Raw genomic sequence first — 280,091 nt, forward strand, 5'->3', positions numbered from 1 at the left:
AGACTGCATTAGTTTTACTCGCAGTCTTACTAGTTTTACTAGCTTTAAGTGAAGTCAGAGCTTCAAATGAAGTCAGAGCTGTGGCTTCACTATACTTTTTTTTTTTAATTCCTTTTTATGGGCCTTTCACAATGAGTAATAAAGTAAACAACGGCTGGTATAATTATGTGTAGCTTCTGAGCTGAGTGCACACAACTATCCGCACAAATAAGCATAAACTCAGTGCCGGTTAGCTAAACTTGGTAGAAAGCTGCCCTCTCCTGGCTAAATTTAAAATCGTTCAGATTACTTTCAATTGTACGAGGAAAAGAAACCAGTAAAATGCAAATATTTGCTTCCCAGTTTATATTTCACCTACTACATTCAACCTGCATGCAAATAAGTCGGAAGGCAGTCATTATTTAGGCAGTTTAACGACGGTTAAACGGCAGTCAAAACATCACGTTGCCTACCTTCCATCTCGGACTTCATTTCCCGCGATCCCCCGCGCCGCAGCGGCGCTAGTGACGCATGTTTTAGTCGACTGTCAAGCCGAACAGCTGACCCAAACTGACCTGATGGACGTAACTAGGCGATAAAACTGATGTATTTTTTTATATCCAGTGGTTGTGGTCGTATTTAGCGGCACCGAGCGCCTTCGGCTGAAATGTTTCTTTTACTTTATGCGGCTGAAACGTCGTTTTACACGCTATTTAGTCGGTTATCCCGCTCATATTGCTGCTGAAGAACAGTCTTAGCTAGTTCAAAATGAGTCTTCCAGCTTTACACAATACCGGCGTCCTTTACAGAAGGATTCTATCCCAGTTCCCTCAGGACATCAGCTTAGCTTTTGCCTATGGATCTGGCGTTTTCAAACAGCATGGGACCAGCCAAGGTCAAATGGAGGTAGGAGACACCTGTCCTGCCAATTCCCCAACTTAAACTTTGTTAACAACAAGTCAGTGTAGTTATAAATTGATTTCAGTCCAGATTCCCTGCAGCCCTTTTTTTTAGAAGATGGTTGGTCACAGTTCATTGGAGATGTGTCTCTGGTGAATTAAATCCAAAAGTTGTTAGTTATTAGTGGCTTATAGCAGTTCTATAAAGTAAGAGCAAATGATTAGTTAACCAGTAATTAAGTACAGTTTATAAGCCCTTAATAATACTGAGCTTTGTCAGGAGCAAGACTCAGTACATTAAGGAGTGGGCAATGTGTTTGAAATTAATGTTGCTACATTAATATAAAAATTGGAAATGAATAATATATGAATCAGACGTTTCTGGTACACTGTGCATCACAATATTGCATCCATAAATGTGGCATAAAGTAACAAAGTTGTTTTGCTGTGCTCCATTGTATTGCATTACATCAGATAAAATTAGTCACATGTGAAACAGTAACTCTTTTTTTGTTATATCTCAGTTTCATTCATTTGGACAACATAACTTTATCAACAGGCAACCATATCACCACAATATGATCCCACTAAAAGCTGATAAAATAATAATATGTTGGAAACTGTGTCCAAAGTCATAGATTAAGAAAACATGATGTTCCCTGTTGTGTTCACTTTTAATATTTACAGAAAAACATGCTGGACTTTGTGTTTGCGGTGGATGACCCTGTGACGTGGCACACCATGAATCTCCTGCAAAACCGCAAACACTATTCCATCCTCAAGCTGCTGGGACCCACAATGATCAGCTCCATACAAAATGATCACGGGGCTGCGGTATACTACAACACACTGGTGCCTGTGGATGGGAAGGTAAATGGCATGTCTTAGCATCGTTTTTTTTTTCTTGTCTTCTTATAGGATGATGTATCTTAGTATGCCAAGCCCACATTAACTATTTTTGATGTGAAATTTTCCTGGTGAAACTATCCAGTTATCACTTTCTTCTAAAATATCCTCAGCTCATTTGTAACCTGCCAAAGTTTCCCACACTGTGTCTGCTTCTCACAAGAATTTACTTTTTTGAGTGGTATGACTTAAATATGTGCTTAACCAGCGATAAGCAATGGGATCAGAACCAACTGTGTTCATCTCATGGGACTAGATATGAGACCAGCGTTTAGTTTACATACAAAAAGGAATGCAAATTAATAAGAACATTGATATTTCAATCCAAATATCTGCATCTTATAATATCTAATTTTTATGGTTTATTGTCTGAACATCATACATCTATATCTATGACCTTTTTCTTTTTTTCTCAGATAATCAAATACGGTGTGATTAGTACAGAGTCTCTAATAGATGACCTGATGCACTGGAAGACCATGTATGTGGCTGGACGTCTTCACAAACCAGTCAGTATCATGATTAGACTGTGACTGAATCACTCAGAAAAATGAAAAGCTGTCTAAAACTGTTTATTTTATTGTGCATTTAACTATTTGTTGACAAGGTTATATGAATATAAATATGCAAATATAGTTTCCAAAAAGGGTTCAGTGCAGTTGCTTTTTGTCCATTTGACTTTGCTTATGTGTGTGTTTCCGTGTAGGTGAAAATGCTGGTGCAGAGTGAGAATGGAAAGCTCCGTGCTGCTTTGGTGGCTAACCTGAAGAGTGCTGTGACGGCTTCCTTCCTCATGCTGCCAGAGAGCTGCACTGAAGAAGACCTTTTCCTGCAGATAGCTGGCCTTTCTTATGCCGGTAACTAACCCATACAACTACATAAACCAAAAAAAAAAAAAAAAAAAAAAGAAAGACATGCACATTTATAACACACTCACTTCTTACAGCTGGCAGCAGAGATTATATCAAAGCCTGAGATTTCCTTTTCTAATTTGTGTGGCTTCAAAACTTTGTATACTTTGTAGATATGCATGTACAGTAGGCTTTCACATACTTGTTTTGTTTTTTTTTTCTTGTTATTTGTAGTCCCATCTCTGAGCATGGCTCTGAGTTGGTTGGCTGGCAAATAAAATTCTCTAAGTGGTTAGACTGATGGTTCTAGTACCTCGAGACACAGAGCTAACCTGTTGGATTTGTACAGATGTAATGAAGTGAAATAGAAGCAGGTAAATTAAGCCCTACAAATGTTTACATATTAGGAGTGTGTTAACAAGGGGAACGTTTCCATGTACCCTCCATACACACCAGAATTAGGAGCTGACGCCCTGCAATTTTTTCAACACTACCAGGAAATTTACACAAGAAACTGAACACCATAAGGAGTTAACTATCTCAGACATTGTTACAACTATGGCACTACAGCAAAGATGAAAACTGTAAAGCAGATATTACACAGAATATATTAAACTTATGGGAAATCATTTTGTCTTTGCCTCTGAAGGGGATTTTAGGATGGTGATTGGAGAGGACAAATCCAAAGTGGCCAATATCGTCAAAGACAACATTCAGCACTTCAGGATTCTCTATAGCAACATCCTGCGGGACTGCCCTCAAGTGGTCTACAAACCTCACCAAGGAAAACTTGAAGTAAGACACATAAAATTAACACAACCTACTCTTATCATCTCACTCAATCTTAAAGCAGCACAGCTCAACTTGAACATTATTTGCTGTATCTGCAGTTTTTACTGTTTTTACCTTGTTGCCTATGTTACACAACCCTTAGACCAAAATATTGTGTAATGTAAAAAATCCACAGGTATTAAAGTGTAAATCTATGTGTGTTCTGCTGCACTCTTACATGCTTTACATACAGTACAAGTTTATGTTTATACACTGATTAACGTGAATACACATTCCTCTGTATTTTTTTTGGTGTACAGTTTCATCTTGTCTTTATTTTTCTTTAACCGTTGCCACCACACCCTATTATATACCAGGGAAATATTCATCACCCCAGGCATCACACCATCCTGGAGTAGTTAGGAGGAGCAGCAGCTAAGAGCTAGGCACTGTGTATCTGTCATTTGTGTCATATGTAAGCGGCTAATACCTTTTGGATTGAAGAGTGCTTTGGGGAATTGTGCGCTGTGAGCCCTGCATGTGAGAAATACACTTGTGTGGCAGTTTCGTACGTCAGCATAATTTCACCCACTTCATGCGTTCCTACTGACCCCCCAAGGCAAACCCCTCTTCCAGGGTACATGCAGTATAATACATTATCATAGTTTTTATTTGTAGTGCCACTATGGGTGGGTGGATTTAAAGCTGCCCTGTGGAGTTTTCTTGCAAACAAACAAGTTATGTTAATATTCACTGTTACTCATCAGAATGCCTTGTGTGCATCCTTGAGGTCTAACAAACCTTCTGAATGCATTTCCTTCCTCATAAAACATTTGCATCGCCCACGTACACCTGCATAGGCGTCGTTGTACGAGTACACAAGACAAACAAAATGAAACAAGGACCCTCTCATACATAAATTGCTCAGCAGTGAAACTACAGGTCATAGACTCAACAGGGTACCGTAAGACCTGTTTATTGCAATCACCCCACAAAGCAGTTTTAAGTCAAATAGTTCACAAAAAAAAAACACAAGTAGTTTGTTCAGCAGAGAGCACTGACAAGTTTACTTTTCAACTGTAAAGTGTCCCTGTCTGGACCTATCTTGGAAAATGCTTTAAAAAGATGACAGTTTTTAACCAATACTTATCAAAAATGTTGGTGCTTATTGTCAAAATGAATATCAGTCAGTATATTGTTATCACACCTTATAATACAATATTAACATTTGAGATATCAAATATCATACTCCTACAAATACTATAATCCATTTTTTGTGGCATGAACCCAAAATGCGTGAGCTTGTGTCTGATGACAGGACATCAAAGACAGACCACAGTCATAGTTTGTGCAGCGCTTGATATTCAGTATATGTATCTCTGTTTATTTATTTTTGCAGGTTGACAAAAGCCCAGAGGGTCAGTTCGTCCAGCTAATGGCATTGCCGCGTACCCTCCAGCAAAGGATCACAAAGCTGGTGGACCCACCGGGGAAGAACCGAGACGTGGAGGAGATCCTGCTTCAGGTGGCTCAGGACCCAGACTGTGGAGCTGTCGTACAGCAAGGTACGGAAGAAAGAAAGGGTGGAGAGACAAAAGTAATCACTCCCAAATGTTTCATTAAAATTCACTCTGAACAGTATCGCATGGTAATTATTGGATGAAGCAGGAGCATCATCCCAAAATACTAACACAGTATATTGTCAAAACATGCCCAAAAGTAATGTACTGATTGTTAAGTAAATGTAAATCAACCATAAATGTCATCCCATGCCACCCAATGGCCTATCAGTTCCAAGATTCATTGATGCTTCTGTTTTCTTTGAAAAATAATTTTTTAACAAATTAAAGGATGGACAGATTTGATTAGTCACCTTTGTAAGACAGTAAGCAGGAAAAAAAGGTTCTTGTTCAGATGGAGATAAATAGAGTAAATGGAAAACAATAAATTCTAAATGTATTCTGCAGGGGGAAATTGCCTTGTTAGTAGATTATACAGGCTCTGGCAAAAAAGCAACAGTCATAAAATCATATTGCAGAGTGATGAGATATTAACTGTGTTTTTAATTGCAAGTTTCAGCAAGGTTCTGTTTCTCCTCAGGTGTCTCATCTATTGTGAAATCCTCCAGTATAACACAGAGTATCAAAGGCATTGCTACGGCTGGTAAGAACTCCTTTCTTGTTCATTTTATATTTTGGCAAAATCCTAGATTATATGTTGTCAGGTAATGTTAATATTCTAAAGGTTGATTTGTTGCTTCAGATCCTTTAATATAAATAGAATCAAGGGGAACACCTAGCCTGGCTCTGTGCAAATGTACAAAACCCAAGGTGTAAAAATAACAATTTCTGTTTGTCAAAGTGAAGTGGCAAACTATTCCTTTAATATGTCCTTTAAGCTTGCCTCTCACCTTTGTTTACAGAAGTGTTTATTAATGACTATTAATGAAATGGAAATGTTGGTTTGGACAAGCCAGACATCTGTGAAACCTTTAATGATGTATTAACAACTATTCTTATGTAGAAATAATGCTCTAAAGTGGATATTAATGTTCATTGCATGTCCTGGTTCCCCTCAGGCTTGTGGAAGACAGTGTCATACAGCTCCAAGAAACTAATGAAGATGTGGAAGGGCTGGAGGAGGAAGCCGTCTGTGTCCCAGATGTCCTGAACCTGTCTGTTCACCAGGAACCAGGCTGTCAGTCTGACAGTCTATGTCCGTCCTTTGATTTTTACCCTGACAAACTGTGGCTGGAACAATCATCCAATAACCTCTGGTTGTGTCACTCTCTAGTCTGTATGAATGGGATCACTGAGCAGGTATAAGGCTGTCTGAATAGTTTAGAATCACCTGTGCAACTACCCTTTATCATGCAATTCACAAAAGTTGTAGAATAAAGGGTGACATTTCATGAGTCAGACTGAATTATGGCTGACATTTCAGAGTAATGCAGATTGGACCTTTCTGGATGATGACATACACACAGACAGTGACTAGTGAGGAACAGCTGAATGGACCACACTGCAACAATTACCACAAGTATAATGAAGAAATGACGGTGACGTGACAGAATCTTCTCATCTGGGTCATGCATGTGTCACAGCTGTGCATTTTCTATGTGAATGGTGCTACTTAGATGACAGGGGATGGGCAGCTGAAATGCTGCGTTAGTGCAGAACCTCATATTTTTATGGCCAGTTTTCACCACTGTATTAAAAAAAGGAGGCCATTGATGAATTTCTTTCAGCTGTGAAATTCTGTTGCATATTACACATACACACAGAAACACACATGCTTTTTATCTTTGTCTCTTCTTGCCAAAGTCCTTCATCTCTGAACGCTTCATTTTTTTAAGAGTGTTTTTGATGCCAGTATCTCAGCCAGTATTCATAAACTAAAAAATAGGATCACACTTTTTTGAGAAGATGTGTAGGAGGAGTCTGATTTAACCTTTACCACGATAAAAATGTTCCTGAAGAAACCATTACACCTTTATGCCCTCAGTCTGTGCATCGGTTGGTTCTTCACAAACACTTACTGTAGTCTAACGGAGTTGGAGGATTAAGATGCCAGGGTCACTAAAAGGGAGCAAAACTGTCATTAATAAAATCAGTTACACTTTGCTTTTCCTGCTATAAGATGTAAAAATGTCAACTGTGGTAAAGTTTTTTTTTTTTTTTTAATCTGATATTATATATTTTATATAAATAAATACAACATAGCCAAAGGGTACAAGCACAAAACAATCGCAAACCAAAAGAAGCTTAATAAATTTTCAATTTACAAAATCAACAATAAAGATTGCTCCATTTTCATGTTATTTATATTTCTGGAAATTGAATCAAAAAAAAAAAAAAAAAAAAAAATATATATATATATATATATATATATATATATCAAAGAGAATATCTTTAAAAGAAAAACATAAATAATAAAAAAAAATATATAGAGGTTTACTGGTCCTCTGCTCCCTTATAGTACAGTCAGTGCTACAGTCACAAGTGGTAGTGCCAGTCAATTCCTCTTACTTGTTTTGTTTATCTGCCTTTGTGTTCACCACTGCATAATTAGTCATATACAGTCAGTTACGGACACATGAATCATTTCAGGCTCACATCACTTCTGAGCACACATGCTTTTCTTAGGTATTTTTCAGGTCATCATTTTTACAGTTCCACAGATTCACAGTCCAACTCTGCTGTTAGTGCTGTAATTAAGTACATTTTCCAGGTACTTGAGCTTTACTTGATTATTTCTGCTTTCTACTTTTGATACTTGCAGTACGTTTTGCTCGTGATACTTTTGAAGTAGGACTTTGAATGGAGGACTTTTACTTGTAGTGAAGTATTTTTACCCACTGTTTCTTTTACATAAGGTCTAAGTACTCCTTTCAGCACTTAAGAGGCTGAGGGTTAACTGTTTTGCCCGAAGGCATTCATACAGTAGTGTTGTCGCTTAGGGAGGGACTTCATCTACTTCATCACGCTAAATGTTTCATCACCTCAGAGTCCCCTGAGTCGTAAACACAGGGACAGTGACAGCAGCCTCACCTTCGGAGGATGTGATGCAATGCTCTATTATCATAATATATGCTGATATCACTGCTCCAGTCCTCCGCCAATCAGCGCGCTTCACTTTCACCACCTGCTAGGAACTGAATTCCATCATTCCAGGCATTCCTGCCCCCCTCCTCCTCTCCTCCTCCTCCCCTCCCCTCCCTCCTCCTCTCCTCCTTCCTCCTCTTCCTCGTTTACAACCAAGTTTGTCCCGACAGCTCCGCTACTATTGTCTTCCCTCGTACGGGGACCGTGTAGCCGCGGCTTTTTGTTTTATATCTCTGTGGAATATATATATATATATATATATATTTATTTTTTTAACTGTTTTGATTTCTCTCTTGCGCGGACGCTATCAGACTGGAAGATACCAAAGTGGCGCTTGAAGGAGGTATGTGCTGCTTAAACATGAAGTTGTGTCTCACTGACATTGTTTCGGGTTTGTAGGATGAGGGTTGCGCTCTTTATCTGAGTCGTGCGGGTCAAATTCAGACAGTTTTCTTTAGAAATGTACAGCTTGTAAATGGAGACGGCGTAAGATTGGGCTGGAATAATATCCGCCTTGATGTACGAAGCTGATAGTGGAAATTTCATTCACGATATGAAGAGGCACTGGCGGGTTCCCAAACTTTCTCACGTCAAGAGCCCCCTCCTCCACCTCCCCACCTTTTTTTTGTACCCACATGCTTTCCTCCAAAGATTTTGGGACATTGAGCTATCTCTCTGTTGTACTTTCAGTAAGTAGGAAATGAGAGGTGAGAGTGAAGCCTTATCACAAAAATCAAGTACATCTCCCCTCTTGTGCCAACTACAGGTTAATGTCAGGCTGTTGTGCCGCAGACCTTCCTGGATAGCTCTTAAGGGACAACTGATAAGGAAGCACTGAGTCAGGCTGATATAAATACTATACGCGGCTTGTGGGAATAAAAAATGGACGCACTTGCTACTAATATAATCGCTTTCACTTTGCCCGAGTCGGTGCCATCAGAAGTTTATCGCATTTCTTTACACGCACCAGTAAGACGGTGTGTGTTAGAGATATAGGGAGAATAAATCTGACATGATTTTCATAGCTCAAGTTGGAGGCTGCAGGAATAGTATTTAATGATAATCTTGCTCAAAACACAATTTTCCCGGAGAAATGAGGGAAAGGTATCTTAAGAATGCAGAGAGAGGGAAGAGAAGCGCGCTGGAGCGTTTTTTCCCTTTAAATCCACAAATACCTTTCATAGCTCAACGAGACTGAGGGCTCAACATTGCAGGACAAAAAAAAATCCCAAAAATGTTAAAACAAATTGTAGGACAACGTCCAAACATCACAGGAAGGTCAAAATAATTAGAGCGAGGGACTAGTTGAGTTGCAGTGATACCACAGTGATGGATGGAGTAGTTATGCCATTTTAAAGGAGTAATACAACAATTAAAATGACCAATAACGTTCTCATTTCAAACCTTTACTTAAGTAAAAGTACGGAAGTATTATCAGCCAAGTGTAATCACATTTTATTTAGCATAGTCGTGTTAAGTATTTTTTTTTATTGACACTGAGACAAATTTCCATGAAAGAACTTGCACTTTTTTTTTTAGCTTGAAGACAAGCTACAAGCTTGAAGACACATTTTTCATTTTGCATTTGTAGCTCATCTGTTATCCTCTGAATAATAGTCTCAAGGTTGTGTTAGCTTAGCATTTAGAAATAACTGGAACTGCACCAACTGATCACTCGCTGCTTTACCTGTACTTAGTGCCAGTTTTTTGTTTTTTTTTTTAAACCAGGGAATGTCCTTAGGAGACTATTAGGAAATAAAGTGGAATTTAATTGCACAAAATAGGAATATTCAAGGAAGGTACAAGTATCTGGAGATGGAAGACAAACATTTTGTGAGTCAACATTTTCAGCATGCTGCCCTCCCTTCTGTCCTGCAGGCGTCCAAGCATGGAGACACCATTGGATGTTCTGTCAAGAGCAGCATCATTTGTTCATGCGAATGAAGAAGAGAGTAAGTTTTCTCACAACGCTACGGTTCCTCTTGTGTTTGGTTGTCCTGTACTGTGAAAATTTCGATTGTGGACAAATGATTGGTATCATTAGAGCTGCGTTACATATTGATGAAGTGCCACATTATGTTCAGCTTTAAGCCCCAGCCCTGTTTTCTGACATAAGACAATAGGCATCTTTGTGCTGTGCAAGCTTGCAGTTGCAGATACACAGGCAAATAAGAACAGCCGCACTCAACTGCCATCAGTACTGCTTTTGAACCAGCTGCTTGCTTGTGTTAACCTGCTTTCTCTGGAATCAGGGTGGGGAGTCTCTCTCACTATCTCTCTCTCATTGTTGTTTTACTGTCTCTTTGTCTGTCACACAACTCTCGCTATCTCTAACTTTCTGTCTTTTTCACTGTCTCGTTGATCTCTGTCCATCTTCCTCTCTCTTTTTCAGTCCCCTCCCAGTGTTTCTGCTTCTTGCAGTCTTGTTTCTCCTGCTCTGTCTGCTACTGTCTTTTCCTTCCTCCTCCCCTAATCATGTCTAAGGAGTTCTGGCGTTGCTGAAAAAAAAATTCCTTCCAAGATTAAGGAGAAATGGCCAATCCTTCTCAGCAGGCCTCTCTGCAACCAGCAGGCCCCAGAGCTGAGTGAAACTTACAAGGACACTTAACATTCAGTGGATACCGCTGATAATTGATCTGCACTGTTTAGCAGTTATGTTTTTAGTATTCTCTGCATCAGCTTTGCAAATCATGTGTCAGGTGTTTTATAATGTGTCTCTGCATTTGCAGCACTTGCAGTTGTTAAACCCATTTCACACTGAGAAAACATACCCTCTAGAAGATATTGTCAGGTTCCTAAACGTTGTATAATATGTGAGTAACAGGAACAGTAACAGGTGTACTGTTAGATAATCACTTGTGTTCACTGTTGCACTGAGAAATAGGGGAATATGTAGTTTCAGCTGTAACGTCTCCCGTGTCACCAGCTTGTTCCCATAATACTTTCACTTAAATGAGCTGAATATCAGCTTCCTTGCACTTCTGAGTAAAATGGCATGGGAGCTCTCCACTCCTCCTCCTCTGCTCCCTCGCTCCCCCGCAGTGTTTTTGTTTTTTCCTCTGCGCTGATGTCACTTTTTGTTGTGGGTCGTGCATGGTCTCTTTGTCCAGAGACAATGCACTCGACCTGCTTCCACAATAGCGCAGAAGAAAATGGTTGAACCAGTGAGCCAGCTAGCCTGTTGAGCTCGTCAACCAACCAGTTAGTCTGCCAAGCTAACTACTAGTTCGTCAGCCAACCAGGCCTACAGGCAGTTGAGTCAGTAACCTCTGCCGGCTTGTTTGCATTTATGACAAGCCTTTGTAATGCCTGTGCAGCACTTGACACCAGAGCACTTGTCACAGTACAAGGAGAGGCTCTGGCCTCACAACAGCCGCTTAAACTCAGAGGGAGCAAGTGGGGCTTGTCAGGGCCAGTGTGGCAGTTCACAACATTTCGAATTTCGAAATGAAAAGCATTGTTCAATTTTTAAAACCACACCCATGCAGATAACTCATATCTGTGGGAAATGAATTTTTCAGATAATTGCACAAATGCTGTATTGAGGGAAATGAAATTATAGTACACGAATAATGCATTGGTCCAAGGTCGTGCTGCTTGGCTCAAAAATGGAAAATATACTACATTAATATCTTGAAATAGAATTGTTGGCCTTGGCCTAGATCAATTAAGGCTGTTTGAACAAAAATACTACTTGACGGAGCACCTTTTTTTTTTCAAACCTTTGGGTTTTTGTTCTATTTACAAATGTGCTGCAGTGGAAATACTTGGAGTCTACACATATAAAACTTGTGAGAGGTTGATCGCAGCAACAACTATACACAGAGCAGAGGGTATCAGTCCACAGTTCTAGGCATCTGAAATATCACAACCATAGACCTACATCCCTACTCTGCCTTCTCAAGTTCAAATCAAATTAATTTTATTTAGGTAGCCTAAAATCACAAATTTGCCCCTGAGGGATTAACAGTCTTCACAGCATCTGACCCACTATGCTTTGATCCTGGATTCAGATCAGAAAATTCCAGAAAAAAAAAAGCATTTAGTGTAGGAAATAAAAGAAAAAAAGACAACATCAAAGGGGGGATAGCCAGAAATGCAGTAATTGTATAACATAATTATATGTATGTATAACGCAATTGTAGACATAAGTAGCAGTAGTTAAATTAGAATATCAAGAAACAGAATGACAGTAAGGCAAATAAAGTACACACAAATATTAAAACAATATTTTTTGGCCAGTTGGGAAGGGGAACTGTAGAGTCAGTGATAATTCTCTGTGGGTTCATCACTATGAGTGACTTCTTTCACATTACAAATAGTCATTTGACCCATTGTTGTTATAAAAATATGCAATGTAGCTACTTTAAACAGTTTCAGGCAAAGCGTAAAAGTGGTTGGGGTGAAGAACAGGAATCACAAATCACAGACGATGCTTAACAAGTCAAGGTTCTTGCATTTAGGTCCAATAACATAAAATTATCCCAGAAGAGGAAAACACTCCCTCTCACACACAGATACATGCACACACTTCAGCAGGGCTGATTCTTGCTGTCAGTGAACTCCCACCTTCCGGTTGGAGGACAAGCTGTCTGCGAGCAACGCTAATCACAGGTCTTACGTCAAACAGTCCTGACCTTGAATATAGAGTAATTACACACTTACTAAAAAAGTAGTGAAGTAATCTGTGCCATATATTTAATGGTGAATGTGGGGAAATTCTTAATACTTGCCATCACCCTTCCATAGCAATTTTGGTGGCTACTTGGAAGATCTTGCAGCGCGCTCCACCCTTCCTGGAAGCAAACCTGTATTTGAAATCACCCTTAAACAATTTGGATTGCACTACAGACTCAGCTGCAAGTACAGATCCATTTAAAAAAAAATTTTTTGTATCTCAGTATTTTCTAAAATATAAAATTTTTTGAATACATTTTTTTGAGTAATTTCTTTGGTATTAGAGTGAATTCAGTGACATTACCAGTCAGCAGGCCCTGAATTATACTTGTTGGATCTGGGATGTTAAATCAAAGCCAGTCATTCTAAAGAGGGCCAGTGGTTTAGGGCCCCGCTGAAGAGATATGGTCCTTTTGTTTTTGACAGGAACCACAACAAAAGAAGAACCAGTGCCAAGAGAAGGTGGTTGACTGAGATCTGTACAGTGCCCTCTGCTCTAGTTCTGTACACTGAAATACTGCTTGTTTGTTTGGAGAAAACACACACAATCACAGACACGCACACACAGAATCCCCCGTTGATTGTTATAGTTTCCATGGTTTGTTCAAACACCGGCAGTCTTTTCCTAGCTCTTAGAGAGGGGGTTTTGGTCTAAGGGAAGCAGTCTGTTAAAAAAGACCCTTCTACACTGTTGTCTGTAATTATTTCACTGAACAAGGCTGAAACAGATGCATCAGAAACACTCTGATGCAAATACACCACAAACTGTAGCCTTTAAAATTACCATAGAGCTGATTCTCTATCCGTCTCAACAAAAGCTGAACACTCTGAGTTTAAATGGTCCTATTCATTGCAAGGCTGTATAGGATTATGTGCCATCTCCTGAATAAATACCTGGTCTTGGATGAATGTAAGTAAATCTGATTATTGTTTACCAGTAAATATCTGACCCTCATTGTCTAAAATGCCCTAACATTGGAGTTAAATGTGGTCAGCAAACAAACAGAACCATATCTTCCTTGAACTTTAGATGGGTATTTGACTTAAAATTTAACCATATGGCTCAAAATGAGTTGGATGTAGGGCTTTAGCCTGGATGTGGTACTTAAGTCTACTTTAGACTGAATTTTCTCAACAACTACTTGATGGATTGCCATGAAATTTTATGCAGACATTAAGTAAAGTGCCACAGAGCTACTTGCATGGCTGTATTACAGAGCAAATTCGCTGTTATACAGGACTGAATTGAAACCTTTCACTGTTCTTGTTCTTGTTGTAGTTCTAGTCGTGGGTGCCCACACATAACGTCGTAAGAACCTGTGTTTGGTTAATCAGCCTAATCACCCTTAAAGGGTGGTGTGATAGTCCTCTCAGTAAGTGAGCAGTCGAGACTAGTCAGAGCTTGTTGGTGCTTGATGGTGTATACACAGATAGACGCTGAAAGTGAAATCGGAGATCTTGCATCATGGCACTTTGTCTAAACCTTGCTGGAGGCAAACAGTATTCTAGGTGGGAGGTAATTTGACTAAGAATTAATGCCTGTAGGTGGGATGGGTTGGGTTTTTGGGTGTATGTTGAGCTTCTTCAACAGGGAGTGGGTTTGCCCTCCAGCCTGTCCAAGTTTCTGACAGATTTCTGTCAGTGCAGCCCATGTAACATGACACAGGTGTTAAACAACTAGACCTGATGTTGTTGGCATACAGATGGTCAGCAGCATAACTCTATCTTTGTAACTCATCTTCCCTGCAGGGCTTCTTAAGATGTTTGAAAGTTAAGAGACCTTAAACTTGATCTTCATTATCTGGATCTTGCATTTCTTTGTAACCTAGCAAAAAACAAAAGAAGGTGTGTGTTGATGCAATGTTTGCAGCTGATGATAAAACCAGTGTGAGCTCTCCTTTGGCATGGTCAAAACTTCCCAAGCTGTGGCACTTTTAAGTATCAGTATCAGTATAACTAAATACTTAAAGCCAAGTGACCCACTCTGACATAACGCACACTAGTGTGTGAGAACTGACACTGAAGGTCTTGTCGGTGTTGAATCTTCAAACACATTAAGATGTACTTTACTGTACTTTTTTAACTTTCAGTCCTAGTCTTTGGCAAAAAAGGTACAATCCTGCATAATGGTGTCCTTGATACCCTGGATTAATCTTTTCTTTCTCTTTCTTAAGAAACTGTATAATCATTTTGCACACGACAGTTGACTGTTGTTGGCTTGTGTTTTCCTGGAATATCACTGATGAACTTTTTATTGTCTCATTAGACAAGGCGCACCTGCCACCAATGAGCAAACTAAAGCCTGCCTTGTGATTAAATGATTAGATGTGCAACAATCTGTTTACAAAGTGTCTGAGTGATTGGCTGACTTTAATTTATAACTAAAGGTTTTTGATAGAAGTCTGCAGCAAACAGTCATAAAAAAACATTGTGGAGTGCACTGGTATCTAATGTGACTGAGTTTGCATTGTATAGCTTTCTAGTTTTGCTGTCAGTGTGTGTTGCCTTTTCATTGATAAATGGGGTACTATGGTGTCATTAACTGTCAACACTCTCTGAATTATCACCTCCTATCAGTGCATGTGGGTCAAGGAGTCTGCAGTAGATAAATCTTGGCTATGAGCAAACGTTTTATCAGTGCTATAAAGATCTCATGGATGACTAGGTCAAAGTGATGTATAGACAATGCAGAGTAACGTCCGTCCCACTTTAACACTGACTTTATTGTTACACTTGTGCTCTTGTCCTTTCAGACCCATTTTATCTCTTTTTTTCCCTTATCCAGTAGATATCTGTGGCATGTGAATTATTCCTATAGGAATCTTGCTGGCCCTTTACTGAGGCCTTAAAACAGCAGTCGGTGAGCTGTTGGTCTGCTTGTTGCTCCTTAATGATTTTGATGGGTCTAATGACCAAGTATAACAGGGGCTGTGTATGTACTTGTGTCTGTGTAATAAAAAATGTGTGGATCCGACAGCGATGAAACACAAAGCGGGTGCTCCTGATGCAGGAGTAGGCCTAACACTGCCCACAAGAATGGGAATGGATTTCTATGAATAATCAAGGCACAATGCTTTGTTGAAGTACAGAACTTAAAATTGCTTTATTATCATGGCCTAATGATTAAATACATAAACACATATTGACTTTGTACTTAAACAAAGCAGTAAGCCTTGATTTCTTATGAGGCTTATGAGGTGGCTCCACTCTCTTTCTCGGACGATATTCTGTAATTTTTTTTATGAATATGATTGGTTGCTCAATTCCAATCAACTTTAAGTTTCAAGTTTCCAAGAACATATTTGATAACTTCTGCAGTCAAATCACCTGCTATACTTTCCCTAAACCTGAGCTGTTAATCTTTGTTTGGTCTGCTCTCTTTTTGGATTCTTGATTGTTATTCTGCACTCCAGTGCAGTGCTTTTACAGTTTGGCAAATAAGAAAACATTTTGCCCTTGTCTAGTTCTGGTATGAAACTGTAGCCTACATAAATTAGCAAAATTTACCAAGTTAATACTTATTTGTTTATTAATTAAAAAGAATGAGGAGTAGACTGAAGAAAGGCATGAGTCACTCGCTGGGTGGGTAAGAGCAGCTCTGGTCACTGGTCAGATTTTTGACCACTTCCCCTCACTACCAGTCTGTTTTTTTCTTTTTTTTTTTTCTTACCCTCCTCCCACTTCATCTTTCTGCACCCACAAACACATCACACACAAGGCACTTACGTCACCATCACTGCTGTGTCTTGTCGTGGTTAAGGGGGCAGCCAGTAAGACTACAGAAGCAAGGGGCTGCCACGGTCATAAGGTCAAAGGTCAAGTGTCAAAGGGTCACTATGCCAAGTCACGGGGTTAAATACGATCAACCCTTGATTTTCTTTGCACACAGGATTTCTGTTTTGCAGCTTGACTCAACAATGTATATTGTTTTTTCTTGTTTTTCTTCTACATGAGCATTTGTATACCAGTAATCATTGTGCATTGTTCACTGTTTTTCTTTCTAAACAAGACAACATGTTTTCTTTCCTTGTGGAAAGACAGTTGTTTCATTTCTAAAATATTTGTGTGTGGCTAAGTTAGAAAAGATGTGGTTGAAGTGATTTACTTTCACCAGTTGTTTGTTATTCAGTTTATGTTTAGACATAAAAATTAAGTGATTTTTTTTCTCCCTAATTTGATATGGCAAATTAAATTCAAATGTGGGCATCATCACTGCAAAAGCCTCTGCTGGCCTGGGGAGGGCAGCTTCATGCTTCTCGGATGCACTTGTTGTCACCAGATGCTTCTTTTCACCTGCTAGTGACAGGACTCCCTGGTATTGCATAAAGATGAAAATCTGGTCTTTCAGAATAAGGTTGTAATGAAAACATTTTTTCAGCTTTTACCTTGCATAGGTGGAGATTCCCAACCTCACTTGTACATCAAAGTTTCCTAAACAAGGGTCTGAGTCAAATAGTCAATAGTGCTTGCTTGAATTTGGGGCCTTGGCCAAAGCAACCTTTCTTCATAATTGGCATCCACACTGAAAATGTTGAAGTATCCAACACAACTTAGTAAATGCCACGCTTGCTGGTCTCATACCAGCTCTGCTGTCTCAGTGAGGGAACTTTCTCAGAGCTGTGCTGACCACACATACTTTACATTCCTCTCTTTTTGATAGCACTCGCCATAGTTACTCAGAATGAAATGAAAAAGGATTGTGCTGCCTCTCACTAAGAAAAAGGTAGCCTTTTATAATGCAAAAAAGTATTACGGCTGAGACATACAGACTTTGCCTTTCAGTGAAGTCAGTTGATTTGTTGATGACTGAAGAAGGGAGGTGACAGCTTGTGAATGTACTCCTCTCAGAAAAATATGTATTGTATTTGTAGCTTCGGCATTTAGTGATAAGGTTGTGCTGACGACATTTGAGCGGACCAAGGCTGTAATCCAGGCACAGATGCACAACATGAGTGGTACTGGCACAGGGCCTGTTGTCCCATGTAGGAGCAGTCTTGGCCAACAAATGACAATCCCCTAGGGTCAGTTTGCTACCAGTTAATTGTTAGCACGACAAGAATGTTGTCATAGGTCCCACTGCTCAATGGAAGCAGCTATCATTTTCCATTACCAGAAATAAAATCTGTGTGATATGATATATTTGAAAGGCTTGATCTGAACAGACATTGACCAACCTAAATGTCAAAGTTGGAAAACATATTTGGATACATGTCTTTTCTGAGTTTTAGTTTGAAAGAGTGAGTTCTCTGCTGTGCACAACATAATGTGTGCACCTTTCCTGTCATAGGAGACATCTAAGTCTTAACCGCCTGCTCAGAAAAGATTTGCATCTCGCAATCAGATTTGAGTTTTGTTCCAGTCGGTTGCATACTGTGGAGATCCAGCCTTGCATCACCAGCATGTGAGAGTGCAGCCACTGTCTGCCATATGTTTATTTGTTGTAAACAAAATTCGGCAGGAAAGCAGGAGGCGAGGAGTGGAGGAGAGTACTTATGGTTGGAGACAGAGGGTGGAAAATGATTTGGAGGAAAGAAGAAACTCAGGATGGATATTTAACAAAGGCAGCCAAGGCCTGTTACTCATTATAAGAAAAGAGCTTTGTTAAATCAATAGGGCAAAAAGTGCAGACAGCATGTGAGAAGAAAACTCAAACAGGAGAGGAAAAGCAACAAATAGACAGCAGGTCAGTTTGAGACAGGAGTGAGACAGTTTGCTCAATTAGCAAAAGAGAAGCAGGACAGATGGGCTGCAAGGAAGAATAGGTCACACATGACTTAGGTGTCTTGGCTGCAAGAGAACACTTTACACAGGCCACAGCTGGCTGATCTTGTTTCTGTCACTGCAGATTATATAACATTACTGAGAAAACATAATGATTGTTGATAGTAGTACACCTGTGATCTGGCTCCTATTAAGCGCCTCAATCTCTCCCAGTCATAAACTTCAGAACATTTCAGACTGCTGTAAAATGTAAAAACAGTGGGCCGATATCGATGGAAATGACACGGATACTTTCACTTGGCTTGTTGGAACTTGAATGTCACTTAGAAGAATTGCATTATGGTCAGGTGTCTGTCAGAGGTTACAGCTATCAGTAATCTGTGATGTCATACCAACCTATAGCAGGGAGCTACGCCTTTAACAATTATGGTCACTAATGCAGACCAAGCTCTGGCAATGCATGCAAACATTTAAATCAGGGGTGTCCTGCTGATTTTAGTTAAGGCAGGTACTTTACCGTACAGTCACAGCATCTAAGATTTGATTCCACCTAGGAATCGTTGTGAGGACCCTTCTCTCTCCAAATATTTCCGTCTATATCTGCACCATAACCTGCCAAATAATTGCTAAATTTCAACAAAGAAACAGAAAACTCACAATATAGAATAATATACAATATAAAGCATTTTTACAGTCTACAAAGCAACAGTATTCCTACTGTTTGATAGAAATAACGAAAGAAAAAGAATTGCATTGTGTTTTGTACATTTAAGTGGGAAAATCTGCAGAGTTATCTCCATGTTATCAAGCGTTTAGCTTTTGTCTGCTACTATGCCATCTGCATATTCTTCATTAATAAAGAAATATTTCTCTGGAGAAGTATTACAAACACAAAGTACAAATTCAATATATATTAAAGTGTTAGAATTCGACCACTCTTCTAAGCACAAAACGAATGTATGAATGAATGTGAAACTGAACATAGCCACAGCAGGTGAGATGTGACAGGACACAAAGGTGGGAGATGACAGAATAGCTTTGCTTCCACACAATCACCTGTTGTTATCATTGTTTTGGTGTAGCAACCTGATATTTCCTCCTCCCTGAGTGAGTGTTGAGGACATTGTCATCCAAACACTCCCAGAAACCCTCTGTGATGGTATCTTGTTGCAGGTCTGTAATTTTTGCCCCTGAATGCTCAGAAAAGATGATGTAAATGTCTTCACGGAAAGCTGAACTTAGAGGAGCAGGGATATTTAAAGGCTTTATCTGAATGATTTGGATTAATCCATATAAGATTTGTAAATTTGTAGATGGTTTAAAATTGTGGAACACCAACTTATAGTATCATAACTTGAAATACAGGTCTGTCAGGTGTTTGTAGACATTATACGTGTAATCAAACCTTTTATTGTCCCAAGGCTTGTGGAAAAGTCACAGTTAAGTAACCGCCCTGATACCAGGAGCTGAGACAACAAATTTCAGAGGGGATAAACGTTTTCAATCCATGATGTCACCATGTAAATAAAGCCATTAATGGTGTGATGGTATTTCTACAGAGGGCGCCATAAAGTAATCGAGGACTTGACCTTTGATCTCTGCCAGTGTGAGAGTTGTCCTGTCAGCCTGGCATAGTAAGATCATGTTTATACTAAAGTTTAAGGCCAAAGTCTTTCTTACTTTATCCACTTTCAACAAGGCATAAAGATACTTTCATATGTAAATAAACAGAAAGACTGAAATCAAGTTAGGATTTAGGGAAGGTGAAAAGCAAGTTAGCTTTTTTCTTTTTTTGTTCTTTAAACTCTACCACCATCCTATGGTCTTTTATTCTGCCAGTGTTTGTGTCACAACAACACAAGCGTGTTAATAAAGCATTAGGATGAATCACCACCTGGGCTGTGCGGTGTTGTTATCCAGACACACCCACTCCCTGGAGAAGCCCAGACCTGTTCCGAAAGAGACACACAACACCGCAGGAGATTAAGTAGGTCTGGTAGCGCCTTGTCCTGATAGATTAGACAAATAAATAGACAGGCAGGAAGTAAGGGGGGTGATGAGAGCAAAGCAAGAATGAAAGATGGGTGTGTGGGTGGGTTTACTCTCAGTTAGAAACAAAGGTAAATGATTATTTAGCACAATTTAAACCTGATTTCTGGAGTCTAACTTTAAGCAAAATTTATTTTGTAAGGATGGAGATTTTATAAACCAGCTCATGTCTGTATTGATTAAATTATTCACTGGTATAAATAAGATTTAGTGGACAGGCAAGGATGCTGCTTCTCCACAGAAGTTTGCATTTCATCAACACTCGTGTATTTTTAACTAGGGCAATACCAGTTTTTTCCTACAGCTGACATCACTATCGGTCATCAGCCCTCACAGGGAGCTCTTTACTTTGACACGTCTGAGTCATGCTGAGGAAAACAAGCTGGAGAGGCAGTGGGGAGAAAAGGTTGTTACCACAGGAGGCTAAGTTATGTGTAAGAACTTGTCCCTATGGAAGAAAGAGGTGGAATTTTACCAATTTGTTGTGTAACCATTAATCTCCTTAGTATACTTGTTCAGTCTTACAGCCTGCCAGGCCAGAACAAAGACACTGTGTTAGGGAGCTTGTTTGCCTTTACAAGTGAATTCTGTCAAAGTCAGGTTTTTGTGATAATTGCAAGACAAATGTGTATGTTAATGTGTATGTTGTATCCCAAAGCTAAGCCTTGATTAATTGTTAAATAGGACATGGAGCACGTAGAACAAATAAAAATAATGATAATCAGAATTTAATGGAGTTTCTGGAGTAAAAAAAGGTTGCAATCATTCTTGGTCCATTCCTGAGTTTTCTAATTTACTACATGAAAGGAACAAAGTCTGGACAAAAATGAAACAGACTGAGTTGTGAGAACAAAAGCATTTGATGTTGCATTTTAGTTATTTGTCACAGTCTTTATAGTCAAAGAAGGTTTTGGAGTCATTATGTCTTTATCTTGCTGTAGAGGCCTCAATGAGCTGCCTCCAGGCATTGTCAAGGACTCAGTTAAAGTGTGAGACGGATCTGCTATGTTGCATTGTTCAAACCAAATCAAAGTTGTAAATTAAAACCATTTTTTTTTGTTACTGATGTACATGTCACTTAAATACGATTTTCTGAAAGATACTGTAATTTTTTTTGTTTTACCTCTTAAATTTTTCAACTTTATCCTATTTACTAATGAAATTTGTAAGGAGTTGGCTCATCCTATGTCTCTCTTTTTAACAGGCCACCTCTTTAATCAACAATTTAATTTTTACTTCCCAAAACAACTTTTTGTATCTTGTTCCACATTAGTACATAAAACGGAATAAGCTGATCAATAGTCAACGAAGCTCTTTTTCAGGCCTCTTACTTTTTAGACGCACATTTATGGAGTTTAAGCCTGTGTTGTAACATGAACCAACAGCTGTAGTAGCAGCAGTTGCACTGAATGGACTCTCTGTGTGAACTCAGCCTTGTTCAATGTGAAACTGGAAACAATGGCCGTCCAATGAGACAAGAGCCATGTTCCTTAGTTCTGATCCATCGTGAGTGGAGGAGATTGGGAGGGAGGGGGGAGAAGCCTTTGTGTGCATGTGTGTGTGTACAAGAAAGGAAGGGGGGGGGGGGGGTCCTAGAATGACATGTTTGTTGAGCAGGGTAGAGTGGGTGTATGACTTTTTTTTTATATGGATCTATATGTACTGTGTTTGTTTTGTAGTTGTGGCTTGTGTGTGTGCATGAGAGAGGGGGTGAGAGACAGGGGGGTAGTAAAGTCTTCTCTATAATTAGTTTGCCAGTCCAGTTTTGAGCTTTGCTAGAAGTTATGCAAGGCCTTTTTAGTGAAGCAGCCGTGACAACTTTGGGGTTGAATAAGGGCCCAGCCAGTCTACTGATAAACGCAGTCTACAGTGGATTTAACCTGTGTGGAGCCCAGGATAGGAAAGTAAATCCACCTGCTTGAAAGCTTTATCTCTTCCTTTAGGCTTCTTACTAAAGCAAGACTGAGGTACAAGGCTGGAAAGATGCTACTAATAAAGCTTTGTTTTAACAATTACTCTATTGTTTTTTTCTTTTTCTTTGGCTTTGAAAATATATTTCATGTTAAAAACATTCATACATGTGAGTCATTCGTATCTGTTTTCAGGTATTAAGTATCTTGCCTGAGCCTTTCATTATGTTGCTCATTTCCGGGTCTGTGTGTTTTGTGGGTTATGTGTTACATGAAAACATGCACATGGCAAATGTGTGTTTGTGAGTAAACTTACACCTTAAAGCGCAGCCACACCCTGCTCATTATATTGTCAGATACCCTGAGCAAGTTGCTCTACAAAGCATGTAATGTGATGACAGTCATATTCACACACTATTCATCTATGATGACTATACTTATTTCCTCCTTGCATTTATTGTGGACAAATCCTGTGCCTAGCTCTTCTCAGGCACCAGGGGGCAGAAGAGAACCACTCTGAAAGTGAGGAGACCTTACTGGGCCTTGGATAACTTTTCATATCCCTTAAAATCAACACAGTTAAGCTTGTTTTTCCTCCCATTTGCACAACAACTACAAGCAGATTACAAGATTTTTTTTTCATATTGCATTTAGAATGTATAGACTACCTTTCTTGAGGGAATACAGATAAGTCTAAAGTCTGTTTATATATTAGTTATTATAATAATATTATAATATTAGTTATCACTTAATCTGATGATTGTTTTTTTTTTTTTTGATTGATCATTTAGTCATTGAAAAGAAAAGGTTAATAAGTAGAAACAAGAAGCATAAAGAGATATTTACCTTCCTGGCTCTTTTTTTTTGTCTCTGTTCTTCCTATGACTTTAAAGTTTGTCCTGCTCCTTTTCTCTGTCTTAGTCTCATCTCCCTGCTTATGTGTCTATACATCATCACTGCATTATCCTCATACTGACATATAAAACTTTATAGCCTCTATGCTATAAAATTTAACATATTTTTACGGCACCATTTAACCTCCTCAGTTATCACTTCCATATTTCTAGAGGGACTTTAGTTGCGTCTGTTGTACCTCAACAATCTTGGGCATGTTTAATATCCTTAGGCAAAAGTGCAGCATCTGGATTTGTGACACTTTTTAACTGTATTGTATCCTTGTTTTAAAAAAAAAAATAAAATACGGGATTACTGCAGTTCTTTACCCCTCCACACTCCCACCCTCTCTCTCGCTCTCTCTCTCTCTGGATGTGTTTGGAGAGGCTGATCTTGCGCGTAAAACATCCCTGATATTTGAGGCGCTCAAGGGATTTAACGAGCATGCCCAGTGCGCCCCTCTCAGCAGCAGAGGAAACCACTGCTGCAGCATAGGAGTCATACCAAGCATAGCCTGCGTGTCAGTGCAGTCGACTTACAGCTGGCTGTGAGGAGAACTGACGCTACTCTTTTTTTTTTCGCTCTTTATCACTGCGACACACATACCCATATTTTTTTAAAAAAGTGTCCTAAACTCATTAGAATAATTGGGGGAATCCGGCTTCAATACTCTCCACGTTTTTTTTTTATTTTATTTTATTAAGGGGGTTTCTAGAAAACTAAAGTTGGAGGCTGGCCCTTTAGCTTTTTGACCGTCGCTTGAGCGGAGAAGAAAAAAAAAAAAAAAAGCTGGTCTTTTTTTCCCCGTAAAAACTCGATAAATGCTACTAACGAAAATGGACCTGTTGAACTACCAGTACCTGGACAAAATGAACAACAACATTGGCATTCTCTGCTACGAAGGTAAAGGGGAATGTTTGGGCTGTTTGTGGGCGTTATTACGGTTGTATAAAAAAAAAACAAAAAAAAAAACTTGGAAGTAGACGCTACCGTGGGCTGAGAGTTAACGTTAGCGACGGTGTTGATCAAAAGTTTTCACTCGTTACTTTGCTTAGCGTTTGCTTTCCACAAGGAAAGTTGTCCAGATCAATAAGTACGTGTTATTTAATTACTTAATACCATGTTAGTTCTCCTCGATTTAATCTGGTTGCAACTTTTCAGCAGTTTGAACTTAATGCCAAACGTACGTTTTTGTTTTTTGTTTTTTTCCATGGAGCGTTGTTAACGTTATAACCGTTAGCAACGTTAGCTTCAACTTTAATTACAGTGCATTTGTTCGTCATCTAGGAGACTGGAAGTGTGTTTATTAGCTTTTCTTATCATTCTCTGTGTTATTGACTGCTTCCCAAGAGGAAGACTGGGCTAATGATTGCGATCAAAGGCTGAAATAACAGCCCCTGTCTGTAAATTTCATGGCTCTCCTCCTATGGCTGACTCACTCTGCATTACTAGTTGCTCAGTTATGCTGTTTTTCTGTTTTCTATCATTCATATCAACCCCTTGCAGTCTTAACTATGTGATATTTGTGGTTAAATGTCTGCCTTTAGTTGAGTCATAATCTGACAAATTCTCCAGGATTGACACAGTGGGCTGTTTTGTGATTGTAAATCCAGAAGAACAGACAAGAAGTTGCATCCATCTGTCTCTGTGTCGTTTTGATTAGAGCTGGGATTTCTCTTCTCTCTGTGGGCTCGAGTTATTTCTGGTATTAGCGTTGTAGGACTTCATGTTATGTCATGAACACACAGCTTCCATATCTTTGCAAAGTGTCTGACTTTAGAGTAGTGTAACGCTCCTCCTGTCCTCTGCTCTTAGTTCTCACATGTCAGGCGTTGTAATATTATCCAGTCTTTCTGGGGGCTAAATGCAAGTTCCTTCCTCTGTCCTGTCCGTGGCTCGCACTGCAGCGTGCAGCTCAGTCAGCACTGACTAAACGTTTCTTTAACTTCACAAGTAAGTGTGAATCAGTTGTCCAGCTGAAGTCCAGCTGAGATTTTTTACATTTCTACATGAACTGCAGCAAATTCTCTTTTTAAGTGAGGAACTCTTCACAGGACATGTTAGAGAAATGTTTGGATTATAAATAGTAATGAGTTATAGAAGGTGTAATGTCCATCTGAGGTAGATTTATACAAAAAAAAAAGCTTTAGCAAGACAAAGAGAAAGCATTTTCATTACTGGCTGATCAACAGGCTCTTCTCTCTTCTTTTGCTCTTTGTGGTCCATTACCCCCCCACACCCCACAGCTACTGTACCACAGTTAGCAGCTCCTCTCTACTGTCAACATATAATGAACTTGTAATAGCACTCCTGTTGCGACTGAAAACCATTTTGCAGATTTGCAAAGAGGGTCAGAGGGGCAGTTTTTGCAGATAGCCAAGAGCCATTTACTAGGTGCAGGCAGAGGCAGAAGAGATATGTCTGAAACAGAATAAATGCAGAGATGACTTTTGCTGAAACTACTAGCAGCAGAAGCAGACTATGCTTTTTTTCGGTGGTTGATTATGTTTTTAAAGCTTCTATCAACAGGGTTTTTTGTTTGTTTCTAATACTTTCTGGGAACAGTTGTGTTGCTGTAATTCCTGTTTGGCAAACTGCAGGTAAGATGATTCCTTTTGGTATGTCGCCTTCACAGTGTTGCTCAGAGGTTTGGGCACAGGTGCCATTCTTGGGAGATTTTAGTGCCAGTTTTCTTAGAGCTCACACTTTTGCACCGTGATGGTGTTGCAGATAAGACTGCCACTGGCCTGGGATCGAAGCCAGTCAGAAAGGAGGGGTTTCCGTGTCTCTGCAAAGCTTCACCTTTCTCAGGTTTCATCCTGTCTATCTTGGTGAAGGAAATTACAGGAGGGGGTGGGGGGGACTGCTTTTTAGTGGTATTTTTATACTTGTATATACTCTGGGTGTCTTTTTGACATGATGAATTTAGACACAATACTTTAGTTCTATCTCTGGAAGCTCATCTCTGAAGGATTAGCCCATCTATTTGTTTTTCTGGGTTTCTCTGTTTGTTGTTTTTTTTGCTGACTGAGCTAAAATCTGACTCCATGTGCCTCATGATAAGAAAACAAAGATTAAAATAACAGGGAAAAGGGCCAATCAGTAAAAAGAGTCAAAGAAAAGCCCTTCATGTTCTAACATGTTGAGCCAAGAAGGGGCTGGAGTAGCTTTGTGATATTGTGGGTGTGCTGACTTATTACTTATTACACACACACACACACACACACGGTCACCTATACTGATACACTGTCCTGAGAGCTTTATTTCTACTCTGATGCACTCACTCCTCTGTCATCATCAGCATTTATTAGTAACTGCAGATGTGACACAACACGCATATGTACACATGCACCCTTATCAGGACAGGGTTAGGCGTGCTCATAAGTGGTATGTTTTAAGAACACTTACACTTTATAAATACATACAACACAACATAATCAAACATACACACTACACAACCTGATGATACCTTTGAGTAACCATATTAAATTGTTTGGATAGTTTGTACTTTCCTGACCTCTCCAGTAATCTAAGTTTAATGTTTTGCTTGAGGATCACGTAGAGCAAGCATCTTGTCAATGTTATGAAAAAAAAAAAAGATAAATGACACAATTTTATTGGTGCCTGTTCTTTTAGGATTAATGGATAGATATGGTTTAGTATTGGTACACTGATATTCCTCCAGTTCCCTATGTGGCTTTTCTTGCAGATAGATGTAAAACAAAATGATAAATAGAGTTAGACTTTTGTGTTTATGTGCTATAATAAGTTACAAGCTTGATAGTAATTTTAGGTGTCTTAGTCATATTATAATAAGTCCAACTCTGACCTTAAATGTGACTGAGAGTTTGGCTGATGTAAGAGATGGTAAGTGACATTCATCTACTGTATCTATCCATTTTTTTTTTATCTCTTATATCTTCTTTCTTATCTGCGTGGCCCCAGTTACCTTCTCTGTCCGTATGCCTTAACTCATCTCAACTCAGGGTATAGAAAAAAATCACAGGTAGGATTGCGTTCTTGTGTTGCACTCCTTGGTTGATGGATGAATGCGTCACAAGGTGATGAAGGGATGAAATAGATTTGCATATTCAAAGTGGGTTTCGAATGGTAAAGAGTTCTGGGATTTCATGCTTAATGATAAATAACACTCAACCTTATTCATGCATGACATGCACCAGCAGTAGTGAAGTCATGTATTGTATTGTATTGTTGTTGGCCTTGAAGCTGTGATTATGATGCCAGGTAGTATGGCAGCAAGGAAGGACTGCAGTCAAACCATGGTGACATGCTGAAGTGTAAAAAAGGGAATCTCCACCTCCTCCAGCAGCTTTGGGGATCAGTGTAACATACAAAGGATCAAATTATTACGTTGGCATTGTTATAATGACTGATGAAGAGAGTTTATTGATTTGCTCAACAAGAAAATTGCCCACACAGGAAACATTATTAACAAATGCTAACTTTAGGCTCCAATTTCCTGCAATACCACTGCAGCTGATTGCTTCCATTTAATTTCAGTTCATTTTGTTTCCCAACATTATTAAACTGTGATTATATTTTGGGAAATTATTGTTTTTGGTATTTCATTTGCTCTCACACTCTTTTAGAGGATATGTAGTATTTGACACTCTGTCCCTCTCTTTGTCTGTCAATATGTTCATTTGTCTCTCTTTCTCCTGCTCTCCCTTTTTCTCTCTGTAAAGCTACTATCAGTTGTATGGCTGACAGTGAGGGGTGCAGGGGAATGCTGACCATCCCTTTTGGCTGCTGAGCAGGACAAAATAAACAAGATTGAAAACCTCCTCAAATCCATGCACTTTTGTCAACCTCTCTCCTCCTTTGTCTATTTGTCCTGCTCTCCTTTCCTCTTTCTGTCAGAGATCAAACCAATCTAACATCCGGAGATATCAAATCACATCACACAGACAAAAACTTCTGTGGAAATGCCTTTTTGCATGTCCTTTTGAGTATTAAAAGCTTAAAACCTCTATGGACTTAAAAAATAAAAGCAACCCAGAGGGCCAAGTTCAGGTTACTGTGAACCACAGCCAAAAATAATCATTTTGCTGCTTTGCAGAGAGAGAGGAGGACAAGCTATGGCTCATCTTTTTTTAAGTATCTGAAGGGGGGGTGAATCAGAGAAAAAGAGAGGGAAATGGAGAGATAGATAGGTTCACCCCCATTTGTAATCCAATCTCATCCTGACTTCAAGCTGTTTGAAGTTCTGTCAAGACAAATAGGCTTTGATCATGTGGACCTAATGAACTGAGAGGGCAGAGAGAGGAGTTTTATTTCTGTGACACAACCCTACTTCTACTGATTATCTGCTGGTTTAACAAGAATAGAAAGGAAAAAATCTCATAATACTGCAGGGTTCTTTATGTACTGAATAAATAGAATAGATACTCCATGCCTATATACTGTTGTAGTTATAAAGTCATTATATCTTATACATATAATATAAACTGCAGTAAATTTGGGTATGTATCAGAACCTGTCTCCTTGTCAGTAATTGTGTGAGTACTTACCTTCATGCATTGTTCCCATTTCCCTCTTGATTTGAGGGTAAATTGCACAAAATTGCACAAATTGTTTTGTTCCTTTTTAGCGTTGTCATTCTGTCCTTCTGCCTATTTCTGCACCTTATTTTGCCTGCTGCTGTGCAAATACAGTTTTTTGTTTTGCAATTTTAGAAACACCAATATACACTTTTTATTTCTAAAAAGTCTCATCAGGATCATCTCTCTAAACAGCTGTCAACACATGAACTGAACATTATAACCTTCATAAATGTGGGATTTATTGCTGGGCTGGGTTAGTTTCAGATAGGTGTATCTAACATCTAAGGTCAACAGTGTTTTAACGGCTTATGGTCAAATGTCTTATTTGTTTGCGAGGGAAACACTCACAGATTCACCCCTTGTTGGGAGCTTCACTCCTGTAGCTCTGATAAGCTATTATGTGTCCTGGATTCTGATTGGACAGTGTGGTGTCACAGTCTCCTTTCTTTTATTGCCACCCCTCTGTCCTGCCAAAAACAATGATGTCACCCTTGTTGCCATGGTACATAGTGGGGCGAGCAGGAACATGCCAGAGAGAGGGAGAGAGGGGCGGAGCTGCTGCTGTGTTTTGGAGGCCATGCTAAAACTAAACATACATGGGGAACGCTGGTTGAATAGAGCGCACATTTTATTACATTACAAAGCCTTTTCAGTGTGCGTTTGTGTGTACGCTCTACTGCTTTCTGAGTGACTTAATGATATAATTGTTTTCAAATTGGTTTAAACTGGTTTGTACCCAGATTTTATGCTCTCATGCATCCAAAGCTTGTCGTGTTTGCTCCTCCAAAACAACAGTCAGCTGTAGTCTACAGGTAACTTCCTCTTTTGAGAGAGAACTCAGACAATGTGTGCTGTAAACAAACAGTACAATATTATTATAGTGTCTTAATTTCTGTATGACTTTTTAAATATTCAAAATAAACACAATTTATTTAAACGCCCATGATGAACAAAAATTCAATAAATGTGCAGTAGATTAATTGCTACTTTATGCATGATTGCAGTTTATTCATGTCTAAATTGTAAGTAATGTACTTTGGAAGCATAGCAGAATAAAATCACACATTTAAACCAATACTGTTGCAATGATTAAATCTTAACATTTTTTTTGAGCAACCAATTGGTGTTGCATTGCATGGGATTGGTGTCTAGTGTCATTAACTTGTTTTTTTAGCACGGGAGTAGTTATAGAGAAAGTTGTGAATTGTAATGGGAGTTTTTGTCTAGGCTTTATGTTTTGTTTGGGAAAAGTCAGACAGATACATGAGGCCGAAGCAGTGGAAAGTCCCCGTGCTGAGACAGAGCCAGTGGTAGTTTTCCTGATTCTCTTTTGCTCTTACTCCCACTCACTGACGACTCTGTAGGCCTTCTGTACCAGGGACTAGAGGGAAGCAGAGAGAGTCAGACACAGGGAGAGAAATAGTTCACACCACACACACACGTATGAAGGACCCATCCACAACTATTTCTTCCAAAACATTCATAACCAGATACTCCTCTGCTTATGCCAGAGGTTTGTGCCTCTCTCAGCAAACTGTATGTCAACAAAATCCAAAGTTTGAGCAGAAACACCGCCTTTACAGTAAAACGCTGTCATGAAGTAGTTTTTGTGGTCAGCATGTTTAAAGTGGCAATAAAACAGCTGCCTTCTACGTGAAAATGCCATAATTTTGACTAATTACCGTAATTTACATTTATGGCTGTGCACCCTGTTTAAAGTGTGAGCACGTACGTTTACAGCAGTTTCACAACTGTCAGTTCAGTTTCAGGCTTATTTGAACTATTGTTAACTGCTGTTTTACAGTCTTAATGAATATTCTAATCTTATAGAAACACAGTCTTTTTTTTTATAATGTAGTGGTGATGTAGAGTTTCAACATTACTAAAAACTATCTCTCCTTTGTCTTTTCCCCTTTCTGTGCTACTACTTCAGGTGAAGCAACTTTGAGGGGGGACCCCAGACTCCAGTCCTTGTCCCTATCCTCCTCCTCATCCTCCTCCTCTTCGTCGTCATCCTCCTCATCTTCCTCTTCCATCTCCAGCCACAGGACAGGTCCTCCTCCCATCAGCCCCACCAAGAGGAAGCTGAACGGGGACCAGGGGGACAGCGACATGGACGACAACGAACATGTGGCAAAGATGAGCCGACTGTTTGCTGCACAGCTGTAAGTACATACGCAGAGACACACTCATTTGAGTGAACAGACACTTGCACACATTCTACTAAAATCCATTATCGTGACCTTGAAATAGAGTTATTTTGTAGGTACTCATTTCCTGAGGTGCTAGTGAAAAATATGGATCTCCAATTTTCTATCATTGCACCTTTCTCTTTTCTGTCCGCCTCTCTCTCTTTTCTGTGAAGAAGCCACCTTTCTTCCTAGAAGCTACAACTACACACACAAAAAAACTATGCCACTGTTTCTGTTGGCCGTGTGTTTGCGGGCTCCTTGCTTGGTGAAGCTGTGCACAGGCAGGCTTTCTCAGAAGTCCCAGTTTGGGCTCCAGGGTGCTACGCCAGGTTTAGCTGGCTCCACAGTGTTCTCCTTATAGCTGCAGATCTCTGGAAGCTTGGAAACAGGGACTGCACAACAGAAAGATTACTCACATCTCCAGCGTTCCCACATTCCCACTTCCAGAGATTCCAGAGATTCTGGAGCGCTGATTGGTGGTGAAGGACTGCTGGGGCCGGGGGCAGTGGTGTCAGAACTTGGTCTTTCTCTCTTTCTGTCTCTGTCTCTCTCTCTCTCTGTCTGTCTGTTTCTCCCTCGCTGTCTCTCTCTCTCCCTCTCTCTCTTGGTTTGACTGAGTCAGTCATGGGACTCCAGCCATTGCTATTTATTGCAGAGGCAGTCAAGGAGGTGTTAAGTAGAGCTGTGCAGTTTTTCATGCATGCTAGCTCTTAGCAGTATGGCCTATTGCTGAAGACACAGATAATATCCGGAATTAATGGTTGGTATTGTTTTTAATGTCACTTTACCTCATCACAGTCACCTGTTTGTCACCCTCGTGGCTGTGAGGTGACACAACAAAACACAGTAGATGGTGTAGTGGATACACTAGAAGCCCTGGATTAGTAGTAGAGCACAGTTACTGGCAGTGAATTCATGTAGCTAAGCATGTGCAAACACACAGATGCATGTACATATAGCACACACTCAACATTTGCACTGCTGGAGGAATACTTTGCCAATGAGCTTTATGTTCAGGATGTTCTAAAACACTACAGCGTAGCTAAATATATTACCTAATATCTACCTTACTATCTTTATAGCTCCAAAGCTCTATCAGTAGTGTTGTATTTAGTGATTATTGGTGAAGCAACGATCATGTACTGAGCAGCATATAAATTATATGTAAATCACCAGATCCTGAGGGGATCTATTTTTTTCTGCAATAATTTAAGGGCTTTTACTTGGTTTTCACACAACCAGTATTTATGCAAAAATGGTATATTTTCACTCGCCTGTGTGACACTGCAGAGGGTGTATTGTGTTACAAGCAGGAATATATGACTGTTAAATCTAGTTGTTCCACTGGCACAAGGGGAAGGGTCTTTGTTCCTTCATCTTGTGACCCTCTGGGCTCACATAACAAAGGATTAGCTTGCGAGTTGAGACATTTGTGCAGAGTCATCTTGTTTTCTGTTGGGGATGTCAGTGGTGGGAGAATTAACATTATACTCTGCAGTCAAACCAGGCAGTAAATCCATCTTCCCACTCGGTGTATTATTCTGTTGTCTCAGTTGTTTTTCACTCTCGGAGATACTTTTTATGCACCATGCGGTTAACTTCTGCATACATTGATAAGCAAATGCTCCTACTCGTGTATCACAAGTGGGATTTTATTTTGTAAGTTGATGTGCCAAAGCACAATGGGACTTATTGTCCTATCAGCTTTCACTTTGTGTTGCAGTTATTGGGTTCTGTAAAAATAAAACCAATGTAGCTTAAAAAAAAAAGATGTGTGATGATTAAGGCTTTTTAAACTACTCATTGTAGCATAGTTATTTCCTAGAAGTGACCTGTGATAAAGCATAATCCCTTTATTTAATCTTCATTCTAATTATGACCTTGAAGCCATTTGACTTTCAGTGATGTGGGTTAATCTCCACCTCTAAGAGAAGTCAATTGCTACTTGACTTACTGAAGGCTTAATTCAGGGCTTTCTAGTTCACAAAGCTTCATCAGGATAGTTTTTTCATCCTGGAAACCGATTTGCCTCAGGGCCATCCTTAAAGTGTCTTATTTTTAGTAATTTAATTTGAGGTTTCTCTGAGGGCATTCTTTCCCTGGCAAAGGTAACTGCAGAGTGACTTGTTGAAACCTGCAGTCAGACTCAGCCTCTGAAAAGTTTTCCTCCTCATCTGAACTGTTGTGCCTGTCCAAAGAACAGTGATTACACTTAAGTGGAGAATGATCGGTTGTCGTTACAGAAAAAGTTAAGCTAAAAATAGCGGGTTAAAGAAAACACCGTAGCTCACTACACAGTCCACTCGTCTTTATTTAACATACATGAGCTTTCTGCTTCATTTAACTCATCTGTCAGTTGTTGGAACAGTGATTAGGTGTAATTTGAAAATGATGTTCTTGGGGAAAAAAGCTGGACAGTAAACCAGAAAAAGAACCCCTGCAACCTCCCACTGCACACACACACACTCACATTCAGATGTCCAGAGATGGTTATCTGACACCATTCTAGCTGTCGGATTTTGCTGGCTGCTTCCCTCTGTGTAGCTTGTTTTTTGTCTGCACTGATTGCTGTGCTCGGTGTTGAATGTTCCCACATTTTCAGAAGCTTTTGTGTTCAGTCTTGTCTTTTTCAGAAACAAACGACTTTTCTCTGTTTTGCTTGAATGGCTGTATTCCTGTGCGCTGACTCTATCATTTGCTAAATAATGTGTGTTTGTGTCAAGCTGCTTGTCGTTGGCCGTCTTTTGTCTGTAAGTTCAGTCATATTTTCGGTGAATGTTGACACACACAGACACCTGACACCTTAGTCATGGGGCAGGGCCATAAAGGTGTAAGCTCAGGTTTCCTTTGTTGTCCAACAAGTTGAAGAGGGAGGTACAGAAAACAAAAACTCTGAGCCAACTCAGGCTTTTTTTTATATGGGACAGTATTAACAGGCAAAATAAATGAACGGATTTTGCTTTTGTCAACAGCCTGTATATTTACAAATGTGGTTGTGTGTGTATTTTTTATCAGAAGTCGTAGTCTTTTAAGGTTTTCTTTTTTTTGCTGTGAAGTCAATATAAATTCTGTCAGTAATGCACTACAGAAAAGTTTATGACATGGTAAATTCTGCACATAAAAGTCTAATTGGAAATATTGGCAGTCCTAGTGGCAGGCTGATATATGGATGTGATGTGTGTGTCTGCACTGAGTATACATGTGTTTGTGCAGGTATGCACATGTGTCGTTGTGCGTGTACATGCATGTGTGTTTGCCCATCTGTGATCGTGTGTGTGTGTGTGTGTGGGGGGGGGGGGGGGGGGGGTGGTGATGAGTGGGCTCCTTGTCAGGCAGCAGGGGCTACTTTCTCATTTTCTCTGAGGAGTAGGAGGAGTCTCAAACAAAGAAGCCTTATCCTGTCCACTGGAGCCTGCGGGCTGGAAGCTTGCTGCTGCCTGCTTGCCTGCCCACCACTCTGCAGCTGTAGACCTGTGAAAATAAAAGTCTTTTTGCTCAGCTGTTTCAGTCCTCCTTAAAAGTAAGAGCCAGTATCAGAGCTTGGGCTTTTAATTGAGAAGTAAAACTACGGGAAAGAGTATTTGCAGCAGCCAGGTCACACATGACTCAGTGGGCTCTAGGGTTGTTGATTTCCTCAGATGTAAAGCTGGGAGTAAATCAGAATTAAGAATTTATAGTGTTTAATTGTGTGTTTTTCTGGTAGTAATTGCTTGGTTCATGGTCTTCTTGTTCTTGGTCATGTTCTTTAGCCTAATATTCAGATTGAGTTGTCTTTTTTTCCCCACTTGATTATTTGAATCACTGAAAAAACTGGGCACATTTAAACGATTCAGAGGTTTAAAATGAACCTACATGCTTTTAGTAGTACGTAATCTTTCTCTCATGTTCATGCTATGTTACTTTGAAAGATTATGAGGTAGATATAGGACCTAAAAGCAAAGTAAGTCCAAGTTAGTCAGCAAAGTACAGCAGTAAGTACTGTAGCATACAGAAACTGCAGCTGGTTTTTACTGGGAACTTCATCAGTAAGTTGTTCTCATGGAAGTTTCTCTAGAGGCCAAATGGGGAGAAAATAAGAGAGAGAGTGTGTGTGTGTGTGTGTGTGTGTGTGTGTGTGTGTGTGTGTGTGTGTGTGTGTGTGAGAGAGAGAGAGAGAGAGAGAGAGAGAGAGAGAGAGAGAGAGAGAGAGAGAGAGCGTGGCCAAAGCTGGTGAAGTCATTGTTACCCTCTTGTTTTACATGGGACTACTTGTGTTGTGTGTGAGCATGTGAGAGAAGGAGGGAGAGCATGTGGGTGTTTTTTTTTCATTGTGTGTCTGTGAGTGTGTGTTCATATGTTTTTTTTTTGTTTGTTTTTTTTTGCCTTCTTGTTGTGGTTGTTCCCATATCCGATCTGTCCCAGCTTTGATAACAAAGGATTTTCTTCAGTTCTCTTTCTCTGCAGTCAGTTAACTGGCAAATGTCTGCTTGATTTCTATCAGTATTTCTACATGAGCGAAAATCTGAAAGGTTTAAAATGGCTGAATCCTCTTCTGCTTGGAAATTGTGCTGAAAAACTGTCTAACTTTCTTTAGAAAGGCATAAAACAAGATTTAACATAGCATTTTAACTAATTTCATTTAGTATTTTGTATTGTATGTAGTATGTCAAGGAAGATTACTTGTTTTATAACAAAAATAATAACAGGTAAATTGTACCTGTTAAGGTATATTTCTTCTGGGTTTTTACTGCTCTATTCTAAGGATGCAAATATTATTGCTAACTTCCGTTCAGTCCCACATCTGCAGCCTGGACTAAGCAGAGTAAACTGTGTGTTGAGATGTTTGTATGCTTTATATACATAGCCTGGGTATGCCCTATCGCTCAGTTTCTGTGTGTGTGTATATATATCCATTTTGTGGGTTTCTGTAGACCTTGCAGAGCTTGGGCCTGGTTGTAACCTGTGGTTGAGCCTTCATCCTCCTTCTCTGTTTTTTTTTTTCTTTTTTGTCGTCTTCTCTCTACACCCTGATTCTTCCCAGATGTTTCCTGTGTGTATCTCTCTCTCTTCTTGCTCTTTCTTTCTTTATTTCTTAAAGGAGTAGGATATGAACCTCTGCCCAACCAAAGATTTGTAGTGAGGTTTTCTCTGAAGGCTCTGGAGCACAATTGTGAGAAAAAACCTGGAACTTTTATAGCTCCTGTATCTTTGCCCCAAAGTAAAATTTAGCTAACTCACCAAACTGGCCATGTCCTATAGAGCTAAACCTGGCACACTTTTGAAAACTTAACAATATTTTTAAACTCCTTGGTTCATATGTTTATATTTCTTTAATTTAGTTTTCCATTGTGGCTATTAGGCAAGTTAGTACATACAAAGCTGCTTGTTAAGCCAGTAAGAACAAATTATAAGCTTTTACATTGTACAAGAATACATTTTTTTTTTTTAGGTCATTCAAACACATGATCACAGTCATGATCTTTAACTTGAGGTTAACTTGAAGACAGGGTGTCATGTGAATGGTTACTTAAAAGGCTGTACTTAATGACAGATCTGAGTTGTGTAATATTGTTCAAGATATATGACTATATCATTTATGTATTGAGGGTTGAACTCTATGGGTTTTAAATTAAGGGATCTTTCAGTGAGCGCCCACCACAGTGACTACCACTAATGCCAGGCTGCACATAACCCAGACTCTAGTAAAATAGAATCAAATAGATATCGACTCCCCACTTCATTGTGTCAAGCTATCCATTCTGATGTCAGTCACACGGTGCCCATTTTCAACAAGGGGGAAAAAAACCATGTTAACGATAAAGTATCGGCCCTCTCACTCTTTGTACTTTGAATCACGCTCAAAATAGAAGTGCTCCAGGATGTACCAAAATATAAATTACTCTCAAGCATGTTTTTCTTTAGTGTTTCAAAAGGATTTTAAGGTAAAATTGTTAGAATTTTGTGTCAACTTATGTTGACATATGGTACAATCATCTATTTATATTATTTGAGAGTAGAAACAACAAAAACTTTCGAATATCAAAAAGATAGTTTAGTCTTTTTGTTAAATATCACAATACTACTGGTATTTTTGGAATGGTATTTTTCTTTAGAAAACCAATGTTAGCCTTGTTAAAAGGAGCAAGATGCATTCACTCCCTTCTATGGATTGCTTTTGCTGTCAGAAGAGTTCAGTCTGACTGAACGGTTCATTGTAATTGATTTGACTTGCAGAATATTGGGACTTACCAATATTCAGCCAGTTTGAGAGCAAGGATGGGACTGACTTCTCCTTAACAAAAGTTTCATTTTGTAATTTGGCCAACTTATGGAAGAAACATTATTTAGCCACAACCGGTAAAATCTGCCGGGACAGCCACTTCTCTCTCCCACCTTGGTTCAGGGCTTTACACTGCTATGTGGTGTTTATTCCATATTGAACCTTAATCCAAAAGTGATTAGTAACCCATGGGGACATTTATTGTGAAATGAGTTTGAGCTGAATCCCCAACCCCTTCCCTGTTTTTTTTTTCCACAATCTTTACTCCTCTTGCCTCTTTTTTTATTCAGTTTGCCTCTCAATTCCCCTTTAATGTGCCAAGTCTCAGCGTTCTTTACTTCAAAGGCTGTCTCCCACTTTTAGCTCTCATCCTCTCCTCTAGCCCTAGAGCTGGCAACCCTCTCTCTTCAGTTCTGGCCCTTGCTACCACCCCCATGCCCATCTCTCATGTGTAGCCCTCGCCATCCGCCCTTTCCATCCTCTCCCTTTTTCCCCAGCTGCGACCTTAACGATAATTGGGAGGTGAGTAAGAGAGACAAAGACACAGAATGGGTTTTGAATGCCTGATCCCTGGCATGAATTGTGGTCCAGGGTTTGGTGGGCAATCAGGCGAGGGGAAGGCGGGGGCAGTGGTGGATTCGACAGCTACGCCATTCATTGGTCGGGTTTGTTGATCCCGTTCACTGGCTCCTGCGACGGCCCCTCTTGTGTGAGGATGTGGGCATGCCTGCTCTTTGGCAATGATTAAAGTTTGGAACAACTTCCACAATCTAACTCCAGACACAGCTGCTGGGAGGGGATGAGAGAGAGAGAGGGACCTTTTATTATCTGTTTGCCTTTTAGCTAATCGAGGTTTGTTTATAATTGAAGATAACAGAGTTCCACAGGAGGGCTTTGGTTTGTAGCATTTGATTAAAAGTTGACATTTCCTTCAGCAATAAACAATATATTCACTTGAACACACTTTTGTGATTATTATGACAGGATTTTTATGTGATTTACTTCACAAAACTTTTTTTTTTGACTGATAAAGAAGGAAACTGAAAATTGATGGCACTATGGGAAAACATAAAACCTTGTTGCTGAGCTGTAGGCCAGGGTTTATGTAAGAGCTGCCAAGTCTCCAAACCCCCAGGAAGTTTGCTGTCGATTGTGAGAGAAAAAGAAGAAAGAAAGACAAAGAGAGAAGAAAAGAGAAGGGGGTCTCTGCTAATGTAAGCTCTCGGCACAAACGAAGGAAACTACCGACCTCGCTCTTTCTTATCGTAGAGGTCCGGACCATTCACATGCAGCTCCCCCCTGCCCACCTCTTCTCGGCTTTTCCTCTCCCCCCACTCTGTATTATGTGGAGACTATTTATTTGTGGAGGACGGTACTGTGGACTCCAGATGCTTGACCCAGCAGTCAGGTTGCCTGGTCACATGGATCTACAGCTGTTTGCCTGGACTTGTTGTTTTGCATCCAAACAAACCTTAAAGAGCTGCTACAGCCTTTTCCCTTCAGTCTGCTGTGTTCTTATTCAGACTTTTTTCACATTGGTGGGAAATGCCCACACACGGTGTCTGGTGAAGAATAAAGATGGAATTTCACATTGTATTCTGTCCAACATTGTTCTTTTTTTGTCCTTTTTCCCAACTAAGGCTTCATTATCTATGTATAGTGTGTATAACAAGTGTCGAGAGGAGGAAGTCAGTGTAAATGTGTTTTTTTGTGAATGGATGTTCATGTGGGTGCATGAAGTCGGAGAGAAAAGAAGAGATAGTGAGAGACTAGTACAGTAAATCTTGCTCCCTGTAACTGGGCCTCAAATTGTAGGAGGGGAGTGGAGCTGCAGGAAGGGTGTAATACACAATCTAACACATGCACATACACACACAGACACATACAGACCACATTTGACGCACTGAGCAAAATAATTGCTACCTGTTAAACTGCAAGCAAGTGTGCACAGTATCAGGCACAACCACTTCACTACATATTAAAGTGATTATCATCAGAGCTGAGGAGGAAAAAAGGAAAAAAAGAGGCCAAAATCTGTGTTGTGTTAAACTGTCGTTCCTTTAATCCCTTATCCTTATATCTGCTTTTTCAGTGATTAAAATATGAGCTCACAGTTTGGAGAGAGCAGGATTTCTTTGTGGTGGGAAGTAAATCTCTTTCATGTGGAAAGTTTGTGGCCAGCTTACCTCTTTGCACCTTTAGTGTTCAGCTCATGGTTGTGATTGTGGACAGTGTGCTGCAGAATAGAAGTCAAGGGAAAGAAAACGTTAAAAGAAAACCATAAAAATGTCAACAGCGACTTAGGCAGATTTAATCAAATGTCAACTCCTCAGTCTGCATGTATGCTGCATTAACACGGCAGGATTTTCCAGGTTTTCATCTGACAGCAGTGAGCGCAGCTGGCTACAGGCTCACTGGAGAGATAAAGTTGATTTGCGTACTGAGGATACCACTTTAGAGCTTTGAACTTCGTGTCCCTTTGCCCCTCTGTAGAGGGATAAGTTTGGAGTCCATCCATGTTGGATAATATTAGTGTTCCTTCATCCTGGCGAAGAGAGTGAATGTGTGAGAGCATGTGCTTGTAGAAAATAGTCTTATCAAACCCTCCAGCAATCTGAGAAGTGAGAGTGTATGCATGAGGTCAGTATTAATAGCCTGGCCCTGCAGTGTTTGACACAGAACCCCATTTACAATTGTCCTTTTGTTTATCTTCTCTCTTTTCACCCCCCCCCCCCCCCCTCTGAACCCTTTTTACCTCACTGTTGTTATTTGTCTCTCTACTGTTCATCCTTTTCTCTGTCCATTTTGTACATTTCCACTCCATTTGCCACCAGTCTTCCCTCATCTTGTTTTCTTTTGAGCTCATCCCTCACACCAAGGTTTGGGTATTTGATAGCCAGTTTAGTTGACCCAGTATTATGTTGGTAAAATACAATGGTTTTTTAACTCCATGCCTGTCTAATTTCTTATAAAATTATAAAATTGTTGGAAGCTTATTAAGCATTCAGAGCCAATACAATGCTATCACACCCCAGCCACTAATAGAATAGACATTAAATGAATGTGCCTTGCATAAGTTAATGTGGCTCTTTGTCTCTACCTCTCTTTCCCAGGAAACCTAATGGAGACTATCGCAGCTCTCCCGTCTCTAAGGACCGTAGCCGGAGCCCCATCGAACGTGTGGTGATGGCCAGCGGTCTGGGAGTCCACAGCAACCACCTGTACAGCCACGCCCACCACCACCATCACCTAGCCAGCTTAGCCGGTATGGACCAGCCACTGGCACTCACCAAAAACAGCATGGTGGAGTCTGCACGTAGCAGCACAGCAGCTATGACCACAGTGCCGCACACAGTCAGCGCCGTGGAACGCCAGCAGGTAACATGCACGTCCTGTTTCTTTGGTCTTAACACTGACTGCATCTTTCACAAATTGTAGGGTGAAACCTCAACTCTGGTAGGTTCCCCTCATGATGTGACTAATGTGCTTTCATCAGCCTAGCAACTTGGTTGGTCAAGGGTAGAAATTTCCTGTTTGGCCTGTTAGCCAAAAATCTTTTAAAACCTTGGTGGTAAGTGAATCATTCTCTCTCCCTCAAACTTCCAACCTCCTGGATTGTAGTCTTTACTGTTATATTTCCCATTTAATTTTCTTGCACTTTCTCGTAACAAGACTTGTCCTACTGTTGAGCAGCATTAAGAGTTGATTTTGGGTTTATTTTTTGATGTACCCCTAATGTTGAATTTTTGTCTTTGTGTTTCAGAATCGTCCCTCAGTGATCACGTGCGCCCCAGCCAACAACCGCAACTGCAACCTGTCTCACTGTCCAGTCTCCCACAATGGCTGCTCAAGCCTCGCTAACAACTACAGGAGAATCAACAGTGAGTACACTCATGCAAATGCATTTGGGTTTAAGGAGCAGTGACGGGTGAACATCATTGATTAATTAATGCAGATTTTACTATCAGGTGACCACTTATTGGGTGCATTTGTCTCTGAATATGGATATAATTTTGGAAACAAACTAATTTCCCATCCAGTGCATCTATCCAGTTTGTGGGAAACATTTCCGTGAGAGCAAATCACCCTCCAGAGAAAACACAGCAGCTCATTCTCTCCACATTCAGACTCACTTATATAACAAGTGATGCTAAAAAAAAATCATCCTAATTTTCTTTCAGCGAGTCTCAGCGTTTCTGTTTATAGCACATCAATTGTTGTGATGGAGCTACAGCATGCTTTATTTACTGCCTTGTCTGTTATCTCTGTACTTAAAGTCACTTGAGGCCTCAGCCAAACACATGTCTGTTTTATTCATCCTGTCTGTGAGTGTCAGTCATGTTTTCTGTGGGTTGATAACTTTACTGTGGCTGCTTTTATGATCCCACTGAAATCCCTATGATCTCATTGAGGTTAACAGTGAAACTTAAAATGGTGATTTAATATAAAAAAAACTGCAATGAAAAAGTGAAGTAGATGCTGGAGTTTTCCATTGACCTAAAATGCACGTTACCAATGTTTAAACTGATGTTAGGCAATAAATAACCCACTGACCATTATACAAGTGAGCTTTAGAGAGGTTTCCTATTTCATTATGGGAACTAAAAACTCTCTTGCCTTCTCTCATCCTTCCACTTTTAGCCAACACTGCCTGCGACCCAGTGATTGAAGAGCATTTCCGCCGCAGCCTCGGGAAGAACTACAAGGAGCCCGAACCCACCGCCACCAACTCGGTGTCCATTACAGGCTCGGTGGACGACCACTTCGCCAAGGCGCTGGGCGAGACCTGGTTGCAGATCAAAAATAAGGGGAGTCCCTCGTCGTCCGGCAGCAGCCCAAACTCCTCCCCCGACAGTCACATGGTCAATCACAACCACTCCCCTTCTGTGGTCTCCTGAAGGGGGAGGGATTTTAGAGGGATTTGCCCCCGTTTTCTCAGCCCTCCCAATCATCCCGGCTCCAACATCCATGCCCCCGTCACTCCTGGTCTGCCACCAGCATCCCAGAGGGAATGCCTGCCTGCTGGTCTACTAAAAACATCCACAACCCTCAAGCCTGCTCTCTCTCTCTATGCACTCATAGAGGATCAGTCAAGCAATAACAAAATGGTTGTTTTTTTTTCCCTTCTGTCCTCGGGTATGCTAATGCCAGACAATAATCAGTAATGAGTGATGAGGGCTCGACTTGGGGACTGACTGGAGCATCAAGCTGCTCCTTCCATTCGTTCATCATCCCTGCATATCAAGCTTGGAGCTGAGCAAGTGTCTGTAGTTATATGTACATAAAGAGAGAGAGGAAAGGCGGTGTTTTAATTATTAATTTTTCTTTTCTTCTTTGTTTTTTTTGTTTTTTTGTTTCTTTAACAGTAGTTTTGTGTACTGCTTCTGCATTATGAGATGCCTGACATTGGATAGAAAAGATAAGAAAGAAACACTTTGGAGAAAATAATCACAAACCACCTGACTGTGCTACCAAAGAAACCTTAGACTCTGACGTTTATCAATGCCCACATCAGAAACAAAACAACAAAAGCCATCTTGTAATCTTCTCCCTCTGTTAGATTTTTTTTCCATTCTCTCACCTTCCTTCTCTCTCCCTCTCTGTCCTGTAGTGTATGTGTTCAGGTGATTTTGTTACTGTATGTGTATACTTAAGTGATCGACTGGGTCTGATTTGCACTATTGCCATAGAGGGTAAAGGCTGGCATGTCAATGTTGCAATCCGGCACTGCACACACTGGGACTGATCAAGCTGATTTTGACCCAAACTGATCAAATTCAACTTTTGTTGGGATCCATATATGATTTCCCATTAACTCCACTTAAAATTTACCTGGTCATAATTTCATCCTGACCGTGACAGAACAGTACAAGCTTCGTCATTATGCATTATTTATTAAATGCAATTCTGAAAAATGGAAAATATATAGAAGTGAGACTGGGCAATACAAAATGGTAGAGATATGAAAATCATTTGCGTGGTAGGAGAAAGTGGGTGAAAAAAAGGTTGCATATATTGTCACTTCCTGCAACTGCTGTCAGGTCTGACCGTCTGAAGCCAAGTCATATCCTAAGTGTTCATCACTTGGTTCTGTAACGTGTTTAGTTTACGTTAACTAAACTTATCCCTCCCTGCTAGCACTTGACAGAGTATCAGTCACACTTCACGCTGCAGTGAGCTCTCCATATTAAAGGTAGTGATATAAACATTCAGGTAAACTGTGGGAGGAACTGGCCACTCTTTGATTTAAGTAAACATCTGTCACCATGGATACCGATAGAAGCATTAATCACCCAGCTGCTGAATTATGCCACTTCCCTGAATAGCCAATCCAAAACAAGGGTACAAGTCAGGTGAAGTAAGGACAAGCTCATGTTTAACTTTTTATAGTAACCTCACAATATATCTGTGATTCTGTCTACAGCCGCTTTGAAAAGTGCAAGTGTACTGGAAAGAACTAGTTTCTTCACCCACCTTTCTTCACCACTCTATTGGGATTTTGAGGGTAAATTATATAACTTAATAAAGCTTCAGCATTCAAAATATATTGGGATAGTGAATACGTAAAATACAGAGCCGATATGTATGATCAACTACACATACATCCAGTCTGTGAATTACTCAGTGTTGATTGGTATCGGCAAGGAAAACGTACACAACTACTTCACCTGCTTCAATTGTGCCAAACTGTTGCAAGGTGAGTTTAAAAGCACAGTCAGGTCATCAAATCGGTTAAGTGTGGTGCTGATGTACACCACAGCCATTGTGAGAGCAGATTAGGGCTGAAGAAAAACAAAGTTGTACAACCTGCAGTGTGTTGAAGATTGGTCTTTGCTGAACAGTGTGCTTTGATGTGTTTCACAGGCTTAACTGCTGACAGTGATGAGGGGATAGATGACACTGCATGTCACTTTGTGGATGAAAGGAAAAAAAAAAAGTGTGGTTTCTCGACCGGGGGAGAGAAGATTATTCAGATCTCTTCAAACACGCCTTTGTTTTTGTAACTCTTTGAACACGGGTGTTGTAATTATATTTGGCTTACACCCTGCTATCCCTCCCTTCCTCCCTCCCTCCCTCACCTACACACTGTGGTTTGGTAGATTTCTACAAGGTTTGAAGGGTAAACTAATGCTTTTACAGATGCATGTTTTTTTTGTTTTGTTTTGTTTTTAATAGCTGGTATCTATTAGTGTTTTTAAGCATTTCAATCCTAACTACTATTAGCCTTTTCATTCGGACGTTAGTTGTTACTTCTTTTGTTGTTAGTAACGGACATAGACACTATACACTCACTGCTGGGTCAGTTGTACTCCATATTATTATTGTTATTGTTGTTATTACAATTTTGTATTTTTGTTTTCCATTAATATCAGTATGGTAACAAACATCTATAGCGGGACAGCCTCCGGACAGGCTCTGTTAAATGATGAGAGCTGCGTTTCCCAAAACCATCTCGGCACCATAGTCGATTAGCTCATTCCTGCAGCAGAGCTGTGATCGTTATCGTGTTGAGTTGGCTTTGGGATGCGCAGCCCGTTAAGGTTTTCTTAAGATGTTGATCCATCGGTGGTACAGGATGCTACAGCCTTCAGCGTGACTGAGCTGAGACACCAAATTGGCACAAATTAGTCCGCAGGGCCTTGTTTTCCACAAAAGCAGCTCAGACTGAGATGAAATAACTGTATTCGTGTGAGTCTATTTGGGGTGCTGTCTTAAAATCATCACCTCCGCACCAGCCTTTACCCACTTTCTTGCTGCAGTCCAAAAAGCACATGGTAGAGGACAAGCTAGCAGGCTCGGAAATTTTTTGGGGAAACAAGGGTATTGTTTACGGTAAGGGCTAGTGATGACGACTCTCAGACATCTTTTTGACCCTTGCAAAAGTCTCTTAAAAGTATCACACTATGAATTATTTTGTACTACTAAAGAGCAAAAAAAAAAACAGCTTCACAAAAATAGCATAGGAAAACATTGGAGAGATGCTAGCAAACAAAACAACACTTGGTTAGTGGTTACCTAAATTTATGGTGTACTGTCAAAGCTCTCTCAACCCTTAGCAGTTGACTTTTTGTGTCCTGACTTGGTGTCCAGACTTTTTTTTTGTACTTCAGTGCTTTCTTTTCTGAACAACATTGTATTGTTTCTGCAGTTAAGCTAGACTGCTGCAGTCTGAAGAGATGAATTTTACTCTTTAAAGAGCCTGCGCCAAGGTTGCATACATTCCTCCTATAGGGAACTTTGTACAGGCCTCATACACACTCAGTAGCTCCACATCAACAGACCGAGCTAATAACCAGCCAGGGCCACCTGTCCCAGAGCTCCCTGCCTTACTGGAATAACTAGGTGTCCACATTTGCCCTTTTTGGCCACAAGTCCTTACCATATGACAAAGGAACAACCAATGGCATAAAAATTTTGAGGACATTCAGAGCGTAGAACTTGGAGAACTGGGCTTGGGAGAAGTTCAGTGTCGTTCTGTAATAAAAGAACAGAATCATTTCACGTCTCTGAGCAGAGATTCATAGGTTACAAGGTTCACGTTGGTTTGGTTTTTATCTAATGAATACATCCTTTACAGAGTTCTCCACACGGAACACCCGTGTTCTAGAATGTCCACACATTCCATCCTCAACTATCAGAGCAGATGTGACGGAACCAGAACTGATGGTAAATTTTAGTTCTAGAATCCCCAAATTTCGAATCATAACTCAACTGCTAGTGAATCAGTTTCTATCACAGATAAGTCCTCTACAATCTCAGCGTGTTCTCTGTGACAGGTTCAGAGTGGTTTGGATTGGGATTTTTGGTAGGAGTAGGGGTGGGGGGATGCAGAGCTTCAGGAGCTGAGCTTCTGTAAGCACAGTCCGTGAGCTGCAAGACGTTCATCTGCCACTCAAAGTCTTTTCACAGTGACACCTTCTCTTCCTCCTCCTCCTCCTCTCAGATTCAGTTGACCCTAATTAAGATTGGATGCAGTTGGCAACTTGCTAGAAAACACGAGGGAAAAGGGCTTGGTGTCCAGAAGATTTTGTTTTTCTATTATTATTCTTTCTCATTATTATTTCACTACCACCCTGTAGGTAGGAGGCTCTCTTTCTGCTTCGGCACACAGTCCCTACACACTGTAGGAAAATCACTTAATAAAAAAAAAAACTTTTTTATAATAGGTAACTATAAGACCATCATTACGCTGTGCGTAACGAATGTACAGAGAAAAAAAATCGTAGGTATTTTTTGAGGAACAATTAATTTGTTAATGATATGTAGCTATTTAATTGTTTTTTCCCTGTCCTTATATTGTAATCATTGCATTTTCTTTTTTTGTGAAAAAAGTTGATCTTTTTTGTTTATAGAGTTTGTCTTGTTAGAGTAAAGGTTCAAGTGCAGGAGCACAGTAAACGTATGAAACCACAATAAGCCACTGGTGTGTCGGTGACAATCGCTACTTCCATTGGTCCCCGATGTTCTGCGACCATTTAACATGTGTTTGACCATGTGACTTCTGAGACATCTGAACAAAAGTTTCACTTATGAGCAAAAAGAATTTGTCCCTTTAGCAGGCTCTCGATCAGTTCGCATGTTTTGCATCAATGGAACAGAATGATATTGCCACTAGCCCGGTGCATCTTGTCTGCCATTTCCATTTAACTAAAAAAAAAAAAAAAAAATTAACATCGGTCATGGGCTAGCAGGCAGGTAAAATTTCTACCACTGCATGAAAACAATATAAGTTGTGGGTTTTGAAAGTCCTTTGATGACTTTTTTTTTTGGCTTGCAGATGGGAACTGAGCTGCAAGTAAAACCATTAGTCTGTTTGAGAACAGTTGTCGAATTGGTTTAACTTGTCTAGCTCACTTAAAATAAAACACTAAAGCTTAGCTGATGAAGATCTGAGAGCGTATTTCATTCTTGTTTTTTTTCTCAGATTTATCTGCCTCTTTGTCAGCGAGGCTGAGATGAGCTAAGCAGGAAATGAGCTTTGGGGAGGATCGTCGTGGTTCCCATCTGTGGAGGCCATTTTGCATCTGTAAACAACATGAAAATTGTGCAAATAAATCAAAGAGGAGTTGGTCTTTACTCTGACTGTACCACATTTTCCAGGTCCTTTTTGAAGTGGAAGTAGCATGTATTTAGTGGTAGTAATACTCTGTAAAAACAAAACAAAAAAAAACAAAAAAAAAATTAAAAAAATATTTGTATCAAGAAAACAACAGTCAATTTGTGGCTCTGTGTCTCCTCCTACTAAAAAGGTTTTGGCAGGCCACCTTTTTTGTACGTAAAGTAGCCTTGATGAACAATAAAGTGCTTTTAAACCACTGTCTGAGTGTGTGGGCCTCTGCCTTGTAACTGCTTGTGGCTGTGTAATGGTTGTGACAGATGGTGCAAGTGGATGATTATTTCTGAGAATCAAATAGGTGCAAAGATTCACATGAACCGAATGATTGGAAGGATGTCAAGGATGTAGAACATAATAAATCAGGAGAATGTAAATACACATCTGAACCATGGTTAATCCCTGGTTTGCAGGCTCACAGTTGTAAATAGGAAAATAACTGAGACATTTTATTCCAGTTTGTGGTTAAATACTAAGAAAATTAGTGCATGTGAGGATAAATCTGCAGGCAGAAGTCTAAATTCTGGGGTTTCAGAATTCTGCATTTTCCTCACAATTCTGATTTCAATCTCTATTTCACATTGCACTAATCTTCTTCCATAAGTACCCAAGCTGCAGTTGAAATACATTTTATTATACTGAAAATAGTGTACATGTTAACAGATCAGACACAGGGCACAGTTAAAAAAAAAAAAAAAAAAAAAAAAAAAAAAAAAAAAAAACATAAATTACACAAAGAAGTGCATGCGTAAACACAAGCAAACCCTAAAGACTGTCTTTTCGTAGGCTCGTTCAGATTAAACTATGCAGCTGTGGGCTCCAAGTTTTTTACAGTAATAGTAAATTGTTTCTATGTCAGGAGCCACAGTTGAAGTTTCTGTACAGTAACATCTGTGCAACATCCTCAGAGTAAAACTTTGAAAGGAACAAAGCTGGTTTAAGTATTAAAACTGTACTGTATGTATTGCAGTCACTAGTAAACAGACAGGGAGATGGATGGATCTGCTGAGTTGTCAACTGTGTTTTTGTATTTTCATAATTCATCTGAAGCTCTTTCTCAAACTGAATGAGTGAGCAGATGTAGTATGTTGAAGTCTTGCCAAAAGCCTCTGCAGCAAATCCATTAAATGCGCTGATGGAGAGACTGAACCTGTGAGCATTTAGTGAAGCTTTTTTAGATTAAATTAAGTCTTTTAATACGACTGTGGAGTGTGTTTTGTTGTGTTTTAGCACAGGGAGCTGAGCTGACTCCGAACTGTGACTACATGTGACTGATAACATCATTAACCAATAGGAGCAGGTGCATACAGCAGCTTCATATACACGATGTGGAACATCGACTTGATCCCGTTTCTAATGTGGCACTGAAAAACATTCACTGCATCACTGCTTCTGATTCTATCGCTGTTTTATCATCTTTAACCGGATTACAACTCACCTCTGAAGGTCCAACTCTTTGGCTGATCTTGAATACAAATTAAGACTAACAGGAATTTTGGTTTTTGGAACGTACTTGGTTTTGATGACGTGAATTTTATGGTTGCGTCCAGTGTTGTTCACAAAGCCCTCAGTGAGCCATTCACTCCCCTTGTCCTTTGTGTGTAAACGTAAGATCCATTAAAAACAAACAGATGGAAACATGGTTTGCAGAGTCCAGTCCTTTGGGTTTGTTCATCCAGTCTTTCAGATGCTTTCGTCATCGCTCATGTCCCAAATCTGATGAGACACAAAGAGACACAACAGAAAAAGATATTGAAATAAACAACAGAAGTCATTATTATGTCTTCAAAACAGTGTCTTGAAGTGTCTCTCTGTCAAATTATCTCAAAAAGTCAAGAATGAACTTAAAGTCACACATAAGTCTGACACATGTGGTGTGCTCATGTCTATGCACATTATGTACACCACATGGAGTCATAAGATATGATCATCATGACAATAACAGCTCTGTTCAAAGAGGTTCGCACAATACGAACCTAAGTGCATAGTGACACAGTCCATACGGATCAATAAGGGCTGATTTAAGCCAAAGTGTTTGATCCGTAGAGGCTGCACAGATTTAATGCATGTCTACAAACAGCCATGAATGTTTGATTTCATTTCCAAAGACAGGAGGAGACGGATAAACAGGACAAACAGACAAGTTTCTGTCTAAACAAGTAACAACCAACAACCAACAGGGAGTCTGCAGTTCTCATTTCTTGGCTCCATGCACCAATTGTATAACAGCTTTGAAAGTAATTACTTACAATCACAGCTAAAAGCTTTCTTACCAGGAAGTGACAGCAGCATGTGACTCTCTATAACACACGCACACACACACACACACAGTGAGAGAGAGAAACCTCCATTGCACCATTGCAATACTGTGTCAGTAAACAACAGTGGCCTTCTCATGGCAGCAGATTCTTCACATTCTCGCTCTGTAAGACGTAATTCACATACTTCTAACACTGGAATGTTTTACACACACACACACACACACACACACACACACACACACACACACACACACACACACACACACACACACACACACACACACACACACACACACACACACACACACACACACACACACACACACACACACACACAGGGTTTTGACACATACATGCAGGGTTTCTTTAACTGAGCTGCTTCACCACTCACAGAGCTGAGATGCAGCTCTTCCAGTGCAGCAACTAAATTAAACTGCCTGCCACCCCATGATCTTACATTATACACTGTACAGACCCAATATACAAATCAGGTTCAAGTAAAGCTAAGAAACTGATTAAAAAAAAGAAGAGGTTTATGTCTTTTTGACCGGCCTATGAGGAGAAAATCTGAAGTCACTAGAAAAAAAACCATCACTAACAAGTAACCAAAGCTGGGCCCTGCTTATTTTCATTAGAAATTAACATGCCAGTTACTTTCACGATTAATCGTTCGGTTTATTAAAATCAGAAAATCGTAACAAATTCCCTCCACAGTTCTACAGCCCCCCAGGTGATGCCTTCGTATGTATTGTTTTGTCAGAGCAACAGTTCATAACCCAGAGAAAAGCAGCAAATTGTCATATTTGAGAAGCTGGAGCTAGAGGATGTTTGGCATTTTTGTTGGATAATTATTTTAATCAATTGATCAAGTACAAAAACAGTTGCTGAATAAAATTTTGCTGATCAGCTCTGAGGTTAAACTCATAAATAAACGTCCAATGTTTACTAAATGGTTTCCGAGCTGTTTTTGGCAACACTTACATTTTTGGTTCTGTAATTCCCCAAACAATCTTCCTAATAATTCCCATAAGTTTCCTGGTGAGTGTAAAGAGGGTCAGTTGAACATGCAAAAAAATATCTAATAATAAAATAAAAAGTTTGTTTAACGCTTTTTACATTCGTTTGTTACACTCTTTGTGCTTCGTGAAGAGAGGCAGGAGTATGAAGGAAAAGAGACTATAATTACACATATCATTATAACTGCAATGTTCTGAGGCCCCACAGTAAATGACTACAGCAGTGTGAAGGGAACAGAACATGGAGGAACAGTAATGGCTCTGCCACTTCTGCTCAAAGTACAGCACATTTCCTCAACAGCTCGCATCAAGAGCTCTCTGTTATTTATACTGTGGACCCAGATTTGGCAGGTTCATGTGAAGCAATCGATGTAATAAATCTATTTAATATAAACAGTACAAAGCTCCCTGCATGTCAGCCTCATTACAACATAATTAAAACATAATAATGACCTTTCTTTTATTTAAATTCTGGGAACTGTACAAGGGATAAAGCTCAGGGAGGATGCTTTTATCTTAGGTAACGTGCTACATCTCATGTACATCCCATCCCATATTTCTGTATGAAGATGAATGTAAATTTACGGGGAGCATGAATAACAGCACTATTAATCTAATATATAGTCTGGTTACTTAAACTGAACTTTCCCAGTTTACAAACTAAACCAACTGAAACTGTAATTATTTGGCCTTAGGAGTGATTGCAAGACAGCAATTACAAAGAAGACAGTGACTAAAGGCATAATGTTTGTGGAGAGCTCATTTCCAGAGAGGACGTTGGGAAATTGCCACAGCAGCTCTGAACACAAGTGTCCTCTGAGTCAGATTCTTCCATTTTATTTATGTTTTCTCTTCTGAGTCTGTTTCAATACAAATGTTTTTGGTGCTGTTTTTCTTTTGGCTTTACATTTATAGTCAAAGATTTGAATGCACCTGCATGTGAGTTCTCCTGTGGCCAAAAAGTCACTTGAGCCAGCACTTTGGCTTGAGAGGCAACCCTGCAAAAGCTGTCTAACCTGCTCTGCAGCAAGATAACCTGAACAACAGTTTACCAGAGGACAGACTAAAACTGAGTTCTGTTCTGGTGTTACATCCCTGTAGTCTTCAGGCAGCTTTTTTTTGTTTGTTTTCCCGAAACTGTGTGTAGTTGCAGAGTTGCAGGGCAGTGTGGAGAATCAGGGACAAATTCATATCAAAGCTGGACGTTCGGCATTTCTGCTCCACTGCTGCTGGGGAGCGAGCATCAAAAGGACAGCAAGCAAAGAGCTCTTTGAAATGAAGCGACACTGGAGCCCCTCTCTGGACGGCTGCCATGCCGCACTGATGGCGTGTGTGTGTGTGTGTGTGTTTTGAGAAATCCTTTGTGCAAAATGAAAAGGGTGGGGGGGTGTAGAAAGGAGGCAATCTGAAGGGGGGGAGAGAAGACCTTATGTAACATGAATAGCTCCAGCAAACTGAAGCCAACAACTTTACTACACTCTTTCAGGCACGGCTGAATACTTGGGATGTTTCTCAACCATTTGCCTCTGTTGCTGCAATGCATAAGCAGATTTCTGTAAAGCTGAGATCATAATAAATTAGTTCTCTGCTCACTCCAAGAAGCTCTAAGAAGCTTACTGAGATCACCACCTTCTTTTATTCTAAGGTAACAAATAATGTGGACCTGAATGTAGATGACTGAAAAACAAGTAAACAAACTGAATTGAATACTTAGTTTGCATAAAATATATCAACAACCATGTAAAATTGATATTGTATTGCTAAAATAATAGCAAATGACCAATTGCTATATGGCAACCATAACTAGGCACAGCAGTCCTAGCATGTTGAAGAGGCATTCATAGGGTTCTAATTAAACTGATAGTCCATACATGCAAACATATATAAAGCGTGTAGACAGTGTGTGTCTGTATTTTTTAAATCATCCAAAACCAAAAACACAAAAATGAGTGTTAAGAGTGGACATGTCTGCCAGCGAACGAGCTTACCACAAAGTACATACTGCTTGAAAGTACAAACAGTAAAGCATAAATCTAACCTTTGTCTCGTGGAGTCAAATCAAATTTTACATTTTTTCTTACTCCTAAAATTCTAGGAGTAACTCGCTCTACACTGCAAAGAAACAGAGCTGCTCTGAAGCAGGGTTTAGCTAACAGTTAATGTGAGGATGTGAGTTTGGGCTCAGGGAAATTCCTTTGGGAATTTTTTCACTATTTCAAAGACTAAACAATTAATCGGAAAAATAATCAACAAATTAAGCAACAATAAACTGTTAGTTGGTGTCCTAGCCTGGGTTAGATCTCTCTTATGTGGTTGACTTCCACACTACACAAACATACACACGCACCATGACAGCACCTCAAAAGGATTGGCAAAAACACAATCGACGACAGATCTTTAACTTTGAAGCAGCCTTATCGCTTCAGGACCTTCAGTCACTGCAGGTTAGAAAAAAAAAAACAGGCTTACTGGATGTTTCATAAAGTCCAACAGTAAGCTGCATGTAATCATTGTGTGAATGTGTTTGTGTTTGTAATCAGTTGGGCTCCCACTGATATGACAAGCATAATCCAGGCTAGTTGTTGAAACGATGCTGGGATCTGATCAGATAGAGGAGGTTTTTAGCTGGGAGCCGAGGCTGGTGGAGTCACAGCCAACTCTCTGCTGCTGCTGATTATTGTTCCCCCCCACAAATACAACACAAGCCTCAGCATGAGGGGCCTTTAGTACTATTTACCACTCTGCAGGCCTGGGTCAACGCACTACTTCTGGAAAAGGAACACCAGAACTACAACATCTTTGCTGTCTGGCATCGCAGTTTAGTAAGAAGTCTTGAGATCATTTCACAGACATTACCAGTTTCAGGCACGTGGCTCAGGGTTGTTGCTCTTTAGCTGATACAAAATACTGAGCCTACTTACAAGAACACATCCTAAGTGCGGGTGGCCCCAGTGGGAATCCAACCTTTAAAGCCATTCAGCTAGGCAGCGCTACACAACCACTGATGTGCTTTGCTATTAAACACACATCTGCTTTACATATTAGAACTGACACCAAAGCACAAAGCGCAAAGTCAAGCTTTCATCATGGAGACTGGCTCCATCTGATATGCAATTAGTGGACCACACAGAGTGACGTGGTTTATGGCTGCTGGATGTAACAGTGACTGTGTGCTGAGCAGAGAGGAAGAAAAGTAAGAGATCCTGTCTAAGTGAGTTTATGTTTCATACTTGTGATCTTGGATAGTTTGTGTGAGTTTTTACAAAGCTGAAGAAACTGCAGGGACTGCGACTGATATTTGTCATGACAAATAGAGTGAGACACGCTGTCATCCAGGCTGCTCACAGGAGAGATGATACGACTTAAGCTCGTTTACGACGTGGAAATGTAACTGTGGTGGCTCCATCTGTCTGTTAAAGTTATGGCTTTTCTGGCATCCGGGCATGTGTGTGCATCACAAAAAATGTTCTTTATGGTTTCATTCACACATGATAGGGCATTTACAGAGAGGGCCACGATGTTTGGATAAAATTTGGTTGAAAAGTACAATAACATGAAGACGAACAGGGTATTCCTGAACTTATTTTGTTGTTGAAGCCGTTTTCTCAAACAACTGTAACATGAAAAGAATCTCTTTAAAAACTTAAAACAGGTTTTTAAATTCATTTATAACAAGATATTTAAGATGTACATTTAATATCTTGATGTGTGGTTAGCTTTTAGCTAATGTGGCCGATACAGTAATGTGTCAGCATTCAGTTCAGACTTGTGTTGGAGGTGTTAAGGAACTCTTGACTGATGTAGTATGACTGCCATTGTGACTTTTAAGAAAAAATTACTTGGCCGCTTACTGCACATAACGAGGTGCCTGTCTGAAAGTGGCATTAGTCAGCACTTCAGTGAATTAAAGCTCATACTTTCACTGTGTTTGGAGAAAGTCCAGAAACTTTTGATTCTTAATATGACTAAGTGAAGATTTGGCAGAGACTTGTTCATATTCAGTGTTAATAAATTTGTTAAAAACTTCAGAAATAATGTGTGAACATCCTGACTGAGAATGGATTTTCATTTTAATCCTTAAAGAGTTATTAAATATGGAAATGCAATGGCGTTTAAAACTGTCTGCTCCTCGAAAATTGCATAATCATTGTCTTCGATTAAAGTCCAAAATGCGTTAATTCCTGCTTTCTGATTCAATAAAACAACCCCGATTAATCTATTAGTCTGTAGATATATCAGCACAGGGAAATTGGTCCAAACTTCACAAAGGGATGGTGCCATGGAAATCCTTGTTTCCTTGATCAAATGATCTAACATCTGTTAGCCAGGGGGATGTATTTGATGATTTATGTTAATGAGAGGTGGATGCTTCCTCCTTCATCCCTACCATAAGACGCCCCGAGGGCAAATTTTACATCGAGAAGGGGGAGGGAGACCCACACAAGCTATTTCCACAATCAAAGAGAGATGAAGTCGTTGGCAAGTCGATACTAGAAGTAAATATGCAGTTTGGTATTTGAAAATAAAGGCGAAACTCTTTACTTCACATCACCGGTCACAGATCGGTGGTAAAAGATTCCCTTCTCTGGCGATTTTTCCATCCACACCTTCCTTTTTTTTTCTCACTTCTCCTCTTCAGTCCTGTCCTCTCCATTGGCTAACCGCAATCCACTTATCCTGGAAACCCTAACAATACCTAGAAAACACACTGCCCTGGAAATTTCCTAAACAACGACAACAATAGCAGGTATGAGTGTGTGTGTGTTTGTGTTGCTAAAATAGTTCTGCAACCTTAAATGACATGTCCGCCTCATCTGCATGTGCACAACCACTCACACGACACACACACACTGACAATACACACGAATCTCATACTCCTGCATGCACACCTACTGATGAGCACACGCACACACCCAGACGCACGTATACACAACCAAATGAGCGGTGAATTCAGGCCAGCTGATGTAAATAAATAATGTAGTTTGGGTGTAGCCTTTCAGAGGATTCAGTTTCCGGTATGGAAGAGCATTCAGCTGTGTAACGGCAGCACTTTGAGGTACAAAGGTGTGACAAGGTCTACAATCACCTGAGGGGCGGCTGAGGGAACAACCTTTATCTGATTCAGCTGGAACCTGAGCCTTTTATCTGGGAGGGGGGGGGGGGGGGGGGGGGGACTTCTAGCTTTTCTTCTTTAAAATGGTAAAACTTTGGTCTTAATTTAAATATGTAATAGTGTGTGAAAATAATGTAGATAAAACAGCAGGAGCTTGAGTTCTATCTATTGGGTGTGAGCTCTGAGAATGACAGGAGTCGCTTCACTTGTAATTGGATTTATTGAGAATCTTGCTGCCTTTTTCATGTGGCAGACAATCACTTCAAAAAGTTTTTTTTTTTTTTGGAGTCATCTTCTACTGAAGCACTGCCCTTTTAATTCTAGAGATAGCAATATCTGCCTTAATAGCTTTATTACTTTAGTGGTGCTTTGACTTGTCATCTTGTGCTACCACAAGTTTAACAATATATATTTTTTAACTTGAAATGCAGCCTGCATTTGACCATGTCTGCATTAAATACCAGAATAAAATGTTCATGCACTGTTCTCTAGGCTCTTTAACTACACCTGGCACTAGCAGTGATATTTGGAACATACATTTATTCTATGGTGTTCTGTTCATTACTAAGAATAATTACGCCAGGCAGCAGAACTGAGGGGCCTGGGATCTCATCCATCCTGTGACACCCTGCCTAGCTGAAGCAGCATCTGTCACCAGGATGTAGGTGCTGCATGTTTATCTGGAATAACATGGGAAGCCTCTTAGAGTTACTGTACGTGGCTCTGCAACAGATCTCAGCGGTCCATTTCAATCCCAGTACGTGTGCAAACGCTGGAGGTGTTTGGCCTCCAAGTTCAGCAGATTTACCAATTTACATAATGCTTTGGCATCTTCCACATGCCCTGGTGCTGCCATCTCTACTGATCCCATAAAAATGTTACTATCCTGTGTGAGACGGATCTTACTTTATTATTAAATATGTAGATTTCTATATTCAGCACCCAAAACCATAGATTTCGCATTAGGCAAAACAAAGGTAAACATCCTCATGCTCACTGATTAAAAAGTGCACTATAATAAGAGTATATGTATATGTAGGGGTATGCACTGTGCATATGTTTGTGTGTAAAGAGCTGATGACAGTGTGACTGCATGCATTAAAGCAGAAACTGAACTTAAGCCAATATCTGCACTGGCTTAAGTTTTATGGAGAAAAAAACAGTCTGGGTACTACAATAAAAGCAAGGTCTTTTTAGTCTTTGTGGTTTGCACAATAGGCTGGCAACAAGTATTTAGTTGTCTACCATTTCTCATCTATTATGACTCTTGCAAAATTTACAGCAAGACACTGCTGGAAATGTAATAATTGGTTAAATAAATATTCAGACTTAATCTTGGTCTGGGAAAACAGTGTATCATGTTCCAGTAAAAAGATCAACTGGGATTAAGAGTGGTAAACCCTATTTTGTCTGAGCCACCTCTTCCAGTAACACACTTAAATGATTGTGCGCACACACACACACACACACACACACACACACACACACACACACACACACACACACACACACACACACACACACACACACACCAGTACATGCAGCAAATGTACACAGACATGCACGCATGATGAGTGCATCAGCGTCTATGTCAGCAGGGAAAATGACCTTGTGTGGCCCAACACAGCACCAACTGCTGCTGCAGCATGCTGCATTCCCAACTGCATTCCTGAATTCCCCTCAGACATTCCTGCACAGTGTGCCGGGAATCTGCAGTGTGGTGGTGATTTCACCGGCAGAGAGGTGGTTTAATGCAGGGTGAAAAGGTAAAGGGTCAAACCCCTTACAAAGTCAGGAAAATAAGAGAGGCTGTGACCTGAATCTCTGTGTTTCAGACCTACGTGTGCCTCATAGTGAAGGTGAGAGGCAAACAGACATCAAGAGAGAGACAATAAGAAAAGAACACTAAAACTCTAAACAGTAAAAAAAAAAAAAAAAAAAAAAATCCTGGGAGTGAATGCCCAGTGTTCAACTGTAATACACAGATGAGTGACACATTCAAGGTGTGGTGAGGTGTTAAACTACAGCTCGAACAGCTCTGAAGCATCTTTACACATATTCTGCAAACCCCTAAAATCTATTCTTCTGAAAGATATTCCCCACACATCAATTTCATAAAACCATTCAGTGACCCTTGGTCCCTGTGTGGAGGCATCTACATTTGTTGTTTTGCTGTAAAAGTAGACACCAATTTTACTGACAACTGGGTTTTTTTCAGGACCAAAACAAACACGTTAGTAGTTTATATCCTCTCGCTACATATCTCACAGTTACCAACATCTCCTGATCTGCAGTGGTAAGGTGGTAAGTCAGAGCTCTCATGTTCTTTGTACGCTGCCTTCACGCAAGTCTTCATTTTCTACTCATTACCTCTTCAGGCTATCCAAAGCCATCCAACAGTAAAAACATACTACTGAAGAACTCTAAAGCTCCTAATGCCTTCTGTTTAATAAAGTAACGTCTCCAGGCAAGATATACAATTCCTCACAATAAGCAGAGCTTTGGCTAATATTGCTTGGCAGTAAAAACACTCATTTGATTAAGTAGTTCCAGATGCCTCAATGGATATAAGATGTTAGAACTGTGTGATCCAGATTCAAAGCTGGAGGTGTGTCCGATTTGGATGCAGAGGGGATCCCCTAAAACTGGGAACAGGCCTCCATCTAGTCTAGACATCCCACACATAACAACTACTTCCTCCAACATACACAAGTGTTGTTAGTCTTGACAGTCAGAAAGAGGCACATACTGAACAGCTGTAATGTGTGTCCTGTTGGCCTGAAGAGCAGTGTCTCTATTGTCTCGGTTGTCAAACTACTAGACAAGTGATCCTGTTGAGCCCAGACCGACTTGATTCACTTTATTTCCCTTTTCCTGCCAAAAATCAGAGTAATCAGAGTTCAGCAGCTAAAGGACTCAATAACTCAAACCTCTACATAACATCGCAGCCTCTCCGGTGTAACACCACAGTAACAGTTCCTTATGTAGGGGAAAACTCAGCAAGCCAAAACCCCCCCCCCCCTTCCCGTGTTTTAAATGATCATTTTGTGCTCTTCCATTTCCTGCAGCAATCCTCTCTGGTGTCCTCATTGTTCCAGGGCTACAGCTCTCAGGGGGGAACACAGTGAACAGGCTCGATGTGTGTGTTTGTGTGCGTGTGTGTTTCTAAACTGCGTGTGTGCACGAGTACACAATTCTATTCACTGAGATTTGAGACAGGAAGAGGAAGAGGACATGGGTGGAGACAGGAAGAGGAGGGGCACCCACTAACCTAACCTGCCCTCTCAGCAGCACACGCTCAGTCCTCCGGGTCAGCTGAAAAACTGACCCATACACGCACATTTGACACTAGAGCCAATAACAATGACGTCACATAAAAAGTGTGTGGCATTACGTTATGGTACTATATTCTCTACTTGTGTAGAGAATATAACATACCTGTTTGGAGAGTGTGTGTGTTTCCGGGCTTAACAAAACAAAACTGTTCAGGTCAAAACTGTATTAAATGTGACAAAAATGTGCTTTGTTAAGGTTGATCTAAGACTCTGAAAAGGCAAATATAATTCTGATAAATATAACTCATATACAAATTCCATGGAAAAAACCCAGAAGCAACAATCCGTTTGTTAGCTCCTTGATACTTTCTGAATTCCCCACCTTGTCTCTGCTCTTAACCCCTGAGCCCGCACTACTCACTAAGACCTGTGAACTCTGATGTGTAAAAATAAGAGGAGCTCCCCTTTAACACGCAGTCCTGTACATAGCTGTGTGGTACATTGCACATAACGTGTGTGTAAAATAAAGCACCACCACCAGTTCACCTGTGACTCAGAGGGAAAGGGTGAGTGACACAGGAAAGGAAAGATAAAGCCTAACAGGGCCAAAAGGTTGAAGACAGGCATACAAGATTAACATCACAGGGAGAGAGAAGGATAACGTAGCTGGGAGTGAAAGTGATTTGACACCAGTTAAAAGAGGAAAAAGAGATGAGGGGCTCTGGTAGAGGAGCTCTGGTGGGAACAGCATTAGTGAGCAGGTCCCAGCTGAGGTCACGTCCCCTGGCTGTGTTTTTATAAACTCCTGAGTCTTGGGGTAATCAAACAAAGCACCGGCACTCACAGCACTCGCCCAGATAGCAAAACCTTGGAACCAAACTTCATAACAGAGAGAGGGCAGACTAGGAAGTGATGCAGCATCCTTTCTTTTCCCTCCTTTTCCCATTTCCAAGTAGAGGGTGGACGATTGCTCCTCTTCCTTGTTTGTCCTTTCTTCACTGAAAATTGGTCAGACAACATCAGCCGCCGCCACCACCACCCCTTTCTCCCTCCTTTCTCTCAGAGTCATAAAGGCCAGCTACAACAACAAATGGAGTCTCTCGGCTGGGTGTGGTGGCCTGTGGAGCAACAGCTGGGTCCTGTTCTTTCTCCTGAGACACCAACTGACTGCTCGTCCTCCTTTTCAGGACAACTCTCCCCCCATGTCCTTAACTTTTTTTCTTAAATATTTAGCCTTTCTGCTCAAACTTTCTCAGGATTCCTACCCTTTCAAGCGACAAGTCTTATCTGCTTTTCTCTGAACTCTTCATTTACTCTTCTTGATTTTCCTAGAACTAATCCCTCTCTTCTAAGATACTGCTTTTAGGCCTACTGCTTTTAAAAGTGTGGCTACTCTCTCTTGTTCCATCAGCCTTGCTCTGCTTTTCTGTTCTTTCTCTCACTTAATCTGTCAGTCCTCATCTCTCTTTCCCCTTCCCTCTTCCTCTGTCCCTCTGTGTCACCCCCTCCGGGCCCCCTTTTCCCTCTGACACATTTCCTGTATACTAGAGAAGGTTATCAACGCAGTTTCTGAGTCATACAAGAGTTTCATAATGCCACAAGATTCGTATCCATGTTGGAAAAAAAAGACTGTCCCAAAATTAACTACATACTGAAACATACTGTATAAATGTAGTTTTGAATCATTCTCCAACTTAAGTAGGTTTTATTATCTATTCTTATTTATGTCCATAATTAGGATGAAAGCTTATTTCTTCATATCACAATTTCTGTAAAACAAGAAATAAGAAACATTTTCTTTAGTTGCAGTTGCCTTTGGTGAGGTATAGCGTGTGTGTGTGCGTGTGCAACCAGTATAAACTCTACCTAATGAACCGTTTTGAGTGTGGAACTAACCAAATGGCAATAACAGATCAACTTCAGAGACTCTCTCTCTCTCTCTCTCTGTGTATGTGTGTGTGTGTGTGCGCGTGCGTATGTGTTGCCAGTTCAGACCTGCCCTTGGTTTAATTAGAACTGTGAGTCAAAGCCAACTGACGTGTGGTCAGAGGAGCAATCAAACACAAGTAGCGCAAGCAGGGCTCTATGGGCACATGCACAAGTGCACACATGCATTCAGGCGTCCGTGTGCACACGTACACACTCTCTCACACATGCACATACAACTCACACCCTCCAAGAGAATAAAAATTATGAAATCAAAACAATTTTCCCTCTTTCTTTCTCTGTTGTTTTAAAAGATCTTTAAGAGCAAATGACACTCAAACTAACCATTCTTTATGAAGCAACATGCCCGGACACACACACACACACACACACACACACACACACACACACACACACACACACACACACACACACAGAAGAAAAGAAGGCAAAGTGCCTAGTAAACCACAGTCAAGGCAATCTTTTGATCTGATGCTAAGACCACCAGACAGTCACAGTCTTTCATTACAAAGACTCCCTCACTCTGCGCATCAATCACTGGCAACAACAGCTTCTTCTTCTTCTTCTTCTTCTTCACAGGACGATCCAAACTTCATATTTTAACACTTCAGAGATGGTAACTGTGACAGATCATTTTTGGAAAATGCAATTCCTGTTCATCTGAAGATCAAACAAACCAAACCAAAAGTGAAAAATAATATTAGTTTTGTTACCTTTCTTGTTGTAGTTTCAATATTTCGTTCACACTATGATCACATATTCAGCATGGGATGGCCAGCAGGTTTCTATTTTTTAGTTTAATTGAAGTGCATCATTAAAGTGCTTTTGTTTTCAGAAGAAAATTAGGTCAGAGGAAATTATGCCAGTCACAGACGTTGTGTACATGAGCAAAAGTGCTTCTGTGTGTCAGAGAAATGGGGCGCACACACACTCGCGTGCACAAGTGCAGTATATAAACACAAACGCAAAGAAGGATATGTATTTACATACACATATGTGCATGTTTTATTTCTGTTTGTGTGTGTGTGAGAGAAATTATCTGAACCAGAGCCTCGATGCTATCATTACCCTCCATGTGCTGGGCTGAACAGCATCGGCGGAAAAGATAAGAACTGGCACTGTGACCAGATGTACAATGTGTGTGTGTGTGTGCGTGTGTGTGTCTGTGTGTGAGTGTGTTTCTTTTTCAAGCCAAAGCTTCAGGGCAGATTACCTGTGACCAGCCAAACAGGCCAGAATCAGGCTATACAAGATTCAGACACACACACACACACACACACACACACACACACACACACACACACACACACACACACACACACACACACACACACACACACACACACACACACACACAGAATCACACACAGAGAGGGCCAGCTCTTATCTCTGTCTTTGATGCAGCTGCAGAGTTTTTCTGTATCAAAGATTAGCCAAACCAGGAACAGAGGAACAAACAGTCCTCAGAAAGGACTCGGTCTGACAGGACTCAGACAGGACTTGTGAAAATACTTCGAGGGAGTGAGTATGTACATATAGTAGCTGGACATGCTTATACATTTGTAAATCATACTTAAGCTTGTGTACACAAAAAGCTACATGTAAACACTAACACAAACAGGAAAGCAGGATGAAATGGTTGTTTTTAATCATTTAACTTTTGGAAAGACAAAGAAAGTGGGACACCAGTATGCTACTTTATAACTAGGACTATATATTTAGGCTGCTGGGGACCGTGGCCATCATTTATTACATGCTCAGTGCTCAGCTGACAGTCTTAAATACATCAAGTGAGAGTTAGTTTGCAGTGTATCAAACAATAGAGTATTAACGGGACACAATGTGTGCTTCACACACTGATAACATTCACTTCCTGGGGTTTCAACGAAATGATTTATCACCTCCCCAACAGTACACAGAGGGATGCAGGTGGCACAACTGACCTCCACAAAACAGTCAAGTCAGGTAAACATCCTCCGTCTATCACCATCGGCATCTACAAACTACCTTTAAAACTTCCTTACTGAGCTGTAATTTATTTTGTTTCAGTGGAATTGAAGACCTGTAATTTCCAGGAACTACACTTTTTTGGTTTGTTTAAAATCTTCTCAAACTCACATCCTAAAAATAAAAATCCTGTCCCACAGTATGCGTAATGATGGTGTCTAATATCAGTTTTACTGGCAAGGAATATTAGGTTGTTATGCTGACCCCGAATGTTACACAATATGTGTGGTGTTCAATCATTGAGGCTGTCAAGCTGAAAACGGTTCAACTTTTCCTGTAGTGGGACATCATCCAGCAAGGCACTGCACTGGCCAATCAAATACGTGCAAGTGCACATGCCGGGCAGACTACTTTGTAACTTGAACACTGCATTTCTACCATTTACTCTGAGATCATCGCAACAGAGAATAATGATTGTGAGGATAATAACTTTCTAGAGCTGTAAAATCCCTCCTCAAAGTATTGTAAACTGTTGTACAGTGTTTTGGCATCGGATCTTTACTCTCATTTATTCTCAAACTGGGCTTTACTGGATCATAGTCTACAGTCAAACCTGTCCCTGCAACACTCAGTAGAGGACAATGCAATGTATCTTTTGTAAAATGAGGTAAGCACAACCTAATTTACAGATTCAAATGGGAAAAATGCCATTTTAGAAAAATAATTTAAAAAATCATAAATAAACATGGAGAGGATTTTTATCTTTTAAATCATGATGTCCAATGCATTTTCATATTGAGCTACATACTTTAGATGATAAGCCTCTGCAGCATAATGATCTCCATAATGTTTAGGTGTGTTTGTTGGGGGCGGTGGGAGCTTTCGGAAGTGAAAGTCCATTCTAAAAGCGCAATGCTGACACAGATACAGAAATAGTCGTTGAAAGCTACCGAAGAGGAAGAAGAGTAGGAGCTAAACAGGGACGACGAGACTACTACTCAGTCTGTAGCAACCCAGTCATCTGTCTGTCTGTCTGTCTGTCTATCCATGCGTACAGTCAGCTGCCAGGCCAGAAGAAGGCATCACTCTGGACTGACTGGCGCCGGGGAGGAGAATCCATGTATAGGAGCTGGGCCGCTGTAAGTTTTCCCATGTAGTGAGGGAAAAGTTGGCTTTATGGGTCCTATTTATGACTTATGAAAATAACTCCCCCATGATTGATGATTGGTAAATCTGTATGGGCCCCTTTGGACTCAAGACGTGGGACAGCTGTCCTGAGTGCCGTGCGTCCCCTTTGCCCCCCCACCCCAATTACAGAACACCTCTTCACCGGCTCCAGCCCTCTGTACAAGCGCATTAAAAATATACAGCCCACCAAAGTAGTGTCCTAGCAGGGTGGAGTAATATGCTCACCAAAGAAGTTTAGATCGTGTCACCTGCTGTTCTTCACACTATCTGTGTCTATATTGTGTATTTTGCTTATTGTGGTGACAAAATGAGGCAAAAGAACAAAATACATCACTGACTGACATTTAAATATTTATACTTTTAATTTTATTTAATGTGCTGTATGTATCCTGAGTATTTATATTTAACTGGCATTTTGCTGAAGATAGCAGTCTGTAATATGGGAAACACTGGGTGGCAATGCTAGCAATGAGACTCATATTACCTCAGCTACAGAAACAGAAAGGGGGGGGGGGGGGGGGGGGGGGGGGGGGGGGGCAATTAAAGGAAGGATGACATAGATGTCTCACCTGACCTAAGTCCTGAGTGAACAGCTACCCTGACACAGAATGTCTGCTATTTAACATGGTGACTGGATGGAGTGAAGTAGGCGTATTATGAACCATAAAAGAAGGAATATCTGCTCTCTGTTCTGTTCACCTGTAATGCCAAGATCTAGGAAAATTCAACTTTTAACATCTTTAAATAATATTTTAAATTGTGCCTGAATGAAATGACAAGGCTGAAGATTACCAGAAATCTTATCAAATATTTTTTTCTGTGTTCAACTTGTTTAACCCTATTTGTCCAACTGCTTTTATTTATAGTACTTTCATTTCTGTTTATATGTGTTTGCCATTGCTCACTCTGACGTCAGTCCACCTGGAAAGGATGTGTGCACATGTAGTTTGCGTGCGCACGGAAAACCAGACTCTGGACAGAAGCTGGACCGAAGTGACTTATACAGACAAATGATGAGGAAGTGCACTCTACAAAGTGGATAAAAGAGAAGGATTAAAAAACACACAGCAGATAAAGAAGGGTAAAAAAAAATATGAGAAAAACATGGGGAAATTAATATTTAATACAGATGGCATGGTACTCAGTGTTTTGACTGCAGAAGCACATACTATTAGCCTGCCCCTGAAGTGCCAAACTAAAGAGATTTTCTAAACATATTTCTCTATAACAATGAAATGTTGGGTAATTTTTAACCTGGGAAGACGCCAGGTGAGATTATTTAAAAGACTCCAGACTCCAGAAACCAATATTTTCTAGTTGAAGAATTATGCGCATGAATGTGTACTGCCAAATATACACACATACACAAGAGAGAATAACCTTCAAACACTCAGGCGAGGGTTAGGATGGTGAGCAAGTGAGGTTATAAGTCAAGCCCCTGACTGACACAAAGCTTCTGAATTTAGCCTGTAAAGAAGGGAGATTTAGACTAACTATGTATAGTGTTGAGTTTGCATGGGTGCATGAGCGACAGAAACTATGTAAGGAAAGGCTGGATAGGAGGTGTGATGTGTCCGTACATAGCTGACATGCATCCCTGCCAGTCGAGCACACATTTATAATTAGCGGTGCAATAGATGTCAAGCAGGCATAGCAACCATAGCACACATATGGGACATAAATACACACGTGCTTAACGGCAGTGATACATGATCACACTGGCATATATGTGCGTGTATGCACACTTTACTTTGGTCATTAATATAAGGAAAATACAAAACCAGATAGAACTAGTTTAACACAAAACACGGGACAAATTTAGACAGTGCTGAATTGGTACACTTCAAACTCATTAATTCCAAGCAACTGACCCGACTAACTTAATGAGTCCAAAATACAGGAAGAATAAAAATTCCAATAATCAATGAATAATTAATGGATATTTACTTAGGTTCTTTCAGGGAAATCCATGCAGTAATCAACAACCACTTAGAAACTAAGTGAAATAACTTTCTCAGAACGTTGCCTCTTCAAAATTGACCAAATTACATAGTTCGTTCCAAGAAACTACAACACGACAGCTGCTGGTTAATGTGTGCCAAACTGAATATAAAAACGCCTTCTCTTCTCACTGTGTCTTACTCACACACACACCATAAATCAATTAAAAGCTTCTAAGAAATTGTGTTGAGTTGTTAATTTCTTCTGTGGTTTGTGTTTCTGCTTGGAACGAGATGTTGTGGTCAGGATGTAGTTTTAAAATGGGGCATGATCTGAGAAGTAAACAGGACAAAGAATCCAGAATTTGGACCGAAATTAGTCCTCACCCTGTCCTTGAACATCGCTCGGCCCTTTTCATCAACCCCATTTACAGAAAAAGAAAAGAGGATGTGGAAGAGGAGCACATTTTAATCCCATGCGCCTTTGTTATATTTCATCTATAAATGATGAGAAAAGAGTGAACAGTGTCCATCATAATTATCCAGATAGAGAGGCGACATCTTCATGTTGCTTGATTTACAGTTCAAGACTCAACACTTTGTAGTCATGTCTCATTGAAAAGACACTGCTCTCAGTGAATACTCTGAGTGTAATTACGAAAAAAAAAGGTGGCACTTTGATATAAATAGACATAAAACACACGACAACATAGCAACATGAAAAATATTTTTTTCATGTGAAATAATATTATTTCATGGTGAAACCAATAGAAATGGAAATATATAACCATCAGGGATGAACAGTCAGTTACACTCAATTTAAAATTAAGCACAAATTTTGAAATGTCTCTGTCGTCTCTCTCTGTCTCACAGGCGGGTGTGCAGTACGCTAATGAAAAAGCAGACTTAATATGTTTTCCCCAAGTCCATCTGGTAATAATTGTAGCATGTAGCAACCGTAGCTGTGTTTGGATAAAGCTCTGACATACATGGGGCCCTCTGACGCTACAAGAGCAAATGTGTGTATCTGTGTGTGTGTGTGTGTGTGTGTGTCTTTGTGTGAGCATGTGACTGGTGAGGGGAGAGAGCGTGTGTTGCTGTGTGTGTACATGCTCCTGCTTGTATTTTTTCCAAGCTGCTGGGTGATGGGCCAATGTAACTAAATCAACTTTATCGTCAGCAGGCTGTTTTACGCAGAGCAGCACAGACTAGAGCCGGGCAGAGCGTGGATGGTTGGGTAACCTCTGCTCCTCTGGGGCATCAGCATGACTCAAGGTGATGATTAGTGGCATCTCATGGTGCACAGACTGTTATCAAAAAAAAACCTGACACACATCTGCAGATATATTGTACTGAACACTATGTACTAGAATCAGGCCAAAAGACAAAAGTGTCAAGACCTAAGATTTTTATCAAGACTCACGTTATCTTAGTTGGAAGTCAGGTATGGTTCAAACTAATGTGAGTGTAAGGTAAGGTAAAAACCAAAACAACTTAGCAACTAAACAGCAGAGAGATTGCTCTCAAACTAAATTATCTATTGTGTGTTCGATCCTCCCAAATGTAAATGTGTCTTGTTGTTGAACTGTTCTTGAGCAAGACACTGGCTCAGGATAAGGTCACCCTCGATTTCTGGAGTGTCATCTAAAAAAAAACAACAACAAATGGCTCCCTAGTTGGGGGCCTCAGACCCCAAGGAGTTCTACAAGTTTCAATTTCCAGGAAGGTTCCATAATATCAAGTAGAGATTGAGGCAATTTCACAATGATTTCACTTCAAAATACAATAGTGAGAGGATGATGTCATAAAAACACAGGTTACACCCTCTAGAGTGTTTTTGAATAACTAAATCCACAACACAAACACTCTCTAAGTTCTGGACTGAATCCTATGGGACGAAATCATATCAAGTGTGGGGTTGTTTTTCCATATGTGTCTCTTATACATGTGGTACTTTTGTCATAAAGTTGTTATGAAACCCTTCATCAAAACTGAGGAGCTGTCACTGTATTATTCAAATGAGACTAATAAAAATTCCTGTCACAAGATCGCACGAAAAAAGGAGCGTGTGACAAGCGACACATTCTTCTCTAAGTCCAACGCGGACGTCCCTATCTTGTGACTTACTGGCAGTGCCGGTTGGAGTAGGTGGGAAGGGAGTGGGGCGTGAACTCTGCAGAAAGACCTTTTGTCCTGAGAGGGTAACACATCCTCTGTTAGGGGGCATTCGCAGTCTGACAGACTAATGTGCGTGGGAGCACACAAATGCATGCTAGCATCAGTAACTGAAAATGATGAGAGGAATGACCAATAATCATGGGGTTCCTTCGATATCATGTGTGGAAGCAAGAACAGGAAGTAGGCCTGGAAAAATACTGTAAGGACACATCTTTCAATTTCAATTTGACTCATCTGGTGTATTAAATTATTTAATCCGAGTTTCCTAACTTTTCTTCCTAAAAGAACTAGAAGCAACGAATACGAAACCTGGTCTATGTAAAGGTAAAAATATACATTACAGATTATAACTTAAGATTTACCTCATTACAGTTATTGTATGATTCCATTATCCATCTTATACGTGACTACTAGACTGATCCACTAGAGCATAGCATTTGTACTGAAGCAAAATGGACCACATTCTGTGTGGGTTTTCATTATGGTAGATTGATATTGTGCTGCTATAATACTCAGATTTTGTGTGGAGAAAGTCCATGTCCTTTGTTCTCTGTCTTCTTACATAATAAGGATTAGCCTGATCCCTGTATGTGCCTGTATGAATGAATATATATATATAGTATTTTATATAACTTAATCTGCCGAGCCAAAGACAGTGGGTGGGAGTTAAAGGAGAGGTACAGCATCCTGTACAGACACTCATTTCCTTTCAGGCTCTCCCAGTGTGTCTGTGTGTGTGTGTGTGTGTGTGTTGATTGTCAAACCCAGCCCTCTACAGCGAGGTTACACTCAGGAAGGCCAATCAGCACAACAACACAATACCCTGTTGTAACATGCAAAAATGTTTCCGAGCTATGACACAGTTACCTGGTTTAAAATTTTCAAATGCTTGGCAAAATGGCTGTGAATTGAAACTAAGGTTTGGCTGAGTTCAGCTAATCTGTCTCATACCCCAGCCAAACACAATGACTTGGGTTTAAACTTGCTTCAGGGGTCAAAGTTATTCATTTGATCTGGCTTCTCACATCACAGCCACTCTCACATCTTAGACACTGGTTTTAGAAGAACTAACAAATGGTTGATTTTAAGTATGCTAAGGACTAATATTCTCCACAGGCGGTGGAGGTAACACTTGCATTTACTGCAGTACACAAGAAACCTGTCTGTGCCAAACTATAGAGAACAAGGGGGAAGTACAGGTACAAGTACAGGTCATAAATATTTAAAAAATGTTTTTTTTTCAAATTAGGTTTTCCTTGCCCTAAAAATAAATGGTCTCATGACACCAGAGATGCAGCATGTTGCATACTAAAACAAATGTTCGACAAAGCTTCAAATACATGTAACTAATTTGCCAGACGCCAGATTCATAGTACATTTTCCACCCTACCGTGCTCCGACCAGAGTCTGAAATCTCAACAGGGCTGATCTCACAAAGAAGCCATTCACAGTGCTTCGTGTACATGCACACACACACACACACACACACACACACACGCACACACACACACAGAGTCTAAACTTTTACCGAACTTGAACTCCCCCAAAACCCTGTGGTGACCGCATAAAAAGTAGTTCTCAGGTTACAAACTCGCCCAAAATAGGCCATAAGTACATAGTACTGCTATCTGGTGACGTAGATTATAGTTTAGAATGTTTACACACACTTGCACGAGCAAAAACACACACAGATACACACGGTCTGTAATGAATTCAGTACCATGCTTTAGGGGAAGAAGAGAACATTGTAAAAATAACATCTTATTATGAAAATAAAGTCATTTAAGTCCACTGTAATCCATTCCTGAATATTTTGTAATAAATCATCAATGCTACTGTGTTCCTATTCAGCCATTAGGCTGATGCAGCTTAAAAATCACAGACCTACAGTAAGTCTAACCTCCAAACAAAGGATACAGGAAAAAGGCAAATACTGTTAATGACAACAAGGCTCTGAATGCTCTTGTTACACAGTTTAGGTAAATCCAAACCTTCTCAAAGCAACAATTCATTAAAAAGCCACTGGAAGTGATCATCATCATCCAGTGATGACTCATAGCTGTATACAGTTCCAATATGTACACATAAAAAAGGTATCCGAGAAGGGCTCTTTAAACCCCTAATTTTTACATTGAGAATTATCATTATTTCAGGCCAGCACTTCTTTAAATATGGGTCGAGATCCGAAATGAGCCGCAAGCCTGTTTCTAGTGGGCTCCCGCATGAAATAAGTAATAATATGCTTTCACGAGAGAGGGAATAACTTCTGTCCCTTCCTGGAATTGGAAGATAAAAAAAAGGACTCGAAGGGACATCCTCCAAGAGCAGTAGTTTTCAGAATAGCTAATCTGTGTACAGGAAACAGGCGCTAAGACTTCTGGCGCTAGTGGGCTGAGCAATCAAAACAATCTCTCCATCTTCTGATTGAGGAGAAAGGGACCTACGCCAGACTCTTCAACACACTTCATCATTGGTCGGGGGCGGGGGGGGGTTGAATGCACCCAGCACCAAGGCCATCTACAAGAAGGGCCTGAGCCTGGGCAATGCCTCCCAACCCCTACACTACAAGTAGGCCAAGCTTAAGAGCACCTAGCACGGTGTGTAAAGGAGCAATACACGAGGTGATTCTTGCCAGGTGTTAGGAGAAAAGATGAGGAAAGAAAGAAAAAGCTGAAATTATTTTCTCCTTCGCTTGCTTCTGCTTTTTCTTCCTTGTTCTAACTCCCCTTTTATAACTTTCCCTGTTTTTCATCTCCTGTCCTCTTTTCCTTCTTTCTTCTATCCCATCACTGTGTCTCTTATCTACACTCCTTTTTTCCCCCTCATAATCCCTCTTGCTTCCATGCTTTTCTCTTCTCCCCTCCTCCATCTGTGTGTTATGAGTAGCATTTGGGGAGAAAGTACATGGGATTTTCCCACAGCTCGGCAGGACTAGACCCAACCCCCACCACCCACACACACTCATTTTCTGTCTCTCCCTCCACTCCCTCTGTCTCATGTCAGAGGGGAGTATTGAGGAAAACCACCCATATTCCACCACTAAGTATTCTGGATGTTTGCTAGAACTTTAAGACACTCGTTGTTCCATTGACATCAACTGCGAGGTGCTATGGCAACACAATAATCAGAAGAAGGTTACAGGACAAAAATATCTCTGCCTTTGAATAAAACCAGTGTATCTCCTGTTAAACATTTAATTGGAGAGCTCCTGCTGAAGAAATTCTTACAAAAGACCTTAGTTTCCAGAGGAGGCCAAAGCTATTTTCAATCAATATTAAGAATTTTGTATGGATGTATGTATTTCACAGGGTCAGAAAACTTATTCAGCTCCTGAAGGCCCATGGTAAAGTCTTTCCTGCCATTTCTGCCCCCTTATTCAGGCTCCCTTATTATATTTCCATCCACTGCTACAGTATTATGCAAATATTGGGAGTTGGTTCATCAAGATAAACAGTTGGTGGTGTAAATTCTCCAGTTGGGTGTCATGAAAACCAATGGAGAAGAAGAGACCAAATGCGTTGAGGCTATGGCTATATCATTAACACTCAACTAAACGGTGTTGTTTTGTGTGTATGTCTCTACCTGTAAGCGCAGGTATAAATGAGGGCGGGATTTACCTCTGCTGCCTGTGTCTCCTGGTGCAACAGTGTCAGCCCTGTCAGGTCTTCCAGGAAAGAGTGGGAAGAATTAAAAACCTTGGACAGGAAGCTGAAACCTTCCCTCTCATAGTGATCCAGGACCTGGACAAAAAAAACAACATGAACAAAGAACAATTACAGGTTATTTAACAGGAAATGTAATGTCTATTGCAGGGGTAACAATAAATCCATTTTGACTGAGGAAGTAGTGTGTATTACTGTCTTAGTTCAAGGTCCATATCAAGTATCACACTGTAGAGCCTAAATTTTACACTTTTTACTGAAACAACAGCAAACAACAGCAGCAGACCAGCATAACCATCATTTCTGTAACGATTTAAACCCCACAAAATAACCGCAACATCGACCAAAAATAAGTAGCTGTGTTTATGAAGGTCCTCTGTATGAAAATGGTATATGTTTGCTCTACAACAAGTGTTAGTAATAAATGAAGGATGCCTGAAATGTAAAAATATTTTCTCCAAACAAATTTTCCTTAAGTAAACTGTAACCTGTGGTGGCAAGAGAGATGACGCCCTATTCAACCCCTTTTAATTTGCTCAGGTGTAAGAGTTGAAATTGCAAAGGTCTGATTCAAGTCACAAGGATAAAAACGTTTCCTAACGTAGTTGCAGCTCTTCAGCTTTTACTGCACTTTTAAGTAAAATATTACATCTTGCCAAAGACATTTCTGAAAGTGTTTTTCTTCACCAGACATTATATGCTTGTTGCAAGTCCTTTCTGAATCTGATGAATCTGGGTATACTTTGAGTGGATTGGTGAGTCATGCTAATGCATCACAGCTTAAAAAGAGATGTCCTCTTAAATTAAAGACACTGTGAAGTGGCAGAAGGACAGCCTTCTCTCAAAAGCACATAATATTAATATATTAACAGGACCAAAAAAAAATAAATAAATAAAAAAAAGGCACCTTTGCTGCTCTGGTCCTGAGGCCCAACCTCTGCAACACCACAACTCAACACCTCTGCAATCATGCTGAAATGTTTACTTTGATCTCCTACCAGAACTGACTTCAAATACCCACACCTTCCTTCCAAAACACACAAACACACACACAGATCCTCTCCTCTCTTTGACTACCTTCCTAAGCTTGACCAAGCCTTTCATGGACGCCCACAGACCCTCCTCTGCAGGTGTAGGGTTACCTCTGCCTCAGACATCAACACAGTCTGCGCGCATCACTGCCAGTGCGTGTGTGTGTGTGTGTGTTCGCAGACTGACCTGGCGTCTAGTCTTGGAGCCAGACACACCACACACAATACACACTGTCGTGTCCCTTGTTCATCTTTTCAACCTCTCTTTTCTTTCCTTCCTTCACTTTTATTTCTTTGATTCTCCACTTCCATCTATGGGATCTGTTACATGAGACGCCAACGGCTAAAACCCACTTTGCTGAAATATAGCTGCTCAGAGCAAAGAAACTTGATTACTGTGATGATCTTGTGATAAGGTTAATAAAGTGACTCCAAGCAATGTGCACACACGCACAGGTCCACACACAAAACACAGTTACATCACTCATGTCCATTTCTATAATAGACATACAAGACCGTGAGGAAAACTGAAAGCAGAGTAGTTGGAGTTGTTGTAACAGCACTCTCGCTTCCTTGTACATTTGATACTGAATTTTCTAAAAATGGTTGGGATAGTTCATACCAGAGGAGTGAAGCCTCTAATACCTAGCTGATTTAAACTGTGCTGTGACGTTAGCATTGCTGTGGCAAACGCACTGTGGGAAATATGCAATGAAGACACGCACATATGTCAAGATACAGAAGAGAAGACGCCTGAAACCTGTACAGGATTCTGCAGTGTTTAGCAGGTGATGATGGGTTTCAGTAGTGATCACATGCTGTTGACAGACAACACCGATTAAGCAAAGCTACAAGCACACCGAATTATCAACATCTGGATTAAATGGTGTGCTACACATATGTACATGAACACATACATATGGGATACATGTGTACATACGCACTTGTCCTAAAGCTTCCTTCCTTATAAAGCCACATAAATGTCTCCCCTCTAGCTTTATTTGACAGTGGCGATGTCTTCTTTTTGAAGCTGTTTGTGGATCCATACTGTGGATATTAACTGAAAGCATCACTCACTGAAGACTGTGTATGTGTGTGCTTTTTTGTGTGTAGCGTCCTTAAACATATCAAACATACACGGGGTGGTCCCGGTGGCTAAAAGGGGCTTTAACTTCAGCTATGAACATACAAACAGTAGTAACAGATGTGGTGTTACTGGTTGTAGTAGTAAGAATGTAAGGCAGGATTTCAAAACACAACAGGTTATGGTTAACACTGGTGAATGGTTCTTCTGACTGATGCATTACTATGAATGAAATGTTTAAAGGTTCCTAGGTAGTGGTTTTGCAATGATGTGACACTTTACAACGAGCACTATGAGTAAAGAGTTCCTGGTGACTCAGTGGCTTTGGCTTCCTCCTATTAATTGTACGGTCATCACACCAGGTTAGACACTTGTCTTTAAAAACACACAAACTCCATACTGACTCATTAAGTAACCATTTAGGCCTTTTGGTATTTCAGAGAAACAGCACACAGTGGGGGCTCATAAAGCTTGTGTAGTTAACACGCTTTGGTTGCTACACACATATGTATCAACAGTACATGTAATAAGCAGTACCTAAGAGATCAAACAGAAAGAGTCTTATTCTAAAATCTGAGAAAGTAAATGCTGCTATGAATGTCAAGGGAATTACCGCTCACCATTACAGCTGTCTTAGAGCTGTAATGTACAACACAGTACACAAAAACCTGTATTTATAAATATTGCAATTTAAATGTATTAAGACTGGCTCTAAGATTTTTTTGGTCATCAATTATCAGTTGTTTTCTAAAACCCAAAGACAATTATATAACAGACAGAAAACCAGCAATCCTTCTCAAATGTGTTTATTGGTCTTACTGGCTTTTTCTTATATTTTAATGTAGGATGAAAAACAAGGATGTTGCTAGGTATGTCTAATAGTCTGCTGGGTATGAGCTGAACGCTCTGTGATGCAGTGATGCTGACCACAAAAAAGTTTCCCTTCTCTTCGCTTATTTTACCTTAATCACTTATTAAAATTGCTGCCAATTAATTACTTTATTATTATACTTTGTTATTAATTATCTACAAAATGTCAACAGGATACAATAGGTGCTGGATACAAAAATACAAAATAAAGTTATCTCCACTCTAGAATCAGATTTTAAACTTTAACATTATGCAGATGTTTGATAGAACAACACTGTAAGCTGTGTTAGTGACACCGTTAAGAGTCTCTTCTCTTCAAATGTTAATTTTTTTGCTATAAATAGAGCATATTTGGTAGTGTTAGTACAAGTAGTTGTAGTAAGAGGTGTCTGGCATGGTTTTAGACAAAGCCACGTCAGCTGTGATTTACTCTCTGGCGTGTAGCTTTATTGGCTTGCAGCCCCAGAAAGAGTTAGGAAATACGCACACGAACACAATCATAAACACACACACACACACACACACACACACAAAGTGAAAAGCCCCAACTCTACAGGAACTGCTCCAGCCCAGACAGGGGCTGAATTGTTTTGTTTCCATAGTGACCTGGCAGCACACAGCTGACTGCAGGAGGAGTACACACAGACAGACATGCACTCGCTCACACTCACACACACACACACACACACACACACACACACACACACACACACAGAAGACAAAGACAGGCACACACACATTACAGTGAACGGACTGATAGATGGACAGAGGGACACACAAAGGGAGGAGAGACGTGGGAGGGAGAACAGGAAGGGAGAGAAGGTAAGACAGAGCTGAGAGATGGAGGGAAGAGGGAGAAGTGAAATAGGAGAAGGCTGGTAGAAAAGAAAAGAGTGAAAGGCAGATAAGCAAATGAAAAACAGAGAGGGAAAAGATGTGTGGGTGGAAGTAACCGAATCGAAACATATTCACCAATTTCACTACATAACCTTTATCCCTGCCTCAGCAAAGGATCGTCTTTCCTAAATCATGTTGTTCATTGTTCCTGACTATACAGGCTTTACCCAATCCCTATCAAACCATATGAATCCTCTGTGTAGACCGAATAATCTCATCAGTCACACGGGCAGAAACATGACACCTTAAGATGGGGTGGAACTTCACTTTACTTTTTTTTTTTTTTCTTCTTTTTTTTTCAGGAGCAGTGTAGGTGGAGAAAACTTTAAACTTTCAGAGGACAAGCGAGCCAGTTCCCTCCCCCCTCTGCCTCTTGGTTTCTTGCTCTGTCTTCACATGAAAGTGATAGATCTGGGGCTTTATGACCTCTTTATAGACACAAAGACTGCATTGAGATCAGGGGAGAAAGAGAGAGAGTGAACCAGCCCTCCACTCATCACAACACCCTTTCTTCAGCCCTGCACTCCCACTCTTTATTTCTTTCCCCCACCCTTCTGCCTTTTCTCCCCCTTTTTTTTTTTTTTAACTTTTCCCTGTCTAAGTTGTGGTTTTCTCTCCCTTCCCCTCCCCACCCCACCCCAGTCTTGTACTGATGTACACCAACCAATCACACTGCTGGACACTGCTAACCGCAGGGCCACCTGGGGCACTGATTGGCCATTTGGCTGTGGACATCAATGACAATGCGGTAAAAAAGACATGAAGGCAATTTCTCCCACCCCACTTGGCTGATCTGGGATACGCAGAGCCTTCAACAACCCATCTTTAGACACACACACACACACACACACACACACACACACACACACACACACACACACACACACACACACACACACACACACACACACAACAGTGGTGGGGAGCTAATGCCACTCATACGACAGTCACTGACATCAATGAACAACTGCTGCCTGATTGTTACCATATGGTTTAACCAACTTTTCTGTGAATGTGTGTGTGTGTGTCTTCAGTATTCCTAAAGGAACAACATTTCAACACAGCTCCACTGACTGAACAATGTGGAAATGGGAGAGATGGGAATCCCCTCCATTTCTGCTAAGGCTGCAATTTGTGTTTCAAAACATTGTTGTTACATGGTAACAGAATCTAATCTGATAAGTAAATCAGAACCTGTCTATTTGCATCTACGTTTCAGTCTTGCAAAACAAATGTCTTGCTATTAAAACGGCTTGTAAAACACAGAGTTTGAGTCGTTCATGTAACAGTTTTTGTCACTTACAATCGGTGAGCAGGCAGTGCATTTGTCAAAGGCCAGGCTGGCAGGCAGGACATTGTCGAACCTCGAAAGGAAGCCTCGGATCTGTGGAGGAGAGATCAACACGTTAAAGCTGATGTGAAAAAAAGAGGAGCAGTATCAGTCTTCAACAATCAGCAGAATGACTATTTAAAAACACGGCACATTTAAATGAAGTGAAGACACAAGTTAGTGAAGGAGAAAAATATGCAGTGTTTTTGTGTGTTAAACAAGTGTCTTACAGACAGATAATCTCTCCCCTGTGAGGGAAAGTATTTTTGATACCTTTATTTCTCATATACAAAAGTAAATGCAACACGAGTAGAGTAGTGAACGTTAAATCTGGCATTTAAAAATTAGGAAGCAGTTTGACTTTCCGTGTTTTCCACATTTCAAACTCATGCTGAGAGCGCCCCCTGGTGGCAAAGAGACTGAAAACTTTCTCTGTGAAACATTTTGAGCACATCTCTCCATACTGAAAGCCTTCACTCCTATTTGTGGCTACAATAATTATGGCTAATTACCTTGATTACTGACTAAAGAGCTACTTCCACACACACACACACACATGCACACCAACAACTCTTTAGCGACACGTGTTGAAACGCCACTCATCACCAGTATATTCCCCATCGCTTCCCTCCTCCTCTCTTATACCCACATCCTCCTGTTTTTTAATAAAAGCTTCACCCATTATGTTTTCTGGTGACGCACATAGACCAGAGCATGAAATGACTTCCTGGCTGTAATTATGCGGTGGTGAAACTGACAAATATATCGAGCATTTGTGACCAATTACTGCATAATGCACGGCAAGTGAACAGGGATGAAAATTAAAAGCTTTCAGTTCCTGGCTGGGATATTTGGGTGCAAACTACATGACATTCCTTTCACCCCCCCCTCCCCTCCCCTCCCCTTTTAATTATTCTTCATGGGGCCAAAGTTGCATGAACCCAGGCTGTGTGGTGACCTAAAGCTATTGGGTTAAGATGTAACTCTCCAACTGCGTGACAATAATAATAATAATCAAGTATACTGTGGTACCGAGCTTCATCTCGCAAAACCCATTTCAATTTACTATAACTGCACAACAGCTGGAGGCGCATGTCATTATGCTCACTTTTTTCATTCATTTCTTCTCGTCTTTTTACATCTTCCCATCTGTGCGCTGATCATTTCAATTAAAATGGCACATTCAAGGACACACAAAGAGTGGCATGAAAGGGGGAATGAGGGCTTGAAAGATTAACTGCAGTGAGAGGCAGCACAGATAAAGCATGAATGTGAGAAGAAAACTGTCACAGCAAACATGTCCAGTGAATGAATTAACAAATGAAGGGGTGAGTGGACGAGTGAGTCAGATCAGTGGGTGAGCGTGGGCAAGTGAGATGGACTTGAACTGACTAGCAGCCGTACATAAAACTGCACAGCCTTTACTGAGAGCATACACTGAGTAATGGAGTCCAGGTAAGTGTGCATTGTTAATAAAAATAATTTGCTTCCACCTAACGAAAACTAATTATATACTGCTTGCTGTAATAATTCAGGCAATCATGGGCAAGTTCTCATTTTTACATTGTATATTAATGAAAGGAAATTCATGACAGCTGTTCAGACACTGCAGACTTCTGTCATTTAAGTCAAACTGATTTATGGAGTCCTGGGTTTAAAAGCAACACACAAGCTGTCTTTGTTTAACAAACTGATTTATATCACTGGAATGACACTGACAATGACTATTTATAGTTTTGAAGTCAGTATACTGAATATGTGCCTGTTTGGCAGCAGCTGGAAGTTGCTCGGTGCCGTGCAGGATCATATTCTTCATGCACGTTTACAGTTAATCTATAATTTTGTCATCTTGATTTTCCAATATTATAATTTTGCTATTTTGATTTGTTCTATAAACACAAACTCTCTTGCCTCCTCAAGCACAGAACATTTCCCTGGGTTGTAGAGATGTTCAGGGATGAAATGCTTGATATGTTTCAACGACAAAGATCAAATTTTTCTAAAGGGCCAAAACGTGAAGGTGGAAACCTAAACCTGATACTTAAACCTTATACTTTATCTTTATACATTTCAATCACGCACACATAAATCAAAGATGATGTAGTTCCTATAAATCACCACAGGTTGTCACTGTGGCACCACAGAAAAAATCCAGCCTGCAGCTTTAAACTACTTTGATGCAGTGTGTTGTGTTACCAGTGGATTGTTGGTGGATTCCAGCCATGATATATAGAACCACTTGACACACACAGACACACACTCACACATATTCACACTCTCATGCATATTATTTACTCTGCATTTCTCATTGGTCATCATTATTCCCATTCCCTTGCGCTCTCTCTCTCTCTACACAAACACACACACACTCACACACTTAAAGCACTCCATTTGCATGCCATTTTTCCTCTGGATTATCTGGTTGAAATACCATGAGCAGCAGAGGTGTCAAGCAAATGGCAGAAATTCAGATTCTCAAGGTGATGAATACTGATGATGATGCAAATGGAGGTGGTGAGATATTTAAGTATGTGACAGAAGTCAGTAAGCAAGAAGGCACAGTTTGGATAGCTGCGGTATTCCTGTATTTTGTCTGTGTTTCTTGTCCTTGGAAATCACTGGAAAATACGTCTAGGACCTTTAACTAAATATTAACACTTATGTTTTGACAGATTTTTCAATCAAATCAACCAACAGATCAGTGAATGAAATCTACTGACCATTAGGAATAAATCTGTTGCTAAGTTTATAAACCCTGTCCCTTTCTTCTTCACAGTACCTCTGGGAGTATCAGCTACAGCAACTAACACTGATTATCACTATGTACTATGTTTATATATTGAGCTCTGAATTTTTCTCTCTAAAGAGCTGAATAACCCACTGCTAATTCTGGACTGACCTAGACTGCGGTGCTCCTCGACCTATGAAACAGAATTAATTTTTGCACTTCAAATCTAGTTATTGTGAGCTACAGGACTTTCCTTGGCCCATCCCTGCTTTCGAGCATCTGAATTCATAAAAGGTAGAGTGGGATTCATTCCAGTAGATAATAAGCAAAGACTTGCATATCTGCAGTCAAAGTTTGCATATCATAAAACATCTTCCTCTCACAGTTAATAGGATTCTTCCACTAGGAAAAAAAACCTCTGTCTTCTCTTAATTATGATGGATAATTACGTACGTGCAGAGTCTCTTCATTAGGAATCTTGAGTTATGTTCGATGAGTTTTTTTTAAACACATCATATTGAAATCACAGCTTCAAATTAATAGTGTCTCTGTCATTTTAATGGTTCCTGACACTGTCAGAGAAGTGATGCTTCACCTCTATGGTTGTTTCTACATTTGCAGGTGCTGCACTGAGACACGGTTCTAACATTTTGCAACTCCATGCACTCAAAACAGAAGAACAAGATGTCAGAACAAATGTTCAACATAATACAGTTCATTTAAAGCATCACTACTATGTACAACTTCAAACATACCACAGGATTAAGTTGTCACACAAACACCGCAGTAGTAGAAGTCTCATTTTCAGTAAGGTAGCATTTATTGCTTGGCTGTATTGCGCAGCACTACACCATACAGGTGTATCTGTCTGTTTATGCCGTGTACATAATAACAGAGTAACAGAAACTGCCCTTTTCACTTGTGGAATGAAACTAAAACATAACCCAGTCTTTATGTGAGACACTCATCCATGCAATCACATCTCTTCTATGCTTTATTACTGCTGTTCCCTGCTCTACACGTAACTCCAGTCACGATGAAATGCAGCTCGTTGAAAAAGCTGAAGCAACATCAGCAACATTAACATTTCAGCATCCTTCAGCAAGAACTGATTAAACGCTTAATGGGCTTCTGCAACATGTACCTTGTTAAGCTATATGTCACTGAGGGTTTCACAACCTCAGGATGTAAATTCTTGGCTGTTCTAATGATAAACAAAATAAACAAGCAGCACTGTTTTCTTCAGCATCCCTCTGGATCATTTTCAGCATCCATCAGAGATGCTTGGTTAACTTAGAAAATTGGCAGATAAACTCACCTGTTTTCTTGTGGGCCATGAAATTATGAGCTACTGAAATTATGCTACTGCTTTCTGGATTCATTTATCAATGCAGCAGAAGATATTTTATTATTTAAATGCTAATTTTCTTCTTATTAGATAAAATGCACACTTTATTGCATTTGTTTGTAGCCACTGGTCTATATGGCCACTATTGTTATATTTCTGCTATGATAACTGCTTTGCAAAATGAGCAAATAAAATACACATATATAGTCAATGACTACTTAATTAGGTACACTTGAAAAATCTAATCAGGCAATCAAGTACAGCAGTTCAGCCATGAATTTTACCTGTATAAAGTAAATAATGTTCAGTTTTAATTGACACTGTCAGAGGGGTATACATTTAACTATACATTTACCATTAAAGTTTTAGTTTGCAGCGGTGTTGACCTTTGCTGCATTATATTGAGAGGTGTTTCTAATGCTTTGTCCACCCCATTTGCAACCACCTCTCTGACAGTCTCAACAAAAACTTAACATTATAATCCTTCCAAATGCAGATGTGTTGGATTGGATTGCAAGACACTGTATATGTGTATCTCACAAAGTGAACAGGGAGTTTAGGCTCTGCACACTGTCAAAGATGCTGCAGTACATTACATTCTCTCTCTCATTACATTCGAAGACTACAACTTCATCGGTAAACACCTAAGGCTTGTTCCAAAACTCCCCTATTTCAAAAACGGAACACTTTTTGCTAGTGGTCGATGCAACTGCAGTGAAATCAAAATGTGGACAGCTATGTTGTCTCAAATTGCAGTTAGGTGGTGTGTATGTCACACACACAAATGTAGAACAGAGTGTTCTTCCCTGAGAAAACCACTTTTATTTCTATAGCAACCCCATCAGTGAGAGACGTAAATACAAAGAGAAAGAAGCCATTTCAGAATTTTAGGCTTATAATCACACGCAGACATGTGGTAACAGCTAGCACAGGCTTATACTGCAGGGTGCTGGCAGGTGGTGGTGAATGGGCAAACAGCGAAGAGTGTTCTTAGTATAAAGCATGTGGATTGCAAGTGAGCGAGTTTAAGAGTTTGTGTCTGACCTGATGTGGCACTAGACCCAGAGAAGTGGGAGGTTCGTTCATTCGGTCGTCACTGCTGCTGGCCACTGCATAGCCACTGGATGGAGAAGGAGAGAAAATTATTGTGTTTTAAATTGCCTTTTTGAGCATGAATATAACCAGAACTTGTGTAACTTGGGCAACATTTTTCTAGTTGGACTAAAGAAAGAAAAAAAGGCAGTAAACTTCTATACACAACAAATATACTGTCAAAAAACCTATATTGAGAACCAAGAGGTCGAATTCCCTTTAATAATAAAAAGTTTTCAAAGAGATCTAAAAGCTCCTGCTTACCAGTAAATCTAGACAGGTTTAAAAGATTTGACGGTGGATAACAGTTACTAAAATATTATGTTTTACACTGAGCTGAGAGTGGTTTTGCAAAGTAAGAAATGTCTGTCAAACTGCTGCAAAATCTGTCCCTGTGTGATTTTCAAAGTAAAATTCCATATGAAAGCAAGTGTAAAGGCCTTAAAAAAGGGATAACCAGAGGACAGAAATAAACACAGCTATGAAGTGGAAAAACAAGGACACAAAGAGGGCAGATGCAAGAGAGGGAGATCTTGTAAAGGAAGGAGCAACACAATGATAGAGGTACTGTACATGAAAACTCTCCGCCTCGCCTTTGCTTTCTAAAATTTGTATCCAGGATATAAAGTGCAGCTCTGTAACAGCTTACAACATCTCAAAACACTGAGAGAAAATGGCTGCCTTATCAGTCTCAGCAAACAGCCACTTTAGAACGACACGCACACAAAAATTACATTTCCACAAAGACACACCCGTGCACATGAACACACACTTCATGGACATGAAAACATCCTCATCAGTGTTTGAAAAGAAAAAACACAGCAACACACTTTTAAGAGTCGAAAATATTGAGCTAGCACGGGTTGCCAAGTGAACGTCAGAGATGACTGAGCCTGTTCAAAGTGGGAATGCTGTATTTTCATTCCAACTCGTCATTCTGTATAAAAGGTGCAGAAAGGTGGTGGTGGGGGGGGGGGGGGGGGGGGGGTTGTTCCAGTAATAAGTCGGCAGTGGAGGTAGTGACAGAGCCACGTCTGCGTAAAAGTGAGAGCCAAACTCTAAAAATCACACATTGGGGTGGAATTATGCTGACTTTGTTTAGTTCAGGGTAAACAAGCAAGGACAGCATCACGACGGGTCTTCTTAACAGCAATATATTCAGACTCCCTGTTTCAAAGAGGCATTACAGCTTTTGAAGCATAAAAGTAAGAGAAAGACAAGAAAATAACGACAAAGCTCCTACAGTAAGAACAAGTTTTGGGCTCAAGCAAATCTGGGGAGCTGTGCTACAATCAGATTAACGACGGGTACTACCTGTGGTGCAGTAATACCTCAGTTGCAGTGCAGCTCCATCAAAAAGCAAAAGTAAAGCACGTAAAGCTTACTGAAAGTTTACTTTTAAGCCTGGAGTGAGGTACCAGCATACGTCTAAGGATGTCTGGATGTCAGACACTCACTAGTGATCAGGGCTGCTCACTAAGGCGGTTGAGTGTCTGCAGAGCTCTACAAGAATCTTTGTGACTTTAATATGGAGTCAGTGGGCGTTTATCAGCACCATCCTGAGAGGTGTACATCTCAAGCTGCAACAGGAGAACCTGAGGCAAGATGCACAAGTGACAAAGGGATGTGTTCAGCTGCTCAGGTAAGAAAGTAACTCCATGCAGCCATTGTATCAACCAGAATGAGGCTCACAGTAACTAATCAATACTGTCATGTTTCCCTGTTAACATAAAACTGAATATTTAATTGAACATAAGACAGCATATCTTTCATTTGTTTAAAGCAGTCTACAGTTCCCCTACTTACCTTTCCTTCTTTGTTAGCTGGTGAGCAAGCACACACAGTACTTACTACAACTCTATGTTCAAGACTCTGTGCTATGAATCTAAGGCCAGACCAGTGCTACTAGTGTTACTACTAGTACTATGATTAATAATAACTAACCTACATAACTTTCAGAAGTCTACTGACTTACCCTTCACTGTGCTGTAGAATGGACACCATCATCTCAACAGCCAGGGCTCCAGCGATCATGGCGAGGCCCGGTCTGCTGACTGTGCACTGCTGGTCCAGAGTCCGATCCCTGGTAGACTGTTTACGAAAACAACAAAACACAACAACAATAATGGCATAAATAGCTGACTATTCAAAAAAATAGCAGTGACCTCAGGCATCATGTCCTGACACCATTCTAGCATTCAACCCCTGAAATCTGAGAGGGTTTCTTCAGTTTAAGAAGAGAACATGAGAAGTTTTGGATGTTACTACCAATCACATGGGTTTTGGAGGGCAGAAAATAGTAGTTTTATTTTATATTTTATAGGTTTTCTAAAGTCATGGTATTTTCATTAAGCTGGGACCAGTGTCTTTACCAAGTTCATGGCAGTTCATCTAATAGTTGTCAGGGTATTACACTCCAGACACCAGAGCTGGATCAACAAAGAGAAAGATGGATGCATGAACCACACAACAAGCAAGGCTCAAAAACATTTAGATGTGAGCAGTACAGTACAATAAGAAATGAAAACCTTGCACAGAAAGCATGTTACAGCTTAAATTTACATCCACAGTTTGTTTAGTTCTGCAATAACAGCTGATCAATGGCACTGTGGTGACAGATGACGTGTTCGAAAATCTGTTGTACCATTATGCTTCAATCAACAAACAATGCTCAGAGGAAAACAATTCTTTGTTCATTGATTCGCGAGTCTCAAATTTATATTTAACATTTAGAATTTAGAGAGAAGCTGTACCTCTAATTCAAATGTTAATACTTCTATAATCTGTGAAAGCGGGCTGGAGCTATATGGCATTTATAGCAGAAGTCAGATCTGAATGGCACAGTTTCCAACTGGCTGTGGCCTTCAATAGCTGAAGAATAGCTTTCATAAATTACTCATATGAAAAGGTCACAAGGGACCAAAAAAAAAAAAAAAAAGAAACAAAGGGTGTCCAGGGTATAAAAAACACGGACGCAAGGAATGTAGGTGGTGAGAAAATGTGATTCTCACAAGTGTAAAGGTTAGGGCATCTGCCCTCTTCCTTTTTTATATCCCCATTAAACATAGGAGTTTAAGATACAAGATTTCCAGCTTATGACAATACTTTCTTATCTGTATGTTTCCATTGTTTTCATGTGCGTTTGTTTCAAAGGCATGAAGTGAGTGTATGCCTGATATCTGTGTGTTTTCCTCACATCGCCTGGTGCCACAACATCATTGCAAAAGTAGCAGCCCAGCTTGTGCCCTGGGATGTTGGAGAACAGAGAGGACCCTGGGATGGAAGGCGCGGAGCCGGCTGGTGTGGAGGATGAAGAAGAGGCAGAGGAACAGGAAGGAGAAGAGTCTGCCCCTGCAGAAACATTTTCACTGATGGGGGGTTTCTTCAGGCCGTGGCGCATCACGACAAAAGTATCAAAGCCTAAGGCGGCATTCACAACTAACTGGAGAGTAAGAGAAAAAAGTTATGGTGAATAATGGTAAGAAAAGCTATGTACAATGAGGGGGCGGTAAAAGATGTTAAATAGATTTGGCCTGAGAAGGGACATTTTCCATTTGTCCTAAACACACACACGCAGCATATTTCAACCAAACCAAATTAATTAAACGGCTTGTTCTGCACAAACAAAAAGGGTGCAACGTTTTGAATCATTTCAGAAAGAAATGACATAAAACATTAACAGGCTCTTTAAAATGCTGAAAGCATCTAGACTTTCAGAGAAGCAAAGGAAATAAATTGCTTAGTCAATCTGTCTGACACAGCCCCACGGCACAAATGGCCAAATAACCTCTCAACTGAGCGGGTCATGAAGACAACCTAATCAGCAGCCTAAAAAACACTTAACTGCATATAACGATATAAGAGCTACATCAGTGATACCACTGGAGGCATTACAAGTTCTTGGCACAATGTTCAATAAATCTAACATTGCCTGGAAGCTAATACAATTACAAGCGATAAACAGAAAATTTGGCCAAATTTATTGAGCAATTTCAATTTCCTGGAAGAGCTATCAATTTTAAGTTCCAGTTTAAATCATAATAATACAAGCACAATTACAAGAGTACTAGTACAAAGTCACAAATGTGTCCTGCCATCATGCTGCACTGTGTCAGTCTCCATTTTTTTTTTTTTTAATATCTGAGTCTTTAGCTTTTACATGTTTGCCTTTCTTAACCAGCATACTGCTAACTTTATCTCTCTGTTGTTTGGTGCTGGACAGGTGACACTGTACTATACAGTAAATATGAACCCAAAACTAAAACATCATAGTCATCTGTGCATTCACCTCAGACCCCAACCCCACTACTGAGAGACAGTACGACTGTTCTGTTCACTGCACACACTGTGTTCATGCTTACCTTCCGTTTGCTGGCAGCTATCACTGTAGGCAGCCAGCGGCTCTCCCTTGTATCCATTAATAAGAAAACCACATCATGTTCTGAAATGAGTTTCTCCAACTGCTCGACATCTCTCTGGGCCTGGGAAAGAGTGGCCTGAGAGAAATTCACTGGGTGACCAGGCATGGGGATGCTCATATTGTAACCCTCCGAATTCTGAAAGAGGACGGAAAATATGGAAGAGCAAGTAAGAAAAGCAGGGGAAAAAAGACTCTGCTTTCAAATTGCATTCACATATACAGTAACTAGCATTTGAGGATGAGTCAAAGTCCATTTCATTTTCACTTTTCTTTTCTATGGGCAATGATGTTTTCTTTTTGGTTTAAATTCAGCAGTACGTGTGCATGTGCAAACATGAAAGTGTCATTACTGAATTTTAACCTATAATGAAAATAAAATTTTAACTTGTCATTTCTGCGTATCCAGATTGTGAAGCCCGGGAATGTGGAGAATGTCGCTTTTATTTACAAATAAAAATACCTACACCTCATCGCCTGTAGGTGTCACAACTGTCAAGAAGCTTTTATTTTCCTTTTGCCTAGATGGTGCACATTGGCATTAAAGCAGCACTGTCTAAATCAAGTCAAGCAAAGTAAAAGATTTTCAAAACATTCTACATATACAAACCTTGACGCTGGTTTCTACAGCTACAGTACATAATGCAAATGTGTTTCATTTCATTTCATCAAAATCTTGTAAATGAAAAATTTCTTTTCAACATATTTCTTTAACTTCAAGGTCTGATCAGCTGCTGTATGAGAAGCCAGAAGCTGAAAACTTTGCAAAACTTGGGCCAGATATGTCTTTCCGGCGTGCTTGCTGCTGGATATCTGACATAATAGTCTACACAAATAAGTGAGAGCATAGTAGATGCAGGCACCAAACATTTCGTCTGTGTAATCACATCAATGCCACAGTTGACTTGAGGCCAGTGTGGATTTGGCTCTCCTGTATAAGTCGATAGAGTTTGAAAAGCAAACCTTAAATCCCCCTCTTTGAAAAATATGGCGTGGTAAAATGAAATGGGTAAAGTGGGGCTTCTGCAGATTCAATAACTTAATGTCCTCTTTTGTCCGTTGCCAAACTTCTATTACTGTGACTATCTCCAGGGATGCAGATTCGTCAGCGAGGCAAATGGAAATGTCAAGAGTAATTTCATAGTCCAGAGAAGGATGGAAAAGGGCAAAGATGAGGTGTGAGATCTTAACAAGAAGAAATGCCACTCTTACTGAATCAGTGGATCTTCACTCTCCACATTTCAAGAGTGGGAGTAGTTAACCAAGTCTTGAATTTACATTTCACTATGACCTAAGTGTTGCTAAGCATTCAGGGGGTGATTTCAAGCTGCAGAGATGGTAATCATGTTCCAATTTCCACAATAACCATCCTCATCCTGCAGCTGAGAAAGACAAAAGAAAATAATGATTCTGATTGTGGAAAAATCCTTCCCTGAAAAGATAAATAACATTTCATGACAATCCAACAATGCCACTGTTGATATCTTCAACCAGCTCTGGCCGGACTGTTGACAAAATTCAAAGAAAAAAAAAAAAAAAAAGCTGATGCCTACACTAAACTATCCTGTAAATGTCACTCGACAGTATTTGTCCACAGACAAAATATGAAATCGGCTTCTGACATTTTCAACATAGTGACCTTGTTTGACCCAGGTCCTCACAACTCAATTAATGCATTTCTGTGCTTTCAGCTCACAGTGTTCATATTTCTTCCTTTGTTGTCACACTGGCACCTGATGCCCTTGTGTTTGTAGAAAAACAAGCATGAGGGAGACAGAAGCAGACACACACCCACGCTGATAAAAATAGGAGAGCAGGTATGGCTGCAGCTAGTATGGGGGGTAGACAAGGTGTCTAGACATATCATGTCAGCACAGGGCCATCCATCAAGTCTTACACCTCTGTTCTTAACTTTGTATTTTATTCCCAGAAGAACATGAGTGAGAGCAGAGAGACACAGAGAGGGTCGGATATCAAGTTGATGGCGTGACAACATGACAATTATTTGTGTGTGTGTGTGTGTGTGTGTGTGTGTGTGTGTGTGGGTGAGCGCTTGTGTGCATTTTAAAGGGGACTGCACAGGTCTCCTTGTCTCTGACACTATAATCCAGGCCTCCTGGATCTCAGTTCAGGAACAACTTATTACCAAGTCGTGATTGCAAGCTTTGTGGGGTCAGTATCTTTAAAACAGGCCTTCAATCGTACCGAGTTCAAGGCAAATTACATCACAGCTTACCAGTCAGACAGTGAGTGATTCAGACTGTGAGATATAACGGATGAGGAGGCAGGCGAGCTGGGGAAAGGACAGTACAGTGATGCTTGCTCTTAGTCAGTTGAGTTAAAAGTCACAAGTTGACCCAGCCCAGAGGGTGTCAACAATTCATTCAAAACACAGGGAATTCATTTAAAAAGAGATATCTGAAATCCGTGAATAAATCATAGATTCATAGGAATTCAATGCGATGCTTCTAAAGATTCACAATACTCAATACAATACTTTTCAGGCCACTAAAATTCCTCAGATTAGACAATTTGATAGAGAAATGAGAGAGAGTTGACCCTCTCTGTTTAATGGGGTCACAGAAAAGTTGGAAACCACTGAGCCAGGAGACGTAATAACCGCTAACCACATACAAAAGGCTATAACATCATTTAGCAGGGGATCAGTAATGAATTTCAATTATGGTTAAGTGCATTTACACTGTTAGGTAGACTTTATGTAGTAGTTGTAACTAAAAAAGGAAAACTTGGAGGATAGGATATGCCTACCACAGCCTTACGGTACAAATGGGAAAAAACTCAGCAAGCAGGTTATTGAATTTGAACTTTATTTTCACTTTTGTGACCTCCCTAATCCTAGTATTACATGATACCGGGAGGACAAGCAGAAATGAAAGCAACTCATCTTATAATGAAATGCCTACAGCTCCTTTTAGAATTACACAAGCATGCATCAGCACACAGGTGTACACATGACTCACATCATAAATATGCATTCACTCTATGCGTTTACGAGTGGCTTAATGAGAAACAGGGCCCTGCTTTGAGTGTTTGGCTGCTTTTTCATTTAATAATAAAACAAAACATCTCCCCCAGGGAACCCCCTCATTAATTTACAAAGTAATGAAACCAGCAGCATTAATATGCAAGCAACACGACTCTTCATTTGCTGCATGGTTTGGCTATCACATTTCAGACACAACCAATCACAGAGGAATACGATTACAAGCCTAGCATAACCAAAAATCAGTCTAATCAGTTAGATTTTGCAGCCTGTATTTAGATGTATTTAAATTTAGAAACAAAAACTAGACAACAAAAAGAAAAATTCCTAGTTGAGCAAGCTAGGACTCCAATCTCACATTAAAGGTGAGACTTTATTTGACTTTAAGTACTCACCACACCAGGGAAGATTTTGGTGAGTCGGTCCACAGCTGCCATGGCTTTGGACTTCCCGCCTCCAAGACAGTCCTCAAACTCGTAGAGCGGCTGCCGAACTGGATTGGAATATGAGATCTTGGCATTGTCCACAAATGTGATGTGTCTCACTCCCCATCCCTGGAGAACAAAGGAAAAAGTACCATATTTTTAATCACATCATTCTGAACCACTTTATATTGACATGAACCTTGTCCTGTGCAGCATTTGTAAGCAGCTTCAGTGAGAACGAGTGGGAGGTTGTGAATTTCAAAATGAAACACTGCTTTTACGGCTGAATAGCTGCTTTTTATTAACATCGCTCTCTGTTAAAACAAAATCCCACCAAACTGTCAATTACATTATAAATCTGATCAAAGCAGTTTTGGTGAAATTAGAGCAAATTACAGTGAAGCTGAAAGTCTAGTTTAGATTTTATGAAAGACAAAGAAAAAAAATCACTGGTTTCATAACAGTCTGTGGTGTATGAAAAAATATTTGAAAACCTACAGGCGATGAACCTCTTTAGATCTAGTGAGTAAATTAAACACATTTATTTGATGCTGGGGAGTCAGACTTCTGCAGTGAACACACAGAACCAGAGAGGCTTCTTGTGTAAATTGGCATTATGTTATTCCTAGTTTTGTTGGGAAATCTGTAGATAAAATAATGGGATGCTGAATTATGATGTTATAAAACCAAACAAATATTCACACTGTGAGAAAACAAAATCTTTTGTCAAGTTAATAATATAGTTTTTGACAAGCTTACTGGAGAACATCACATTACAATAGCCCAGGAGAGGAGTCACATTTTTATGTTTCTGGTGTGTAAATGGAAATAAATGGCAATACAAGTGAGAATGTGATGTAAATGACCGATGCATGACAACATAAACTATTTACAGTATACAGCAAATTTCATGGTACATTTCTGTGCCTTGTTCAGTGAGTGAAAGTCAGGCAGGGCCTGGGGGTGGCCAGGGAGGAAATAATATTATAACAAATCATTAGCAGTTTGACTGCAGCTCAGTTTGGGTGGAGGCTAGCTGTCCCAGATGTCCTGAGACAGTGCTGTTTACGTCCCCAGAGCAAATAATAGTCATCAATAAAGTTGATCCTTTGAAGACTGCACGTTTTGCAAAGTCATGTACAGCACTGACTCGCAAAAGTCTGTCACACTCTGAAAACAGCCGACAGTAGTTCAGTGATAATGAGCTGAGCTTCTAGTTTTACAAGGCATTAAGGAGTTCAATAAAATTGGCTCATTACTTCTGATTGCTCTGGGAATGGCAGCGGTACCCACATGTACAATAATATAACCATGTAAGGTATAATAATCAGATCAGTTGACGTATTTTTTTTTTCTTAATGTCACAGACTGCACTTGTCACAAGCAATTGTGTCAACACATATACTTCTGATAAAGTGAGAAGCTAGACTGTTTCATAAGTTTTTACCCCTTGTCTTGCTTTCCATGCACTTTCTCTCCATTAGAGCTTTTCATTTAAACCTGTTCTCCAGATGCAATCTCACTGCAGGCAATAACCTGTATTTATTTACACCTTTAGATCTCCTCCAGAGCTCTATAACAAAACTATATTTGTAAATTCTCTTGCCTTCAGTAATACAGTTTTGATTTTATCAGAAGTTGAGCTCCCACTTAAATCAGGACGCCGCTGGTTCACTTTTAAAGAGTGTGGGGTAAAATTAAAGTGTCATTCAGTGTTAAGTGTCTATTTAAATTGTGTTGAGCTAGCTCACTGTTAGGAGACACTGGAAGTGTTATGCACAGAATATTTTCCCAGTGCTAATATCCTTGTTTCAAAAACTTCAATCTTCTGCAACAATATCTGGCAGTTTGAATAATTCATATATTCTCATGAATAATGAGATACAGCCCTGTCTAAGGAACACTGATGTCACTAGTCTGATAAGTTACTATTTAGGTCAAACCGAAGCATCGAGCTACACCATAGACAATCTGCGGGTCCTGTCAGACACAAATATCATCAAAACATTTTTTTACCATTAGAGTCCTGGCTACGTTGCAGCCCAGAGTCCCAGCTCCCAGTAGAAGACACTTTGTGTTGACCACCTTCTCCAGGTCCAGGGAAGGAACCAGCCTCCATCTCATTAGCTTCAGGTTCAGGTCCACTGATGACTCTGCAAGCCTGGAGACAGCCAATCAAGACAACTGAAGACCTACGTTGCCCTCGACATTCATTTCAGCAGATTCAGAGTTTGACTATCTGCAGCGAGACCTCCTAACAATTATCGGCCAGCAGAGTCCAGTCACACCCTTTCACACTAAGACATTTGTACTGTGTATTTTACCTTTTAGGGTCCATGCATTCACTGAGGTTGACCATCCTGGGTCCCATGGCCCCCTTAGGGTTCTTCTCCCAACCCACACTCTTAGGACATACTGTAAAAAAAAATAAAATCTTCTCAGATATATAAAGAATTGCTCACTTGAGTATTTGGAATACTCATTTAAACCCATGAATTAGTAATTCATGCTTTCAGAATGGATGAAAATCTATACCTTCAAATGATTTCAACTGCAATTTGATTTGAAGAATTACACTGATTAATATAATGGGAGGCTACAGGTATTTGTGGCTAATCCAGTCCTACTGGGAGGAATGTTAAGCAGAAGAATAACAGATATTTTAGTGTATTTTAAGTTTTCGCATTTTATTTCTTTTGTCCATATCCCATAAGCACACTCATACAGTTTTGATGATGCATTAGACATTGCTTCCTCACTTCTTGTTAACTCTTCACTTGTCAGCTTTGGCTGCTAGATGCATACATGCTGCTGTGTAATGCAACACACAATAAACAGTGAAAGTTGTTGTTAAATGGGCTGCATCAATTTATCAATGCAATTTAATTTAAAATTTGGACTGAGATATGGATGTTAATTCACAAAAACCAGGCAGATATGCATTTCCTTCTCCTTACCTAAAGTAAATGTCATCTTTCCACTTTGGTGGCTGTCTGACGTCTAATGCATCAGAAAATTTGGGCCACGGTGGATTGGTTGATCTCTTTCAAAACAATACCAAATTTGTCCATGCAAAACCAAACAGAATAGCCGAATCAATTTTTGTAGCATGAATACATTGTCTGTGAGTTAATTAAAACCCACAATGTGCTGAAGAGGTAGACTGAGGTAAACAAAGGCACCTCATCTGAACTCAACAAAACCTTCACAGATCACAGAGCTACCTGCTTTCCAATCCTGTTATTACCATTTAAATTACTTTCATCCCATTTTCAACAGATAAAGGAATAATGCAGAAGCCGTGTGAGATTAGTGTGGCTTTAAAAGTAAGCACAGATAGCCTCAGCGGAGACTGAGGATTCATATCAGTTACAACATACACAGAAATTCACACATTCAGATGAACAAGTGCATGTACGGACAAGAAATATGATATACCAGCACACACGCATGCTATATGCCGTAACACACACAAATACAACCACACGCATAAAGGAAACTTACCTGAGTTGTTCGACAGTTCAGGTAGTTTGACCTGGAAGATGACGCTGTGCTGAATGGAGCGGTTTCCCTGCAGAGTTCTGTCCCTAAAACACAGCACCTCCACTGTGTCCAGCTTAGAGCCCCTACACACACACACACAAATAATGATGTGACAGTCAGACAATGAAAATAAAACTATATTCATGTGTTCTATTCCTGAACAAAAAATCATATGACATTAGGAATATCTGACAAAATAGTAAGATATACAGTACCTTGCTCTTTCTCTCCCTCTGTAGTACAACATATAACAACTCACAGATTAATGAGCACTCACAACAATATAATCAACACACATCCACATACCATCACATTTCCCCTAATATGGTACTAAATAACTTGGACAGATCAGTCAAACTGATGGTAACAACTGAACAAGTGAGACATCATGGCTACACTGTAAGTCTATCTTCACCCATCTAAGCCAGTATCAACAGTTTATGTTTATCACTGATAGAAAGTGTAGTCTTACACAAGATTGACGAGGTTTGTGTTGGATAAAAACTGCCTCTGACTACAGAGTATGAAGGCTAAACTCCCTCAAGGTATTTGCTGCTGATAAGCCACTGGGATCACAGAACACTATTGCTAAACTGGCCTCGATGAGAGTTCCCTGTTTAAATAATTATGCAATAAAAATCTTTTTTTAAAATAACTACACAAGTGCCAGGAAAAACTAAGGTCTCTGGAGAAAAGTGTGACAAAGTATGACTGGTCGTGGAACTGAATTTATAGTTGTATGCTGTGTTTCCATCCTGGTTGATTCACCTGACAGTGAAACATGCAACACTAAACCCAATAGTGATAATTTTACACATTCTTGGACGATGATGGAGTTTGATGATGTGATGCAACAATGTTTTCATTCATTTTTAGACAGTTTCAAGATCAACTTGGAGCGATTACTGTAGTAATTGTGTGCTGCCCTCACCAAGCGTAATCTTGCGAGGCTAGACAGCCAGCTAACATCAAACGATGAGTGCGACTTTTCTCGTTTTAACACACACACCGTCATTATTATTATTATTATTATTTTTTTTTTTTTTTTTTTTTTTTTTTTGTAAAACTGAAATACAACAGAAAAAATAACGCAAATTAATGTCCGCACAAAACATACAAAACAGTACACATTTCGCAAAGTAAAATGGAGCTAGCAAGCTAAACTAAACCATATGCAAGTTAGCCGCTAAAATAAAATGCTACAACCATAACACGCTAAACGTACAACTTAAAACTACACACAATAACACTTACAGACTGTAGCGGTCACAGGCCGAAGCGTGCGCAAACATCCATAAACTTTTAAACCGCGACACTCCGTTCCTGCCTGAACTGCTCTCTCGTAGCGTAGCTGAGCGGAGCGTCCAAGATGCTAGCCACCATATTGTCAAGAGGAGTGCTCACTCTGATGTCATTTTCAAAACCCAAAAAAGGAACCCGAACACTCACTCCAACATAAATTACCTGAACTAAAGAAAAAATATATCTTTTACATTTTTACACTTGACACTTACGAACTTCAACATTATTTGTTAATCTAAAGACAGCACACTCCCCGCTTGATATAATATGTCTTTTGACAACATTAAACTGTTATCTTTTCACTCAGTCTCTGAAAGAAGAACTACAATCTCTGAGATTGGCCTTTGGAGAACCTTAGCTGTTCCGTCTTTCACATTCCGCACTTCCACCTTCTTTTCACATTCCACCTTCCACTTTCTTATCACTGCTTGGCAAAACATTGACGATCAGTCCCATTGGCCAGTCATTCCTCTGGGCCCGTCCATCCTTCAATAGGACAACATCTTCTTCTTTGTCATTTGGTCTGTCCTTTGTCCACTTCCTTCGGCTCTGAAGAGTGGCTAAATACTCTTCTTTCCATCTCTTCCAAAATGTGTCAGCAAGACACTGAACCTGCTTCCACTGCTTTCCATACAACTGAGCAGCTCCAAAGCATCCAGAAGTCTTCTGAGTAAGCAATGTTGCTGGGGTGAGTATTGCTGCATTATCAGGATCAGTGGATATCGGTACAAGGGGTCTGGCATTCATGATGATTCATGGCATTCATTATTACAGGAGCTACAAATCCCAAGGGGTCATACAAACTATTAACTATTGAAAACACACCTCTCCGAGTGAATAGTTTCTCTTCGCTGGACACCCTATAAGTGAAGCTGTCAGTTTCTAGGTTCCAGGAGAGCCCCAGGCTTCTCTGAAGAGGGAGAGGATCCACACCAAGGTCCAAGTCTTTCAATTCTTTGGCCCGGTCCTCTACCGGGAAGGCTTCCATTAATTCAATTCAATTTTATTTATATAGGGCCTTCCACAATCAAAATTGTCTCAAAGCGCTTTACAGAGACCCAGAGCCTGACCCCAGAGCAAGCACTTAAGGCGACAGTGGCAAGGAAAACTCCCTTTTAACAGGAAGAAACCTTGAGCAGAACCTGGCTCAGATGGGGGACCCTCCTGCCGATGGCCGGGCTGGGTGAAAGGAGGAAAAAGAGGAAGATAACCTGGTTACAGTTTGATGCTACTTTGTGCAACCGTAGGTTGGATTCTGCCAGCATCTCTCTGGTTCGTGCAAGAAGATCTATTGCCTCCTCAGGTGTAGCAACTGAGGTAAGACCATCGTCAACGTAGAACTGTCTTTCAACGGACTGTCTTGCGTCAGAACCATGTTCTTCTTCACCCTTCTGAGCTGCTCGTCTCATGCAGTAGATGGCTACAGCAGGTGAAGGACTGTTTCCAAATACATGTACTTTCATCCTGTATTCTGTCACACCCTTGTTGATGTGGTTGTCCTCATACCAGAGGTAGCGGAGAAAATCCCTGTGATCTTCTCCGACGACGGAGCAATAAAACATCTGTTCCACATCTGCTATGAGGGCTATAGGTTCTTTACAGAACCTCAGAAGAACTCCCAACAAAGTGTTGTTTAAGTCTGGTCCACTGAGGAGTACATCATTGAGAGATGTTCCATCATGTTCAGCACTTGACTCAAACACGACTCGTATCTGGTCTGGCTTCTGCGGGTGGTACACACCAAATGTTGGCAGGTACCAGTGTTCTTTACCTTAATCCAAAGGTGGGGCGAGCTCCGCTTGGTCATTGTCCAGCATCTTTTGCATGAACTTGATGTAGTGAGCTTTCATCTCTGGTCTTTTCTCCAACATCCTCCGTAGCGAGCAGAGACGTCTGAAAGCTTGTTCCCTGTTGCTTGGAAGCCTTCGGTGTGGAGAACGAAATGGCAAAGAAGCCACCCAGCTGTTTCCTTCATTTTGGTGGACCTCTGAATCCATGATGGCTAGGAAAGCTTTGTCATCGATGGATAATGCTGACTTATTGACATCCTCAAACTTATCAAACACTGAACTCCCTAGGCCATGTACATTGACAGTGAGACCTGCATTCTCCTTACATGCAGAGAAGGTTGGGCTGCGGTGTTGTCTTGTCACCGTAGTCTTCCTTCACGTGGACACTGTTTGGACATGGTTTGAGAAAGGATGTACGACCATTGTGCAGTGTGTTTGTTTTGTAGACGTTGATCTCTGATGGTTTGTGTGCTGTTCCCAAGCACACTTCTCCCACAATGACCCAGCCTAGGTCTAGCCGTTGAGCGTATGGTGTGTTGTGGGGCCCATTGATTTGCTCACGTACTTTGTGCACCTGAACAATGTCTCTTCCTAAGAGCAGGAGAATCTGAGCATCTTGGTCTACAGGTTGAATCTTGGTAGCAACTGGGAGCAGATGAGGGTGATGACGTGCAACCTCTGGAGAGGGTATTTCTGTCCTCTCATCCGGCACCATGTCACACTCTATTAAGGGCGGTAGAGGAAGCCGGAGTTTCCTATCCATGGATTCAATGATGAAACTGACAGCTCTTCTACCTGCTGCCTCTGATTTTCCAGAGCAGGTTTTCAGAATGTATGGGGTGGGGCTACCTTTAACTTTAAAAAGGGTGAAGAACTCTGTTTTGGCAAGAGACTTGTTACTTTGTTCATCTAGCACTGCATACATTTTAACTGCCCTCTCTTCTTCTCCTGCAGGATACACTTTAACTAGGCAGATTTTGGAACATGAGTGTGAACGGTCACCGTGTCCACATAACTCTGTACACTTTGAAGTGACTGATGATGAGTTTCCATTTTGCTCCCCGCTGTCATCTTTTACAAGTGCAGCACTCTGTGTGGTTGCAGGAAGTGGATCTGGATGTAGTGCTGTAATGTGTTTATCACTGTTGCACTCAACAGCCACCTTACAGTCTTGCCATGTGTTGAACTGACCCACAACAACTATAGCAGATGCGGTTTTCCCTGAGATAAGCTTTGCGTTCTTCTAAAGGTTTGGCCCTGAAAAGTTTACATTTTCTCAATGGATGTGGCTTCTTATGTACGGGACAATGACGATCTGGTTCTTCCAATTTCTTCTTTCTTTCTTCTTTGGCACACGACTGGTTTGCACTCCTGATGACTCTGCAGGGATGTCTGTTTTGTGCACCATCACAGAAGCTTTACGACTGAACTCTGCAGGCTTTTCTGACCTGGAAGGAACATGACTGTTGGTAGCAGACATGGTGAAGCTTGGATCATTTTTTATCCTTGCCTGTTTTTGGACGAACTTGGAGAAGACGAAGAAGGGAGGAAAAGCCACTCCATGATCCTCCTTATATTGGCTTCCAACGCTTGTGCAATTTCCCCATTGTGGGACTATTAAAGGTTTATCTTATCTTATCTCTTATCTTATCTTGCCCATTTCTCTTGCAGGTTAAAGGGAAGTTTTTCCACAATTTGTTTTACTCCACGAGCTGTATCCAAATATGCAAGCCCTGGAAGAGACCCGTCCTCCTTAGCACATTCCAACTCGAGAAGAATGTCACTTAGCTTAACATTATCTTTATTAGTCAGCCTTGGAAAATGTTCAATCTTTTTTAGCAGTGCGTCTTCAATGACCTCAGGTGTCCCGTAACACTCCTCAAGGCGCTGCCAGACCATGCTGACACCTGCTCTAGGATTGAGGATGTGCACAGCACGAATTCCCTTTGCCTGCTCTGAGGATTCAACTCCAAGCCACTTTGTCAAAAGATCCAGCTCTTCTCTGGCTGAGAGATTCAAGTCCTTAGTGGCACTCAGAAAAGAGGTTTTCCAGGCCCAGTAATTTTCAGGTTTGTCATCAAATTGCAGGAGGCCAGCACTCACCATTTCACTCCGCATGAGATATTTTGCAAAGTCTTCCTTTGTATCTTTAGGCTCTGGCAAAGATGTCTTTTCAGGAATGATTGTGTGTTTTGGAGAACTGTGGGGGTAAGTATTATTTGAACACCTGATTGCTGTTTGCTCCTCTTTTGTGTCTTTGTACACTGGCTGTGTGTTGTTTTGAATACCATGAAGCACTGGCGGTTTGACATCAGGTATTCTCAGTTCATCTATTTTTCCTGAATATGGCTCTTCTGTAAAGAGCAACTCTGACTGTTGTTGGATGTAGTCATGAGTGCGCTGAAATGTACTGATGGGCTCCTCAGCGACAGGAGGATCAGGCTTGAGCTCACCACTTTCAATTTCTGCTTCCATATAGGCCGTAGCTTCAGCTTCAGCCGAAGCAGCAGCTCTTTGACACTGCAGAAGATGGAGACTAGCGTCAAAGTCAACCTGTTGTTTCAGCAGTTCTGCTCTCTGCTTCATCATGTCCGCCTCTCGTTCAACATAAGCAAGCTGAGCCCTGGCAGCTTTTGCTTTAGCATATGCTTTAACAGCTGAAGAGTTTGCTCATGATGATTTCTGGGAGAGTCTAGTGGAGACTTTAGATGACTGTGACTTAGCATCCAATGTTGGAAGAGGTGTCTGCCTTGTGGTTGCGTTAGCTGTAGCAACTTCTTCCTCTCCACAAGCTTCATTTTGCTGCGTAGCAGGCATAGTCTTTAAGATAGCCCTTTCCTGAGCGTAGACTCATGTTGGTTAATGTTGTTTTATGATGCTTGAGCCCGCTGCGTTTCAGTCTTTTTACTGTGCTGCCCTCACCAAGCGTAATCTTGCGAGGCTAGACAGCCAGCTAACATCAGACGACGAGTGCGACTTTTCTCGTTTTAACACACACACCGTCATATTTTTTTTTTTTTTTTTTTTTTTTGGAAAACTTAAATACAACAGAAAAAATAACGCAAATTAATATCCGCACAAAACATAAAAATCAGTACACATTTCGCAAAGTAAAATGGAGCTAGCAAGCTAAACTAAACAATATGCAAGTTAGCCGCTAAAATAAAATGCTACAACCATAACACGCTAAACGTACAACTTAAAACTACTCACAATAACACTTACAGACTGAAGCGGTCACAGGCCGAAGCGTGCGCAAACATCCATAAACTTTTAAACCGCGACACTCCGTTCCTGCCTGAACTGCTCTCTCGTAGCGTAGCTGAGCGGAGCGTCCAAGATGCTAGTCACCATATTGTCAAGAGGAGTGCTCACTCTGATGCCATTTTCAAAACCCAAAAAAGGAACCCGAACACTCACTCCAACACAAATTACCTGAACTAAAGAAAAAAATATATCTTTTACATTTTTACACTTGACGCTTATGAACTTCAACATTATTTGTTAATCTAAAGACAGCACAAATTGCTTGTTCTTGTTATCATTATGTCTAGTGGTTATTTTTAGCCAAAATCATGTTACCGTTCTCTAGTAAATCAATCTGAAAATCCAGCTGCACTAACTTTGATTCTTCAGATGGCAGAAAAGCTATTCATTCAAAACCTAGCAACAGAGCATTCCGTGTTTATTTTCCTGAAGTGCAGAACAGCCTTCCTGCCGATTTGAGGTTTGCACCTATTTTTCAAGTATGAACTCACAGACAAATTTGTTTAGTTTAGGTGGTACTTCACTTTTTCCCCCTGTCCTTGGTGTGTGTGTCGTCTCAGTGTGCACTGCAGGAGGCCTGGTAAAATTATTATAAACTTATTATAAACACTACTTCAGGCACTAAGTTCTATTAGTGACTAACAGTAACAGTATCCTTTAATTTATTTCTATATATCGCATTAGTCTTTTGAAACTGTTTCAGATTTGCAATGTCAAGACTTCAGGTTTAAATGTAAGTTTTGAAATGTAAGTTTTTGTGGCATGTTAACTGCCTCACAAGAACAAAGATGCTGTATATGATACAGTGTAAATACACTGCAAAGCATAAACTCTTCATTGCTAAATTACCAGCTGGCATGGGATTAAAAATCCCAGTTACAACTTTAGGGTATGTCACTTGTTCTTAATCTTTGTGTAAATATTTGAACATGCTTAAACAAGGATTCTTAGATTAAATGCTCAGCATTAAATCTGATGACTTGCACCAACTCCCCTCTGGTGTGCTGAAATATTTCTTCTGTAAATATTCCAGTTACATTTATCTCTCCACAAAACAGATACGAGCTTCTACGTACCACCACCATTTCTGCAACAACATGAGTCAACACTCAGAAATTAATGAGCTGCAACATTATCATGTATTACTTCATTTATACTTCATGCCATGGTGTCAAGACACATCAGACCCAATTCATTTAATGCTGGAGTTTTACTTAAATCGTTCATTAACTTTTGAATGGGAGAACAAAGCCTGGTCCTGCTGCTTAAACCACAAATATGTGGTTTTAAAACAACAGATACAGAAAGTGATATAAAAGAACACTACTGAAAATATACAGTAAGAAATAGAGAATTCAGTAAACTTTGCCAAATTCAGGAGTTTTCAAGATGCAGTAAATGAACTGCGTGCATGGTGTCCACTGACTGCAGCTGAGGTGTGTCACGGATGGGTCCGGCATGGGTTAACAAACCAGCCACTGCAGTTAACTGAGCAACTGCATGGTCTATTTCACTAACATGACATTCAACCATTTGGAAGGAGTGCAACAATCAGGAGAGCAAAGTCCTGGGACGCCCTGATAGCCCTCGTACACATGTACACACATACACACATACATAAACATGCACAGTACAGACAAGTGCTGTTATGATCGGAATTTTGGGATAAATATCAGCAGTCATGTTCTGCAACTCAGCGATCTGTCAAGGAACAAGTGTATTTATTCAGGTTTATCGCTTCCTCTGTAAACTCTTACTAGCAGCAAGACAGTGTTTTTCTGTCTGAATGTGACATAAAACACTTTTTTTTTAACATTACAAAGCCTTTCAAGCAATGCCGTCATCTTTGTAAGTCGATATCAGTATCCAGAGTCAGGAAATCAGTTAAGAAGGGATTTCCTGTCTTTCACTTTGTGGCTTTGTGCCTGAATAAAGTATTCAGTGTGAGGTGAAAAACATTCCTAGTGAAATTCATGGCAACATTTGTTTTTAAATGCACACGGAGGACCTTTAAATCCTCTATGGAACTTAATCTTCTCTCAGTGTACACACACACACATGCACATGCACACACACACACACACACAAACAGAAGTAAGGTTTACCATCGGTTAGCTAAGAGGACCAGTAGATTTCTCAGAGGCCAGCCCGGATGTTGAGACAGAGTACACGGATCATAGACGCCCACAGTAACCTAGAAAAACCAAACAAGGTGTGTTTACATTACCAAAGTGTGTGTGTGAGTGTACACGTGTGTGTGTAATACAACAGACTCTAATCTAATGGATGAGATGAGCCACTAAAATTACTGTAGCTATTCAACTTGAGTTTAAGAAAGATGACAAAAATCTTCCACATAGTAAACAAAAATTAAATAGATATGATCAAATTCTTAGCAGGAAAACTGATGATTCTGCGTGAAATTTATAATAAAATACATTTAAAAAATTTTGTTTTGACTTGCCTACCTTCTTTGTATCAGTGAAGAATGTATCCCAGTCCTCAAATAGAGCCAGCTGAACAGTGTCATCTGTGTACTTCATTAGGAAGTAAGGAACTGCATTGGTCCCTCTTTTGATCCACAGGCCATCATAGGCCTCCTGCAGGGCTGCGATCTGAGACAGAAATAATGAGGTGTGTATAGAAAGCTCTATACTATACATTCGATCCCTCGACCAAGCGCAAAAAATGGATACGGTGGTGTTGAAGGAGACACGCCTCCCCTGCCTCTGCGACCATGGCTGTGGTGCTCCTGAGCAAGGCACCGATCCACCCCAGCTCCCTGGGCACCTCACTAGGCAGCCCACTGCCCCAGCATCTCTGGTGCATGTGCATGCTTGTGTGTGTGTTTTGTTCACTTGGTGTGGGTAAAATGCAGAGAGTAACTTCCCCAGGAGGGATCAATAAAGTAATTAAAATTAAACATTAAATTAAATTAAATTAACACTGTCCACCTCAGATACAGAGCTTTTAAAGGGCAGTTATAAAATATATAGACCTGTGGTACTCTGGAACATATGAGGTTTATAGAGGCTTAAAATCCACAATTCTGACATATTTTACTGTAAATATCACTTACAATAGACTAGAGAATATTATTACAAAGAAAACTCTTGCTGTAAATTCAAATTTACATAAAATAAGCTTATCTACCATGTATATTTTACAAGTTACATATAAATGACAAAAATAATTCCATCTGGGTAACAAAATGCTTAATAAATATAAGATTTCTTGTAGTTTTTCTTAGTAATCTAGAATTTTAAAAATACAGCTAAAGACATACAAATAAAGAGGGACCTCGGACATTAACAATATCTGTAACATAATTTGCTCTAACCAAGTAAAAATTCACCAATTCATTTATAAAGAGATGATCAACTTAAAATCCAGGTTAGCTTTCCACTGATACCACTATGACTGGGCAACATTAAAATCCTCTGCAGACTTTGCATCTGCTAAAGCTGAACAACAGTTCAATCATATTGCAATTCTGGCTTGATCTCAGCGTTGAACTGACTGAACTTGGGTAGGTTAGAATGTCGTCTTGCAGCTCATGAATCTCACGAACCGTCAAGATGTTACAGAACACTGATTATTTATGTCGGGGGAAGAGACAATAGAGAAGGAGAGAGGGGAAGGGGGGGGGGGGGGGGGGGGGGGGGGGGGATGGAGAAATTGCAATTTGCAATCGGTGTGGCCTGCAGTTGGTGTCACGCTGTTCATGAGTCATTCTCGCTCTCTCCACTTCACTTCATTATTCTGTTTTACAACCTCTACAGTTTTAGACTGAGTATCATGATTGAAGAATAATTTTAGATGTTGTATTTTTCAGCATTTTTCTTAGGGAAGGGGTCAGAAGTGTCAGGATGGTCTCAGAAAAGAGTAAATTAAAAAGGAAATGGGAATAACATTAAAATTCCAACATATGTCATTAGAAAACATTAGAAAACAACTAACAGCATTTACTCTGACTGTAACTGTAAAATTTATGTCAAGAATTTGTACTGAGTATCAGCACTTACAGTTTAAGTGTTCTGTCCAAAATATCAATTTCAGTTGTTGAATAATATTTTTTTAGTAAACCAACCTGCTTTGCTGAGAAAACTTGTTCTAGGACAGAAGGCTGCTGGACAATCTTTATCCCCTCCGGGAAGCAGAGCGCAGGGAAGCAGAACCAGTAATAGAAATGGTACTTCTTCAGATCCTGAGAAAAGACGGCCATAAAATGGGATCAAAAATGGCAAAAAGCATGAAAGAAAACAGAAAGATAGTCACGCATGAAGTCATTAATAAATGGAACTAAGACATTTATAATGTGCTGTTTATACACACTGCAAAGGTCAGCAGAATGAATCTACAGAGGATGGATGGGTCCTTCAATGCAGCCCCAGACTGTATGGCATCCCATATCTACAAGACAACAGGAAGTGATAAATTACATTCATCGAACCATCTAATTTTCCATTGTATAACTCTGTGACCATTTCTGATGTCTGTTTCACAGAATTCTCTATCAGTCTGTATACATGTGTGTTTGTGTCTGAGAAAATTCACACTTGATGTCTTTTACCTCCTTAGCCTCTTTCTCCAGCAGAGCCTTCTTATCAGTGGACTTAAAGGCATCAAGTGTGTTGGTGTTATACAGGGTCCCAATAGCTGGACAGCAACGGGCCGGGGTCGGGCCATCGCTAACAGCATAAAGAAAATGTTAGACGTTTCCATCAAACTGAATGAATGTCCTGTGTATGCTGAATTTGCTAAACATAAACACAGTTGCTTTGTTGCAGGCTAACAAATGGCCTGATGTGAGAACTGATGCAAAATTTAGTTCAAACCTAATCTGACCTGGCTGATAAACTTTCAAGGGAGTTTCCCCCCGATTCATTATTCTCTTAACAATGAACTCTTCACTCATCTTTGGATAATGTTCAAACACTTAAAAAGGAAACTACTGTAAATAATGGTATAGGGTCTCTATACATGTGTTTCTTTAGCCTGCTTTGACAATTGCCAGAGTACAATAAGTATTGTTATTTTTTAAAACACACAGGCCAGTCATTGCTGTGGAGATTCATTAGATTCATCAGACCCAATCTGTTTAGGTATACTTAAATGTATGATTTGCCTTGACTTATATATGAAAGATATAATGTTTTTTTTTTCCAAACAGATCATAATTGAAAATGAAGGCCTTTTTGCACCTGTGTTTACAAAATTAATGATGTACAAGAAGCCTGTCACAGCACGAGACCTAGATTTAGTTGTTGTCTTAAACTTGGAGCCTGCATTAAAAGTGTTCTCAATTATTTTGAGAGTTTTTTTTGTTGCTCGATCTTTTTATTTACATTTGTATTATCCATGGTGCTTTTAAACACTCAGCAGCAACAGAAGAACTTAGGATTAGGATAATATTTATGTAGGCAGTATATCTCATCAAACTTACACATCAAATGCACTGAACTCCAAAGTCAGGCGTGTGGGCAAACCAACTGGGTCACCTACACCACAGAAATGTGAAAAAAAAAAGTTTAACAGTGTTTCAGAGTTATTTAGAATATATTGATCTAGATTAACTTCCATTGCGAAACCTGTTTTCATGTGAGTGAAAAAAAACATCAAATGGAGAGTCTTCATTATAATGTTATTGCTCACCATTGTAGTAGTATCCTTTGATACATTTGGGGCTCTCATCCAACCTATAGTCGTTGAGTTTCTTCTGAGTAAGCTGGTGCCAGAAACCAGCCTCCAAAGCGCTGCTGAAGGGAGCAAACTGCAACTTGAGGTCTGCAGCAGAGGACGCTGCTCCACTGGTGTCAGATGCCATCACAACTTCACTAAGAGTCTGCACAGCTAAGTTCTAGAAGCTGTGGAATGAAACAGCTGTAGGTTACAAAACATGTGCAGGCTCTATAATCTGCCATGACATAGGCACACAACCTTAACACAAACACACAACTTGTCATTAACAATTTGTCATTAACTTTGATATATTGCAGAGTAAACTCCTAATCAGTTCATCTCAGAAGAGAGAAGGTGAATCAGCACATCCAGCCACTTGATAACATCTAACCCTACTAATGTAAACATTTTTTTTAATCAGTTTTGGCCAAAATAAATTAAAAATACAAAGTGAAGTCCAAAAAGACTTGTTTTAGTTGTGTGATTTCTTACTGGAAAAAAAAATTAGCAGCAAGACCCTTTAACCCTTAAACACTTTGGAGCTTCACGGGAAAGTTAATGTTTGTTTCAAATTCATATTTCCTGTGTCAGGACTTTCACACATGTGAAGTTACTGTGCAGTGAGTTAACACAGACACACAGGAAAGCAGCGGCTAAATATCCTCTAACGCTTTCACACACGACCAGCAATCTCCACATCACACTCACAATAAGACGAGAAACTGTTTACCAACCCGTATAACCCGGGTTAACGTTAAAGAAACCACACAGGCGTTTGTTTGGCAAATTTTAATAAGCTAAGTTTTGCTGTTGACTTACCAAAAATCCTCACTTCCTGGTGAAGTTGATCATGTGATAAGCGGGGGACTTGTCAATAAAGCGGTGCAGTGTGGGTAGGTAGCTCGCTAGGTTAGCTTTGGTTAGCCGCTGTGGAAATGTGACTCTGTGCTTTATGGTGCTAGCACCATCGAGTAAAATATGAAGAACCAAAATAAAAACAAGAACACGCAAACGATAAAGCATGAGAAAACTGACAGAAACCTGTAGGCGCCGTTTCTTTTCATGTCGGAGCGAACAGATGTGCACAACGATGTGAGGCAGCACCAAGTAACGTCTGTGTGCTTCACTATATCCGAACCACCGGTTTCAGCAGGTGAAATCACAAGCTAACATAACTGCACATAACTGTGCTGAAAGCCTAAATAAAAGTCTAGCGTTCCGGGAATGTAAGAAAGCAACTATGAGCTCATTATCACCGGCATAGGAAATCAGATATGGGATCCATCTAGACACCGGGCTGTTCTACAATGAGTTAGGGGCCGTCTCAAAACTACAACGCTGGAGTTAAAAACGTACAATGTTTAGCTACCATTAACAAACTTACTTAAAATATTAAACAGATTTTAACTTGAAAATGTTTTTAAATTTAAGAAAGGCCCATCTCAGTATCAGTGAGGAATGTATCCCAGTCCACCAAGTGGAGCCATCTAAACGTCAGTGTACTTCATTATTAAGTAAAAGACTGCACTGGTCCTGCTTTTGATCCACAGGCCATCATAGGCCTCCTGCAGGGCTGCGGTCCGAGACAGAAATAATGAAAGCTCTGAAGGGTACATTAACACTGTCCACCACAAATACAGAACTTTTAAAGGGCAGTCATAAAATATATATGTCTTATAATGCCTTGTGGTAGTGTGGAAAACATGACATTTGTGGAGATTGAAGATCTGCAGTTTTGCAAAGTTTTGATCATAAATACAACCGACTGATGAGATCAGACTTATATATATAGAAAGAAAAGGTTAATTTTGCTCTTGCCAAAAACAACAAGTCAGTATTTCATGAGCGTCATAAATGAAAATTTATACTTTTTCAACAGTTCCAAGATAAATGAACACAACTGCTGAAACAATTAAACTTGAACCAGTGTTTGTAAATATCCACCATGAACCCAAAATTGCCACTTTTGGTGATTTTTTATCCTAACTAGCTCTTGGCTGCAACTCGATCCTTTGAACTACAAATTACAGCAACAACTTTAAAGTGGTGTAAAACTCAAACAAGCACCAGGTGAAATGATGGATTATTGCAATGAAATTGCAGAATAAAACACTCAGAAATTCCAATTTGCTAGCTGGAGTAAAGCTGTACTTGCACAGTGAACTTGCTGAACCTATACTCAGCTGGGTCATGTTAAGTTCAGTGACCTTGTATGAGTCGTATTTGCTGGTTGAGTGAAACGAGGCAACACATCCGACATCAACCCTCATGTACACCGTTAACTCCTGGTCAAACCAGCGTGCTTGTACTGCCAGACGGAATTTAAGTTGCCATCATGAATCAACTATCCCACTGTTTCCTTTAGTAATTAATAATTGCTCTTTATTGATGATTGGTAAGAGGTTAAAGTAACGTGGGCAAATGTGAGTTTAAGATTGTAATAATATTGTCAGTTAGACTAAATTTAGAGTCGGAAAGAAGCTGGAATGATGGAAAATTAATCTGACCCATTTTTGTTGTCATTGTTTTTCCCAAATCCATATAAATAAAACAAAAAGACAAAATTTTCCCACTGAACCACAGTCCTGTTTTAATTTCTCTTTTTTCAAACCCAGTCAAAGAACACTTCCTCATTTTACATAATCGAATCAAGGTGCAGGCTTGAAAACATATTTGTAACTGTAAATTCACTAGAATAAAAAGAGGCTGTTTCTGAGTGGTTTACAGGTCCATGTTTTGCAGCAGCAGTTTTAGGAGAGCTCCACATCTTTAGACATTGTTATTAATGCAGCGTCAAGGCACTGGCAGGCATGGCAAATGTCTGCCATGCCATGTCAGGTAAATTTCTCTCATGCAGTCTGCTCCTATTTATACATATCACATGAAAAACATACACAACAAACGACTTCAAATGTCCTGTGACATCCACCTCAGAAATCCATGAAACAGACCACAACCACTTAGTGATGTAGAGAGACATTTTGAGGTGCCGTGGATCAATTTAAAAATAAGTTCAGAGCAAACAGTTTATATACACTGACTTAACTTTAACACCTCAAAATGCCCAAATGTTGCACACTGTATGATTGCGTGATGAATGAGCACCTTAGTTTTAGGCAAATACGGAATCCCATCTATGAATCGCCTACCAAAATTCAATTCAGTCCAGTTCAATTTAATTTATATAGCCCCAAATCATAGCACACATTATCTCAAGGCTCTGTACAGAGTGAGGTCAAGACCTTACAAAAATTATAGAGAGAAGCCCGACAGCTCCCACTGTGAGCAAACACTTGGTAACAGTGGAGAGGAAAAACCTTTTAACAGGAAGAATCCTCCAACAGAACTGAACTTGGGGAGGGACGCTGGCAGCCTTGACCAGTTAGGTTGGAAGGAAAAACAGCCACAAAATAATAAGAAAGAACTTTCATCCTTTTTATGCATAAAGAAAGAAAAATGAAGAGGTAGAAAGTGCAGATGTCCTCCCTGAATCACTCACTGAAAGAAATGCAGCGCTGACACTGAAGGTGATGATGTTATCGCTCATTGGACTGGAGCTTGGCAGACTTTCCTACAACAACAGTAATAAAAGTATGAAATACTGTGATGTTTATTTGGTCAAGAAGACATTTCAGCTTAAGAGCTTGAGCCCCTATAGCCACCATGCTCCGTGTGTCCATATGTAGTGAGAGTAATAGGTGTCATGTCAGCCTTTGATTTCTTTGCCATAAAATGAAAAAATAAGTCAAAAATATTTCATTTTATTCCATGGCCAAGTTTGTGTACTACTACACTGTTAGACTTGTCATTGAGGTATGGGTGACCTAAAAACCAAGGTAACAAATTTGACGTTTTCACCAAATCAGATTTTACAATGGTTGTTGCTGCTTAACTGGGCGTATAGCCCATATTTCAGGTTTTCCTTTCCACCTTTTTATTACTGTGTGTTGCTTTTGGCAAATAGGCCTATGTGATATATATTTGCACAACTAGTGCTTAGACTCCTTTCTGATTTACAGCGAAGTATCTGTTAGGTTTATCAGAGTCAACTCTCACTGTGCTGGTAATGTTTTTGCTGTTCCCACAGTAACAGCCAGCATAAGGCTGTTTCCTGTTGGTGTTTTTTCTTCAGCCACTATGAAAGAATTGTGTTTTCCATGTTGATAGGATCAAAAGTGTCTGAAGATAGAGGGAGTTACATGTTGTTCAGGTAATAAAGCTCTTGAAGCCAGAATTTCTGATTTGTGATTTTGGGCTGCTGACTTCACTCCAGGAGCCCAGAAGCGTAGATGAATTAGTTGTTTTTTGATCATTTGATTACTTGCAGATTTGTTTGAGACCTTGCACCACAACTAACTGACAAAAAGGCAAACTAAGACCTGGTAGTTAGGGGTTGGTTTCTGCATCTGAGCAAAACACAAGGAAGCTGCCATCTATAGTGTGCTGTGTTCACTGTATTAGATGGGAATTTGGCTGCATCAGGGGCCCAACATGAAGTTTTTGCCCTGGCGCCCATAAATGGGTTAATCCAACCATGTACAGTGTGTAGATTAAACTTCATTAGAGTTAATTAGACCACGTTAGTTTTAGCTAGGTGTACCTAATAAACCAACAACTAAGTCTAATGGAATATATTCAAATGCACAATATTTGCCTGTTTGGTATTGCCACATTTTGAATGCTGGGAGAAATGACTAATGTCCCTCAAATGACAGAGATACTCTGGTTGTCATAATGAGGAACATCATTAAAACGCCATTAAACACCATTAACTGATCATTAGAATGATACACCAAGACTTTTGCGCTCTATTGCCAATAATAAAACTTAGAGGGACTGAGGCCAGACAGCAGCTGGCATTTATTCGCAAAAGTGTCCAAACTGAACAACTTAAAAAAAAAATCAGAGCATCCAGTGGCCACTATGAAAGGTGATGGGAACACTGTCACAATGGGACAGAAAATGCAGTAAATATCCTGTTAAATCAAGAACAGCTAATACATCAGTGCTTTTCCTTTTCCATTTTGCTGACAGAGATATACTCAGTGCAATCACACACAAGCTTCTTCACATCATCACCTCTTCCAGCTCAGTTCCACCCCCCTCTGATTTGTTTGATTTGGCTAAAGTAGTGACTCACAACCCGTCTGTGTTCACTGTAGACAGGAAACGTTATTGGTTTCTTGATCTATATTTTGTTGGGAATAAAACATGACAGGCCTCTTTCGGACATTATACTATATACATATTAAAATATGAAACACAGTTATAGGATTCTGACATGAGAAAAATGTTATTTACAGAACATAAACTGTTTTTAAAAATCTGAGCACATGGTTTGAATAGATATTGTGAGGATTGTAAAATGTTAATGGCATCACCGTTTGAGGTTTGCAGCCACAGCTTTTTCTCATTTGAGACATACTGTAATTGTGCTGTGATGTTTTGTGTCTAGAGCCTGATGGATGCTCTTTGTGTATTTGTTCCAAATTTTTAATCAATACAAATGCATTTTAGGACTCTCAAATTTATGGTTGCTTTTCCACAGCATTGTGGAATGATATTTGATGCTCTTTGGCTAATGACATGAAAAGAGGTGCGACATCACATTATAAAATTGATGAATGTGTAAAGCTTAGCAATCAGTTCCTAAAGGGCAGTTTTGTTAGAGGAAAAACAAACCTTCTGCAGTTTGATAGAACGATTTAAGCAGTTGCCATGCAGGCACTGAGGTGTTTTGAAAATGGGATTCAGATGTGCAGCCGACATTTAACTGTTGCACAGAGATAAATACAGATATGTGGCAAATAAAAGGAAAAAACACCATAAAGTGTCTTAGTAAGGTGCTGGGCCACCACATGCCACCAGAACAGCTTCAGTGTGCCTTGGCATTGATTCAACAAGTGTCTGGACTGTTTGTGCTGATTTCCAGTGACCCTTCCTTCTAAAAGGACAAATGGACCCAAACACATGGACTTGCACACTTGTCAATATGGTGAAGGATGACTCATCTGACCACATCACATTTTTCCTCATCTCTGTAGACCAGTGCCTATGGTATTTGAACTGAACTCTGAAATGTCCATTCATCTTTGTAAAGATGAGTTTATGCACTGCAGCCCTACTATAATATCTCTGTTCCTGCTGGCACAGTCCTGCACTGACACTTTCAGTCACCCGAGGAGGAGATGCTCTTCTGTTTTTCCTTACATGTCACACTGCTGCATGAGCATCATTGTCATCATGTGCGCTGTCGACCACAATTTCCGATCCTATTTACTGACGTCTTTCCCATAGATCTAAATGCAGATATCACTTTAGTCATGGTTCCTAAACACCAGCCAGTTGAGCAGTCTGAGTAACTGAGGCTTCTGTTATCCGTGCCCCAGCAATGAACCCTCTTTTAAAGTCAATCTTTGCTCTTGCCATCTGGATACAAAGTCAGAGTCAACTGATTAGCATTTTTATACATGCCACAGAGCCTGATTGGATGTTAATTATTTAATTGTAACATGGTTGCATTTGTTATGTTTCTCCACTAATTTATTCAGGTTTTTCCTTTCATTTATCACCTGCCTGTATATGTAGATATGAATTAATAAGTTATTTGTTCTGTGTTAGTTCATATTTTTATTCACATTATATGTTTTCTAAGACACTCACAATGGCGGTAAAGAGACAACGAAGCACAAATGTGTAAAACCGAACCAGAAGATTTCCAGAGGTTGATGTTGTTCAAATAGTGGTTTTAATGTGTTAAAAACACGATTAAATCATTTAAAGCTAAACCCTATGAAGAAGGGTGAAATAAAAGGACAACTGAACTGATCCCAAACCAGCTCATCAGACACAGAGACTTGTGTTTTTCCTGGACTGACTGATGTGTCATATCCTGTTTTAATTATGAGAAAACAATGTGACAAAATACTCACAAACATATGGAAGTGCTTGTAAAATGTTAAACATTTTCTATCAGCATCCTGTTGTATCACATTAAATCTCTGTTTCTCTACACTGATAGTGCAAGAAAATAAATAAATAAAAAGGTTTTCTTTAAAAACACATTCTGGACATAGTTTTCCTTCATTCTGGACCAGAGCCAAGGCCATAAATTTGTGCTCCTGTTTCCTGGGTTCAGAGATCAGGTTCCTTTGAGTTTAAAGGCCTCTAGTCCTGGACACACTTTATTATCATTGTAGCATAACAGATACAAAATAAATAACATTGGATTCAGACATGATCCTCAAGTGTTGCCACGAGTCTGAGAAGTGCAGTAAGTTACAAAAATAAGATCGAGAACTGACACTCAGAATACACCTATGGTTTTATCTGCACTTTCAAAGCCTATGAGAGTTTTCTGAGACATTCAGTTCATTCAGCTGTTTGACTGTTGTCCCTTCCTTATCAGTGAACATCAGCAGCATGAAGAGACCAATGATTTTGTTCTGCTTATTTATTTTCTTTTCACAATCCATCACAAACGAATGTTCAAAATATTTTTGAAGACCCGTTTAAAGTTCCCATTGCAGAGCGGGTATATGAAAGGGTTGAGAGTGGAGTTCATGTAACCTAGCCAAATGGTGAACATGTGAAGGTCATGGTGCACACACTCTCTGCAGAATGCCATGACCATGAAAGCTATGAAGTAGGGTATCCAACACAACAAAAAAGCAGCGATTATAAAGCCCAACTGCTTGGCCGCTTTGTGCTCCTTATGGATCCTCAGGCTTTGGATACGCTGACGTGATTGGTCAATAAACTTTTGCCACGTCTGTCTCAGAGTCACCGCGTTAGCTGGGTCCAGTTTGGCATCTTCAACCCCTTCATCAGTCCAGGGTAGAGCGTGACTGGGGTCATAGTTGTTATAGAGCGCGGACGTGTATCTCTGCACGTCTGAAACCTGACTGACATCACAGACACCGCTAACTGAGTTTGGCACCGTGACGTGACATTCATTTAAAGATGCTTGATGTTTGTTCTCATTATTCCCCTCTGAGCAAATTACGTCCTGTGGGACAGAGGGTCGACTCAGGGGAATCTCAGCATCTGGCTGCTTCTCTGCAGGGGACAAAGAGCACCTTTTGGCTTTCCGTGCCATTCTGAATCGTTTTGTTGTCATGGCAATCAATGACGTCTGCTGGCACTTTACGCCAATTTTTCTGTGAGATCTAGAAGGAGCACCTTTAGTCTTATCAGAATCTTCAAGGGAATATGCCTGATCTAGAGTGTTCTGGTCCAGCAAGCGTTGCGTTTTAGACAGTTTGACTGGAGCCTCACACTCTTGCTTGGGTGATTTTGAGTCATTTTTCTCAGGCATTTTATCATTTTGTCCATTCTCATTTTCCCCAAACGAATCGGTTGGATGGATGATTCTCTCTCTGTCCCTCAGATGTTGTCTCACAGCCAAGTAGATGTGTGTGTAAAACCACAGCATCAAAATTGAGGGTACGTAGAAGTTGAAGACGGCAGTAATAACCTTAAACCATGTGACAAAGCGAAAATCTGTGTCGCACTTGTTCTCCTCCTCAGGTTTAAGGTCCACATGTGTAAAAGACCGCCATCCTAAAATTGGAATAATCCACATCATCGAGAGCAGCCAGGCTCCAGAGATCATCACACTGGCTTTTCCCCTCGTTCGATACTTTAGATACTTCAGCGGCTGTCTCACTGAGCGGTACCGATCCAAACACAGGATAAACAAGCTGAAAATAGAGGCTGTGCTTGCCACGTAGTCCATAATAAGCCAAAATTGGCACACGGCCCGGCCCAGTTTCCATTCATCCTCCAATAAATACACCAAGTTCAGAGGCATAACTGTGGTCCCTACAATCAGATCTGCCACTGAGAGGCTGACAATGTAGAGGTTCCCGACGGTGTGGAGGCTCTTCTCTCTCTTAACGGCGTAGAGAACGAGCAGGTTCATAATAATGGTGAGGAGAGAAAGGAGTCCCAGAAAGACTCCCAGCAGGGCGTTGTGGAAGCGGTCATGGAGGGTCAGGGTGTGATTGCTCCTCGGTGAGTCACGATCAAGGAGACCACTCCAGCTGTTATTGCTGTTATTGGCATAGCTGCTGGTGTTGAGGTCTATGGGAGGTGACAGACCAGATTCCATCATGGTAGGTGAGATGGCCACCTCCAGATTCAGTCACATTGTGGAAAACTGTTGACCAATGTGTCTTTAAGTGTGGGCCAAAACATGCATGAACGGGCAGGTTTTAATCAGGTGAGGAAGGTGGATTTAATCTGTTTGAATCCAACTCTTAAAGCATTATGACCAGTGGAAAAAAGATAATCCTTTAAATACTGGAAAAGGCTTAATCAGTGTTGTGATGATCTGTAGTCCATTTGTCAGATAAATCCAAACTGTTAATACCTGAAAAACATAAAGTGCATTACAGATTAGGCTACTGTTACAATGTCTCACCTGATGAGAGATAAACTAAAAAAGACAAGATGCAAGCGTTTATATCTTTTTTACTTTTTTTCATCTGGATTTACAAACATACAGCCACAACACTAAACCCAGATACTGGTTTAATGTTCGTAGCTGTTCGGTGTACAGTATTAGAAGGCTAAAATCTCTCTTGCTCTTTCTCTCTCACTGTCCAGCTGGCTTTCTTTAACACTCGCATGAGGGGAGTGTGGCGAATCCCATCGACTACACAGCAGTAGACAAACTGTGTGCGACTGGAAGAAAGGAGGCTGCATTCGGTTCAAGAGTCTATTCAAAATAGTCTCCGTAACATCTACTGTAGGTGAACTAACGTCATCATTCTATCCATCTATCCATCTATCTATCTGTCTGTCTGTCTGTCTGTCCGCCTGTGTATGCTATCTATGTCTGCTTACTCACTGGTGACACACACTCAGGAGGAGGAAAGAAAAAAACCCCACCAAGCTCACAAGTGTTTAGAGCTTTAGTAGGAAAAAAAAACAAATCACTCACAGCAGTAATGGGGGCTGAAAGGTTTTCAGCAGAGCATCTTCAGAAAGTGACTCACTCTAACTGTTATCCTGGTTTTGAGATTGAAATGGGGCAATGCTAGAAGACTAAAGACACATTTATTATCATGAACCCCTGTGTTTACATGCCCTTGCCTCCACCAATTCAATAAGTAAATGAAAAAATAAGCCAGGGAGACTGAGAGTATTGGAAGCAGTTAACGAACTATGGCACTGCCCTGTGGATGCTGTATGATGGATGTTAAGTCTCCATCCAGATGATTTATCAAAAGCCCTCCAGCTTTAGGGTACAAAACATTTAAATGTTGGACACACTGGCAGCAGCATATTCCAACAGTACAAGCTTCCTTAAGTGGAAAAGTTATTTTTATTTTTAATAGCATTTTTTTAAAACCAATTCCTATGTAGAATCACGAGAAATGTGAAGGACTAAAAGAAACATCCATGTTCATGCTGTGTGGTTCCCGTATGCTGTCTCTCATGTTTGGAGCCTCACATAAAAAAGAGCTTTAAGAGAAGAAACTCAATTAATGGACACGTGCATGTTTTTCAGATTCCATGAATCATTTTGGATTGTAAATATTTTTCTCGCTCTGTTTATAGCCTCTGTGTTTATACAATAACTGCCTCCGCATCGCAAATATTTAGGAACATTTTTACTCACCGAATTCGCATAGAATAACAAAATACAGGCGGATGGATGAACAGAAAGATAATAATAATAATAATAGTATTAAAAAAACACACTTACACAAATGTGCTGCGTGTTTTCTGCATTTGAGCAGCGCTCCACTTATCGCACCAGAAATGGACAGGATATTTATCCAACACTAATTGTTCAATATGATTATCTGTAATGACCAGTGCCTGTCTGATTTCATTAGAAAAGAGAGGGAACACAGATTAATCGTGCTATCTCTTTGCCCTGTTGAGACCTGATGGAGCCAATCTATCAAAATGAATAATGGCTTTCATGCGAAATTCTACAAGTCGGTGCGCAGAGAACCACCTGTTGAGCTGCTGCAGGATCACACATGCAAAAACTTTATGAGGCTTTTTATACGGTATGAGCACGATCGACAAACTGCATATTTTTGAAAACAGTCGGACAATGAAATAGCTCAAGTCAGCTGTCATTAAAAAAAAAAAAGTTTATCGGCTCAACAGTGTGAGTTATTGTAGCCTGTTTTGGCGTCTGTCCAGTAAAAGTAGACATTTTCAGACTTACCGCTCAACGCGAATTCCCAAGAAAATCCGTTTTTATTTTCTTTAATTCCAGCTTGTATTCCAAGTGAAAATCAGTAAACGAGTGAAGGACAGAGGTTTGAATGGCAAAGGAAAACTCTACCTCCCCCTTCCCCCCCCTCCTCCGGTCTCTGCCCAGCTCTCTCTCTCTCTCTCTCTCTCTCTCTCTCTCTCTCCCTCCCTCTATCTCTCTCCCCCCTGTCTGGACTGAACACAGACTTTGGAGTTCATATGATATCAAGCTGAATAAGTGCAGCCATAAAAATTACCTTGTTACAGGAATGAGATTTCACCTGATGGAGTGGCGCATTCTGATTCGCAGTGCCATGATTCAGTGTGCGTGATTCACTGAACGGTTACACGCACACAGTGAGAAAGGGGGTCTAGTGATTGTGATGAAAAAAGAAAAAAAGAAATTCAGAGGTCGATGAACTTTAAGGTCTATGACATCGCAGTTTTGTGATGAGGTGCGGTTACTGGTGAGTGACTGATAGGCTACAGGAGACTGTGGACATCAGTAGCAAGGGACCACGGTAACATCACGAATTCCTCCAATCACAACACACAAGCCAAAATGATGAACCTGAGCATACAACGTGCCGAGCATCCTCATTGTTTAAAAGTGGACAGCAAGACACACGACAGTCATGGTCTCCAGCAGCACTGACTGGGTGCAGCTGCACAACATTAAAGCATAAAGTGAATTTGCGGATCTGACCTGGTTTTATGAGTCTCCAGATAAATGTCTCACCAACTGTCTCAGGCAGCACGTCCACCAACGCCAATGTGCGTCTAACCGCAGCCAGTGTGTGGGTTTCTGTAGGACGTAAGGATGACTGGTGTGACTTGGGTGTGCGCCACCAGTCTGTTCTGGACTTAAGTAATACCTCAGATTAATAAAGGTGGCTTATATTTTGTGAGATGTGAATCAGATGCACTTCTTTTGGAAGAATCGAAGGAATTAACTCACAATAAAAAAAAATTAAATAAAATAAAAAAAATGCTCATTTAATGTATCAAAGTTGCAGAGTTAAACAACTACAGTGAAAGTGAAAGTTTGAATAGAGGGAGGGTTCTCAGGATCTTATCACAAGGCTTTATGACACTTGCTGTAAATCTTTATTACAGCTGATCCAGGAATTCTGTTGTATTTTTGTTTATGTCCTGTTTTTTTGAGCTGCAAATGCTTGTTTATGCAGTGTCGATCACTAACAGCCTGAACCCAAAGAATCCAAAACTTCACACTTCAGTCAGGCTGCTCCTCAAACAATACAAACATATTCAACTGCCAAAAGCTAACATGTCCCCAGATAGCTGTTACTTTCACCGTCAACATATTACTGAGCAGATGACAAACAGTTGCCTTATGACCAAAAGCTCATTAGAGGATGTTTTGTCTGAACTGATAAGACATTTGCCAACTGTAAATTTGATTTTCCTGTTGGAACAATGCCCACGGTTGAAGGCATGGGGTTGCACACTGACAAAAAATGGAGGATCTTAATGATCCTACTGATGTGCTGATTCTGAGAATCATTCTGGACTTCATTTTGGATTCTTCTGGGCTTAGACCCATTGTGAAATGGCTGCTTGGCCAAAGGGAAGTCTGATGTGTGTATGACTGTAGTGGAAAGTTCAAGGGGTCAGAAAACTCAAGTGGTTTTCTTTTCATCGCAAGTTTTATGCACACAGGAAACACTGTAATGTATGTTCATTACAAGGTGTTAGTAGACACTCATTTAGAAACTGGAAGGCGACCCTGACAGTGTCATGAAAAGTAATATCCAAAAAAGATGTTTATTCCAGCTGGATGTGTGAACTGTGTAACAATTTCTTGGTCTGTATGTAAGTAGAGGGTCAAGAAATACAAACTGTGAAAAGCAAAAAAAAAAAAAAAGAAATACTGGCCTAATGGTGGTGCTGCGAGAGAGGTCACAGAGTTACCAGAGTCAATGGATTTTACCCACTTGGAGTGTAACTGTTCACTCTTTATGGTGATACAGCTCTAGTTTCTGAAAGCTGTCGGTCACAAAAAGCCTGCACTCTTTGGGAGAGCTTGAGGTAACTCCAGGTAACTTTAATCGTTTTAAACAAAAAATTACCTTGTAATACACCAGTTTGGACTGTTGCTGTGGTGTAAAATCTAATTAGCGTAATCAGAGAAGAGTCATGACCTTGAAGTCTAGTGTTTTAACTTTTTGTATAACTTATGGGTGTCAGGCATTTTTTCCCAGTTTTTTATTTTATTTTATTTTTTCCAATGTGTTTGAACCACTAAGTAGTATTTGCAAAGCAATTAGTGCAGACCATTAAGGAATCTGAGAGCAGCTGTGCTTTAGCATAATTCTGTTTTAGCCTGTTAATTTGAGATCAGACGTAATTATTCCATCATCTTGAGATAACAAATGAACGTTTTTGCTGAGCTTTGTCTGATAATGGCCAATGTGTAAAAAATGCCATCAGAATATTCGCTTGAGCTGGTCCAGGGCAGAGTCTTCCCATTACAGTGACAACACAAATTGCAATATTATAATTATATTTTGCTTTATTCTGTCTGTTTACACAGTCAAAGTGTTTCCACAATCGACTTTAATCAATTGCTGTGAAGTAAGCCTAATATGCAGCAACAGCAACAACTGAACTGATTAGTTTTATGTGTGTCTTTTGTAATGCACTGGAATTACATTACGTGTTAACTGCTTGTGCTGATTGTCTTATAAGGCAAACAATATTTAGTAGTAATTGCTTGCATTGTAAATGTCCTTATTTGCCTTCTGCTGAGCTCTCAAGGCAGTCCAGCTGCTTCTTGTCTTCGTCTATGTTCTCCTGTTCTAAGTTTTTGTGTTGTGTGTTTTATAATGGCTAATGTAACATTTGGGCGAGGGACAACAGTTGCCTTCTGGCTAGTGCTGGCATATTTACATGATGATGACCAATGTGCATTATCTCTGAAAAAAAGAATGAAAATAAATAAAATAAACTTACTTCGGCAGTGTCTTGATTCTCAGACTTTAGATCATTTTCACTCCCACACAGGTGTTTTCAGTTATTTTGGGCTGATGAGACCTTTCCTCAGGAACTGTGTGGGCATGTACAAACTATGCTTCATTGGCACCTCTATCCTCACTCTCCTCTTGTGTCTTTTTTTGTGTTGGGTTGAGACAATTTACCTCTGCAGGAGTCTGGAGTTTGGTGACCTTAGCAAGCCCAGAACATCACTCTCCTCAACTTCTAACCAAGAAGAGGTCAAAATCTGTCAGAGTAACACATTTTCTACACATGGGCTGTGAAGGCGAAAGCAACATGTCACCAGCACAACAGTGGCAGCTGGGAGTCTGCCGTCAGATGGCCACAGAGCTGAACTGTTAAAAGTGGCTCTTGGTCACTGTTACGTGCATGAAGCTTGTGTGACGTGTGAAGAGTTACATAGCTGGTGTAGACAGCTGCATTGTTGAATGACAGAAAGTTGAAAGGTGTCTGGTGTTGACAGGGTGTAGCTGAAAACACCTTTGTGTGTGCACGGGACCTTTAATTCAGAGGGTATAGTTTGTGTTACTTCTGCCCCTGTACATGATGATGATGCACCACCAAAATTATTTTAGGATTATAGGGGAAAATGGTTGAGTGTTGTTGCCATCCCTGCTCTCGCCTGCAGGAAAATCTGCGGGTGAAGAGGTGATGAAAAGAAAGAGAGGAAGGAAGGAAGGGCGGGAGGGGAGAGGGAGAAAAGAAGGATGAGATGAAAAGGGGACCAAGGGTTTGAAGAGAGGGAACTGGAGTTTGTGTATGTTTGTATGTGTGTGTGTGTTTGTGTGACTTGTGAAGAGGATAAACTGCAGAGGAAATGGTAACCTAAATTGAAAGATTTGTCAAGAAAGGAGCAGAAGGAGGTGTCCCTATATTGAACTCCTGGACCCCTTTGGGAAAATCCCCGCTTTCAACAAATACCATCAAGAATGGAGCTGCTCTGTGGCCAAAAAGTGGGCAGCTTGAATGTATTCATGAAAACAGGATGCCAGCCATTATTTACAAACAGCCTGAATGCTTAGTTTGCCCCCTCTGGATGGAGAATAAAAAAAATTGTCAGCTTCTATGAGGAGAAGGACAAGGATTAGAGGACAACAGCAGGGTAGCTGTGGGATAAATGAGTGACTGCAGATTTTATGGGTTGAACAATATTTATTTTCCAAAGTCCATTCAAAATCTGCGTTAAAGGCAGCCACCATCATGCTAACAGTACATAAACGAAGATTTAAACTGACAGACTGTGATATGAATGTGCAGTATTGACAAGGGTTGTCTATTTCTGCTCCACAGCTGTGTGTCAGTAATCAGATTTCTTTTGTGTGTGTGTGTGTGTGTGTGTGTGTGTGTGTGTGTGTGTGTGTGTGTGTGTGTGTGTGTGTACCTGTTTGGCATGTCAGTGTGTGTGCAATGAACGCATAGTGGATGTGATAATGTGTGTATTCTAATTTGTGTGTGTGAATGAGTGCGTCAGAGGCCTTCCTAATGTTATTAAGGTCAATCTGTACTATGGGAGGCCATAATGGCCCATAATTACTGATTGAACAGGGAAAGAAACAGGCCAGTTACAGTGCATTGTTGTGTGAGGTAATTATATCTTTCAAACTGAGCCAGCTGCTTCTAATGGGAATCAATCACTGGTCACGAATATCAGTTTTATTATTTAAGCTACTCATTTCCAGAAATTATTAACTGAATATTTATGCACCATCTTCATCCACAGTTACTGGTTTTGACCTAAAATAGCTTTTGTTCATATCAATAGATCAATATTTACAGCTAAAATATTGGGTATTTTCTGTTAGACATGAACCAATATTGCATTTCTCTTTTCTGGTCGCTTGCCATACAACGCTTGAAAAGCCATGTGCGTTTGGTAAGTCAACGGTGACATCTGCTGGTCAGGTTTGTAAATGCTGAAATATTCTATAAAAGGATTGAGAGAATGTAGCAATCATTTTGTATGTGGCAACATGTGGGGCATTTACAGGCTAATAAAATGGACCAAAGCTCCTTTTAGTAGTTGGAATCCTCACAACCTTCTGTAAAGCCTTTGTAAACTGAAGGCCAGTACGATAATCTCCACTATCAATCGCACTCAACAGTAGATCAGTGTCTGTGAAAATAATAAGAAGAGAAAATCTCCGGCTAATCTCCCTTCACATGTGGGATTTACTCTGCTGTTAGCACTCAGAGTTGACTTTGCGACCTTTCATCCAGCCTCTGTAAACAAACCAAAATGTGAACCTTCAAAACAGTAGTGAAGGAGACTCCAGGATGCCAATCATTATATTCTGACAGTGCGATGTCCTCTTCATTTTAGAATATCTACAGAGGGAAGTGTGGGTGTCCTTGATGTCTTTAATCCTCCAATTATTGCTTATTCCCCCCTGTCCCAAACATTCCTCCTTCACTCTTTCTTTTCTTAATTTAAAAGCTTAAAAAAAGGAAATTTTCGGAGCCTTAAGTAAAAAATAATGATACCACATGGCAAAAGCCCTGCATCAAAAATGTTAAAGTAAAAATGTACATTATCAGGAAAACGTACTCCTGTGACTGTTATACTGCTGTACACGAGATTATTATGTATCGCTCATAGATACCTTACTCATTTCATATCAATCGTGCAATGATATAAAAGTTTTTTGTGGTTTGTTGAGATAAAGCGATTTTTTTTAGCTCTTTTATAGATGGCTGCAACTTTCATTGTTGAATTAATTGTTTGGCTTCTAAAATGTGTGAAAACTGAGAAAATGCCCATCATAACCTAGAGAGCAACATTACTTCCTGTTCTTCTGTCCAGTCGGTTAGCAGAACATTTCCTTGTGATCTGTGCTGTGTAAGTATAAAATGGCATGAAATGAAAATGTCTTCAAATTTGTATTTAAGCACAGCACTATAATGGAGTGGGATAGTCAGTAGTGAACTCGCCTTTCAGCCAGCAGAACTGGAAAAAAGCATCTGTCCTTCTGACGTGTCCTTGAGCAAAACATTTAATCCTTAGCAGCACCAGTGATTTGGATTTGTAACAGTGGCTGTGTATGAATCAAATCTCTTTAGAAGAAGGACTGTGTTAACATGTAATTTCAGCACTTCAGTCTTGTTATTTTTGATGACCCATTTATATAAAACCTTTCACAACCTAAAGGGAATACAGAAGGTTTTGTAATGAAGACACTATATTTCATCACATCACTTAAATTGTTTTTTTTAATTAAAATTTGCAGGATTTGCGCTGCAGTACCCAAATTGAGTAAAAAATGATTACAAAACACATTCTCTGACACATTGCGTCAGCCAGACAATTTGAATAAGGTCATCAATCTGCTTTCCAATGGACCTGATTTCAACATTTTGTTGGCACGTCAGCATTTTTGAAGCAGTGCTGCATCTGATAAGTGCTTTTGTCAGGCTGCATATCAGAGCCCTCTTCAGCAGCAGTCTTTTTGCAGTTGTTGAGGCGAGGCGACTGGCATTAACTAGAATGACAGAGGCCCACTTCATACACCCTCTACATAATCTTCGCTTTCCTTTTTATAAACCTCTCATCAGCCTCCCTCTCTCTCTCTCTCTCTTTCTCTCTGGCTAGTTCTCCCTCTCGCTCACCCTGTCTCTCTCTCAAATCCCTCTTCTCTGCCCTCGTCCACTTAATTTTCTCCAATTTACTCTGCTTCCCCCACCTCCTCTCCTCTCACTGCCTTCCTCCATCCCTCAGTCTCTTGGGCATTTTGCAGTCACATAGTCAGGCATGTGAGGTGAAGGACTTATGTAATCTGCTCTGTGCATACAGTCTCTCTTTGTTTGTCTTTCTCTCTACAGTGGTGCTATTTTGACAATGGAGTGGAAGCTACAGAAGTCAAATTCACTTCTTGTCTTTCTGTGGAGGAATCCTATTGTAAACGCATGTCTAGACCTTTATGCACACAGCTGGATACTGTATGCCAGAACAGGTCCGAGGTATAAGCAAACTAAGTGACTGCTTAGGGCCCCGTGGCCACCAGAGGGCCTACAAGAGAGCTTGAAATATTGTTGTGAATATGGAAATCTCAATGGTAATACTACAAAAACACAATATCATGTTGGTGGGCTGGTTTTATCGATTCTGGCTGCCTCTATCAGAGCTTGTGTCACCTTCATGCGCACTGTGATTGATGTTAACTGCACCCCTAGATCAAATTCTGCTTAGGGACTCGTAAATGGTTGGGCCGGTCCTGCTGTATGCTGTCAACCGGACATGTTGTTTACTTGCCAGTCAAAGTAATCAGGTACCTATTACCAGTTTTTTGATGATGTTACAATGTGATTTATTTAAAAATGACCTGAATAATACCAATATAATAATGTTAATATTTTAAAGAGCATCGAGGACACATACAGCCTTACATACCAGTGTCCTGGTATAAGATATTATCCTGAACACTAATGAGTTGAAAATTATTTTTTACAGTTGAAAAATTTCTCTTTACTGAAAAAAAACCCCGAACTAACCAAAAGCTTTATCCTTCCTGACTTAGCAGAAATAGTGAAGTGTTTGTGTAAAGGATAATTCCATCCCAGCAAATAGCCAGCAATGTGGAGGTAGGCAATATTCAGTCAAATCCGTCTGATAGATAGCAGAGAGGCTCATCATGCAAGTCTATCCATCCTGAAATTCAATTTATATTCCACCAGTTACACCTCAGAAAAACCTGGTCTGAATGAGAAACAGCTGACTTCAGAAATCTTAGCCCATGACATTCCAAATAAGGACTTATATTTATTTCAGACAGAGTGAATGTGATATTCTGAATTGTACTCAAGTTAATAAATAGTTGCATATGTGCGTGGATTGCATTTACCTTGTGAGAGGCTAATTTCTTTTGAGATTATTTGCCACTAAGGCTAATTAAAAGACGAGATGTGATGGGGATGTTAAGTTTAAACCTTGAATGTGATCAAAAACCAAGATAATGTCCAAACTTTAATTACTTATAGGACTTCTTACAGAACTTATTTGCACTTTATTTTCAGCCATTTTCATCATAAGATGTTTTCATTCTGACAAAGTTGAAGTCTCTCTGTTATTCACTAGAAGTTAATAGTGAAGTTATATAATGACAAAAGAGTTCACTGAAGTTCATGCACCTTATTATGTTCTGCATTTATATACAGAAATCAAACAGCCATTTTGGCTGAGACACAACTTCAAAATGATAATTTCTATTAGGCATCTGACTCAGTTCTCGTTGTCTGTAACAGACACAGCATATAACTTAAATGTGCATGTGAGCGAGCGTGTGTGTGTCTGTGTAGGTTCCTGGGTGGTGGATTGACTTGAACCCAGGGGCAGTCCTGGAATAGACAGAGTCACTCATCTGTATCTAATGAAGAATAATGCACTGCACTGGACACAGACAAAAGCCCTGCCCTCTCGCACACATGAAGACACACAAACACACTCAGTGACAAATATGCATACATATTGCTACACAGAGTCAATGGATGCACACAGCTTGACCCTGTAGGCCCCATTAACAGTTTATGGGCATTAATAGCTCACACACAGCTTCATCGTTTCACATTTTATACATAAAAAGATAAACAAGAGAATTAAGTGGGAGCTCATTTCAGCTGCAACTGGATCTGAGAAAAAATAAAAATGAAAAAATATTAAAACAATGCTAAAAAGAAAAAAACAATTAACAAAAAAGCATTATTCAAAATTTTACTTCTTCCGTTGCCTGAATTCCAGCTGTTTTTTTCAGATCTTAGTATTGTTGTGACTGTATGTACATACGTATATTTCCATTTTAAAAGAGCGTCATCCTTATATCCACAATGACCCAGCTGATAAATAACAACTATGATTTCTTTGATTGAAATTGGAGATGTGGCTGAATTATAAAATTACTTTCAGTGTCCTGTGGAGACTTTTCACAAATTTGTATCTTCAGTTTGGTGTTTCATTGGCCCCCAATAGCTTTTAGGGTATTTAGTACTGTTTCTGTCTCTGTACCACAAGTTAAATAAAACAAAATAACTTAGATTACTATAATGTCTAAAAATCATTACGTTTATCATATCAAATATTGAAAGTTTACTTTTCAGTTGTTGTTGAAGAAAATCAAAACCTTCGATCAATAACAACATGATATAACAAAGAATAGTTTATAGTACTTCATTGATTAAAATGTGTGACATGAAGAAAAATTTCATTTTGATAGATGAGAAACTGCAAAGAGATCATTAGACTGTATCATGTGCTGAACAGCTTATAACAGTGCACATTTTCTGCAGATATAATCATATACTTGTGATTGAACAAAGCCATCTTATAATGAATCTTTTTTATTATTTTGTCTTTTTTTTGTGGTGTGGTGCACGTTTGCAACAAAGCAGAAAGACTCCATGATTTGGTGATGCTAATGGCACTTGCTTACCGCTGACTCTCACTCGTTGTCACGCAATTGCTGGCAGGCTGAAATGTGTTTTCAAGCGAGGTCTGCAGATCTGAGCTCAGTAGTACACTGAGCTCGGATAAAGCCATGTATGATGAGGCTCTGGAGAGGAGGCATGATGACACTGATACAACAAGACTGGGAGACAGTGGAGTTAATGATTTTCAACTGGCACCATATTTGTGAAGGTGGAGTTAGTGCTTTGGAAAAGTCATTGTGCAGCTTCGACATTATCCTGCAGCTATGTGTTGGTTCCTTTTGGTACTGGTAGGTTAACAATGTAAATCAGGCATTCAATAAGACTGGTCACTTTTGGATGTGCCCATGGAAGGTCCCAGATCACTGAGAAGAGGTGTCTTTTAATTAGAGGACAATTTGAGATGGAGATTGACAATCTGTAGGGGTTCTGATTTTTTTTTTTGTTTTTTTTTTTGCAAAGTCAAGACAAACATTTTTCTCATTTTTTGGCAAAGAATGAAATATTCCTTATATTAAATCTGAACTGGTGGACTACAGATCAGATCAGCTCAAACTGCATTTTGCAGAAAGATTAAATTAAAAAAACAGAGATGGTTCATCATAAATATACCTTGTAAACCTTGGCACGCAACAGAAAATCACCCTATTCATGAGGGAAAAGTAAGAGGAAAAGGAAAAGGCAAAGACGCTTCAGCACACAGTTCCTTCTAGCAACTGCATGGTTACAATGCAGAATTATTTCAGAGCATGTCACTACTGATTTCATTTAGTGATGAAGGTAATGAGGAGGGTCAGGCATGGCAGGACTTAGTAGAGGGTTTTTAGTTGAACATTAAAAACTCTGACCGGGGAAATGAGCTTATGTCATTCCAACTAAAGCACAGCACAAAACTCTTCAACTGGGTTGTACAGTAACATCTAATACAGTTGTGCTAAGAGAACAACAAGCAGAGTTTTTTTTCGGGCTGGTTTTTACTTTTGGATGTCTCTACACAGTCCTCAGTTTGGCTGTTTCATTTATTTGGTCTGGCCTTTGTCTTGCCATGTCATTCTTCCTAAAACTGTATCTCTTCTCCCTCTCTTTTTTCATTTGCTCCTTTCAGTCCTTCCTTTTTGTCTGCTTTTGCACACACACAGTTTAACAGTGCCATATCTTTTCAAAAACACACGTTTTCTCTCATGACATGCATGCTCTCTGTCTTACCCTCTTACCCTTCTTTTACTTGTACACACATTTACACACAGCCATACAAAGCATCAAATGTATATGATTGCACAGTTTCAAGAGCCAATGACCTTCAGTGCATGTTTTTCCAGTCACACAAATTTGTAAAGCTCAGATGTCCTGGGGCTAAAAGACATTATCACACAGACACTGCGAGAGAGAGAGAGAGAGAGAGAGAGAGAGAGAGAGAGAGAGAGAGAGAGAGAGAGAGAGAGAGAGAGAGAGAAGCAGACGTTATCTGTGCAATTCCAAGCCCTGTCCGTCATGTGGCAGTGTGCAGCTTCTTAGGAGCTGCTGTCACAATGGAGCAGAGCCAGTCAAATTCAACCTCATCCCTCTCTCCTTCTCACACATACACACACACACACGCATGAGTTTGCACAGCTATCCTTGTAAGGACGTTGCATTTACTTCCATTTGTTGTGGACAGCATAACCCCAACCATAATCCTGACCTAAACCATAACCAATTTCTGCCTATCCCTAAATGTAACCTAACCTAAATTCATACCTTGACCCCAACCTTAACCAGGAACTCAAAAATGACGTTTTGCCTCATTAGGACCAGGCTTTAGTCCCCATGAGGACTACTGGTCCCAACAAGGTTGGCGTTTATACAGGAAAAGGTCCCAAAGAGGTAACAAAAAATGCACACACACACACACACACACACACACACACACACACACACACACACACACACACACACACACACACACACACACACACACACACACACACACACTTGCAGAAATGTCTGGTCTTTATCTCTGTGTGCAGCTTGAAGCTTAACAGCCTGCCTCCCCCCCTGCATTCTCCTGCTCCTCTCTCTTTGATGCTCTCTGGAAACACAGGACCTGCTAATGGAGACTGCCTTCTTGTCATTCATGCCAATTCATTACAGTAATGTTTGAAAAGAAGCTGAAAAAGGAAAAAAAAAGATTTGCTGTGTCTGTTTTTCTTTGCAGATGAGAAAAAAAACATGTTTTGGCTCATGTTTTGTTCTGCCAAAACAGAGCACTATGACAAATGTTGTAAAATGACAGATAATCATAACAAATTTTATTGATGTTTGAAGACTTGCCAAAAGGGAAGGGAGGGAAGAATAGAATCTCATTTTTTGTCTGTATATGTGCTAAGAGGAAGTGATTATTGTTGGTGCATTTAAGATAGTCCCTTTATTTTTTCAGTTTCCTTTCCACATTCTGTGACTTTCTCTTTCTTCGTACTTTTTTGCTTTTCTTGTCAGAAACTAAGCTTTATTATTTATTATATAATGTGGATCTACTTTAATTAGCAAGTGCATCTTAGTTGATAACTACAAAATTTCACAAGACAAATAGTTTTATGTGTAGAGGCAAGGTGACATGAGACTGCAGTAATGCAAAATGAATAGCAGAACTGGACAAGTTGTTATTTCTCCTGTGGCACAACATGTGTTTATCTGGAACCCAAACAGCTCTCTTTCTTATTATATGCTCTTACTCACTTGGTGATGGGTACAGCTTTGCAACTATGTACTTGTAGATAGTTGTATAAATCTTTATACATAAAAAAAATTGGAAATATACACATGTTAGGGTCCAAAGTATGTAGGCAAATCTACAGCATACAAAGATGTTTTAGACAGTAGTGCGCTTCCCACTTTGGCAAGTTTTGAAAATGCATTTTCCATTTTAATGTGACAACACCTCAATGCACAAAGCGAGGTTTATAAAGAAAATTTGTTCTTAGTTTGGTCTGGAAGACCTTGTCTGGTTCGCACAGAGCTCTACCCTGTCAACACCGTGTTGCTGACTGTGAGTCAGGTCTTATCACCCAAAATCAGCAGCCGACCTCACTAATGGTTTTGTGCCTGAAAGGGAGCAAATCCCTGAAGCCAGGTCCCAAAATCTTGTGGAATGTCTTCCCAAAAACTGGAGGTTGTTATACTACCCTTAATAATGCCCTTGTTTTGGAATGAGAAGCTTAGCAACCAGACATGGGTGTCCACATATTTTTGGCCATGTAGTGTTCCTGTCAAATATAAGTCTGGAGATGCATATGAATCAGTATATCAAGCACACATACACACTTATACAAAAGCAGCACACCTACACACACTGACATTTACAGACCAAAACATATCATGATCCCCACAATTTCCAACCCCCACACACTCGAAGTCAGTGATCCTTACTGTGCAATCAAATTCTTCTTTGCTCTACAGATTGACAGTTTGATTTATAGTGTTTTGTTGTTGCTGTAGTTTGAGCCCAGATCTTGGCTGCGAAAAAAAGAAGGAAACACTCAATTATTACTTTTTATGGCTTTATTCCACCTCAACAATGGCACTGTCACCCAGAGACAGCACCCCTGTGCAATTCAGTACAGCGCTCAGCATATTTTATGTTGACTATTTATCATAACAATGAGGAGGATGATGGATTTGAGATTATCCAAATGTGATTTTGACCTTGTGTTGACAAGGTAAAAAGGAAAAAAAAGTTAGTTAATTGAGAAGATAGCACTCTCATGTCTGTATGTAAAGCTGCAGCCAGTGACACGCTAACTTAGCTTACTGGTGTGTTATTTTGACCAAAATATAATATTTTGGTCAAAATAACTGGGAAATGCTATAATATCACAAGCAGGTCATTGTCATAAAATTTGCAGTGATATTCAGTAGAATTTTTTTTTGACGCTAACTTTTAAATTTACAGAACAAAACCTTTCATTTTCCGGCAAAGACATACCTTCATTTTGACAAAATAAGACGTTAAAATATGGTGTATATATTTGTTAAATAATGTTGACGTAAAAGTTTAAAAAGCAGTGTGTTTTAATAGCAGTGGTTTGTATTTGTAACAATCATTTATGGTTGCCAGGCTTTATTATATTGTTGTAAGGCGTTTCAGATAGTTGTAAAGTGTACTGATTGTGTTAATGGCAGGTGGTCACAAAAGTGCACAAAATGGCTACTAAGTTATTGCTATGGTGTCAAGAATATACAAATTTTTTATCGTGTCTAGATTATTTCTTACAGAAGAAGAATTGTCTTTAACAAAAATCTTCTTTTCTGACTTAATAGATATTGCGTTTTACTTTTTGAAAAACTTAGTTGCTTCCATATATTGGTGTAGGCTATTTATTTTTTGTAAAATACTGAAGTTCTAACTCCAGACCGAAAGGGGGCGTTTATGCACGGATACAGTATGCTTCCGCAGAACAAGGAGAAGAAGGAAACAAACGCGCGCGAGCGAACATTGTACGCGCGAGGAAACGGTCGGGAGAAACACCGAGGGGAGGGGTAGGAGGACGACTCGGTTTAACCTTTTGAACTTTTAGCTAGCGTCATTTCTGCGCGCCACACTTTGAGCCTTGGTTTCGGACTTGACTCGTTACGATTTTTGCCGTTGGCAGTTCAACATTAATTGCTGCTGTCGGTGAGTAAACTTGCATTTACTTCGTTTGAGAGTAATAGTTTCAAAGGAAGCTTCAGTTTGTTTTCTAAACTAAAGGTTACTGCTAGTTACAAGTTAGAAGAACTGACTTTGTCTAACGCATGTGCGGGATTTTATTTTCAGTATTTTTTAGCTGACTTTTCTAATATGTCTGGGGGAATATTTAATTGTAATTTTTGTGGCAATTTGATCAAAAACATTGAGAGGTTATGTTCTCCACTGCAGAGTGCATCGAAATGAACCTCCTTGTTTGTTTAAGTGCCTTGGAGCCGGGAATGGAGCGTTTAAGGCTCATTTTTACCGGAGGTATGCTGTATTCGCTCCCGTTGCTGTTGGATAAGTTTATTCTGCTTTAAACTGCAGGGGCAATTTCTCCTGCCAGCTTCAAATTCATGTAGGGTCTGACACAGATCAGATCAGTTTTTATGTGAACTTAATAAGGTCCTGAACGTCCTGTTCAAAAGTTAGCACCCCCTCTTTTAATTCCATGTTAGTTGTGTTAAATCATCATCTAAATTGTCTGATTGTAGAGGGTGTTCATATTAGGCAAATTCAACCGCATACGAACAGCAACACATAACTGGTGAAAGATGCTATATAAATTAACAAATTTCAATTTAATTAAATATTGTGTCAGTCTGTTAATTTGTGAAAAGGTGTTAAAATTATCACCACAATTTTTATCTGTTTTTGCTCTCTGCAGAGAAAACTGTAGGAACTGACAGTGAACACCTGGTCAAGAGCTTGCATTTTTTTAAGCTGAAATGATCAACACCTGCTCACCTGTCCTACCAGTCATGTCCGGACACAATGGCTCGGACAACGGTCCCATCAAGGCCAAATATAGGTAAGCTTACGTGACAACATGCAAGTACTGTGAGCAGAACTGGAGACAATACACACAGGTTCTATGTGTAGACATTCTGAGCATATGAGACTGTGGCTTGTTGAGTGAGGTTTGGACTCATTACTCTTGATCCACATGGGGAAGTGGCTTATTTTTTTTGATTTTGACAGTGCTTTGTGGATGAATATGTGAAACAATTTCTTAAAAATTCACTGGAGGCTTTGTGATGACCTTAATAAGCAATAATAATAGGTTGTAGACTGTGAAATCGACGCCTTCCAGTTGTATTTCCATATGGATTATTCTGGCAACCGCAGCTGCCAGAAATTTGCCGTAAAGTTGAGCATTTCAATAAAGTACCATACTGTGTTAAACAGTTGTTCTGTTTTATCACTGATAAATGCTGTAATTTGGTCTATATTTGTTGTTTTAAAATAATTTACCGTAAACAGATTTATATGCTTGGTATTTTTAGTACAAATATTTGTAAACAGGTTTACATACTAAGTGTTGATTTTAAAGTAAATTACTGTAAACAGGTATACAGTATCTTGATTTTTCATAGTAAAATACTGTAATGTGTTATACATTGGCACCTTATTTTGTACGGTTAAATTATGGCAACCACAGCTGCTGGTATTTTACCGTAAAATATACTGAATTTTTTTTTACAGTGTAGGCGACCTCTGGCTTGTAATTATGATGGGAACAAAGGAGGAAGTCAGGTGATGTGGTATAAAGAGCGAAAATGTCTGTGTAGGAGGAGGTTAAGATGGATGGATGGGCTGATGCAGGAGACCATGAGGACTTGCAGGACTTGTTGTAAATGACTGATACTCCCCTTAATGTCCAGGTGATGAGTCATTGCATTGGCTCTAATGTGGGGCATGCAAAACTTACTCTAATTGTGTAACTGTTCAGGACACTGGTTTGGACTATGTTGTTATTTTTGAAGAGAGGACAATGAGATATGCTTTCTGCAGGCAGACTTCCTTTAGAATAGACATGACCAGAAGTGACAGCTGTCCTGCAAGTCAGGGAGAAGAGGGGTAAAATCATGTCCTGACCTTTCTAGCTTCAAAATAATTTGTTGGTCAGCATGGCCTGAGGTCATAGACCACATGAGCCTCTACTGCAGGAGGGCTGGGTAGGTGATGGTGTCACAATGGAAAATAAAGCATCCATCATAAGTGCTTTTGAGACCGTTGTTTCTTTAAACATGAAATGAAATGATCTACTTGTTGGGACACTCTCATAAGCCTGTTAAATGCTGGTGGGTTCCAATAGTATAAAAACAAGAAAGACATAAGTGTTGAATATTAAATGATTGGCAAATAAGTAAAGACTTGTTCTCTATAGAAACAGCCATGGTAAAACCTATGTTGGAACATAAGCATGTATAGACATATATGATGTACAATATATAACATATAAAAAAGGTTATTTAAATTGTCTATATTCTTTTGTGATAAATAATATTAATTACGTGAGATTTTTATTTCTCCTCTTCTTTTTTTGAATCAGAATTAAGGGGGGTAAAAAAAATCAACATCTGAAATGGATTTAAAAATGCCACATACTGAAAGACCCCATGCTTTGTGACTCACTTTGAAACTGTAATCAGTGAAATCAGCTGCTATAGTTTTGGATGTTGGCTGGAACGGAAACTAGCAGACTCTTGAGCCTCAATGGAACATGATTGTAAACCACTGGCATTATGTAGCCTTTTTTTATTTATTTATTTTTTTAACTTTAATGATTAGGCTTAGGTTTTTGAAAAGTATTTTGTACTGTGTATTTTGTTAGTTGACACAATTTATGACAAGACCTAGCATCAAAATGATCATTGTGAGTCTGGTGAGCATCCTTTACACCTCACAATCTGAAAACCTGCAATATTTCAATTATTAATTCCACATTATTCCTTTTCCTGTACATGTAAGTGCTAAATGTTTGGTTTTGGGTGCTCCTTAAGTATTATCATCTGACAAAACCACCATTTTTCTGGGTTGACATTCAATATGATTTGGGTTTTTTTTTGTTGCACAAGAAGCGAGCAAAATTCAAATTAAGCAACATAGTTTTTTTTCTTTTCACTGTCAGTTCTGTTTGAGGAAAGCCTCACTTGGCTTCTTTTTGTAGGATTTGTTTTCTGTCTTGTAAACTCACATGAAACCGAGCTACTGTGAAGTACAATATTAAAAATCTTTAGTTGTATGACCTACCTACCTTAGATGTTGCATGCCCCGAAATCACATACTCTTGACAACCTTTCGCTGTGAAGCTTGAACGACAGTGTAAAAGATTAAAAGGACATTTGTGTGAAGATAAATATGTTTTTGCATTAACTTACCACAGATATGTTCAAACTCAGGATGTCAGCTCTACACTGGCAATAGTGAAGAAAGGTTTAACTAAGTATGAGGCACCAGAAGAAGACTGAGATGAATGGTCCTACAGACAAATAGAGTACTTGCTTTTGTTTTTTAACCTTATCATGAAATATGGTGTCATTTACTTATAGACCTATTGTGATAACCTGACAATCCATGATTGGTCTGCTACTCAGGCGCTCATTATTCCTAGACAGACAACTCATTTTCCTAAAATAAATAATGGCAATCTATTCACATAATGTCATAATGACACTGTCATTGGTGACCTACATTTATGGTGGTAAACCATTAATCATACAGCCTGAGAGGAGAGCAGCAACCTGCTGTAAACCAAAGGAGGCCATTCAGCCGGGGTACCAGGGGAGCCCCTGTCTCTCTCTGGAACAATAACACACATTACTAACTGCTGGGCTCATAGAAGGTAACCTCACCAAAGTAGCATAGGGATTTGTGTGTGTGTGTGTGTTGCATTGTGGGTGTGTTGTGGCAGCCTGCTGGCCCCCTCAAATACACAAAGGACTTGTTTTGAAAGTGATAGATTAATTGCTGGTTTCTACTCAACCCTCAATTCACCGGAGTATCTGTACCCACGGGTGGTGGAAGTCAAAGTTTCAAATTAATCAAACATGAGCTGAGAAAATCAATGCAGACAAAAACAACAACTGCAAGATCTAAGTTCAGTAAAACCCAGGCTTTTGTGTGAACTGATAAAAATCTCTTTCTGTTTCATCAGTTTTGCCTTTCTGAGTGGATTGAATCAAAGGCGAAATAATTCTGTCCACTGGTCCATGGATGCTTTATAAAAATACTGTTATACTGTTTTTTTTTTAAAGCCATATTAGAGGTATAGGTGTAAGGATGGTAATGTCTATCTGTCCATCCACCATTTGTGAAGTTCAGAGTGAAATATTTAGATGCCAGAAACATTTAAATTCCCAGTTGATGAATCTGCTGACTTTGAAGCTTCATGACTTTTCCTGTAGGGCCGCCATGTAGTTGACGTGTGTGGTTTTGAATGAAATAACCTGACAACTACTGGATGGATTGCCATGAAGTCTGATACAGACATTCAAAGTCCCTAGAGGATGAAACATTTTGAGTTTGCTGACCTCTGACCCACAGTAGGTTGAATTTTCACTTATCCTGTCAAATACATCAACATCTGCAAAATGCAATTTGGTACTGACATTTATGGTTCTCAGTTGAAGTATCCTACTTGCCTTGGAGATCCCTGACTTTTCATGTGACACCATCATCAGGTCAATTCTTTATTTTATTTTTGTCCAACACTTTGGTCTGTGACTAAATACTCTCAGAACCAATGAAATTCCCCTCAGCCCCAGCTGTACTTTGCGTTTAGGGCAAACTAACAAATCATGGTTAAAATCATCATCATTAAAATCAACATTCTGATGTGAGAATCTTAGCATGCTGACATTAGCATTTGACTCAAAACACTGCTGTGCTGAAATATAAACTCACAGTCACACGAAAAGAGACCATGGTTCATAAGCAGCTTGAACAAACTCATTCATGTGAACTAATAGCATTTTTTCTTGTATTAACCACTATAGTTTCTGCTGCAATTACAATTAATTCTTTTTATGCACGTGAGTACTGTATCTAATGAAGGCCAACTGCGCTTACGGTAACAGTGACGGGAATGATCAGAAGTTGTTATCATGCTATTGTTAATAATTTTGTCGTAAGCAGTAGCAGTTTTTAGTTTGTCGAAATTTTGCACACAAGCATAGTTATTCTGTATCCAAGCAGACCATCAGCTTAAGGCCAAAATACTCAAAATTTAAACTATAAAACAAGAACAAAGGAAAAAAAAAAGTTACTATAAACAAGCACACTGTCAACATCACTGAGAATTAGTTTCATCACAGTCTTCCCTGATGGAAGCATATTTTCTCGTGCCTCTAGGGTAGAATATTATCAAGTTAATGTAAAACTAACATCATTATGCTTGCCAACCAGAACCGCTTAACAGCAGGGTGCCGTGTTCTCAATAACCACTCTCCCACTGTTTCTCGTTACAGATTAATGAACTCAGTGTCAAGCAGCACTTCATTTCATTTTGCACTCAGTAAATGGATGTTCATCATTAACAGATAAACAAACATGGGAACTTGTCTTACCTCACTGCTTGCTCTGGGTTGTAGTGTTTTATATTTGATTTTTAATTGCTTTATAGCTCTTCACTGCCAACATGACATTTTTCAACCATATAAATGTAACTTTAAACTGTTTTGTGAAATACATATTGAAAGGGAATGATGCGCTTATGTCTGTGTTCACAAACTTTTGTTTGACATTAGTCCTGTTCTATACAAACATAAGATTATAGGATCCTGGCCTTTATATGAGGATATAGTATATGATTATGTGATACTGTGATTTTCTTCATTTCATATTGTTTCAGACCCCTCACTTCCTGCTTCCTGCCCTGTGTTTCCCTCCTGCGTGATTGTCTGCTCCACTCTGATTTGATTCACTTGTCTCTCTTTACCCTTCCCTTCCTACCGTATTTAGTTTGTCTTTGTACCCTGTGTCAAGCATTTCAACCTTTTTCGTAGAGTTAGTTCTTCTAGTTTAAAAAAATTTTTTTTTTATCTCTGCCCCTTTATAACTGGACCTAGCCTTTTCCTTCTTCCTGCCTGTTTTGTCTATCTGATCTCCTGACTGACTCTCTGTGCACCAAATTGTTGGCACATAAAGACTGTGATTTTGGGACCAAGATTCTGTCTCTACTGAGTCCTTTTCCTGTTTGCTCCGGTTGTTACACAGTATGCATTTCTACAAATATTACTGATTTCCAATTACAACATCTCATATTTCTCTTATTTCCCCAGACGTTTTACATCTGTGACAAATCAACAAAATGACATTCCAAACACACACACACACACACACACACACACACACACACACACACACACACACACACACACACACACACACACACACACGCACGCACATATGATAATGCCCTCCAAACAAGCTGTTATAGCCAAAAGCCTCCAAAGCCAGACTTCCAGCTGAGGGAAGCTCTGATGTTAATGTGCGTTAAACAGCCAGGTTAGAGTATACCATTAAGAATGGATGGATGAATGGTGAGAGATGGATGGAGGGGAAACTCGAGGTTATATTCTCTCTGTCTCTCTCTTTCCATGAGTCAGAGGCAGTCAGGCTGGTCTGGATCCTCTGGTCCACTGGAGACTGAATCAGTTCCAGCAGACTCCATGTAGAAATACAGTTCACAGACACATAGTATATTCACAAATATCAGACACTGCATTGTTTGAGAGCAGCAGAATCAGTTACCCTATGTGTCTAATGCTGCGAGGCATATAATGCATATAATAAATCATATTAATAAGAAAACTCGAATGTCACAAATGACCTATATTGCTGGGTCTTGGGGCCTAGGTGAGTATGGATGAGGGAGCCAAGAGCTGCTGGGGGATTGGTGCGTGCATGTAAGGTCAAAGTAGTGTTGACCTTTCTGTAGGTGTAATGGAGCCAGTTTGATGGGAAATTTAGAATGGGGGCTGGCTGCTCAACAACCCAAACAACATAACTGGATTCAATGTGACATTCAAGCAAAATCTACAGTCATAAGAATTATTTGCAACTTAAATATATGTATAGCTCTTAATATTACTGACAGTTTTATGTCTTTGCTATATAGCTTGCTAGTTCAACAAATCTTAATTCTATGGCACATATAAACATTCAGAGTCATCATTAGTTCAGTTCTCCACACCCAGCTTCTGATTAGCATCATTTATGTGAAGAGAAAAAAAAGTCTGACACTACAGTCTGACTCATGACAGTCGCCCTTCCCACCCCCCTTCATCTCCCTCTGTTTCTATAGTTTCATCAAACCCAATGCGCATTTTTTTCCAATAAGCTATACTACAATAATCTCTCCCATAATGTTTATATTCTGTCTGCTCATTCCAGCAAATGTTTCATTGCAGCTACAAGCTCATACTGAATAAAACAATCAGACCTTTCTTGAAAAGAAAATTTAACTATGAAATCCAGTTCCAGTTTTTGTTCTCTACAACTACAGAAAAGATGGAGGGCATCTTCTGTTGTTCTTCTCACCTCACTGTTGTTGACGTCCACTTGTTTGCATTACTGGCATTGCCAGCCATGTGTGTTTTCATGTATGTCATGTATGTTTATTTATATTTTATGTGCAAACCATTGATTAATATAATAATCCTAAAAAAAAACCCCTACACATTTCAGCTTTGCCCAGTGGCTCCATTTGGGGCAGAAAGGTATTATAATACATCCTTTCTTTAGCTACCTATGGGATATCAATGGAATCTGTGGTTGGTTGCATTTGTTTATTAATTTATTTAATCTAGTTAGAGTTAGCAACCTTTCGTTTCCACAGAATAATTCAAAGAAGTGCTGAGCACCAACCACTGAGAAAAGAGTTCCTCTGGCATGTGAATAATCAATGGCAGATCCAACCAGGCAAGAAGTGACTAAACAGATCAAGGGTCTGAAGCCTGATGGGGGCCCTGGGCAATGGTTACACTCACCTTTTATAGCTTGTGGTCTTGTTCTGCAACAGTTCAGTGAATAAACAGGCAGCCTGAGCTCACTTACTAACTTTGGACACTTTATTCAAATCTAGTCATTACATTACACACCCTCAGGTCACCTAGCACCAGCTTGTTTGATGTGTCTTGTGATTTTTGAGAAAACAAAAGTCCTTGTTTGGCATTTTTTGTTGGAGGTGATACACAAAGTAAGTTCTGTGTCAGGAAATTCAGTCAATAATGCATCTGCAGAGAAGCTGGAATTTGTATGTCAAAAATATTTGAAGTGATTTTTGTTTGTGCTGGTCTTCAAATGTTGAGTCTGAATTGGGTTATTTTAAGAAAATATGAAAAACAAAACAAATGTGATTATAAAGACGTTAAAGGATTCCTTCAATTTGACCATTTGTTGCAATAATATTGCAGGGACTGGACAATTTCCAATCTCCCAAAAATAATAACTGTGAACTCAAATAAGTCAGAAAAGACATGGTTGTTTTTTTAGGTGAACTATAGACCCTTTGAATGACATGGTATCACCACACGGTACAAGTTTAACAGGGTTTTAAATAGAATATAATAACTTTATTGTTCACTAGAGTGGGAAAATTGTCTTCTGTGAGTTTTCTGACAAACAATGGTCCCCACAGGCCCTATCTGTAGTCTAGAACTAATGAGATACAGTATCACAGACCCATTTCCATATTTTTTAGATGATGGACTTCAGATTTCTGGTGTGAAATTGACTGAAAGATGAAGTTCTGCTACACTGATGAGATTCATGATAGGTAGGTAAGATGGCTGGTGGAGGGACAACACACACAGTTCATTGCTTTGAGTTTGCCACACGCACTGCCCCTGGATGTTCTGCCAGTGCATGCCTCTGAAACTAGAGACCAAGCTGCTTGGAAGCATCTGCAGTTGTTTCTCTACTCATTTATGTAGATTCTTCCTTTAATTTGTCTTCCACCTGTGCATGTTTTACAATATAATGTTTTTACATGTCTTACATGACAAACCACTCAGGACTGAGGTAACATCTTGGCATATTATGTGTGACTTACAGTAGGGAAGTGTATGACAGACACAGTACTAATGAGGTGGACTAAAAATATACTTCTGAGGACAAACTGTCCAAGACATGATTTCTGTTTTAAATGTCACTATCAAATCTGTCAGACATGCTTCATAATTTGGTGCCTCACTAACACCTCTCCTCACATAATTACTAGTGAAAAGAGCAGGGTCTGCTGTTGAGTCAGAACTGATTAGACATTTGTTGCCTGACTACACATCTGACCTGTAAGTAACTCCATACGGAACTTTTAATTTAGTTTAGATTCAGGCTGCACGGATTTAGTGAGATGCTCCACTGAAAGACCCCATGCAGCATTTTGGTGACTCACAACATTTCATCATGCAGTCTGGGATAATATCTGCCCTGACCAGCAAAGGCCAACTGGAAAATATGTACTTTACAATATGTGACAAATCCACTCCGTGTCATACTGTATATGGCTTCCAACTAGTTTAGTTTCTGCACACTGGCCTAAAGCAAAGGTCCTGTGAGCCTGGAACACGCAGCAGCCTGCAAACAATAATAAGAGTAATGAGTTAACTGCAGCATGAGATCATTAAAATGAACAGTGCTGCTATCTGACTTGCTGAGCCTCAGGCACTGGGAGGTCACATTTACTGATTTCATGATTATGTCTATGCACTGTATGTTCGAAAAATGTAATTGACAATTTTGATACTACTTTGTGATAATGGAAAAATGAAACAATTATGCAGTGCTTTTCACCCCGTGGGGCCAAAACTACTGAGCAAAACAGACTGGGGTTTACTGATGTGCGTTTGTTTGAATGTAACCAGCTTTTAATTGATTTGTCCTCTAGTGAGACCAAATTCATTTTCATCACATTATCATGCTGTTGTCAGCATAAACATCCAAAATATATTTTATCCATAGTATGTAACGTTGTCTGACATGATGACAAAAACATTTCCCTCCAAGTCATGACCATCATTTGAACAGCTGCTATGATATTTCTCCTCATTCCCACATTTAGGTCATTTGAGGATCTGTGGGCTCTGCAGCCTTTAGAAATGAAATGAAGGAAATGGCTTATGTCAGCTGACAATTCCACCAAACTCAAATCGTGTTCTGTAGATTAGAAAAGAAGTGTATCCTCCTTGACTGACGCACTGGTGACTGGTTTAGACTTTAGTTACACAGACGCCTAACACACCACAAAGAACTCTTATCAAATATCATCTTAATTCTGCCCATGGGCATAGACAGTGAAAGGAAGTATTTTGTCTTCATGTTTTTTGTGATGGAAGCTATAACTGCCAGTGTACTGTTTTGGGGGACACTTTGTCTTCCTGTGACTGTAAGCCTTTCAGCACGGAAAAAGATGCTGGCCTTGGTGTATTTTCCGAATCCCCCAACAATAGGTCAATGGGTCTAAAAATGGTGAAATTTGGAGAAGTGTCTCTTTTTAAAGCAGCACACTGAGATACCAAATGCACATTCACATTAAAGCCATTGTGATCCTCTCAGCTGTGTTTTTAATATAAAAATAGGTTGCGGCAGGGTTCACTAGTGCTCAAGAGAACAAAAGAGAGAGAAAGAAAAAAGAGAGGGAAATAGAAAGAGATGGCTGAAGCAACCAGACATGGCAAGCCTAAAGGAAATACGGAGAAATTAGAAGGGGGAAGACAACAAAAGCCGGGGGAGGGTTGACAGAGCCACACGGCTTAATGAAATACCAATATCTTCTTAGTTAATTTCCTTATAGGATAAGGTCCATGTGAGGCGAAGTTACAGCCGGCATAAAGCCACTGCTCATTACAAATGACATAACAGAGTAGACATAACAAAGACTTCTGCAAGAGACTGCATCACCATGGTGAATCTGAAATGTTAAGTATGTAACTGCAAGTGACTAAGTCCGCTGTTATATGTACTGCAAGCTAATGCCTATTTCACAAATACAGAAGGCTTCTTTATCAGCGGTATTTAGTGAGTAATGCGTAGTATGAGTATGAAAAAAAAAAAAACCCAGGAACATGTTTCATTTTGTTCAGAAAGATCAATGAAAGAAACACTTAATGAGAGATTGTGTTAACTTACAGAAGCCAGTAGAACAGGGACTAGCCGGGATTTGACTTCGGCTCTATTCTAATACAATAGAATGACTGGAAATGGAACTACATGTCCTCCAGCAGTTGGTTCCAGCGGAATATTGGCAACAGAGCAAGATGTGTTGCTAATACAACATTCCAAGTAAATGCTGATTTAACTGGGCTATACTGTTACTTGTTTTACTTTTTTTAAACTTGTGGACTCTGGGTATGATTACTAGATGAGTAACTTTGTTGTATTGTGTAGACTGCTTGTCTTTACTTTTGTGACTGCATTGCATTTGTTGTCCAATGCTGTTTTCGCACTTTCACATTTGCTTTCAGTAAAAAACCTCCAAGGCTTCTCTTCAGGTTTTATTGGAAATGTGTTCCGCTCACTGTTCACCTACATGCAAAGTGAAGGCAGTTAGTTATTTTTAATTTTTGCTTCTATACTGGCTTTTATAGCATATCAAATATTGTTACTGCTCAAGTACTGTGAAGTGTTTCCAGTGAGGATAATGTACCACACTGTGAACACTTAACGCCACCATGCATTAGCGAGCTGTGAAGACCAGACAGAAAGACAAAGAACTTTGAGCTATGAGGGTCTTTGAGCAGATGCTTTCTGGTGATAACTAAGACAGCTTCTCTGTATTCATGGAGTGCAGTCAGGTTCTCTCCATCAGCAGATAAAGATACAGCAGATGAAGAGGGAGAAGAGGAAAGCATAGTGATGCAGACCAGCATGGCATAAAGGCATCATGGATCATCAGTTCTCAACGCTGCTGGGCCTTGTGCTTTTCTCCTAGCGCCACTCAGGGCATTCACTAACTTTATGAAAGGGGCCATGGATTAATTCCTCTAGCCCCCGGTGCCCACTGCACTATGAAATGCTCTAAATGCTAAAGACTGAATACTATCAGAGCTCTCTTTTCAAACACCCATTGCCTTCAGCTCTTCTTGCGTTATGCCTCAGCTCACAGAAAGCCCTGAGAGCCTTACAAACTCTGACACAGAGACACAGAGATTATAAAAGACGAGTTTCTGCACTGAAGATGGTCGTTGTGTAAAATTGTCCAAATGTCAGTTTTTCTGGGAATGGACAGTGTAAAGCTGGTATACTGTATCTCTCTCTTTTTTTTTTAAACTGTAGCATACGAGTAACAATTTAATTGCAGATATATTATGTATTTAATGTTATCATAGGGGGGAGATGCACTGCTCTTCCATTAAGGACCTCATAAGATCACCATTCAGATAATCATATGAATACACTTGAATTAACTTTTTAATATTGCTCAGGAACACAGATGGAAACAGAAATTATTTGCCTTCAAACTCTGCATGGTGAAACTTGAAATGACAAAATATGATGATCAAAATTGGCCTCATATTTCAACCAAAAGTACTGACTATTCAACTGATGATACATCAGTCATTACTTAATGAAATGACGAAATACACACAAGAGTAACGGGCAAATTCTGGAAGTACTGCTATAAGCCAGAATACACGCTGAGACAAACACACACAAACACAGTAGACCCCCCAGACATCCCCACACATTGAAGAGGCAATTATCTGCAATCACAGTGGCTGCTCCTACAGAGGGGGCTGGGCAAGGTGGCGATGGGGCTGAACCCCTTCCATTCGACCTCATGCAAAGCTTTGAATGACCTTGAACCTGCAGTGATCCCCGGTAATTTACTGGTGCCAGATTTACTGGCTGGGCTTCAGAAATGAAAGGAAGACAAGAAAAGAAAAGCACCTCTGATTGCTGGAGAGCAACCAAACAGACAAACAGAAACCATGCCTGTGAAGCATTTCAGTCTTATTTTAATAACCTTCACAAATGAAAGACCACAGAGACAGACATTCCTGTTATGGTTACACTGTGAAATTGGCTGCGCCTTCCAGAGTGACATTCAATTTGATGTCACCTGTTTGGAGACAAAGCAAGATGCATTTCGTTTACTGTGTGTTAAATGTAATTTGAAATTATAATGTAGGTTACTAGGGAGCCAAGACACCATGTAATGACAATATTGCAGGATGGTGTTTTGGTCATTTAAGTGTTTGCAGCAAACTGAAGCTTAATAACATACTACTTTTTCAGTGTTTCATGGCATCCTTAGACATTTAACCTAAGAATGTTCATCATCATGTTGCTCTTCATTGACCTAAAGGGGCTTACATTTGAAATCATCTGAAAACCTTCACCTGAATTTGTACACATGAACATGCATGTGTATATTTGTGTCTGCACATTTGTTCGTTTTTGGTTGATAGATCATGTAACACCTTTCTTAATATGAACCATTTAAAGCTATGAGTGACAGTCCAAATTTCAGCAGAGAGATCTCTAATTCACTGGCCTGTCAAGACAGGGCCTAAGCAGCCTATAACTTACAAATAATGACCCTTAACCTCCAACATGACCCCTTTCCTAAATAATGGCCACAGCAGTGGGGTGTGGTGACTTTTGTGACTTTTACAGATAGGCAAGCAGACTGAACAACCCAATACCATGTGCAGTATAGAGGAAAAACATCTAAAAAAAATCACTTCTGTGATAATTTTAACACATTTAGCATTAACTGACAATGACACACTCCAGGGACAATGAACAACGTAGTTTCCTCAGCCTCAATATTCAATATGCTGTCTCAAACTCCTCAGTCTTTCTACAGATCTTGCCCAAAGAAGCCTACAAACTGATCAACAGAAAGGAGAATATATTTATATGATAACTAAAAATTATATTACCTTGCATAGGTAACTAATTCTATCCCAATTTGAGGAGATAAATCACAGTGTAACTTGCTCATTTACGTGCGACTGCTACCTCTTAGCACTTAGGAAGAAAAGACTGTTGAAGTAATTTTCTTATGGGCAAGTACAGTATCCACACACATCTGTTAAGGTGTATAATAATGCGTGCAATATATTAACTGAGTCAAGGGCAGTTTGACAAGCAGTGTCTATAGTTAGCTATAGCTAGTTGGATGGAAAAGCTTATCCACGTAACAACACTAGGTCACAGTCACCACAAAGATCTTGATTCATACAGTGTCATGCAAACATGATTCAAAGCTTATTTCCTTAGACTGAAGATTCTCAATAAAATGAGTCGAGAAATTAATTTTCATATTTTATTTCATATTCATTTTGTAAAAAACTGATGATAAGGTTAATATAATTTGCAAGTTTCTTAGGACCTCATGACATATTTCATGTGACATGGTTAAGCTTCAGGCAACTGACTTCTTTTGGAAAATGCATTTTTTTAAATTTGAGGTCGAACAAAACTTCATTTCTATAAATAAATTATTGCATGTGTCTAAACAAAAAGTAAACAAATTAAAATGACTATTAACCTTTGGTAAATCATACACAAAATGCAAATGCTAAATAAACAGCATTTTTTTTCTTTTGTTCTATCTTTTTGTGCTTGTAAGAGGGCTTGCATGAGCACATATTAGTGTTGGTGTGTGAGAATGTATTTCAGTCAAATTGTGTTGGGTCCAGTTGTGTTTGCTGGGTATCCTTAAAAATGAAACTGGTAATGGTAGGTTCATGTATAATATATATGCATTTACAAACTTTTACTTGTACTGCGACTATATTATACGCTGTCAATGACATTAAATGTCAAATGATTTTGTTATTTCAGTTTCTTTTGTATTTAGTTACTTTGCTGCGACTTGTTGTGTTTTCATGCTTTTATTAGTGCTCAGGTTACTGGCTTGCTGACATAACCTTCACCAACACTCATTACCTTTTAACCATTTTTTTTTTTCGTGTCTAAAAAAGCTTCAAGATAGCTTCAAATTTGCATCTAATTTGATGCAGCAATTTAAGTCACGCATGCAAGAAATGAAACATGCTGCAATGCTGAGACTATTCTGCCTTGATCCAAAACCTTCACTGTGACTCAAAATGTCTTTCAGTGTTTCTGAATTACGTCAGTTTAAATTCAGTTGAGCTGCACAAAATAGCCTGGGCCATTCATCCCCGCGTGAGAAACAAGCTATAGGTCATTACGCAGCTGCACACTCTCTCTGTGCAATTCCTCACTTGGTATGTGACGTTCCTAATAGGAACACAGGACGAAATGGTTCAGAATCCTCCTGGTCGGTTGTCATGGAACTTCTCGCAATGTCTCCACAGCCCACGGCTTACTTCCCCCCTCTCTCTGTCTGTCTTGATTGCTCTGACTTTTCTCTCTCCTTCTTGCCTTCCTTTTGCTCTTTTCTCTCCCTCGCCTTGGCTGAGATAAATAGGAGGTATTTAACTCTGATGTGAGAACATAATGTCTCCTGCTCAGTAAAAACTACATTTGTCAGTGCCACCGTGCTTTTTGCTCCGGGTAATTGTGCGCCATTGTCTTGCAAGACTGCCTGGAGATATCCCTGCTGCAGAAAAGGGAGTCAGGTCGGTGGGAGAGGGGAATTTTGTGCTATGTGGAAATGAAAAGAGTTTGTTGTTCTAGCATGTGACACATGGCTCGTATGATTAATTGTTCCATTAGCAGATGCAACCAGTTCCAAGCTATGTTGATCAATCAGATCCTCAGCATTTAAATTTTTGTTTTTGTAACTCATGGTTAAACATTTCTTAAAATGTCTCAGTCTTCAGGGAGGGATCATTTAATTTTATCTGTGGTTTATCTGAGTGTACATATCAACTATTTGTTCAGTGTAAAATACTCCTAATGTTAACCTGCAGTCTGATAAGTGGGTAGCAGTGCTTGTGTTGTCATTATCTGTATTTGAGCCAACAAGAAGGATGTGTTTCCCTGTCCTTGTACATAGTAAACACAAACCCATTAACTCACTAAAACATGCATCTCAAAACAATAAGACGTTACACTGTAAATCACTTGCTGCTCAGATAAAATAAGTTGGAATAGTAGTATGCCCATTGTGTGGTAATGTATGTGGAGTCTTTAGCCGCTATAGCTGTTTGCTGATGTGGATTTAATCAAATTCGTTTAGCGTCATCTTTTGCCACAGTAATGGTATGGCCTCAATGGTTAATTTGGAGATAGGCCACAATTACATCCTAAACTGTGTTTTGAAGTTCTCCTATAAACTTTAAAATCTTACTGTGAAATATGACTTTATCATTTGTATTCTATAAATAGCACCCTCAGTGGGGTTCCTGCAAGGCTGTAGAAAAGTGCTCTCTTTGTAATAAGGACTTGCTTGATGGGCTCGGCTCACTGATGGCGAGGAGTGTGAAAGTGCCTACTGGGGAATAAAGTGCTCACCTGTGTTGGGTTATTCACTTTTCCATCACACAACCATCCTACTCCCTACAACCCACAATCAGTACCTAAAAAAAGCCCCTAGAAAAAAAAATGAGCGGTTACACTTTTTACCCCTAGTTCTGTGAGCATATTTGGATCCTTCAAACAGCTCTGCAGGGCAGCTGACATTTGCATGCTTGTATCCTGCCAATCAGGACAGACCCATTAATCCCACCTATTTAGCAGCTATAGAAATGGAAACCGTACCTAAATCCAGCATCTAGGCAGAAGTTTCCCCTTGTGCACATAGAACTATAGATCAAAGGTTACAAGGAATAACCTGTGTTCTATTTCACACAGACTTTCCCTTTTAATGGGCTTAAAGGGACAAAGCCCACTGGTTTACTCCCACTGTGCCACCTGCATGACAGAGACCTCAGTGAACCTGATCACAGATGAGAAGGTAAGGCTTCATTAGCTGAGCTTAAAGACTACAAAAAGCCAGACCAATTCATTGTAGGCTGGCACCTATCCGTGTAATGTTAGAAGACCAAGAAGATCAAGCAAAGTGGACTTTCACCATGAAGAAGGCGATACACAGCTTGGAAGCAAACAGCTTCAGGGGAAGAAAGTCTCCAAGGGATTAATGTGTTTGTAACATTGTTTGTTTTGTCAGATTTGGCCTGTTTTTAAAAATGCTGCTTAAAGTAGACAGAATTGCAAGTTTTCCCAAAACAGTACAGATTAAAAAAAAAGACTGTTTTCATGTTTTGTTAAAATTGGAATGAAGAAAATGAAGCCATTGGTAAAAACCAATTTAGACATGTAACATCAAATCAAAATTCGATTCTTTTTTCTTTTTATCTTGTTGTACAGTATAATGTCTTTCCACTTATGCACAACATCCTGTGTTCCTGGAAGCAAATATTTAGACATGTAGATGTGAACCAAAGTGCATTTGGGCTGTGAAGCATCTCTTTGTGTCCAGAGCTTGCCACCTTCCCAAGCCTCCCAGTTATTCAAATGGTAAACCAGCAGCACCGACTCTTAATTCATTGAGCAGCATTAACAGTCCGGTCCAGCTCTCAGCACTCCAGCCTGACTCACTGTTTCCCACTACTTTCTCCAAAAAGAGAAAAGGAAAGCATTCACCATGAGAAAAGAGACAGAGAGGAGAGTTAGAGAGCTGGATGTGGCACGCTTAATCTGTAATCTGTCTCTGCCATTTTACTTCGAAGCATGTCCTGTTCAGATCTTCTCTTTTCTTTTTTTGAGTGTGTCAGTCTTGTGTTCTTCTAAGTTGTACTCCCACCAGCAACCACAGTACCCAGCTGAGACTTAAAAGGCTTATGTTAATACTTTAAAAAATTAAACCATGTCCAAAAAATACTAAATGTTGTTGACATTACATGAATGAGTGGTGAAACTGCTCTCTCCTGTGCATTCTTATCAACCAATGAATAAGGCATGGTGACTTGTATATTTCTGCTTAAATACAATTTTCCCCTTGACCACAATATTTGGTACAAATTATTGCCGTCTTAAATCATATCTGCAAAGGTAGTAATTTATTTATTTTATTTGTAAATAAATAAACAAACAAAAAATGACATCACCTGCAGCTCGTGATTGTGTAGTTTTCTGTCCACTATAGTTTTATGACCAAGCTTCTCTCAAAGCAAGAGACGACAAGAAAAAACAAAAACTTCAGTCAGGCTTCTTTTCAAACCACATTATCTCCATCATAAATGAGTACAAGAACTACAATCAGTGCTTATGTCCCACAGTTTCATGATGGGGTAGGGGGCCTTAAAGAACATCTGTCTGGAAACATAAAGCAACTGCAGGAGATGGGAGCCTGGCATTCAACACCATGTTGGGTGGTGAAACCCATGTTAATATCCAACTGCCTTTCAAACATCCACCTAATTACATCCGATTTCTCTCAGCACGCCCCTCAGCAATGTTAAAATTGAAGCATGACGCAAAGACAAGTGCATGTTCTGCTCCGGTGGCACAGGTTACGGGGAGAAACTGAGAGAGAGAGCAGCAGGATGGGAGTGTGTCTGTGCAATCACTCAGTCATCTACACTGGATTTGCATAGTAACTGTAGCCTTTAGAAACCCATATCAATATCCCCGGTCTTCTATTTCCTGCAAAATTCTGCACACTGGACTGAATTTGAATGGTAATGCATTTGGAAAGAAAGGAAAAAGTACCCAATTCTGATGGCTTATTCTGTTTGTGTTATTGAAAGTCACTTCATAAATTCAGGATTTTTGGAATCTCAAATAGGTTCATTTATGAGAAAAAAAAAACAAGCCAGAAAGAAAACATAAGTAAATATTTTTTTCTGAAACTGAATGCTGAAATTATTCTGTGTAAAAAATCTGCTGGGTTACAGCGGGTGTATCATTGGTCATGTGTGAGGATCTGTAACAGAACTCATAGATTTTTCCATCTGTATTATATATAGACTGTTACACGCCTCAGTAGTTTGATAATACTGAGTGATGGGCTTGCATCTGAACTGTCATGGAAGTAATTATACTGTAAATAACATTTGTCTGTGTATGTGTGTTTGTGTGTGACAGAGGGCTTGACAGCCGAGGGCAGGCAGGCATGACATCAGATTTCTTCCTCTCTGCGTAAGCAGCATTAGGGAGAGAGAGAGAGACTGGGGGGTGTTGACATATGATGCATTCTTGGTTAGATGTCGTGTTCTTGAACAAATAGATGACATTCATTCAAGGATGCATCTCTCTTTTATTTCTAAAATGGGTTTTGTATACTATACTATGCTGGGCTATACATTTAAAAGGCTGTCAGCAGCACCTTAAACTGAATCGCCTCAGTTTCTGTGGAAAATGTTAATTGGGAAATTAGCTCATAAGCATTGTAGTCATGTGACTTGCTTCCCACACTCAGGGACAACTGTACAGCCAAGTTAGCACTACAGCTATAGGGGTGAACATTTATGCAGGCATCCATATACAGCTGCCCAGAGAGTGAATCTGACTGACTTTGATGGTCCCCTTGATTTTCATATAGTATCATCAGCAGGTCAGTTTTTCACTTTTCCAGTGAAATATCTCAATATCTGCTTCACAGGTGGCACAAGCCTTTGCTCAGACATTCATGGCTCCCTGTTGATGAAACATATTCATGTTGGTGAGCCGATGACTCTTACACTTTTCTGCTACCAGAAATGTAATTCTTGTGGTTTTGATTGAAATTATTTGATGGGTTGCCATAAAATTCAGTGCAGATGTTTCATGTCCTTCACAAGATGAATTCAAATAACTTTGATGAGCCCTTAACCTTTCATCCAGCGCAATCATCAGGCCAAAATTCTAATTTGTCCAATACTTTGGTTTTAGACTAAATATCTGCAAAACATTCTCACCAGCCTAAGCTGTACCTTAGTGTTGTTTAGTGCAAGTTAGAAAATGTTAGCAGTTAGTCCGAGGCACTGTGAGACTATAGAGATAAAACCCTTTTTGCCACATCACAGTTCTATGCCTGTGTCACTTCAAGCAAATAATACACTGTTCCAAGCCTTGTATCATATGAGGTGATGCTGTAAATGCTGTAACCTTTCACAGAAGCAAACACATGTGAATCACTTGTAATGGTAGATTTCACAGCGTTCCCACGGCGACGACTGTGGCTAGATCTCGGAACAAGCTGCTTTCTCGTTCATGGTGTTGAACTTTTCATTTCTCTCTTTTTGCTTCATCCTGAACAGACATACTTTTGATGCACCTTTAGCCTTTTCTGTCAGTTGGGTGGGTGGTACTCTTCAGGAAAAAGGTGTCAAGGACATGATGTTTCTTGAGAGACATAACCTGGCTGAGTTAGAGAGCACTGGACTGGTGAGGTGATGGTTCTTGAAAGCAAATGGAATGTAATTAAGCCTTCTTCAATAGCAAGTTTCAGGCAAGACCTCTCTCTGCTCATCGTAAGGTTTTAGCACAGGAGGTACTATAGCACTGGCTCAAAAACACTGATTTTCAAGATTAGAGGGACCTTCAGCACTGTCAAAGTACTGAGAAATAAAAAGACAAGAACTATCACATGCCCTTCACAGTTGGAATATATAGTATCTTTCTGTATATTATACTTCATCTTGAGCCATTTTGTTTTCTCTTTCCCCTTCCTTGTAGAAGAAGATGCCACGGGGCTGCCTCTGAGACGCACCGCACCGCCGCACTCCTGGTACATTTGGTGATAAATGCGGCGTGGCGAAAAGCCCCAGAGACTGGAAGACATGGGATGGGTTCATTGGTTGAGGCTCTGTCATGGCAATCACTACCTCTACAGAAGAGAAGAGAAAAGAAAAGAAGAGAAGAGAAGAGAAGAGAAGAGAAGAGAAGAGAAGAGAGCACAGAGAATGAGTGTTGAGCTCTGTCTGGGGCTCTTTACTCTTTTGTGCCAGGAAAAAAGAGCCGTTTCCAGCTGGAAGTCACGCTCCCTGTTTTGTCACACAGTCCTCCTCTGTCTCCATTCATCACTAAAACACAGAGAGGGTCTGAAGAACACCATTTGATTCAAGCCTCATACAGCTGCTTACCTGCACATACTGTACAGCTGATAGAAAATTATTACTGTATAAATACTAGTTGCATTCCTGATATTACTTTACCTCTGACCTTTTTTTCCTTTGATGTAAACATTGTGTTGAATGAGCAGTGAAGAATATTTTTGTCCTTTTCTTGGGGTAGTGTTTCGTCTGTGCTGTTGCAGAGACTTGTCTTCCTGTGCTGTGCAGTAAGACCAGTAGCATAGTTGGCCACCATCTGCTTAATTATTAGCATGATTGGTGGAGTGTAGTGGATGAAGACCACATTCTCTTGTACCGTACATTCTCACATTATGTCTCCTGACTTGTTTGACAGGTCAAAATGTCTGTCATGCCAAAGGTATAAAACTGTAGGGAGCCACTGGGCTGGTTCTCTGCTTGCTAGGAGAGTACATGCAAATGTTAGTGCCTGGCTCTGCATGTTAAAAAAAAATGCCCCCTCAGGTCATAGAACCTGGGTTTAAATGCATAACCTTTGATTCATCTTTCTACTGTTTAACAAGCGTGGTAAACAGTAAAGCTCTGGCTCCATTTTAGATAGCGTGTGAAGGAAAATCCTGATGTTAGTTTGTTAGTCTGATGTTTATTCCAGTAATAATTTCAGTGGGGCTGCTAATATAAATCCTAATGGCAGTGTGGGAAAACAAAAAAAGAAGATTGTTTGTTGAAAAGCAGTTTGCCAAATATCAAAGAAAAACAAAAATGCTGTGTTTACTATTGATGTCACTGCAAAGCAAATAGCTAGTGGATCCTTAAGAAATGCTGCTCTTAAAGAGAATAACAGACCCGGGTGCCATCTGTGTTTATGAAATGTTTGCTGTTCCACAGTGAGCAATATACCCCCTCACCACAAACTGATGAAGATCCCAGTCACCGGCTGATACAATACGATACAACTGATATTATTATACAATTTCAGTTAAATCAAATAACAGAAAATGCCCTCTACCCTGCTCTAATCAGAGGGGGTTTTCAGGTCACAGAAATGCTGAAGTCCTGTGGCCATTGTAATATGGCAACACAAGATAATCAAAAACATCTATTGATTTCAATTAAGTCTGTATTGTGTGAAGGAGTGAATGGAGGTTAAAGTTAAATGAATGTCTTCAAACCCATTTTCTCTGTCACACTGCACACCAGTGGATTGGAATGACAGCAGTAATGGTCTGTTTGTACTCCAGTGATGAATACAAATTCTATATCACTTGGACGCCATTTCAGATGGGACAAATGTGCGTCACAACCCTGTGTTGTAGCGCACGCTCGTGTGTGTAGTTCAGGCAGGGTTTGGCAGGGTATGCTGTGCAGGCAATTAAAACTGTTCATTAATGCTTTGTTAGACAACACTCCAGCTAATCCCATCATATGGCAGGCAGTGATAAGGGCATTTGCTTCTCTCACTGCCTGTCTGTCTGTCTGCTGGGAGTAGATATGCTATCAGTAGCCTGTTGTAAAGGTGAACAGAGGGAAAGCCATGAAGGCTCACTAATATTCTGATTCAGCTTTGGTCAGCTGGAGAAAAAGGGATCCTCTGTGAACGAAAGGCTTGGCAGTGTATGCTAGATAGCTTTTAAAAGTTCAGGTTCTGTGTAATAGCTGCTCCAAAATAATTCCTCCAAATTAAACAACAACTGATATTGTCTCATTTGTCCATGCCCGACACAGAACCATTTTTGGATCTGATTGTTGGCTGTACCTTTCAAAACCATTTCAATTCACAACTGAAAAAATACTCAGTAAAGTGCATACCTACACAAAGGTCAAACAATACTACATGTCTGTCTAGGTCTTATAACCAAATACTAAAAGGAAAAAGGATGTAGTTTGATAACATAACTGATTTATTTATTATGAAACATAGCAAGTACAACTCTTTTCTTACACCAGATCCAGACTATTATCACATTCTGCACCAAACTGTACAAACTCATAGATCTCAACATCATTAAACTGTCTAATTTTTTACATCAAGATCTATAAGTTATTTTCCAAGAAACTGATAAAAATGTTGACAAATCCCCCATCTCGCAATGTTTAGGAAAATGATTTTTAAAAATTCCTGGATCTACCCCTTTAAGCGGATTTAAAGGCAGGGAACCAATGAAGAAGGTCTAGATATTGTTATTATTATTTTTATAAGAAAAGGATGTGTCAGTGTTTTTGACTGACTGGGGTTTCGTCCCAGAACCTAAATTAGTATGTCTGTTATTGCAAAGTCAGTTGCATAACCTCACTGCATCTTTTACATGAAACAACTGTGGAAAAAATACAGCCTTGAAGCTATAAGAAGAGTAAGAAAAGTATTTTTTCCTTTTTTTTGTTAAAGTTTCTTATTTAATTTTTTTTTTTTGGCCCCATATCGGCGCCCAGTGATTGTGATGCGATTGGAGAGTGTGCATGCTACTGGAAGCCTTGGCCAAGCTGGCAGGGAGGGAAAGCAGATTACCATTTCCACAGTGTGCGTGTTGTTGGGGCCCCGGAGCTGACTTCAGAGCTGCTACTACCTCTGCTAGACTAGAGCTGTCAGAGCTGCTCCGCTCATGTCTGTGTCATCATCACAACTAACACTCCCACTTCTGCCCCATGCTCAGATGAGCTGACACAGACTGTGTGTGTGTGTGTGTGTGTGTGTGTGTAGTGTGTGTGTGTGTATATATATATATATATATATATATATATATATATATATATATATATATATATAAATTTGTATACTGTATTAATTGTTGAAAATGGTCATAATTAACATGATCAGAGTCAATGAAAATGATTACGCTTACAACTGTAGCAGAGCTAATCCTGAACCCTTGTACTTGTACTTGATGACTAGGTTTACAGATTTACTAATCTCAGATCATGAGATGACATGTTCCACTCATGATCTGGAGGGCCTAGCAGAGTCACACAGTGAATGGTACCTGGCTGATGCATAGAACCGAGCCAGGCACCTGCACCAGTGTTATTTAGGGAAATGCCTGCAACGACTGTGACTCAAGTGCACAGACTGAAGATTCCACAAAATGTCTGGTGCAGTGCACTGTCCAATGCAGGGTTTGGAGGGATGTTATTATCATCACTGGCCAATCTCGGCTGTGCTGAGCTTGTATTTCCTTGCAAGGAATGATGATGTCAGAGCCCAGATACCAATTATAAACTCTACACATATTCTGCATTCACATAATAATCTGTTCCATGTGATTAGGCTGACTGAAATGGAGCAAAGCCTGCGAGCTAGTACAGGCAGATTACTTGGTGCTACTCTCATGTGACACTCAGTACTTGCTCCGTTATGTACCCAATGCACTATTTGCATTAGACATGTATTTTAGTTGTCAGAGCTCTGCTCAGTCTTCTGATTGGCCATGCTTACTTCTACACTACTCACCTGAAAACCTTTGCAGTCACCTGATGCCAGTGCAGCTACAACATGCTACTTCTTTTCAATATTCCATGAGCCCCACTTCAAACCCAGCATCCATCTGTATTACTTTTTGCGTATCTTTGCAGTCTTGTATTTAATTAGTCATACAAATAGGGATAATGTTGCATGTTTGGACAGTCTCTCCTTGAAGGCATTCATGGTTTTGCACTTTTTTTTTCCAGGAGTGTTTCTAGTGTTTCAGGTATTAACAAGAACTTAATTAGTTTGAAGCATCCTGAAGCCTGGAGGGAATTTTGTATTGTCACTTTATAATTTCTGCTAAGTTGAGCTTGGTGTATGCTTTTGGGGAGTGAATTTCTACTCTGTAAACAGTGTATTCTACATTCTCATCACACTTTCAAGAGAGTCTGACTGAAACTCCCAGCCAGAAAAAGAGACAAAAGTCTTGGAACACATACTACTATAGTACTAGATGTAGGCCATACATGAGTTTCAAAATAAAACAGTGAAGATGTATATAGCACAAAGGAATATTCAAACTGGGCAAAGTTTGACTTTTGTAGGGCGTAGGTTGTCCCCCCAGTACTGACAAATTACTCTCTTTTGATCTAGTATACAGTAGCAAATACCTTTGGTATGTCCTGCCCCGTTAGCACAATCTCTCAGGGTTTGAGCCCCACTCTCGACGGCACCGCCTCCCATGGGCCCGCCACCTGTGGGAGGCGCCGAAGGACTTCGGCGCATTGTGTACTGAGCGGCAGTCGCTCCCGCAAGCTAGGCCCGTACCCAGATAAGCGGCAGATCATGACATGCCATGTCCTGCGTGAATGAACTCAGTCACCTGTCATTTCTTATTTGTTTTCTATCACTTTACGTTTTCTCAGACAAACAGAAGTGTGTGACCCCCCCACCCAATTATACACTTGGTTGCGCCAATGGTTAGCTAGCATGGTTAGCTAGCACGGTTAGCTAGCACACGCAACTCCGTGATCTGATTTCACACGTCGTTTTGTTTTGTGGTGATTATTTTACGGTTTTTTACATTCGGTCAGTCAGGGAAGGTGCACCAATGGAGGAAGTAACGACTAGAACACGGAGAAAGAAGGATCCGCAGGCAGTAAGTAACCACACACCTGGATTGGTAACATTAGCTTAGTATGCAAGGTATTGGCTAACGTTTCAGGCAACTGTTACTACTATCGGTGGTGGAGAGTAACGAAGTACATTTACCCAAGCAATGTATTTACTTTCAAATTTGAAAATTTTGTACTTTGTGTTTCCATTTTATGCTTCTTTATACTTCCACTCCACCACATTTCACAAGGAAGTGTCGTACTTAGTACTCCACTACATTTATTCGACCAGTTTAGGTACTGGTTACTTTCTAAGATGACGGTCTTGCACAATGGATAGTATAACAATCTTTGTAAATACAACACATTGTTAACTTTGTGTTTTCTTACAACCAGTAGTGTTTAGTCAGGGATACACTCACTCAGATGTCTATTAGTTGTTAAAAGCTCCACCGTAAAGTGGTTACTTCTCACATGGTTTAAATAAAAAAAATTTTACAAATGATTCAACATCACACTAAAACGGAAAAATCAGAGAAAAAGTCCAAAAGCTGAAAACAGATTTGTGTATCAGAACTTTGTTTCTTCTTCTTCTCTCTCCCATTAATCATAATCTCTTCAAGTTTATCTGGTGTCTGTTTATTGAACTGTGTATAGAGTAGTTCAGACTAGCTCCACCTCCAGCTACTTGCTGCTTACACACCCATGTTTCAGTGTTATTCATTTAAACTAGTCATAAATAATAATATATCAGTCAGAGATAGCAAACCACTACTTTAATACTTCAACTACATTTTGCTGCTAATAGCCTACTCGTGATTTTTTTCATGCTAAGAATACTAGCAGAATATTCAGTGTATCAAATTAACATGATCATCAAGGTCAGTCATTGTTCTTTTGGTGATCTGTGTCTGATCACAATGCAGGCAGCACAGAGAGACAGGAAGAGGGAGAAGCATGCTGAAAGCAGTGGCCAGACAGGGACGTGCTCTGGAGACACATATGATGAGGTAAGAAATTGGAATAGAGATTAAGTTGGACTTATGGTGGACTTTTTTTGTAAAGGGAATAATCTGTCTTTGTTCAACTAGTTGTTCTTATCATACTTTTCACATATACTTGCTTTAGGGATGTACTTTTCCCCATTGGAAGCTATCCTATTCACTACTACTGGAAATGGCATAATTCTACTTGTTTGGTGTGTATAAACAGTAAACAGTAAGCAACTGACCAAAGCAAAACAAAATGGAGGGGCAGCCACTATGTCAGAGAAATCACAGACTGTTCATTTAAATGTGAATTCAAATTATCATTGTAGTCCTCAAAACTATGTTCTAAATGTGCTCTCATTTGAACAGCCCCAATGTCTGTTTCATGGTTACACCCGTGTGTGTATGGTTAGGATCAAAATGAGAATTGTTTGGTGATGTTTTCATCTATGTTTTTTTCTATGTATTTCAAGTATTCACAAGCTTTTCCTTTGTTTGAAGCATGCTCAGGCCTGTTGTTTCCCAATGTAGGGATGCAGTTTTTGCCACTCACCAATCAATGTTGTGTTGAGCTATGATTTTGGGAAGTGAAGAGGTCAGAGCCTAGGTGCCTAATACCTTCGCTGTAGATGTATTGACATCATTCACATCCCTTTCTTGAAAGCTGTGTGACTGTAGCTGTAGCTGGAAAAAGAGACAAGAGACTTACAAGGTGCCCCATTTGATGTTCAAAAGGAGTGAGCTATACAAACTGTGAGATGATGAAAAACAATAATATCGCATTAGTCAAGTGTCCTGGAAAAACACACATAGTAAAGATTGTAGAATTACTGGAATAGATGTGACCTTGGTGTGTATGGATAAGACAACAACAAGCATTACAGTGCTGACAGATGTTTGGGAGAAGAGCCAGAAGAGAGTTATCTTGAGGAAAAAAGCTCAACATATTTTTTATGTTGAAGTGCTTTCTGATGCCTGTACAGGCATATAATCCAGAGAGCTAGACATGCTATTTAATTCACACTTTCCCCTATTTTATGTGCCACATTAGAATTTTTGCTTTTTTGTTCTCTTTCTAAAAAGGATGTCCATACATTCTGTGCTTTTTTTCACTCTGTGCATTTTGTCATGATTTTATATCTATTTGGATTACAGTGAATGTAGGCTAAATGCTGCATGACAGCAGGGAGATGGATGGTGCATTGTGACTGGGAGGGACTGGCTGTCAGCCAGAACAGCTATAGTGTCTATGCTGGCACAGCTTTCAGCGCAGGTGTCACAGGGATATTGTTGTAGCAAGAACCATTTTGTCAGAAACTATCAGCTAAGTTTACAGAGAACATCTCTTGTGGTGATGGAGCTAACAGCATATTCATTTCCACTTACGTAATAAGTCGAGCATTAGCGTGACAATGAGCAGGTCAGTGTCACGCACAACCATCTAACTCAGCAGTGAAGAAAGCATATTTGAAGAGCATTTCCATATCTTTCATGTCAGCCCTTGTAGCTATTCAAAGAGTCACATCCATTTAACAAATAGAAATGCAGTTTGTACTTTTAAAAGTTGTCATGTTGGCATGTAAAAAATCCTTAATAGTATGTGTTTAAAACTGGACGGACAGAAATTCCCTAAGAATATTGCCTACTAATCCAACAGGACGATTACATGACACAGACATTATAATCTATAGGTCTTTATTTTATTTTTGCAGATAACATATATTGCAATCATGCTTTTTCATATAACACCATCTAAAGACATTTATTATATTTTTTTTTACATATAATATTTTACATTAGGCCCATGAAACAGCTAGAAATATACAAAACAATATTCTCTGACTAGACATTTCTATTACATTATTATTATTATTGTTATCTTTATTATTACTCTATTCTGTTATTGTAATTATACTTTTTACAGTTGAGAGAGATATGTGCTTTAGTTTCTGAGATAATAATATTATTGCAGAAAACAGCAAATAATATCACATTTTTTTGTTCAACATTTAGACAAAAGAAAAGAAAAACTCAGGTTGTACGGACATTCACAGATACATGTGTTACACAGTCCAGTTTACAACATCATTCAAGAGAGAAAACTGCAGTATGGTAACTTTATACAAAATTCACGGAACCCTTTGTCATTGCACATTTTAATTCACACATCTTTGAAAAAAAAAACATAAATAAAAGAAATGAAACGGGACTGATTCAACCTGATTCCTGTCGCATGTAGCTGCCACAGAAGCAAATTTTCTTTATCTTTCTTCATAGTAATACAGTGATATCTGTGGTCTGTCACAAAGTCAGCCTCTACAGTTACTTTTTTGTATTGCCGAACAAACTTGATATGTAATAATAGGTTTTCCTTTACTCTGTGAAAAGGAGTAGTTTCAGTGGTGTTGGCCTTTATAGCATCTGGCTATGTCCTGTTGTGTTAACAGTGCTTATGCCAGCTTTGTCCTCAGACTGAGCCAAAGTTTCTCTCCGAGTCTGATATTGGAAATCTGCACTTGTCACAGGATGGAAACACACTATGGCTTCTACTAAAATGACTGAGTGAAGGCCATCACACTTCATTTACACTGAAATACATTGTGATGCTAGCTGAATAGCACACAGAAAAGAGGCAACAATTTGGATCAGCTTTCGAGTGTGCCCAAGTACATATATACTGATTTTCGTGATCATGTTTTGTTGTTGCTTAATGTAGCATGTTGGATAAATGGGAGAAAACGGCAGAAATAGTTGCATTTTTTTTTAAAATACAGCATTAATTGTTTCAGTGTGTAATGGTAGTATCTGAGAGAATTTGGTCACGTCCACCTTTGTTCCTGAGGAGTGGGTTACTAAACAGATATACAAGTAAACGGTTCCAGTCAGAATAGTGGTAGCTATCATAGAAATCCATCATACAGTCCCCAATGGAGCAGTCACTGGAACTTTTTCATTCACAGCTTAAAATAAAGATCTGAATTGGTATTGGCTTATTGCGACACAGCTCTTTCTTTGCGTTGGGTGTTTGGAGAAGGAAAATCTGCATTTTACAGATAATCCCCCTCAGTCAGAAATACTGTACGCACAGTGCAAATGTGGGATTTCTGTAATGGCTACACCTTTATTGTTAGAGGTGGTAGTTTACAGATCCAAATTGTGCTTGTAGGCGGATGCTGTATTTACTACCCTGATGCTCTAGTGAGACAGAAGGGGGATGCTTGATTTAATCCAGATATAGTCAGCGGGTCAAATGTCTGCACCCAACTTTCAAACTTGAGTATTGAGATTTTGGTCCTTCTCACTCTCACATATAGAAAATGACCTAAAAATGATTCTACAAAAAAGATTCAGACAACATACAAAGTTATTGTTCTTTAGAAAACAAAGAAACAATTATAACAGTCTCTTGCTATGTAATCCTATGTAAGTTATTTTTGCTGTTGTCACAGGTTTCATTTGAGCCAAAAGAAGTTGGATGCTTCAAATTCCATACTTGTGCTTTTCAAAGGTAGCCCCAGACATGGGTGGTAAACATTTCAGGCGAACTGCAGGATCCTGCATGGGAGTGATAGTCTGGCTAAATTATATTTTACACATACAAGCAGATTTGGCCTTACCTGTTGCACATTCCCATATTATCTTTGCCTTAAATTGGTCAATATTCAGTTTTCTTTTTACAAACTTTCAAATTGCATTTTTTCCACCTACTACACTGCATTCATTTTAATGTATTTATTTCATGTACAAGCAAAATGCATGTATCCAATATTTTTCTTTGTACAGTAATTGTAGTTTAGTAGATTAATTAATATCTTCAAAGTAGCACAATACTATTGAATCAACGTGGGCCTCCAAATTTAAATTATATGTTCAATATACAGTAATTTCCTAAGTCACGTTTCCTTTTCTAAAAAGACTAACTTTTTTGCATAATGAAATTCATAATATCACAACAACTTTGCTGGGTAGTTTGTTTTTCCTTTTAAGTTTTATAACTCTGTATTATACAAATAAACAAACAGAAAAACCCCTAAAAATAACTGTGTAATCAGGTTGGTCTCACGTGTCCCCAGGAGGTAGGTGAATAAAAGCAGACATGGAAGTCTGGTGGTCGTTCCCAACCTTGATTACGTTTCTTCTGTAGTAGAGTGCCAGTCTGGCCGTCGAGACTTAGACAGGCAGAGGTTTCTAGATGTAGGCTTCCTCATTAGCAGGGTTCTGATTCTGGTTTTCTGTCTGCTGGTCCGGGCCATTTTCCTGAGCCTTCACCAGTGCCAAAGGCTTGATCATCATCCGCAGACGCTGAGAGGGAGAGACATAGTGGGGAGTGGTAACACAACTAATATCACACAGCTAAAAATGAAACTACAGTGAGACACTGTCACATACCATTAGTAGAGACTACACAGCTGGAAAGTTTGTGATCAAACCCATAAGCTGAAACAAAACACACCAGCTGCACAGCTGCGAGCTTGATGAATGCATAGCCTCAGGCTCTGAAGAGTGTGAGCACACTTCTATAAGATACTATCAGCTAAGACATTTATACATTTTCCCTCGTGTGATATAAGGCTATGAATTCATCCAGCTTGCAATGTGGTGTGATAAAAGAAAATAAAGGCCATTATTTATGACACCAACTAACATTTCATGGGCCAAAGTTACTGAGCCCACCAATGTAGATCAAAACATCCCAAACTTGAATACATTTTCTAAATGTTTTCAACCGTGGATAGTGCTGGACCCGGGCTCTGCGGCATAGTAGGCATTTATATGGAGTGTTTGTGAAACTAAACGTCCGCCCGTGTGCAGAGCACTAATCAGCTGGCTGATTGCTACAATTAGACAATCAGCCATGAGATGGTACTGCAGGATCTGACACCTGCACATCGCCTCTGACAGCCTCTGTTGCACTGTCTGCAATTATGGCCCATTTATTCTGTCAGTGGTGGCTATAAAGCTATATCTGTCACCGGGGACCGTATAGATGTAAGGTTATTATTCAGCGCATTGTAGATGACTGCAAATCAAAAAGCTCTTAATGTAAATGGCATGCCGGAAAAGGTATTATCTGCCATTGATTAGGATCATCAGATCAATAAAAATTCCATGCATCGTTCTGCTTCATACAAATGAATGTAATTTACTAAGAAATCGGTGGTTGTTACAGCAAAAAGGCATCTAAAATTCTGTGAGAGAACTAATTACAAACTCTATTTTACTAATCCTTTTATCACTGCTCTACTCCTCATGGCAATTTATCGCGTTTTCACTCTGCATGCCTGTGTGTTTGCTCATTACAAAACCATTGAGTCACAGTGCCTCAGTGCAGTTTTAATGCACAGAACAAAATCACCCTGGGCTTAGCCGAACATTTTGACATCCACTGCAAAGAGTCTTTTTGGTGCTAAATTACATCTCAGGTACTACTTCCATTGCCAGCAAGATGATAGATCACACCGTGATTGTGTGGTGCAGATCAGTTTATTCTGATTGAAACATATTTAAGCCAGACTGTGCTGGTAAAAAAAAAAAAAAAAATCTGCAAGGTGACCTTAAATGTTCATCTGAGCATCCCACCATGGTTAAAACTGATCTCTTCTATAAAATCCTCAGGGCTTGTGTGTCACATTTAAATTACATTATCCTCGCACAACGCCAGCCCTCTAACCCTCTAAGTACACTACTATGCTCCTGTGTTGGATTGGTCTGCCAACCACTATGTAATAATATCTCTGAGCAGAAAATCTTGCATACCAAGTAATCCACTTGAAACTCTGTAACACAGAACCTGCCTTGCTGCCGAATGCAGATTAAAATTCAAACCAGCTAATAGATGTGTGAAATGCTCAGAGGAGGGTACAGCGATGCATTCAGTCTTGTGAAATCTGTTACTATATAGCTGCAAGTGTAGTAATATTTTCTCTGTGTATCTATATGTATTTTCTATGTACGTTTACTATTTGATATAAGCATCTGTTAACCCTACCAACTGACTTCTGTGTAGTGTAGCACAAGTATTTCGAAATATGTGAAATATTATTACTAATGTCAGCTGCAACTATTAGACAGAATCCACACTGATCTTACCTCTTTGTATGTGCCTTTGAGTGTGAGGAACATGTAGCCCATGTAGCCAGGGATGAGGATCATGGAGGAAAGGGCCATGCACCAGCCGACCCCCTGACCCCAGGCTGGGAACACGTAGTCACCCATAGTCAGGGGAACCATCTGCACTGCACTGAACAAGAAGACTCCCTGTACATGAAAGGAAGACAAGTAGATCTCATCATTGTCATCATCATGTTCACGTTTTGAATGCAGCCAAAACTGCAGAACTCCTCAACTTGTGAACTAAGATCATGTTTCTCTCTCTCTCTCTCTCTCTCTCTCTCTCTCTCTCTTTTTTGATATCCAGTGGACACAGCATATACATGTATGTACATGAGCCTCTTGTTTTCACATTTAACTAATGGATTCCAAATTCTGAACTGTAGATGAAGGAAGAAATGAGGAAAAACTTCAGAAAAAGTAGTCTCAAATGATCTTTGACCACATTAGGCACACTTTTTAAATATTAAATGAGGATATGGTGAGATGGTGATATTATTTAAGTATGGAGCACTCACAGTAAATGAATCTGAGCGTTAACGATGTACTTAGTAAAGGTGATTAGATGCTTTTGGTTTTGTGCACATGGCCATCAAGTTAAAGCAACAGGGAAGCCATGGCACAGTTTTGGAGTCATTCTCTTTACTTATTGTACCTTTAGCTGGGCACTCAAAAGCCTAAACATTGTCTTTGATGGGGTGTTATTTTCCCTTTTGGTTTCTGGTACATTGTTGGCTAAATCCTGCATCTTACCCACAAATAACACTTACAGCCACAATGAGTGGAGTGAAAACAACCCAGCAGGCCTTCCACCACAGACAGGGCCTGTAGCCAACCATTTCCTCAATGTTGTCATAGAATTTGTTCACACCTGGAACCAAAAATAAAGCCGTATGAATACTGTTTTGTTATCTCATTGTGTAAATACAAATACAGCCTGTTTTTAGATGAAAAAATATTCTGAAGAAGATTACGGAGACATAATTGTGGCTCACCATAAAACCATGAAATTGAGATGCACTCAAAGAAGACCAGGAAGAGCAGGGACATTCCACTAGCTGAGTAGTAGTCAAATAGCTTGAACACGTACAGTCCACCCTGTAAAAAGAGAGAAGAGGAAAACAAGAGAAAAGAAGGTGATACGCCAGATGAAGGAGAAGGGCGAAAAAAAAGAGAAGAAGTAATCATAGTATTGGATCTACAGGACAGTACTAAACCGGTCAAGTGGAATAACATTGAGGGCGAGAGCACCAGCGGCTGTGACTGGTGCGTGTTAGTGACGTCTCATTGGTGAGGACAGAATTGGTGCTAAGGTTCCCTTGTGGAAACTGCATTACTGTGATTGTGTGGTGCAGATAGGACCAGTGTAGATCGAATGTCTCCTTGAAAACACTGCATGTCTGTCCACAATCAGGCCATTATAGGAACCAGCTCAAAGGGACCTGCTGCAGTTCGTCCACTCCTACTCTGTGAAGCTTGATATACTTTATACTGCCTGCAGCAGCGATTAGGGCGACTGCCTCATCCTAACAGGGCTGCGCATGGGGCATGATGGGAATCCAGTGTGGCAGAAGTAGAGGGACAATACAGGGTCTTCAAGTGTCTTAGGCAAACATGACCCTGGCTTGCAGTGATTTTGTCATTTTTAGATCCCAAGTAGACAGACACAGAGGCATCTTTAGCTACTTTTTGCCCACTTTCGGTTTCTTCGCATATTGTTTTTTTCATTCCTACTTGTGTTTCAAATTGCCATAAAACTGCTGCTGTAGATTGTTCTTATTCCATAGGGCAGTGGTTCAAAAAATGACAAAAATACTTTAAACTTTTGCCAACTTAGATTATAGCCTGAAAGAGAGAAGTTCAATTAGTTTGTTATCTGATTGAAATTACTGAATGCATGCTAGAACAGAGCAAAACAGTTTTTATTGGTCATAGTTCATAATGCTCCTGAAGGGAATGAGATAAGTGTGTGTTTGTCAATAAGAGTAGATCAACATAATTATTGAAAGATTACACTGAATTCCTATTTTAATACAAAATCATCAAATTCTGAAATGGTATCATAGTAATTTTACAATTTTATTGTTTAGCTACATTGATAGATATTTCTCTCAGAGACTCTCATATCATTGACTACAATCTGAATTGGTTTAAAACTGACAACATCCATTGAAATAGGAGTAAAATGTTGCAGTGTGCCTCAGGAAATTTGGACTTAGAGACAGCTCTTGGCAGTCTGCTCTTCACAATGTCATTAACTCTTTGTGGATGAGTGGATTTATCCTCTTTGACCATGAATATGTACAGCAAATTTTATGAAAATACAGCCATTAGAGATACCATGTCCAAGTACCAAGTGTTGGTCGAGGGTAGGTTTTGGCCTGATGGTGGTGCTAAACAATAGCTCAGGTGATCACCAGTATCATTCCCATCACTGAGGGCACTGTTAATAAAGGTGTTACATTTCTTGGCAGTCTTGTCTGTAGGTGAGAGACAAAGTGGTGGACATCTGGACAAATGGACAGACCACCCTTTGGCCCTGTTGTATGTTTGCAGTCTGAAGCTAAAGGACCTGTACCGTTTTGGCTTGGGACAACACTCTGAGAGGGAGTCTGACCCCTTGACCTTTCAACTTTGATTCTCTTTGGATTGCATATGACCACCACTTGGTGAGCTGAGTTAATGACCTAGCTGAGTTAATGGTCTTTAAGGTTAGTAGGTCACACCACTGGTGTCTTGTGGGACAAGTCTGAAAAATCTTTCATGATCCTGTGACAAAGCCAAAGCCAGAAATTTGAAATATGAAACAACAGATGCTCCTTAGACTTATGCACTAGATTCTGCCAATATTATAAAAGCATGACAAAGCTCCATAAAGGTAGTAGTGTGGTTCTTGTTAAAAATGTAAACATACTTCTGAATCTGGAAACAGATATCAACCTTATCAGTCAATCATTGTGATTGTTCTTAAACTAACTTGCCAGCAATGCCTCTGAGACTCCAATAAGAAAGGAGAATTTACCTGTGTGATGTTGGACAGTCCAATGATGTAAGAAACAAGGCAGACAACTGCAATGAAGATCTCTCTGCGGTTTCGGAGAACCCGAGGGAATTCATCAACCAGTGCAGTGATGAAACCTTCCACGGTGCAGAACTGGAGAGATTGCAGAGTCATGTTGAAACTGTGTTACGTAATACACTGTTGTCACAATAAAAATATTAGTTTGTTAAGGTTTAGAACTTACACGAATGAAAAGATTAATAGTAACACAAAACTGCATTATAGTTATAGTGACATTTTTATATGGCAGATTATGAAGGTTTCTACCCAGAAGCAGCAGAATCCTGGCCTCATACATGATTTTCACTTGTAAGGTATTTTCACATGTATTACCCTTTACAGAAGCAGGTGCATGATCATTTTGATATATATATGATTATATTCCAAAAGCCACAACTGAGACCATTTCTTTGTTGACTATTTTTACCTGGCTATCAATTCCCAGCATCAGCAGCATGGAGAAAAAGAGGATGGCCCAGAGAGGAGAGATAGGCAGCTGGGTCACAGCCTCGGGATAAGCCAAAAAAGCCAGACCAGGTCCTGATAAAAGACAAACATTAATTTTTTTTTTTTTTTTTTTTAAAGGGGACACTAACACAAGTTGAATGAATATTTTAAAAAAGTCATGAAAAGTTAGGTTCAGTTAAGAATGTGTTGTATGTGATTTTAACATACCTAACTATAATGTTATAAGTGTACTAATTTCAATATTGGATAAAACAAGAAATAGATGTGTCTTTGGAATAAATAAAAGAGTTAAACTTGAATGTTTATCAAGGATAGAGAGCTTTGCAAAATCACTGACCGATTTTTCATTTCTAATAAACCCATAAACCAAAACCGACATAATGACAAGCTAAAACCTTCCATTTCTAAATTGAAAGAATAACATATCTAGCAATTTCAAGGGCTAAATTTTGCACAGTTTCAAATATCTCTTGCCTGTGCCTATTGTCACTATCGAGCTTCAACATTGATTGCAGTTACCTGAGGCTGCCACATCAGCTATGGGTCTCTTTGTTACATTGGCCATGAATCCCACGATGGAGAAGATGACAAAACCAGCGAACATGCTGGTGAAGGAGTTGATGCAGCAGACAATGACAGAATCTCTGTAGGGGAGAGACAAAGCATAAAGCAGCCATTGTCACGCCTATATCAATTCCTTATCAACCCGTCACACATTGTCGAGAGGAATGGGGGGAAGGGACGGCGGAGAGCCATTTTGCATCCTGCAGCAGCACAGCAGCTGAATACATTTATATTGACCTGTTCTTTTAAACCAGCAGTGAGCTCCAGCAGTTTCAAAATAGTTGGAACCATAGATATATGCACAGTAGTTGGGCTGCTTACCAATGTTTACTGTGCAATGTGAGTGTAAAAAAAGGGATAGAGCCAAAATAATGAAACAAGCTGATAGAGCTGGAGCCTCACATAGTCCCAAAATAGACAGTACAGCAGACGCTATGTTGCCAGGAAACCAAAAAATAATCCCAGGAAGAGACATCTTCACAATCACCTTTAAAGAAAGGATAACGGATGTGTCTGGATTGATTTTTAAGAGACAGTAAAATTCCCTCCTAACAGGTATTAGGTTCATGTGGTAAGCGAGCCTGAATTGCAGTATATTATGAATCACCTACCTGTATACGTTGTTGTTGAAGGGATTGTAGCTGCCGAGAGCAATCAGCGAGCCTAATCCCAACCCGTAGGAAAAGAAGATCTGAGTGGCAGCATCCAGCCACACCTGGCCCACAGAGATTAGAAAAGACGTTTAAACAAGCAGGTGTACACACAAGCTCAAGCAAAGTTGATGCTAGATAGAGATACTTGTAAAAATCATTTTATCTTACTGGTGATGTGACCTCATTTTGATTTAGTTTAACTGGTTAGGCTGGTCAAGCCATGTGTATAAATGTATCTCATCTCTTTGATGAGATGGAACAAACTAGGAAGAATACTTGTTACGGGAAATTGTAACACCTAAGTGTTGTCTTGTCAAACTTAGTCCTGATCCACTCTGATCCCAGAGCCTTTCAACAGCTATTTCAGACCGACAGTATACTTCACAATTTGCCTGCATCAGACATAAAATTACAAATGTACATAGCCATCAGGGAAATTCAGCTACGCTATTTGCTCTTCTGCTCCAGCAAAAAATGGAAAATACATTAATAGTAATGTTGATGCTGATAGACAGCTTTTCAATTATTTGTTGCCCATGAGTGTTGTTAATGAGATTGTGCACTTACTGAGAATCTGTTTGGCTTTTGTTTATGCTCTGCACACAGCAATTGATTACAGTATTAGTTGTCGGTAAGAGGCCTCTACCGTGGTGTTACTGTGGCTGGTGTGTAAACAAACTGTGAAAATTTATTCAGATGAGGCTCATCAGCCATCTTTATTTTTGTGATTAATGAAGAGTTATATGTATTCCGAAACAAACAAACATAAAACAGTTTTTAAACCTTCTGGCCTGTAGAAAGAGAAAGTAGGAGGGCAGGGCATACCTCAGACTCCTTAAGTTTGTCAAAGTCTGGTGTGATATAGAAGAGGATCCCATCAAATGCACCTGGTAGAGTGATGCCACGGCAAAACAGGATGAACAGCATAAAGTAAGGGTATGTGGCTGAGAAGTACACCACCTGTAGGACACAAAGTGACAAAGCCATGACTAACTTTTAAAATTACATAGCTATCAAGCAGTATTGTTCTTGGATTTTTTTTTCTTTTTCGTGCAAGGCAGCAAAACTGTAGAAGAAATCAAACCTTCAAAGTTGTTCAACTCAACAGTAAGCGGTGTTACTGCGGCACCATCCCCACTGTACAGTACAGTGACCTAATCAGCCATTCCCCAGAGGCAAGATGACCCTAGAATGGCTGGGTTCAGCACACTCCCAGTGCACTATTTCCCTCCTTATATGAGCTAATTTTACACTGTGCTATCAAAGTCAACACATTTCAGATCATTCAAGATAAAATCTACTTAATGAAAAGTGAACTAGCAGAAAGTCTGTCACTGACGCTGCCATAAAAATCCTGAAATCATTGAAACTCTTCTACCATACAGAAAAAGACAAACACTGATATAAAAAGTAAATAACAAATGTTATAATTTTATAATTTTGTGGCTCACTTGGCACTAAGCAGCCAGGTTTAGGGCTTTGTTTTTCATTGTGGAAAATGTAGGTGCTCATAGTAGAGGAATTAAAGGGCAATTGCATGGGAAATATTGTAGAGGAGTTAATAGCATATATTTTAGCTAACACACAAATATGTAACTAAAACCAACTTAAACTGGTTAAGAAAAGGATTAAGTCAAGTTATGTAATCACGAATCCCTTCATTTAAACAACAATTTTCCAACACATTATTGCAGGGGGCCCCATATGTGGGGGGTGGGTTGGGGAGGGAAACCTATCACCATTCATAGAATATTTTATTTACATTTACAATGTACTAAAAAATATCCCAAAATTCCTGGCTGCACCCCTGTGTCATTGTGCCAATTCTATGACCTTGAGCAGTGAATCTGTAGTTTTACTGAGGGATCATACGTTTTGCTTTGTTTCTGTCTTTGTCCTCTCCTTCTACTTACTTTGCCAGTCCAGCTGACCCCCTTCCAGATACAGAAATAGACGAGCACCCATGCAATAGCAAGTGTGATAGCCAGTGGGATCCTGACCTCCCCAGGCTTCTCCAGACCATCGGTCAGTTGGTGCATGTTACGTCTGCAGGGAAGGAGTAAAGTGGTCTTACTTCAACGCACAAATGCATCCTTGATCTCATACATGCCTCATGCATGGGTGCATGCACAAATATGCATACATGTGTCTGGATATTCACAAAGAGCCTTTCCATGGCTTTCTGTTCTCACCCCTGAAGTTCTTTTTCAGGCACCGCAGTCAAAGGAAGTCATATTTACATGCATGTCTTTTCTTAAGCTTATTTGAGGCCATTTACTGTGCACATTTTTTTTTCTATGTTAGTGGTACCATATGGCACATATACATAAAAGAGTTGGATATGCAAATGGCCATATCAGATGCTGACCCCTGATCTGACCCTTCATTATACACAGCACTGGAGATGACCTTTCTGTGTGGCTAAAATCTATTCACAGCAGAGGATCTAAAAAGACTCTTAAGTCCAGCTTACTCCCAGAACTCCACCACAGCACTGGTGAGGTTTGTGGTGTCTGTGATGCTGTAGTTGGTGTAGCAGCGGTCTGTGTTCCAGGGATTGCCACAAGTCTGCCATGGTAGATTCTGAAAATTAAGGAAGAAAACAAAAAAAAAGAAAAAGAAGAAGAAAAAAAATCACACAGACAGCTCTTTTTACTTGGACCACTCTCCCACCGCCGGGTCCCATTCTCTCTGGCTGTCGAGCAGCCAAGACCATGATACTCATTCGGGACATTGAGATTTCATGCTTTTCTCAGAGGAGTGAATGCCTCATCGCCAAATGCATTTATCAATACCCTGTGTAAGGCGCTAATTATGTGGGAAAGGAAGTAATAAATGTCATACTCTGTTAAAGGCTGTGTAGTGTTATATAAGGGGTTCTGGCAAATAGAACCTGCCACATAACTCAAAGGGTTACTGTGGAAAAAAAAATACAACCTGTGCAAAAGAAAAATAAAAATCTGAGCTTTGTTCTGATTTAAAGGCCACTTGTGTGAGATTTCTCAGTAAAACAACTGAGATTACTAGAGGACTCCCAACCCCAAATTTTCAAATCGTACTCAAATCCTCATACACTCAGGACACATTGATTGTTTGAATGTGGAATGTGAACATAAATCTCAAATACTCACAGCAGTGAAGGAATTGTACAGGTAGTAAATAGCCCAGGAAATGATTACAATGTAATAGATATTGAGCCAGAAGGACAGAACAGCAGCAGCCAGACCCACACCTGAAACAATGGGAGAGCACAGGCATGATGTTAAATTGTACTAAATATGTCTTGAAATAAAGCAAGAGTAATGATATCTATAAGATTTTTTTAAGTCCTCATTGTTAATAGAGAATAAACTTATGCTCTTATGTAATTACAAAGACCTCAGATCTGAAAAAAAAAAAATCCATGTCTGTTATTCAAACCTGGCCTCCATGAAGCAGCCAATTAACATAACAATTAACACATCGTTTAGGGCCTTAAAGATAACTCAAAAGTGTCTTTTTACCTTTGAACATGGGGGCCAGTTTCCACACTCCAAGCCCTCCAATAGAAGTGTACTGACCAAGAGCCGTCTCCAGAAAGAACAGGGGCATGCCAGCAAATATGAGGGTCAAAAAGTAGGGAATCAAGAAGGCCCCTGAATGAGAGGTGAGAGGTAAAGGTGTTTAAGTGAAGATAAACCAATAACTATTTACATTCAACATAATCCAGATGAGAAATTTGGTAAAAGAAGTATTTGTTTTCACATTGCGCCCAGATCACTGCGTAGACTCTGGCTTGTGCGCAATTACGCATGGCTACGATGGGGTGGGGGGGTACACTTAAGATTAATTTAAATTAAAAACTTCCGGGAACAAACTGGCAGCTTTTGATGTCGAGATCTTTGCACTCCTTCTGGTGTATGGATATATGGAAAATTGCCAAGAATTCCTGATTACCTCCTCCGTTTTTTCCGCATAAATAAGGAAATCTCCAGACATTTCCCAGTCCGATTGCGTATCCGACACAAGAGAGAAGAAAGTCAAATTTCCCAGCCCATGTTTCTCTCTCGGGTATCTCCTTTTTCTTCTGCACTTTCACCACCAAGGTTTTGGGTTTGTCGTTTGGCGTGGTGGTGGGCGCGTCATTCACCGTCTCCGTTAAGACGTGTCCGTCCGAGGCTTTGGTCCCGTTGGTGGCCATGGTCACTGTGCGTGTCGAATAGTCCTGACCAGTGGAGAGGAGGCAATTTCAGCACCGGTCCAGACAGACAGCAGCTTCTCCGTCCCGTACACCCAGCTCCCAGATAGCAGCCGAGTGGAGACGAATAATCGGGGAAATGAGAGTGATTATGGGCAGAAGCGGAGGCACCTTAGCAGCAGTCCAGCGACCCTGGAAATATAAATAAACATGTATGGGGTTAGAAATTCACTGGAAAATTAAATCAGAAGAGCACAATTAGATGAGATCATTTTACTTGTTCTCCATAAAAATCTACTTGTTTGAAATATTTTCTGAAGTCGAATGTCCCATCCTAATAACGAGGAATTCATTTGCGCAATTCAGCTTGTTTAAGACATTAATACTTAAAAAAAAAAAAAAAAAAAAAAAAAAAAAATCAACATTTGTGAATTTCAGGTTATTGAAAGCGGAATTGCTTAATCTTCATTAACGGAACAGTAATTTCTTTTCTAAAAGAAAAAACATAAGATTAACATTTTAAGATTAAATATTAAATAAAGATCAAATTGCGTACTTAGGTGAACCCTGTGTTGGCCTTTGCTGATAAAAAAATGTTTTTAATTGCCAATGCTATTGATAATATTTATAACATATTGATAAAAATATCATTTTACAGGATTATTATGTATGCATCCATTTTAATTGCATGACATTTCTCCGGGGTAGAGAGAAGAAACAAAAATCTGCCCCACGATCCGTGAACCCCCCGGGATCAAATAAAGACTTCTCATGCAATAAGAACCACTTTTAATTGCCTGCAGTGAATGCATGTTAGCAGAAATTTAGAGCCTCCTCTTGTCCTTGATTCATTATGCTCTAAATTCAATCGCCCACTTCCCACTGCTCGGGTACAAGAGACGAGCAATTTAACACATTTAGGAGTCAGGCGCGACGATCATGTCTAATGAATCACCTGGAGAGGCTGATAACTCACTGGAGTTTACAGCCTGAATTAACATTTTCATCAGATATCTACAGGACAGAGTTAAAATATTCAATTTTTTAAAACCGTCTTACTTAATTAATTATTATTAGATATACTTAAAAACATATACAACATTTTTGCAAGGCACAGCATTTAAAAAGTGTACGTTGTTTATTTGTATTTATTTTAACTTTGTCAAATGCAAAATAAACATCCGCTTAAATAAGATGAACGGATGAAGCAGGGAGCGCGCTCTCAGCGCTCCCCATCCACTCGCGTGCGTAAATGTGAGGACAAACATGAGCCAACATGCTTACATTCAGAGTTTGTGTACTAAACCTTTTCATATTTATATGAGGTTTACTCCATATTATATCAGTTCTGAATATTCCATGTTCATGCACCATTCGACTTCAAAGAGACGCGCAAGACAAACTGACATTCAGTGTGTACAAAGAATAATGTGCAGATTTTCTTTCCACACTGATTTAACACATAGGATTGCAGGACTCAGGGATCAAATACGCCAGAGACCCTCATGAGATAAGTCTGCGTCGCTATCAAGTGAAGTGCAGTCGCACATCCGTGCACATTGCCAAATTCAGCGCATCTGCATGCGCTATGCCAAATTTCTCAATGGTCCTCACTCCTAATAAGTATGTATCGAGTATCGAAAAACACGAAAGCAATCTCTAGTTTATATAAAATGCATACTGTATACTTACAACAAAATCGCTTTCCTTGCCAGATTGTTTCCCCGATAGGAAAAAGATCCGAATTAAAAAAAAAAAGTTATTTCCTCGCACTTTTACAGAATAAAACCAATGTGAAAACTTTGCATCCGAGGATAAGCGAGCAAATATATGATCCTGAGGGGGGGAGGATGGTGGACAAATGCGTCTTTGAGAGCGAGGTGCTGTCCTTAAAGGAGTGGTGCTGAAAGAGAGGAGGGGAGAGAAGACGGGGAAAGGAGCTGCCGCCGTCTGAGCTGAAGCGAGCAGGGACGTAACATGGAGCGCAGGATCCTCACTCTCATCTACACAGCGTCAATGTCACCTCAAAGTCGACCCTCCCCAACTCCAACATTTCCACCACTGAGATGGCAGCGGGTTTGAGAGAGGAGCATCCTCTTGTCTCAAGGTTTTATATCCTTACTCCTGCAGTTTTTTTTACATCAGCAACTTCTCTCTCTCTCTCTCTCTTTCTCTCACTCTCTCTCCTTTTCTCTCTCTCTATCTCCCTCTCCCCATTTCTAACTCACTCAAGGGCCAGTTGATGCATAATAAGGACTTCTATGGGTTACTTAACGTTTTGATACCATCCTCTATTTGCCATCGCTGTAAGTTTTTTTTTTTTTTTTCAAGACAACTAACTTCCATCAAGTTGCCACATACAAAATATATTCAGTCTTCAGGGACACATTTTCTAAACTTACATTTGGATGGATGGGAAACAGTTGGTGTAGAAGAAAGGCCACACTTGGGGTAAAATAAGTAATGTTGCATCAAATGCAGCCACTCCAAAAGTAGCAGATACAGTGGAAGATGCCAGTGGCTGCTCCAGCTCCTGGCAAAACATGATAAGAGGGTCTCAGCCAATAAAGGGAGTCGGGGTGTGTGAGATAAATTGAAAACTGTGCTTATAATCTTCTTAGCCCGCTGTCTTCCAAAATGAAATACCCTTGTGGAACATCCCAAATGAGCAGTCTTAATGCAGACTTTAACTCCCACATCGAGATAAATTATTAGGGTCTCGCTGGGAGATTTAGACTCGCCGGGTTAAACAGATAAAGTTTGAGTCGTGACAGTGAGTAAGGATTAAACCAATGTTAATGTTTAAAAAATTCTTCGTCTGCCGCTCGGAATGACAGACGTGTGACTGATGAAAACTCTGATGTTATATTTGATTTTTTTTTTTCCTTGGTGACTCTTTATCATCATTATTGATATTTTGGTGCCAGTGCAGCTTGATTTTAATGTCATATGCAATGTCATGGCTTATGTCGGGAAATGGATGCATTAGATAGTGAAGTGTGTTGAAAACATCTGTCAAATACCTACCGTCTACAATTTCCACTTTCTCCCATTAGTTTCATTTCTTCTCAATTTTCTTTTTACCACACTTTTCCCATTTCTCTCATGCCTCACTTCCTTTGCTACCCCCCCCCCCCCCCCCCCCCCGCCAAAATCTTTCCCTTCCATCTTTTTGTCTCCATCCGCCATGCTGCAGGCTGTGCAGCGCTGATACAGTACTACTGAAAAGCAACACCACTGAGAGGAAAGGAAAGAATGCCCAGATGGTGAACCAATGAGGGGTGAGCTAACCTTCTAATGATATCAAACAAAATTTAGCATTTCTAATCCCAACTGGCTGATTGGCCCTCGGGCTGTGGCACCTCTGATGTGCAAAAAGCCTCCTGTTGGCCTGCAGCTCTCGCACGAGGGGAATTTAAAATGCCACACAGACGAGGGCTGGTGGTGTTGTGCTCGTGGCCCTGGCCCCACCTGATGGTGAGCCTGTGTGCAGTGGAGCTTGTAATTACAGAAGGAGGTGGTAGCAATAGAGAGTAGAGTACAGGCAAACACACAGGCAGACAGCTGTCCCCCTGTCAGTTTCACTGCTCAGACACGGGGGACAAAAATGATGCTCTAAAACTGTAGAGCAGATTATTGCTCATGTGAGAAAGACAGAATGGTGATGCAGGTGACGATGACAGCAATAATGATGACAGATGCATTTTTTAATGCAGGCGTATTTACAGAGCCTTTTAGAAATATGTCGCCTCTCACTTCCTGCGTTTCTCTGAGGCTTTTCAGACACGCTGAGACTCTTTGTTTGCAACATAAATCTGTGTAATGTAAATATGAATAACAGCATCCCACATATATCTTTCGACTGCGACTCGAGCAGGATATGTTTAAACTGATATAAAACAAAAACTGAAAACTGAAGTGACCGCATGTGGATCAACATACACAGCTATAATGACAGGATGTCTTTATGAGACTAGGAGTCTACAGCCACTCTAATGGCTCTGTGGGTCTGTGCTTATAGCCACAGTGATGCTTTGAGCTAAATGCCAATGTTATCACATTAACATGCTTGCATTTAATGCATTTACAATATTATGTGCTGATGTTTAACAGGTGCAGTGTTTACCATGTTTTACCATTTAAAAAGTGCAGCTCAAGCTGATGGTTTTGCTTAATTAGTTTTGCATGTATTTGGTCATAAGCCAAAGTATTGGACATATTTTAATTTAAGTGGCACTACGTGGAAGTTAGATAGGGGCATGAATGTCTTTACCAAATTTCACAGCAGTCCATCAAATCTTCAGCCTGGACCAGTGTTGGACCAACCATATAGATACTGTCACGAGTGTGGCTAAGGTGTGAAACATACCTGTAGTCTTCAGCAAACACACGAGGTGTGTTTACACTCCACACTGTAATATAAAATTAAGCAAAAAAACCAACAACATATATATAGTTAAAAGTAAAAACATAAGATTGAAAAAAAGAATCCATACTGTTTCTTGGGACAGTGGTTATTACTTCTTTTTACCCTGAGAGGCAGCCAGCAATTTACTGCTTTAACACTGACCTCTTGCATCCATACGACTCTCCAAACAGGGTCAAAAGCTTGCAAAAAGGCTTCTGTCTCTTCATCAGCATAACTGCATAACATTACAGTCTTATGGTATTATCACGCTGGAAGACCATGTTATCTCTGAACCTGTGGGACTTACATGAATCGTCTGCAGTCTCTTTCCAAGTCAGTTTCAAAGCAATGCAAAGTGTACTTCAGCATCTCAAATATTTAGAAAGAACTAACATTTGTTTTTATTTTTTTCATACATTGTTGTATGTTGGCTTTGCACTTGAGAGCTTATGGTAATCAATGTGTGTGTTTGTGCATGGGAAAGAGAGATAAAGACTGAAAGGTCTGAAACATAAAGACAAACTGACAAACAGACAGACAGAGCAAGAGCCCTATGCTGTAGCTTTTCCTTGTCCTAAAAAGCTTCTTTTCGGATGGTGCAGAGAGGGAGGGATTGTTGTCAGGACCAGTTATGTGTAACACTGCAGACCCATAGAATGTGTCTGGCTCTTCATTGGTAAGTCAGTCAGGTAGGACGCTGCTAGGCCTCTCCAGAAGTGCCTCGGCGCGACGTTTCCGTTTGCAGTGAAAGGACGGAGACAAAGTGATGTGTCTGTTGCCGGGTGATTCACAAAAAGAACCCAGGGTGCATTTCTAAAAAAAAAAAAAAACTAAAAAAGGAAGGGTGGAAACACAGTGGAAAAGTAAAACAAATACTGGCCTCCCTCCCTGCTTTCCTCACTCTTCTCACAGTCAGGGAGAAATGTAGAGGTCGATGTGGGAGAGTAGAGGGAAAGCAAAGCCAAATGCTCCCGCCAAGCCAGCCTATGCTGTCATGTAGTAGCTTCTTTTAGAACCATAATAGAGAACTATTCTTATTATTATAAACATAAACATTTATGGGATAATGCCAGAATTACATGTGATTTGGCAGTTGTAATTTGGTATATCCCTTTCCTCTTAATAGTTTTTTCCTTTATCTGTTACCATTAAATGACTCTCATGGCCTAAATATCAAAGATGTGTTAGGCCAGTAGAGACGTGTAGAGACGTGATGAGTGACATATTGTCTGTAAATGTGCCGTGACGTTGTTTTTACCCCTGTCATGGTTTATTACAATATTAGTGACAGAGGTTGCAAAAAGGCTACTAAGGTGCAGCAGATGAATATTCAACATGTCATTCTCTACGTACGAGGGAAGAGGTCAGTCAAGAAAGAAACACTTATTTTCCATGTCTGATGACAGCCATGGCTACCATATGTCACATTAAATTCACTGAATCATTGTGTAAATTCACTGAATCATGGGAGTAATTATTAAGTGAACCACCTGTGACAGGGAGTGCTTTCCTGAAAGCTGCAGTGCCCAACCTGCAGTTTTAAAGAGAGCATTCCCTGCGACAGGCTAAGCAGGCACATTGCTTCTTTTACGCTACACTGAATATCTAGAGTAAAACTAACACATGGAAAAGCGTGTCTAAAATTTTGCCAAGAAAAAGCCTTTCCCCCCACATCCTACTCAAGTGTAAATTAGATTATAAAGTGACCTGCTGCTTCTGTTTGAGCCTGGTAAGGTGGGCTTTCAACATTTTTCTTTCTCCAAACTGTAAAGGAATAGGAAATAAGACTGAGGGCCTTATCTTACATCGCAAAGTGGCCCCAAGCGCTGGTTTCAGCCACATCATCCATATTGTTGGTGCACTACTGGCTTTAGGTAGTGGAAAGCAACTACCCAACTGACCAACAAAAACTTTGTCTGAAGTCATTGGCGCATTATTTCCCTGTCATTTTAAGGAAGTACAATGAGGATAGTAATACATGCCTACATAGGTGGAAGCACACCTTGCTTTTAAAGGGCACATCATCCAACTTCCTCCTTTGCTCCAGTCAAAATAACTCCAGCTGCAAGACTTTGTCCAACAATAAAATCTAACTGTGTCATAATCAGCTGCTCATACGACCCACGGGCTTGTTTTGTACAGTCGCTAAAAGTCATTAGAATTTATCATTAGAATTTACACAATTTTCTGAGTAGCATGGATGTCTGTAGCAATTTTCATGACAGTAAATCCAATAGTTACAGTTTGGTCAGTTTGGACTAAGGTGGTGAGCCATTACTGCCATTCACAGAGTCAAACCACTAGCATGGGTAAATCAGTGTTATAAAAATACTGCAATGCAAAAAATTCTGTATCAGCTTGCATTGCAGTCCATCCATTAGTTGTTTACACATCGGGCTAATGGCTGCACTAGAGAAAAATTCGGGGGTCACTAAAATGGCTAAAATTCACCTTTTGTCTGAATAAAAAAAAAAAAAAGAATTATTGTTCATCCATACAGTGGTTGTTGTCATATTTCAATCTCAATGAAAGCGACGGATCCTAGAATCAATAATGTGGCTAAAATTTTGGAAGACCTGTTTAAACAGACTCAGTATGTGACCATGTGTGTGTCATTAATATGCTTTTATTTACACTCTAATGAAAGAGCTTATGAATGAATAAATGAGGCATTAAAATGGTAATTAAAATTAGATTTACATATTTGTTTATTCATTGCCACCTCTCACTTGACTCTATTTGGAGACACTGAGGCAAACAGAATTTGGATCAATTGTGGATGTTTGAATTTATTCAACACAAAACTATATATATCTCCAAGATAGTGTGTTACCTTAAGAGCTCTGCATTCTGAGTGGGCGCTAGTCATTTGAACTTGCAATGTACGGATTCACATATCCAGCCTCAGTGCAATTTTCTGTTTTCTGTTCTTTGAATTGTCTTTTGAAACATTGTATTATTTGTAGGCTTTGTTGTTTCTCTGCCACAGATGATATTAATATCAGTGTTCCAAAAAAAAAACAAAACAAACATTACCCTGAAATACAGAAAGCATTGTCAGATGTTATATAGTTGGTCAATGTAGGGCAGATGTCCCAACTTCCCAGCTTCTGGGCAGATGTGGAACAGGAAGCACATTAAATAGTTATTTGTCCACTTTCAGTAATAAATCACAAGTAACTCTTAGAAAGCAGGTTTCATAGCTGTGTGTTAAGGTACTTATTAATTACTTTGTGTGATTTCTTATAACTCACAGATCAGAGTGAATAATCCTGCTTGAGCCCAAAAACCACATGGCACCCCTGCGTTTGCAAACACCCACTGCAACAGAGCTACATGCTCATCTGTGGTCTGTTTTTGCATTGTATCCAGTCTTTTGTTCAATAGCCTCTTACCAGTGTTTCAAATATAACTATTATTACATAAGCTATAGGTGCTGCTGCTATCATTGTCAGTCTTGGAATAAATGCTACACTCAAACACATAACCATTGTCTAGTAACAACTAACAAGCCTTTCGGCACCAAAAGTGCAAGGTCAGTATCGCTCAGAGCGAGACTTATATTTGTAGTGGGAAGAGGGTTGTGCTCTCATAGCAGCAGGCTCTGCTCTGATTTTCCATCAGGTTATGCAGCCAAACTACCCCCTAATACACACTTCCTTACCTCCACAATGTGCGTCCAATGGGATTCTGGCATTAAGGTTAGGAAGTTATGGTGGGGAACAATTTTACTGCAAAGAGCATTGATGGAAAAGTTAATTTTGTGCATCTCTGAATTCTTGGACATGTCATTTTACTCTTCTCGAGTGGACAATCTTGAGGGAAAAAAATCTTAAGCATGGTAGAAAAGAAAAATCAAAGAGGAAGAAAATGAATACAGTATTTTTTGTGTATTATCATTTTACATTCAGATCATACTAGTTAGTTGTTTGTAGGATCATGAGCTTACTCTTCATATACTGTAAAGTTAAATAGGCTATCAAACATACAAAGAGAGTTAAATAATGGTTCTCTTTCTGTCAAGTGAATAGGCATGAAATAGAGTTACTCCAACAATGTCTGTCAACCAGTATGTTATTACATCAATAACAATCATTTCAGATTATTGTATTTCAGTCCTTTATTCATTTGTTCACTTTCTTCCTCATTCTGTGGCACTGAAAGTGCTTATTGTACAAAAATGTAGCCTGTGACATTTGGTAACTCTCACTCTTTCCCAGAGAGGTTTTTTTCCCCCAGAAACTGCTGTATCAGCATCTTCCCTACTGTATTTATTGTAAATTTGACAACCAGTGACCAAATATTGTCGGTACAACACTACATGGCACTTCAGAGGAATCTCCTGTATGTTGCATAGCTTTTGCCAGAAAGTTTGTCAACATTTTGACTAATGTGAATTAAGATTTTGTAGATTCACAAATTCCTTAGAATAACAAAAGCGTGGACAAAGTTGTTCTTTTACTTTGGTATTATTGCATTCTAAATTGAAGCGGGAATATAATTTTAAAATTTAAAGTAAATGAAAGCTGGTTAGTTAGTTAAGAACTTTGTTGTCCACATGGAAAATTATCTTTGGCATCACTGCACAGTTACAACAATACAACATAGGGTAACTGTCAGTACAGAACAATGGTGTGTACAAGTGGGGAAAAAAAGAAAGAACACATTAGTTTATAAATTAGTAAAAATATCAAAAATGACAGCTCAAAATTCAAAGAGTTCAAAGAATACTATGCATTCAGTAACCTTATTGCATTTGGCAAGAAGAACTTACTGAACACATTTCTGGTGGCTCTTGGTGTCCATAGAGCCCTGAGGGTAAAACCTTAAAATGCAAAGGCTGAGAAGGATCCCTTTATAGTCTGGGAAACCTTCATAAATCAGGACACTAGCAAGGCATAAATGAAAAAACGCATCAAAAGGATAAATATGAATCTACTGCTTCTCCTGCTGGTTATCTTTCTCACATAATTCAATCACATTTGCTTATTGGAAATTAAAAAAAAAAAAAAAGTATAAACACCCCAGAATATATCATATATATAATGTATGAGGTTCGGCTGAACATACCAGAAGAATTATTGACCTACCAGTCAAAACAAAATGCTTTTCCTTTTGTCCAGAGGGCTAGTGGATTGTGTTAAAGGAATATCGATGCACTTTGGCCTCTGGTTACATTATAATTTAGGGCAGTTTTCTTGCTCGTACACTTGTATTAATGTTTCACATCAATCTGTTGTTTCGTACAATGTCAGAGTTGGATGACGGAGTTCGATTGGCTTGTAGCTTCCGAAGCTACAGAAATATGAAACACAGGAGGGACAAGCTCGCTGGACTGAGAAAGGATTCAGTGGCTGGACCTATAACTAGGATGTTCCACTCTGGTGGTTTGTGTTGAATCTCATGTATTTGTAATAAAGACGCTCTGTTTGAGAGCAGTACCAACAGTCACATGCTTAAACTGTGGTGGAATAGTATGGCATGCATCTTTATTATATCAGTCTACATTGCTACGGAATAGGAAATGTGTCCTTTCTGTGGGTCTCATCTCAGCTCCCAAAACCGTTTTTATGGGCTGTTACCCTTAGTCAACGTAATTGAGGCAGACAGAATGTGATGCACGAGTCAGGACTGATATTTAGACTTAATGGCTTTTGGAGAATCTGCATCCGCCGCCACCTGCACCCTCGACACATGGCTGTCTAATGTTGCCACCACAGAGGAGAGGGAAGAATGGAGAGACAAAGAGCGGAGGTTGTGATTTCCCTTACATCTTTTGCTATTTTCCCTCCTGTTTGGAGGATTACAGTAACTTTTACTGTAACTTGAAATAGTCTGTCAGAAATAGTCAATGATGTCTTTAAATCTGGTCAAAGGTGAAAAGGTTTTAGGGTTGAATGTACTGTGGAAAACAACATTTTAAAAAGCAGGTTAGTAAAAGTAAATCAAGTTCAATTCACACAACCGTTTAAATGCAAATCCTTGCCCGTGATGAATGAAATATTCACTGATGTGTTGCTAGGCAACAGAGCAGTGAGCTGTTTGCTAGCTTGGTCTTTACCTTTTGACCATATCCATTTAGACCATTTTGAGGGCAAGGGTCATAGACAGTGGTCCCCTAAGAAAGGTGGGCCTGAAATTGTGTGGCTGAGATTTAGGGAATATCCCTTTCATCATTAATTAAAAATATTTCATAAAGAACACTGCAGCTGGAGATGCAGTATCATAAAGTCAGAGAAGGGGTTTGGACTGAAGAGCATTGACTGCCACTTGGGAAGATAGGTGGCATATCAGTGGGCTGAAGCTCCCTGAGATGAAGACTCAATTAAAGCTGCAGCCAGAAGCATCCAGACTGAGTGAAAAGCCTGACATCAGAATGAAAGATAGGCTACTAGATTGAAGGAGACAGTCAAAGCCAAAGTTTGGATTGAGGGCCAAGAACTGAGACAAAGTCTGAGTTCTGGAGCAGAGGAGCAAGCCAGGTAGTCAGAGGGAGAGGGCTGAAACTGAGAACTGGCTGAGGGTGAGGCTACACTCTACGTCTCAGAGACGTTCTGCTCCTGTGGGCTGCTGCGACTGCTGCAGCAGCTGCTGAAACAGGCCTCATTAAGTTTTATAGAATGCCGATTATGTGTCCTCGGATGAGGTTTCCAGGGGTTAATTTGAATTTGGTTTGCTCCATCTAATGCTTTATGTTGTTTTGAAGCTTAAAGCCTGTAGGCTTTCATGGTCTCATGATTGCTAAAATCAGTAGCACTGTATATAGTCCCAACAGTCTGGCAGTCATTCAAGCAGGATGCTAATTAGTTGAGCAGAGTAAGTTTTTAATTTCACTTTAAAACAATATTATTTAGAAGACATTATGTCCAATTATAAAAACAAAAAAACAAAAACTACAGTATATAGTGCACTTTCTAGATGAAGGTTGAAACATGTGAGGCGGCAAAACCGGATAAGGCAACATTAACAATACCAGTATTAAATATGACAAATGGAATTCAGCAGTGTAAATATATTTGTAGTGTAATATATTTTCATTCATATATCTATTTTGAGGCTGTGAGCTCAGACTTCAGACAATAAGATTATCTATGCACATTCTATTTCTGTTTTGATATTTGACTGCAGAAAATGCACAGTAAAGTGAAATAGGACTTGTGTTATTTGCATTTTGTAACCATTTCCTCATCCAAGTCTTCCCCTGCGGCCATTTATATTTGACATTTCAAGGACAAGCTTTTGAAATGTTCCCTAGAGGAGGCAGGGTCAACACTTAAAGGAGACACTGGGAACATTTCTTCATGTAGTTTGTCTGGCTCCTTATGATCTAATCCTGAATCTCGGATCTTTTATACTGGACACATGCACATCAGATGCATGTTGGCATCCCTGGCTGGTACCAACATTTCTGAGGTTTGGTACCTGCTCAAAGTACATGTACACATGGTGCTAGAGAGCACTTAAGTGAACGCATCCACCAAACTGCATCTGCGTCATTTCTGGCATTTAGATATTTAAGATTCTGCTACAAAACAACAACGTACGTTTGGCATGTGGATAGGTAGGAGATAGTGACTGTTGTTTGTGTTTGTGAAAGACAGCCTGCCTGCTTATAAATCACTGCATGCATGCGATTATGTAAGACATGCTTCCCTCTTGGGATTCTGGGTATTTTGCTCTTTTCAAAATGGCGTCCCTGGGAAGCCCTTTTATGCAAAAATATGAATGCAAAAAAGAAAATATCACCTTCTAGCTTCTGAAGTTCTTTTTTTAAAGTTCTTTTTAAGCTTTTTTTTTTTTAAAGCTTTCCTGTGTAGTACCCCCACACCTATTTTTCTTGCCTTGTTATCCAGGCAAGAGCAGGAGTTTGCCACTCAGATTTCTGGTGTAGGTTAGTTCAGCATAATTGGCTGTGTAATGATCCAATCACACACCATATACACACCACTAACTCCTCCAGGGAGAACTCATAGATTTCTTTTCCTGCAGCATTGCTCCATTAGACAATTTAAAAGGTGATGCGTATGGTAAGGTGACATTGAGTTTAAACATTTTTCTGTGATGTTATTATGCAAATGTTGCAGCTTGCTGAATGTAATCAGGCGAATACAGTTCCCGTCTCCCCGGTGGATCACATCACAACTTGATCCACCTGGTATTCAAGTGTGTGTTTGCTAGTGCCTCCACGTGCACCCTGCTGCTCCTGCTTGAGAATAAGCTCACCTGTAGATCCATGGAAGGTTGACTTAACACGGTGTCCTGAATCATTTATGATTTAACAGACAGGCAACAGTGTGTCCACCGACTGAGAAGTGTTTCAGACATATAGCTGAAGAGGAGCACAACATTGTCCCAAAAGACTGCACTATTATCCTTCCTGGGCATCCTCTCTGCTCGTCCTGTTCACCCTCTGTACCTCTGGCTTAAGCTCTAACTCAGTCATGCGGAAACCAGAAGTTTTCATCTGTTACAGGATGCATCAGTGAGAACTATGAGAAGGAGCTCTGGAGTGTGGTATAAAAAAAAAAACTCAGCACAGCATCATCATCCTAAAGGAGCTGTTTGTAGGCCACTGACACAGCTGCAAGCTACTGACATCTTTCAATAGAAACAGGAATAAGTGAGTAATAAAACCTCATTCAAAATCCTGTTGACATTTGTGGTAATGCAAATAACTAATAATCCAGCCCTGGGACAGAGCCTTACTCAGCATTATGTTGTGTAGTTTAATCCATACTTACAGATGGGAAAAAAAATGAATAGCAGCCCTTAACGAATACCATTTTCCATTATGTTTACTGATATAATGCTCCATGGTAGCTCAATATCATACCGAAAACTAAGTTTCATATTATTCGAGTTTTTGTACAAAACATGCAAACATTCATTTTCTGTGACCCCCTAATACAAGACATTGATCTCATGTATTTTTTTTTAAGTCATCTTGTGTGAGAAGAACAGTACAAAACCAACTCACCATGCTATATTTTCACATGTGACATGATAAGGTGAAATCCAACTGTACTGGAATAAAGAAGTGCAGAGAACAAAAATAAACAAAAACCTGCCTTAAGAATTACAAAAGCAAATAAAACATGCTGATGTTTCACATTGCTTTAAGGAATACAGACCTACTGACAAAGCTTTGAATGTACTTTCTGGCTGTGTGTGTGCGTGTGTGTGTGTGTGCAATGTATATACATGTTTGTGAGGAATTTTACAGTATGTGTGTGAGTGTGCCGATGGGAAATGAAGGAGAGCAGGTGTCAGCAATCTCTCCATGCTCCCCTACTTATCCCCTATTCACCCAGGCCGTTTCTATGGTGATGAATGAATGGATTGCCACATGGATGATTGGTGCCAATCCACCAGTCATTGGCCACATAATGGACACCCACTCAAGGAAATAATAGTAAATTAAGACTGAGCAAAGCCTTCTATGTATGAAATACATCAATGATGGATTTGAAACTTCTTGGTCTTGAGTTTTTACCACTTTTCAAACTTAAATGCATTTGTAGATCTATATTTTTTTTAAAAAGTTAAATGATTGGAACAATACATGTTTACCTGGAGTCATTTCATTACCATAATACATACGGGAGAGGGAATTTTTAAAAAAAAATTGTGTGTTCTTACTCTCAATAGTTTTTGAGTTACCTTGCTAAAACCTTATGTTACACTTCCTAAATTGCATAAGACTGGCTACATGCTTACACGTTCAGGATGCTTAAATGATGACAGGGTGCTGTCCTCTTCCTTTCAACTTTCAGCAGTTTTACAAGACATAATCCATATTTTCTAAATCCAACAAGGTGTTTCCAGCTGACAGTAGCTACTTCTAAAACTAAAATTCTTAATCGCTGACAGTACAGAATTCATATGTATACATGCAGTATACATATAATATGCAATAAAATTTCTTGGAATTAAGAAAGCTGTACCTTTGACTGTGTGGAAGAATGCACGGAAGGAAAACAAGTTCAGCACCACAGGGCAGTGGACAGCTCCATCTCAGGCTCACCAGGAGTTTCTATCAGACCAGGAATATGTAAGCCCAGTATGCCTTAATATTTATCCCAGGATCACTTGGACAAGATGACACAGATGTGCCATTGTTGTGTGTTGCAGATCCAGATCCTTCTGTGCACTACCTGAGATGTGGGTCTAATGATTAGTGAGACAGAAAATACAAAAGTTTTAGTGTAAAATATTGAGGAGTTCTGGGATAAACTGCACAAACTGTAAAAGTGATGGTTGGCAAATCTTTAATATGCTGACTTTGGTTGAGATTAGTGTGATTAGGTTAAGTGATTAGACTTTCTTCAGCACTGATGAGCAAGTTCTTGTGCAGCACTCTGTCATGAGTGCTTTGCTGATTGATAGAAATGTTTGTCAGCAGTGTAGAGATGAAGTGTACGACTTGCTGACAGCTACCCGTTTAGTTGTAATTCTGGCCTGAGAGAGGTGGTAGGCTCATGGCTTAGTAGAGAAAAGACTTCACTTAGATTGAATGTTTTGAAGAACAATAACAGAAACAGTTGAAAGTGGTTCAAAACTGTCCACAGTCTCTCTTTTTCTGTTGCTGGTAAGAGAAATTTTTACTCACTTTACTTACTTATATTGTTTGTATTGCCATTTACTAATACATAATGACTAGAAATTGGACATAAAGAAGAATGTCTTAGCTGTGTGTGTGGCATCCAGATAGATTGTGGAAAAGTGAGGGTGAGTGGCATGCAATGACATGTAAATCTATTGTTTTTTCATTCAGTCCAAATTTATTGCTCTCTGCATGGCTTGTGCATTCTCATTTTTTTAATAACTGAATTTCTTCTTCTTCTTCTTCTTCTTCTTCTTCTTCTTCTTCTTCTTCTTCTTCTTCTTCTTATTACTATAATTGTTGTTGTTGTTGTTGCTTTTATTGCAAAGGACCACAAATGTACACCAGTTTATGTATCCATCAGTATTCACAGAATTCCTGAAAGGGCCTCTGAGTTACAGTAACAGCATATTCTGATGTGCCTGGAATATCCAGGAAAGATGTCGGGAAAATAGCTCAACTTTAATTTTAGAAGTATTTCTGAACCATTACTTCTTAGGAAGATGTTCAAACAGCTGTCATACAATGCTGCAGTGTTAGCTGGGGTGTGTCTGTGTTTGAATGCATTTTTTAAACAAAGAAATATATTCTTAGATGGATTTGCATGAAGGGACAGATTGCACAGATTATCACCTTTGCATTTAGGACAGGGAATTGTAGTGGTCTGCTTTGCAAGGAGAAAATCACTGTCCTTAGTGTGACAGCTTGTCTCTGTCTGCACATGTGACAATTAGAGTGTGTAGACCCTAGACAGATGCATGACTGATGACTACGTTAGGATGTCTATTAACACAGAAACATACAATCACCACCATCCATCAACAGATCAATCCAACCCCAAACTCGGAACAAGTGGTCAAGAAAGAAAGATACTGACTTTAGATTAAAAAACTTTTATGGTTGGGCAACACGACTTCTTTGATGGTGCAACTCTTCTGTCATGACATGGCTGGCTTCCCCTTTGCAGTGAACCTTGCACCTTGCTTCTGAATTAGTTATTTGCTCATCATTATAGTATGACACTGATGCAGATGAAGCATGTGCACAAACCTGTCCATAAAAGCAGTCCCACTCTTAATGGCAACCAGTCCTGCCAATTAGAGATCTATACGAGGGTGTTAAAGACTATATTGATCTTTTCCAATATACTAAGTGTTCATTATATGAATGCAGAGGTCAATAGCTATGCAGAGTTATAGTCATTGAGGCTGTTGTCAATTCTTAGGAACACATGAGTCGTCACTAGGAGAAATGGATTATTGGTCCAAAAGGAAGAACAAATCGACCTTTCATGTTAGTTTTGAAGCAGGAATTAATTTATGATGAAGATGCTAACTTTAGTGTTTACCTGATGCGTGTGTTAATGCCTGCCTGCAATACAGATTTCTTTAGGGGTTTTAATAAAGTTGAAGTGAAGATATAATATCTAGACACACCCACTTAGCTCTTAATAGCAAGTAGCAGTCACTACAGTGTTGTTCACAAAAAGAAAAAATACAGTTGAAATTTTACAGTCATTTTGTAATGTAGTGTGCTTTTTTATTTAGATTTTTATTTGTGAGGGAAATGGTTAGTTAACTCAAGCTTTTATTGTCCATATAAAGAAACAGTTAAAAGAAACAACAATGGCGTAAAAGAGAATGATCAAACAGACACTCGCACACTTTGAGTTTTGGTAGGTTTTAATCTTATCAGTGATTTAACAACTCTGAGTATGTGATCAAAGATGATCATGTATAATAGCCTGATGGCAAAGAGAGATCACACACAGATAAAGGATAATTGGCGTGACACTTTTCTTTGAACTTCGTCTCTCTGCCCTATTTCAGGATTCAGTCTTTAGGATATGGGTATATTAAAATCCATTTATACCTTCAGAGCTCGGGCTAGTCACACAAGACACATTTTCGCAGAACAAAGTGTGAGATTTATTCATTTTACAGAGGAAGCTGAATTTTAATAATGACAGAAAAAAATCAGCTGTTCTAAGGAATTAATAATGAAACTGGGTTTTTATTTTCTGTCTAGGTAATAATAAGAAGCACATTTTGATGTTACAGTGATGGTGAGATTATTTTCATTATATATCACACTGATTCTTGTACAGTTTTTGTGAGCTTTAGTGTGGATTTTTCTTCAAGATTATCCACACGTAGTCCTAAAAACAAATGAAGGAGCAATGATCCTCCGAGTGTCTTACTGACCTGCTGAAACAGCGCTGGTCTCTAAATGATGACAGGTTGCATTAAGGCACATCATACCCCGGTGGCAAACAGATGTTACACTGAGCCATTTTCTAACTGTCATTTCCAAAAGACAATCGCAAGATCTATGTCAATGCCAGAGAAATCTGTTCCCTTCTGCTGCTGTATCTTTTGGCTGTCTTGATAAAAAGACAGGCATTTCTTCATATCGGAGCTTCTGAATAGACATTTAGTATGAGGAACAGATGGGTTGTGACATGGCTCTCAGGATGGTTGTCTGTCTGGCTAAGTTGTGATGCAGACTGACAATGACAAGTGAAAAGCTTCCAGCGGGTGTTTTGTGGCTGAGCCACCCGCTAAAGCAAAGCACACACGGGGACTGAGCTAACCTTGCCTGAAGAACCTACAGGCTTATAAAGGGGTGCAGCCAGATACTGTAATATATTCTGACATTTTACAACATGGAGCCCATTAACTTCATCTAAAACTAAGCAAGTTACTTTTAAATAAATTGCAAAATACTGATTCTGCGGACTTTGCCTTGCAAAGGCGACTCTGTGTGCTGGGATAGCATGAATGGTGAAAACTTCTGCTGTTATGGTACAGGATGAGTAAAGATTACCTACATCTCTGCTAATATACATGCATATATAATTGCATCTATGTAGTTCCCTCAAAAAATCCCCACTATGGAGATAATTTGTTGCATTCATAGCATGTTCACTAGTTTTTAGTTGAAAAGGAATCTCACCAAGTAACGCATTGTCTTTGCTCCTGGCTTAACAGATGTGTAAATTAAATTAGCTAAGTGACAAAAGAGAATTTGAGGAGAGCAAAAAAAAATGACTAAGGTAATTCAGTGGCTCAAAAAGATGGAGATTGAACCAGGGGAGGAAAATGAAGGTGAACCTGGGTTGTAAGGAGGGACTGAAAAAAAATACAAGAGGAAAAACAAACATGGGACGTAAGAGACTGCGTAAGAAAAAGAGTGGCTTTTGAAGAGATACAGGAACAAAGATAACGGAAGGAAACAGGACAGGAGGAAGAGTTGGAGGGAGAACAGGCAGTTGAGAATTAACATTAGCTAGGCACTGCTGCTGGCTTAACTATTGCATGTTTACATCACTGAAAGGTTACCATGAACAGTACTGACAGTTCTGCCTACTAGGCTTTGACTGGCATGCTTTACTCATAGCACAGGGAGGAGGAGGAGAGGGGAACGGGACACAAAGAGCAAGTAGTAGAAATGAAAATAAGGGGAACAGACAGACTAGACTAGAAAAGACAAATAAGCATAAGTAAGGAGGTGGAAAGGTAGAGGGACACTGAAAGAGATAAGGAAGAGGGAGGAATAACTGAGAGGCGAGAGCCAAGCGATGAAAGGAGAGAGGGGAGGGTAACATTGCATGATGCTGAGTCATTGGTCATTACTTTTTTTTTTAAGTAAATGCACACAACCAGAAGCTGTTTCGCATTCAAAAATACTTACCCAAAAATGTTTCTGCACAGGAACCTGGGCACCATTTTGCTGCTTGCAGCTACAGTGTAATGTAATTTCTTCTTGTTTGTTAGTCTGTAGCCTCTGGTGGAGCTTCCATGAGATGCTGTGAAAGCCCACAATCAATTCATATATTCCCCAGTTTAACAGTGGATCAATTTCTCAATGCTAATTTCTGCTAAATGATTGACAGTGAATTGCTTCTGCTGGAACTTAAGATTGGGAATCGTTTTTTTCTCTCTTTCACTATGAATGAATTTTAAAGTAATTATAGAATGATCAAAAATCAATTTCCATGCCTCAGTATGTCATGTGATGTTTACTGTGATTGTTAATGAATGCTGAAGTATTGACATCTACACTTTCAAATGGATTTTACTTATGAAACAAAAGTTACTGAGTTGCATGACTGCTCAGTGAACACAATGGATTCAAATGCAGGCACCTTTACAATCCGAAATTAATTTAAAAAAAAGATGACTGAACATGACTTAATCGCTTTGTGGTTTTAAGAGGTTTAAGAACATTCTGTCTGGAATAAAACAATAGATGGCAAAGACACATTTGGATTTGTTAAATGTAGATATGTAACAGAGAAGCAACTGTGCTACAATAAGTGGGTGTAGTGTGTTAAGCATTGCATTTGCAAGTATTTGGTCATAAACAAAATTACAAATTGCAGTTTTGACTTGATGATGGGATAACATTATTATTATCCATCCTGAGGGATGTCTGCACCAAACTTAAAGGTAATCCATCCACGAGTTATCTGGACATTTCACTCAAAGCCACAACTGACAACCTTCCTAGAGGAAAAGTCTGAGGCCAATAAATGTATGTAGACAATTCTGAACCAATCCATCAAGCATATACAGCATTTCACCTCTGGGGACCATGAATGTCTATATGAAATTTCATGGCAATCCATCCAGTAGTTGTAGAGATATTTCAGTCTGGACCAAAATGGTGGTCTGACCAAAAGACTTTGCCATCCATAGCTTTGCAGTGCTAGCATGGCTGGAGCGAAAAGATCCTTTGAGTAAATAAGAGGTGTTCCTTCTATTTTACATTTGTCACACAAAAAAAACCCCATAATAATATGTAAACTTATGTTTAGATGTCTGTAATGCGTCACTGATGAAAGAGTACCTTAATAAAGTTGTCCCTCTTTACATAACTTCCCTTCAGTTTGTTTGAGTCCTCCCAACCAAACATAGTTGACTAACCATTTGCTCATGCAGACAGGAAATTTAGAGCCGCCTGGACATGCAACAGCAGAGGTTTGTGGAGAATTTGCATCCTTTCATCCTTGTGCACCATTGCGTCTCCTCAGATGCAACAAATAAGGCATAGCCCCAAGGAGAGCGATTACTACAATAGCTGTCTCTAACTATGACGCAGTGTGTAAAGTCATTGTTGCATATTACTGTAAATATGAATGAAATATTTTCCAAGATCAGAGCTATACTTCCTCTTGTTGTCTCTCTCAAGACCAGGTTGTTATTTTACTGTTTCACTCTGCAGTTCTCTCACACAACATTGCAAAATCACCAAAATCAATTCACATTAGAATTTACAAATTCTGAATCGATCCATGGATTCCTAAAATCTACTTTTTATAATTAGCTCCTTCGTCTCGAAGGAGGAGAATTGGTCGAATACATTGTGCACTATCACCCAACATTTTTTCAGATCATTGCAGATAACTTTCGAAAATGCATAATACAACACAATTTTCTCTGCTTTTCTCTGTTTGGTCAGACAATGAACTTTCATTAGCACCATTTAGCTTAACTGACTTCAGTGAACTAAAAAAACAAGTGAATAATTTAGCAAACCATGCACTGGAATGAGAGACTGAAAAAGGTGCCCCTTTTCTAATTTCTGAATCAGGAATCGCTTTTGAAACAAATCATGACACCAAGAATCATAATCAAATGGAGATTTGAGATTTCGAAAGATTCCCAACCCTAGTGCAGCCTGCAGGAATGGCAGGCTGAGCAAGAAAGGTGAATCACACTCAGAAAAATTATGTTCTGCATGACACAAGTAAATAGTTTTAGTAGGTTTTAACTAAGAGCTGACAAATGGAACAAAAAAAATTAAAACCTCTTAAAGTCCTAATTCAAAATCTGCAAAAATATTTTTGCATGACCTTAAATGTTACAAGAACCCTGAAAGACTACAGAGTGAATACACACTGCACTGCTACTAACCTTAGAAGATGAGTGCTCATGAAGAGTCACAATAAGATTAGTGTACTGAAGAATGAAGATTTCACAAAGTGAAATATCACTTACAGTCAGCCCTAAACTGAATGAATCTACACAGCAGTTTTTTTCTTTCAGTCTAATGGGACACACATGGATGAACGTGCAACACATAACATCACATAACAGGACAAAAGAACAGAGGAAGTGACTTGCTGATACATGTAGTGTGCATCAAAATTAAGCATAAAGAATATCCTGTCCACTGTCTGATGTGTGCTGAGGAAATGTGAAAGGATGCGATGCTCGCACTGCATCCACAGGGTCTAAAATAGCTTTTCACCATATTGCACTCACAGGAGAGGAGAGGCACTTCATACATACAAGAACAAAACGGATAAGATCGCCTCGGGCATCGAATTAGGACTGAATTAGCCTCCTCTCTTCTCCCCCCCGTGTTATTTCCGTGCAGCCACTCATGGCATAGTAAACCAAATAATCCACTCGTTATCGCAAAGCACATCATTATACGTTAATAGCCTATCCATGTTGACACACCATTAGGCATAGGGAATTTGGGTAATGTGCTATACCACTGTTTGCAGATTCATGGACTTCTCTTCAGTCTCAGGGGATGTATGCAAGAGTCAGTGAGAAAATGAGGAATAAAGAAGTGAACTATACATGTAATGCCATTTTTTTAATGACAGCTCATTGTTGAGGCATTGTTAAAAATGACATAACCTTCATTATTCTGATTTGATGACAATAGGTGAGTTGTTATATGACAGGACTCAGGATTAATGCAGCAAGAACAGCACCATGTGAATCACCATCTGACAAGAGGAGAAGTGAGGAAACTGAAGAAGACGCAAAATTACACAGGGAGAGCTGAAGCAGATACAGAGGGAGGAAAAGGGAAGAGGAAGGGAGGAATTGAGGGTAAGAGAGACCAAGGATCAGAGTAAGAAAGAGAAATGGATTAAGTGTAAAATGAACCTTTCAAGGGGGTGAAGTTCCTTTAGCTTTGATGCTGCCATGCTGTCTGCTTCCTCTGACCCAGCAGAAACTGTTCACCGCACTGAGACCGGAGGCACCTTTGCCCTGATTCTTTTAGAATTACATAAGTAAAGTTAAACTGATTTCCAGGCAGGTGGAAAATAATTCAGAATTAAAATCTGAATCCAGTAAAAAGTTTAGTCCTTTTGATGACATGGTGGTTTTAAGTGATATTTCACTTTTGGCATGACTTTCTTTTGACACATACCTAATCTTTTTAAAGCAGTCAGTCACCAAAATTAGCTTTTCTCTTCTTATGTGGAATTACTAATTCCCCCAGCTCTACAATCTCTGTTTCTGGTAAAAATTAAATCATGAATATTTCACAGATTTTGCTCAGCTCTCGCCAGTCTGAGCTATAGTACACAGTGCGTATGTCCTTCAAAGTGTTTTACATATAAATATGGGGATGCAGACACTTTACTGTAGCTGTACTGTATGCATAATGATTTTACAGCTACTGAACACAACTGTGGGAGGCACTCCATCTTCAGGCTATCACTTTTCTCTCTTTCTCTCATGCAAACACACTCACACCATCTTGCCTCTGTCTGTTTTTTTTTTTTCATATAATAGTTGGATTATGCACAGACACTGTGGGTGGACAGACAGCTTCTATCTCCAACTGGCTGAATTCTTTTCAGTGTTAATACCCCTGAAAAATCATCTTAAAAGTTTCTTGCACAAGGAGTTTTTTTTAAATTTGTTTGACTCAATTAATACGCAAGTTCATTTACCAGACGTGTGTTGGCATGCAAATCCAAAAATGGTACACACTGATGCTCATCCTTTTAACAAGTGCTAGAAGTATTTTAGATCCATGTGAAGGAGAAATGTTGCAAATAGTTGTTTTGTTTTTCTCAATTAGGCCTGTCTGAGAGCAAGTCTCAACATATTGCAACAAATCAGACATAAATATTTTTCCTAAAATCCTAAAATTAGAGCAGTTTCTCGTCCAATTGCCAAATGCTGCGGGGATCTATTCTCCTTGATATTAATTTGATTTCACACTTCATTCAGAGAGAGGAAGAGAGAGATATAAATAGAGGGAAACAGAGAGGGAGAAAAGAGATAAAAATAGGATGACAGACAGTAAGAGAGAGGGACAGCAAGATAAACAGAGGGGAAGAAAGGGAAGAGAAAATCAGAGAGGATGACAATAGAAGAGAGACTCCAGGTGTGAAAGGTGGAAGTGTAGGCCACCATGAAAAAGTTTGCTCACACTGAGATACATCATCTGAGTTCTCAGCAAAGCATCAGGTCATCAGCTTGGACATTTTTGTGTTTAATAAAAATGACTGAAAATTTACATTATCAAAGCAAGGAAAAATCACACTTTAAAATGTTTAATTACAGGAGGTTCTTCGATATACTTTTGGTCATGTTCTCTGTATCTGATTATTTTGGCATCAATTTTGTTTTGTACGTAGTACATAGTAGTCCCCAACAAACAAGTAAACTCTTAATATAAGTACAATCTCAGTTTGGCAAAGCTGCAGCTGAGGCTGATGGTTAGTTTTGCAGATATTTGGTCTTTCACCAAAGGATTGTAAAAACTGAAGTGATGGCACAGGATGAAAACAAAGGGATTTCAAAAACTGTTGCAAATCATCCTTTGGGGAACATGAACGTCTGTAGCACATTTTGTGGCAATCCACCCAATAGCTGTGAAACTGATCAAGAGTTCTTCTATCTACTATCTATCTTCTGTAGTGATTTGATGGGTCTTAACTGGAGAATTAGCAGCATTCGTTTCTTCTTCTGATTTTCTGGTTAAAATTTGCACTACACTACACACACGTGTAATGGCTAATGTTACATAATTAGTAATCTTTTTGTGTTTTGTATGTTGTCATCAGACGGAGCTACTTACCCTGTCAACATCCCAACAAAGTCAGAATAGGTTTTTGTACCATCCACATTAAAATGTATGTTTTATTTAAACCACATTGTAGCCTATACATGACTGCTTTAATAGTTCTGTAATTCCCTCCAGACATATTATTTCCTCCAGCAATACAGATACACTCACACTATAAAGCATCTTCAAAATTACAACATAATTAATCAATTTAACTGTTGCTTATCATAACCAAATTACCAGTAACAACTATACACACCCACCACACACACTACCCAAACCATAGCATATACCCAAAGCTCAAGACAGATGTCACCCCAAGGAACAACTTCATTTATTTTTTTCGCTGCTGGCTTCACATGGTGACCTTTCTAAGCGGTAGGTGTGTAGCGCTGGGACTGGGTGGCAAGACAGGGAGGTGTCTGCGCCTGCAGCCAAACTCATCGACATGCATGTTTAAAAGTCCCTGGACTCCAAAAGGTGCCTGTGCATGCATGTGTGCATGTTAGTCTGCACGTGTTCTTTGTGCCACACACTCATGGCGGGGTGTTTCTGTGTTTTTTGGTATTTAGGTGTCAGCAGTCTTTCTGTGTGTACTGGTGTCGTTGCGTAGTGTTGTAGCTTAGTAGCGCTCCAGGCTCATGTACCACTATTCTCCAGAGATGCACAGAGTAGTTTATTATGTCCTCTTAGGAGGGAGGAAGAGTGAAGGAGAGAGGTAAATGTGAATGGGGGTTAGGCTCACAAAATTTGACGCAGTTGATGATATGGATATTTAGAGAGGGAAACAAATTCTATCACTAGACACTGAGCTTCGAGAAAGAGGGGACATGATCACAACACTCGCCAGCGTTATCTCTCAGTTCAGAGTCCATTTTATTTTCCTAAAACATTTTTTATCGACCCTCCTTGTGATGTTCTCTCTCTGTGGCATGGATTTAATACACTGCCTCACATTACAATCCTTCTGGAGCTGAAGATAAGAATATTCAAAAGGTGGCAGTTTTTTATATTTTTACAGTTTAGCAGGAAACGTTCAAACAGAAGCCACACTGAAGCTTCAAAGGTCATATTAAACTGTTAACCTCAATTACCCCGTGCTTTACAACAGGGGCTAGGGGTCACTGCCATGATGAGGAGTTTCATTTTAGAATAGCCAGAGGTGTTTTTACAGATAGTATCTCTCTCTCTCTCTCTCTCTCTCTCTCTCTCTCTCTCTCTCTCTCTCTCTCTCTTTCACTCTGTCTCTCTCTCTGACAAATTCTGCAGTGTCTTTCTCCTTTCTCTCTCCATCCATCTGATTGGTTTAGTCAGAAAACAAACAATCATTCAGCTAATGTGTGTGTTGTCTGTCTCAGATGCTATTCGGTATCAATAAATGGCAAACCCTAGCATGTCTTAGCTTGTCTTGTTCTTGCCAGTCATACTAAAATAGGCTTTCGTTTTTGTGGTGCCTCTGGTCTCGCCAGGTCTTCAGATTAAAGATTAATTAAACAGCAAACCTAAAGATGTAGAACATGACATGCATTAGTAAAGAGGATGTTTGAAGGCACAAATCAGCCGAGGGCTAAAAATTTGCTTCAGCTAAATCCCCTGCTGTTGTATTTCTCTTTCCAGTGTAATAATGTTTACCTATTATTTACCTACATTGTCTCTGTTAAACAAACAAACATAAAAAATAACACAACCAGCCATTTGTACTTGGTTGGCACATGATATGGTTTTAGTTTATTTTGAGTTTGGTTACTTGTGATACTGTTTGGAGTTCCCCAGAGATCAGGTCATGGTTCAGTTGTGTTTCCTAGTTATATGCTACTCCTAGGGAACAATCTTGCCTCTACTGTTATGCAGATGATATAGAACTTTATTTTACAAAGAATTTCATTGAGACTCATCTACTCCCCTGTTATTTCCAAGATTTTCAAAACATAATGTCACCAGTGCTTATGCAGAGGAATGAAGACAAGTCAGAAATAAGCATTACTGAATTTGACAAGATTAGTTTTCTAAATCATTTTCTGCTTGGTTGATGTATTATTCTAAACTGTGATTTCTGTGGTGGCCAAGCATTGTGACACAGCAGCGCAGGAAAACACAAGCTCATAGATAGCACACAAACAAAGGAGGAAAACTTCCTCACCACAGTGACAACACATGCATCTTACAAATCTTAAAGTACACAACACAAGGAAAGTGATGTAGACAGACTTATACACGAATGATTTCTTAATGGATGGCAGCTGTAACTGTTCCTTCAAAACAGTTAAAGCTGTTTTGATTCAACAAACCACAGCAGAGAGAGGCTACGGTTTGTTGAATTGCATAAAATTAAGACAGATTTGCCAACTAAGCCATACTGGTGTGAAAGGATACTAAAAATTGAACTGAATTGAGTTTCACAACTGCACAAAGAAACTGTACAAATGGTTTGGCTGGAAGACATCATTAACACTTGTTACTAAAGACTTGAAATCCAATGAACAGTTACAGCTTCTTTATGCTCCTACAGGGGCTGGATGATGGCACCATAAAAAGAACATTAGAGGAGTAAAGGATGGCGATAGGGGGACTTGTGACTTTTGTTTCCATTTACAATATCAAGATGTGTACAGAGTTGTGTTTGCTTGGGTCTCAGAGACACACACATCGATGGTGTTGAAGCAGTGAAAGGTGGGATAATGGTGGTACCACAAGTACGAATATATTGATCATTTTGACGATCTGTGACAGAAAAGTGTGAGGAGCGGAAAGAGGGATAGTAAAAAACAAACAATAAGACAGTGAGAGAAAAGCAAGGGGAGCAGCACAATTACATCTGATGAACATGACCCGTGTTTGTAACTGGCTGCAAACTTTGGTTTCTCTTGTGTCTTTGCAAGGTTCGTTTTAAAATCTATACTCATAAAGATGCAGATTCCGTGGTATTTTTCAGTATTTGTAACTCATATCAAAAATAAGCATTTAGAAGTACAATTAAAACACATACTACATATGATTAAATGAAGACACATCAATTTTGTGGTAGTGATGCAAAATGTAATACTTTTAAAATTATTATACATTGTGTATACAAACCACATTTATACTATATTAATCGAGGCATTCCAAATCAAATAGAGCTTTCATCCTGAGCCTTTACTAAAATGCCACAGAGCTGGTGTCCCACCTAACCAGTGACCCATTCAACCAGTCAACGTTACTTCACAGTGAAATTGGAAACATTGGCTAGTCCCTGAATGGCAACTTGACCTACTAACACCAAGTGTGTGCATGTGCGTGAGTGAATGTGTGTGGATGGAGGGTGGTGGGGGTTCATGTATGAATGTAAGCTGGTGGAGATGCATGTGTGAACTGGTGCATGTGTGTTTAAATATGCGTGATGTGCGAGGAAAACTGAGTAGCTGTGTACATAAAACTGTTTGTTTGTGTTTGCTTGTTTATCTTTTGCGCATGTGTATATTGTATGTGTGTGGGTGTATGTGTCTTACAAATGACACCTGCACTGCAGAAGAAGAGTTTTCCAAGGTCAGGGATAAATCAACAGAAATTACACAGCTGCCAAAACCCATTACTGCAGAACCATTCAACACAGGGACGACCCAATGGGCATAGACCACATACTGAGTCTGCTAAACAAATACACATGAATTGGGGCACATACACATATGTGTGTGTACACAGTCTGTAATTTACAAATGGACAAAAGATTGTGCAGTATAAAGAGAACAAATTCATAATCACGCACTAGAATACACAGTCACTCTAATACATTTCATTCCTGTGATCATCATTTATCATTTTTTTATTCCACTCTATATTTATTGCGTAAATTTCTTTTTTCTCAGTCAGATTCTGCTCTCTTTGTTCTTCTGCATGATGCACACTGAAAATAGAAACATAAAATAGCTAAAAGAGATTCCCCTCACTCACCTTCATCACAAAGGATCAACCACAACAAATCTGACTCAGTGTTTATGGACTGTGAAAACCTTTTAGTGGCATATAATATTAAATTTACTGTAAGCAGATCTCAACCAGGCATGAAAAAAAAAAAAACAAAGCTTTCTAAAAGATGCTCAGCCCTCTGGTCATACTTCTTCTGACCTGCCACAGTTCCCTCCTTCCTACATTCACACACAGCTGAATTTGACCTTTCGCAGCAGTTGCTTGCCCATTTCACGGTTATTCATCCATGCTAGCTGCACACAGGTAGAAAATTTAGGCTTGGCTTTTGTAACAGTAATTCACATCAAACTATGAAATTGCGAGGACAGCAACAAAGCAGCAACAGTGAGGTGAAGAGATAAGGATAATGAAAACATGAGTGTTTGCCCCATTTTTTGATACCCGGGTGTTGAAGTTTATTTTAAGAAACACACAAAATGAAAAATGACAAAAATCTGTCACTGGATTGCTCTTTAGGTTAATTAATAAACACTTCCCGATTGTATGAAAGATTCTGGTAATGATAACGATAATGATAGATGATGGTATTGCTGAGTATTTCGGGCTACACTTCATTTACTGACCACTGAATAGGAGAGGGAGGGCGACAGAGAGAAAGAAAGATGCCTGGAGTGTCCCCAGGCGTCTTCTCCTTTGACCCATGAAGTGAGAACTCAAAGAAGGTGCCGAGTCGGGTCCCATTTGACATCCTTACCCATGTAACATACTTTCTCTCTCTCTCTCTCTCTCTCTCTCTCTCTCTATCCCAGACACACACATAATGTTAATGTATGCTGCACTGTCATTATACAGAGAAAATGTTGACATGTGGGTCAAGGTTCACCATGCTGTGTAATAGCTTTTCATTGACTCTTTATAATGTCAGTGGAAATGAATGTGTCAATTACAGAACAAATACAGGCACAGGACAAGTAAATAGACGAGAGAAAAGCGTAATTATCTGAATGCATTTCACTACATTGTGTCAGAGTACTTTAATGGTTCCACAGCAGAGACTGCACAGCGCCGTTTCATTAAAACTGAACTGCTCTAGTGTAAGAGTGGAAGGATTGATTGATTGATTTATTGATTGGTTGGATGACTGATTTATTTATTTGTAAAATGGGCTGACTAACAATGAAATGTTTACTTGTTCTCTCTTTTGGTAACAATGACCAAACAGGACTGGAATTCACTTCCTCTTGATTGAAAAACTTGCGCTTACGATTTTACTACGATTGCTCTAGAAAACCACACATGTGCAACTGAAGTTTGAAGTACTTTGAAAACAGACTGTCAGGACTGGACCTGAAGTAAATAGCAGGGAGATGAGGAGTTGTGCTGCAGATAAGAGAAGATACATTATAGTCCCTGTTGTGAAGGAGGCCTGAAACTGGTTTACCTTTGTATCCTTGTTTCTGTGAGAGATAATGAGACCATTGACAGAAAAAAGCAGTAGATTTTGTGTGGCTCAGAAAAATGATCATTGATAAACTCCAGTTATTTAGCGACCATAAGCTGAGGTGTATAAGTGGAATTTGACTCACCATCCAGCTAATCAGAGGAAAACAGAGGAAGCTATATCCTATTTCAAGCAACCCTTGTCAGTGGTCGGCCGAAGAACTTTTGCAAGACGAACATAAGATATTAAGAAGAAAGGGTCGTTTGCTCAGATTGCCACAATACAAAAAACATGGCTATCCAAAATTTAAAAAAAAAGAGGCATATTTGATGTTTGAAATGTATGTTTCACTGTGGGACCTTAAGTATTTTCTTTGTTGTCTATTTCAACATAATATCTTGGTTTTGCTTCTTTCTGGTATTCTATTTTGACCTACTTGTTTAAGCTGGTATTGGTAATATGCTAATTTTTGGGGATGATTTATGTGGCGGATATACAGAAAGGCTCTAGTAACATAGTATAATTGCTCTTCACAGTCAGATTTTCCAGAATTATTGGGGGTCTGATTTTAATTCTCTCGTGGCCCACTTTCACGTTGGGCTGTGTACCTCTGAGTATTTGCTGTACCTCTTCTTTTCTCTCTCTCTCTCCTTTTTAAAGGTGAATTTCTCATGCTTTAGAGAAATTGACTGAAAAATTATCTTATTTTTCACAAAATGGATATCATATGTAATCAGCTGATAATCTCGTCTGAAAACAACAACAGAGGAATGCAGGTATTTCTCATCAGCTGCTTTTGTGAGCAGTGTCTGGTGATTTCATACAAAGGATAATGAGCATTGTTACCCTTTTTGACCTCCGAGTTTCCTGTGTAGCCTCTCCACTCTCTTTCTCACCAGGTACAGAAACCATTTTCTGTGTTGCCTCCTTTCATTACACACCAGATTACTCTCACTCATGCCCCTCCCCTCTCCGTTTCCCTTTCCCATCCTTCTCTTACCAATCATTTTTGTCTTTTCACTTCACCCATCCATTTCCCACCTTTGGCCATCCACTTTACATCTATTTCTCGTTCTGTTTTGACAAGGCTGGTGTGCCTGTGCAGGAAATGCCTCATGAGCATATGCACACTCAAGACATGAGCTTGGTGTATTTAGTCTGCTTATCAGGGCAGAGAAGGCTGTCGGCATCAAGCGTGCAAGGATGAAATATACCTGATATTACATGATGCCATGTCAAGCACTGTGAGCATGCAAACCATTCATTTAGAGATACACGGTCGCACATGCTGCTCGAACACACAAATATATTGTTGTGAGCAGAAAATGCACATGCACAGAAATACATGCACGCACTTGAATTGACACACCCAATCATAAAGACATATGTGGTCACATACAGAAGTGTTTGCATGCACACACATGCACAAGCACACACACTCTCACACAGGGTGTTTTTTTTTTTTTTTTACCTGGTGTTAAAGCTTGTTCAGTCATGGTAGTTTGGAATTTGCTGCCCCCTGCTGAAATTAAAATAAAAACTCTAGTTTCATGTCGCAGCAGCAGGGGATCAAAAGGGAACAAAAAACAATTAAATTTAGTGTGGAAGCAGAATCTTTTTAAAGCAGGGAACCAATAACACAACCTCTGGCTGATTTTAGACTCTGAACCAAAGCTTAATAAAAGATATATGCAGTGCATGGGAGGATTTGTGAACTCCTGCTTTATCTTTATTTTTCCTGCTTTTTAGGCTATTCTAAAACACATTATCTGACATTCTTGATTCAGCTGTCACACAAAAATGTCTCACAATAGCCTTATAGTGGCCTCACTCACTCACTGGCCCTTTACTGGAATTTACTGCTGCACCGATAAGCCTTGAAAGTTGTTTATAGTTGCTCCCGTAGAACGCAGAGCAGAAGAGCCATGTTCACCTATAATGTTGGGTTCAGCTACATCTTTCTCAAATTAATTGTGATTATTTAAATGGATGAGATGGATGCCTTTGCCATCCATATCATGTTCATTTGGCTTCTCCTATGTCCAGCCTCAGGGTTCTTGCCAACAATGCAAGACATATGTGTCATGGGTGTCACACATTCACATAGTTATCCCACCAGTAGAAATGGAAAATGTCTGTATTTCTATAGTGCTTTCATCCAGAGTGCTCCACAGTTGTATTCACCCATTCACATGCACACTGACACAAATGGCAGTGAGCTTCCGTGCAAGGTGCTGAGCACTTTGGGGTTAAATGTCTTGCCCACAGACATTTTGACATGTGGACAGGAGGAGCCGGGGTCTGAACCCCCAACCCTGTGATTGATAGACTACCCACTCTACTTCCTGTGGTCTCAAGTGGAGACTTGTAGTGATACCTGTATCAATGCAGGAAGTTTGTTTGTTTGTTTGTTTGTGGCAGTAAAACTAAACTAAACTGACTCTAATGATAGCTTTAATTTCTGTAGGCCTATAAATAATTGGCAGTCATTTAAGTTAATTTAAGTTAATTCCTGTGTGGCAAATTTTGTCCCAAAAGATGAAGATAAAAAAACCTAAAAAATACAGGAATTCAAAGGCAGTGAGACATCTAGTAAGTAAAGCTGCGAGGGTAACTGGATTTTGTCCAACATTAACAGTGTCATCTTTGCATTTACAGCGAAGTTTCTTGCACATTTTTTTCTGTTTTCACTCTTTATCAAGAGATCAGGATAAGAATCTAGGTTGCTATGATCTTTAGGCAAGGCTGACTTTTGGCCATGGTGCGTTGTGTTTCTATCTTGGCTCTGTCCTGAAGCGCTGCCCCAGAACACTGTGCGTGAGTCAACTAATCTGTTATGCCTTCTCCATAACCGCAGGGAAGAATGCAGCTTCTTTCTTTTTCTCTCTTTCTGACTGCTCTTCTATCTGCTGTCTCGTGTTTGCTCGTCTGTCTTATGGTATCTGTATCAGTCGGTGTCTCCATCAATCCTAGAAATCAGCATTTATGTTAGGCTGCGTGTTTGTGCTGTATAATTGTAACAATATTATATAATGGGATCTGTTTGCTTGTCTCTCATTGTTTGTTTGTTTGCTTTCTTGTCTTGCTCTCACTGCCAAGTGTTTGCATGACTCTTCATGCTATTGTCACTGGCTGAATGGCCGTGGTCTGTTTATCTGTCTGTCTACTTCTGTTTATCTCTTTGTACAAGCTAATGAGTTGAACCTGTATTTATCAGTATTTTTGATATGAACATGTAAAAAAGTTCCTCACAGAGCCAAAATATCAGCAAAGGATTACTCTTCTTTTTATCTCCACTGTTCTTCTTTCTTACTTGCACTTACTTTAATTTGTATGATTATCTTTGAGTGATCTCACCAGCCCTGTTCCTAGAAAAAGTTTCCAACACCAAATAGCAGACAAACTGTGACAAACTAATGAGGAAAGTGTAAAACCTATGGTAGCAAGATAAGACACAAATATGAGTTGGTGGAGAAGCATATATAGTCAACTGTTTGCTAAGAAGCTTGTCAGCTTAAACAAGGATATTTCAGCTTCATTGTCCCCATGTGGAAACATGTCCTGCCGTCATGAAAAACACAGAACACACAAAGACATAAGATACAGTAAACATAAGATACAGAAAACATAAAATATAACACATAGTTAAAATGAAAAAGCATATAATAAAATAGATGTGCTGGTTAGTTTCTTTTTGTTTTTATGCTCTCTACTTTGCAAAAAATTCCATTTTCATCCATTATGGCAGGTTTCCATAATCTGCCTTATCATTACACCTGACTGTCTCTGTCTCCTTTTACAATCTGTAGCTTCCAGGAAACCTTCATTTAAGGCTGACTATGGATCTGCCGCCCTGTCTTCTTTCCTAACCATTATTGGAAGAACTGGAATAAAACATTTCTGCCTGGGGAAGTTTTATTTATAATGTATACAGTATATGCCTGTCAGCCAACCACAATGTTTTAGATAAAGGTTTTAGATAAAGCTTATCTGTAAAAAGAAAAAAAATGAGAAGCAAAGAGTCGTTTAACAGTATTTGAAAGTGAGTGATTTTCCCACTGACAGCCATTTAACCCTCACATTACTCTGTGAATGGGATTGCTTGTCTACAGAGTCCAGAAACTTTTTCAGCTCATAAAGCATTCTCAGAACTTTTCACGGAGCAGCAACGTGACTCAACAACAAAAGAAGATTTACTTCACATCATCTAAGGGATCAAGTCAAGATGTCACCTCTAAATCAAAGGAGCTAAAGCTGATTTCTGAAGTGTGACAGTTGGATGTATGCGCATGGCTGCACGTACACGCACAAAACGCACACTGGATTCTCAACACACACACATACACACGGAGCCTCACAAACATATTTGGGATTCCGACAAATCTGTACCACAGTGATATAAAATGCCCTCCAACAAATTGTAGATCATAGAGAGAAGAAAACAGATGTTCTCTGTAGGCTCAGGGCTGTAATCAGCTTCAGAGGCTCCTCTAGTGGTGGGGGTGGATAGGTCAGAGCATGTGTTGATGAGGTCCATGCTGGACTTATGCAGAGACAGACAGAGTTTAGAAGACCGACTGATGACAGAGTAGCAAATACTGTAATTTTTTTACTATCTTTCTTAGCATTTTGCCTTTGTTTTTTAGAGGCAGTAAAGACAAAGATGTGCAGAAGAATAAAAGAGAAAAAGACATTCAACAAACATCCATTGCTGGAACCAAACCGAGACATTGTTAAAAATATAATCATTTTGTCAGCATGTATAGTTTTGAAAATCTATATGGGTTATATGAGGTCACAGGAATGATATATTCTTATCTGCAAACTGTATACATGTTATCTAAATATGTGCAAGAAATCCACACAGGTGTTTTTAACTGTCCTTTTTCACATCAGACATTTTTGATTTATCATAGCAGCGATAGAAGTGTTACTGATGGCATTAAAATGTCTCCACTCCGCTCAAGTTTTCCAGTAAACCATGACAGTGTTTTCATGTGACATTTCCTGTGCAGGGTACATCTACATCTCTCTTACATCTTCATTTATATCATGGCCTGTGGACCACTCCACATTCCTTGATTTCTAGCTCTCATTCATCTGTATTCATAGATTGCAGTAAACTGACAAGCTTTTTGTATTGAATCATAATTCCTGCAGTCTTTCTAACTTTACATATTTGCACAAATTTGTTTTTGCAATATGCGTAAAACATTATTTGTTGTGTTTTTTTATTTTTCTATATTTCTCTGCTACATATCAAAACTGTTTGTGACTCCCTACGATCCAGTTACTGTAATAGACTTGGTAAAATGCCATCTTATCTTTTCTGATCCTATCATTTTAACTATAAAGTTTTCATCACAAATAGAGGCATTAAACCCTTTCAAAGGGCTTAAGGAAATGGAAATGTCAGTATTTAAGAGTATTTTTTTCCTTTTTCAGGATAACTGAACAGCTCTATTGTAGGATTAAGTTAAATAAAAAGCCCACCAGAGTCTCAGCTCAGTTTTCCTTTATAATATTTATTCTTAAAAATGAGTAAGCAGACAGTTCATGTGTCCTGTGAATACCAAAATGTGTGTAGAACAGTACAGAAGAGTAAAACACCTTTAATTATATTTCTATAACAAGGTCTTTTGAGTGGCATATCAAAAGTCAAAACAAAGGACGCATTCTTTTTATTACAGCAATTCTTTTTAAACATTTTTCATCTCAAGAAATAGACCACAGATTTCTAGAAAGAGATGTAAAAATATACATCAACATGATCAGTGTTAAACAGCAGGCTATAATTTCCGATGCACACAACTATTAACTTGCACAAACATCAGTGAGGAGGTGATAATGTCATAATGCAACCACACCAGAGGGACCAATCACATGTTTAAGAGGATGTCACAGCTTAGGCAGGAGGGGCTTCAGTCACTAAACACTTCCTCGATTTCCCTCATTACTTACTCGATCACGCACTTCCTCAGCTCATCAATTCCTTATTTTCTTCCCCTGCTTTCTTTGCCTCCTCCTGAAAAACTGTAAAGAGAGAAATTTTATGTTTCATCCCCTCAGATGCTCTCCTCTGATTGCATTTTCATCAGGAAACAAGGACAGAGGAAAGAAAGGAAGGGAAGCGAGAAAGTCAACGCGAGGAAGGGAGAAAGGACAACTCAGAGTCATTTCAGTGCTGATTGGATGAGGCTGTAAAGGACTGAGATCAATCTGAACAATGAGACCAGCTCATTGTCTCTTACCACAATTATATGTCTAACAGGGACATACTGTGCTTTCACCCCTGCACTCTTTAAAAGCTGTATTTTTTTCGTAGAGGTTTAATGCCTTTAAAAGGCAGAAGAAAGGTCACGGAAACACTAATTGATAGCAAGACTAACCTAAATAGCAAGACTGCATGAAATACAAAGCATTTAGTGGCATCACAGTTTTATATAAGGCTTTGTTCAAGCCCTCCATGTGATAAAGAGAAGCCAAAAACAGAAGTGAAAAAGTTGGAGGAGGCGGACAAGCAGAGGTTGAAGATGAGACAGAAGGACAGTGGGAGAAAAGAGAGAAGGGGACAAGGGGAAAGAATAAAAAGACAGATGGGTTTTGAAATGCTCATCTGATGGGCATCCATCTTCTCCTCTACAGGCAGAGCAGGAAATAAAAAAAAGCAGGGGTGGAAGCACGTCTGTCTGTCACTCTGTGTTAGGCTCAGCATAATTACTGTGAAATGACAGATATCCACGACTTATAGGAGGGCAGCTAAAGGAGAGAGAGGTGTGTTTTTAGACTCAGCCTGCAAGTCACTCACTGCTATTTGTAGCCATGTACAGCTCAAACCTAATAGATGTAAAATTAAAGATATCTAAAACTGAGGGGATCTATTTTACAGTGTTTAAACCCTGGACTTTCTTTAAAATTTTAATATTACCGTAAACCTCCAGAGCAAAGATATCTACTTAGAAAGAGCAGTGCCATAGAAATCTGCAAAGCCCTGAAGGGCCCAATATACCCCACTTTGATGAATAATAACCTATTAATATCATTCAATTACATTCGGTAAGTAAAATTTTTGCCTACACTACTTAGCAACAACAGATACCTGCCAAGGTTTCAGTGGCAAAACTCTTTCTATACAGCTCAAAGTTTTATTTGCAGGGGAATCCAGTGCCCTCCTATAGCCTCAGTACTAAAACATGCAGCCGTATCCTCTCTTAACACACTAAACTATGTAGAATGGTCCCCAAGCTGCTACATCTTAGATAGTCACATTTGGGTACCTAGTACCTAATAGAGAGGCACAGCACTTTGCCAATAAATGTACAGTGTAAGCCTTTTACAACACAACACATTGGTATTGTTTCTAAAGGCACAAACACTAGTGTGACCAGTACTGACAAGGTACCAGGACAAGCTTTAATATCATATACCGTATGTCATCAAACAGATCAAAATATTAATGGTTAGAAAAGAAAGAAACAGCTGCTTTAGTTACAATGTTAACTGAAAACAACAAACGTGTTATTCAAAGTTTGTGCAAAACAGAAGCAGACTACATAATTGTGATAACCTTTCCTTTTTTTCTTTTTTTTTACAAAACAAAAATAGCACTCCGAGTCATTTGTTTCATTTCCTGTTTCATTTAGTGGTGGATACAGTTGTTGTTGTTGTTGTTGTTCGCTGTAGTTTTCATTTGTTGGATGGCAGGCAGCTTAGTCGGTCAGTCGGGCGTTCAGTTAGAAATGCGTCTCCTTCTCTGAGATGGTGGATATTTTCCCATCAACCTTGAGTTTTGCATCGTTGGCAGCGAAAGGACTGAGGGCAGCTAGTTTCCCTCTCATTTTCAGGTCTGGGCTGGGAGTCGTCAGCTTCTTCATTCTCTGCAGAGAGTGAAATCAAGCGAGAGAAAAGAGGTTATCTCTCATTCTCCCACCACGATGCTTCTTCTAGCAGTGTTAAGCAAATACAGCTAATCCATCTAAAAAGGGGAATAAAAACGCATCAACAAAAAAACATATCCAAATATAAATGGGTCTGTGCCAGCAAATATTTGGCTGACATAAACTGTAACTCTGCTTTTGTTCTGCTTTTGTTTCTGGTAAAACTACATATGGAAGAGCTTTCGCTTGACCAACTTCAACTATTTACATGCACAGCATTTCTTCATTATTCGAGGCACAACTCTTAAATTCTAATGAATATAGGATTTGTCCATGTGCATATTTTTACCTCAGAGAAGGTGCCAGGAGTCTTCCAGATCATCCAGATAATCCCCAGAGGGATGCACACCATCGAGGACATGGCCATAAACCAGCCAATACCATAGCCCCAGTCAGGATAGGTGTACACGTTGTTGTACTTCAGCGGTTTGTATTTAATCAGGAAGAACAGAAAAATTCCCTGTGGCAGACAAAAAAAAGACATTTGTTAATGTTGTTAATTACATTATGAGAAAGGAATGCCTTTGATGAATAAAGGTCACATAATTTTGATTTCTTGGTCAGTATGGTGCTATAATAAATATTGGTCTAGTAAATGTGAGTCCAAGGGTCACACACAATAGAGCGTTCATGTATCATTTATGGGCAAAAAATCCAAACAAGCTGTCACATGAACAAATGTATAATATGGTAATACTGTCTCCTAAATCCAGGTACCAATAAAGGCTGCATGTGTGATAAACAGTGTTTTTGCTTGGAATAACAATAATTCAAAAAATAAATCCCAAAAAACTGTAGAGTAACTAAATACTAAATAGTTCTGTACTTGTCTGTTCCTCATCACCATTGTGACCATTTACGTGATATGTTGTTGGCTGCTGTTGATGCTACTGCTGATTTTGTGTCTGCAGTGAACTCACAGCACAGATGCCCGGGGTCAGGATCATCCAGCACCATTTGATGAAGAAGACAGGTTTGTAGCCAATCATGTCCTCAATATTTAGGTAGAATCTGTCACTACCTGAAATGCAAATCAGTGTCATTCAGAGTTTCTGCATGGATCGTCAAAATAATAACGTGATTGATGTCTCTCGACAGAATATGGTCATCTAAACGGAGCTGCTGACTGGATGTGGATAAAATCTCATCTGAAACTTTCAATCAAGAGACTCAAAGTCTTTCTGCATTGCTGCATGTAAGATGTACTAAACACAGTTAATATAAGGGGGTTTGTTGTCAAATTGTCTGCTTAAATTAGGCAGAAAATAATGTAAATGAAAGCCAGATATTGTATTTCTTGAATTAGGGCATGAAATGTTCACACATCAGGACAGTTTGGCATATTTAATAGAAAAAGGGCACTCTGTTTGCTTCAGAAAAATACTGAATGACGACCTTTCACACCACTATATTATCATAATATTGTTTTTAACATCTCAGCAAAGGGAATAAATGCTGCATGTGATTGACACCATTCTCCAGCAGAGGGCAGAGGAGAGATATTATTGCAGAAAGAAGGGTAAAACCATGACAGTGTTAGTGCAATGGCCTCTTTTTCTGTGCTGAAATATCTGACAGTGGCTCAGCTGACAAAAGACAAACTACTGTTATTTTAAAGTGAGAAGTGAAAAACTGACAATACCACTTTGAGATCTGTTGATATGTTTAAAAAAGAGTCTCTACTCTTACCGTACACCCAGCCGATACATATGGACTCAAATATGGCCACAAACAGCAAACACATCCCGCTGGCAGCGTACGCGTCAAACAGCTGGAAGACGTACATTCCTCCCTGATAAGACAAGACAGGTGTCAGTTCCCTGTCACAGCCACTGTATGAGCATCAAATTCGATTGGATAACATCAAATATGAAGTGAATCAGGAGTGGTTGATTTAGCTTGTTGGGGACTGATGGCATGAGCCCATATAGTAAACAAATCCACAATGCAACCCGGCGCTGATATTTCTCCAGATTTTTCGAAAATTTCTGATGATCAAGCCATGTGCTGCTGCAGCTCCCTCCACCATCCCAACATCTTCCTTATATGGTATTTTGTGTTTGTGCTCACTGATAGTTCCCACAAACAACAGAGCCTTTTCAGCTAAATCAAATCTATAATCATTTGCACAAAATGGTCACTTCTTCTACATAAGTGTCTATGACTATAAATTTTTGTTCTGTTTTTGTTCTGTATACTAATGCTCATCCTCATAACTGTAACCTTATAGGAATAAGTCTAAATTTTGGGAAATGCACTTGTTCACTTTCTTTCTGAGGATCACATGAGAAGATGGATACCTCTCTCATGTCTGTCCATTCAATATGAACCTGGAGCCAGCAGCCCCTTAGCTTAGCTTAACATAAAGACAGAAAACAGCTCGCCTGGCTCTGCCCAAACGTAACATATCACCTATCAACACTTCTAGAGCTCCCTGTTCACTTGGCAGCTTATGGTTTTGCTGGGTTATCTAGTAGGTTATTTCTTTTAGCTTATTATTTCTTGTAGCAGCAGTTTTGAATGAGCAGATATAGTGATATCTTTCTTCTCATCTCACGCTACGCAAGAGAGCAAATAAGCACATTTCCAAAAATGTCAAACTGCTCTTTCAAAACCCTCTGTTTTTACAGTACCAGTGGTTGAGCTCACATATTATCATCCACTCTACCTACCTTACCTTCACCAAAGACAACTCATCTGCTCCTTCCTGTTTTTACTAAAAGGGCTATCATAAATAAAATCTCATGTGAATCTGAGAGTAGGGTTACATCACAGCTCTAAACCGCTAGTAAACAACTAAGAATATCATAAAAATGTCTCAGTGACTATCTCTATGCCTGTGCTTCAGCCAAGTATTGAGCTACGCTCCCAGAAGACCTTTTGAATTGTGTTAAATCCTACTCTAGGCTCCTTGTGACATTTTATTCATGATGGCTCTTTGGCGGCAGAGAGGAATAAAGTGTCTAGAGTGCTGTGGTGGTGGGAGATGAGTAAAAGCAGCAGGGAAAATTGGGGATTTTTGTGGTGGTGAGAGGGACTGGAACGAACAATGACAAATAGAGGTCAAGTCACTGGACAATGCTGCTGTCTATGATGGACAAAAAAAAAGAGAGAGAGAAAATACCTTACTTCAATATTGCATTAAACTCTTTCCCTGTTTCATGGCTGTTATGGGCCACTAGAGAACAGTACAGTATGTTCACACTGGGGGTGGATGGAATGCAGTGCATATGGAAGGATTTAGTGGATGAAAGATCTCGATAGTGTGAGGAACCGGATTCTCCTCCATTATTACAAAGTGAAGATGAAAGGTCTTAAAAGCACAGACGAGCTGGTGACATAGATGCTGTTCTAGATGGACGACTTCACTGTCAGCCTTTAGGGCTGAAAACAAAGTGTTCGTAACTGCAGTATAAAATGTATAAACCTTTGCTACATCAAACCCACACCCACCAAAATTGTTCATTTCTGCCATTTGGTGCCTTTTGCTGTGCTTTCTCACTTTCTTTCTCATGAATATGCAAATATTCCTTCCTGAGTGCCCAGTACATGACTGTTTCACCAAAAAAAGAGTTATAAACAAGCAAGTGCAGAACTGTTTAAAACTGTTGGCTGTTTAATGTCATTCAAAAACTTGATTTGTGGTACCTTTAACTCTAATGATGTAACTATAGCTGAGTCTTACCTCTGTACACATGATGAGACCTATGAAGAAGGAGACTATGGACATGCCGAGAATCAGTAGCTCTCTGCGGTAGCCTCTCCTGAAGGTCTCTGGGTACATGTCCACCACAGCTGTCACTAAACTCTCCACACACACAAACTGGAGCATAAACAAAAACAAAATCTTTATTTCTATAGGTAGGATGTTTTTCTTCAGTAAAATGTACAACAACGTGACAAGACAATAATATAGTTTATGGAAACATATTTTTTGCCAGAGCTAATTGCAGGTGACATGTCTACCATGTGTGTCATGTAACAACTACGAGCTATGTCCAACAGCTCCATCAAAGGTCAACAAAATTAAACCAACTGAACTAAACTCAAAGTTATCTACATAATGACACTTTGCCTTTGTCCAAAGTGACTTAAAATACTGTGCATTCAACCTCCATAGGAACATGTGCTTGATGCCATTAAAACTGTTAGTGCATCCCTTACAGACAACTGTGTTCAGTGCTGCAGAACCAACGAACAAAGCCTAGATATTTTCTCACTGAATATTCCAGATCTCAACAGGAGAAATTTTGGCACATGACTTTAAGCCCTGTATGAACACATACTTTACTTCAGTCTAAACAGAGTCGACTGAACTTATTTCCATTTGTTTACTTGCAGATTTTACCAAAAGTTATAATTTGTAAATATCTTTTTAAAGCCAGATCATCTCAGCTGTGTTAGTTTTCTTACACAAGTGGGTCTCACCTGACTGTCCAGGCCGAGGAAGATGAGCATCATAAAGAAGAGACAGGCCCAAAGTGGAGACAGAGGCATCATAGTAACAGCCTTAGGGTACGCAATGAATGCAAGACCAGGACCTGTATCACAAAAAATCTGAGGCATGAGTTTTACTAGAGCCAGTGACAGTTTTTGAAAGAAAGTTCAATACAAGACAAAGGCATAACAGCAATAACCATAGCATAGGATATAAAGGTCTTGCTTTTCAGTTACAGACTTTTCTGTAATCAGTCGACAGAAGGACTTGTAGCCATGCGTTACTGGCTTTAGTAGACTGGTGAAACTTTTGTTCATTTTTCCTTCCTTGATTAGTGAGGTGACTCCTAAATCTTTAGGGCTTGATATGACCTGATTATTGTTTTCTATTATTTATTATACTCTTTTTATCACTGGCAACTAACTGGTATGAGCAGGATTATTCGATTTATCAAGCCATTATCTAAAAACTCAGTGGTGGTTTAATAGCTTTTGATATGATATGATATGCCTGGTCTAAAGGAGTATGGATGAGATGAAATGCTGTTGTGAAATAAGACTGACTGGTTCAAAATAAGAGTTGGCATTTCAGGTTTTTTAACACTTACATTTGGAGACAGACCCTAAGAAGCACATTATCTAAAACATTAAGCACTATCCCCACCATGCTCTAAGACAAACATTTCAAATCTCTTACTCTGTCACATTCACTAAATCATTCATACTGACTTGAATAAATCATAATGTAGTGGTCTAAGAGCCTAGGTGAAGAGTGTGGACTTATATAACTGGTTGTTTATCCATTTTTGCAGAATATGGTGGATGGGAGCACAAAGATTCAGGCTTTCTCTTGTCCACCATAACTGCTGTAGATACTATGTATGGCCGCACTACAGTTCTTAAAGTTGGTACTTAAATAATGAATTTTAATTCAGAAACATGATGTTATTTTTTCTGTTATCTTCTTACCAGATTCTGCCACAGCTTCGATGGGAACATTTTGCTCGTAGGCCATGAAGCCCAGCACAGAGAAGATGGCAAAACCTGCTACAAAGCTGGTACCACTGTTCAGACAACACAGCATGATGCAGTCCCTGAGGAGCAAGACAGAGAGAAAAGGAGAGAGATCACACTTACTGTAAGAGCTGTCACTGGACCTTATACTACACAGTTACACAGACAGACTTGCACAGACATGTTATGTATTGAACGGAAACTAAAATGATACCGTACACGACAGGCCATCCATTCTTATCAATCACCTTTTACCAGCGGGCTTTACCTATACTTTTGTTTTCCTTGAGCTTACAAGCCTAGAATGTTTACAGTGTTATGAAAAACAACTTTTTAACTTGTTTTTCTATTGATGGCTTTCATCGTCACCCAACTATCCCTCTACTATTAGTCATGTTCTCACCTGTAGCAGTTATTGTTGTAGGCATTGTAGCTTCCCAGAGCAGTAAGGCAGCCCAAGCAGATGGCATAGGAGAAGAAGATTTGGGTTCCTGCATCTACCCATACCTGATGTAAAAGTGGGCATAAAGATACAGTACATACACAGATAAGAGTGTGAGAATACAGGAAAGTGTTTTCGTAAAGCACTGGTTCACCATGAGCCTCCAGAACATGACATAGATTCTTCCAAGTGTCTGAACTCTACTTGAGGGATAGACATTGTAATGCTGCAGCTCTCTTACCAGTGTTTCATTGAATTGGGATATGGTGACTGTGAGGGTCATAGCATGTGATTCACATCAGTTTCGTACTCATCAAATCATTCTGTGACCCCTTATTGACTCATTTTTTAGCTTTTTTGGGGGCATTTTCACCTCCATAGAAGAGAAGGTACGTACAGAAAATATATGGAGAGAGACGGAAGTATTGTCATGCAACAACCATCCCTGGCCGGATGATACAGGGTATCTAAACCAGTGCTAGTGCCAGTACCAGGCACCTTGTCCCCTTACAGGTTTTCCTTAATTTTTGGCTCCACACACACAAACACACGCACACAAATCAAAGTTTCAGAAACTTTTTAGGCATCTGATCATTTGTCATGGTCTTGATCCAGCTTGCAGTTTAATTTCCACCACATTAATACTTCTCAGCCTATTATCATTGACAATAAAAATTCTTTGAGCAATTGTTTAAAATTAATTAAACCTCAGACTCAGAATGAATAGAACAGGCTTTCCCATTTTCAAGAGATTACCATGATAAGGGAAGAGGTGACTTTTTATCTGGTCTAATGAAACCACACATTTCTTTTGTCACCCCTCATCTACCTGATTTTCATCATCTCAGTGACTTTATAATGAAATTACGCCTCAGCTCAACTGTTTTCTTTGCCCTCTGAGAGGCACATAGCAGAGCAGCATGAATCATGGATTAACATCCTAAAAGTAGCTACAAAGTCTTCCAGTGCCTAAATATTCATATTATGCTTCACTAACTTCATTCCTTTCTACTTTATGGTGGGGATCAGCGGTGGACAGCTATGGGATAATATAAGGTTTATATAAACATTTAATATTTTTACCTGTCTAACTTAGAGCATTACTGGCAGTAGACTGGCATAGAGAGTAGAGTGAATTGAATGTCATTTGAGGTCAAAGCATTTAACTACTGCATTTAACTTCAAAACTTCAAACTTTACTTTGGATAATTCACAGAACACAGCATGAATAGTTTTGACACAGAACATTTCTTTGATAGAAAGTAGTTCCCGTAAACTGGGATCCATTGTTTTGGGGTGGGAAAACAAATCTGAGAGACAGATTTCTCAAAACTTGGGCAAATAAACTCAACAAATTATCTAAATGGCATTACACTTTTTACTGTAGTCAAGCTAGTGAGATGGCTCTATCCATGGCAATGGCAACCCAACAATCTCCGGTCCGCCATTCTGGAAAAGTCTAAAGTATCTCTGATGGGTTATCATGCAATTTAAATCATACATTGTCCCCATATGAGGAATCATAGAGACTTTGGTGACCCCCTGCTCTTGCCATGGGGTTGACACTCAACTAAAATGTCTTAAAAAGACGCTGTTCTATAGCTGAACTTACATTCTGGGCAAAAAAAGAACTTCCCCTTTGGGACCATTAAATATTCATTAATTCTTAACTTTCTCTAGCAGCCTAATCCTCTTTACTGTCACAGTTTATGCCAGTATACACTGGACCAAAGGGAAAGCTCTTGGTAGTTGTGAAAGAAGTACTCAGATCTTTTACCAGTACAATAATGTAAAAAACAACTCCACTGCAACTAAAAGTTCTACATTTAAATTCCTACCGAAGTAAAAGTGTACATGTATTATCAGCAATATGCGCTTAAAGTATCAAGACTTAAAAAACCTTAACTGATTATCTAACTGATGCATACTGAGCTAGTTGAGGTGGAGCTGGTTTTAGATTAGTCCCATGGTTCCCATCCAAGGGGCCACAGGATAAGTCTGGGGGCGTTGTGAGATGTTTAACAGAGCAGGAAAGAAGAAAAAAAAAAAGTTCTGCTACACAAATTTGTATTTGCTTTTGGGCTTTTCTCTAATCTTTACTTTTTTGTGAAATATTTCATAATTGCACTTATTTGGGCCACAAACTGTTACGTGAATTAAATCATCTGGAAAGTGACAAGCTTAAACTTATCATATGTTTTTATGTTTTATGTACCTTGAAAAGTAACTAGTAAAATAAATGTAGTAAAGTACAATATTTTCCATTGAAATGAAGTGGAAATTTCTATACTTGAATAAACAGTACCTCAAAACTGTTCTGAAGTAAGTAACATACACTGTTATTTTCCACCAACTACATCCCGGGTAGGTCAGCAATAAAGTATAATGTGGAAATTAGACAGTTTGGAGCAGTTTTATTCAGGAACTATGTAGGGGTTTACTCATGTAAGACTCCTGAATGAAACAGCAGTAAAATGTGCATTATGAAACTAGTTTGTAGTGCAGCACAGGACCCTAGAACCCACAGGATAGCATGGGGTGCTAGCGAATTCAAACTTAATGCAGCATGGCTCTTTGAAAACTCTCTCACATCACCATTCAGCCACTAATCTCATTTCCCCACCGAGAAACAATTAACAAACGCACGGTCTTCGCTCCCTCCTGGGAGTAACCACGGTAACTTCTGTGACCTCACAAACACAGGACTGTTCCTGTGGAAGAACAGGCCTTTCTCTCCTAATGTTCATTAATGTTCCCTTTAGTTCACCCTCGGCTGATGGCCGCACAGCGCAGTGAAACCTTAAAGGCCCAGGCTCAGAGAGAATCACTTGTTGATGTTGTGCCTAATTTGGCCAGCTTGTGTTTGGTTATGTTGAGACTGTGGCTCCAGGAAACTTTTCTACTGGATGCTGGATGACACTGGCTGTAAGATAACGTTCTTGTAATGTAAATGTATCATTCTTGGTGCTCCTCACCTCCCCCTCTTTTTATGAATGAGATCCATAGTTGTTATGTACAGTGAGGTGCAGCATTAAAAAATGCAGCTGAAATTAGTCAATTAGATTTAACTCACCACTTTAATTATGAGCCACACACTAATGAATCTTATTTTATTTATACCTAATAATCATCAGGTTATGTTGCATTGTACAAATTGTGCATGCCTACAGTAGTGAGTCAGTGAGGGATGCTCTAAACAGGCAAAAGTTTTGTGTCCTACTTCACTTAAAAGTCCATGTTCAGTGTACTGAAAGCTTCCAGTTTCCCCATATTTTTTCACATTGAACCCAAATAGGCTTCCAAACTAGTTGCCAAAAAAATGATCTTGTACTGTATGTATATGTGTTAAAGCCAGATTTAAGGTGAGCATAAAGAAACTTGCTCCCTATTCAGAAGACAAATGATCAATCATTCTGCACAGTGAAGCTGAAATATCCAAGGGAAGCAGCAATTACCAAACCAAATTTTTGAGTGGAGGAGGACATCAAGTAGCTAAATTACATTAAATTAGATTTGATACAGGATAAAGTATTTGGGCAGAGATTCAATGAGACTGGTTATCTTAGCGACATTTTACAGATGCCTATATTGCTTTTAGCATCTAACAACCTTATTGTTTCAGTTTTTATGAATTTTGTGTTCTAACTCCAGCATAAGTATTGGACTTTCTTGGGCTTGAATTCTTGGGCTGAGGAAATACTTTAGATAAACTGAAAATCACATTCGTTTTTGGCAGACAGTATTTCATCAAACAGGATTACGAACATTACAATAATTTACTTCAAACTTAAAATTAAAAATTAGGCTTTGGGAAATAGGTGTTTTATACCAACAATAAGATTTTTCCCCTAATGTAAATCTTTGAAACTTCTGTACTCTTTCTTTCTTTCTTGTCTTGTGGCCAAAGAAGAGTGGAAATGCCTTGCAAGAAGTGAACATAGAGGGACAAACAAAAGACATGATGGGACAGACAAGACATTAACTTCTCCTGGTATTATCCTGTTTTTGAGATCACAGTGTTATATTTGGATCATGGTCCAATTTTTTATGTAAATAATCAAGTGATATAATCAAAGATATTCATTTATCAGTACAAGATAAGAGCTATTACACTTTTCACACAAAACGTGCAGTATATTGAAAGAGAAAGAACAGACAAATACATACTAATTTAACTTTATTCAAAACGGCTATAACCAAAATTTTTATACCAACAGTGGATAGCACTGCTTCTTGTTTGTGAAAGGAGTTGCTGTGAATGATGACCCCAGTGTAAATTATCACTCTGCAGTCCCCCCGTACTGCTTTATAGTGTGGTTTTACAGCCCATTCCTTTACTGTTTTGACTCACTCTGACAGCTCTTAGTGTTGTTCTCAGCCACAGCAGGCAGCTGTTTTCAGCAAAAAAAAAAAAGCCCTAAAACCCCAACTATTAGCTGAATATCTCAGAGCACTTATCCAGAAGTCGGTGTTGTATTTAGAGCTGTTTCCACATCTCCCAAGTGTCTGAAATCAGCTGTTGCAGGCTGAAGTTTTGACTACACTAAGTAGGCTAATCACATATTGTTGTCTTGCTGATGCTCCCTATTGTACTTTTTTGACAATGAAGGGTGCCATACAACAACATCCTGGCTTTTGCTGTTTTGGAAAGTTTGACTAGTGAGACAACAGCCTTGGCACGAGAGAAGGCTGGAGAAACGAGGTAAACAGCAAAGCACTTCCAGTTGTAGAGCATGAAAAGATAACAGCCAAGGTTAGGGAGTATGAGAGTGTGAGAACTGTAAAGAGGAGGAGTGATGCACAGTGCTGGGAGGAGGGTGAGAAAGAGAGACACAACCACAGAGAGAAAGGTATAGGAAAGATGGGAAGAGGAGAGGCACGATGAAGTTCAGGGGTGTAAAAAGAGCGCGAAACACACACACACACACTCCACACAGCCTGCTGGACAGAACAGAGCCCTGATTGTCCCTGAGAAAGCTAATTTAACATTGGTGTCAGAAGTAATGTCTTCCTCTGCCAAACAGCAGCTTCTTTATCACCCTCCTTCACTCTCCACTCTCTGTGCCTCTGTTTGTCTCTTTGTTTGTCAACCCCTTTTTTCCCACTTCTTCATCATCCATCTTTATCACAGTTTCTCTTTCTTTTACTTTACTAAAATCACAGATGCAACAGTCACCTCATGGTACAACAACTGGAGACCCTATTAAACGAAAGAAACTCATTATATCAAAAACTCTCTCTATTCTTGTGCCTAAACAAAGCTTTTTTTCTTTTTTTCTGTATTGTTAGGAACTGTCTGATTTGTGTATTTTATCTATAAATCTTACTCTTACTTTAGTTTTAAATTAATTTTCTAAAATAGAAATAACTGGCAACTGTCAGATTATCAAGAGCTAATGTTCCAGCTTTATAAAATCTTTATATACTATATCATCAAAGGTAGGATTATGCAATCATACTGTGTGTTATTATCACCTTCTCTCACCTCATTCAGCAGCTTTGCCCAACAGGCTGGCTCGTCTGCTTGTACAGTTACAGATCGACTGAATTTCTAGTTATTTCTGAGGCAACATTTCCTTGTTATCACATCCACGGCATCTCACCCCATGGACCCATGGCTGTTGCCATGAAGAGTGTAAAACAGGTGTTCAGACATAGATAGGAGTCTGAACAGGAGACTTCAAATTGAAGCCTTATAGCTACCTGAAATGTTGTGATATGTTGTCAAATGTGCAAGTTGAAAGAGAGCTACCCATTTTGTAATAAAGGAGCCATGATTAGAAAATAGAAGCTGGCATCACACTGACGTGGTGTGTTAGCTGAGTGCTTTGTGTCTTTGATTCTCAGCTAAAGTCAGAAGTTTTTCAACTGTGGGTGAACTTGCTATACTTAGAATTTGTTTCTTCAATTAGCCATCACAAATCTTTCATATTTGCTGTATGTACAAGCAAATGTATGCATTAATATTAACATTAGCATTTACATTAACATGTTTCATCTTAAAGGGGCCCTGTAGAGTTTCCTTGTAAACAAAGTTATGTTTGCATTCAGTGTTTTTCACCAGGAGACACTGTGTGTATCACTGAGGCCTAACAAACATGCTGAATACTTTTCCTTCAGCACAAAACATCCAGATGATTTTTTAAAATATTTAAAATGTTGTATTGTTTTCATCCATGTATGCTAGCGCTATTTTTTTTGTTTGTTTTTTTAACCACAAAAGACCATCAATCCAACTCTCAATCAGTAGAATAACAAGGAACCTGCCTATATGCTCATGCTTCTGTGCATGTGCGTCTTCATGAATGATACTAACAAAACAATGACCAAAACTCTATAGCACTTTAAACTTTACTATGTAGTACCTTTAATCATAATGTACATCTATCTATCTATCTATCATCCATCTATCTATCTATCTATCTATCATCTATCTATCTATCATCTATCTATCTATCTATCTATCTATCTGCTGCAATCTGTTCTCTCTTTCTCAGTCAAACTCTTCATCTGTCTCGATTCACGTTGTCATGACACCCTGTCCAATGACATTTTGTAGTGCACTGTTGCCTAGCGACCCGAGCTGTCTGCCTTTTCCAGACGAGGTCAAGGAGTCTGCTCTGCGTGTGTGTATCTTTCTGCATGAGTTATATGTTAATGCACCACCTCTATTAACCTCAAACCCTGATCTTTCAACCCCACCAGGTCCTCAGAGCTCATTATTTATCTGACCCTTGATCCTCTCATCACCAGCAGGAAGTGTCAGCCCTGCTATGACAATGTTAGCTCCATATTAAGCCACAGTAGTATCACTGCCTCTAGAGTGAGATATATGAAGACAGCCAAATGTTAGCTATATGAAACAGCTGCTTTTACTCTTTTAGGAAAACATCTCTCGTTCTGCACAGAATGGCCAAGAAAGCAGTTGTTTTGTGTATGCTGTACATAAAAGTGTTTCTGGTACAATATAGTGTATAAATAATGATAGGTGTGAAAAAAAAATACTGATCCCCTATCGCATGTAACAACAACACCACCTGTCCCCCTGGCAGCTAATCCGCTCCAGACAGGTGGGTGTGAGCCAGGGGTATAAATGCATTCAACAGTCAACAGATCAAATGATCATTATGCTGCCTTAAGCTTCCGGTTGGAATTAAAAGTTGAGTACACACATAAACAAATGAGTGAGTATGGGGAGGGTCTGGATTTTCTGTGAATCCAGGTTTTAAAAATGTATGTATAATGTGCAGTGTTTATCATCTTATACAAGGTCAGGGTCTGACCTGTGCCACCAGCAGCAAGAAATGTAATAGAAGCCACAGTGAAGAGCCGTATTTGTAGACATGATGCGTGCCATCTACAGGAAAGGATAGTAACAGCCTCTGCATCCTTGACACGTGCCACCTACAGCCAATGAGCAGTAGAACGAAAGTTTTTTGGGCTTTTTTTCATAGCTGTGTGTGGATGCACATTTTAAAATTATAATGTAGTTTTGTTGGGACTTCAGGAACATCTGAAGTATTAAAATTGCAACAATTATTCCTTTTCTTGCCTGTAGGTGGCATTATCTACATGTTGCCACATTTACTGTTACCTTACTTTTGAATACTGTAGTAGACAGATGCAGTCCAAGCCTACCTGAGGGTCAGAGAGACGCGAAATGTCTGGGTAGAGGTAGAACTTGATGCCATCATATGCTCCTGGCAGCGTCACTCCTCTGATTAGCAGGACCAACAACATGACGTAAGGAAAGGTAGCTGTCACGTATACAACCTGCAGGCATAAATATGCACAGAATTAATTTATGTACAGATCACAGAAAAACACAGTTGACAATGAGTGACTGTCAGAACTGGCAGCAGTAGTTACTTATATAATCTGATATGATGCAGAGAACATTAAGTCAAAGTGAAGCTGTGCAAAACAAAAATCCTGCCAACAGTCAGAACTTATAACATTAATAATGTTGGGCTCTAACCAACACAGCCATCTCCTCGTCCATCCATTTTTTTAACTGCTTCACATCATCAGCAACCGAGGGAGGAAAGAAGGGGGAAGGGGGAAGGCTGTAATTTTGTGCCATCCTTAGAGCTAAATTATAACATGTTCAGACCCATAGGTGAGAGGACAGGATACTAATCTAACCACACATGTCCAGACAGGAAAAGAACGAACAGTGGAAAGATGAGCGTGGAAGATAAATGATGAGGGATAGGAATGCAGTTGACACTCTTGCTGGTACACAAATAAATAGCCACAATGTGCTGTAGTGTAAGCTACAGTGACACAAAATTCATTGTTAAATTTTCTATAGCTTTTCTTTACCTAAAAAGCCACATCTAGAAAGCATCTTAAGGACAGAAGCTCATCTCTGAATGAGCTTCTGTCCTTAATATGTTGGTATCATTTTGTTTTCAGTATTGCACTAATGCTACTTAGTTAGCATCTCAAAACCCTCAACACTCAAAACCAGTGGTTCACAACCTGGGATCAGTAACCCTCAAAGGATCTCTAAATAATTCTGAAGAGGTCACAAGTGATGTAATGTACAAAACATTATTATTATTATTGTTGTTATTGTTATTGTTATTTTAGGAATATTAACCCTAATCCACATTTACCTGAATTTAAACTGAATATTAACCATAGCTGTTGACAGTCAGCCAACAGTCTGCTGGTCATAAATTGAGCACTAGCACTAACTGACAATCATTTGGTGACACTGTTTAATATGTAATTATGTAGATGGGAGTCAACAGTGGACTTCTAACTTCAAAGATGGCTGTTGATATATATGTATTACCACATAAATGATGTCAGACATATTTAGGAAGTAAGAGCACTTGATAGACCATGGGATACTAAGCTGTCAAACACACTCTTAAAAACTGGGGATTTTTTCTGTTTTTAGTCCAGTATATCAAGTGTATATATATCATGTGCAGCATATACAATATCTGACATGTATCATAATGGCAAATAACACACACGATCATACAACACCATAGCACACAGCCTGGAACCCAGGATTAGGCATAACAGTTATTACATGTTATGCAAAGAGATATACACATTTGGAAGTATATCATGCACAGTACCAGGGTGAACTCCATAACAATAAACACCACACATATCTTCTGTACAGTAGCTAGCACTTGCTAACCATCAAATCAACACTCCCTCCTTTATTGGGCTATTCAGGTTTTGCAGAATTGTGCTCAACATCTCAAGACTCTTAGAAACCCCTTGAACAAAAACCCTGGCCTCTTGGAAGGCAGAGGCGGGCAACATACATCCCCTGGCTTGTTGGCATCCAGTCAAAGTCCAATTGAGGACAGAACAGGACAGAACAGAGCCAGGCCAGAGGACTGAAAAGAAAAGAAGGCTCCTCTGGCCCCGTCTCTTAAACAGGAGAAGCCCAGAGGAGTGATGCTGGCAGTGTGGGAAAATGTGCTTCTCTTTGAAGCATGCACAGAAGTGCATGAGCACACACACGCAAACACAGGCACACACACAACTTCATTCACAACTTAAAAATGGGTGTGCACATAGTACAGACACAGATAAGTGAAAGTGGACCATTCACACATGTCGGCCAAAACACACACTAATGTACCGCAGCGCACACCAATTACCCATCATGCACCCACTCCACTGGTCACATTACTGTACTACAGCAGTTTTATGAATGGAAGCTCCTCTTTCGGGGGGTCAGTTCACTGATTGTGATTTAATATGCAACATAAAGCTTATTGTTTTCTAAATCATTCAGAAATTGACATTTTGCTTTACTGAATATCTTAAACATCTTTAACTGTAAAAACCTGAATCATATTTATAGAAAAAAAAACAAAAGCCCAATGATGGTAACAATAAGAACAACAAGAATCTATGACCCATAATGAGACTGTCCACTCTAAGCTCTGTTAATCCGAGCATGGCCTACAGGGAAAGTGTGGGAAAATTTGTCTCCTGCCCCACAGATCCCTCCTTTAATTTGTCAAATAAAACAATTACACATCCTAAACCTCCTCTCCCTCTTTCTCCCCATCTCTCTGGAGATGAAAAGGACAATATTCAATCTCTCCATGAACTTTTGATGCCTCACATACTCCTTCCAGCTCACCACGGGTAAACATTTATGCCACCACAAATTTACTGGTCAAACTTGCCCCTGCCTCTCCGTAAATCTAACAGGAGGGCTTAAATGTGAGAATGGCCGGCAAACACGGCCAACAAAAGCAAACAGCTTAGCAGAGTCGGAACTGAATGGGCTGTAGGGTCTCTGGAGAAGAAAGCACCTCTCTCTTGCAATGAGTGAGCTGTGGTTAATTTCTCATAGCAGGAGAGAGAGAGACAGAGGCAGCAGAGGCGGAGGCTGAGGATATACTCTGCATGCTCCTCATGAACACTCTCCTTTCCCCCAGTGAATACAGGAATCAATCTTGGACCAGCTGCTAAAGCCCAGCCATGAAGAAGCATTCTCCCCTCTTACTTCACAGCTAGACAAAAGACACTTCAGGGAGATATAGGCATTGCCTCCTAGTTGTTTTTTTCCCCGTCATGTAGAATGTGAACCCATTAATTTTTCCTCACACACCTCTCCTCTTTACTCTTTACTCTCTTTCTTCCCTCTTTTTTCATTCTATCTCTATCTCCCTACTCATTCTGGCTCATTGAATCTGAGAGGAGTTTCTTAAGGGCAACTGAGCACCCAAAGCAAGGTGCAGACTCCATACTGTCTTCCTCCAGGCTGCTAGAGGAGACTCAAGGAGGACATTAAAATGGAAAGGGTGATGGGAGAAAAGGTAGAAGTGGGTGGTGCAGACACCCCCTTTGTCCTCTACTAGCAGGGGGGGAGTACATGTGGCTTCCTGTGAGTGAGTTGTTTTGAGGACAAGAAGGGAAAAGGCTTTAGCATTTGGCTGTTTCAGTGAGTAAGACGAAAATGAAAATTGATCCAGTGAATAAAAACTGGCTGCAGCAGCAAATTAGCATGCACGCACATCCATAAATAACGCATATTTTCCTCCATCATGAGTTGGATGGTGTGGTAACAGCACAAATTACACATATATAATTTTCACAAGTTCCTCACGTGAAATCATCCTGCAACACTTAAATGTGGCACTCATTCTATATATTGCTTTAGAACAGTTCAACCACACAGACTCACACTTACACAGACACACACGACAGGAAACATGCATTACTCTGGCTCACCTTGCCAGTTGACTTGGGTCCCTTCCAGATGCAGAAGTAGCAGATGAACCAGGCTAGGGCCAGACACATGGCCAGCTCCCAGCGCATTCCCCCCATGTGCTCAATACCATCTGATATCTTCAGTACTCTGCGTCTGTTTTAGCATAGAAAACGCAGATTATTACAAATTTCCAATTCAGTTTAAGGGCATTAAGTTCATGCTGTGGTGTGACATAAGTAAGCTTTTAAGATCAGTCTACAGGCACTCAGAGTGATAGGTGTAAGAACAAACAGTGCTAAATAAGTTACAGCACATGGTGAGGATGATGAAAAATAAATACTTGCTTGAGGTTGCTCAGTATAAATAGTACTGTCACTTCTGCTGCTGGTTAGCCATATTACCCAAGAATATCAGTTAATTCATTCTCCACCCCCACATAGAACTTCTACACTTATGCTTCAAAACACTATCACGCTAGCTACTGTAGCATACGATACTAAAAACTATAGAACTATAGTTCATTTAGACAATTTACAAATATAATATGCAATGACAGATTTTTCTTGAGCCCAAAAGCTGTGTTTTCTAATAGATTAGGAAAACAAACCTATACATGCACTGGCTTTGATCACATGGGCACAAATATTCAGAAAATGATATAGCCCTTTCCACAATACCAGTCATAAATATGGCCATCCTGACCAAACCATTCACCTACTATGTAACAGTGACTGACAGAGAAACACAACGTGGAGCAGACTAACAACCTTATCCGCCCACTGCAATTAACACTACCACCACTCCTTCCTTCCATCCATGTAGGCTGATCATCCTGCTGCTAACCTGAACACTGGCAGTTGAAGATGCAACCACAAGGTTGATAAGGCTGTAAATTTACAAGCAGCAACTGTGGAAGTACTTCCATGAGAAACAATTCAGTCTTGAAGATGACAGGAGGTGAGGATGACATGGCGACAATCTTCCCACCCAAGAATTTTCATAAAAACCCTTGTGGTCATATATACAGCGGGGTACCATGGGAAAATGTAGGCTTGTCCCAGATGTTACATGTCAGTGTGCTGCTCTGCATCTAGGATATAGAATCTGATGGAATGGACAATTTTTTCTCATTGATCTGTGGTCACAAAGGAAAACTGTCAAACCAGATGCCTCTCAGGTTCAATATTTTGGTGTGCTATGGTGTGTGGACCTACTACATCAAAGTCCCAGCAGGTTTTGTACTGTGATATGTCTACAGGTGTAACAGTGTGGATGCCAGATACAGGGCATGTTATCAGCGATAATGACATCATAGCTCGTCCGTGGCGGTGAATCAACAGTTCATTTCCTGTTTGTTGAAGCATAGCCAGGCAAAAGCATTGACGGAGGATGAGAAGCGAGAGTCGGAGCCATAGAGCTACGTGGTTCTGCCAAATCTTTGCCACCGAGTTCACCCCCGGAGCTCCTGACCAGCCATTGATCATCGTGACATGTTCTTGGTGGCCGGCCACAGGCTAGGTCCAACACAGCCCCCCTGTCCCTCCCCGGTCAGCCGAAAGGGCAAGATGTGAACTCTAATGTGTGTAAATATACTTGCCTGTGGTCTAAAGTGTAGTGAACTGGTTTTATATGGGTGTAGAGAGCAGCTTTTTTTTTTTGTGAGTGACTGAGTAGGTGTGTAAATGTCTAAGGTGAACGTTAACATCTGTTGGTTTTTATGGTTCAAACTAGAGCTAAGCAAACAGAAGTCAGGCATCCTCTGTCTGGTCACTCTAAAACACTCTAAATTCTCTAAAACCAAATTACTTGGGTTAGTTAGTGTTAACAAAGAAACATCTAATTTTCATTTACATTCTCATCAGTTGCTAGTGCCATCATAGACATGAAATGAGCTCTGTTTTTTAAAGTGTAGAGATGGAATAAAACCATGCAACATTATTTTTAAGACACCAACAGAAAAATCCATACAGACGAAAAAAATACAGCTTGTTTAGCTTAAAGTTCTTCTGTTTGTTTATGCTGTAAATACAGTACAAAACACAACAGTCTGTCTTGGCATAGACTGAGCGAGGCTGGGTCAGCTGCTATTTTTGCCAACAACATGTTGGTTGGCTGTTTGGGCATGTCTTTTTCCGGGCTTACGTTTATGTTGCAGGCTCAAATCTGCCATTTTCATCAGTGTTACACAAGGCATCTCACTTATCTTTGATTAAGACGCAACAACGCACACAGCACTTTAAATGTAACTATTGTGGTGCTAATGCATGGTTTGAAAAGATTCATCAGAGGGTTAAAAATTAGATTTGACCCAGCAGTGTAAACACAGCCACTGGCAGTGAGACAGGAAGTGTGGTCAGCATTACACACTGACAAGGCCTGCTCCACTGCCACACACATGGCTCTAGCTGGGAGACAGCTGGCCTACCAGGGCCTGCTGACACACAAATATGAAAAGGGCTGACTAATTATTGGGGGAAAGGTTAGAAAGGGGGGGAGTCTGTGACACAGTCTGGAGTCATTGGCAGCTCAGATTTTTTGGTAGATAATGACATTAAAGGAGGACTTGAGATGTTGAAGGTTGCCTGAACTGACAAAGCATCTACCCATGGCGTGACAGGACAAATGGTATTTCCATCAATATTTTATACCCAAAAGAGATAAAAGTCCCCTCTATAGTATCTCCTTTAATGTGACATTGAAAACACAAACAGAGCGTTAAGTCTTATATAAAGAATGGTGAATGTGACAGAACATGAAGACAAAGTGAAAAAAATTAAAAATAAACATGTACTCACTCCCAGAACTCAATGACTGGAGAAGTAGCGTTGGGGTTTGTGATGTTGGTGGCATTTTCTCCATAGTAGTCAATACAGTTCTCTATAGAAACACAACAACGTGTTATTATTTTTGGCAGCACACTGTCAGTAGATATACACTACATATCAAAATTTGATTTTATATATATTTTTGACATTTTCTGAAGAAACAAAAAAGGATGGACATGATGATTTGTGGCTGTAAGAAGGCTTTCCTGTCTTAACCAATGCTCCCTGCTCCTACCTGTATTCCAGTAGTGTCCACAGCCAGCCCAAGGCAGCTCAGTGGTGAAGCAATTGAAGAGGTAGAAGATTGCCCAGGCTAGGATCACTATATAGTACACGTTTAGATGAGCTTCAATCACCTGTGTTGCATAGCCAATACCTGAAAAGGCAAACAGTTAGCGATAGAAAAAAGGAATGGAACAGGTGAATGGCTAGAATTTAAATTTATTGCAACCTTCTGATCTGACCAATGTTAGTAAGACACATGCAGAAGTCAGTAGGTTGTACAGCTGATAAAAACTGGTAAAAAATTAATAAATGGCTTAAGATCAAAACAGGAAAACAAAACTGATGTCACAGTATTTAGTGTGTCAGAAGTTCAGTTCAGAAGTTCAAAGTTCAGTACTTTGTCTATGTAAAATTTCCCATTTTCTCTTTAATTCTTAGCCTTAAGTATATTAGGTGAGTGTGTTCTTACCCTCAAACAGCGGACAGACTTTCCTCCAGCAGGTGATGCCTCCTTCACTGGTGAACTGACCCAGGGCAGTCTCCAGGAAAAACACAGGGATACCACAGCACACGAAGAAGATGACATACGGAACGAAGAATGCACCTTTATGCACACAAAAGAAAATTCATGAATACCATTTGATCTATACTAGAATAACAAGTATGAAAACATTTAACAATTCGACCAAAAAAGAAAAACTTACTTCTTAATTCCTACTCTAAAATACCTTTGTAAGGATGAATTCACAAAATTCAGATGAAAGCACTCACTATGATGCCACCCTCATACAGGATGACCTTTTTAGATTATGAGGAGGATCCATACTGTGCAGTCTAATAGTGCCTAATGAGGGAACCCACCTCTTTTATTGACATAATTGTGCATAATGAATAAAATAATACAGGACGTTATATTTTGAAACTACTGATGCCTGCTCAGTTCTTATACAGAGAAAGTACTCAGAGAGAAAATTTACTTCCTCCATTGCTGTGATAGGAGATAGCAGAGCTTGTCTTACCTCCTTTACTCAGAAATGTGCCTTGTATATTTTAACAATCCAATAATCACATCCTTTTCTCCGTATTTATCTAATCACAGATAATATTTGCTTCACAGATTATGTTTGTTTATTTTCCAGTCTTCCTTTATCCCTTCTTCCAGGTACTTGTCTTATGCCTGACAGAACCTCTCCTATCATCTTTGTTGTTATTATTCTCTTCTCATGACCATCCTACAAGCACAGGTAAGGAAAACCTCCCTACCTCCTCCATTCTTGTAGCAGAGGTAAGGAAACCTCCAGACGTTGCCCAGCCCAATGATCTCCCCAGCCACAGACAGCACAAACTCGATCTTGTTGTTCCAGTGGCCCCTCTCATTGTATTCCCCGTTGTCTAGGCTGGAGCTGGACCCTTCCGGGTCTCTGCCATCCTCTGGTTTACCGTTTATAACGGGCCCGCTCTTCTCAGCTGTCATGACGCTCCAGCAGCCCGCTGAGAGAGAAAAACAAAAGAAATAGACAGAAGATTTTTAAAAGAAGTGACCTCATGACCAGAACTTTGCATGGATTCTGTGACTTTTTCTGAAATTTGAATCTTTCCTGGGACACGTAAATCTGAATAACACTGTCCGAATAATGCAAAACCACAGCCATCTAATAATCCAGACGTATGCATGTGAAGGTTCAAATCAAGTGAAAGCAACCTCATTAATTCTCACTGATTATGCATACACATGTCCCTTTAATCGGCCACGAATCTAAACAGGAGCAGTGTGGAATCATCTAAATCACACCTGTAGCTACACCTCAACGGGACAGAATGGAATAGAACATATATTGCACATTAATGTCCAACCAGAATGAGCATGCTTGTAAGTGGGCTGATTTAAAAAAAAAAAAAAAAAAAAAGAAAAGAAAGCTTTTAGCAACCTGCAACTAAACCACTAACTTCTATGAAAGCTCCCACACCTACATTTAGCCTAAAACAATCACTTAACAACTTGTTATAATACAATTACAACGTACATAATAATCAGTTAACCCAGTTATCTTATCTACTTATTGTATAAGCCAGCACCCTAATGAGAAGTTAAAATCACATGACAATCAAAAGGAAAACAAGGTGGCAGAATATTGCGACCATGAAACAGAAATGATCATGCTAACAGAAATCAAAGACCTGTAACTTGAGTGGCTCTACTCACCAGTCTCCTATGGAACAGTGGCGAACCTCCTTTTGGCTCCCGCGATGATGCGCACTAACAATTGCCTTTACAAAACACAGGATGGTTAAGCCTGATCAGGCGGGTGGAGAAAAAAAAAGAAGAAGAGGAGAGAGGGGGCCACAGAGGAGAAAGAGAACAATCTGGATCCGCGTTGAGTTAAGTGGTTTTGTTGAGTCTCTCGTCTATATAAAGGAAGATCCCAGACGTGGCAGAGTGACGATAGATCTTGTACCAGGCGATGGATAACCTGCGACTGCGCTCCTACTCTCCAAGCGGTCTACTCTCAAGCGCCTCTACTTGGATAAAAGCCATGTGGTAACCAAGCTCTCACATCAGCCTTACCCCGGCACAGAGAGAGCAGAGCGACACGGGGAGACGGGCAAAACACGAGAAAGAAAGTTGGGTAGATATAGTTTAAAACATCAGATTTAGAGTTGTTCTAAAAAAAAAAAAAAAAAAAAAAAGTTTACCAGTTTTGACTCTGGTCATATCTCCATTACTGTATAGTCAAATCCAGGAGGCAACCCGTTAGACTAAACCAAAGATAAGATTTTGCCAGTCTTAAAGCTTACCATTACTACAACTTAACTTTTAGAGGTAAATTTCTGAATTTACGTTGAGTTGTTGTTTAAAGCTACATCTTGGTAACAACAGAAAAAGACAAATTCCTTGATGTATGGCCTAATCATATGACAAAACCAATATCAAGCCCAACCAGTAGATGCCTCACTTAGTACATATTTCTCACAGTTCTTTAACCAAATTTAACATTCGCATTAGAAATATTTCTTGATATATCATTTTTTGTTGACACTCATGTCAGCCAATATATAAACATCAGATTTTTTTTATACCTTCACCTATTGTTATTGTCTTCAAAAATGTAGTATTTCACCATGAACACTTAAATGCCAACACAAATTACATTAACTAATTTGTGTACCATGACAACAAAAGGTTAAATACTTTCTTTTAGCTCAGGTGTTTGTTGGTTCAAGACTTGTGGGAAGTCAAGTCCTAATCTTCAAAGTGGCAGTGACCCTGTTTGATTTATGAATTGATGTCAACAGTTAGGTTCCCTTTGTCAGTGCAGTTGCTCCTGTGGCTTTGCTCCCAGCATACCAACTCACACCTCTTTGTCCCCTCCAGAAGTCACTCTGCACCCGAGTGTACAACATGAATGGATTTCCTTATTTAAAATCACTGGATTGTTGTTGTCAGCAGCTAATGATGAATGATCAGCCCGTCATAAAGTCTCAATAACCCATGCTGCTTAAAAACAATTGTTTCCTTCTGGGGCTTAAAAAAAGGAAGTTTGTAGTATTTGTAAGGTTTGTTCATACACAAGTTGATTGCCTGGTTTCCAGGCGTGATAGACTCGGTGCACTAGGAACTCCCCTGACTCTAAAAGCATGACCTAGTCTCTAAGAATCCCTTCACGCAAGGGTCACTCGTCATTAGAAGCTTAAAGGAAGTGCCCTGCATAAAAAGTATGGCCACCCAAAGCGGCTGGCAAACATTCACTGCGCTTTTGAGGCAGAGTCAAGTCCTTTATTTATGTTGCCCTGTACAACATTATCAGAGGAGGAATGCTTGATGAGAATAAAACTTTGATAATTTCTTGCACGCACAGTAAGAGGCTTCAGAGGTGCATGCTCATGTTCTTCCTGCTACTTTGCCCTTTGTATGCATGATAAGAAATATCACATCTATTCCTCTTAAAAGTGTAGCTGCAGTGCAGTGAATGAGGCGAAAAAAAAACAAACTTTTGACTTTCTAGTGTACTGACAAATCCCCTTCTCATACTTTGTGAAGGTGAGGAGTCGACTGTGGACTACAATGTGAGAGAGACTGCTTCCAGAAAGCATATGTCAGAAATGGAAAACCTTTCACTCCAGCACTGGATGTTCTGTTGACAAGATGGCAACAGGTCATTCTTCTCAACCATTATTCTTCTGCGTGGCGTAGTGACTCCAGAACAAGCAAGATGCTTCAAAGTGATTGGCTGCCTCACTCCTAATGGAACACAAAGTTGTTGTTCCATTGGTTGTGGGAGTCGGGAGGAACAAAGTCACTTTTGCTGTCCAGTTAGTTTAAAAAAAAAAAGACTTGTTGCTAGGATACCTACCATCAGTTTTTTACAAGAAGCTGTGAGTGAGTGGGAGAAAAAACAGGCAACGAGATTAGATAGGTGGAACGAAAGAACTGTAGTATGTTAGAGGCAGAGGTGGAAGGAAGAAAAAGTGGTAAAAAAAAGATGAAGAAAGATAGGAAGAAAGGAGACAAGCAGAATGAAAAATGAAAGACAGTGAGGACTAGAGTGGATAAAACTGTCCGCCTGCATCTCTCTCACCCTCTTCACACATAATGTTATGTAACTGTGTTTTTTTTTCTTTAGTTTTGTGAATGCTGCTCAATTTGTCTCTGAATCTCTCTATAGCAAATATCTTTTCTCTCAGGAGTGAAAAGTACATCAAATCTATTTTCACAGAAATTTCCTGCTTCTCTCTGATTTTACAACAAACTATAAGAGTGACCTTAGCAGCACTGTGCATGGTTTTTAACTGTTGGCGTCTGATCACTTTATCAGTGCTCATCACTCCTCATTAGCAGGGACTGCAAAAGCAGACAAGGACAGAACATACTGACTTCTCCTGCACAGTTTTTGTGTTGGATTTAAACCAGAAAATGTTGATGCACAAATTCACCTCTTGAGGCTTGTGGATTATTGTATAAAATTAACTTGGACACAAATTATTTGCCAGGTACTGAAACAACATTTAGACATGATCTCACACTGAACCAGGTCTTGTAATATCTTTGTATCATTAGTGTAAGTGTCCTTCTGTTACAGCTATCCAACATGACTGAAGGAATCAGACTGCATGCTATAGTCTACAGAGTGTAGTCAATAACAGGAGCTGAGCATATTTTAGATAATAACTAGAAAAGGCTAAGTCTTCAAAAGAAAACGTGTTTGCTGATGAAATTTTACAGTTGAGACATTTGAAATAGTTGAGACTACAACTGCAACATCTCATGACCTTCGCAAAGTTTTACATTTCTGTCTATGTACTGAATGGAGTTGAAGCTGTGATTTAAGTGTAAGCGCTGAGTGAGGCTGAAGTATCCCTTTCAATGCATGCGCTGAAAGGTGCTGAAATGTCATTTCCAATATAAGTGACTGAGCTGAGAGTGTCAGTTGAAGTAGAAGACATGAAATAAATTATTGCCAGTGAAAGTGTATAAACTGAAAGATGTCAGTTAAAGTATGAGCTAAAAACTACGCTTTTACCTGATTAGAGCACAAATGAACTTCGTGAAAATGGTAGAACATGATCTTATTCATCCAATGTCAATACAACAATAATGACTTTCAGATTTGAATAAAACATGCAGTAGGGTGTCATCAGCGTACAATGGCAGTCAAAGATTGATATAACCATTTGTGAAACTGCGTTTGTCAAAGAGGTATTAGTTCTGTTTGTATGTGGTAGTTAGTCATTAACTGGTGCTTGCTGAGAGCTAAAAGAAAGACTTTTCACAACAACTCTATAACTTTAATTTAGTGGTAAACTAATATACTATGTTATCCATTGCCTTTTATTCCTTTGCAGTTAACCAGCTGGCACAGCAGTAAGTAAAACAGCAAAAAGGGAACAGATTTAAAATTTTTGACAGTAGCAAGACTGGAAATCAGGTTAGGGATAATAGCATCAGTCACTTAATTGAGTTGCAACAGAGAAAGGGAAAACTTAAATAAATAGAAATAGTAAGTGTGAAGAATAGTTTTCTTGACTGAACTTTTGCTAAAGTTCATTCTATAGGAGGAATCTTGAGTGGAAGAGCATCCCTCTGAGACTCTGCATTTGATTTGTTTGACATGTTTGGATCTGAGCCCACTCAAACCAAGGACCCAAATTGACTGACAAAAGACAAAGTCATAACTTTGGCCAGATCTACCATTCAGTACCCTGCAATGCTAATGCTTTGCCAAGTGTATAAACCTTCAGCTCAATGGAGACACCACCCCACATCTTCATACCAACAGCAATTTGTTTGAGCAATTCAACAAGACGCCCCCAGAACATTTAAACACGGGTCACTTCACTGAGAAAGCTTTAGACTGCATTGATGCACAATTTTCACCAACAACAAAAAGAAACTGCAAGGGAAAGGGAAGAGAAAAGAAACTAGGGGAAATGCAAGACAAAGAGCCCAGTGCAACAGATCCCAAACTCAGGTTCAACAAACTAGCTGCAGCCAATCCACTGCATCCATTCAGTCCACTTGAATTCAGTGTTTCTTTTATCCTCATGCAACAATTAGTCTGGTGTCCAACAAAAGGTAATATTTACAGTCACAACAATAGTGTGACAGTATCAGATACCATTTTAAAACAATGAGAGTGTGACAATATAAGCTTGAGTCAAAAACATACGCGTGGGCATGCATATGTGCACACACACATACACACACCAGTACACACACACTCTGACCCCACCTTACTGCTTTACTCAGAGAGTCCAATAGCTTTCTCTGCTTGGCAAGAGACTAGCATTGAGTAGCTACCAACCAGGCCACCCAGTAGTGAGTGAGACCTGCCAGAAACAGCCCCAGGCACATGCCAATGGAGCTGAGAGGGCTGTTATTGGTATGCTGAATATTAATACTATCAGACACTAGTGCTCATGTAAGAGCAAACACTCAAATAAAACAGCAACTCATACAAATACCCTTCAAGGCAGATCTTTTATTTTACATAATAATTGTGTGATATAACCAGTGTAAATTATTTGGTTTAGTTAAATAAATGCATATGGAAAGCATCTGGCTTTGCATTTTTCCATATAATTACCTCACTTCCCAAAGCATGACACTGAGTCAGGCCATTGATACATGCAAAAACACGAGCAGCAAGTGTAACACGTGTTACAGAGTTCTTCATTTGTTAATTTTGTTTGGGTCAAGCAGTAAACTTCACCAGTGTGTTGTATTTGTTTGCTAGTTTGTCGACAGCCTATCTGTCTGACTTTCTAATGACTGATCAAGACCTTCCTTTGGGATGTGGCAGAGGTGGTAAACGAGGAAAAACAAAAGGCTAATCATACGATATCACAATCAGAGACTGCAATATGTTTCTACCGACAATCGGTTTTGGTTTCTTTTAACCATTACCCCATTATTCAAGTCATTTTTGGCCATGCTATCAGCATGTCACTAGGGATGGAAATGTCAGTCTGTTCCAGACAGAAATATCTCCACAGCTATTAAATTAATTGCCTTGAAATTTTGTACCAACACTTTGTGCTCCTCTGAGGATTTTTCCTCTAGCGCCACCACAAGGTTGACGTCTGTGGTTCTGAGTCAATTGGCTGAGCAACTGTTGCATGGATTGCCATGAAATTTGGTACAGACATTATCGTTCCCCTCAGGATGAAATGTAAATACATGATCCTTAACTTTTCTTTTACCGGCACCATCGGGCCAAAATTGCTATTTGTCCATTACACTGGTTCATGATCAAATACCTGCAAAATAAATAATGCTCTGCTGTACTTTGTGCTTAATGTTAATTAGAAAATGGTAGCATGCTAACACACTAAACATCACCACTTTAGAATTGTCATTATGAGTGTTAGCACACTGACATTAGCATTTAGTTTAAAGAAATGTGCCTAAGTACAGACTCCCAGAGTCGCTAACATGGCATTAATTAGTTAATTCTGATATTTGAGAGGATGAATTGGAAAACACAGACTGACAAATTGAAGTATGATTTATTACTGGATACTTGCAAATATATAATGAAATTAAGAAATGCTAAGATGGGTCATTTTGGAGGGCGGTGAGAAACAGCATCAACATAGTTTGGAAGACTTGCTGACAAAATCACCAGTACTAGAGCCTAAACTTGACTAACAGAGAATCAGATAAACAAGCATTGAGGCCAGACTACAGGGAGTGATGTGGGCTGGGGAGGCTATCATCTGGGAGAAGATGGAGTAAATTTGCATTCAGTCACAAAAGCTTAATAGTTTATTGCTTTTCCTGAGGATTTTCAACAAACTCCTGAGTCCTTTTTTTAATCACAGAAATGCCAGATGTAGACCAAAGTGCCAATATTGATAACTGTCATTTTCAATCACACAGTCACAGGCTTGATGAGCACCGAGGTAATAATGAATTCAAGTCCTTCACCCTGCAGATTTCTTATGGGAGACTGATAATATTAAACCTGATGTGCAATTATACATTTAGCTGTTCTTTGTTCTATCTGTCACCATACTCACCTGCCAGAAAACATTTTGATGCATGAGCTATTAGTACATCCTGGAGTTCAATGGACCATGGGTGATGAAGACAAACTGGGATATCATACCAATAATCTCTGATGGTGCTCTCTCTCTCTCTCTCTCTCTCTCTCTCTCTCTCTCTCTCTCTCTCTCTCTCTCTGTCTCTCTTTCACTGTCATGCATCCTTCTCCCCCTCTTCAGCTCATCCTTACCTCAAGATGAAATGTTGATCACTTGGGGAAATATGACACCCCCCACATCTTCCTCTGAATTTGTCATTTCACTTATCGCTGGCTGACATCTCAGTATCGACACAATGAGCATGGGAATGGGGCTATTATACCTGAGAGATTTAGAGGTGGCATGGTAATCACAGACCTGTCTATCTGCTGTCACTAGAGAATTGAGTGTGATTGTGTGACTGGCTGTGAAAGACAGAAAGAGAGCAAGTACTCCAACATGCTTGTGTGTGAGCATGTGGTGTGTATAACTTTGTGTATGCATCTTATTTCAGGTATTTCTGGGGGGGCAAGTTCGACTCCATGAGCTTTATCACCAAGAGCTGAGAAAAGAAGCTCTCTGAAGATATTTTTTATATCACTGATGTTTAAATCATCAAGCCAGAGAGCTTTTAATTTCAATCAACAATTTTGATGCTTTTTCAGTAATTAATTCCTCTCCACCTAGTTGGAAATATGATTTAAGTGGAGAAAATCAGCTGTGGGAGTGTTTGGTTGAAATTATGGGCATTTATGAGCAGACTCAAATGTTCTACAGAATAGTGTTCAAATCAACAAATCCAAAATTAAGCAGCAAATGCAAATACATTGTTAATCACTGTTAATCATAGTGTTTTCAGATCTAACACCCTTATTGGCAAGACAACATTGTGTGTCCATGGCTTCCAAAAATACAACAAATCGTGGGTTTGAAAAAAAAAGTTTTATTTTTGAAACCATGATTTGTAACAGTTTGGGGAGCCACTGACAAATTAATCAGTCTGTCCCATCTGACTATCAACTGGTCTGATGTTATGCTGCTACTGTTAAGGTCTGGTTAAGGTGTGGTTGGGATCACAAACATTTCCTGCTCCAAGCTTTTCTCTGTTTTCTACCACTGTAAACGATGCTGGAATATCTTGTGGATTTTGGATTATTATTGATGACATTTTGGATTTTAGAAAATCATGGTGGGCATTTTTCACAAATTTCTAAACATTTCTTGTTTTGTTTATACAAAATAATAGATAGATTAATTGATAATGAAAATGACGGTTGCAACAATACAACAAAAGCATTAAATTCTTTTTTGAGGAATGAAGCTCTTTCTGTACTTTCACCTTTAACAGTAGAATTTTTAACATTAAAATTCACTGAACAAGAATTGTTCAAATGTGTTCACTAACAGTTCAGTTTATCATCCCTTCTGTCCTCTCTACTATCAAAACTGCACCTCTGTTAAAAAAAAAAACATCTAAAAGTCACTTTTCTTTTTTTTTCTGTTTTTTTCTTTAATGCTTTCAGCCACATCTTGTGGCCTTCATCAGCAGATGGAGCCGCTCAGTTGTGATGGAGATGGTTTAGTTGGTTGTATATGGAAAGACATAGTACAATTGTTTCTGTTTAAGCAACTGTGTCTCCCACGAACCCCCATTTTCATCCTCCTGTTGTTAGTTGAGAGATATTTCATGTTATACTATCCACTGAAAGATGAAAGATGAAAGCTGTGGAAAGACCAAGTATGTGGACCTGGTAACAAAAGGCTTTTAGTCAAACTGCTATTTCCAAGGTCAACAATAAACCTCCAAGGTAACTGCACAGAATATTATTTTTATAATATAAATAATATGTTATTTATATAACATGTTTATTATAACATGAATTATAGCTTAAAAAACTGTCAAAAACAACACAGCATGGCAAACACAGGAGAGGTTTTAATGTTGGAAAGCATTAGCATTGTTGTTCTAAAATGATAAAATGAATGCAATATCTTTTGTTCAGCGGAAAACCTTAATAAAAGGCAGCAGTTTCAACACCTGTGATGCAATAATGATATGCTTTAATGATTTTGTCACTATTGTCTCCTCAAGATTTCTTTTGAGTTGATGAGAAAAAACCTATGGGTTTGGGTTTGGGGAAGGAAAAATCTACACCTCTGCTACATAAAATGAGCTTTATTTTTTCTGACTTTCCTCTATTCTTCTATTTTCTGCTTTTTTCTTGTGAAATACCAGACAGTTTTCTCGCCTCGTCTTTCAGATGAGAAAAATCTGTCACAACTCTTATGCTCAATGAGCTGCAGATGGTTATTGATTTGTTTTAAGGGTCACAAGCCAAAAAGGTTGGAAACATTTGAAATAGCAGGTTTCTTAGCATGAAGGCCACAGATGACCCCTGCTGGTCAGAATTCTTTATTGCAACACCACCGCCACCATCCCCCTCCTTGAGTACTCTATATTGTGACTTGTTTCATTCTCCTTAAATGACCCTTACTTTTGCACTGTGAGAAATAAACAACATGGATAAAAAGATCTAAAAGTTCACAACTGTGAATGTTTTTCAACACTGAGCACATGAGTCACTACCACTTTTTTTGTGTGATTATATTTGTATTTTGTTTTGCAAAAAAGTTTCAGTCCTGCCGTAAGGAATGTCACATCTTTTTTGGCCAGTATGCAGAATATTTACAGTCCTGAGGTGTATTTGGGAGATAACAAGTCACCACATATCACCTTTGCTTTGAATCAACCGACAGCTTAGCTGTTAGTGCCATGAATGCAACGTGTGTGTGTTTTCCCATGTCATTCCCACAGTCCCATTCCCCCAACAGGAACCATAGTCTCCCCTTATCCCATTAAGACAATTGCCAAGACTGGCATTCAAATGTGCACGTGTGTGAGTGTCGTTGTATGTGTGTGTATGCGTGCAAACACATGCACACACACATACGGACGAATGCACACAAATATACCAACCCATACATACACTGGGCAGAGAATAAGTAATTTCAAAATCAATCCTTTTGGAGAAAAAGAGTGAAAAAAAAAAGAACGAGAGCCCCAAAACCTCCACCAGTGTTGGCTGATTGTAAAGGACTGTCAGTTACTGCAGCCTTCTATTGGGCCAAAGGGAAGCAGCAGGATTCAACTTGGGGCCCAATAAAGGGCTATTCTTCCTGGAAATCGGCCCTTGCACATGGACTTGAATGCACTCGGGTGCTAATCTTCTGAGCTGTGGGAGCCCACTCTATATTCACAGGCTGTGCCACCCCAGCAGGCACAGCCACGCATGCTGATGCCATCACACACACTACCAGGCTAATGCTAAGGCTTTAGGGTTAATGCTAAAGTGGTGACATGTCTGGATTAGGCCATCTGATTGTGGGATTTCTCCTGTTCTAACACTCACTGAATGTTTGTGGACAGTATTTATTTTGCATGTATAGAGCTGCAGCAGTAACATCTAATTTAATTATGTTTTTATATATTGTAGGTAAGTGTCTGCTTCTGCACATCTTACACGACCACTTTTAAAGATCAGGTCTTCAAAATTACAAACAAACAAAAAAATTGGTAATGCTTTATTTTATCGTACTGAATCCATGACATTATACTTCCTGTTTCTTGTAAAAGTTTACATCTGTTCATATAAGTGAAGACTAATGTAATGTTATCCAAAATACTTAGGAAGAATATAAAAGAAAAAAATAACATTGATACACAGGTCCAGTTCATACCTGTTGGTGGTGAGGCTCCTTATTCCTGAGAAGTGTTCAGCCAGCTATCGACCTGCAGACAAACACCATTCATTATCATTACACACTGACCCTGTTCTCCCTGCCTCATTAATTTTGTCTTGAGCCAGAATCTATTGCTGCTCAGTGTGTTTAACCAGGCGGCGGCCAATTAATAATCCACATCTTACTTGGCACTGATGGCCAAGCAGATAAATAGCCAGCGTCTTTATTAGTGGTACAGGGTGTAGCACCGCACACTATTGTTATTCTCGTTTTCCTTATACCTAGAATTTTGGTTCGTAACTCGTCCCACACTGTTGAGCGCACACCAACAAATTATACATCAAAATGTGCGGCTCAATCGGACTCAGTGTGCTTGTATTTTTTTCTCCAGAATATTCAGGTTTCATGACATAATTTGTGCTACTTCTTAAGTCTTGGTGGTTTGACATATTTAAATTCTGGACCGTGATGTGGTTCATGTGGTAAAGATAAAGGCTGAATATGACACGTGGGACAGCGCACCTGCACAGAGATTATTAGGCCTCAGCGGCCTCCTCAGTTCACGCTAGTAAACCCACAGTTCACCTCCCACGTGCTCAGGTTATCAGGGGTATGTGGAGACAGGACTGTAAGTCCTCAGAGTTTTTACCCACATAAACATTTATTAGTTATATTAGAGTCCAGAACTGCAGGCCAGTGTGCACGGACTGTGGTTGTCTGGAGCTCACCTGCTGCTTTGGTTCACAGGTGCAGTAGCGGCCTGGGTGAAGGTGAACCTGAGGGCGGTGGTTCGCCCTGAGTGAAGCTCGGAGGGTAAAATACCGTCATCAGTTTGATCAGTGTTGATTTTCCGTTTTACACGTTGAGCAGAATTTAATCAATAAACAATATTTAAAGAGTGTGAAACGCTGCTCAGTGAAAAGAACGTGCTGCCGATCTCCCTTGTTGTCAGTTCTCTGTCTTTTAGTACCTTTTTTGTATACTTGTTATTTATTTTAGTTTGACTTTACATATTTATGTGTATGGTTTTTTTTTATTCTTTTGTTTTCATAGTTATCCTTTTTCTTAAATTTTTTGTTATTGTGAATTTATTTAACTTTGTCACTTGGATGAAGAAAACCTTGTACTCTGTAGTGCTTGATCATTTGTTTTGTGGGTTTTTTTTTATTTCTTACTTTACATTTGGACTTTTCTGTCTCTGAGCCCAAGACATGGAGCTGTCAACCTGTTAATGTTAGTCTGCAAAAGGTGTAAAGTGCAGTAGGAGACAATAGTGTCTTCTCAGACTGTCTGTACGTCAGGACATTGGACTTGCTAACTACTGCTGAGCCTCTGTGGAAGGGTTTGCAAAGATCACAGGACCAAGGCAGAACATGCTGAGGAGGAGTTCCACAGGCAATACAGAACTGGATGAAGTTTTGAGTTAATGGACTGATGGATAGATGACTTCGGAGACTCCCAGCAGACTTTCCATCCTGCAGGGATGGATGCACTGGACTGTTCCACAACAGTCTGTGAAAGCAGCAGACACCAGAGTCAGAGGAAGTGATAGAGCAGCAACCAAAGGTAAGATCTGAGGTCATATTGAAGGTTTGCTTTAGTCTGCTTGCTTTTTATTTATTACTAATGATTGTTTTTTTTCTCTGTTTTAGTCATATGTCCAACCTTAAGGAAGGCTGGAAGGGGAATGTTGTGGCCTGATCCACCAAGACCTGGACACCGCCTAGATCTCCGGACCTCACCTCTGTTGCAGTCCACATCACACAAGTCTGCAAGCTGCTCTTCAAACTACAGGACATGACCAGGAAGTGAGTCTGCTGCATCTAGGAGGTGGATGGGCTGATTTTCTGTGTAGTGAAGCTCAAGTGCTGATTAAGCACAAACTGTGACCATTTATTAACTCTGTTGTTGGAACCGAAGTTTTACCAGCTATTCACTTGTGATGCCACAAGGACACGGTCTCAGGAAAGTGCAAACGAAACACAGCTGGATCTGTGATGTTGGCTTTCTCGAGCAGTTATTCAGCCCATGGACGATGTTTTATGAATGCATTTGAAATCTGTATTGGCATCTGAGATACATTTGTGATCACATTTTTTGATATTGAGTAAAATCATTGTTAGGTCAGTAAGTTGGACAGTTTTCCATCATTAAATGGTGGATGGTACACGAGCAGGTCTGGTGTAGATCAATTGGTCAGCCTGTGTCCTGAACATAGTTGCATGGCTGTCCATCATCACCACCCAAATTTTGATAGGAGTTTTATTGTACGGGGAAGGTGAGTTGGACTTTGAGTTCAAACACTGGCTTGTCTCACTCTGCCAAGTTTTGTTCCAAGGGGAGACTGGAGTGGGACCTTTCTGGGTTGTAGTAGGTGTGGTGAGTAGGTGTGGGGAATTTTTCCCGCCCCTGTAAAGCGCTATGTACGGTCAATCGCGGGCAAGATTCACTGCCATATCAAGCGACGTGGGTTATTTGGGTCAGGTTTAAGTGTAGGTGTTTTTTTTTCTTCTTTATTGCGTGATGGACACGGTCAGGGAAGGAAGCCTGGCAGAGAGACAACTCAGATAGCTCAGACGACTGTAAAGATGCACCCAGTTTGAGTATATTTGCTTAATTTTCCATCTAGTGATGATGATGAATGCAGTGACCACTGTGAAAACCTAATAGATATGTTCAACCTGAAGTTTACCAGGTTGAACAATAATGATTAATTTGCTCCTTCTGAGCTATGTGCTATTGACATACTTGAACTTGAACACCTGAATCCAAACCCTAGAGAAAGTGTCTGAACATGTGCTGGTATCTGTGTTTTTTACTGGAAATGGTATCTTTAAGAAAAAAAAAATGTTGAAGTCAAAGGATTTCTTTGTCCCTTTTCCCGTATGTTCCTCATTAAATTTTGTCACTTGGATGAAGAAAATTTTGTACTTTATAGTGTTTAATTCTTTGTATTGTCTTTTATTTAGTGCTCACATTTTGGCAGTAATTTGGTGTCATTAACAGGATTCAATTAGCCATAACTTCTCCATTATATAGTGAATAAGGTCAAACTGAGTTGATTCATATGACATAAGATTTAAATTTTAATTTAAATGGATTTTTATTTTAGTTCATTCGTTTTTAATGTAATTCTAAATCTGAAGATTATGGTGATCTTGTAACATTAAAATAAAAAGGTTTTAAATTTTTATGACTTTTTGAGGTCAAAATTTTTTTTGACTTTTTTTGTCCGATTTTGACGCCTTACTATACTATGACGTTTTTTATGACTTTTTGAGGTCAAAAAAATTTTTGACTTTTTTTGTCCGATTTTGACGCCTTACTATACTATGACGTTTTTTATGACTTTTTGAGGTCAAAAATTTTTTTGACTTCTTTTGTCCGATTTTGACGCCTTACTATAGTATGATGTTTTTTATGACTTTTTGAGGTCAAAAATTTTTTTGACTTCTTTTGTCCGATTTTGACGCCTTACTATACTATGACGTTTTTTATGACTTTTTGAGGTCAAAAATTTTTTGGACTTTTTTGTCCGATTTTGAAGCCTTACTATACTATGATGTTTTTTATGACATTTTGAGGTCAAAAAAAATTTTGAGTTTTTTTCGCAGATTTTGACGCCTTACTATACTATGACGTTTTTTATGACATTTTGAGTTCAAAAAAAATTTTGAGTTTTTTTTGTCCGATTTTGACGCCTTACTATACTATGACGTTTTTTATGACTTTTTGAGGTCAAAAAAAATTTTGAGTTTTTTTCGCAGATTTTGATGCCTTACTATACTATGACGTTTTTTATGACTTTTTGAGGTCAAATTTTTTTTGACTTTTTTTGTCCGATTTTGACGCCTTACTATACTATGACGTTTTTTATGACATTTTGAGTTCAAAATTTTTTTTGACTTTTTTTGTCCGATTTTGACGCCTTACTATACTATGACGTTTTTTATGACATTTTGAGGTCAAAAATTTTTTTGACTTTTTTTGTCCGATTTTGACGCCTTACTATACTATGACGTTTTTAATGACTTTTTGAGGTCAAAATTTTTTTGGACTTTTTTTTTCCGATTTTGACGCCTTACTATACTATGACGTTTTTTATGACATTTTGAGGTCAAAATTTTTTTTGTCCGATTTTGACGCCTTACTATACTATGACGTTTTTTATGACATTTTGAGGTCAAAAAAAATTTAGACTTTTTTTGTCCGATTTTGACGCCTTACTATACTATGACGTTTTTTATGACTTCTTGAGGTCAAAATTTTTTTTGACTTTTTTTGTCCGATTTTGACGCCTTACTATACTATGACGTTTTTTATGACATTTTGAGGTCAAAAAAATTTTTGACTTTTTTTGTCCGATTTTGACGCCTTACTATACTATGACGTTTTCTATGACTTTTTGAGGTCAAAATTTTTTTGGACTTTTTTTGTCCGATTTTGACGCCTTACTATACTATGACGTTTCTTATGACTTTTTGAGGTCAAAAATTTTTTGGACTTTTTTTGTCCGATTTTGACGCCTTACTATAGTATGACGTTTTTTATGACATTTTGAGGTCAAAAAAAATTTTGACTTTTTTTGTCCGATTTTGACGCCTTACTATACTATGACGTTTTTTATGACATTTTGAGGTCAAAAAAATTTTTGACTTTTTTTGTCCGATTTTGACGCCTTACTATACTATGACGTTTTTTATGACTTTTTGAGGTCAAAAAAATTTTTGAGTTTTTTTCGCAGATTTTGACGCCTTACTATACTATGACGTTTTTTATGACATTTTGAGGTCAAAAAAATTTTTGACTTTTTTTGTCCGATTTTGACGCCTTACTATACTATGATGTTTTTTATGACATTTTGAGGTCAAAAAAAATTTTGAGTTTTTTTCGCAGATTTTGACGCCTTACTATACTATGACGTTTTTTATGACATTTTGAGTTCAAAAAAAATTTTGAGTTTTTTTTGTCCGATTTTGACGCCTTACTATACTATGACGTTTTTTATGACTTTTTGAGGTCAAAAAAAATTTTGAGTTTTTTTCGCAGATTTTGATGCCTTACTATACTATGACGTTTTTTATGACTTTTTGAGGTCAAATTTTTTTTGACTTTTTTTGTCCGATTTTGACGCCTTACTATACTATGACGTTTTTTATGACATTTTGAGTTCAAAATTTTTTTTGACTTTTTTTGTCCGATTTTGACGCCTTACTATACTATGACGTTTTTTATGACATTTTGAGGTCAAAAATTTTTTTGACTTTTTTTGTCCGATTTTGACGCCTTACTATACTATGACGTTTTTAATGACTTTTTGAGGTCAAAATTTTTTTGGACTTTTTTTTCCCGATTTTGACGCCTTACTATACTATGACGTTTTTTATGACATTTTGAGGTCAAAATTTTTTTTGTCCGATTTTGACGCCTTACTATACTATGACGTTTTTTATGACATTTTGAGGTCAAAAAAAATTTAGACTTTTTTTGTCCGATTTTGACGCCTTACTATACTATGACGTTTTTTATGACTTCTTGAGGTCAAAATTTTTTTTGACTTTTTTTGTCCGATTTTGACGCCTTACTATACTATGACGTTTTTTATGACATTTTGAGGTCAAAAAAATTTTTGACTTTTTTTGTCCGATTTTGACGCCTTACTATACTATGACGTTTTCTATGACTTTTTGAGGTCAAAATTTTTTTGGACTTTTTTTGTCCGATTTTGACGCCTTACTATACTATGACGTTTCTTATGACTTTTTGAGGTCAAAAATTTTTTGGACTTTTTTTGTCCGATTTTGACGCCTTACTATAGTATGACGTTTTTTATGACATTTTGAGGTCAAAAAAATTTTTGAGTTTTTTTCGCAGATTTTGACGCCTTACTATACTATGACGTTTTTTATGACATTTTGAGGTCAAAAAAATTTTTGACTTTTTTTGTCCGATTTTGACGCCTTACTATACTATGATGTTTTTTATGACATTTTGAGGTCAAAAAAAATTTTGAGTTTTTTTCGCAGATTTTGACGCCTTACTATACTATGACGTTTTTTATGACATTTTGAGTTCAAAAAAAATTTTGAGTTTTTTTTGTCCGATTTTGACGCCTTACTATACTATGACGTTTTTTATGACTTTTTGAGGTCAAAAAAAATTTTGAGTTTTTTTCGCAGATTTTGATGCCTTACTATACTATGACGTTTTTTATGACTTTTTGAGGTCAAATTTTTTTTGACTTTTTTTGTCCGATTTTGACGCCTTACTATACTATGACGTTTTTTATGACATTTTGAGTTCAAAATTTTTTTTGACTTTTTTTGTCCGATTTTGACGCCTTACTATACTATGACGTTTTTTATGACATTTTGAGGTCAAAAATTTTTTTGACTTTTTTTGTCCGATTTTGACGCCTTACTATACTATGACGTTTTTAATGACTTTTTGAGGTCAAAATTTTTTTGGACTTTTTTTTCCCGATTTTGACGCCTTACTATACTATGACGTTTTTTATGACATTTTGAGGTCAAAATTTTTTTTGTCCGATTTTGACGCCTTACTATACTATGACGTTTTTTATGACATTTTGAGGTCAAAAAAAATTTAGACTTTTTTTGTCCGATTTTGACGCCTTACTATACTATGACGTTTTTTATGACTTCTTGAGGTCAAAATTTTTTTTGACTTTTTTTGTCCGATTTTGACGCCTTACTATACTATGACGTTTTTTATGACATTTTGAGGTCAAAAAAATTTTTGACTTTTTTTGTCCGATTTTGACGCCTTACTATACTATGACGTTTTCTATGACTTTTTGAGGTCAAAATTTTTTTGGACTTTTTTTGTCCGATTTTGACGCCTTACTATACTATGACGTTTCTTATGACTTTTTGAGGTCAAAAATTTTTTGGACTTTTTTTGTCCGATTTTGACGCCTTACTATAGTATGACGTTTTTTATGACATTTTGAGGTCAAAAAAAATTTTGACTTTTTTTGTCCGATTTTGACGCCTTACTATACTATGACGTTTTTTATGACATTTTGAGGTCAAAAAAATTTTTGACTTTTTTTGTCCGATTTTGACGCCTTACTATACTATGACGTTTTTTATGACTTTTTGAGGTCAAAAAAATTTTTGAGTTTTTTTCGCAGATTTTGACGCCTTACTATACTATGACGTTTTTTATGACATTTTGAGGTCAAAAAAATTTTTGACTTTTTTTGTCCGATTTTGACGCCTTACTATACTATGATGTTTTTTATGACATTTTGAGGTCAAAAAAAATTTTGAGTTTTTTTCGCAGATTTTGACGCCTTACTATACTATGACGTTTTTTATGACATTTTGAGTTCAAAAAAAATTTTGAGTTTTTTTTGTCCGATTTTGACGCCTTACTATACTATGACGTTTTTTATGACTTTTTGAGGTCAAAAAAAATTTTGAGTTTTTTTCGCAGATTTTGATGCCTTACTATACTATGACGTTTTTTATGACTTTTTGAGGTCAAATTTTTTTTGACTTTTTTTGTCCGATTTTGACGCCTTACTATACTATGACGTTTTTTATGACATTTTGAGTTCAAAATTTTTTTTGACTTTTTTTGTCCGATTTTGACGCCTTACTATACTATGACGTTTTTTATGACATTTTGAGGTCAAAAATTTTTTTGACTTTTTTTGTCCGATTTTGACGCCTTACTATACTATGACGTTTTTAATGACTTTTTGAGGTCAAAATTTTTTTTGACTTTTTTTTTCCGATTTTGACGCCTTACTATACTATGACGTTTTTTATGACATTTTGAGGTCAAAATTTTTTTTGTCCGATTTTGACGCCTTACTATACTATGACGTTTTTTATGACATTTTGAGGTCAAAAAAAATTTAGACTTTTTTTGTCCGATTTTGACGCCTTACTATACTATGACGTTTTTTATGACTTCTTGAGGTCAAAATTTTTTTTGACTTTTTTTGTCCGATTTTGACGCCTTACTATACTATGACGTTTTTTATGACATTTTGAGGTCAAAAAAATTTTTGACTTTTTTTGTCCGATTTTGACGCCTTACTATACTATGACGTTTTCTATGACTTTTTGAGGTCAAAATTTTTTTGGACTTTTTTTGTCCGATTTTGACGCCTTACTATACTATGACGTTTCTTATGACTTTTTGAGGTCAAAAATTTTTTGGACTTTTTTTGTCCGATTTTGACGCCTTACTATAGTATGACGTTTTTTATGACATTTTGAGGTCAAAAAAAATTTTGACTTTTTTTGTCCGATTTTGACGCCTTACTATACTATGACGTTTTTTATGACATTTTGAGGTCAAAAAATTTTTTGACTTTTTTTGTCCGATTTTGACGCCTTACTATACTATGACGTTTTTTATGACTTTTTGAGGTCAAAAAAATTTTTGAGTTTTTTTCGCAGATTTTGACGCCTTACTATACTATGACGTTTTTTATGACATTTTGAGGTCAAAAAAATTTTTGACTTTTTTTGTCCGATTTTGACGCCTTACTATACTATGACGTTTTTTATGAATTTTTGAGGTCAAATTTTTTTTGACTTTTTTTGTCCGATTTTGACGCCTTACTATACTATGACGTTTTTTATGACATTTTGAGTTCAAAAATTTTTTTGACTTTTTTTGTCCGATTTTGACGCCTTACTATACTATGACGTTTCTTATGACATTTTGAGGTCAAAAAAAATTTTGACTTTTTTTGTCCGATTTTGACGCCTTACTATACTATGACGTTTTTTATGACTTTTTGAGGTCAAAAAAATTTTTGAGTTTTTTTCGCAGATTTTGACGCCTTACTATACTATGACGTTTTTTATGACATTTTTGAGGTCAAATTTTTTTTGACTTTTTTTGTCCGATTTTGACGCCTTACTATACTATGACGTTTTTTATGACATTTTGAGTTCAAAATTTTTTTTGACTTTTTTTGTCCGATTTTGACGCCTTACTATACTATGACGTTTTTTATGACATTTTGAGGTCAAAAAAATTTTTGACTTTTTTTGTCCGATTTTGACGCCTTACTATACTATGACGTTTTCTATGACTTTTTGAGGTCAAAATTTTTTTGGACTTTTTTTGTCCGATTTTGACGCCTTACTATACTATGACGTTTCTTATGACTTTTTGAGGTCAAAAATTTTTTGGACTTTTTTTGTCCGATTTTGACGCCTTACTATAGTATGACGTTTTTTATGACATTTTGAGGTCAAAAAAAATTTTGACTTTTTTTGTCCGATTTTGACGCCTTACTATACTATGACGTTTTTTATGACATTTTGAGGTCAAAAAATTTTTTGACTTTTTTTGTCCGATTTTGACGCCTTACTATACTATGACGTTTTTTATGACTTTTTGAGGTCAAAAAAATTTTTGAGTTTTTTTCGCAGATTTTGACGCCTTACTATACTATGACGTTTTTTATGACATTTTGAGGTCAAAAAAATTTTTGACTTTTTTTGTCCGATTTTGACGCCTTACTATACTATGACGTTTTTTATGAATTTTTGAGGTCAAATTTTTTTTGACTTTTTTTGTCCGATTTTGACGCCTTACTATACTATGACGTTTTTTATGACATTTTGAGTTCAAAATTTTTTTTGACTTTTTTTGTCCGATTTTGACGCCTTACTATACTATGACGTTTCTTATGACATTTTGAGGTCAAAAAAATTTTTGACTTTTTTTGTCCGATTTTGACGCCTTACTATACTATGACGTTTTTTATGACTTTTTGAGGTCAAAAAAATTTTTGAGTTTTTTTCGCAGATTTTGACGCCTTACTATACTATGACGTTTTTTATGACATTTTTGAGGTCAAATTTTTTTTGACTTTTTTTGTCCGATTTTGACGCCTTACTATACTATGACGTTTTTTATGACATTTTGAGTTCAAAATTTTTTTTGACTTTTTTTGTCCGATTTTGACGCCTTACTATACTATGACGTTTTTTATGACATTTTGAGGTCAAAAATTTTTTTGACTTTTTTTGTCCGATTTTGACGCCTTACTATACTATGACGTTTTTTATGACATTTTGAGGTCAAAAAAAATTTTGACTTTTTTTGTCCGATTTTGACGCCTTACTATACTATGACGTTTTTTATGACTTCTTGAGGTCAAAATTTTTTTTGACTTTTTTTGTCCGATTTTGACGCCTTACTATAGTATGACGTTTTTTATGACATTTTGAGGTCAAAAAAATTTTTGACTTTTTTTGTCCGATTTTGACGCCTTACTATACTATGACGTTTTTTATGACTTTTTGAGGTCAAAAAAATTTTTGAGTTTTTTTCGCAGATTTTGACGCCTTACTATACTATGACGTTTTTTATGACATTTTTGAGGTCAAATTTTTTTTGACTTTTTTTGTCCGATTTTGACGCCTTACTATACTATGACGTTTTTTATGACATTTTGAGTTCAAAATTTTTTTTGACTTTTTTTGTCCGATTTTGACGCCTTACTATACTATGACGTTTTTTATGACATTTTGAGGTCAAAAATTTTTTTGACTTTTTTTGTCCGATTTTGACGCCTTACTATACTATGACGTTTTTTATGACATTTTGAGGTCAAAAATTTTTTTGACTTTTTTTGTCCGATTTTGACGCCTTACTATACTATGACGTTTTTTATGACATTTTGAGGTCAAAAAAAATTTTGACTTTTTTTGTCCGATTTTGACGCCTTACTATAGTATGACGTTTTTTATGACATTTTGAGGTCAAAAAAATTTTTGACTTTTTTTGTCCGATTTTGACGCCTTACTATACTATGACGTTTTTTATGAATTTTTGAGGTCAAATTTTTTTTGACTTTTTTTGTCCGATTTTGACGCCTTACTATACTATGACGTTTTTTATGACATTTTGAGGTCAAAATTTTTTTTGACTTTTTTTGTCCGATTTTGACGCCTTACTATACTATGACGTTTCTTATGACATTTTGAGGTCAAAAAAAATTTTGACTTTTTTTGTCCGATTTTGACGCCTTACTATACTATGACGTTTTTTATGACTTTTTGAGGTCAAAAAAATTTTTGAGTTTTTTTCGCAGATTTTGACGCCTTACTATACTATGACGTTTTTTATGACTTTTTGAGGTCAAAAAAATTTTGAGTTTTTTTTGTCCGATTTTGACACCTTAATATACTATGACGTTTTTTATGACTTTTTGAGGTCAAAATTTTTTTGGACTTTTTTTGTCCGATTTTGACGCCTTACTATACTATGACGTTTCTTATGACTTTTTGAGGTCAAAAATTTTTTGGACTTTTTTTGTCCGATTTTGACGCCTTACTATAGTATGACGTTTTTTATGACATTTTGAGGTCAAAAAAAATTTTGACTTTTTTGTCCGATTTTGACGCCTTACTATACTATGACGTTTTTTATGACATTTTGAGGTCAAAAAATTTTTTGACTTTTTTTGTCCGATTTTGACGCCTTACTATACTATGACGTTTTTTATGACTTTTTGAGGTCAAATTTTTTTTGACTTTTTTTGTCCGATTTTGACGCCTTACTATACTATGACGTTTTTTATGACATTTTGAGATCAAAATTTTTTTTGACTTTTTTTGTCCGATTTTGACGCCTTACTATACTATGACGTTTTTTATGACATTTTGAGGTCAAAAAAATTTTTGACTTTTTTTGTCCGATTTTGACGCCTTACTATACTATGACGTTTTTTATGAATTTTTGAGGTCAAATTTTTTTTGACTTTTTTTGTCCGATTTTGACGCCTTACTATACTATGACGTTTTTTATGACATTTTGAGATCAAAATTTTTTTTGACTTTTTTTGTCCGATTTTGACGCCTTACTATACTATGACGTTTCTTATGACATTTTGAGGTCAAAAAAAATTTTGACTTTTTTTGTCCGATTTTGACGCCTTACTATACTATGACGTTTTTTATGACTTTTTGAGGTCAAAAAAATTTTTGAGTTTTTTTCGCAGATTTTGACGCCTTACTATACTATGACGTTTTTTATGACATTTTGAGGTCAAAAAAATTTTTGACTTTTTTTGTCCGATTTTGACGCCTTACTATACTATGACGTTTCTTATGACTTTTTGAGGTCAAAAATTTTTTGGACTTTTTTTGTCCGATTTTGACGCCTTACTATAGTATGACGTTTTTTATGACATTTTGAGGTCAAAAAAAATTTTGACTTTTTTTGTCCGATTTTGACGCCTTACTATACTATGACGTTTTTTATGACATTTTGAGGTCAAAAAATTTTTTGAGTTTTTTTCGCAGATTTTGACGCCTTACTATACTATGACGTTTTTTATGACTTTTTGAGGTCAAAAAAATTTTGAGTTTTTTTTGTCCGATTTTGACGCCTTAATATACTATGACGTTTTTTATGACTTTTTGAGGTCAAAATTTTTTTGGACTTTTTTTGTCCGATTTTGACGCCTTACTATACTATGACGTTTCTTATGACTTTTTGAGGTCAAAAATTTTTTGGACTTTTTTTGTCCGATTTTGACGCCTTACTATAGTATGACGTTTTTTATGACATTTTGAGGTCAAAAAAAATTTTGACTTTTTTTGTCCGATTTTGACGCCTTACTATACTATGACGTTTTTTATGACATTTTGAGGTCAAAAAAATTTTTGACTTTTTTTGTCCGATTTTGACGCCTTACTGTACTATGACGTTTTTTATGACATTTTGAGGTCAAAAAAAATTTTAATTTTTTTTGTCCGATTTTGACGCCTTACTATACTATGACGTTTTTTATGACATTTTGAGGTCAAAAAATTGTTTGACTTTTTTTGGCCGATTTTGACGCCTTACTATACTATGACGTTTTTTATGACATTTTGAGGTCAAAAAATTTTTTGACTTTTTTTGGCCGAAAAAATCGCCTTACTATACTATGACGTTTTTTATGACATTTTGAGTTAAAAAAAAATGTTGACTTTTGTTGACCGATTTTGACACCTTACTATACTATGACGTTTTTTATGACATTTTGAGGTCAAAAAAAGTTTTGACTTTTTTTGTCCGAAAAAAAGGCCTTACTATACTATGACGTTTTTTATGACATTTTGAGGTCAAAAAAAGTTTTGACTTTTTTTGGCCGATTTTGACGCCTTACTATACTATGACGTTTTTTATGACATTTTGAGGTCAAAAAAAGTTTTGACTTTTTTTGTCCGAAAAAAAGGCCTTACTATACTATGACGTTTTTTATGACATTTTGAGGTCAAAAAAAGTTTTGACTTTTTTTGGCCGATTTTGACGCCTTACTATACTATGACGTTTTTTATGACATTTTGAGGTCAAAAAATTTTTTAACTTTTTTTGGACGAAAAAATCGCCTTACTATACTATGACGTTTTTTATGACATTTTGAGGTCAAAAAAAATTTTGACTTTTTTTGTCCGAAAAAAAGGCCTTACTATACTATGACGTTTTTTATGACATTTTGAGGTCAAAAAAAGTTTTGACTTTTTTTGGCCGATTTTGACGCCTTACTATACTATGACGTTTTTTATGACATTTTGAGGTCAAAAAATTTTTTGACTTTTTTTGGCCGAAAAAATCGCCTTACTATACTATGACGTTTTTTATGACATTTTGAGGTCAAAAAATATTTTGACTTTTTTTGGCCGAAAAAATCGCCTTACTGTACTATGACGTTTTTTATGACATTTTGAGGTCAAAAAAAATTTTAATTTTTTTTGGCCGATTTTGACGCCTTACTATACTATGACGTTTTTTATGACATTTTGAGGTCAAAAAATTGTTTGACTTTTTTTGGCCGATTTTGACGCCTTACTATACTATGACGTTTTTTATGACATTTTGAGGTCAAAAAATATTTTGACTTTTTTTGGCCGAAAAAATCGCCTTACTATACTATGACGTTTTTTATGACATTTTGAGGTCAAAAAAAATTTTGACTTTTTTTGTCCGATTTTGACGCCTTACTGTACTATGACGTTTTTTATGACATTTTGAGGTCAAAAAAAATTTTAATTTTTTTTGGCCGATTTTGACGCCTTACTATACTATGACGTTTTTTATGACATTTTGAGGTCAAAAAATTGTTTGACTTTTTTTGGCCGATTTTGACGCCTTACTATACTATGACGTTTTTTATGACATTTTGAGGTCAAAAAATGTTTTGACTTTTTTTGGCCGAAAAAATCGCCTTACTATACTATGACGTTTTTATGAAATTTTGAGGTCAAAAAATTTTTTGACTTTTTTTGGCCGAAAAAAACGCCTTACTATACTATGACGTTTTTTATGACATTTTGAGGTCAAAAAAAATTTTGACTTTTTTTGGCCGAAAAAAACGCCTTACTATACTATGACGTTTTTTATGACATTTTGAGGTCCAAAAAATTTTTGACTTTTTTTGGCCGAAAAAAACGCCTTACTATACTATGACGTTTTTTATGACATTTTGAGGTCAAAAAAAATTTAGACTTTTTTTGGCCGAAAAAAATGCCTACTATACTATGACATTTTTTATGACATTTTGAGGTCCAAAAAATTTTTGACTTTTTTTGGCCGATTTTGACGCCTTACTGTACTATGACGTTTTTTATGACATTTTGAGGTCAAAAATTTTTTGACTTTTTTTGGCCGATTTTGACACCTTACTGTACTATGACGTTTTTTATGACATTTTGAGGTCAAAAATTTTTTGACTTTTTTTGGCCGAAAAAAACGCCTTACTATACTATGACGTTTTTTATGACATTTTGAGGTCAAAAAAATTTTTGACTTTTTTTGGGCGAAAAAAACGCCTTACTATACTTTGACGTTTTTTATGACATTTTGAGGTCAAAAAAATTTTTGACTTTTTTTGGCCGATTTTGACGCCTTACTATACTATGACATTTTTTATGACATTTTGAGGTCAAAAAAATTTTTGACTTTTTTTGGGCGAAAAAAAACGCCTTACTATACTTTGACGTTTTTTATGACATTTTGAGGTCAAAAAAAATTTTGACTTTTTTTGGCCGATTTTGACGCCTTACTATACTATGACGTTTTTTATGACATTTTGAGGTCAAAAAAAGTTTTGACTTTTTTTGGCCGATTTTGACGCCTTACTATACTATGACGTTTTTTATGACATTTTGAGGTCAAAAAAAGTTTTGACTTTTTTTGGCCGATTTTGACGCCTTACTATACTATGACGTTTTTTATGACATTTTGAGGTCAAAAAATTTTTTGACTTTTTTTGGCCGAAAAAATCGCCTTACTATACTATGACGTTTTTTATGACATTTTGAGGTCAAAAATTTTTTTAACTTTTTTTGGACGAAAAAATCGCCTTACTATACTATGACGTTTTTTATGACATTTTGAGGTCAAAAAAAGTTTTGACTTTTTTTGGCCGAAAAAAAGGCCTTACTATACTATGACATTTTTTATGACATTTTGAGGTCAAAAAAAGTTTTGACTTTTTTTGGCCGATTTTGACGCCTTACTATACTATGACGTTTTTTATGACATTTTGAGGTCAAAAAATTTTTTGACTTTTTTTGGCCGAAAAAATCGCCTTACTATACTATGACGTTTTTTATGACATTTTGAGGTCAAAAAATTTTTTGACTTTTTTTGGCCGAAAAAAACCCCTTACTATACTATGACGTTTTTTATGACATTTTGAGATCCAAAAATTTTTTGACTTTTTTTGTCCGATTTTGACGCCTTACTATACTATGACGTTTTTTATGACATTTTGAGGTCAAAAAATTTTTTAACTTTTTTTGGACGAAAAAATCGCCTTACTATACTATGACGTTTTTTATGACATTTTGAGGTTAAAAAAAAGTTTTGACTTTTTTTGTCCGAAAAAAAGGCCTTACTATACTATGACGTTTTTTATGACATTTTGAGGTCAAAAAAAGTTTTGACTTTTTTTGGCCGAAAAAATCGCCTTACTATACTATGACGTTTTTTATGACATTTTGAGGTCAAAAAATATTTTGACTTTTTTTGGCCGAAAAAATCGCCTTACTATACTATGACGTTTTTTATGACATTTTGAGGTCAAAAAAAATTTTGACTTTTTTTGTCCGAAAAAAACGCCTTACTGTACTATGACGTTTTTTATGACATTTTGAGGTCAAAAAAAATTTTAATTTTTTTTGGCCGATTTTGACGCCTTACTATACTATGACGTTTTTTATGACATTTTGAGGTCAAAAAATATTTTGACTTTTTTTGGCCGAAAAAATCGCCTTACTATACTATGACGTTTTTTATGACATTTTGAGGTCAAAAAAAATTTTGACTTTTTTTGTCCGATTTTGACGCCTTACTGTACTATGACGTTTTTTATGACATTTTGAGGTCAAAAAAAATTTTAATTTTTTTTGTCCGATTTTGACGCCTTACTATACTATGACGTTTTTTATGACATTTTGAGGTCAAAAAATTGTTTGACTTTTTTTGGCCGATTTTGACGCCTTACTGTACTATGACGTTTTTTATGACATTTTGAGGTCAAAAAAATTTTTAATTTTTTTTGGCCGATTTTGACGCCTTACTATACTATGACGTTTTTTATGACATTTTGAGGTCAAAAAATTGTTTGACTTTTTTTGGCCGATTTTGACGCCTTACTATACTATGACGTTTTTTATGACATTTTGAGGTCAAAAAATTTTTTGACTTTTTTTGGCCGAAAAAATCGCCTTACTATACTATGACGTTTTTATGAAATTTTGAGGTCAAAAAATTTTTTGACTTTTTTTGGCCGAAAAAAACGCCTTACTATACTATGACGTTTTTTATGACATTTTGAGGTCAAAAAAAATTTTGACTTTTTTTGGCCGAAAAAAACGCCTTACTATACTATGACGTTTTTTATGACATTTTGAGGTCCAAAAAATTTTTGACTTTTTTTGGCCGAAAAAAACGCCTTACTATACTATGACGTTTTTTATGACATTTTGAGGTCAAAAAAAATTTAGACTTTTTTTGGCCGAAAAAAATGCCTACTATACTATGACATTTTTTATGACATTTTGAGGTCCAAAAAATTTTTGACTTTTTTTGGCCGATTTTGACGCCTTACTGTACTATGACGTTTTTTATGACATTTTGAGGTCAAAAATTTTTTGACTTTTTTTGGCCGATTTTGACACCTTACTGTACTATGACGTTTTTTATGACATTTTGAGGTCAAAAATTTTTTGACTTTTTTTGGCCGATTTTGACGCCTTACTATACTATGACATTTTTTATGACATTTTGAGGTCAAAAAAATTTTTGACTTTTTTTGGGCGAAAAAAACGCCTTACTATACTTTGACGTTTTTTATGACATTTTGAGGTCAAAAATTTTTTGACTTTTTTTGGCCGATTTTGACGCCTTACTATACTATGACGTTTTTTATGACATTTTGAGGTCAAAAAAAGTTTTGATTTTTTTTGGCCGATTTTGACGCCTTACTATACTATGACGTTTTTTATTACTTTTTGAGGTCAAAAATTTTTTTGACTTTTGTTGACTGATTTTGACGCCTTACTATACTATGACATTTTTTATGACATTTTGAGGTCAAAAAAATTTTTGACTTTTTTTGACCTTTTTTGACGCCTTACTATACTATTACTTTTTTTATGACATTTTGAGGTCAAAAATTTTTTGACTTTTTTTGGCCGAAAAAAACGCCTTACTATACTATGACGTTTTTTATGACATTTTGAGGTCAAAAAAATTTTTGACTTTTTTTGGCCGAAAAAAACGCCTTACTATACTATGATGTTTTTTATGACATTTAGTGGTCAAAAAAATTTGTGACTTTTTTTGGCCGATTTTGACGCCTTACTATACTATGACGTTTTTTATGACATTTTGAGTTCAAAAACATTTTTGACTTTTTTTGACCGATTTTGACGCCTTACTATACTATGACGTTTTTTATGACATTTTGAGTTAAAAAAAAATGTTGACTTTTGTTGACCGATTTTGACACCTTACTATACTATGACATTTTTTATGACATTTTGAGGTCAAAAAATTTTTTGACTTTTTTTGACCGATTTTGACGCCTTACTATACTATGACGTTTTTTATGACATTTTGAGTTAAAAAAAAATGTTGACTTTTGTTGACCGATTTTGACACCTTACTATACTATGACGTTTTTTATGACATTTTGAGGTCAAAAAAATTTTTGACTTTTTTTGGGCGAAAAAAACGCCTTACTATACTATGACGTTTTTTATGACATTTTGAGGTCAAAAAAAATTTTGACTTTTTTTGGCCGAAAAAATCGCCTTACTATACTATGACGTTTTTTATGACATTTTGAGGTCAAAAAAATTTTTGACTTTTTTTGTCCGATTTTGACGCCTTACTGTACTATGACGTTTTTTATGACATTTTGAGGTCAAAAAAAATTTTAATTTTTTTTGGCCGATTTTGACGCCTTACTATACTATGACGTTTTTTATGACATTTTGAGGTCAAAAAATTGTTTGACTTTTTTTGGCCGATTTTGACGCCTTACTATACTATGACGTTTTTTATGACATTTTGAGGTCAAAAAATTTTTTGACTTTTTTTGGCCGAAAAAAACGCCTTACTATACTATGACGTTTTTTATGACATTTTGAGATCCAAAAATTTTTTGACTTTTTTTGTCCGATTTTGACGCCTTACTATACTATGACGTTTTTTATGACATTTTGAGGTCAAAAAAAGTTTTGACTTTTTTTGTCCGAAAAAAAGGCCTTACTATACTATGACGTTTTTTATGACATTTTGAGGTCAAAAAAAGTTTTGACTTTTTTTGGCCGATTTTGACGCCTTACTATACTATGACGTTTTTTATGACATTTTGAGGTCAAAAAATTTTTTGACTTTTTTTGGCCGAAAAAATCGCCTTACTATACTATGACGTTTTTTATGACATTTTGAGGTCAAAAATTTTTTTGACTTTTTTTGGCCGAAAAAAACCCCTTACTATACTATGACGTTTTTTATGACATTTTGAGATCCAAAAATTTTTTGACTTTTTTTGTCCGATTTTGACGCCTTACTATACTATGACGTTTTTTATGACATTTTGAGGTCAAAAAATTTTTTAACTTTTTTTGGACGAAAAAATCGCCTTACTATACTATGACGTTTTTTATGACATTTTGAGGTTAAAAAAAAGTTTTGACTTTTTTTGTCCGAAAAAAAGGCCTTACTATACTATGACGTTTTTTATGACATTTTGAGGTCAAAAAAAGTTTTGACTTTTTTTGGCCGAAAAAATCGCCTTACTATACTATGACGTTTTTTATGACATTTTGAGGTCAAAAAATATTTTGACTTTTTTTGGCCGAAAAAATCGCCTTACTATACTATGACGTTTTTTATGACATTTTGAGGTCAAAAAAAATTTTGACTTTTTTTGTCCGAAAAAAACGCCTTACTGTACTATGACGTTTTTTATGACATTTTGAGGTCAAAAAAAATTTTAATTTTTTTTGGCCGATTTTGACGCCTTACTATACTATGACGTTTTTTATGACATTTTGAGGTCAAAAAATATTTTGACTTTTTTTGGCCGAAAAAATCGCCTTACTATACTATGACGTTTTTTATGACATTTTGAGGTCAAAAAAAATTTTGACTTTTTTTGTCCGATTTTGACGCCTTACTGTACTATGACGTTTTTTATGACATTTTGAGGTCAAAAAAAATTTTAATTTTTTTTGTCCGATTTTGACGCCTTACTATACTATGACGTTTTTTATGACATTTTGAGGTCAAAAAATTGTTTGACTTTTTTTGGCCGATTTTGACGCCTTACTGTACTATGACGTTTTTTATGACATTTTGAGGTCAAAAAAATTTTTAATTTTTTTTGGCCGATTTTGACGCCTTACTATACTATGACGTTTTTTATGACATTTTGAGGTCAAAAAATTGTTTGACTTTTTTTGGCCGATTTTGACGCCTTACTATACTATGACGTTTTTTATGACATTTTGAGGTCAAAAAATTTTTTGACTTTTTTTGGCCGAAAAAATCGCCTTACTATACTATGACGTTTTTATGAAATTTTGAGGTCAAAAAATTTTTTGACTTTTTTTGGCCGAAAAAAACGCCTTACTATACTATGACGTTTTTTATGACATTTTGAGGTCAAAAAAAATTTTGACTTTTTTTGGCCGAAAAAAACGCCTTACTATACTATGACGTTTTTTATGACATTTTGAGGTCCAAAAAATTTTTGACTTTTTTTGGCCGAAAAAAACGCCTTACTATACTATGACGTTTTTTATGACATTTTGAGGTCAAAAAAAATTTAGACTTTTTTTGGCCGAAAAAAATGCCTACTATACTATGACATTTTTTATGACATTTTGAGGTCCAAAAAATTTTTGACTTTTTTTGGCCGATTTTGACGCCTTACTGTACTATGACGTTTTTTATGACATTTTGAGGTCAAAAATTTTTTGACTTTTTTTGGCCGATTTTGACACCTTACTGTACTATGACGTTTTTTATGACATTTTGAGGTCAAAAATTTTTTGACTTTTTTTGGCCGATTTTGACGCCTTACTATACTATGACATTTTTTATGACATTTTGAGGTCAAAAAAATTTTTGACTTTTTTTGGGCGAAAAAAACGCCTTACTATACTTTGACGTTTTTTATGACATTTTGAGGTCAAAAATTTTTTGACTTTTTTTGGCCGATTTTGACGCCTTACTATACTATGACGTTTTTTATGACATTTTGAGGTCAAAAAAAGTTTTGATTTTTTTTGGCCGATTTTGACGCCTTACTATACTATGACGTTTTTTATTACTTTTTGAGGTCAAAAATTTTTTTGACTTTTGTTGACTGATTTTGACGCCTTACTATACTATGACATTTTTTATGACATTTTGAGGTCAAAAAAATTTTTGACTTTTTTTGACCTTTTTTGACGCCTTACTATACTATTACTTTTTTTATGACATTTTGAGGTCAAAAATTTTTTGACTTTTTTTGGCTGAAAAAAACGCCTTACTATACTATGACGTTTTTTATGACATTTTGAGGTCAAAAAAATTTTTGACTTTTTTTGGCCGAAAAAAACGCCTTACTATACTATGATGTTTTTTATGACATTTAGTGGTCAAAAAAATTTGTGACTTTTTTTGGCCGATTTTGACGCCTTACTATACTATGACGTTTTTTATGACATTTTGAGTTCAAAAACATTTTTGACTTTTTTTGACCGATTTTGACGCCTTACTATACTATGACGTTTTTTATGACATTTTGAGTTAAAAAAAAATGTTGACTTTTGTTGACCGATTTTGACACCTTACTATACTATGACATTTTTTATGACATTTTGCGGTCAAAAAATTTTTTGACTTTTTTTGACCGATTTTGACGCCTTACTATACTATGACGTTTTTTATGACATTTTGAGTTAAAAAAAAATGTTGACTTTTGTTGACCGATTTTGACACCTTACTATACTATGACGTTTTTTATGACATTTTGAGGTCAAAAAAATTTTTGACTTTTTTTGGGCGAAAAAAACGCCTTACTATACTATGACGTTTTTTATGACATTTTGAGGTCAAAAAAAATTTTGACTTTTTTTGGCCGAAAAAATCGCCTTACTATACTATGACGTTTTTTATGACATTTTGAGGTCAAAAAAATTTTTGACTTTTTTTGTCCGATTTTGACGCCTTACTGTACTATGACGTTTTTTATGACATTTTGAGGTCAAAAAAAATTTTAATTTTTTTTGGCCGATTTTGACGCCTTACTATACTATGACGTTTTTTATGACATTTTGAGGTCAAAAAATTGTTTGACTTTTTTTGGCCGATTTTGACGCCTTACTATACTATGACGTTTTTTATGACATTTTGAGGTCAAAAAATTTTTTGACTTTTTTTGGCCGAAAAAAACGCCTTACTATACTATGACGTTTTTTATGACATTTTGAGATCCAAAAATTTTTTGACTTTTTTTGTCCGATTTTGACGCCTTACTATACTATGACGTTTTTTATGACATTTTGAGGTCAAAAAAAGTTTTGACTTTTTTTGTCCGAAAAAAAGGCCTTACTATACTATGACGTTTTTTATGACATTTTGAGGTCAAAAAAAGTTTTGACTTTTTTTGGCCGATTTTGACGCCTTACTATACTATGACGTTTTTTATGACATTTTGAGGTCAAAAAATTTTTTGACTTTTTTTGGCCGAAAAAATCGCCTTACTATACTATGACGTTTTTTATGACATTTTGAGGTCAAAAATTTTTTTGACTTTTTTTGGCCGAAAAAAACCCCTTACTATACTATGACGTTTTTTATGACATTTTGAGATCCAAAAATTTTTTGACTTTTTTTGTCCGATTTTGACGCCTTACTATACTATGACGTTTTTTATGACATTTTGAGGTCAAAAAATTTTTTAACTTTTTTTGGACGAAAAAATCGCCTTACTATACTATGACGTTTTTTATGACATTTTGAGGTTAAAAAAAAGTTTTGACTTTTTTTGTCCGAAAAAAAGGCCTTACTATACTATGACGTTTTTTATGACATTTTGAGGTCAAAAAAAGTTTTGACTTTTTTTGGCCGATTTTGACGCCTTACTATACTATGACGTTTTTTATGACATTTTGAGGTCAAAAAATTTTTTGACTTTTTTTGGCCGAAAAAAATCGCCTTACTATACTATGACGTTTTTTATGACATTTTGAGGTCAAAAAAATTTTTGACTTTTTTTGTCCGATTTTGACGCCTTACTGTACTATGACGTTTTTTATGACATTTTGAGGTCAAAAAAAATTTTAATTTTTTTTGGCCGATTTTGACGCCTTACTATACTATGACGTTTTTTATGACATTTTGAGGTCAAAAAATTGTTTGACTTTTTTTGGCCGATTTTGACGCCTTACTATACTATGACGTTTTTTATGACATTTTGAGGTCAAAAAATATTTTGACTTTTTTTGGCCGAAAAAATCGCCTTACTATACTATGACGTTTTTTATGACATTTTGAGGTCAAAAAAAATTTTGACTTTTTTTGTCCGATTTTGACGCCTTACTGTACTATGACGTTTTTTATGACATTTTGAGGTCAAAAAAAATTTTAATTTTTTTTGGCCGATTTTGACGCCTTACTATACTATGACGTTTTTTATGACATTTTGAGGTCAAAAAATTGTTTGACTTTTTTTGGCCGATTTTGACGCCTTACTATACTATGACGTTTTTTATGACATTTTGAGGTCAAAAAATTTTTTGACTTTTTTTGGCCGAAAAAATCGCCTTACTATACTATGACGTTTTTATGAAATTTTGAGGTCAAAAAATTTTTTGACTTTTTTTGGCCGAAAAAAACGCCTTACTATACTATGACGTTTTTTATGACATTTTGAGGTCAAAAAAAATTTTGACTTTTTTTGTCCGATTTTGACGCCTTACTGTACTATGACGTTTTTTATGACATTTTGAGGTCAAAAAATTGTTTGACTTTTTTTGGCCGATTTTGACGCCTTACTATACTATGACGTTTTTTATGACATTTTGAGGTCAAAAAATTTTTTGACCTTTTTTGGCCGAAAAAATCGCCTTACTATACTATGACGTTTTTATGAAATTTTGAGGTCAAAAAATTTTTTGACTTTTTTTGGCCGAAAAAAACGCCTTACTATACTATGACGTTTTTTATGACATTTTGAGGTCAAAAAAAATTTTGACTTTTTTTGGCCGAAAAAAACGCCTTACTATACTATGACGTTTTTTATGACATTTTGAGGTCCAAAAAATTTTTGACTTTTTTTGGCCGAAAAAAGCGCCTTACTATACTATGACGTTTTTTATGACATTTTGAGGTCAAAAAAAATTTAGACTTTTTTTTGCCGAAAAAAATGCCTACTATACTATGACATTTTTTATGACATTTTGAGGTCCAAAAAATTTTTGACTTTTTTTGGCCGATTTTGACGCCTTACTGTACTATGACGTTTTTTATGACATTTTGAGGTCAAAAATTTTTTGACTTTTTTTGGCCGATTTTGACACCTTACTGTACTATGACGTTTTTTATGACATTTTGAGTTCAAAAACATTTTTGACTTTTTTTGACCGATTTTGACGCCTTACTATACTATGACGTTTTTTATGACATTTTGAGTTAAAAAAAAATGTTGACTTTTGTTGACCGATTTTGACACCTTACTATACTATGACATTTTTTATGACATTTTGAGGTCAAAAAATTTTTTGACTTTTTTTGACCGATTTTGACGCCTTACTATACTATGACGTTTTTTATGACATTTTGAGTTAAAAAAAAATGTTGACTTTTGTTGACCGATTTTGACACCTTACTATACTATGACGTTTTTTATGACATTTTGAGGTCAAAAAAATTTTTGACTTTTTTTGGGCGAAAAAAACGCCTTACTATACTATGACGTTTTTTATGACATTTTGAGGTCAAAAAAAATTTTGACTTTTTTTGGCCGAAAAAATCGCCTTACTATACTATGACGTTTTTTATGACATTTTGAGGTCAAAAAAATTTTTGACTTTTTTTGTCCGATTTTGACGCCTTACTGTACTATGACGTTTTTTATGACATTTTGAGGTCAAAAAAAATTTTAATTTTTTTTGGCCGATTTTGACGCCTTACTATACTATGACGTTTTTTATGACATTTTGAGGTCAAAAAATTGTTTGACTTTTTTTGGCCGATTTTGACGCCTTACTATACTATGACGTTTTTTATGACATTTTGAGGTCAAAAAATTTTTTGACTTTTTTTGGCCGAAAAAAACGCCTTACTATACTATGACGTTTTTTATGACATTTTGAGATCCAAAAATTTTTTGACTTTTTTTGTCCGATTTTGACGCCTTACTATACTATGACGTTTTTTATGACATTTTGAGGTCAAAAATTTTTTTAACTTTTTTTGGCCGAAAAAATCGCCTTACTATACTATGACGTTTTTTATGACATTTTGAGGTCAAAAAAAGTTTTGACTTTTTTTGTCCGAAAAAAAGGCCTTACTATACTATGACGTTTTTTATGACATTTTGAGGTCAAAAAAGTTTTGACTTTTTTTGGCCGATTTTGACGCCTTACTATACTATGACGTTTTTTATGACATTTTGAGGTCAAAAAATTTTTTGACTTTTTTTGGCCGAAAAAATCGCCTTACTATACTATGACGTTTTTTATGACATTTTGAGGTCAAAAATTTTTTTGACTTTTTTTGGCCGAAAAAAACCCCTTACTATACTATGACGTTTTTTATGACATTTTGAGATCCAAAAATTTTTTGACTTTTTTTGTCCGATTTTGACGCCTTACTATACTATGACGTTTTTTATGACATTTTGAGGTCAAAAAATTTTTTAACTTTTTTTGGACGAAAAAATCGCCTTACTATACTATGACGTTTTTTATGACATTTTGAGGTTAAAAAAAAGTTTTGACTTTTTTTGTCCGAAAAAAAGGCCTTACTATACTATGACGTTTTTTATGACATTTTGAGGTCAAAAAAAGTTTTGACTTTTTTTGGCCGATTTTGACGCCTTACTATACTATGACGTTTTTTATGACATTTTGAGGTCAAAAAATTTTTTGACTTTTTTTGGCCGAAAAAATCGCCTTACTATACTATGACGTTTTTTATGACATTTTGAGGTCAAAAAAATTTTTGACTTTTTTTGTCCGATTTTGACGCCTTACTGTACTATGACGTTTTTTATGACATTTTGAGGTCAAAAAAAATTTTAATTTTTTTTGGCCGATTTTGACGCCTTACTATACTATGACGTTTTTTATGACATTTTGAGGTCAAAAAATTGTTTGACTTTTTTTGGCCGATTTTGACGCCTTACTATACTATGACGTTTTTTATGACATTTTGAGGTCAAAAAATATTTTGACTTTTTTTGGCCGAAAAAATCGCCTTACTATACTATGACGTTTTTTATGACATTTTGAGGTCAAAAAAAATTTTGACTTTTTTTGTCCGATTTTGACGCCTTACTGTACTATGACGTTTTTTATGACATTTTGAGGTCAAAAAAAATTTTAATTTTTTTTGGCCGATTTTGACGCCTTACTATACTATGACGTTTTTTATGACATTTTGAGGTCAAAAAATTGTTTGACTTTTTTTGGCCGATTTTGACGCCTTACTATACTATGACGTTTTTTATGACATTTTGAGGTCAAAAAATTTTTTGACTTTTTTTGGCCGAAAAAATCGCCTTACTATACTATGACGTTTTTATGAAATTTTGAGGTCAAAAAATTTTTTGACTTTTTTTGGCCGAAAAAAACGCCTTACTATACTATGACGTTTTTTATGACATTTTGAGGTCAAAAAAAATTTTGACTTTTTTTGGCCGAAAAAAACGCCTTACTATACTATGACGTTTTTTATGACATTTTGAGGTCCAAAAAATTTTTGACTTTTTTTGGCCGAAAAAAACGCCTTACTATACTATGACGTTTTTTATGACATTTTGAGGTCAAAAAAAATTTAGACTTTTTTTGGCCGAAAAAAATGCCTACTATACTATGACATTTTTTATGACATTTTGAGGTCCAAAAAATTTTTGACTTTTTTTGTCCGATTTTGACGCCTTACTGTACTATGACGTTTTTTATGACATTTTGAGGTCAAAAATTTTTTGACTTTTTTTGGCCGATTTTGACACCTTACTGTACTATGACGTTTTTTATGACATTTTGAGGTCAAAAAAATTTTTGACTTTTTTTGGCCGATTTTGACGCCTTACTATACTATGACATTTTTTATGACATTTTGAGGTCAAAAAAATTTTTGACTTTTTTTGGGCGAAAAAAACGCCTTACTATACTTTGACGTTTTTTATGACATTTTGAGGTCAAAAAAAATTTTGACTTTTTTTGGCCGATTTTGACGCCTTACTATACTATGACGTTTTTTATGACATTTTGAGGTCAAAAAATTTTTTGACTTTTTTTGACCGATTTTGACGCCTTACTATACTATGACGTTTTTTATGACATTTTGAGTTAAAAAAAAATGTTGACTTTTGTTGACCGATTTTGACGCCTTACTATACTATGACGTTTTTTATGACATTTTGAGGTCAAAAAAATTTTTGACTTTTTTTGGGCGAAAAAAACGCCTTACTATACTATGACGTTTTTTATGACATTTTGAGGTCAAAAAAAATTTTGACTTTTTTTGGCCGAAAAAATCGCCTTACTATACTATGACGTTTTTTATGACATTTTGAGGTCAAAAAATTTTTTGACTTTTTTTGTCCGATTTTGACGCCTTACTGTACTATGACGTTTTTTATGACATTTTGAGGTCAAAAAAATTTTTAATTTTTTTTGGTCGATTTTGACGCCTTACTATACTATGACGTTTTTTATGACATTTTGAGGTCAAAAAATTGTTTGACTTTTTTTGTCCGATTTTGACGCCTTACTATACTATGACGTTTTTTATGACATTTTGAGGTCAAAAAATTTTTTGACTTTTTTTGGCCGAAAAAAACGCCTTACTATACTATGACGTTTTTTATGACATTTTGAGATCCAAAAATTTTTTGACTTTTTTTGTCCGATTTTGACGCCTTACTATACTATGACGTTTTTTATGACATTTTGAGGTCAAAAAATTTTTTAACTTTTTTTGGACGAAAAAATCGCCTTACTATACTATGACGTTTTTTATGACATTTTGAGGTCAAAAAAAGTTTTGACTTTTTTTGTCCGAAAAAAAGGCCTTACTATACTATGACGTTTTTTATGACATTTTGAGGTCAAAAAAAGTTTTGACTTTTTTTGGCCGATTTTGACGCCTTACTATACTATGACGTTTTTTATGACATTTTGAGGTCAAAAAATTTTTTAACTTTTTTTGGACGAAAAAATCGCCTTACTATACTATGACGTTTTTTATGACATTTTGAGGTCAAAAAAAGTTTTGACTTTTTTTGTCCGAAAAAAAGGCCTTACTATACTATGACGTTTTTTATGACATTTTGAGGTCAAAAAAAGTTTTGACTTTTTTTGGCCGATTTTGACGCCTTACTATACTATGACGTTTTTTATGACATTTTGAGGTCAAAAAATTTTTTGACTTTTTTTGGCCGAAAAAATCGCCTTACTATACTATGACGTTTTTTATGACATTTTGAGGTCAAAAATTTTTTTGACTTTTTTTGGCCGAAAAAAACCCCTTACTATACTATGACGTTTTTTATGACATTTTGAGATCCAAAAATTTTTTGACTTTTTTTGTCCGATTTTGACGCCTTACTATACTATGACGTTTTTTATGACATTTTGAGGTCAAAAAATTTTTTAACTTTTTTTGGACGAAAAAATCGCCTTACTATACTATGACGTTTTTTATGACATTTTGAGGTTAAAAAAAAGTTTTGACTTTTTTTGTCCGAAAAAAAGGCCTTACTATACTATGACGTTTTTTATGACATTTTGAGGTCAAAAAAAGTTTTGACTTTTTTTGGCCGATTTTGACGCCTTACTATACTATGACGTTTTTTATGACATTTTGAGGTCAAAAAATTTTTTGACTTTTTTTGGCCGAAAAAATCGCCTTACTATACTATGACGTTTTTTATGACATTTTGAGGTCAAAAAAATTTTTGACTTTTTTTGTCCGATTTTGACGCCTTACTGTACTATGACGTTTTTTATGACATTTTGAGGTCAAAAAAAATTTTAATTTTTTTTGGCCGATTTTGACGCCTTACTATACTATGACGTTTTTTATGACATTTTGAGGTCAAAAAATTGTTTGACTTTTTTTGGCCGATTTTGACGCCTTACTATACTATGACATTTTTTATGACATTTTGAGGTCAAAAAAATTTTTGACTTTTTTTGACCTTTTTTGACGCCTTACTATACTATTACTTTTTTTATGACATTTTGAGGTCAAAAATTTTTTGACTTTTTTTGGCCGAAAAAAACGCCTTACTATACTATGACGTTTTTTATGACATTTTGAGGTCAAAAAAATTTTTGACTTTTTTTGGCCGAAAAAAACGCCTTACTATACTATGACGTTTTTTATGACATTTTGAGGTCAAAAAATTTTTTGACTTTTTTTGGCCGAAAAAAACGCCTTACTATACTATGATGTTTTTTATGACATTTAGTGGTCAAAAAAAATTTTGACTTTTTTTGGCCGATTTTGACGCCTTACTATACTATGACATTTTTTATGACATTTTGAGGTCCAAAAAATTTGACTTTTTTTGGCCGATTTTGACGCCTTACTGTACTATGACGTTTTTTATGACATTTTGAGGTCAAACATTTTTTGACTTTTTTTGGCCGATTTTGACGCCTTACTATACTATGACGTTTTTTATGACATTTTGAGTTCAAAAACATTTTTGACTTTTTTTGACCGATTTTGACGCCTTACTATACTATGACGTTTTTTATGACATTTTGAGTTAAAAAAAAATGTTGACTTTTGTTGACCGATTTTGACACCTTACTATACTATGACATTTTTTATGACATTTTGAGGTCAAAAAATTTTTTGACTTTTTTTGACCGATTTTGACGCCTTACTATACTATGACGTTTTTTATGACATTTTGAGTTAAAAAAAAATGTTGACTTTTGTTGACCGATTTTGACACCTTACTATACTATGACGTTTTTTATGACATTTTGAGGTCAAAAAAATTTTTGACTTTTTTTGGGCGAAAAAAACGCCTTACTATACTATGACGTTTTTTATGACATTTTGAGGTCAAAAAAAATTTTGACTTTTTTTGGCCGAAAAAATCGCCTTACTATACTATGACGTTTTTTATGACATTTTGAGGTCAAAAAAATTTTTGACTTTTTTTGTCCGATTTTGACGCCTTACTGTACTATGACGTTTTTTATGACATTTTGAGGTCAAAAAAAATTTTAATTTTTTTTGGCCGATTTTGACGCCTTACTATACTATGACGTTTTTTATGACATTTTGAGGTCAAAAAATTGTTTGACTTTTTTTGTCCGATTTTGACGCCTTACTATACTATGACGTTTTTTATGACATTTTGAGGTCAAAAAATTTTTTGACTTTTTTTGGCCGAAAAAAACGCCTTACTATACTATGACGTTTTTTATGACATTTTGAGATCCAAAAATTTTTTGACTTTTTTTGTCCGATTTTGACGCCTTACTATACTATGACGTTTTTTATGACATTTTGAGGTCAAAAAATTTTTTAACTTTTTTTGGACGAAAAAATCGCCTTACTATACTATGACGTTTTTTATGACATTTTGAGGTCAAAAAAAGTTTTGACTTTTTTTGTCCGAAAAAAAGGCCTTACTATACTATGACGTTTTTTATGACATTTTGAGGTCAAAAAAAGTTTTGACTTTTTTTGGCCGATTTTGACGCCTTACTATACTATGACGTTTTTTATGACATTTTGAGGTCAAAAAATTTTTTGACTTTTTTTGGCCGAAAAAATCGCCTTACTATACTATGACGTTTTTTATGACATTTTGAGGTCAAAAATTTTTTTGACTTTTTTTGGCCGAAAAAAACCCCTTACTATACTATGACGTTTTTTATGACATTTTGAGATCCAAAAATTTTTTGACTTTTTTTTTCCGATTTTGACGCCTTACTATACTATGACGTTTTTTATGACATTTTGAGGTCAAAAAATTTTTTAACTTTTTTTGGACGAAAAAATCGCCTTACTATACTATGACGTTTTTTATGACATTTTGAGGTTAAAAAAAAGTTTTGACTTTTTTTGTCCGAAAAAAAGGCCTTACTATACTATGACGTTTTTTATGACATTTTGAGGTCAAAAAAAGTTTTGACTTTTTTTGGCCGATTTTGACGCCTTACTATACTATGACGTTTTTTATGACATTTTGAGGTCAAAAAATTTTTTGACTTTTTTTGGCCGAAAAAATCGCCTTACTATACTATGACGTTTTTTATGACATTTTGAGGTCAAAAAATATTTTGACTTTTTTTGGCCGAAAAAATCGCCTTACTATACTATGACGTTTTTTATGACATTTTGAGGTCAAAAAAAATTTTGACTTTTTTTGTCCGAAAAAAACGCCTTACTGTACTATGACGTTTTTTATGACATTTTGAGGTCAAAAAAATTTTTAATTTTTTTTGGCCGATTTTGACGCCTTACTATACTATGACGTTTTTTATGACATTTTGAGGTCAAAAAATTTTTGACTTTTTTTGGCCGATTTTGACGCCTTACTGTACTATGACGTTTTTTATGACATTTTGAGGTCAAAAATTTTTTGACTTTTTTTGGCCGATTTTGACACCTTACTGTACTATGACGTTTTTTATGACATTTTGAGGTCAAAAATTTTTTGACTTTTTTTGGCCGAAAAAAACGCCTTACTATACTATGACGTTTTTTATGACATTTTGAGGTCAAAAAAATTTTTGACTTTTTTTGGCCGATTTTGACGCCTTACTATACTATGACATTTTTTATGACATTTTGAGGTCAAAAAAATTTTTGACTTTTTTTGGGCGAAAAAAACGCCTTACTATACTTTGACGTTTTTTATGACATTTTGAGGTCAAAAAAAATTTTGACTTTTTTTGGTCGATTTTGACGCCTTACTATACTATGACGTTTTTTATGACATTTTGAGGTCAAAAAAATTTTTGACTTTTTTTGGCCGATTTTGACGCCTTACTATACTATGACATTTTTTATGACATTTTGAGGTCAAAAAAATTTTTGACTTTTTTTGGGCGAAAAAAACGCCTTACTATACTTTGACGTTTTTTATGACATTTTGAGGTCAAAAAAAATTTTGACTTTTTTTGGTCGATTTTGACGCCTTACTATACTATGACGTTTTTTATGACATTTTGAGGTCAAAAAAAGTTTTGACTTTTTTTGGCCGATTTTGACGCCTTACTATACTATGACGTTTTTTATGACATTTTGAGGTCAAAAAAAGTTTTGACTTTTTTTGTCCGATTTTGACGCCTTACTATACTATGACGTTTTTTATTACTTTTTGAGGTCAAAAATTTTTTTGACTTTTGTTGACTGATTTTGACGCCTTACTATACTATGACATTTTTTATGACATTTTGAGGTCAAAAAAATTTTTGACTTTTTTTGACCTTTTTTGACGCCTTACTATACTATTACTTTTTTTATGACATTTTGAGGTCAAAAATTTTTTGACTTTTTTTGGCCGAAAAAAACGCCTTACTATACTATGACGTTTTTTATGACATTTTGAGGTCAAAAAAAGTTTTGACTTTTTTTGGCCGATTTTGACGCCTTACTATACTATGACGTTTTTTATGACATTTTGAGGTCAAAAAAAGTTTTGACTTTTTTTGGCCGATTTTGACGCCTTACTATACTATGACGTTTTTTATTACTTTTTGAGGTCAAAAATTTTTTTGACTTTTGTTGACTGATTTTGACGCCTTACTATACTATGACGTTTTTTATGACATTTTGAGGTCAAAAAAATTTTTGACTTTTTTTGACCTTTTTTGACGCCTTACTATACTATTACTTTTTTTATGACATTTTGAGGTCAAAAATTTTTTGACTTTTTTTGGCCGAAAAAAACGCCTTACTATACTATGACGTTTTTTATGACATTTTGAGGTCAAAAAAAGTTTTGACTTTTTTTGGCCGATTTTGACGCCTTACTATACTATGACGTTTTTTATGACATTTTGAGGTCAAAAAAAGTTTTGACTTTTTTTGGCCGATTTTGACGCCTTACTATACTATGACGTTTTTTATTACTTTTTGAGGTCAAAAATTTTTTTGACTTTTGTTGACTGATTTTGACGCCTTACTATACTATGACGTTTTTTATGACATTTTGAGGTCAAAAAAATTTTTGACTTTTTTTGACCTGTTTTGACGCCTTACTATACTATTACTTTTTTTATGACATTTTGAGGTCAAAAATTTTTTGACTTTTTTTGGCCGAAAAAAACGCCTTACTATACTATGACGTTTTTTATGACATTTTGAGGTCAAAAAAAGTTTTGACTTTTTTTGGCCGATTTTGACGCCTTACTATACTATGACGTTTTTTATGACATTTTGAGGTCAAAAAAAGTTTTGACTTTTTTTGGCCGATTTTGACGCCTTACTATACTATGACGTTTTTTATTACTTTTTGAGGTCAAAAATTTTTTTGACTTTTGTTGACTGATTTTGACGCCTTACTATACTATGACATTTTTTATGACATTTTGAGGTCAAAAAAATTTTTGACTTTTTTTGACCTTTTTTGACGCCTTACTATACTATTACTTTTTTTATGACATTTTGAGGTCAAAAATTTTTTGACTTTTTTTGGCCGAAAAAAACGCCTTACTATACTATGACGTTTTTTATGACATTTTGAGGTCAAAAAAAGTTTTGACTTTTTTTGGCCGATTTTGACGCCTTACTATACTATGACGTTTTTTATGACATTTTGAGGTCAAAAAAAGTTTTGACTTTTTTTGGCCGATTTTGACGCCTTACTATACTATGACGTTTTTTATTACTTTTTGAGGTCAAAAATTTTTTTGACTTTTGTTGACTGATTTTGACGCCTTACTATACTATGACGTTTTTTATGACATTTTGAGGTCAAAAAAATTTTTGACTTTTTTTGACCTGTTTTGACGCCTTACTATACTATTACTTTTTTTATGACATTTTGAGGTCAAAAATTTTTTGACTTTTTTTGGCCGAAAAAAACGCCTTACTATACTATGACGTTTTTTATGACATTTTGAGGTCAAAAAAAGTTTTGACTTTTTTTGGCCGATTTTGACGCCTTACTATACTATGACGTTTTTTATGACATTTTGAGGTCAAAAAAAGTTTTGACTTTTTTTGGCCGATTTTGACGCCTTACTATACTATGACGTTTTTTATTACTTTTTGAGGTCAAAAATTTTTTTGACTTTTGTTGACTGATTTTGACGCCTTACTATACTATGACATTTTTTATGACATTTTGAGGTCAAAAAATTTTTTGACTTTTTTTGACCTTTTTTGACGCCTTACTATACTATTACTTTTTTTATGACATTTTGAGGTCAAACATTTTTTGACTTTTTTTGGCCGATTTTGACGCCTTACTATACTATGACGTTTTTTATGACATTTTGAGTTCAAAAACATTTTTGACTTTTTTTGACCGATTTTGACGCCTTACTATACTATGACGTTTTTTATTACTTTTTGAGGTCAAAAATTTTTTTGACTTTTTTTGGCCGAAAAAAATGCCTTACTATACTATGACGTTTTTTATGACATTTTGAGGTCCAAAAAATTTTTGACTTTTTTTGGCCGAAAAAAACGCCTTACTATACTATGACGTTTTTTATGACATTTTGAGGTCAAAAAAAATTTAGACTTTTTTTGGGCGAAAAAAACGCCTACTATACTATGACGTTTTTTATGACATTTTGAGGTCAAAAAAATTTTTGACTTTTTTTGGCCGAAAAAAACGCCTTACTATACTTTGACGTTTTTTATGACATTTTGAGGTCAAAAAAAATTTTGACTTTTTTTGGCCGATTTTGACGCCTTACTATACTATGACGTTTTTTATGACTTTTTGAGGTCAAAAAAAATTTTGAATTTTTTTGACCGATTTTGACACCTTACTATACTATGACGATTTTTATTACTTTTTGAGGTAAAAAAAAATTTTGAATTTTTTTGACCGATTTTGACACCTTACTAAACTATGACGTTTTTTATTACTTTTTGAGGTCAAAAATTTTTTTGACTTTTTTTGGCCGAAAAAAATGCCTTACTATACTATGACGTTTTTTATGACATTTTGAGGTCCAAAAAATTTTTGACTTTTTTTGGCCGAAAAAAACGCCTTACTATACTATGACGTTTTTTATGACAATTTGAGGTCAAAAAAAATTTAGACTTTTTTTGGGCAAAAAAAATGCCTACTATACTATGACATTTTTTATGACATTTTGAGGTCCAAAAAATTTTTGACTTTTTTTGGCCGATTTTGACGCCTTACTGTACTATGACGTTTTTTATGACATTTTGAGGTCAAAAATTTTTTGACTTTTTTTGGCCGATTTTGACGCCTTACTGTACTATGACGTTTTTTATGACATTTTGAGGTCAAAAATTTTTTGACTTTTTTTGGCCGAAAAAAACGCCTTACTATACTATGACGTTTTTTATGACATTTTGAGGTCAAAAAAATTTTTGACTTTTTTTGGCCGATTTTGACGCCTTACTATACTATGACATTTTTTATGACATTTTGAGGTCAAAAAAATTTTTGACTTTTTTTGGGCGAAAAAAACGCCTTACTATACTATGACGTTTTTTATGACATTTTGAGGTCAAAAAAATTTTTGACTTTTTTTGGCCGAAAAAAACGCCTTACTATACTTTGACGTTTTTTATGACATTTTGAGGTCAAAAAAAATTTTTGACTTTTTTTGGCCGATTTTGACGCCTTACTATACTATGACGTTTTTTATGACATTTTGAGGTCAAAAAAAGTTTTGACTTTTTTTGGCCGATTTTGACGCCTTACTATACTATGACGTTTTTTATTACTTTTTGAGGTCAAAAAAAATTTTGAATTTTTTTGACCGATTTTGACACCTTACTATACTATGACGTTTTTTATTACTTTTTGAGGTCAAAAATTTTTTTGACTTTTTTTGGCCGAAAAAAACGCCTTACTATACTATGACGTTTTTTATGGCATTTTGAGTTCAAAAAAAATTTTGAATTTTTTTGACCGATTTTGACGCCTTACTATACTATGACGTTTTTTATGACATTTTGAGTTAAAAAAAAATGTTGACTTTTGTTGACCGATTTTGACGCCTTACTATACTATGACATTTTTTATGACATTTTGAGGTGAAAAAATTTTTTGCCTTTTTTTGACCTTTTTTGACGCCTTACTATACTATGACTTTTTTTATGACATTTTGAGGTCCAAAAAAATTTTGAGTTTTTTTCGCAGATTTTGACGCCTTACTATATTATGACGTTTTTTATGACATTTTGAAGTGAAATTTTTTTTTGTCTTTTTTTGACCGATTTTGATGCCTTACTATACTATGATGTTTTTTATGACATTTTGAGGTCCAAAAAAATTTTGACTTTTTTTGGCCGATTTTGACGCCTTATTATACTAAGACGTTTTTTATGACATTTTGAGTTTAAAAAAATGTTTGACTTTTTTTGTCCGATTTTGACGGCTTACTATACTATGACGTTTTTTATGACATTTTGAGGTCCAAAAAATTTTTGACTTTTTTTCGCAGATTTTGACGCCTTACTATAGTATGACGGTTTTTATGACATTTTGAGGTCAAAAAAAATTTTGACTTTTTTTCGCAGATTTTGACGCCTTACTATACTATGACGTTTTTTATGACATTTTGAGTTCAAAAAAATTTTTGAGTTTTTTTTTGACGCCTTACTATACTATGACGTTTTTTATGACATTTTGAGTTAAAAAATTTTTTTGCCTTTTTTTGGCCCATTTTGATGCCTTAATATACTATGAAGGTTTTCTATTTTGACATTTTTAGGCCGTTTTAAAGTATTATTTTTTTTGTCCTATTTTGAAGCCTTCCTATACTATGACCTTTCTTATTAGGGCCTAAGCACGAAATTCGTGCAATGCCCTATTGTAACTGAAGGGATTATTATTGCTCTCCTCCTCTTTTATTTTTCTCCTGCCGCTTTGTTGGCTAATTTGACCCCCTGAACATGCTCAACAACTCTTTGCCCAAAATTTTCCCCCAACTAAAGTTCTTGTTTGACACTTTCCGTACGACCGAGCACGGCCAAATGGCTCTGTAGCGCCCCCTAGAGTGTGAAAATATTCAAAGTAAGACCCACGGACTTGAAATTAGGTACACAGATGCATCACATTCATACAAGTAAAAAGACATGTCTTTTGTACATGTGTATGTCTGTATATCTGGAGAGCCGATGAGAGGCATTGGTGCAGTTGAGCTCCTTTTACTTGAAGCCATAAATGTCTGTTTGTCAGTGTGCCATGTGAGCTATATAATGGAAATACATACATTCTAGATGTGTTAACATGAAGTTGTCATGACAAGCTGTGTAGATTAAGGATTTTGTGTGGATCGTACATCATCAATCTATTAGCAGGGCACTGCAGGGAATTGAACCCCACCCTAGTGTAATAGGTGTACCATTACCAGTGCCTTTTGCTTTTTGAAGTGATGTAAAGGTAAAGCAAAACCTATATTTCAACAGTATTTCTTAAATATTGTGTTGTGAGTTATCCTCTGACAAACTTCATGATACTTTTTCTTAACGTGCAACTTTCTTGTAACCACATTACACATGTAGTCACCTAAACACGACTCACTCAACGTACAAATGCCCATTAAAGTTAACTTTTTCATATATATATCCACAAATACCAGGATATATTTAACCAAGGACATTCTGGTACTCTTAACATATTGGGCTGAAAATAACACCCCTGCTCTAGATCATCAGGACACAACTTATCCTCTCCTAACACACACACACACTCTTCACTCTCCTTTACAAAGATCACAGCCTACATCTGTAGACAGAAGGAGACAGAGAACAGAGGAGATAAATCAGTGTTTCCAGAGACTCAGTTCATCAACACATCCAGTATAAAGAGCAGCAGGGCCTTCAAACCTGTTCAGAGCCGAAGTGGAGCAGCTGTGTAGTTAGCCAGCTTCCTCTCAGCTCACATGTTAACGTATTGGCATGAACACACTGAGTTGGAAGCTCACACACCTGCTGAGACTTTTAGCATCAAGTCTATTTACTCTGCACATTTGACTCAAGTCCAGAGTGGAAATAAAGAGCTGAGAGTCATGAAGCTTCATCACTGCACAGAGAGTTTAGTGATGGATTTACTGCTGTTCCATTTAAAGACAGAGTCTCTGTGTGTTGATGAACATCTGATCTGCTTCTCAAATATCACCTGAAAAATAAACATAGAGGCTGTCACTGACAGTCTCTGACAGATGGACACATATACAGATGTGATGACTGGACTTCAGCACAGCTCCTTGTCTCTATAAAGACCACATGGTTCCAGATGGACTGATGCTTCTCTGAAATCAGAAGAAGGGATTTGCAGGCTTCAGTCAGACTGATCTCAGAACTGTGAGAGTAAGATCAAACTCATCCGTTT

General features: G+C 38.4%; 6 protein-coding genes across 7 annotated transcripts; 2 read left to right on the plus strand and 4 right to left on the minus strand.

Annotated features, from left to right (window-relative positions):
- The first annotated feature begins 519 nt into the window (after nt 1-519).
- Nucleotides 520-7,150, plus strand: tamm41 (TAM41 mitochondrial translocator assembly and maintenance homolog). The gene is made up of 8 exons (XM_041034126.1): nt 520-885; nt 1,566-1,748; nt 2,201-2,293; nt 2,491-2,641; nt 3,285-3,430; nt 4,806-4,971; nt 5,507-5,569; nt 5,985-7,150. Exons 1-8 carry the CDS (start codon nt 748-750, stop codon nt 6,074-6,076), a joined length of 1,032 nt encoding a protein of 343 aa, XP_040890060.1. The 5' UTR covers nt 520-747; the 3' UTR covers nt 6,077-7,150.
- Nucleotides 7,151-8,204: 1,054 nt separating this feature from the next.
- On the plus strand, nt 8,205-46,988 carry vgll4b (vestigial-like family member 4b). Of its 2 annotated transcripts, XM_041034626.1 has the most exons (6): nt 8,205-8,353; nt 9,889-9,962; nt 30,759-30,990; nt 40,390-40,654; nt 41,040-41,157; nt 41,918-46,988. In XM_041034626.1, the coding sequence occupies exons 2-6, from the start codon at nt 9,899-9,901 to the stop codon at nt 42,172-42,174; spliced, it is 936 nt and encodes a 311-aa protein (XP_040890560.1). In that variant the 5' UTR covers nt 8,205-8,353; nt 9,889-9,898; the 3' UTR covers nt 42,175-46,988. The 2 variants fall into 2 exon arrangements, with proteins under 2 accessions (XP_040890560.1, XP_040890559.1); XM_041034625.1 differs by lacking the exons at nt 8,205-8,353; nt 9,889-9,962 and adding an exon at nt 23,764-24,164.
- Nucleotides 46,989-48,122: 1,134 nt separating this feature from the next.
- atg7 (ATG7 autophagy related 7 homolog (S. cerevisiae)) lies at nt 48,123-106,656 on the minus strand. Its single transcript, XM_041034624.1, has 19 exons — nt 106,547-106,656; nt 105,701-105,912; nt 105,492-105,546; nt 104,619-104,736; nt 104,381-104,458; nt 104,136-104,252; nt 102,514-102,660; nt 102,151-102,239; nt 93,648-93,769; nt 92,468-92,558; nt 92,160-92,304; nt 90,114-90,272; nt 86,659-86,853; nt 85,494-85,739; nt 84,273-84,388; nt 82,250-82,325; nt 77,103-77,183; nt 71,873-71,995; nt 48,123-49,106 (listed from the first exon to the last, which is right to left on the minus strand). Exons 2-19 carry the CDS (start codon nt 105,870-105,872, stop codon nt 49,074-49,076), a joined length of 2,163 nt encoding a protein of 720 aa, XP_040890558.1. The 5' UTR covers nt 105,873-105,912; nt 106,547-106,656; the 3' UTR covers nt 48,123-49,073.
- A 6,524-nt stretch (nt 106,657-113,180) lies between these two features.
- Nucleotides 113,181-114,878, minus strand: hrh1 (histamine receptor H1). The gene is given in 1 exon segment (XM_041034574.1): nt 113,181-114,878. A coding segment is annotated over 1 exon segment (1,677 nt). The 3' UTR covers nt 113,181-113,201.
- A 46,573-nt stretch (nt 114,879-161,451) lies between these two features.
- slc6a1b (solute carrier family 6 member 1b) lies at nt 161,452-172,300 on the minus strand. The gene is made up of 14 exons (XM_041032881.1): nt 172,057-172,300; nt 171,624-171,755; nt 171,252-171,352; nt 170,594-170,703; nt 170,034-170,166; nt 168,946-169,080; nt 168,079-168,182; nt 167,423-167,547; nt 166,863-166,975; nt 166,397-166,528; nt 164,370-164,472; nt 164,145-164,245; nt 163,354-163,521; nt 161,452-161,565 (listed from the first exon to the last, which is right to left on the minus strand). Exons 1-14 carry the CDS (start codon nt 172,298-172,300, stop codon nt 161,452-161,454), a joined length of 1,815 nt encoding a protein of 604 aa, XP_040888815.1.
- Nucleotides 172,301-209,220: 36,920 nt separating this feature from the next.
- slc6a11b (solute carrier family 6 member 11b) lies at nt 209,221-231,044 on the minus strand. The gene is made up of 14 exons (XM_041032879.1): nt 230,834-231,044; nt 230,040-230,174; nt 229,581-229,721; nt 229,316-229,397; nt 226,541-226,673; nt 222,956-223,090; nt 215,279-215,382; nt 214,831-214,955; nt 213,853-213,965; nt 213,110-213,247; nt 211,114-211,216; nt 210,345-210,445; nt 209,714-209,884; nt 209,221-209,364 (listed from the first exon to the last, which is right to left on the minus strand). Exons 1-14 carry the CDS (start codon nt 231,042-231,044, stop codon nt 209,221-209,223), a joined length of 1,836 nt encoding a protein of 611 aa, XP_040888813.1.
- Nucleotides 231,045-280,091: the final 49,047 nt, after the last annotated feature.

This window comes from Toxotes jaculatrix, chromosome 3 (genome assembly GCF_017976425.1).
Source record: "Toxotes jaculatrix isolate fToxJac2 chromosome 3, fToxJac2.pri, whole genome shotgun sequence".
Classification (NCBI taxonomy): Eukaryota; Metazoa; Chordata; class Actinopteri; family Toxotidae; genus Toxotes; species Toxotes jaculatrix.

Excerpts from the sequence above, each read along its gene's own strand:
- tamm41 (XM_041034126.1), top strand. The coding sequence starts at position 748 with ATGAGTCTTCCAGCTTTACACAATACCGGCGTCCTTTACAGAAGGATT. Across the intron at positions 1,749-2,200 it reads TGGTGCCTGTGGATGGGAAG|ATAATCAAATACGGTGTGAT; the intron begins GTAAATGGCATG and ends TTTTTTTCTCAG. Across the intron at positions 5,570-5,984 it reads CAAAGGCATTGCTACGGCTG|GCTTGTGGAAGACAGTGTCA; the intron begins GTAAGAACTCCT and ends GGTTCCCCTCAG.
- vgll4b (XM_041034625.1), top strand. The coding sequence starts at position 24,083 with ATGCTACTAACGAAAATGGACCTGTTGAACTACCAGTACCTGGACAAA. Across the intron at positions 40,655-41,039 it reads GCGCCGTGGAACGCCAGCAG|AATCGTCCCTCAGTGATCAC; the intron begins GTAACATGCACG and ends TTTGTGTTTCAG. Across the intron at positions 41,158-41,917 it reads CAACTACAGGAGAATCAACA|CCAACACTGCCTGCGACCCA; the intron begins GTGAGTACACTC and ends TTCCACTTTTAG.
- atg7 (XM_041034624.1), bottom strand. The coding sequence starts at position 105,872 with ATGGCATCTGACACCAGTGGAGCAGCGTCCTCTGCTGCAGACCTCAAG. Across the intron at positions 105,547-105,700 it reads CAAAGGATACTACTACAATG|GTGACCCAGTTGGTTTGCCC; the intron begins GTGAGCAATAAC and ends TCTGTGGTGTAG. Across the intron at positions 49,107-71,872 it reads AGGAGACACAGGCAGCAGAG|ATTTGGGACATGAGCGATGA; the intron begins GTAAATCCCGCC and ends GTGTCTCATCAG.
- slc6a1b (XM_041032881.1), bottom strand. The coding sequence starts at position 172,300 with ATGGCCACCAACGGGACCAAAGCCTCGGACGGACACGTCTTAACGGAG. Across the intron at positions 171,353-171,623 it reads ACTGGCCCCCATGTTCAAAG|GTGTGGGTCTGGCTGCTGCT; the intron begins GTAAAAAGACAC and ends CCATTGTTTCAG. Across the intron at positions 169,081-170,033 it reads GGGTCAGCTGGACTGGCAAA|GTGGTGTACTTCTCAGCCAC; the intron begins GTAAGTAGAAGG and ends TGTGTCCTACAG.
- slc6a11b (XM_041032879.1), bottom strand. The coding sequence starts at position 231,044 with ATGACAGCTGAGAAGAGCGGGCCCGTTATAAACGGTAAACCAGAGGAT. Across the intron at positions 230,175-230,833 it reads CTGCTACAAGAATGGAGGAG|GTGCATTCTTCGTTCCGTAT; the intron begins GTAGGGAGGTTT and ends GTGTGCATAAAG. Across the intron at positions 229,398-229,580 it reads TGGACACTACTGGAATACAG|AGAACTGTATTGACTACTAT; the intron begins GTAGGAGCAGGG and ends GTGTTTCTATAG.